Source organism: Engystomops pustulosus, chromosome 2 (assembly GCF_040894005.1).
Source record: "Engystomops pustulosus chromosome 2, aEngPut4.maternal, whole genome shotgun sequence".
NCBI lineage: Eukaryota > Metazoa > Chordata > Amphibia > Anura > Leptodactylidae > Engystomops > Engystomops pustulosus.
In genome coordinates, this window is record NC_092412.1 from 195,477,224 (window position 1) to 195,765,581 (window position 288,358).

At 40.2% G+C, this 288,358-nt stretch overlaps 2 protein-coding genes and 2 long non-coding RNA genes across 6 annotated transcripts; 2 read left to right on the forward strand and 2 right to left on the reverse strand.

The window, feature by feature from the left end:
* Nucleotides 1–12,430: 12,430 nt before the first annotated feature.
* On the reverse strand, nucleotides 12,431–35,626 carry LOC140119083 (uncharacterized). Its single transcript, XR_011853325.1, has 4 exons — nucleotides 35,612–35,626; nucleotides 21,991–22,163; nucleotides 14,613–14,720; nucleotides 12,431–12,710 (listed from the first exon to the last, which is right to left on the reverse strand). It is a non-coding gene; the product is annotated as an uncharacterized lncRNA (long non-coding RNA).
* Nucleotides 35,627–37,640: 2,014 nt separating this feature from the next.
* ADORA1 (adenosine A1 receptor) lies at nucleotides 37,641–104,283 on the reverse strand. The gene is made up of 3 exons (XM_072137726.1): nucleotides 104,024–104,283; nucleotides 97,521–97,892; nucleotides 37,641–38,643 (listed from the first exon to the last, which is right to left on the reverse strand). Exons 2-3 carry the CDS (start codon nucleotides 97,853–97,855, stop codon nucleotides 37,992–37,994), a joined length of 987 nt encoding a protein of 328 aa, XP_071993827.1. The 5' UTR covers nucleotides 97,856–97,892; nucleotides 104,024–104,283; the 3' UTR covers nucleotides 37,641–37,991.
* Nucleotides 57,477–199,302, forward strand: LOC140119084 (uncharacterized). Of its 3 annotated transcripts, XR_011853327.1 has the most exons (5): nucleotides 57,477–57,545; nucleotides 59,149–59,297; nucleotides 61,615–61,707; nucleotides 124,455–124,538; nucleotides 199,181–199,302. It is a non-coding gene; the product is annotated as an uncharacterized lncRNA (long non-coding RNA). The 3 variants fall into 3 exon arrangements; XR_011853326.1 differs by lacking the exons at nucleotides 124,455–124,538; nucleotides 199,181–199,302 and having other exon boundaries at nucleotides 61,615–62,152; XR_011853328.1 differs by lacking the exons at nucleotides 124,455–124,538; nucleotides 199,181–199,302 and having other exon boundaries at nucleotides 59,149–59,270; nucleotides 61,615–62,152.
* A 50,258-nt stretch (nucleotides 199,303–249,560) lies between these two features.
* MYOG (myogenin) lies at nucleotides 249,561–261,614 on the forward strand. The gene is made up of 3 exons (XM_072133137.1): nucleotides 249,561–250,138; nucleotides 255,928–256,006; nucleotides 260,319–261,614. Exons 1-3 carry the CDS (start codon nucleotides 249,632–249,634, stop codon nucleotides 260,438–260,440), a joined length of 708 nt encoding a protein of 235 aa, XP_071989238.1. The 5' UTR covers nucleotides 249,561–249,631; the 3' UTR covers nucleotides 260,441–261,614.
* Nucleotides 261,615–288,358: the final 26,744 nt, after the last annotated feature.

The window sequence follows — 288,358 nt, forward strand, 5'->3', positions numbered from 1 at the left end:
TTTCCTCTTTCTCTGTTTTTCCATGGACAGACCACCATGTCCTTCACATGTTTTTAAGCAAATGTTAACCCCTTCACGACCTGGCCCTTTTTTGTTTTTTCATTTCCATTTTTCATTACCCACCTTAAAAAATCTATAACTTTTTTATTTTTACACGTAAAATGGCTTGTTTTCTGAGAAATTAATTGCACTTCATCACAAAACTTTTGGAATGAATAATTAGCATTTTCTGCTGTTTTAATATATATAAAATAACAGGCTTTTGCCCACAAACTGGAGAACAATCCCCAAGCCTGTTACACCGTCTTCATCAGAGGTACTAGCTCCAAGACTTCTTAATGTATTTATGCAAGTCCAGCTCTGGGTTAAACAATGGCAGTTGCACATGGGCAGCTCAGCACAGGTAGGTTTTTACCTATACATATATGTACATCATAGAGTCAAAGGATGTATGAGGAAGGCTCACAGGCTGAACCCTCTTCTTACATGGTGGCTGTTGGCTATATTATGCAGCCAACACCCACCACTGACACCCACTATTGGTCCAGCTCCGGTTTAAACTGTGGCAGGTTCACAAAAACCTCATAGTGAGAACATGCGTTCCAATGCATCAGAATTGGCAGATAACTATGATTACAATGTAGTGTGGCTAGGTATTTAAAATACCAGCTTGAGAACTGCAGTAAATGAAAATTTCTGTTTTCATGATCGTCCTCAACAGCATACATCAAAGAGTTATTCAATAAGGACAACTCCTTTTAACACTTGACTGCAGGAGGTTGAATCCTTTTGAAGTGATGAAGACCCAGGACATGACTGTTTCCTAAACCTTGCATTATACAGAGGACGCACTGGGAATGTGTGGAAGATCACCGGCAGTAGCTAGAGCAGCCAGTTGACAGAAGTGAATAGATTGTGATTCCTCTAAAACAGAGAAAATGATAGAGAATGTCTAAGTCAACCATTTTGCAGATGAACAAGGACAGAACTTCTGTGTGAAAAGTTTGCAAAATATTTTCATTGGTTCCCTGGAAGAGCTTCCAAAAGAAAGGAAGTAGAGATCCTACTGGAACTCTGTCACGAACCCGACTCACCGGAGTTCACACACGGGGATACCTACTCTATGGAGTCCCAGAATTTAGCCCTTAAGCTCCACCCACTTCCACAAAATGGCGTCCTTATGCTAAATTTACTCCACAGAATTTCAGCCCCAGCCGATCCACACTGCCACCACCCACGAGTTACTTGCGCAAAGAAGGCCGTAGGCACCTCAACCACACAGACAATGCACCCTGATGATAACTCAGCACATGCACTCACTACTTACACGATATTACAATTATAAATTCACACAGAACATGCAATCGCTTACTACATGGACTATGCTAACAATGACCTCTGGTAACGTGATTCCCTTCAGAGACTCAGATTCTTTAAGGCTTCAAGCAGAGGCTTATTAAAAGTTTTTAATTTACATAAAAATGCAGTACACTCAAAGAATTAAATTGTCAGATAAAATGAAAAAGGATTAAAACAATACACATACAATACTTACAAACAGTTATGGAAGAAGAAACAAAAAAAATTCTTGCTAGTGGAATAGGAAGAAATTCTTTGGCCCGAGGACATGGCATAGACATCGATCCAGCCTTCTATAGTGATAGAATCCTCAGACTGAACCACATCATGTGGTTGCTTCATTAATTTAAACCCAGGTGATTTTTTGACCCCTGCCCCTGGCTGTGATGTCACTGTGAGGGGGAGTTTTTCTATCCCCCTCCCATCAGTGAGCTACTTTTTGGGTCTGGGTTTTTATCAAAACCCCATAACTTTTGATTGGAAGATGGCACAATTGTGCCATGGCTTCCAACCAAACGGGTACGTTATTCCCATCAACCACATACCAAACTCGGGGTGTCTTAGCCTAATATCAGGGGTGTTTTGCTGTTGCCTGCCTTTCCCTGGTGCTAACATTCTGATTTTCGCTCCAGGGTTGGGTCTAGACCCCATAACTGTCCTGTGTATCTGGGGACCCATAATTATGAATTATGCCCCAGTTATGGACAGCTATGATATTCCCTTTGTCTAAATTTGGAGGGAAGAACATGCAGTCTGTGGCTTCTTTTCATCCCCCACTAGCTAGACTACTCTGGCCGAAAGGTGTTAATTCTACCACCTAGGAAGACCATGCTTCTCTGATCAAACATAGACTCCCTAGGGTGTTATAAACACACTGCCAGGCTCCTCTTTCTGGCTGGTCTTAAACAAATGGAGCCTAATGATTTATAACAGGCAGAATGAAACACCACAAATAAAGAAAAATAAAAAAAATATAAAACAAACAAACTGTGGAGGAGTAATATTATTATCACAAACAAGGACAGAACTTCTGTGTGAAAAGTTTGCAAAATATTTTCATTGGTTCCCTGGAAGAGCTTCCAAAAGAAAGTAGAGATCCTACTGGAAATATTTGTTAAAGGAAACCTACCATTTAGAATGGCAGGGGTAAGCTGTAAGTACCGAGCACCAGCTCAGGGTGAGCTGGTGCCGGTACTTACTTTCGTTAGTGTTATAAACACTTTTTAAACTCTAGACCAGAACAGGCTTCGGCGCTGCGTGCGCAGGATCGTGCGCGCGCGCCTACATAGGAATTAGCGGAGATGTTGAGCGCGCACAGCGCCAAAGCCTCTCCTGCTCTAAAGTTTAAAAAGTGTTAAAACCGCGATGCCGCGGTTTATAACACTAACAAAAGTAAGTACCAGCACCAGCTCACCCTGAGCTGGTGCTCGGTACTTGCAGCTTACACCGACCATTCTAAGTGGTAGGTTTCCTTTAAGGAGCAACCAGTCTAGGAATTAAACCTCCAAATAAATTCCTTCCTGTATGAAGAAAAGTAAAGGATGACGGGTGCTGAAACTCCTTTAAATCAGTAGTCATGTACAGAACACCAAATTCATACTGGGACATGGTGGGTTACATCTGGGGGTAGATGCAGCTTAAGAACCATGGCTTACACATTACCCAATTACATGCTCCTCACCTGAGAGTAAAGGAACCAGTAGCATGCACCATATACTGGAACCACCAGATTCTCAACCTATTTCCACCACAGGGATAGCAATGTTATTTACAGAAAAAGTGTAAAAGAAGGTGAATTCACAGTTTTTATTCCCTCATCTAAATTAAATTCATTCAATATCTGTAATCACTTTCTACATATGTTTTACAAGATGGTCACTGCTAGTACTATTTTCTTTGGGACAGTCTAACAGCAGCAGTCTTACTACAGCCAACTTGAACATTTTGCCTAAGAATATAAGGAAGTCAGAGAATTATAAGTATGGAACTTGAGAGTATCAAGACTTTGTTGGAACATAGGAACCTGTTGAAAAATTTGGTCAATTCATGGGCACTTCCTTTTATTCTGCTATAATAGACCAAAAAAGTACTTTTAGCAACTGTTTTATCTAACCTAGGCCACTATGAGCAGTATAGGAATAATTAAAGAAAAATAACCACTTATTATATAAAAAAGCTAACTAGTGATATTCACGCCCTTCATTCCCATCCTGGCACTGGTCTTCTTTATATATAATATTACTGTCTACATAGGGCAAAACTGTGCTAGACCTTGCATCTACTTCCATGTGCCTGGATGATTTGCCCTTTATGTTTTTTATGATTTTACCTTTATGTTTGTACAGTTTTTATTAATTGTTACCATGAGCTGCAATGTTCTGCAATTTGTTGTTAACAGTAAAATTATTTTAACAATAACCTGTTAAATAACCTACCCCAACCATCTCCCAACCTCACACAGCTCTATACACTTAATTATACAAAAAGTTATATGGTGAAATAGTTTCCTTTTTATAAAGATTAACATTTTGTAAAAGGTACTAAAATAAAAAACTGTATAAATTTGGTATTTCCTGGATGTTACTGACCCAGAATATGTGTCAACTGGACTGCTTAAATAATGAGTAGTAATACGACTCTGTAAACGGAAAAGTAAAAAATGTTGTGACTGGGATTGCAGTGAGTAAAAAAGAGAAACACATAAACAGACAAAGACCCAGTCTTAAAGGGGTTAAGGTTTCAAATGGAGACCAGATTCTATTTGTTCTTCTCATTTACAAAGATGCATGAAGAGTCTTAATATTTTTATGAAGTACAGGCTTAAGAAAACCAGACTTACAGACGACACCTAGTTACAAACGGACCTCTGGTCCAGAAGGACAAACAGGAATATCCACCGACACGTTGTCGAAAGCAACGGCTTTCTTCCTCAGGGTAAGATTCCTGGGTCTGGTGATGATGATGGTGTTTATATAGAATCCGTACTCTATGGTACTAATCCGTTCTTGAGAGATGTTTCAGTGTGAGTTGTTATAATCGTTCCAACATTTAGTCATCTCTGTCTTTGCTTGTGAAACGCGTCGACAACGCGTCGGTGGATATTCCTGTTTGTCCTTCTGGACCATCCGTACCTTGTGGGTGACGTCACCGGTACATCTGTTTTTACTAGTCTGACTTAGCGAAGCTAGCGGCCGGGGCTTCGCTATTGCTCAACTATTGCTTGGACTACAACGGGGACTATAGTGTGAACCTGGACCAAAGAAATCACACTGTTGGATTCATTTTGCTGGACCCGCGGAAACCCGCTAGAAGTGGTGCTACAGGTTAGTGTTCCACCAAAACATGACAACTGGTCTTTTTTTAGAGATAATCGCAGTGTTAAGAAGTCCAATCCTTTCCCCCACAATTCCTTCTTTTTTTTTTTTTATAACACACATACACTCCCTCTTTCCAGCCAGCGCAGGTATACCTTATCATTGCTCCTTCTTTTAGTTAATAGCGGTGGAGAGGCACACCGCTGATACCAGCGACGGCAACGGTTCCAATCATACCCATAGCGTGCGCCCTCGTGATCCCTAACATTTTATTGTTGATTATTTTTATTGGAATTGTGACTACGCGTTTCAACACCGTAATGGCGTCTTCATCAGGTCAAACACTGCAGGGAATACTGCTGTATCTTGTGGCAGATGCTGTGCTGCCTAGATGTCCGATCCGCTGTGTTCAGTCCATCCCGCGCCAGTGACAGCACGCAGCACTGAACAACACTGAACGCAGCGGATCGGACATCTAGGCAGCACAGCATCTGCCACAAGATACAGCAGGATTCCCTGCAGTGTTTGACCTGATGAAGACGCCATTGCGGTGTTGAAACGCGTAGTCACAATTCCAATAAAAATAATCAGCAATACACTTTGGATGTAGCGCGTCTCACCACTTGACCTCGTTTTTTCTCTATTTCTATATACATTTTTTCAGTTACATGTTATTAAAAAAAATGCAACTATGTGAAGATAGATTTGTATATGAAATGTTTGGGAGTTACTGCAGGTCCCAAAGCTGTCCTGTGAAAATGAACGCTGAATCCAAGGCTTGTTGTTTCTAAAGGACAACATGACTATATTTATGAGAAATTATCTTCACACAGGAACATTTTTTAATAACATCCAATTAAAGAAATGTTTACATATGGCAAATAAATGAAATTAAATTCCCAGATGGGAATACTCCTTTAAGCTTTATTTTTACTCCTGGTTCTTATGAAAACCCATTATTTTTAAAATTCAATTGTCACAGAGACCAAAAAAACTACCTGTACATATACAAATATTGTTTAATTTGTATTGACACATGCCAGATCTTATGACAATTGTCATGAGTCAGTTAATTTATCCCAAGTTACTAAAAAACATGAATTAGATGAGACAGGTGGAGGTGCAGCCATGAGCTTTTAAGATTTTACACTGTTCATTTCTTTGCAGCCTACTACCCAATTGTAGGCCAACCATCAGTCCATAGAGTTATACTTTCAGGTCCATCTCAGACAGACATCTAGGTCCTAGTTTTCAGATAAGTATGTGTATTTATTCTGTCAAGACAGATAAGTTTGCAGACATATGAGTATCGTGGAAGAGGCACAGAATCAGGGTACAAGTTCAGGAACAGGCTGCAGGCTCTAAAACAGGGTTCAGAGTACAAACTCAGTGTTCTGGATCAGTTTGGGGTTCAGGGTTACCAGATAAGGACAAAGTACAGGGTTTCCATATCAGGTCAGAATGAGGGGTTCCAGATAAAGGATCCTAAATACAGGTTCAGGATACACAGGGTTAGATACCCTGGGGTTCCGAGTACCTGCTTAGGCTGGATACAGGTTCAGAAACAAGTTTAAGTTCAGACTGTGATTCAGGGTACAGAAACAGACATTAGTTCTAGAGGTAACAGGAGAAATATTAGCCATCCATGAGTGAACTGAACCCTGGGAATTTATCAAGTCCATGGATTCTGCTGCCAGCAGCTGACTGGCTAGCACCTTCATCATTCAACCCACAGCTGAGTCTAACAAAGAGTTACAAAAGGAAACCACTCAACTTTCAGGTCACATACTGCAAAGCAGCTGTCAATCAACTCCCACCAAGATAGCCCTGGGTGTAGCTTACAAGTTCAGAAATCAGCAGCCAGAGTCCACTCAGAGAATTCTGACACCTAGATTATTTAAATTATTTAAACTGCAGAACACCATAACTGCTGCAGAGATCCTTATTAGTGATGAGCAGGTTTGTTGAAATTTTGATTTTTGCTAAATTCAGGTTTGTCGATTTGCATCAATGAAGAACTGTGTATTGCAAATAGTACTAAGACTGGTACTATGATGTGACACTGTATGTAAGTGCCCTATAAAGGGCAATTATTTTTGCCCTGGGGTGACAGCCTGGGTGCCCACAAAAAGAGCTCCAAGTGCCACCTCTGGCACCCTTGCCATAGGTTCGCCATCACTGCCCTATATTATTTATCATTCCGAGAATGGTTTTGTGAAAGGTAGAAATGGAGCTAAAAATGTTAAAACAGTTCTGACGGTGCTAGATTGGGCCAGGACAAGGCCACTGGAAAAGGAGCATGCCGCCATAATATCAGTGGATGCTGACAAAGCTTTTGATAGTGTGGGCTTGGCCTGGCTCAAGAAGGTTAGGAGGAGAATGGGATTGAATGGTTTGTTCTTTAGGGCAATAGACATGATGTATAGAGATTCACTGGCACAAGTGCTGGGACAGGGAGATATGTCACATTGGTTTAAATTGGGAAGAGGAACATGCCAATGATGTCCACTGTCACTGCTATTGTTTAATCTTATTGTTGAACCTTTGGCTAGCAAATTTCGCCAGTATAATGAGTTTCAGAGAGTAAGCAGGGGTAGAGAGGGTAGCAGTTGAAGATGGCTTTATTTGCAGATGATTTGTTGTTAGTTTTGAATAGTGTGGGGAAGGAAATACACAGTATCTTAGAACTGTACAAAGGTGTATGAAGCAATATCAGGATACAAAATAAACACTCAGGGTGAAATAAACATTGGGATAGAATATAGTGAAAGAAAGTTATAGAAAGGATTCTGAAGAGTATCCGAAACGTAGCACTTGGGTGAATAAAGTACCCACTCTTTTTCTTATTGTGGTGTGCTGCCTATTTTTTACTTTTATGCATGAAGAAGTGGAGAGTCAAACCACTGAGAAGGGCTAGCACCCAAACTAAGCTTCTGAAAGTGGTGCAGCTGTGAACTTGATTAATGAAAGAAAGTTGTAGATATTTGGAACGGGTAGAGAAAGCACGATCTTTAACCCCCTTACCGCCAGAGCCACTTTTCACCGTCCTGACATGGCCCATTTTTTCAAATCTGACAGGGGTGACTATAAGTGGTTATAACTTTGAAACGCTTTAACTTCTCTAAGTGATTTTGAAATTATTTTCTTGCAACACTTTTTTGCAGTTCTTTATGTAAAAAACATATTTGGTGTAAATTTGTAAAAAAAATTTGCAAAAAAATTCTAAATGTTTTACATTTACCGAATGTCTGCTTTATGTGGACATGGCTTTTTAATGCATCTTCTCTTTTTTGTAGACTGTTATGGGGCTTTGAACTTTAGGTGCGATTTTTCACATTTTCATAAAAAACGCAAAGTCATGGTTTTGAGGGACCTTCTCAGAGTTCAAGCCACTTTGAGAGGCCTAAATAATAGTAAAACCCCATAAATGACTCCATTAACACCCCTCAATGTATGTAAAACTACTTTTATGAAGTTCGTTATACCTTTAACCGGTTCGCGACCGCCCGCCGTGTATTCACGGCGGCGGTCGCGGTCCGATGCATGGAGAGGGCTCGCGGGCCGAGCCCTCTCCATAGCCGGTAAGTCTCTGCTGCATATTGCGTCAAAGGCTTACCGGTAACACCCACCTTTCCCTAGAACTGATATAAATATAAATAAACAGTAAAAATCATACACACATTAGGTATCGCCGCATCCGAAAATGCCCGATCTATCAAAATATAATAACGGTTTTTCACTGCGTTTAACCCCGTAATGGAAAATCGTGTCCAAAGTCAAAACTGGCACTTTTTTGCCATTTAAAAAAATTTTTAAAATTCTATAAAAAGTGATCAAAAGGTCGTACAGTCCTAAAAATAATATCATTGAAAACATCATCAAAAGTCGCAAAAGATGACACCACCCTCAACTCCATACAACGAAGTATGGAAAAGTTATAAGCACAAGAAGACGGAAAAATAAAAAAAAAATTTTGTTCATGAGGTTTTAATTTTTGTAAATGTATGAAAACATTATAAAACCTATACAAATTTGGTATCCCTGTAATCGTACTGACCCAAAGAATAAATTAGATGCGTCATTTGTGGCGTGAACTGAAAGCCGTAATATCCAAGCCCACAAGAATACGACACAAATGCGTTTTTTTCACCATTTTCACTGCATTTGGAATTTTTTTCCCGCTTCCCAGTACATGGCATGGAATATTCAATGCGATCACTATGAAGTGCAATTTGTTACGCAAAAAAACGAGCCGTCACATAGCTTTTTACGTGTAAAAATAAAAAAAGTTATAGATTTTTGAAGGTGGGGAGTGAAAAATGGAAATGAAAAATTGTTTTACAGGGGTTAAAACTAAATGGGATGCAATTTTAATATTTTTTTGGCTAAATGAAGGTATTTTTCAGAAAATGTAGTTTCTCAGTGGATAAAATACCAAAATGCTCTACAAAGTTTGATACCCAATCTCTCCCGAGCATAAAATATGTGTTGGTAGCCTGCTGTATGGGCACTCGCCAGGGCATTGAAGGGAAGCTGCACCATTCAGAGCAGATTATTCATTGTCACTTTTTATTGGCTATACAATCTTTATTTTTTGGCAATTTGGATATATAAGGGTTATTTTCTGCGAGATTAGATGCACTTTACAAATACTTCATTTTAGTGGGTCTTTAATTTATTGATGAGATTTTATTAACTCTTGAATGTATGAAGGTTTAGAAAATGGTCAATTTTGTTTTTCTTTTTTTTAATTTTTTTGGGGGCCGTACACTGTACCCTAAAAATAATATATTTACTTCATTCTATAGATCATTATGATTACCTCATCTATATAGGTTTCTATACATTTTTACAATTTTACTGAAGAAAAACTAGTATAGAGAAAATCTAATTTATTTTCATATTGCCATTTTTTCGGAGACATAACTTTAATATTTCTTGTTTGACAGAGCTGGTTTAGGGCTTTTTTTTGCGAGTTGAGTTGTCCTTTTCAGTGGTACCATTTCGGCTCATATAACTTTTAATAACTTTTAACTTTTTGGAACATTTTAGCAAAGGGATTTTATGAAAGATTTGCATTTTAGTCAAGTTTTTCGGGTTTTGTTTTTAAGGTGTTCATCAAGAATGTTCAATAATGTTACTAATTTATTGTACAGATTGTTACGGATGCGGCTATACCAAATGTCAACTTCTGATGCCCCCTTTAATAAAATGTCCACAGCAGGCTCTCCCTTTACTTAAATGTCCATAGCAGATGCCCACCTTCAATAAAATACCCACAGCAGAGCCCTCACCTTTCACCTTCTTATCCCCGCCACTCTTATTCTCTTCTTATCCCCCGCAGTGCGCACACACACTGCAATGTTACGAGACAGCGTCACCGCTACATCATATCATATGCACCCGGGCAGAAAGGGGAGCCACAGGAAGAAGAAGCCAAAGCTAATTGTAGATTTTTAAGACTGATGGCGGATCTTCATATAGGGCCCGCCCATACCACCTATATGAAGATCTGCCATTGATAAACACCCTCTAATTTACAGTATATGCAGTTCCAGTGTAACACAGAACCCTACCGTAATTAATTTGTAGTGGCGATGCACTGTCCTATGTGTGTGAAATGAGTCATACTTCAAGCACAACTGAGTTAAGACTTAAAAGCAGCCCTGTCCCATAAAGCCAATGAGCCCACATACAAAATTGCCCAACTGCAATGCACATGTTGAATTTGCATGGGGTTTTCCCATGAAAGATAATTCACAAATTTCAATCCCCTAGTGATGTTTACACAATAAAGATCATTTTAAACCCCTTACTTTACAATTCTACTCAGTTTTATTGGTGTTTTAGCCTCTATCACTCAGTGATGGTCAGTGTAAGATTCTGATGATCAGTGTAAGATTCTGTGGGTGGGGACTCTATAAGTCGACACCTTATGATCCCTCTGTGCTATGAGATGCTGTGTGCTCAGGGCCGGATTAGGGTAAGTACTGCCCCCGGTAATCACTATATACAGTGCCCTAACAATAACTATATAAAGCCCCCAATAATAACTATATGCAGCCCCCAGTAATCACTATATACAGCCCCCAGCAATACATATATACAGCGCCCCCAGTAATCACTGTATACAGCCCCCAGTATTCACTATATACAGTCCACACTAGGACTGATAGAGACAGGTTGGAATTATATCTGTGAAATGCTGTATTTTTGTTAATAACAGTGAATTCCAGAATGTGTTATTTTGTTATCCTGAGTATATTTAAGAAACCTGTCTTTGTGGGAATACCCCTTTAAGAGTGTACCTCTTCACATCCTCTTTCTGGATTTCGAAAATGTCATATATTATATATATATGACATATATATTATATATACATATATAGTATCCGGCTTTAAACATAAAGATATAAAATTGTAATTTTTTTAATGAAGAATGAACAAGTGGGACACAATTGTGAAATGGAATGAAGTTTATTGGATATTTTAAAGTTTTGTAAAAAATAATAAACTACAAAGTTGGCGTGCAATATTATTTAGGCACCTTAAGTTAATACTTTGTAGCGCCACCTTTACCTGCGATTACAGATGCAAGTTGCTTGGGGTATCAGGTATCAGTTCTGCACATTGAGAGACTGGAATTCTTGCCCATTCTTCCTTGGAAAACAGCTGGAGCTCAGTGAGGTTGAATTGAGTTGAGTTTTCAGCTTTTCACAGATTCTCGATTGAATTCACGTCTGGACTGTGACTTGGCCATTCTAACACCTGGATATATTTATTTGTGAACCATTCCATTGTAGACTTTGCTTTATGTTTGGGTTGTTGGAGCACTGCTGGGGACATAACATTGGGGGAGCACTGCTGGGGACATTTCATTGAGGGGATCTGCTGTGGACATTTCAGTGAAAAACCCAAGACAAGGGAACATATAGGCATAGGTATTATGATGTCCGCTTTTCTGTAGCCATCTTATTTTGACATTAAATAGGGCTACAGAACAAGGGTCTCTATAGAGGGGGGGCTGCAGGAAAGGGGGCATTATATAGGTTGGGGCTAGATATGGAGAATTTGCGGGGCACACAGTTTTTTTTTCAATGACCATGGTAAGAGGTTTACCCGGCCAAGGTCCCTGGACAAATTTTTTAGGTGCAACCAGTCCCCAGATACAAAAAGTTTGGGGAACACTGGTCTAAGGTAATGGGGACCCATAAATCAAATAGAATGTTTTTCTAATCCTGTTTCAAGGGGGGTGGGTTATTGTTTTGTTTAATTTACCTCAATATGCTGCCCATAAGATGGTTTTCTGTAGAAGTGAATTTCTTTCATTGCCTTGAAACTGACATCAAACCTAGACCAAGTGCATGTCTAGATGCAGCCTGGTAATAAAGGGTAACTCTTGATGGCAACTACTAAAATTCATGTAATAGCACCCTAAACAGAGGAATTGCAGCTACAAATCAGCCACATAACCTCTATCCATATGTAAGCTGTTAACTTTTTCTTGCATTGTACTTATATTTGGTTACCTCCCCTGTGTGAGCAATTTTATTCAATAAAATCAGATCTCTTTATTTAAATTCTCTCACAAGCAAATGAAAATGAAATGACAAAAATCATGACAACTTAAGCAAGATGCTGTGCTGAAAACTGCTTCCTGTATAGCCAAGCAACCATCTAATAAATTGATTGATCAGAACATCAAACTTACATGTTAGAAAGGTAGACGATAACTGCATATTAGAGAAAATGCACCAATGAAAATCTAGCAATTTTTATTCAGTATTTTTTTTTACTGTATACACAAATTTCTGATTTTTATTGTAGGTTCCCATTGTTTTCCATCACACTCAGCCTCTGCTGCCGCTCAGTGCTTATTCCATGAACTTCTCTATGTAAGCTCCTCAGTTGTGGTACTTCTCTTTGGCCTGGGTTGTGAACCATTTCTAGCATCTCTTTTAGCCATTGCTGGCGAGCCATATCTTGAATGAATTTTCCTTTATCGTGCATGAACTGGGTCTCAGAAACTGATCTCTCTCTAGAAGACAAGATATGATAACTAGCATAATAATGAAAATATTTTCATTATAGATTCATATACATATATTCACTATAAATTACACATATGTTCACATACGTTTACATACCCTTGCAGAATTCTGGCTTTCATGGGCAAATTTTATTTTTCATGGTCATTTGGATGTTTTTGCTTGTCATTATGATTTTAAAAAAATACAGTGGTTTGATAATAATTGGCTTTATCCAACCACTAATGAGTGGCTACCCCTGTGAGAGAGGGCTACCTGGGCTACCCCTGTGAGAGATAACTACCTGGGCTACCCTTGTGAGAAATGGCTACCCAGGCTACCCCTGTGAGAGATGGCTACACGGCTGCCCCTGTGAGAGATGGCTACCTGGGCTACCCCTGTGAGAGACGGCTATCCGGGCTACCCCTGTTTGAGATGGTTACCTGGGCTACCCCTGTGAGAGATGGCTACACGGCTGCCCCTGTGAGAGATGGCTACCTGGGCTACCCCTGGGAGAGACGGCTACCCCTGTGAGTGATGGCTACTCTAACTACCCCTGTGAGAGATGGTCAGAAAACAAAATAGGCAAGTCTAAAACCTTAATTTTAATATAGCAGAATTGCTGTGCTAGAATTTTGATGGATTCTCATATTTTTTAACAATATGTTCAGCTTTCTGGTTGCTCTCAAAGGGCTCATTGTGATGTTATTGCTGTAGTAATTTAATTTCTAAACAGCTCGCCGTACTGTTAGAAGTATCTACATTTCTATAGTACCAAAATGACATTTGGCCCTTTTAAGTCAACCATAAGGCTAATGTGGCCCCAGGTGAAAATGAGTTTGACACCCCTACCTTAGGTCATTTTCATGCAATGGTCAGTTATTTTCTCTGTAATGTTAGCTTCCAAAATAAAGAAAAATATTGTGATCCTGTCACATGCTTAACAGAATGGTGGTACAGGGTTAAATATTTGGTGCGTGGGTTTCCTGGAGAAATCAGAGGGTGAAGATACAGGGGCATATTTATCAGGACCTCTGCGCACCGCCAGTGGCGCAGAGGCCCTGAAATAATCGCAAATGCTAGCTTATTGCTAGCTTTTGCGATTATTTTCCCCAATCCGCCACCTTCACGCCAGTGGGGCTTGAAGGGGGGGCGCGACCGGCCGGGCGGGGGGGGGGCGCGGCCGCCGAGCGCGGGGCGTGGCCGGACAGGAGTGGGCCGGCGCGGGGCGTTACTGTCCCCGCGTCTGCGCACTCGCTGCTGCCGAAGACTTTTCATACGTGAAAAGTCGTCGGCTGCATTTTTTTCTACGCCAGGCCCTGCAGAAGCCTCTTGATGTATCGGGTTGCGAATTTGCAGCGGCGGGGCGATCATACGCTGGCGAACAAGCGCCAGCATATGATAAATATCCCCCATAGTGTTTATTCTGCAAGAATGGCTGAAAAAAAACTTTAGGCCCCGACATTGCTTCCTTCTCAAACTTTATTGAAAGGGCTCATGGAGTCCCCAGTCGCAATCCAATTGCAGGTGGATTATCCAGACCCATACTGGATACAGTATTATATACAATCTACTGGATACAATACATTATTGGGCACATTGCAGGAGTACTTTCTCATGCTGGGGGTCTCAGCATCTGATCAGTGTGTTATTCCCTATTCTGTGTGGATATGAGATAACTATTAATCTTGAGACAACCACTTTAATGCTGTTAACAGAAAATAAAACACATTACAAGAAAAATAGTATGTTTTTTTTATCGGCTTTCAATAAGTAAAGAAACCATTTCTTAATGGTTTAATAGTTGAAGATTATGGATTTCAAATGACAAATATTAATGTAAAAATATATGCATTGTCCAAATTTTAACAAAAGCATGAAACATTCTAGGTAAAGTACAAGAAGGACATTACTTTTCTGTGATCTCAAAGGCAAGTAGGTAAGTAAAGGATAAGATTCCCAAGAATGTCACCAGCTGCAGGGATTTCTGTGATAAGAACATCTCTGGAATCTGTAAAAATCTAAAAACAAAAACTATAATATTACATTTGTTGGACACATCTTTCTCATTTTGCATCAATGACCCGTTCTACTTTGAAAAGTTGAGGAACTTTGAGGAAAGTTGACGGTTTTCCCTTTGATAAGCAAAGTTTTCTTAAAGCACAGAAAAAACACAGCAAACTATTTTTTATAAATGTTTTGTAAAGAAAAAATTATGCTGCTGTAATTGATTCTTACTTACCATATAAGAATATATGGTATAAGCCAAGTTTTTCAGCACAAAAAATGTGCTGAAAAACGTCCCCTCGGCTTATACACGAGTAAAAAATACTTAAAGGAAACCTACCATTTAGAATGGTAGGGGTAAGCTGTAAGTACCGAGCATGGTAGGGTGAGCTGCTCCCCGATGTCCGTGCGCGTCATCTTCTGGCTTCCGCGCCCGTCTTCTGTAACATCGTGCTGGGCGCCGCCATATTTTTCCCCCGGGCGGCGCCTAGTATGACGTCAGCAGCGGCGCGTCATACTATGTGCCGACCGGGAGAGAGCAATGGCGGTGCCCAGCACGATCTTACAGAAGAGGAGCCGCGCGGACATCGGGGGAGCAGCACTGCACATTGGGGCCACCAGCGGGTGAGTATATAAGTTTATTTATTTTTTTTAATGATGGGCAGGCTGTATACTACTGGGGGCAGTCTGTATACTACTGGGGGCAGGCTGAGGTGGCTGTATACTACTGGGGGCAGGCTGAGGTGGCTGTATACTACTGGGGACAGGCTGAGGTGGCTGTATACTACTGGGGGCAGGCTGAGGTGGCTGTATACTACAGGGAGCAGGCTGGGGTGGCTGTATACTACTGGGGGCAGGCTGTATGCTAGGGGCAAGCTGGGCTGGCTGTATACTACAGGGGACAGGCTGGGCTGGTTGTATACTACAGGGGGCAGGCTGGGGTGGCTGTATACTACTGGGGGCAGGCTGTATACTACTGGGGGCAAGCTGGGCTGGCTGTATACTACTGGGGGCAGGCTGTTTACTATAGGAGGCTGGCTGGCTATATACTGGGGGGGGTCTGTGATCAATGCATTTCCCACCCTCGGCTGATACTCGAGTCAATAGGTTTTCCCAGTTTTTGGTGGTAAACTTAGGGGTCTTGGCTTATACTCAGGTCGACTTATACTCGAGTATATACAGTATTTCTGTGTTTTTATGTATCTATGAGAGCTGTTCATATGGTATTAACCCATCAAGGACACAGCCCTTCATTTTTACGTTTCTATTTTTCACTCCCCACTTTCAAAAAGCCATACCTGTAAGATATTGTACATCCTAGAATTGGTATTTAATATTTTAATATTTTATGTTGTGTACTGGGAAGCTGGAAAAAAAATCCAAATGAGATGAAGTGGGAAAAAAAAACGATTTGAACCATTTTTACGACTTTTATTTACACCTCTACTTTAATCTTTGGCTTGAGATGACAAATTTATGTAGGTTTTTATTATATTTTAGTAGATTAAAAAATTTGCATAAGGTGCAATTGTTTGTGGGAATGATGATATTTTCATTGCCACTATTTTGAAGACTGTAAAACCTTTTGATCACTTCTTATTAAAATTTATATTTGTTGCAAAATGGCAAAAGAAGTGGTGATTTGAAAACTTGAGCGCTGTTTTCAGCTACTGATCTCACTGGCGGGAATAACCATTTTTATATATTTGGCATTTTGGGATGCACAGATACCTAACTTGTTTATGATTACATTTGTTTTGTTTTATATTAGTTCTAAGGAAGGTTAGTGATTACTGATAATAGTGTGCCACCAATAATGTGGCACACTGTTCTAGATTGTGCTGAATGACAGGTATGGGAGTCTCACATAGAATCCCTGCTGTCACAGCAATAGAATGTTGCTCCCTGATGATGTCACAGCGGGTCTCCCCCCTGACCAATAGTAGCCATGGCTAGTAGGTGGGGGCATCAATTTGCCGGATTGGCTGCACAACTGGCAATTAAGATTGATCTGACCAGCCAAAATATTCCCCGCGTCATTGTACGTTAATAATAACAACAATATTACCGTTAAAAAAATAAGCAAATTCAGCATTGTTGCCAAAAAACTTTTCAAGTCACCGTTTCATTTAATACACATGGTGACCCCCTTAAAAACAAACCACTAAAACCTAACCCTAAAAAACAGAATCACTGCTGCTTATTTGCATTAAGCTTATTGTAATTATTTCCTTACATATGTACTTCAAAATGATATCACTAAAAATTGTAATTCTAAAATTAAAAAACAATTGCATTTTTGAAAAACAATTCTAAAAGCCAAAATAAGCGGGGAATCTTTTTGGAGCATGTGATCATGTTGAATGTCTTTAACCATGAAATTGTAGGTAGCCAGCAGTTTGTCATACAGTACTGTTATGTACTGTATGTATTTAGTACAAGCAGGACTGTGAAAGTAAACCTGGTCCAGCAGCTCCTGCAGGAGCTTTAGATAGTCTTTCAGAATGAATAGCTTTCTTCTTTGTCCACAGCTCGTGCCCTCTGATCTGAGCTGTAGAATCCAGCAGTAGGCACAGCAGTCACAAGTAGCAGGGGTTAAGGGCTGTGGATGCAGTAAAAAGCTGTTCAGGCTAAAGAGCTGCAACCATATATTAAAAGTTTACATTTCACAGTCCTGCTGCTCCTAACTACACACAAGGTACATTAGCTCTCCAGGGACAGAAGCCACTCTATGGCAACCATCTCCACTAAAGTAGAGTATAAGGACAGTCACACCCTGAACGTTGACAGCAGTAAATCACTGCCTGCCACTTCTCCTCTCGCTTTCAGGAGGGAGGAGCTGATCCGGGGATAAGAATACAATGGGATACACTGCTGCACTCTGTTGAGAGGATACGTTGGGAAGTATCCTGATGTACTCTTGCAATGGAGGGCAGAAACCAGATGTGAACTTATTTTTTGCATAGTTGCTTCAAACGAAAGTGATTATGAGTTGCATTTCTATTATACGGTTTAGAAACACTACAGTCTTCCTGGCACAGGAGTCAGGTCTACATAAAGCACTCTGAGAGGATGCCTTTCTATGTTCATTGTCCATTATCACTTTCATATGGACTTATTAGTTACATTTTTAACTTTTTTTTATTGATGGAAATTGAACAGAATGTTTTCAAACCAGCAGTTGGTCATCAACAAGAGATCAGATTCGAGTTTTTTTTCTCCTTTGTGTATTAATGATTGACATGGAATACAATTTTTTTGTCTTAAAGGGAATCTGTCAGCATTTTTGACCAAACAAAGCTGCAAACTGTTAGGCAGCAGCCCTGGATAATTGTGTAATCATACCTCTGCATGTGTGATGTTAGTACCAAAAGGACTGTGAAAAGATTACATGTCACGGTTATAGCTTCTTCAATGCACTTTGGGTGCTTCATCATTTTACTTTTCTTTCCCCTCTGTCAAGGGGAGAGTCTGCTAAAGTTTTTAGACAGAGCAGAGGGGGGTGTAGCATCTCAATGTAAATGTGAATTCACCCCAGGGCAAACAACAATTCTGATTTATATACTTATCAATCAATCAGGTTATAGCAGAACCTGATGAAAGCAGGTGTGAACTAACTGGGACTGTCAAAAGTTTCCATGGTCAAAGTTGCTGAAAGACTCTCTTTTAGAATACCACATTGATGAGTAAAGCTGGCTACATACATTCAATAAAAGTCACGAGTCTGATTGGTATTGGGGATTAGTAACTAGGGGGTATAGCTGCCTGTAATTTCTCGGATCCTCTAAATTAGATACCACTGGTGATCTTGATAACAATGTTTCATCTGTCTGTATTATAACTGTTGAATGGTTGAGGCTTGGCCTATTGTACATCTCTATTAGCTTGCATGGATTTATGATTGGTCATATGGAAAAGGATAAAATGTAATAAAACTGTAAATTATATGTCATGTGATTCCAGCTTTTAATCACGTGTGGATCCTGCCAAGAAATATATTCAGCTCAATCTGTAAACAGTTTACATTTAATTACACCTAATTACATGCTATTCTACAAGCCGTCAATTACCAGTACTTCTAATTAGTCGCATTCCATGTAGATGTATAGAAACACAGAGCTGCCAGCCCCACATTCTCTATGTGGTCCTGTATTTAATTTACAGCCTGTTAATAAATAGATCATTAATTGATGTGCTATGCCAATAAACAACTGTAGAAAAGCATCTCATATGGAATATAAAGCTGTATAGTCTATTAGGATGCCACGTACATGACTGTGACGATTTATACACAACATAATGACAATATCATTATTATCCTATAAGATAATTGGGCTAATGATAACAAGTGGTGTAACTGTATTACCTGCCATTTGTACAGAATTTGTTCAGTCTTTTAACATTAGTGAGGCTCAAGGATTTTTATGGTCAATATGTTCACTTGTGTGTTTATGGACTGTGTTATATCTATCCGATCAAGGTTAGACCTTGGTTAAAGAACATTTGGGGGTCAAAATACTGCAATGTTTGGACCTGAACTACACATGGATGCTGTACTTTGTGCATAAAATAAGGACAGTGACAGGATTACAATGATGTACATCTATTTCAGAAGATTTTGCATTGTGCAAATAAAGATCTTGGAACACTGTATACAAATTACCAGTAAGGAGTCACAGGTGTATGGTGCCACCGTAAGGATGGATAAGAGTCACAGTAGGATGCCCTCACTTAGCCTAATCGATGTCCCATAGTACAGGTGAATCATCACACTTCAGAGTGTCAGCTGTTGAAATTAGCTTTTGACAATGTACTTGTCCTATGGGGCATTATCAAGCAAGGATCAGAGCAGTATGACTCTTTTCCACCCATGTGACTCATAAGGTCATTTGTATACATCTTTAAAAGTTCATTGTCTCCAAGAGATAGAGATCATGGTGATCCTGTCTTGAATAAGGTTGGTTGATGGCTTGTCCTGAATAAGAGGTTGGTGATGTCTTGTCCTGCATAAGGTTCCCCTGAAGCCACTTGATAGGACATAAGTTTGAAAGTGTAAGTAGATGGACATTGGGATATTAGGCTACTTTCAAGGTTATTGGAAACTGAAGGTGCCTCCTGCAAAATTTGGTGGATAGGAGACAATGGTATTGATTAGTGGTAAGACATCCTCGTCAACATGGATTTTACCATCCCCACTAATGTCATTGATGAGGCCAGTCACAGATCATCACCAGTCCGAGTAGGCAAAGGGGAGGGTGTATATATTTATTACCACTGTTCACAGCATGAAACTGATGTCAGGTTCCTATAGCTCAAACCTCGCTTATTGCCAACTAAGAACTCGAGTCAAGGGGAGGGGGCGGTCCAGAGAGCATCTGAGTCATGAATTCTTCCTCTGATCTCTCTCGTCTTCCCCTCCCTTCTAGTCATGCCGCTGGTTTCACTTTTCAAATGTGCACTTACCAGCGGAGTCTACACCTCAGCTTCACTGTCTTTATGCACATTCACCAAGGCTTAGACTCCACTGCTCTGTGCGCATGTCCGGAAAAAAGGCCTAACTATTTATGTGAAAATAGACCTAACAGCACTCGGATGCCATCACATGGTATGCTAGGAGGCACTGAAAAAACATGTAGCAGCCCAGAGCTGTACAAATTAAACTCTTAAAACATGAATAAAATGTGATGCTTGTTAGTATATGGATCATGAATTGACAAGTTTCATATTGTTTTTTTGTTTTTTTTATGCAATGTCTACCTGTCAAATCCTAACAATCTTGCCATCCATTTACAGCTTATGTTGGAAAGTGATTGTATGGCTCAGATGAATTACACATTTCACACTTGTCTCTTGTGTATAAAATGCATAGAAGTAACCTCTGAGATGCTATGACCATTTCACTGAACATTTCACCCCACTTCTTTCCCCCAGAAACAGAATAATAAATGGTCAAATAAAAACTGCAAGTCAGGAGAGAAACAAAACTCCTTAAGGTGAATTAGTCATTAAAGTCCACCGTTAAAGGTATATAGAGGCTCAAAGGTCATGCATGCTCTGCTGGGGATTCTGGGAAGTAACTATGCAAATATGTTTTCCAGTATGGGAAAATGAACACTTTGCCTCCAAGCTACCTTGTCAGACTTTTAGGTCTAATGACATGGTGTGGGATAATATCCAGATCAGTAAATCTATTCCATAAGAAACAGACCACAGCTCAGCTGGCAAAAAATAGTCCAATACAGCTAAGGTCACATAAATATATAATGGTTATTAGAAACTTACAGTAGTAAAACAAAAAAAAAAACGATATATATATATTTGGTATTGCCTAATTATAAAGTTGATGTGATTTTTGAGGCAAGTTTTTAAAAATTGAAAGTAAAGTGTCAGTGCCTACATCATGGAGTCAAATGTGAATAGGAGATAAATGTGAAATCTCTTTAAATTGCCGTCACATATAATCTATTTTAGATTGTAAACTCATATCATAAACTGTCAAGTATTGCAGAATGTACATACATTCATCTGCCAATGTGAATATTGTGTTCAGTTTGCTTTCTATAGCTCATCAAGATGTACATTTTCAATACACCACATTTTATTTGGAGAAAAACATAGAAACCAAATCTGTAATGAATCATATACTCCAGTTATTCCATATGATTATTTCATGTCATGCAACATAATGAAAGTATACTGCACAAGGAACTGTTTGTATCTATCAACTATCTAACATACACATCATCTATCTATCTATCTATCTATCTATCTATCTCCTATCTATCTATCTATCTATCTATCTATCTATTTATCATCGCTCTGGCAATTATCTGTCAAAGTTTAAAAAATGGTGTCAAGGTTGACAAAGGCTTCTGTGAGAGAAGCAGAAAGTAGTCTTTACCCTTTTTTAATAAATAAAATCTGTCTTCTATCTATTATATTTATATGTTTAACTCTCTATTCATATCTATTTAGCTTTTTATATGTGTCTATTATCTATCTATCTAGTTATATAAGTCTCTCTACAACTTACCATGTTATCATATTTCTCTATTATCTATGTACCAATGATTTAGTGTACTTCAATAGTGATACACATAAAAGATATATAAATAAATATTATGGCATTGGAAATAGTAACTAACCTTTCATAGTAATATGATATGCATTTTATGTATACACATTATTCTAATTTTGCGCCTTACAAATTATCACTGAAGTTATCAATTAATGTTAACCTGTGCAGTTCCAAAGTTCAATGTATTGGTAGATTGTAGTACTTACAGTTAGTTGAAATACCAAGGGCTTGTCACTTTTAGGGTTTGTGAAACCTCCTTTAGGAATCCACAGATAATCCTCTTGGGAGTTAGTGAACAGGGAATTCCTACCTGGCTCTTTTATACGCTCACCATTCATTCAAACAATGTGACAACCCTTGTGACTAAGACACTTCATTGCTGAAAGAAGCAGAAACCTGTTAATTTACAGCTTCATTGCTGGATGTATTGTAGTCTCATACAACATAATACATATTAATATGTGCAGCATGTGTGTATTTTCCAGTATTAACATTTTACTATTAGTGCTGAGTAAGGAGCTACTAGTTTTTATAGAATTCTTGACATTAAAAAAGAAATAACAGTTGCCAGTGAGAATCCTTAAATCTTTATTTTCTGCTTCAAGGGTGGATCATATCACTACTAACAATTTCTTTTTTTAACAAGTTGCTTTGCAGCTTAATTTTTGTTTCTACTGATATTTTTAGGTAAAATAATGGTTTGTGATTACAGGCGGTCCCCTACTTAAGAACACTCGACTTACATACGACCCCTAGTTATAAACGGACCTCTGGATATTGGTAATTTATTGTACTTTAGTCCTAGGCTACAATAAACAGCTGTAACAGTTATCACAGCTGTCTGTAATGAAACATTAGTGTTAATATTGATTCTTATGACAACCCAACATTTTTAAAATCCAATTGTCACAGAAACCAAAAAAGTTCTGGCTGGGATTACAACGATAAAATACAAATACAATACAACTTAAGAACAAACCTACAGACCCTATCTTGTATGTAACCCTGTATCTGAAAGAAATGGTTCATACAGACATAAAATTTACTGAAACAGACCAATGTTATTAACTTCAGAGGACTACAGTCCAATTTATATAGCCGACTTCCAGCAGAATACTAACTTAATTTACTAGCATAAAGGCTCCTTTCATGAACACTTACGTGATCTTACACCTATGGAGTTCAGAATACAGGTCAATATCAATCTTCATGCAGTAAAATTATATAGGTGCAACTTTACAATGAAATTTTGAATAATCTTCACTAAACTTCACCAATCTGCAGGTTAAAACATTTTTCTTGATGGTATAACAGCCCTTTAAAAGTAGATAGTAAAAAATATAAAGTACAACCACCTTTTCTTAAAGAATAACTGTAAAGGTTTTTTGTTCTCCACTAGTCAGTAGCTCTTGGGATGTTAAACAACTTTGCCTCTTATCTTTATTACCTATATAAACCTTTCAGGACAAGTTTTTTGGGGGGTTTCTCATTTCTGTTTTTTAGTTCCGTTCTGTCCTGGAAAAGTGGTAGATTTGGAAAATAAAAAAAATCAGTTGTACAGTTTTCTTATGAGCTCTTTTTTACTGCTTTCTCTGTGCTGTTTGTGGACACATCCCCTTTATACATTAGACAAGAAAAAAATGATTTGATGTGTGGCAAAATTACAAAATAATTGTCAATTTGGACATTTGAATAGTTATTTTTCTTTAACAGTGTTCACTGTATGCAATGATTATTTTTATACTTTGATAGATTGGACATTTTAGCACATGGAAATAACTGAAATGTGAGAACGCTAAGGACAGGAAGTGATTGGAAATTAACTTTTTATTTTACTATTATTCCAGGTCCAATAATAGACTGATGTTTATTGTAGTTTACAGTTTTGCAATGGAGTTTGATCCCAAATACAGGTGGTCCCCTACTTAAGGACACCCGACTTACAGACAACCCATAGTTACAGACAGACCCCTCTGACCTCTGGTGAAGCTTTCTGGATGCTTTACTATAGTCCCATGCTGCAATAATCAGCTGTAATGTGTCTGTAATGAAGCTTTATTGATAATCCTTGGTCCCATTACAGCAAAAAATGTTTAAACCCCAATTATCACTGGGGCCAAAATTCTTTTTGTCTGGTTCTACAATTATAAAATATACAGTTTCGACTTACATACAAATTCAACTTAAGAACAAACCTCCAGACCCTATCTTGTACGTAACCAGGGGACTGCCTGTAGTGTGTAACCTTTGATAGGTAACTCTAAAGTTTCAGAAATGTAATTTACTGTATTATGTATAGATGAATTATAAAAGGAATTGTAGATGATTAACATAACTAATATAACTAAAGTCCTGAGATAAACTTTATAGTGTTAGCTGTGTAATTTGTTTTTATACCATTAATTATGTAACCTTTTTATTTGGTCTCAGACTTGGATAATTGATGCTCCAGACAAAAAGGTCAGTAACTTATTAAAATACGATCGCTTCCTGGAAATATTTGCTACCAAAATCCTCATTTACAGCAATTTCTGCTCATTAGAACAGTGCATTTGGTTAACTTTGCTAATTGCCTGTGGTCTTACGTGTGACTAAACTGCATACTGAAGTGAGGTTAAAAAAAAGCATAGGTCTTGCAGATACCGGTGATGGTTACTAGGATATTTAAAACTTAAATTAAACCATTCTCATCTGCTTAGTTACAAGACTTGTATCCTGTAATTATGAGCTAAAGTTGTGTCTAAAACATCTTCTTTATATTATCGTTGAACTTTCATCTCCAGCCTCTAAAGTGTATTGACATAAAACAATCACCAGCGTTTTCTTCATTCTTTGGAGCAATTGAATTTGTGAATATGGAATCTAAAAATGGAAGCCTGGAGGTGCATACTTCATCCTGCATTGCGAGCAGACTCTTAGGCATCTCCTAGGCTACGCTGCTAATTTATACTTCCTATTTTCATCCATAGTCTAACAAAGTCTGCCACACTGCATCCTATTCTGTACACAATATGATGTATGACGTTTATAAAGCACATTATGGATTATGCAGCAAGTACATGTTTCAGAATATTAGAAGTTTTTTCTTTCTTTTTCTTGTTACCTCTATCCCTTCTCCTAGTTCAAGCTCAACTTGATACGTTTCAGTAAGTAGGTTCTGGAGTTTGATCAGTGGCCACCTTCAAGGGGGAACTGTATAAAGTGGTTGGCAAGAGCGCAATGTTTACATTAATAATAAGATTAGATTAAAATTTTTATAATCCCCAATGGAGAAATTATTTTGTTACAGGTCATTTAAATTAAAAAGAGACATAACATACAATACATTGTTACAATATCACAGACATCCACTATAAATATAAACTAAAATACATTGCATAAACTATACTAATTTACCCCTTAAGGATGTAGGGTTTTTTCTCTCATTTCTCGCTCTCCACCTTCAAAAATCCATAACTTTTTCATTTTTCCGTGTACAGAGCTGTGTGAGAGCTTATTTTGTGCGTAACAAATTTTACTTCTCCCTCACATTATTTATAATGCCATGCCTTGTACTGGGAAGGTGGAAAAATATTCCAAATGTGAAACAATTGGAAAAAAAGCATGTTTGTGTCACGTTCTTGTGGGCTCAATTTTTAGTACTTTCACCATGCACTCCAAATAACACCCCTGCTTTATTCTTTAGTTCGGCACTTTGGTTTACTTTTTTTAAAAAAAAATAGCAACTTTTATAAAACATACTGTATTGCATACTACTGTATTGCAGTATACGGCATTTTTGCCACTGGCTCATTGTAATGAATCTTCAGAAACCAGACAGCCTCAGGTTTTCTCAGGTCTGACGAAGACCCGAGGCTGTCATGGCAACTGAATGCTGCCCCGCCTCCCGATGAAGTTTGGGGGATCGTCAATCTGGTCTAAGATTTGCTGGCGGCATCGGACGGGTTTATAGCCGCAATCAGTGCAAGCACTGACCGCAGTTAGCGGTGGAGGTTTGCTGCAATAAACCCATGAGCCCTCTTCATACACCCCCCGCATGCTGTACATGTACGACAAGGAGCGTTAAGGGGTTAAGATACGGCTCACTAAAATACTGCTAACTTGTCACAGCAACTCATCTACTCAAGATATCTTAGATTTATAAAGTAATAGCTGGCAGTAAAAATGATATCTTAAATTGCTATTTTTTAGAAGCAGGTACCTACCACTAAATGAAATCTGTATCCTTTCTACTTCCTTATGAAGTGGGTGTATAGGATTTCCTATAATTGCCACCAACTTTGCCAGTAACCATTTGAACAATCGCACTGCCAGGACCTTGATCTTATATTCATGAATACTATCATAAGGTCCTGGGAGGGTGTTTGTTAATAGAAAGATAGAGATCACATGACCCTCCATCTGTGGCCATTTTATGGACAGGAATGTCTGGCTGATGAGGTAAAATACAGGAGGCTTCACTTCACCTATCAAGAAAGCAGAGCAGAACTTTTAACATATCTATATTGGTAATTACCTAATATTCTGCCACCCTCACTTTCATATTACAAAAATCATGAAGTGAAGTGGCCAATCCCTTTAACTTTCTGGCTGATGTAAGTGCACCAGTTCCACCTGCAACCCCACAACATGTTTCTGCCACCTCTGCGTCTCACAGTTCGGATGGTGTTCTCAGGCTTGCAAGAAGGTCTCAGTGTGCAGTCCTAAACAATACAACACTGTGAGTGACTGTAGTATCTTAAGGGGCGCAGTGTGGAGATGTGCTGCACAAAGCTAAAGACATCTGAAGGCGAATTCTGCAGCAATAAGTAATGGCTGAAAGTCACCATGAAGTTCTTTTCTTTACATGAAAATACAGCTCACCGGCACTGCAGGTTGTCCAATACTGATATTTCTCAGTGCAGCCAGAACCAGTTTCATTTTCGTCCATTCGTCTCATATTTGCTTACGTTCTTTCCATTACACTGTCGCTGTAATACATCTCCTAACCAACTATTGTATGGCACAGGCTAAGGGACAGAGGGAAATTCTTAATGTAACATCCAAAATGATTTTTGTGACTCTGCCGCCATCTATAGGCAATTTAGCAGTATTTCATTATTCCATGTTAATGTAGGAAGAATTGACATCATCTGATCATTTCACATTATTAAATGCTGTTTTGCCATTTTGGATGGATATTTCTCTTCACTCTTAAGTGTTTTTTATGTGATTTCCATTTCATGTGCCAAATTTCATTCACAGATTTAGGCTTCCTGCATATGAATGTTTGATGCTTTTGGACCACATACAACTTATCCATCTTTGTTTCATCAGTATGTTTTTGGAATGGAAAATACGACAATGAAGGGCACATGACTGTGTTAATTAGCAACTGATCCCGAAGTATAGTTGGCACTTTCCCATAGACTTCTATGGGAATGACACTGGTGCACATTTGCTAAGGGCTTTGCGCCGCTTTGTGACGCACTTTTTTCGGACCGTGCCCGTTCTTCAATGTTAAAACGGTTAGCACAGGTATTTAAGTAGTGGGTGCGCTGCGATTGTGTTGCAAGAAACCCTTTTGTGGCGCAGCTGCGCTGGCTTCCATGAGGCACAATTTAGGGGGGCGTGCCGTTGGACAGTACGACTGATTCAGACTGAGCGTGGGATTTAACTTTCAAATTGTGTCACAAGCCCTAGCACTTAGATGCACCACTAAAAAGATGGTGAACTCTGTTAGACCTGAGCGGGAAAGCGACACATTCATGATATTGGGTGGCACGGGTAAGTAAATGTGTCCCATTGTGCCAGGTGTATTTGTCCAGTCCTACCCACTCTCCATATAAAACTCATTCATATAAAACACAACCCCCATGAGGATTCCTATACAGTGAAAAATTACTGTGCCCCTCAATATACATTATACAGAACACCCCTCAATACTACATGTAATATACAGCCCTCCAATCAGTAATCCATGTTATATACATTGGAAAGGGTGCCCCCCTTCAGTAATCCATTAGACAAGGTGTGTCTCCCCTCGGGAATACATTAGACAGGGCCCCCTTTTCCTGTAATTCATGTATAGTAATACCCTCCCTAATTAATTTTTAGCACTAGGAATTAGGCATAAAAAAATAATGACCTAAGTGCACACATCATCAGCACTTCTCTGCATGGCTGTAAGTGGATGATGCAGGAGCTCAAATCCATCACTATACTGCTTCTCCTTAAATAGGCCGCATGGCAGAGATATTTATACCCCACTGCCTGCACCGGCTGCAAGATTACTTACATATGCGTCTTATAGACACGCATGGCAGTGATTTTTTACCAAAACCCAGGACTGGATCATTAATGGAGCTACTGGAGCTCCTGGCCATGACCCCCCCTCCCCAGATTTGAGTAGTGCTGTCCCAACCATAGCCTCGCACTTGCTGTAATATTAGTTTCTGTATACAGACTCAACAGTGACAAATGGAGCCAAGAGTGAATGAGAGTGGGGAGTGATAACAAGCTCTTTATTGCTTTTAAAACCCTTAGCTATAAACAGGCAGTCCCTGGGTTACATACAAGATAGGTTCTGTAGGTTTGTTCTTAAGTTGAGTTTGTATGTAAGTCGGAGCCGTATACTTTATAATTGTAACCCCAGTCAAAATTATTTTGGTCTCTGTGACAATTGGATTTTAAAAATGTTGGATTGTCATAAGAACCAGGATTATCGATAAAGCTTAATGCAGACATCTCTGGTAACTGTTACAGCTGTTTATTGTATCCTAGGACTAAAGTACAGTAAATTACCAAAATCCAGAGGTCCCTTTGTAACTAGGGGTTGTATGTAAGTCAGGTGTTCTTAAGTAGAGGACCACCTGTATATAAAATGTTATATACCTGGACAACCTGCCCAGTGCCCAAAACAGCATTTTATGTCCACATACTGTATATGACATTTTTAGTGGGTTTAAAGTTCTTTATTTGTCTTATATGAAGTACAAGTTACTACATATTATGGGTAGGGCAGCATTTTTCCGCCGGTTGTACAGACTTGCCAAATGCAGCAAACAGACACCGCTGCAGGCGCCGGGAGAAGAGGATGAGGAGCCGTGGGGGAGTGCTGGATTTTGGAGTTAAGTTCCAGTTTTATTATTTTTAGGGAGGCTGTGTATAATACTATGAGAAGGAGGCTGTGCATAGTAAAATGGGGGGGGGGGGCTGTGCATAATACTATGGGGCGAGGCTGTGCTGAATACTGTGGGAGGGGAGGCTGTGAATAATACTACAGTGGGGGAGGAGACTGCACAATACCATGGGGGGAGGCTATGCTTAATACTATGGGGGGACTGTGCATAATACTTTGCAGGGGGAGGCTCCGTATACTTTGTGTGCCGTGGCTGTTTAAACTGTCTATGGAAGATCTGTATATAGCGGCTGGATTTTAATTAAAATGAGCGGCCTTATAAGGAGTACTGTAGGGGATGTTATAAATAAATTAGGGGAACTGTATATAAATAAATAAGATGTGTATATAAATTAGCTGTGTGCTGTAGTTCAGGAGGCCTAGTATATACAATAAATTATGGGTGCTGTATAATTTATGTTTTATGTGGGGAATAGTGTGTTTAGTCGTGTTGTGAGGATAATATATAGTTAGGAGCACAATCCATTATACTGTAAGTGACTGTGGTATTTTTAGGGGTACCGTGTGGAGTTGTGCTGTTTAGAGCTGAAGACATTTGACTGTGAATTCAGCAGAGATAAACCATGACCGGGAGAAATCGTAAAGAAGTCCTCTTGCTGATGGAGCTGATCATCACCTGTAAGATACTAGATACTTTTAATGTCTGTGTTACTGACTGACTACTAGTGTGTGAGGTAGCATTATCATCGGGGGCAACATTTTCAATTTTCCCCTCAGACAGCAGAAAGCCTAGAATCAGCCCTGATTATGGGAATACATGAACTTCTTTATTTGAAATGTCAGTGATATTTGTGGCTGTAGAAAATAATTATGGGAATGATTTATTAAAGACATAGTTCTGTTGCTGTCAGAGAGTCTAACTAACTAAAAGACTAACTAATGACAGGCTTGCTCTTTGGAGTCCAAACCTCAGCATCCTAACCACATGCTGCTAGTATAGGAGCTTGAAACCAAATGATATGTTTTCTTTAAAATCACTTGTGCAGAATATTTTAACCTCTTAAGGACCTCAAATGGTACATCTATGTCCTTAAAAGATTACAGGTGTATGAAGAGGGTTCACCGGCTGAATGCTCTTCAAACACACAGGGAGTTTGCTGCATTATGCAGCATACAACCGACACCAACACACTCGATTTTTGCTTGCAGTGGTGTTAACGTGTTAAATGCTGCCAGGAAAGCCCCGGTGGCATTTAAATTCTGGTGGCACATGGGAATCCCCATCTTTGCAGTGATTGCTAGTGCCCTGTGACATCATTGGGGAGTGATGATCTGTCTCCATGACAGCCAGTGAGACTCCGGGGGTTTGTGAGACTCCAGGGCTTGTAATTTCAGGATATTTGTTACAGTGTACTGTAAAAAAAAGTGTTCCCCAACGACTGGTCTGTGGCCCAAAACCGGGCTGCTGAACACCAGGTTCTGGTCCTTGGCCGACCTTTGTAAAAAAAAAAAAAATATTTACCTTCCCTGTTTCCATGCAGCAGTCTTCTCTTCCTTTACTTAACTTTCATGCTAATGCACTGCTCTATTAACAGCGAGCATCATAGTCATCACATAGGGGCTCATTTACTAAGGGTCTGCGGTCAGCACTATCGTCGGAATACCCGGCGATTTCCGATGTGCGGCGAATTTAGAAAGGCTTTTTGGCGCACGCAATCGGATTTTGGCGCATCGGTCCTGGCTATCACGATACACAAATCAGGGGGTGGGCCATCGGACAATCTGACAGATTCGGACTACGCGCGGGATTTAACAAACCAATTTGTGTCACAAGACATGCACTTACATGCAGCGGGAGGAAGATGGTGAACTCCGGCGGACCTCAGCGGGGAAGCGACACATGCAGGAACTCGAGCGTGCGATCCTCATGAATCGCAGCAGATGTGGATTCCGGCAGACAACACACCTCGGGGATCGCGCAGGGACCAGGTAAGTAAATGTGCCCCATTGTGTCTACGGACAATAGAAGCCATAACAATATAAGTTAGGCACATAGGGAGTTATGGTGGGGCATGAAAACATGTTTACAGCCGGTACCTGGGCAAAAAACGGTTGGGGACCACTGCTGTAAAAGATCATCAAAAAATTGCCTTATACTGCAATACAACTGTAGGAATGCTCAGACCCCCTCCTAAGATTAAAGTACCCTAGGGCAGTGATGGCGAACCTTTTAGCGGCCGAGTGCCCAAACTGCAAGCCAAAACCCCCTTATTTATCACGAGGTGCCAACCGAAAATGAAAGCAGTAACTTATTGCTTCCTGTTCCTCAACAACGTTCGATCATCATATTGGCCTCCTGAAGACAAGCTGGAAAGTTTGCATCATTTTAGCTTCTTTCCAGTGTCCCTCTGTACACAGAATCGTGGGGCCAGCAGGAGGTCCTCCAAAGATAATATGCCCCTTCTCCATCTTCCTACATTCCCAAGTAGCAAAGCAAGTATCACTTTAATATATGACTGAAAGCAGCATCTTCTAAGTTGCTTGGAACTGCAGGAAGATTCTTTGAGTTCTGTCTGGTGTGCTGGGGTGATTGCCAAGGTGCCCACAAAAAGGGCTCTGAGTGCCGCCTCTGGCACCCGTGCCATAGGTTCGCCACCAGTGCCCTAGGGGGTTTGTAAATACAGTAAAAAGAAGCTTTAAAAAGTTTAACATTCAATAAATTAAAAAAACCTAAACATCACCCCTTTTCCAATATAAAAATGAACAAATCATACACACGTTAAGTATCACTGCGTCCCAAAAGTCCTAATCTATCAAAAAATAAACAATGATTTCTGGTAGTGAACCCTGTAACAGAAAAACGCGCTCAAATGTCCTAAATGAGACTTTTTTTTTACATTTTGCAACACATACATTTTTTTTATAAAAAGTGATCAAAAGTTTGTCTCCAAAAATGGTGTCAATCAAGGCTAATCTTGCAAAAATTCTCACCTTACATCGGGTCAGACAATGGGTCAGAGTGCAATGCAAGTTTTGCACTTCAAAAGCATGTGCAAAACATGCACATGAAAACCGCAAGTGTGAAAGAGGCCTAAGAAGTCAATTTCACAGCATTTGGGATTTTCTTCCTGCTTCCTAGTACATGGAATTGAATGTAATATAGTGACACTACAAAGTAGAATTTTTTATGCAGAAAACAAGTCCTCAAGTAAAAATAAAAATAAGTTGTGGAGTAAAAATTGAAAGGCAAAAAATAAAAATGGATTGGTACTTGAATGGTCAAAAAATGCCCCCATTAATTTACATTGTCTATTTTATGTTTCTTAATTACAGAAATAGGAAGATAAAGAATCATTTAAATCCGCTTAAGGTAATTTGGGTTTGGTTACTTTAATTGTGTAATGGAAATTGGATTCTATTACGTTGTACTGAATGTAAGCCTTGCTCAGCGTTCTGCAGATATGCCATTGTGCATTTTAAGAAGCTAAAATGAAATAATACCCATAGGCAATATAGTAACCAAATTAATATGAAAGGCAGTACATCCCGTATGTGATTTGCAAACAATATTAGTGACGTTTTAGTTAAAATCTTATAAAAAGCAAATTGCCATTCTTGGATTATTTTTTATACTATAACGACACAAAGATAATGAGAGCATTATGTTATCAATAGTATCAAGAAGATTCTGCTATAAACTGTGTGGCAGGAAGCACGTATCTGACTAGTATAATGTTTCATACTGTAATTAGATGAAAGATTGATGTAATGGCTTGGGAAATATAATACTAGGACACAGAGTACTTATAAGACTAGATTTATAATGATTGTTCATTGCTTGAGTACCGTTGTTCTATGCTGTTGAATTAAATGAAATCTACCATTTGTTTTATGCATTGTGAACCCAACATATCTTGATAATGCTGTAGTGACACTGATGCAGAAACATACCTTGTTTAATCCCTGAACGGAGTGGTTTTGCTCAAAAAAACTATTATAAAATTCAGGACCTTGGGAAATCTGGTTGCAGAATTGCTGCTGTAGCTAAAAGAGCTGCCTGGTCTGTTCAGACAAGACTAATCAATCTGAGCTGGATGATTCATACACAGCAGCTGGAGGATGGTGCAACGATTACTTCTGCTTGTCAGGGACAACACAGTGATAACATCATTCTCTGAAGCAGCGCATGATTAGGGTAAGAGGCGAAGCACCAAAGCAGACACCAGATCAACAGAGCCTCATTATCAGAATATTATAATAGTTTTTTTCCGCAAAACCACTCCGTTTAGGTATTAAACAAGATATGTTTCTACATCAGCGTAGCTGCAGCATTCTCTAGGTATGTTTGATTCATAATGCATAAAAGCAAATGGTAGATTTTAAAAATGTAGTTAAGAAGTTTTCTCAATTCCACCATAATCACAAAAATCAGCTCTCAATTATTAGTATGGGGTGACCCCAATATTATACTGACATTTGAATTTGAGAGGAAAAAAAAGAGGCCAGGCCGATTTAGTTGATGAATTCTCCATAGTTTGTTTTCACGGATGGTCAACCAAAAGGAGTAGCATCCATATGAATGAGCATTTGGTCTTCATTGACTAAGAATGCTACTCTACTTCTAAATGCCACGTATTTCGTAAAAGGTTTCATACAGAAGTCAACATTTAAAGGTTAATGGGGTGTTATTCTCTAAGGCAACAATATCTTAATAGTGTATGTATTGAGATAGAAGTTCAAAAGCTCCTAATGCCCTGCACCATGCACCATGGAGGAGGCACATTTCTGATCTGCAAAGACACTAGTGATGATGTCATGTCTTGGATTTATCACAGCAAATTTAATAAGTACTCATAATTTTCTAGAACGTGCCTGGTAAGTCATAGGAGATTATTAACTTACCAAGATATCTCATTTATCAAGCTCCCAAGATGAAAGTAAGGAAATGAAAAGATGCAGAATTCTAAACAAATCAGATCTCAAGAGGAACACAGATAAGTCTGTTCAGCAATGTCTCTAATCTGATGCTGAAGGAAGTCAAAAGACTGATTTTGTTTTTGTGAATCTTTCTATCAGTTGTTTTATCGCTTATGTTAGTTTTGCTAACCTGAAAGTAAAAAATGGGACACACAAATCACTTATTCTTCTGAAAGGTAACTTCTATAAAAGATTCTCAGGTTTACAGGTTTGTTGATATTAGTCCAGATATTATTGTAGATATTATTTCTATCCTTTCTAAGAATATATATGTTCTCAATGTTAAAGTGCAACTCCTATTTCATAATGTTATTTTACCAAATTGACATGTATCATTCCCACTTTAAAAACAGAATGATGCCAATATTGTGATGCTCCCCCTTTTCTTTCTAGACTTTTTCTTTTCTCAAAGTAATTGTGAGAATTCTGCCTCAGCAGGATTGAAGTGGGCAGAGACTTACCTCTTCCTGTCTTTACCATGAGCTGAATAAAATTTAGGCTGCCCACAGTTCTCAATGTCTTGTGTTCTCTCATTAAGTAATTTAGCAGTAAATCCTGTTGGATTCCTACAGGTAAATGCACTGAGCTCTGCATATTGTTTACATATAGGATATATATAATGAATAGCCATTTTGACTTTCACAGCATGGAATACTGAGCATGTTATAAGTAGAGGAAAACAGCAGTGAAACAATTACATTAAATGGCTTCTCCAGCTACTAAGTGTAAAAAAAATGTTTTCCACCATTTGGATGAGAATGTGTACATAAATACATTCAGTTGATTTTAAAAACATTACCTGTCCTTTTCTTTATCTCTTATTTGTACCTTTCATGCTCAGTGGTGAATCTATGCTTAGAAAAGATGGCCATGCCATGCCTCCTCAGGACTTTAAGTCCTATCATCCTTTGTAACTTTACATGAGTTAATGCTCATCCATGCTATGCTGCTCATCAATTAACAATATACCATGGCACACAGTGATTTTTTGTGCATACACAAAAAGATCAAATGAAAACTACAGGTTAAAACCAAGAGCATTCATCTATCAACAAGTGAAGCTAATGTAATATACAGGCAGTCCCCGGGTTACGTACAAGATAGGGTCTGTAGGTTTGTTCTTAAGTTGAATTTGTATGTGTTGTCATAAGAATCAGGATTAACACTATAGCTTCATTCCAGACACCTTTGATAACTGTTATGTTTATTGTAGCCTGTTATAATTGTAACCCCAACCAAATGGGGTTTGGTCTCTTTGACAATTGGATATAAAAACTTTTGGGTTGTCATAAGAACCAGGATTAACAAATATTAATTGCAGACTCCTTTGAGAACTCTTACAGCTGATAATTGTAGACCAAGTCTAAAGTACAGTAAATTACCAACATCCAGAGGGCTATTTGTAACTAGGGGTCGTCTGTAAGTGGAGTGTTCTTAAGTCGTGGACCGCCTTTATATGCATTTTACAGCTCAAGAATGGCTAACATTTGCTTATTACTTCCAATCAACCATTTTCCTTATTGAGTTAATTATAGTTTATTAAGGCCTATCTTAATGGCTGGAGAAAACCCTTTATATGTATAGTATGTGCTGCGTGAGAACAAAGGATTAACAGCTTCCCTGCCGTGTATACAATGTCAGGAGAGCAGAGACTAGGCAAGGGTTGCTGCAAACAAGGAATTTATTACACATCAGGAAGTGTAGAGAGAGACAGAGACCCTTTTACTCACTTTTCTGTATATGATACTTCTGCATCCACAGATCTGCACTCAACTACTATCTATACACAGAGACCATCACATGACCTTCCCCTACTCCCTCCACAGTGAGCAAGGAGCATCAGCCCCTCCCCACTGAGAAACCATATCTGTATCCTTTATCTAAATGAGCTATGATCTCACAAGGATAAAAAGCACAGCCAGGGGAGACAGATTCTGAATGGAGAGGCTAAAGGAGAGGAGAGGAGGAGGAGAGCAAAGAAACTCTGGCACATTGGTAATCAAGATAATAGGCAAAGTTATTCTACATGACAAGATATTGATATGTGGAAAAAACTATCGGAGTTGCACGGCAAAGTATTCATTGCATGAACTTGTAGATTTATATCTACTTAAAGTGGAAATCCAATTTTGAATATCAGACTGAACAGTTTATTTGATTTCCCTTATCAAATAAGATAAATTGTACCAGTAATATATCCTACCACAATGCTAACAAAAATTAAAAGTTAAAATTGCATCATTATTAGTGTTTTGTTAACACACGGTTAATGTGGTGCTAATGCAATGTGTTAACATTTGTGTTTATAAAACACAACATTAACAGCAATGTAATTAGGCAAATCTCCTCACCTCAGCTGTTGTTTTGAATCTGATGGCAGATTCCTTCTACCTGCCTTTGCCCTAATATGTAAATTTAATAATCCTGGAACCTAACCTGTTAACTTTATTTTAGTATTTATTTAGTGTAAAATAACTGCAAAGGCTATTTGGGCCTGGGGAAGCCCCAGTAGCCTCTACAGTTAGTTTACATATTACTAAAATAAAGTTTTTAACAAGTTAGGTTCCAGGATTATTAAATTACAGATTAGGGCAAAGTCAGGCAGAAGGAATCTACCATCAGATCTACTTCTGGCGATAGATTCCTCATGGTAGGTTTCCCTTAAAGTAAAGCACAAAATTTAAACCTTTTTTTTCCCGTAAAATAATTAGTGGAGTGTAGATATAATTATTTTAATGAAAGACTTTCTACTATTTTTTTCCCCTGCAATGATTACTGTGTCTAATAAAATATCCCCCTATAAATTCTGTGTATGGAAGTAGGAGAAAGAGTTGTTGAGGTTTCAAGTGACTTAACTCCTTATAGCCATGGATAATATTTTCCTGGTCTGTAAGAATTCATTAGAACTTTTCCGTAATACTGATCACTTGTAAAGTTTACCATCAACAAAAGCACTATTGATCCATTTAAAAAAGTGGAGTCAAACTGTAAATTCCATTGTCCGTCTAGCCTGAGATCATATATCCCAGTGGTCCCCAACCTTTTTTTGCCCAGGGACCGGCTGTAAACATATATTTTCTCCAGGGACCAGTAGGTAAGGGGGATACAGTCTGGTTTCTGTTTCATAGCCAAAAATGTAAGTTTGCATGCCCCACATAACTCCCTTTGTGCCTAGCTTATATTGTCCAATTTCCTGAAGAAGCCCCCCCCCCCACTCTCTACTTTCCCAGCTGAACTAAAAACAAAAAAAATACTCACCTTCCTTGTTCCCCTGCAGCAGTCTTCTCTTCGCTCACCATTAATAGAACAGTGCATTTACATGGAAATTAAGTAATGGGAGAGAAGACTGCTGCAGGGGAACGGGGAAGGGGAGTATATTTTCTTTTGTTTGTTTTTACAGAGGTCCAGCGCGGCCTGGAACCAGGTGTTCCATTGCCCGGTCTTGGCCAAGGACCGGTGGTTGGGGATCACTGATATATTGGATCTCTGTTTAGATCCCCTGTTTTCATAACCTTTGGCCAGAAACACCTATTTGAAAACCTGTATTACACATATTGATGTTGTAGCTAGCATGGATTCTAACATATCTGCAGCAATACTTTCTTACATGATGAATATATTATTTTACCTCCAAAGGTCTATTACGGCTTGTGAGCAAAAGGCTCACTTATTCTTAACCTTTATTTTATAATTTCAGGATGTTTGCAGCTTTATTTCCCTATGTATTTATTTTATATTCTTATAATAAAAGGGAAAAAAAAATCAAAAATATAAATTTATTCATTATGAACACATGGTGGCGCTGTCACTTTTTCCATAAGTTTGATACAGATAATGAATTTCTTTTTTTTTTTGTGCGAATACATTTATATTTTCCCTGTTAATAAATAAACCATTGTAGTATGTATAAATACAGTCATAAAATTAGAACGTGTCTATATTCACATATTTTGCATTGTAATTACATATGTACAAAGATTTGTTATTGCCGTTTAAATCAGCATCAATTTACAGATGAATCTACGGTCATTTATTGTTAGACTGAACATTGGGGCAAATGATGATTATTTCTTTATTCACGATAATATGGATACAAAACAGAACCTTATTTTAGATCACATTTTTTGAACATGACCTCTCAATGTTTGCAGTATTTGCTCTGTTAAGTTCTCTTCCACTTTTGCAGCAGAAATATTTCTTCCATATATACAAAAATGTAGATCGGAATTTTTCAATGCGGAAAGCATAGACAATAGGGTTCATGGCTGAATTTCCATGTGTCAGGAAGATGGCGATATAAGTGATGATCATCGGTGTTTTGCAAGTCTGACAGAACAACGTGATGCAATTCAGGGTATGAAGAGGTAGCCAGCTTAAAGCAAATAATAGCAAGATTAAAGCTAAAGATTTAGCAATTTTCAGCTCTTTTCCGTAGTATTTTTGAGGATCTTTAGAGCTGGAGGATACCTTCTTATTAAGCTGTTTTTGAATTAAATTGAACACTTCCAAATAAATTATTAACATGAGGAAGAGAGGAGGGAGGACCCACACAAAGAAATTAAAGTAGACCATATATTCCATACTGATGACGGTTTCAAATTCACACGTTATGATGATTTCACCATAGCTGGAGTTATGTTGTTTTCTCAGGTTTTGTATGTTGTTCCAACCAAACATAGGAACAAGGCCAACAATGAAGGAGAGGACCCAGCATCCAGTGATCGCGATCACGGCTCTTCTGGCTGTCACAACACTTCTGTAACTGAAAGACAAAAAAAGAAGATAAAATAGATAAGCAGCACAAGAGAAAACATAATACTGTTAAGATAAATTGAAGGAGTCCAAAATGAGTTCATATATATACACTAAATTAAAATCACATCAAAAGACAAGGGGCACTGAAAAAAGGTTTAATCTCTCCAGAGGAAAAAAGGCTTCTTTACTGAAAACTGTGAATCTGCAGAATAGCCGAGCTCAGGAGCTAGTCACAGCAGGGACAGCAGAGAGCTTCAAAAAGGTTTTAGATAGATTCTTATAGCAAAATATCATTGATGGTTACATTATAATATATAACTTACTAATATGTTAACTTACATCCCTTTCCTTCTTTCCTTGGTTGAACTTGATGGATATATGTCTTTTATTAATCGTACCTTGCAACTATATATAACCATCATAGTAGATATGGTTGTGTTAAGAAAAAAAAATACACAGGTCCATAAAGTCCAACAAATGTTTTCTTCCCATAACAATGTTTTTGTTCTCAAGAATGGCATCCAGTACGTGGCAAAACAATGCCTTGGTATGAAAAAATAGCAAATTTTGTAATCTGTTCTTGTATTCTAGACCCCCCCATAATGATTTTGGTTACTTTCTTCTGCACCCATCTACTATGTCCTTTTTATACACTGGTGCCCAAAACTGTACACAATATTCCATGAGTGGTCTGATCAGTGATTTGTATAATGGAAAAAAATGAATGAGAAATGAAGTATTACAGAGCCCAAACGAAAATATGAGCTGTCAATACACAACATGTAATACACATGTTGGATCCTCCTAACCCTACTGGGAAAAAATATGGTGTTGTTCTTTAATCTTGCTAAATACATCAATGACAACCCCTTTAAAGGAAATCTACCATCAGGGATCTACTTTCTAAAGTACCATATATACTCGAGTATAAGCCGACCTGGATATAAGCTGAGGCTCCAAATTTACCACAAAAAAACTGGGAGGACCTATTGACTTGATAATAAGCACATCGGTCACAGCCTCCCCCCAGCATATAGCTATTCAGCCCCCTGCTTCCAATATATAGCCAGCCAGCCCTCCAGCCCCAGTATATAGCTAGCTAGCCTTTGCCCCAATATATGGCCAACCATCCCTTGCTCAGTATATAGCCAGCCAGCCTCTGCCCCAAGTATGTAGAAAGCCCTCAGTGTATAGTCATTCAGTTTCCAGTGTATAGCCAGACCCAATATATAGCCAGCCAGCACCCTATATATAGCCAGCCAGACCCTAGTATATAGCCAGCCAGCCTGCCCCCAGTGTAAATCCAGCCCCAGTAAATAGCCAGCCTGCCCCCAGTAAATAGCCAGCCAGTCCCCTGTATATATCCAGCCAGCCTGCCCCCAGTACATAGCCAGCCAGTCCCCAGTGCATGGACAGCCAGTCCCCAGTGCATGGACAGCCAGCCCCCAGTGCATGGACAGCCAGCCCCCAGTGCATAGCCAGCCTGCCCCCAGTGCATAGCCAGCCTGCCCCCAGTGCATAGCCAGCCTGCCCCCAGTGCATAGCCAGCCTGCCCCCAGTGCATAGCCAGCCAGCCCCCAGTGCATAGCCAGCCAGCCCCCAGTGCATAGCCAGCCAGCCCCCAGTGCATAGCCAGCCAGCCCCCAGTGCATAGCCAGCCTGCCCCCAGTGCATAGCCAGCCTGCCCCCAGTGCATAGCCAGCCTGCCGCCAGTCCCAGTATGCCAAACACATAAAAAAAGAAAGTCAATGCTAATCTTTCCAACTCCCTCCATAGGTCTTTTCTTCTGCCCGGCAGCCACTGCTGCCATCATATTGTGTGTGTTGTCAGCCATCTTTGGGTTAGCTTATACTGGTAGATTCCACCTCATTGCACCATCCCCATACAATTTATCTCCTCCTTGTATGAATCACCTTGGTTAATTAACTATTTTAATAATTTGCAAATCATCCTCAGAATGAAATAGTAGACTGTGATAAAAATAAATAAATTAAAATAATGGGATAACAACAACCACCACTTAAAATAAAATAAACTGAAAAGTTAGCAATCATTGAACTAATCCAAGATTTTTGAGAAAATATTGTTCCATATCTAAATATAAATTAATCTTTGTCAGTCTCTATATTGTTATGATCGTGAGGTATAAGGAAAAACCATATCATAAGAAATGTAAACTGCGGTCCTTGTTCTGGTCATTCAGCTAACAGACTCTGTAGTCATTGTACATAAGATTAATATGCGCTTCAGACTTCCTCTAAGTACATTCTAGATCATACTTTATCCAATGCTTTTCTGTAATAAAAGAAGGAAAGTCTCAGAGAAGATCAAAGTGCCGGCAGGTTCTCTACAATGCCGAACATGGTGTTGGACTGGAGTTACGCCGCGGCGGGGAGCCCTGGTGATCTATGCATTGAGGGCTCAGTGAGCGCATCCTTTCATGTGTGCCTGCTTCATTACAAAGAGGATAGATTGAAGGATATAATGGGAAAGGTTTCTTTCTCTACATAGCACAACCTTTTCAAGCATATAATTCCCTTTCAATAGCTCCTCATAACTGGATTTACTTGACGGCCCTGTGTGACAGTGTGTGTGGCACAGGACTTTGCTGACATGATTTTAGCTGCAGATGGGGACAGTTTGGCCTAATTAAATGGATGCAGTACAGGATGGGTAGTTCTGCTCATCGCTATAAAGTGCCATATTAGCAGACTGTGTAAGTAATGAGCCAGTGTGGAAAAACCTCCAGAGGAACATGCCATCAAATCTGGATCCTGAAGGACAAAAATAAAAAAGGAGTGGAAATCTAATATTCTTTGCCAGCAATATATTAGACTAAAGTTATTAGAGACTTTAACTCTTTGCATACATGGAGGCTTATCTGTCAAAGCATAGTCCTCCAAGGCTTGGCTTTTTTGGGGCCACAGCTTGGTAGTGTTCTGCATGACTGGGCATCTTACAGCACAGTGCCATGAAATGCAGCCCATCTGCGGCTAGTCCAGGTGAAGCACAGTTATGTATTTTATGTGGTTACATACCATATTTCTATATCCACAGCAAATCACATTCTTCACCTCATGGGACACTAGCCCTGTCGCAACAGGAAAACCCTATTATGAAATCTTTGATTTTGAATATGACCTGACTGCCAAGGCATCAGCATGCTCCTGGTTATCTGGAAGGTCTCCCACTCCCAGACTACCATACAGTAGTCCGGCTACAAACATAGGCAGGTCAATAGGTTTAGAAGTGACAGTCACACAGACCCTTAAAGGGGTACTCCAGGGAAAAAAAATCTAAATTAATATTCAAAATGGTCATTAAAGTATAAGCAATCATGTTATTAGTTATTTAAAATTAAGCTCCCCTTAGTAGAAACATGTTGTGGACATATAGTATAAAATGGTTAATTACAATGCTACTGGTCCTTTAATAAGTTTTCTTTTTTGTCCTAATGGAGCAGACACAGGACTGGAGATGGCCGCTGGTCACATGTCCACATCACATGTCATGCACCTGCCAGGGCAGGTCATGTGATTATCACTATTTTTGGCTGCAGTCGAGACAGAGTCATCATCAAGGAGCAGAGAAGCCACAGATATCTTTGCTGAGGGGTCAATTTATCAAGGAGAAAAGTGAAGGTGAGTGAGGCGGGGCAAGACTGGATATTCAGGGGGAATGGACAATAGTGTTTTCTTTTATTGGTGCTAAAGGGACAAGAGGGGCGTATTTACATGGGGCTGCATGGTTGTAGGTACATGTTGCTGCAGTTAGAAAGCTGGATGGACAGGAGAGATGCATTTGCATGGGACTGCGTGTTAGGAGGCTGGGGGGACAGGAGGGATGTATTTACATGGAACTATTGGAAGAATTCAGGGAGTGCCTTTGCTTGTTACTGGATTTAAAAGGGAATAGTCTCGGATTTGAAAAACAAGTCTGCTTCCGCCTATAATCAGGCGATGCGTGGTATTGCAGCTCAGCTACATTAAGTTTCCTACAGCACAAACTATCCTGAACCTTTAAATGGAGCAGAGTATGTGTTTTACATGGGACTAAGTTGGAGGGGAGAGACGGTTTTTACATGGAGGGGACTGGATAATAATGTACTGTACATGGCAGCTCATACTGATATAGCATAGTGATTTATCATATGATGGTGTATGTAGAGTACAGTCAAGTATTAGACATATAAAGTATGACCAGTGTCATCTCAGTGGTGCTGAGGTAATGTGCAGTGATGGCAGTTACACACACATCATTACTTTTGTTGCAGGGCAGGACAGTCTGATATATCATCACTGGGAGCAGAGCATGAGAGGGAGGAGATGTTAGAGAACTGAGGGCTTATGGGAAGTGTAGTATCCTGTGGTGGCCATCTTGGAGATAACTTTACCGACTTTAGAAAGCCCATAAAATTTTGTTAGTCATAAATGAAAAATGACATTGAGTTTTGATGTATTCATTTATAGAATTATAGGTTTTTGTCAGACGTTCATATTCCCGGAATACCCCTTTAAGCAGCTTTGCTTGCAGCCAGTCGGAGGGGGGGGGGGGTACTGGTTTTCTAAGTAGTTGTTACTGCTTAGAGAGGATTAGATTGTGAGCCCCATTGGGGACAGGGACCGATTTGGCAAACTCTGTGCAACACTGCATAATCTGTGTGCGCTATATCAATAAAGGAATTATTTCCAATTGTTAGAGGTAAAGGTGATAGTTGGTTGTTCAAGGAATGGTATGGGTAAAGTCCAGTCCAGGCAAATTGTAAATGAAAGGAACCCCATAAAATATGTTAGCCACAGTGAATCATCAACATACCCATCTTTCCTTATAACAGTGTTTCATACACAGGTCCATACAGGTATTATTGTATAATTATACCACCATTCATATAACCCATATAAGGGGTGGAAGGTGAATAAAATTGGAACAAACATACTACACAAAGTTCTGTATTAGTTGGTCAGCACCAGGCTTTTTGCACCCTTGTGCCTGTAGACAGATAACAGTATGAAAACAGAAGATTCAAGCACCTTTAGGTTGCAGTATGACTTCTTGGAATCTCTATGCTGAGTTACAAACCTAAAGAAACACAGAGAACCGGTTTCTGTTCTCCGGAACCTTTGTCAGCTGGCAGAGGCTCAGGAAAGCTGAAACAGATTCTCTTTGTTTATTTACAGTATATTTGAGAGATTAAAATTAGCCTTACTGCAACCTAAAGGTGCCGATATCTTCTGTGTTCATACTAGACAAAGTCATGAGTGGTGTGAGCAAGTAAAGGTACGAGGCAGAGCATTATCTAATAAGTCATTTGCCCAGCTCATGCAGCATAGCCAGATGGCTGACCGCTCCATACAGGTTCAAAAGTTATGGAACAGTAAGGTATGTTTAAGAAAACCAAAAATCTGGCCAAAGCACACTGCCAGGTGAAGAATTGAGGGGGTGAGCACTCCTCACCCCTCCCCTTTCCATAGCAAGCTGAGCATTAACACCACAGATAAGGGCCAAAATAGTGACGGCTATATATTTTGCAGGGCGGCTACCCAGCTGGGATACCCTATTACACCCAGTTTGCACAGAGATCTTTGTCTTGGTGGTGGGAAACAGACCTGTGTGCTCGTCAAATCCCACTGATTGAGCACAATTACTGGACGGGAGCCCTTGCTTCATACAGAAATGTGAAGGGAGTCTATCTACTGGCCAAATTGTAGTACTGACACTGTAGGAACTCAACAGAGTTTTGTTTTATTTTGTATTTCTATATGTATAACTGAGTGTAATATATATTGTATTTACACACACACTATTAATACATTTGTGTATGTTGTTTGTAGAAGCCAGGCTGACTGATGGATTTATATTCCAGGATTGTATCACCTCAAACACATGTTTTATTTGATTTCTGCTTTCAAACTGCCCCCTCTGTGACATCTCACACCAGGGGTTATCTCAGAGAGGGGATATTTTTTTACGCAAGGTTGTTCACTAAAAATCTTTTAAAAAGTCACACTTTTATTTCGCCGGACTGCCGTTTGGTGGCTGTAACAAAGATGTGAATGAGTACTAAGTTATGTCCTAGATTTAAAAACTAATATTGTTTCATTCTCCATCAGCCTCTGTATGCAAGATATCACTTTATACATAGCTATAGCATTGTGCATGAACACTGCTTGGTGTTTGGTTCTTAGCAGGCATCTGTTGCTCAGGGAAGACAATAGATAGTATTTGTAGGCACATAACAATAGTGACTGTTGTAGCACAATGGCTTATATATTGTATCTTACCCTTCATGATCACATGTACTTGGCTGTGCTGTCTTCACAAATTGGCGAACTGAATTCTGGGTTATCACACTAAATAACACACACCAATATAAAGCTACTGCACCTGGAAATTATTTCCTAGCACTGTATAAGTTCATTAAATAAGGCGCCTATTTTAACGGTTAAAACAAAGCGGCTGTAAGCCTCCTGTGATAGTCAAACTCTTAGTTTATATGTGGTCAACAGGTTCTAGGGATTTAGGTTGTGTCTACATAGGTTAAAAGCCTAGGCTTCAAGGCAAAGTCACCCAACATGCAAGTCACATAAAGGTGGTTGACTTCTCTCCACTTAAGGAATATAAAAGTCATTAAAGGGGTGTGTGGCCCTTGCACAAAGAAAGAATCTCCATTACAACATACAATATGTAGTTTTTTTTTCAATAACAACTTTTAGCTCTCTTTTAGCCTTTATTCTGTGAATAGAGGGTAAGAGTCTAATCAAAGGAAATTAAAATGTTTCCATGCTGATAAAGTTACCAAGATGGTAAAACACTTTGTCATTAAATTACATCAATAATGCAGAAAGATGTTCAGTTCAAATATGACAAACAATATGATAAAAATAACACTTATCAATAAGTGAGAGTTTCCCTCCAAAGTTTACATATTTCTTTGTTCTTGTAAATTCAATTTTGTTATGCATGAAGTCATCATTGGGTTCCAAAAACTGTGGAACTTGATCCCTGCTCTATGACCCAAAGGCACGAATGGATCCCAATGAGATTAGCTTTTAATAACTAGACACATTTACTCTAAATCTGAAGGAGAAGGCTGTCTAGTTCCATGTAATAGCGCTAATTACATGTAGAGTAAACAGTGCTATTCACCTATTGTATACATAGATTTAGATTCCATTCATCTTTTGTAATACATAGGAATATTTCCTTCGGGGGTAATAAAAAAAGAATGTTTGAACCATTTCATCATTCGCACTCCAATATAAAGCATGGTGCTCACATAGAGAGGGAATCAATTATGGGAAAAAAAGATTATGTCCTTGTCAGTAATGAAAGGTCTCGGAGAGTCCCAGCTGCTGTGGCCTATTGAACAGTACAGGGTTCCTTTTTTTTAATCTTTACATTCACAAAGCAATGAATTTAAAAAAAATATATAAAAGAGCAGAACAGAGGATACAGCTCTACAGATTTACAGTAGTAATAATAAAAAGCAGAGACAGCGAAAATTGTGGGATTTGGATGGATAAATCACCGATTTAAACCTCTCACTCCTGTCTGTTATCACCAAAAAGATACCAAGCTCCAGCTTCTCTGCAGTCCCATTCACCTTGGACTCTGTACATTAGATGGTGGCTCATAATAACATCTTATTTTATATGTATATGTTCCCCATAATCTGTAAAATGCTATGGAATTTGATGGTACTATATACAGGCGCCCCCCTACTTAAGGACACCGACTTACAGAAAACCCATAGTTACAGACAGACCTCTCTGACCTCTGGTGAAGCTCTCTGGATGCTTTACTATTTTCCCAGACTGCAATGATCAGCTTTAAGGTGTCTGTAATGAAGCTTTATTGATAATCCTTGGTCCCATTACAGCAAAAAATGTTTAAACTCCAATTGTCACTGGGGCCAAATTTTTTTTTTGTCTGGATCTAGAATTATAAAGTATACAGTTTCGACTTACATACAAATTCAACTTAAGAACAAAACTCCGGACCCTATCTTGTACGTAACCCGGGGACTGCCTGTAAATAAAGAATATTGCTAGTATTATTATTATAAATCTACAAACACCCATAAAACAGATGCTTATGCCTGTGGTTTAAAAAGGTTCTAAATATTAAGTAAACACCCAATACTTAAAGAATCTCTATGAAGAATACAAAAGATGATTGATCTTTATGATAGGTTATCAATAGCAAGTTGTAGGGTCCATACTTCATCATCAATAACAAAGAATTGTTAGAAGATTTAAAAAGAGAATTGGCACTGTAGGCAGTGTGCAAGCGTTTTCTTGAGACCAGTGGGTATGAACCAAATTTGCCCATATGTAAGTCAAGAGACCTGCAGCTCTCCATTCTGATCTGGAGGCCTTAGTTGCTTTATTCACTTTCCTTGTAAAAATCTTTCTTGAAATAGTTGCTGAATTCTTTTGGAAAGCTACATGGGGGTGCATGTCACCCCACAAGTTGTTTGCCTGTAGATTTCGGTGGGCCTTGTAGGATAGACTGGATGGCGTAGGTAAATAAAGGAATGCAGGCAGAAGGGAGGGAACAAGATATGCTGACTATTCATGCTTACTTTATGGGGAATCCCATGTTAGGAACTATAATCATTTTATGGCGCAGTTCTGGCACTCAATCGCCCAATATCAGTTTACTGGTGGGTGTTTGAACCCACTAATACAATGTAGTTCACCTTAATAGAAAGGTAGATCATAAATAATATACCAATGCTATATCATCAACCTTTGTAAAGCATATTTATATACCATACAGGCTACTTATATACTGCTGCGTAGGTGAAGAAAGTATATAATAATACTATATAATGCCTTTATTTTCTTTCTTTCTCTCCCTCTTTGTATATCTGCCTCTCACTTCTTGTTAAAACCAAATAGAAAATAGGTTTAAAGAAAATATATTTTGCTTCAAAAACCCTATTAGAAACACCATTACCATAAACTATTTAAGTCAACTCTTTCTCCAAAACTAGAATATTAAACATAAAGAGTTCTCAAATACATGTGTATGAAGAACCCTAAAATGGAGACAGATTTTGATCATTGTTCGCATGCCATGCTATATCATGTCCCACATGCAGAAGCCAGTATCTGAAATGTAAAGCAATCTGATAATCCCATATCTAGTAATCTATACAACTAGATAGACATTCATTATACCTTTAGGCTTTTCCAAGGCACATGAACCATAGTTTAGAAATGAATTAAATAAGTTCAGAAATTTCTATCCTCTTTGTTCGCAAAATCCCCAAGGCCAACATACAGTTTTTTTAAAATACAAGAACAATGCTAGATATACTTGTACAGCAATAACTATAGTTTCCACGATTTGACTCTTATAGCAGAAAAGGGCAAAATATGTCAACAACGTGCCCCTAGCCTCAACAAGAAATATTACAGAGCCGGAAATGAAGAGAGTTCATTCAGTAGCACCAGCACAGGTTTAGCCAGTACATAACAAGCTGAAATTTCAGTTCTAGCAAATGTTTGCATGTCCCATATGTCTAAGACCTCCATTGCCACCAAACAGGCTGCTTCTTAGTATACCTGTACTCTTACACACTCTATACTCTTATTCTGGTCATACTAAAAGGGGTGTGGAACAAGCATTCCTGGAGTGCCTAATGCACACCTAATGTTCCCAAGGTATTTTTGGAATTTTACGCACACAATCTATACAAGCCATGTATGCATGTTAAAAAATTTGAATAAAGACTTAGTAAAAAAAAAAAAAAAAAAAAAAAAAAAGGAAATGCTGCTAACTGTATAGTATACTTGGTCCTAAAAGACTTCCACATTTGAGCAGTAAGCTTAATGTTATTCCTATATCTATGCAATAGGATAATTTCTATCATAAAATTCTAGAATAACTAGCATGGTACATGGTACACACTGTACTCTGAGTTTGCCTATGGCTGCCTCCGTAGCCAAAATGGTGTTTCTCTAGACATACAGTATACTGAAGGACACTCTTTGTTTTCTTATTCTACAAGTTTGCAAACATTAAAGCAGCAATGAATAGTAAGTACCATATTTTACTCCTGGGACTTGATCCCTGGAGGATTATTGCATCAGCTAGTGTTTGAGAGTGGATGGTAGCTGCATAGACAGTCTGTGTGTTATACAGTATAAACCCACAGCAAGAGATTTTTTGACAGGATTTTATGTGAGGATAGTTTTAAGGACGTCTATAACAACAAATATGCACCTGAATATTTAATTAATGTATAATTACAGCGGTTTATGCTTATTACAGACTGTTTTCTGTTTTCCAATAAGTATTCTATATATAAGAGGCTGAATATGCATCAAGATTTCACACGATTTCTGTTGTGATGGCACCTTGATCACAAAAATCGCAAAAGGTATTTATAACTACAATTCCGTTAAGGTGGAAGGTTTTGCTATTACATAGTTTATAGGGTTGGAAAAAAAAGCACGTCCATCAAGTTGAACTAAGGATTGGATGAGGAAGGGATTTAGGGGAAACAATTCTTTATAACATAACCAATGTTTTTTAGATGTAAAAAGGCACATAGAACCTTCTTGAAGCTCTCTGCTGTCCCTGCTGTGATAGCCTGACAGTTCTCATAGTAAAAAAAAAACCCTGTCATCTTTGGTGATTAAACCTTGTTTTCTCCAGGCGGAGATAGTGCCCCTTGTCTTTAGATTTGATTTAGCCTGTAACAACTCTCCACCATATTTTTAATGGACCATTCATATATTTATATAAATTAACCATTTCCCCTTTTTGACGTATGTTTTCTAGACTAAATAGTGGTTTTAATCTTTCCTTATAACCGAGATCCTCTATACCCCTTATCATTTTTGTGTCCTTTTGTTGTGCCCTCTCCAACTTCAGGGCATCCTTTTTATGGACTGGTGCCCAAAACTGGATAGCTTATTCAAGGTGAGGCTGGACCAATGCCTTGTACAGTGGTAATAACTTTTGATACATGACAAGATCTTGCTGGCTTTAGAGGCATTTGACATTGCATGCTGTTATTTAATCTATGATCTACTAGAATACGCAGGTCCTTCTCAATGAGAGACTCTTACAGGCCTGTAATTGCCTGGCAAAGTTCTAGAGCCATTTTAAAATACTGGCACCACATTCGCCTTGCGCCAGTCCCTTGGCACCGAACCAGTCACTTGGGAATCTCTGAAGATTTTAGACAGCGGCACAGCAATAACGGAACGGAGTTCTTTAGGAACTCTGGGGTGTAACCCATCTGGTCCAGGAGCCTTATACGCATTTTATTGGATATCTACATGTCTACATTCAGCCAGTCTAGTACATTACAGGATGCATGACCCGCACTGGCACCACACACTCTAGATGTTCTTTCTTCTATAGTATAAAAGGAGCTAAAAAAAACATTTTTATCTCTGCCGGCTCTTGGTCACCAATCACCAAAGCCCCATTTTCAGAATAAAGGGGTCCAACCTGCTCTGACCCATTTTTTTCACATTGATATACTTAAAGACGAGTGGGCAAAGACAGCAAAACAAATCCTATCAATTTAGCTGATTTTATTTCCTTCTTACAGAACATAGCAAGCATCTTGTAGTTATTGAATGCTTCAGTTGACCCATCAGATTTATATTTTCTGAAGGCCCGCTTTTTATAATTTATTGCCCTTTTTAATTGCCGCTGTAAGCCACGCGGGGTGTAATCTAGCCCATCTATACTTGTTACCTATTGGAATTTAAAAGTATAATGGCCCAGTATAGATTTGAATGTCTCCCATTTATGACCTGCCTTTAATTCCACCACCATGGCATTTACATGATATTTGGCCCAATTAACCATTCCAGTTACCAACAAAAAAGGAAAGAATGAACCAACAAGATTAAGGCTCATTCTGTCCAAGAGCCCCATGGCACATTATTTGTTAATACCATTGTGTGCATGTGTATAAAAATTATGCTTTGCAACCTTTCAGTATAGCCGCACCCAGAAGACAGCGCTTTTGTCTCTATACCCATAATGCCAGAGTAATAAGTACCATTAGTTTCAGCACTCAATATGCTAATAAGGATCTGTCGTGGAGAAAGGTACCTTTGGGTTGTAAATAGTTGATATGGAAAAAGAAAAGAAAATGGGTAACTTCCAGATAGATTTAACCCCAAAACATTACACATAATTTCTAATGTTGTGTTTTGTGCTCTAGAACTACCATTATCCACCAAAAAAGCTACTATTTTAAGGAAAAATTTCCATTAACTTATGGAAACTTTTCCATAAGAAATAAAAAGTATGGGAAGAAAAGAAGCCTAGTTCCTTAGGACATCAGCCAAGCCTGTTGGAGATCATAGGTATCCAACTGCTAACCCTACCGTAATTGCGGTTTCGCCATGTCAGTCACAGCCAAGGGCTGGGTAAGGCGAGAAGAAATTGAATTCTCTAATCCATGGACATGAAAGATGTAATGAGCAATAAAAGTTATTTTTCAGAGGCTGGCAACTTGGGTATTATGTGACATAAATAGACAATTAGAGAGATGAAGTTACTGATATTGGTTGGGGGTGGGATTAAATGGAGTTGACAACTTTAATAAAATTAAAGAAAAATGTATCATCTCCCAAATTTTTATAAGTAAAAACAGACTTAGGAATGTTTCCACTATACAAAGTAAGGACTTCCTTTTTTACATCAAGGGTTAACTTGCATTAATCTATCGCAGTGATGGCTAACCTATGGCACTGGTGCCAGAGGTGGCACTCAGAGCCTTTTCTGTGGGCACCCAGGCCATCACCAGAGATGACTCCAGGTATCTTCCTGCAGCCCCAGACAGCCCAGGACTTGCTGTGCACATAGCTATTTTAAAGTGACAGCTCTACCTGGGACTATTTTCTGCTTTATTGGTGTCTTCAGGTGCTGGTATCAATGAAAACTGTGACAAAGAAGGGAGTATAAATCACAAATTAAATTTCTGTGTTGGCACTTTGCGATAAATAAGCGGGTCTTTATTGTAGTTTGGGCACTCGGTCACTAAAAGGTTTGCCATCACTGATCTATCGTGTTGTTATATACATTCTGTTTATTAGAACTGTATAGTAAGTTTCCACAGCTATTAAAGAAATTGTTTTGCAGGAGAAAAACAGACTTGTTTACCAGAAAAGCAGACTACCTTCTAGGGTTCTTTATAAATCCTATCAGACTTTCTACACTGCCCACAGCACCTAATACTGCCACTTCATTCAATAAGCAATGTAATTAATTATATAAAGACATAGAAGGAAAGTTTTCTTTACAGATCAATGTAAAAACAGGAAAGGCATGTCTGGAAAGCTTGTAACATGTGCCTCACAATTTGCCTTTGCTTGTATAACGTTTTTTTAATTGTCACCAGCTACAAAAACACGACTACATACAAATTCAACTCTACCTCAAGTTAACCTTTTTCATGACGAAAAAAAATATTGTGAGCGCAAATCTAAATCTGGAGTTAAAGTTGCCTCATTCAAGTGATTGGACGTGTTCCCGTTTCACCATTGAAATTGGAAAAAAAAAAAATAGGATTCCTTAATGAAATGGACAAGATTCAATTGCTGCTCTACTATTGCACACCATAAAGCATTGTAATAGCATATATATGGATTCATGTATATGTAAAGATATTTCTCCTCTACTGTTGAACCTGCAGCCCCAGGAGCAGCAGAATATGAATGTTTCAGAAATGGAAGATATCTAGCCTGGTGCGCATTAACCCCAAGGTGATGGTACATGCAGCTACCTTAAATCACCTTGTTATATGGATATTACGTTTTCTTTGTTGTTTATCCTTTTTTTTTAGTAATGTCACACAATGGGGCCGCTGTGGCTGAGCAACATCCTAGCAACAATTCATTATCCAAGAACGTTAAATCCTCATACTTCAGGGTAAAGTCCAAAACAATTGCTCCAAAAACTCAGGGAAACAATAGACATGTCCTGGCTTTCTATATAAAAACTAGGTTAGAAAGGCACCAGCTGTGGGGCCACAAAGATTAGCTGGAGTGAATATTCCGGTTTCATGTAGATATTCTGAGGCTTAGGCTATTTTTATATTGTATCTATAACACCTACAAGCAAAATGCCTTCTGTACAGGAGCAGTAGTGCAGACACATTTCCTCTGAGATGTAATCCAATACAGGTGGTCCCCTACTTAAGAACACCCGACTTACACATGACCCCTAATTACAACCGGCCTATGGAAGTTGCTAATTTTCTATACTTTAACCTTCGGCTACAATAAACCGCTCTAGCATTTATCAAAGGTGTCTGCAATTAACCTTATTGTTAATCCTGGTTCTTAGGAGAACCCAACTTTTTTAAAATCCAAATGTCACAGAGACCAAAAAATAAAAAAATTGGCTGGGGTTACAATTGTAAAATATACAGTTCTGACGTGCATGCAAATTAATTTAAGAACAAACCTACAGAACCTATCTTGTACCTAACCCAGAGACTGCCTGGATTGGCCAATTAGAGCAAACAGAGTTGACTAATCTAATATTCCTCAGTAAAAGGCTTCTTTTTATGGTGTGATGTCAGATACAAGCATGGGGGACAGTTTGCTATTATTAAGAGGCTAAAATACCTGAAATGATGTCACTCTGGTGAGCAGGACACGCTGATGTCCCGGGAATATAAGAAAAAAGGCGATTTATGTGGATGTAAGTGAATCAATTTTTAGCTAAAAGAAGGGTGTCAGTCAGTTACTAGGGCTCTATAGGAACCAGTGGCTGCATATGTGCAAATGTGGTGACAGGTTCCCTTAAAAGTCAATTCCTGCAATACAATTTTAATGTCCGTGCCTAAACATCGCTCTATCCACAGTTGGCAGAATAGATGGCGTTTATTTGCGTGTGAACTGTGGCTTACTGTTTGTGTTTGGATTAACTGAGCCACACCCTGCTCCTTACATTTCAGCCCTGCCCAGCAAATGTTACTAGCCTTATTGACAGTTCCCCCAGTGTGCTGCTGGAGGCATGTCCCGGAACTGCCTTATATACCTGCCAATTCCCATCGAGCCTTGCTGGTTATTTCAAGTCTTACCTGTGTATCTCATGCTTTTGCCATCTTGTTTGGTATTCTGTGTTTTGTATCAGATTCTGTACCTTTGCAACCATCTTGGTTTTGACCCGGTTTGTTTGTCTCCGCTTGTGTGCCCGAATCTGTTGTTTGTCCCTCAGTATCGTTTACCTCCTAGTGTTATCCTGCTTTCCCTGTCTCAGACCTGTGTTAGTATTCTGTGCACCAGTTTGAACACTGGTCTATACCTATATTCCGGTTACCTGTCCGTTCCACCATCCAGCAGCTGCCAGACGAAGTTAGTTTTCCCTGTCATCTTGTAGGGTCGCTCAGGGACCATCAGTTAGGTTCCTGATAGTGGGTTCACCCTTATCAGGGCGGTTTATCTGCTTTAGGCAGGGCCTTAGCCCGCAGGGACGTCGGCAGGGTGAGTTTGCCACCACTTACCTAGTCTGACCGCTAGCGCCAAGCCTTGTTGTGGTTTCATGGTTGCTGGACAGGTACTGACAACAATACAAATATGGTCAGCTCACCTGATGTCTGATGTACTGAAAACCACCTATGAAGTCCTTCAAACCGGTGCATGGAGGAAAGGAGAGGGAGGAAACCGCATCGGCCAATGGTGTGAATATTTGCTCCTCCAGAACACAGAAAATATGGTAAAAAATGTTGGCTCCTTTATTTAATCCATACTGGTATAAAGATAAAATCCAATGATGGCATTAAAAGTAGGCAAACCTATGCGTTTGAGGCCTTTACATGTGGTCCTTACTCATGGTTACTCATACAGGAGCAGAGTGTCAGGCCTCCATGAGGCTTTATTACTGGTTCTCTCAAGTGACAAACCTAGAACCATAAATGAGAGAAATATTGTGTAGCAACAAGTCTACACGATATTTTTTATTTCCTCTTTTTCCTCTATTGTGACCCCTACATTCTGTTAATGGCTAGAACCCTGGAGATCTGCCCTCTACCCATTAAACATTGTCTGGCTATCATGCATCCAGTCCCATCCAACCTCTTTAAATAAAGGTAACATTAAATTAGAACCCAATACATTTCTAAATAGCATATACTGTGATGGAGATAACATACAATATTATAAGAAGGTGAATTTTACATAAAATATAGCAGAATATACAGATAAAATACATTGGCAGCAGGAGAATTCAGCGGTCATTATGTAAAATTGTAATTTAAATGTAGATCGTAAAATAATGCATGCGCCTGTCTGACATAAGTGAGCTTGGGAATTGGATAGAATAGGTTACTACACAGAAAAACCAATCTGCAGAAAAAGGATAAGCCTCAAGGCACAGCAGCAGATATCCTTGAAAAAAAATACTACACAGTATTGTTTAACATGTTTCAATTGAAAAGGAATCACATTTCACAAACTCCTGTATATATCATATCTCACTCTTACTGGAATAATAAGGGTGAGGTAGGGAGACGCCAATCTAATTCACACTGAAAGCCATGTTACAGTGTCCGAGACAATCCACCAAGATTTTTGGCTGCCACTTAGGAGACAATAGCAGAGCCTATAGTCTTGTTTTGCCAAGTAAAGTGAAACAATAAAATAACAAGGGAAGTTATTGCATATTAACCTGTCACTTTCTATAGCGAAGCCCAAAACCCATAATGAGAGTATAAGGGAAAGGCTTACTAGATGGGGTGTGGCCTACAGTAGCCCGACAAAATATACTATAACATATCCCAGAAAGTGGCATAAATTATAGTTCAAATCTACACATACTCTGTAATGAAAGGTCTGGATTAGGGGGGACAAACGTACAGTGAAACTGAAACCCCAAACTGTCACCTGCCTGTTTACTAGGTCCACCATAACCAGTGGCCAGTAACCAGCATAAGAAGGGAACATTGACCTAAGGGAGATCACGGAGTAAGACTTACAAACATATAACACAAAACAGAAGTCAGATGTCCGGGTCAGAGTATAGATAGCAAATACGGCACAAAAATTTAAATACAAAAAGAATAGCCAAAATATACGAGGCAAGATTGGAAAACCAGAAATACAAAAGATAATATGGAGTTAGCCAGGAAATATTTCTAGCAGAAAACTATGTGTGAACAAGTGGCCAGAGAGCCACAACCCCAGCTGACTGAAGTAGATACCTGTTCATCACAGCAGGATAGCATTTGCTGAACCAGAGCGGAGATGCAGTGGAACTGGGTTTGGTGCAATTAGTCCCAATACAGATAGCAGCATAAAGCACAGTTCACACTATGAAAAGCAAAACAAAAAAACCATGAAATTTAAGGCATTCTACAGTCACGGCCAAAAGTTTTGAGAATGATACAAATATTCATTTTTACAAAGTCTACTGCATCAGGTTTTTTAATTGCAATTTGCATATACTGCAGAATGTTATAAAGAGTGACCAGCTTAACAGCAATTAATTGCAAAGTCAATATTTGCCTAGAAAATGAACTTTTCTCCCAAAATATATTTCAACTTCATTGCAGGCTTGCCTTAAAAGGAGCAGCTAACATTGTTTCAGTGATTGCTCCATTAACACAAGTGTGGGTGTTGATGAGGACATGGCTGGAGAACAATCTGTCATGATTAAGTAAGAATCACACCACTGGACACTTTAAAAGGAGGCTGGTGCTTGGCATCAGTGTTTCTCTTCTGTTAACCATGGTTATCTCTAAAGACACACGTGCAGTCATCATTGCACTGCACAAAACTGGCCTAACAGGGAAGGGTATCACAGCTAGAAAGATTGCACCTCAGTCAACAATCTATCGCATCATCAAGGAATTTAAGGAGAGCGCTTCCATTGTTGCCAAAAAGGCTCCAGGGCGCCCAAGAAGGACCAGCAAGCGCCTGGACCGCCTCTTAAAATTGTTTGAGCTTCGTGATCGGTCTACCAGCAGTGCAGAGGTTGCTCGGGAATGGCAGCAGGCAGGTGTGAGTGCGTCTGCACGCACTGTGAGGCGGGGAGCAAGGCCTGGTGTCAAGGAGGGCAGCAAAGAAGCCACTTCTCTCCAGAAAAAAACATCAGGGACAGACTGCAAAAGGTACAGTGAGTGGACTGCTGAGGACTGGGGTAAAGTCATTTTCTCTGATGAATCCCCTTTCCGATTGTATGGAACATCTGGAAAACAGGAGTTAGTCACTTATAATTTTGTGGATTATTCAAAAATTTTTATAAATATATTATGGTGTTTATACACACATAGGGGTATACCCTAATCAATAATGCATGTATTATTGCATTATTTTCTTTGTTAAAAGATATAATTCATGAAAAATTAAGCCCTTATCGAATGGACCCAACCCACATATACTTCTCATGATTTATGAAACTTTTTATTTATGTTCCTGAACATGAGCATGAGAATACCCCAATGGTTGGGTAATAAAAGGAACTACTAACCCTCTATACCTATACATAGTCGGCAAGTATCCCGAGTAGCCGAGGAGGATAGACCATTCCCTCGGATTACCAGGGAGCATTGTGAAATGTTGGACCAGTACTCATTTGAACACGGGGTCACACTCAGATGCACCCGACTTGCAGCAAATGGTTTTGTACCTTTGGTACTATACCGGTGCTAACAGGGGTTAATGTATAAATCTAGGGGCTATATGACCTTTTCCAATATGGCGTTCACAATGCAAAATATCTAATACACATGCGCCCAGCCAGTTTACAGAATTATGGGCTATATGCCCTTTTCCAAGATGGCGCCCAAGAATGCAATAGATCTAGCCTCCTAGTCAGCTGATCAGAGACACAGTCAGCTGATATGAGCAACTACAGGAAGTTGTACTCCGACCCCGGAAGCAATACATGCACTACTAGGTGTTAACAGGTGCCCCACTCAAGGTATTGATGGTGTACATATGTTTTTTAAAGAATGTTTGTCGCACAATATGCATAAAAAACACTTAACCCTTTATAGTGCACTCTTAAATGATGATATATGGATTGATGCAATTCACTATGGAATATTCATGTGTTTTTGTACATTGTAATTATGTTCACACCTCAACCATTAACCAATGAAATGAAAGGTTGGTCTTTATATGTTTGATTGTTGATCATGTAACACTATGCTTGGAAAAGGTGCTGTTAGGTTGTGGTTAACTCCATCCTATCCAAAAAGCCTGACAAATGCCTTGTGCGCTTCTCATGCCAGATATAGTCCTTAACCCCTTAAGGACGGAGGGTTTTTCGGCTAATTTCTCGCTCTCCAACTTCAAAAATCCATAACTTTTTCATTTTTCCGTGTACAGACCTGTGTGAGGGCTTATTTTGTGCGTAACAAATTTTACTTTCCCGTAATGTTATTTATTTTAACATGCCGTGTACTGCGAAGCTGAAAAAAAATTCCAAATGTGGAAAAATTGAAAAAAAACCGCACGTGCGTCACGTTCTTGTGGGCTCAGTTTTTACGACTTTCACTCTTCGCTCCAAATAACACGCCTACTTTATTCTTTGGTTCGGTGCGATCGCGGTGATACCAAATTTATATAGGTTTTATTGTGTTTTAATACATTTTCAAAAATTAAACGAATGTGTACAAAAAAGAAAAAAAAATTTTTGCCATCTTCTGACGCTAATAACTTTTTCATACTTTGGCGCACGGAAATGTGTGAGGGGTCATTTTTTGCTAAATGAGGCGACGTTTTCATTGCTACCATTTTGAGGTCTGTGCGACATTTTGATCATTTTTTATTTCATTTTTTATGTTATGTAAAAAGGTGTAAAAGTCGCATTTCGGACATTTGGGCGCCATTTCCCGCCTCGGAGGTCACCGCCGGCCGTAACCGTTTTTATATTTTGATAGATCGGGCATTTTGGGACGCGGCGATACCTAATTTGTCTGTGATTTTTACTGTTTGTTATGTTTTATATCCGTTCTAGGGAAAGGGGGGTGATTTGAACTTTTAATATTTTATTAATTTTTTTTATTTTTTAAACTTTTTTTTTTCTTTTTTTTTTCACTATTTTTTAGACCATCTAGGGTACATTAACCCTAGATGGTCAGATCGCTCCTACCATATACTGCAATACTACAGTATTGCAATATATGGCGTTTTTGCAGGTCTTACATTACAATGAGCCACTGGAAGCACCGACCGCGGTTATTAGCGGTGGGGGTTTTGTGCAAAATGCAAAAACCCCCACCTCTGTATGAAGAGGACTCAGCCCGTGAGCCCTCTTCATACACCCCTTATACCTCTGCGCCGTAGAGCTACGGCGCAGAGCGTTAAGGGGTTAAAGTTATGATTAAATCATTCATTGACTTATATCACCCATATTGTGTGTAGTGATGTTTAAAACTGCCATTTTTAGAGGTGCTCTTGTTCTCTAAGGCTGTATATATGCAATTTTCAAATACATCCCTGTAAAATTCAATTAAAAATGCTGTAATGCTTTCATAAATAACACTGCAAAATTCATTTGGTGGCTTTATCTCTTTCAGCATTTGGGTGTTGCCTAGAAGGCCAGATGAGCGCAGTTCCTTCTTCATGAGGCTACACCCAAGAAGCCGGATGTTGTTATGGAAGATGGCCATAGGGGGGCCCATGTATGAAATAAAGAAGGGTGAGCCAATTACTGGAAAATAAAATGGTGAGGTGGGAGTGAGGGGAAACTTGTTGTAAAAAGCTGGTGAATGTACGGTATGATTATGATTATGTGTTACCTACTATATTGCATAACAACTTCAAAAATCAATTGGAAATGCTTACCATACATGCCAATGTAAAATGACTGTAAGCAAATGTAGCATGAAAACAGAGGTTACTGTGTATGATGATCCTGAAGTTCATTCCACAACTGTGCGATTCAGGCCAGGTGCACATACACTTCGTATTAACAGCCAGATAAACTACATGTAGCTTTGCATCAAAGGGATTCATGGAGAGAAATGCAAGAAATAGTATGAGCACTTCAAACCATCACATTGCATGAATACCATATTAAACAGGAAGCGTTCCTCTTCTGTGCCATGCCAGACTGATGGAGCTTGGTTCACACAGTGACAGCTGCCCTCTAATCATTGCCCTATGCATACAGTGAGTGTGTGCTCTGCTAACATAGAGCAACCCAATCCATGTACCAAATCTTCCAAATTTTCTCCTTAGACCCGGTCTATAAAATAGGCACTAACAATTAATTCCAGAGCTCCTCAGAGCTGTAGCTTTACTATTACTATAAGCAGAGCAGGTCTACCCCACCCTGCGCTTCGTGCTGCTGCTTGATAACTTACAGAGACGTTGGAGGGAGAGAGCAGGGTGAGACATGTTCTACTCATTGTAACATTCTATGAATCTGCAGCATTGAGAGGCTCTGGTAATGAGAGCACTTCAGGCTCATTAGCATAATGTATTTGTTAATTTCAGAAGGAAGGAGGCCATGGATAACAAGTATAATTATATTACAAAAGTCATGCTGGATATATGAGTAAGTGTTCTTGGTTTATCATGCTCCATTTTAATGGTGGATTTCTAACAGCAAATACAATAGCAGTGTATGTATGGGCTTAATAGCAATCCCATACACACAATGTGAAAATGTGCAGCAGAAATGCCTTTCACTTATTGGTACAGATCTTGGTGTGGAAATCAACCTTTGCAGCTCTGCCCAATGGCTGCAGCAGTATCTGCATCAAAAACACACCCATGGCGGCTTATTTCTGGTGCTTGCAGAATAGCTGAGATTACCGCTGCTGTAAATCCCTTACGTGTGCAGTTACCCTAATGAGTGGCTGATAAATAGAAATATTCTAATGTTTCTTTTAGATCAGGACTTCTTTAATAGAAACATCAGAGCTTCAGAGTTTCCAAATCCTAATGTCACAAATTTAGGTGAAAATCAACTCCGGTCCCTCACTGGTATAGGAAAAACTGGTTACAACTTTTTAGTTAAAAAGTCACAAACCCTTTGTAGACATTAAATGGAACCTCTAGCCCCCAAACCAAAGGACCTGCCTCATTTACATTCAAGGAGTGTGCTTACAAGAGGACTGAGGAGGAGGAGGAAGGGGGCGTTCCATCCCGACTCAGATCATTAACACCCAGCCGACTCAATTCACAGGATTACACTTCAGAAAGGGGGTCATTGTATAATTCACAGGAGCCGCTGACTAATTTCAATATCATTTTGCAGAGCACCTCACTACAGTAAATGAGGTAGGACCTTTGGTTTTGGAGGGGCTATATTCGCCCGACAGGTTCCCTTTAATGCCTACGATGGATATGTGATCACTAAGGGACTGGAGTGGATTTTCACCTAAATTTGTGACTTAAGTCCTCTATAAAATCGCTAGCAAAAATAACAAACACTCGGAATAAACCAGAAGTGGGAATCGTTCAAGGTTTAGTAAACGTAAGGTAGAGAATCACCGGTTTAAGCATAGAGAAATACGTTGTTGATGTCTGAGACCGTAAATGACAACTTATATTTCTTTATTTTTGTTTTGTTGGGTAATGGGGGATAATAGAAGTGTTGTGGGCATAATTCACATATTAAAGGTCAGTTCACACATTGTGCTGAGGGTAATGGAAGCCACAAATCGAGTGATGACTATACATAATCCTCTTCTGTGTCACAAGATTTCCAACCAATTGTTCAGAATACTGAATTAGCATTTGCAAATCCACTATTTTTCTGGTAATAATTGCTTCCATAACCAAGTAGAAGGGTAAACCTTGTCCCCTTAATACTGGCAGATTGCACAGCTATATTGGCTTGGCGCATAGAGTGCGGAAGGCTGTTGCCATGGTAACGTCTGCTGTTTATTTTCATTTTCTATGCTTAACCAGACAGCATAGAAACATCAAAGCTGAACCCAGACTGCCGCGTCTGGTGATCTGCAGCTATTTTAATTCCAAATGTGAGATCAGTTTTTGTGAATAATTTATACAATTTACATCTCATTATTTAGAAGGAGAGGCAGAAGTGTGAGATCAGAAAGTATATTGTGCGAGTCCATGCCGAATGAGAAGAACATGGGCAGAGATCCAGAACACCAGCATTTGTAAGTGTACCATGACCTTTTACATCCAAAAGAACTACAACTGTCTCTAAAGAAAACCGGTCACAAGAATATTACACCTCACACCAGTAATACCTGCTGGTAAATAGTTAAAAGTCCTCCCCAAATCACCTAAAATTATATTCCACTAAGGCACTGTACCGTAATAACCTGATATGCAAATTAGTTGGACATGAGTCAGTTGCTGAAGAAAAAGAGTCAGGCTGTCAATGCACCATACCTCCTTCTTTTGATGGACAGCTCAGTGTGTGTCTTAAAATCTCAACCTTAACAGAGAAGAAGACCTCTCCCTGTCCACTTCCTGCCCTGTTGCGGTAAATTTATTGCTGTGACCAATGCTAGATGATATAACTGGTACAGTATACAATTAGTTTGTCTGTTTTCCTGCACCAGATTTTGGCAAACCAACCTATATTTTTTGCACTGAATCCACATTTATTTGTTGTTCTACTTAGAAAAGTGGAAGGGAATAAAATACATTTGAAAGATTTATAAATGGGGCGCAAGAATTTTAGACAGGTTTTTTTTTTGCCACAAATGACGCTAGAATTCTGGTGCAAGGAGATTGGAGAAAATGGGGAAAAGTTACTAGTTAAAAAAACTGACATGAATAGAGCATCCTGTGTAACAGAATGGACACTTTATAATAAATTGCCAATAAATGCCTGCTAAAACTTCTAGGTTCATATATAAGGTGCACCGGAATAAAAGGCGCACCTGATTATAAGGATGAATGACCAGCAGGTGGCAGACCTGTGCACAGTTCAAGGCAGCTGTTGTCTGTAAGTATGGTTCATATATAAGGCCCACTGGACTATAAGGTGCACCTTTGATTTCTAAAAAAAAATCAAAGGATTTTTTGTGCACCTTATAGTCTGAAAAATACGGTAATTACTACATTGCATTTATTGTAGTAAAATACTGTGAAACCCAGTCATTTCAAAGAGATCTACAACATCCCTCACCAGGGCCTAGCCTTTTCTTGGGGTCTGGAGGCAGCCGGGGCCCAGAATACTAGCTAGTGTGGCCTTGGTCATACTGTGGTCACGGTGCGTGGTATGGGGACTGGAGGGTCTCCAGCAGGTGGTGTGTGCAAGAAATATGGAGGGAGACGCTGATGCAGTGGTTTCTCCCTGGGGCAACCCCTGAGTGTCTGTAGAATAAGTCCCTGGGTGATGGAAGGGGAGACCAGTGGTGGTAAGCAGCCATATCCAGGGATCAGATGGAGGCAACATTGTGCAAATCAACTTACAGTTCTTTATTGAACAGCAGGCAATGGCCAGAAACGGTCAACAGTAGATTCTTTGATGCTGGAAAGGTCATGGAGAGTTTCACTGCAGGAAAAGTGCACACAGCCTGATGCAGGCTGAGCTGGTTCAGATGGAACTGAGTCCAAGTGGTGGTGCAATGTGTGCCAGGCAGTAGGCCTGAGGCACTAGAGGTTTCTGGGATGAATGGCTGTGGCAGCACTGAAGGTGTGCTGCTCACTCTGTCTCCTGATGGACACTGAAAGACTAGACTGAACCTGTAGACTAGACCACGGGTTTTTATACTCCCACTCCCCCTCCCCCCCCCCTGGTTAGGTGGTAGCACCTCTCCAACCACACTCCAGCTTTCTTAACAGACAGATCATTGGATAATTACATATACCAGTTAACTGTTGCATTACCATGCAGCATCTACAGCTGCAATTACACACTATATCAGTTCTAGAAACTTCCTAGACTTCCCCTAACAGCACCTGACCTGGAGAGAGCTATTCGCAACTACCAACCTGCCTATGCATTGGCAGGGGTGTTGCATACCCGCTTGGTAATTGAAAGAGCCGCCCTCGGCTATGGACCGGAGGGGATATAGACTTAAGCTGGCCAGCAGCATATAGCTTCCAGATGGTACATGCACACTTCAGACACTCAGGTGTTGCCCCATGGAGAAACCAATACATCAGCCTCTCCCTCCAAATTTCTTGCACACCCACTACTGGAGACCTGCCAGGCTGTAGGTCAGCCCTCCAGTCCCCATACCAAACACCCGACCACAGCATGCCCAAGGCCACAATAGCCAGCTACTTCCGTAGTCTGGGCCCCGGCTGTCCCCAAGAAAAGGCTAGGCCCCAGTGGGGGATGTTGCAGAACCAACTGTAGTAAATATGTAAACTGTAAAGATTTGATTTTTAATACAACTAAAATCTGTAAAAATGAATTGTACTTTCATTATTTATTCTTTGTATCTTTTCATTAGATGCCACTCAACAGTTGAAAATAGTTTCTTTAGCCCCATCTGCACACAGCTAGGGTTGTTAATATGGCAACTCTTTAGGTGGGCAGTGCCAGGCTGTAACAGTACAACGCCTTATTAACATATTATGTGATGGAACTGATAGCAATAAATGCCTATGAATGGTTAAAGATTATAATTATAATCTAAGACTATGCGGGTCCTCCTCCTGGCACCCTTGTTTTCAGCACTTTAAAGGGTCCATGAAACATTCTTGTCACAATTTAAAATTGGTCAAGGAGTCAGACACTATATGGATTGACAATCCCATGGACATAAATTTTAAAAGGCTAAATAACCTCTTTAAAACATAAGATCTGGAGGAAAACAAATCCCTTCCATTTAAAAACTCAGCAGTTGTCCAAAGTAAATCTGTGAGTAAAAGCACATGGACGTACATTATGCAATTGTTCAACATCATAATAAGGGGTTCAAGTGAATTGATGTTGCAATACAGATGTGCAGGTCGAAGCTTTAAAGTTGCCATCTGTTAGACAGTAGCCCTCGGCAGGGTTTATGCAGTAGAGTCTACAATATGTGATCTGAATACATTTTCCAAAATGATACAGTATAAGGATCATGAATTCATATATATTGAATGATTCAGTATATTAGAATCTAATTCTAATATCTGCTAAAATTAAAGTTAATAAATGAAACATTTCTGGATACCAAACCAAGGTAAAAGTTGGCTGAGATACAGAAATTTTAAGGCATAAGCAGGAAGAGAAAGAATTGGTTGACCCATTTAAATATTTATAATATTGAAAATATATAAACTTGCTTGTTAATACCTTAATAAAGGTATTGAAACAGAAAATATATAAACAATTTGTAACAAGCAACTGGTTGTGAACCCACTGCGCTATCCTACCAATTTTGTCTTTGGTCACACATCGAGGGTGTTGATCCTGAACCTCTCTATGATTCACACCTATACAAGGATCTGTACTTCACTGTGGAGACATCACAATGCAATCTACCTCTTGTGGTGGTCCCAATTTGGATAGCAGTTGGCTTGATGGGCATATAGACCACAGTGTATGGCAATGAAAGGTCTGAGGTAAAGGAAACGGTACAAGCCGTGTCAGAGGACAGGAGGGAGTGGTGGCACGCTGCCAAGGTCATACACATAGGGAAACAGATCAGAAGCAGAGTCACAGAACAAGCCAAGGGTCAAACACAGGTAATCAGAACAGAAGCAGAATTACCATACAGCAGGACTAGTCTAGCTAGGAACCTTCTTCTACAGGAACTCTGCAATTCTCCTTGGCATGCTCTCAATCAACTTCTGGACCAAATACTTACTGATAGCAGTCCATTCTTGCACAATCAATGCTTGCATTTTGTCACAATTTGTTGGTTTTTGTTTGTCTACCAGTCTCTGGGGAGTTTCCAGGCCATGGACCCAAAATCTCTATGTTTTGTTCCCTGAGCCATTTAGTTATCACCTTTGCTTTACTGCAAGGTGCTCCATCATGCTGGAAAAGGCATTGTTGATCACCAAACTGATCTTGGATGGTTGGGAGAAGTTGCTCTTGGGGGACATTCCGGTACCATTCTTTATTCATGGCAAGACTTAGGCAAGACTGTGAGAGAGCTGATTCCCTTGGCTGAGAAGCAACCCCACACATGAATGATTTCAGGATGCTATCCTGCAATCAGACTGGTGGTATCACTTACCTTGTCTTCTCCGAACACGCTGTTTTCAAGATGTTCCAAAGAAATGGGATTCATCAGAGAAAATGACTACCCCAGTCCTCAGCAGTGCACTATCTGTACCTTTTGCAGAATATCAGTCTGTCCGTGATGTTTTTTACTAGTGGCTTCTTTGCTGCCCTCCTTGACACCAGGCCTTGCTCCAAGAGTCTCCGCCTCACAGTGCGTGCAGATGCACTCACACCTGCTGCCTTTCCTGTGCAAGCTCAGCACTGATGGAAGCCCAATCCCGAAGCTGAAACACTTTTAAGAGACGTCCCGGCACTTATACTCGAGTATAAGCTGAGTTTTTCAGTACAAAAAAAAATGTGCTGAAAAAAACTCACCTTGGCTCATACACGTGTCATTTAAAAAATTAAAGTTCCATACTCGCCTTCCGGCGCCCCTGATGCTCGGCGTGGCTCCCCGATGTTGGCGCGGCTCCTCTTCTGTCTTCTCCGCGATGCTCCAGTCCCCGCCACTCCTCTTCTGTCTGCTGTAATAATCGGAAGAGACGCGGCCATGCGCTCTGGCGGCCAGCGCATACTATGACGTCATCAGCGGCCGCATCATAGTGTGTGCCGGCTGGCAGAGCACATGACCACGTCTATGCCGGCTGTAATAGGAGACCAAAGTGGAGGCGCAGGAACCGTATCATCATGAAGAAGACCGAAGAGGAGCCGTGATAAACATCAGAACCACCCGAGTATGCACGTTTTTTTTTTTTTTTTTTGGGCAAACTGGGGGGCTGGCTGGATACTACAGGGGGTTGGCTGGCTGGCTGGATACTACAGGGGGTTGGCTGGCTGGCTGGATACTACAGGAGGCTGGCTGGCTGGCTACTACAGGGGGCTGGCTGGCTGGCTACTACAGGGGGGTGGCTGGCTGGCAACTACAGGGGGGTGGCTGGCTGGCTACTACAGGGGGGTGGCTGGCTGGCTACTACAGGGGGGTGGCTGGCTGGCTACTACAGGGGGGTGGCTGGCTGGCTACTACAGGGGGGTGGCTGGCTGGCTACTACAGGGGGGTGGCTGGCTGGCTACTACAGGGGGGTGGCTGGCTGGCTACTACAGGGGGGTGGCTGGCTGGCTACTACAGGGGGGTGGCTGGCTGGCTACTACAGGGGGGTGGCTGGCTGGCTACTACAGGGGGGTGGCTGGCTGGCTGGCTGGATACTACAGGGGGGTGGCTGGCTGGCTGGATACTACAGGGGGGTGGCTGGCTGGCTGGATACTACAGGGGGGTGGCTGGCTGGCTGGATACTACAGGGGGGTGGCTGGCTGGCTGGATACTACAGGGGGGTGGCTGGCTGGATACTACAGGGGGGTGGCTGGCTGGCTGGATACTACAGGGGGGTGGCTGGCTGGCTGGCTACTACAGGGGGGTGGCTGGCTGGCTACTACAGGGGGGTGGCTGGCTGGATACTACAGGGGGGTGGCTGGCTGGATACTACAGGGGGGTGGCTGGCTGGATACTACAGGGGGGGGTGGCTGGCTGGCTGGCTGGATACTACAGGGGGGTGGCTGGCTGGATACTACAGGGGGTTGGCTGGCTGGCTGGATACTACAGGGGGGTGGCTGGCTGGATACTACAGGGGGGTGGCTGGCTGGCTGGCTGGCTACTACAGGGGGGTGGCTGGCTGGCTGGCTGGCTACTACAGGGGGGTGGCTGGCTGGCTGGCTGGCTACTACAGGGGGGTGGCTGGCTGGCTGGCTGGCTACTACAGGGGGGTGGCTGGCTGGCTGGCTGGCTACTACAGGGGGGTGGCTGGCTGGCTGGCTGGCTACTACAGGGGGGTGGCTGGCTGGCTGGCTACTACAGGGGGGTGGCTGGCTGGCTACTACAGGGGGGTGGCTGGCTGGCTGGCTACTACAGGGGGGTGGCTGGCTGGCTGGCTACTACAGGGGGGTGGCTGGCTGGCTACTACAGGGGGGTGGCTGGCTGGCTACTACAGGGGGGGGGGTGGCTGGCTGGCTACTACAGGGGGGTGGCTGGCTGGCTGGATACTACAGGGGGGTGGCTGGCTGGCTGGATACTACAGGGGGGTGGCTGGCTGGCTGGATACTACAGGGGGGTGGCTGGCTGGCTGGCTGGATACTACAGGGGGGTGGCTGGCTGGCTGGCTGGATACTACAGGGGGGTGGCTGGCTGGCTGGCTGGATACTACAGGGGGGTGGCTGGCTGGCTGGCTGGATACTACAGGGGGGTGGCTGGCTGGCTGGCTGGATACTACAGGGGGGTGGCTGGCTGGCTGGCTGGCTACTACAGGGGGGTGGCTGGCTGGCTGGCTGGATACTACAGGGGGGTGGCTGGCTGGCTGGCTGGATACTACAGGGGGGTGGCTGGCTGGCTGGCTGGATACTACAGGGGGGTGGCTGGCTGGATACTACAGGGGGGTGGCTGGCTGGCTGGATACTACAGGGGGTGGCTGGCTGGCTGGATACTACAGGGGGGTGGCTGGCTGGCTGGCTGGATACTACAGGGGGGTGGCTGGCTGGCTGGATACTACAGGGGGGTGGCTGGCTGGCTGGCTGGCTGGATACTACAGGGGGGTGGCTGGCTGGCTGGCTGGATACTACAGGGGGGTGGCTGGCAATACACTGGGGGGGGCTGTGACCAATGCATTTCCCACCCTCTGCTTATACTCGAGTAAATAGGTTTTCCCAGTTTTTGGTGGAAAAAAGTGCTGGGCAAACTGGGGGCTGGCTGGGTACTACAGGGGGCTGGCTGGCTGGCTGGGTACTACAGGGGGCTGGCTGGCTGGCTGGGTACTACAGGGGGCTGGCTGGCTGGCTGGGTACTACAGGGGGCTGGCTGGCTGGCTGGGTACTACAGGGGGCTGGCTGGCTGGCTGGGTACTACAGGGGGCTGGCTGGCTGGGTACTACAGGGGGCTGGCTGGCTGGCTGGGTACTACAGGGGGCTGGCTGGCTGGCTGGATACTACAGGGGGTTGGCTGGCTGGCTGGATACTACAGGGGGCTGGCTGGCTGGCTGGATACTACAGGGGGCTGGCTGGCTGGCTGGCTGGCTGCATACTATAGGGGGCTGGCTGGCTGGCTGCATACTACAGGGGGCTGGCTGGCTGGATACTACAGGAGGCTGGCTGGCTGGATACTACAGGGGGCTGGCTGGCTGGATACTGCTGGGGGCTCCCTGGCAATACACTGGGGGGGCTGTGACCAATGCATTTCCCACCCTCTGCTTATACTCGAGTAAATAGGTTTTCCCAGTTTTTGGTGGAAAATTTAGGGGCCTTGGCTTATACTCAAGTATATACGGCACACTGTATATATTTTTTACTACACAGCAGCACTCTGTATTTGATATGTTAATGGAGCTGGTGCTGTGTATACTGTATGTGTTGTGGTGGGGGCGCTGTATACTGGGAAACTGTATATAATCATTATGGGGGATGGGGGTGCATATATTACAAGCAACATTTACAAAACATTGTGAGATGGGTCCCCAACAGTTTGCAACCAGGGCCCCCCACCACTCTTAATATGGTTCTGACCCCTATTGGTGTAAATAAAGCACTTTGAGTGAAAAAGAAACTTATTAAGATCCAGCAGCTGCAGTCTTCTTCTGCTTGTCTCTTCTCTTTCATTTAGTCTACATTTACTATGGGTGGGGAGGGGGCAGTAGTAATATCTATGTGCATGATGCAGTTGTCATCTCTCCTCAGCTGAGCACAGAGTGTTTGTCTCAGCCTACACTGCTTGATGCTTCATGAACACGAAACTGGAAAATTGATGTGCAGCATTGGGTGAGTATACTCTGTGCTGGATGCTGTATATACTGTATACAGTACAGACCAAAATGTTTGGAAACACCTTCTCAAAGAGTGTTCTGTATTTTCATGACTATAAAAATTGCAGATTCATAATGAAGGCATCAAAACTGTGAATTAATTATAAAGTGTGAAACAACTGAAAATATGTTTTATATTCTAGGTTCTTCAAAGTTGCCACTTTTGCTTTGATTACTGCTTTGCACACTCTTGGCAATCTCTTGATGAGCTTCAAGAGGTAGTCACCTGAAATGGTCTTCCTACAGTCTTGAAGGAGTTCCCAGAGATTCTTAGAACTTGTTGGTTCTTTGGCCTTCACTCTGCGGTCCAGCTCACCCCAAACCATCTCGATTGACTTCAGGTCTAGTGACTGTTGAGACCATGTCCTCTGGCGCAGCACCCCATCACTCTACTTATGGGTCCAATAGCACTTATACAACCTGGAGGTGTGTTTGCGGGTTATTGTCCTGTTGAAAAATAAATGATGGTCCAACAAAACACATGCCTGTGCAAGATGCTATGGTAACCATGCTGGTTCAGTATAACTTCAATTTTGAATAAATCCCTAACAGTGTCACCAGCTTCACAGTGGGAAACAGGCATGTAGAGTCCATACATTTGGTTGGAATCAAAGATCATCAGACCAAAGCACAGATTTCCACTGGTCTAATGTCAATTCCTTGTGTTCTTTAGCCTAAACAAGTCTCTTCAGCTTGTTGCCTGTCCTTAGCATTGGTTTCCTAGCAGCTATTTTACATGAAGACCTGCTGTACATAGTCTCCTCCTAATAGTTGTTGTAGAAATGTGTCTACTGCTAGAACTCTGTGGCATTGATCTGGTGTCTAATCTGAGCTGCTGTTAACCTGTGATTTCTGAGGTCGGTGACTAGGATGAACTTATCCTCTGTAGCCAGTGACTCTTTTTCTTCCTTTCCTGGGGCAGTCCTCATGTGAGTTAGTTTCTTTATAGTGATTGATGGTTTTTGCAACCGCACTTGGGGGCACTCAAAGTTTTCCCAATTTTTCTGACTGTCCTTCATTTCTTAAATTAATGATGGCCACTCTCTTTTCCTTACTAATTTGTATTGTGGCTAGAAAAAAGCAGCTAACAGTCTATATATAAGGACTATCTGTGTATCCACCTGACTTCTGCACAACACAACAGATGGTCACAACCCCATTTGTAAGGCAAGATTTCCCACTTAGTTAACCTGACCAGGCACACCTTCGATGTGAAAACATTTTCCTGAAGCTCATCAAGAGAAGAGTGTGCAAAGCAGTAATCAAAGCAATAGCTGGCTACTTTGAAGAACCTAGAATATAAGACATCTTTTCAGTTATTTCACACTTTTTTGTTAAATATATAATTCCATGTCTGTTATTTCATAGTTTTGATGCCTTCAGTGTAAATCTACTATTTTTATATCCATGAAAATACAGAAAACTCTTTGAATGAGAAGGTGTGTCCAAACCTTTGCGCTGTACTCTATGTATGCTGCTGCCTGAGAAAGGAGCAAATTCTTTTTCCTAAATGGGAAAGGAAAACATTGCCTCATTCTTCCTTGTAAGGCAGCCCCCTTATTATCAAGCATGACCTTCAGGAAGCCTAACGACATGATGTGGGATTTAAGCCAAACCAGTATATCTATTCCAGAAGGAACAAATTTCCAACTGTAGACAGCAAAGTTTTGACATGTTGCATCTCTTCAGTACAGCGCAGGGAACTGGTTTAGCTGAACAAAAGGCTTTTGACTAGGGTCAAGGACTAAATTCTCCTAATAAGAGTTTGCCAATTAAGGCCTCCTTGTAGGAGTGTGGAGACTTACAGCCATTGATGCTCCACTAAGGGATTCTGGGAAATATGCAAATAAGTTTTCCTAGATGGGACAAGGAAAATTTCTGAAAGAGATATACTGGATTGGCTTTAATCGCACATCATGTCATTAGGCTTCCTGAAAGTTCTGCTTGATAGTAAGGAAGCTGCCTTACAAGGTAGTAAAAGAGGTGTAATTTTCCTTGTTCAATCTAGGCAAACGTATTTGCATATTTCCCAGAATCATGAGTCGAGAATCTGTGGTTGTAAGTCTCTTAAGAACTCTTACTTCGCTGCCTGAGAAATTAATACAGAGAAACAATGGTTTAATAAGAAAATTGCTGTGTGTTGTAGTTCTTCTAAATACCTGGGTAGGTTGCTTGGAAGGCAGTCAGAATACAGTGACTTAGGTGCATCTGTTTCCAGATAGTAGCGGCTCCTCCGTATCTTAGTTTTGTTGAGTTTACAATGCCAATGGTGCAAAATATACATCTATCACATGATAAAGCCAGGACAAATTCTTTATCAATTCATCTATTGGTATGCCTTTGGAGTATGTCCCACTAGGCACCATTAAATATCAATATCCTTTCATCCATAAACCGATATACCATAAACCGATAAGAATATTCAGTGAAGTTTAGGAGAAAGCTGATGAGAAGCAGATGGATAAATGGAGATAGAAGTATATGCGCTAAAAGATTATCATGCAGAATATCTTAGCAAAGTTTGCTAAAATAATAAGAGTCCATTTCAAGGGGTGTTTATGTGAATAAATGTTTTTGTTTGTATAATAAGTTATACAATTTTCCAATATTCTTTTTGTATCAATTCCACACAGTTTTCTAGATCTCTGCTTGCTGTCATTCTATAGAACGTTTCTATCTTTACTTCCAGTGCATAGAAATCTGTCCCTGGTCATGTGATGTCACATAGGTGCACAGCTCATTATAAAATTTTACTAAAAGGAATTGGACCAATTGTCAGGCAGGGTTTGTTACTGGAAAGAGATACAAAAACCGCCCTAGGGCGGCACAAAGGAGCCCATATCCTGACAATAAGGAGTGGCGATTAAAACTTAACTTTTATTTATGAGCTAAAGTATATAATATAGGGTATGAATAGATACTTGGTGCTCAAAACAGAATTCGTGATTTAAAAGCACAAGTGTCCTAAATGAGGTGGCCTTAGGGTATAGGATCGTAGATCTGTGTATATAGTAACATCGGAGTGGGCTGGACTCGGGTAGTGATAGCTAGTATGGCAGATATACAAACCTGAACGCTATGGGTTATTATCATTTAAACCCAAGCGTTGATTCCTGTGGTATGGGATCAGTGAGATCCCAGACTTATACAGGAATCTATTGCGGTATCCACAGCCCACAAGACCCTAAGTCTATCCAGCCTACAAAACCAAGGTACCACCCCTAGATAGGACCACTGCAATTTAAAATAAGAAAAGAAATTAGCCCCCCGACATGTTTCGCCAGTGACCTGGCTTCATCAGGGGTCGGGCTAATACTAATCGGCGGCGCTGTCTCGCCGGGTATATAAAGATCTTAGCCCCTCCCCTCTGAGGGTATTTGACCTATGGGTGAGGCGGTTGCTCGCCGCCACCTACTTTTCTAAAGTGATTGAAGTGTAACAGAGGTGGGTGGAGCCGAAATCCGTGCCAATGGAGCGGGGCCAGGGGTGGTGCTACCTCAGACAGCTGGCGATGACACTCACCAATCCCTGCGAGCGAGTGTGCGCATGACAGGTTCGGCAGTGTTGATTCAGCGGTGAAGACGACTGCGCATGCCCAGGTACTTTGCCTCCGGAGTACGGCCGGCGGAGAGATGCTGTCAGCAATAGAGCTGACTGCGCACGCTCAGGCACTCTGTCCACAAACGCCACGGTGGAGATCAGGCAAAATGCACCCATCCGCTAGGTTAGGTAGGTATACTTCTGAGCATTTCCCATATAATATCCTAGGTCAGTAAAATGGTGCATAGAGGGGGAGGGGTATATGGGTATAGAATTCTTGGTTGGCACACCAGGTAATGAATATCCATCCTTTAAGAAGTGATGAGGTATACAATACCACTTCTAATAAAGACAAAAAAAAAAAAAAAAAAAAAACTTTAAAAAAAAAAAAAAAATATTTTCCTTTTTTTTTTTTTTTCTCTTTTTCTCCTTTTCCTCTTCTTTTCTTTTTCTTTTGAAAAAAATGAAGAAGATAAAGATGCACGTAAGTGGCCCCTTAGAGAAATGCTGCGAAGGTAAAGCCTTCATTCAGGCCCGATGGGCTCAGGGATTTAAGTCGGTGGATCCATCTGGCTTCCAACTGTAGAAGCTTATGGTCGATGTTTCCCTGTCGGGGTCCCGATCGGACCTGATCTATGGCCCAGAAACGCAGGACATTGGTATCTCCTTCATGATGCAGTCTCACATGTCTGGAGATCGGGGTATCCTTCCCTGTCGTGATGGAGCTGATGTGACTAGATATTCTCCTGCGGAGCTGTTGGATCGTCTTGCCCACATACCATCGTGGGCAGGTACATTGTGCCACGTATATCACAGCTGTGCTTTTACAATTTAGATGGTATTTAATCGTGTAGGTAGAACCATCTACTGGGTTAGTGTATGTTTTCGTTTTTAGCATCAACGGGCAAAACGAGCAGGACCCGCAGGGATATGAACCTTGTAAAGTGCTCCTTGGTCTCTGGGCCGATTCAGATGATTCACTAAAGTGACTGTGTACTAAAAGATTGCGTAGATTTAGGCCTCTCCGATAGGTGATAGTGGGTTTTGCTGTTAGTTTTTCTGCTAGGTCGGGGTCAGCCGTGAGTATTGGCCAATAGCGAGACATGATGTTCCTAATGGTCTCAGCGTATGCATCATATGTACCGATGCATCTGACAATTTGTTCAGTTGGTTGTTGGTCTTTTTTGGCAAACAGTGTGTTTCTGTCAGTGTTCTTGGCTCTCGCATAAGCTTTATACAAGCATTTCTTCGGGTAACCCCGACTCCTAAACCTACGGTAGAGGTTGTCGCATTCCTTTTTAAACAGGGCATCGTCAGAACAGTTTCTTCGTGCCCTCAGGTATTGTCCTATCGGTATACCTGACTTGAGTGGTTGCGGGTGCCAACTCTGCCACTGTAAAAAGCTGTTGGTGGAAGTCGGTTTCCGATAGATATCCGTTTTGAGGCATCTTAGTGAATCCATACTGATTGTTAGATCTAGGAAGCAGATCTCGTTCTCATTGATCTCTGATGTAAATTTCATCCCGATCTGATTACAGTTCAGTTGGTTGACGAATTCCTTAAATAGATCCTTACCTCCCTCCCACAGGATAAGGATATCGTCAATAAATCTGCCCCAGTATGATATATACTGGGTGTACTTGGTGTATTCCTCGGAGAACACTATGGTGTCCTCCCACCATCCAAGAAAGAGGTTGGCGTATGAGGGCGCACAAGTCGCCCCCATCGCGGTCCCCCTGACTTGGTGGTAGAAGGACCCATTAAAGAGGAAGTAATTGTGAGTAAGAATGAAGTACAACAGTTGGAGTATGAACTGATTGTGTTCTCTGAACTGTATCGCCTTAGTGGTCAGAAAATGTTCGACTGCCTTCAGGCCCAGCTTGTGCTCGATATTGCTATACAAAGACTCCACATCTAGACTAGCAATCATGGTGGTATGGGTCAATGGTAATTCCTGAATTTTCTCAATGATATCCTTCGTATCACGTAGATACGAGGGAAGGGCTACAACAAATGGCTGCAGCATCTTATCAATGTAGACGCTGCAGGATTGTGTGAGACAATCGCAACCAGAGACAATCGGTCTCCCTGGAACAGGGGATCGACATTTATGCACTTTTGGTAGCGCATAAAATGTGGCTATGGTAGGATGTTTGTTGTAAAGAATTTTATATTCATCGTCACTAATCAGGTTCGCATCTTTGGCTTCAGAGAGAAGTAGATTCAATTCACTGATATATTTTGATGTGGGGTCATTATGGAGGACTTTATAGGTGTGTCTATCCGATAACAATCGCATGACCATGTTTATATAGTCCTTGGTGTCCATGACGACTGTGTTGCCCCCCTTGTCAGACGGCTTCACTGTCAAATCATGGTCATTTCGAAGTTCCTCCAGTGCCCTCACCTCATCAGTGTTCAAATTCTTGAAAATGTGTTTCCTGTCCATTTTCAATCCTTCAATGTCTCTAGAAACCAGTTGTACAAAGGTTTCTATATTTTTATACTTAGAGAAAGGGGGGGTATGTTTAGACTTTGGTCGCATATCTGTAAGTGGTGCTCTTATGTTGAGTGAGCCTACAGTGTTTTCCTCTTCCAGGGTGAGAAGTGCTTCCAGGGCTTGTGTTTCCCTCTGTCTAAGTCTTTTTTTGTCCGTGTCTGCCTCTTTGTGCCACTTGTGTAATGCCAACTTTCGTGCAAATAAATTAATGTCCTTGATCCACAGGAACTTATCGCTGGGGGGTGTGGGTGTGAAAGTGAGACCCTTCTGTAATAGTGCCAAGGTGTGTGGAGAAAGTGTTTTGGATGACAGGTTGATAACTAGATTTTGTGTGGAATCATGTATTGGTGGGGGGATTATTTCATGTTGTGCCCCCACTTCTCGCGATCTCTCTGTGGTGCACACAGGGCTTGTGTGCCTAAAAAAGGTGACGGTAGGGATGTGGTTGTAAGGTGTGGGATAATCGAGGTTTGAGTGTTGAAGGTAGGTAATTGCATCGTGGTCATGGTGGAACGTGGTGTTTCTTGTGTAGATCTTAGTTCTGTGCTCTGCAGTGGTGTCATTATCGGGTTGAGGGGACACAGTGAGTTGTTTACAGATGAGAATGAAGATGAGGTAGATGGTTGTGGTCCTGTGGAGGAAGAATTGTGGGCTACTGTACATACTGGTCCTGAGGAGCGGCTGTCTAAGTAACTAGTGTTATTCGTTGTTCTCTTATGATGCGGTGACTTACGGCTCTTGAGATTTTTACGTTTTGTACCCCCCTGTGGATTGGGATGGTTAGACCTAGAGTCTTCTGTACTGGAGAGATCAGATTCCGAGATGTCTGTATACACTGGTTTTGTAGAGTATCTTTTGTTACGTTTTTGATTACTTTTCTGAGGGTAGACCTGCCCTGATTCGAAGTCCTTTCTGTCACGCAGGTATTTTTGATGTTTTTTATCCTTTATGTCCCTTGTGAGTGTATCTATGTATTTTTGGAGTTTATTTTCAAGCGATGAAAATTCAGGGTGTTGGCTGAATTTCTGTATATCCTGAATGTCCCTTTGTAATTTCTCTTGTATTCTACAGAGGTTCTGTTTCTCATATATGCTCAGGTATTCAATCATGCGTAGGGAATTGGATGTCAGGATGGTTTGCCAGCCCTTAAGAAATTCCGGGTCTTCCTGATGTGAGTTAGGGGTGATCTGTATCCTGAGTCCCCTGTACACTAATTTCTGACTTAGGTAAGTTTCGAAGCTGACCACTTCCCAACTTGCTCTGATATATTGTTTGTATGTTTTATTGAGGTCATTGAAGGCTAGGTGAATATCACTCTGATTCAATGGCAGGTCCTGGGTGGAAAAGACCTGTGCAGCCTGCTGTGTAATAGTCTCTAGACTGATAGCCTGTGATAGAAAACCTGCCATAGCCAAAGTGTGTGATGGTAACACGAGACACACTATTTATCCTGCGTGTGGTGCAGCTGTGTAGGGGCTTAGTAACGTGCACTCAAGAGTCCCGTCTTGGCAAAGACTGGGAAGGTGGGAGTAAATTCCCCCGTGGTCCTGTAGTGGAGAGTTAAAGCTCCAAAATAATCAAATTTTACTAAAAGGAATTGGACCAATTGTCAGGCAGGGTTTGTTACTGGAAAGAGATACAAAAACCGCCCTAGGGCGGCACAAAGGAGCCCATATCCTGACAATAAGGAGTGGCGATTAAAACTTAACTTTTATTTATGAGCTAAAGTATATAATATAGGGTATGAATAGATACTTGGTGCTCAAAACAGAATTCGTGATTTAAAAGCACAAGTGTCCTAAATGAGGTGGCCTTAGGGTATAGGATCGTAGATCTGTGTATATAGTAACATCGGAGTGGGCTGGACTCGGGTAGTGATAGCTAGTATGGCAGATATACAAACCTGAACGCTATGGGTTATTATCATTTAAACCCAAGCGTTGATTCCTGTGGTATGGGATCAGTGAGATCCCAGACTTATACAGGAATCTATTGCGGTATCCACAGCCCACAAGACCCTAAGTCTATCCAGCCTACAAAACCAAGGTACCACCCCTAGATAGGACCACTGCAATTTAAAATAAGAAAAGAAATTAGCCCCCCGACATGTTTCGCCAGTGACCTGGCTTCATCAGGGGTCGGGCTAATACTAATCGGCGGCGCTGTCTCGCCGGGTATATAAAGATCTTAGCCCCTCCCCTCTGAGGGTATTTGACCTATGGGTGAGGCGGTTGCTCGCCGCCACCTACTTTTCTAAAGTGATTGAAGTGTAACAGAGGTGGGTGGAGCCGAAATCCGTGCCAATGGAGCGGGGCCAGGGGTGGTGCTACCTCAGACAGCTGGCGATGACACTCACCAATCCCTGCGAGCGAGTGTGCGCATGACAGGTTCGGCAGTGTTGATTCAGCGGTGAAGACGACTGCGCATGCCCAGGTACTTTGCCTCCGGAGTACGGCCGGCGGAGAGATGCTGTCAGCAATAGAGCTGACTGCGCACGCTCAGGCACTCTGTCCACAAACGCCACGGTGGAGATCAGGCAAAATGCACCCATCCGCTAGGTTAGGTAGGTATACTTCTGAGCATTTCCCATATAATATCCTAGGTCAGTAAAATGGTGCATAGAGGGGGAGGGGTATATGGGTATAGAATTCTTGGTTGGCACACCAGGTAATGAATATCCATCCTTTAAGAAGTGATGAGGTATACAATACCACTTCTAATAAAGACAAAAAAAAAAAAAAAAAAAAAAAACTTTAAAAAAAAAAAAAAAAACTTTAAAAAAAAAAAAAAAAAAATATTTTCTTTTTTTTTTTTTTTTTCTCTTTTTCTCTTTTTCTCCTTTTCCTCTTCTTTTCTTTTTCTTTTGAAAAAAATGAAGAAGATAAAGATGCACGTAAGTGGCCCCTTAGAGAAATGCTGCGAAGGTAAAGCCTTCATTCAGGCCCGATGGGCTCAGGGATTTAAGTCGGTGGATCCATCTGGCTTCCAACTGTAGAAGCTTATGGTCGATGTTTCCCTGTGGGACCCCGACAGGGAAACATCGACCATAAGCTTCTACAGTTGGAAGCCAGATGGATCCACCGACTTAAATCCCTGAGCCCATCGGGCCTGAATGAAGGCTTTACCTTCGCAGCATTTCTCTAAGGGGCCACTTACGTGCATCTTTATCTTCTTCATTTTTTTCAAAAGAAAAAGAAAAGAAGAGGAAAAGGAGAAAAAGAGAAAAAAAAAAAAAAAAAAAAAAAAGAAAATATTTTTTTTTTTTTTTTTTTAAAGTTTTTTTTTTTTTTTTGTCTTTATTAGAAGTGGTATTGTATACCTCATCACTTCTTAAAGGATGGATATTCATTACCTGGTGTGCCAACCAAGAATTCTATACCCATATACCCCTCCCCCTCTATGCACCATTTTACTGACCTAGGATATTATATGGGAAATGCTCAGAAGTATACCTACCTAACCTAGCGGATGGGTGCATTTTGCCTGATCTCCACCGTGGCGTTTGTGGACAGAGTGCCTGAGCGTGCGCAGTCAGCTCTATTGCTGACAGCATCTCTCCGCCGGCCGTACTCCGGAGGCAAAGTACCTGGGCATGCGCAGTCGTCTTCACCGCTGAATCAACACTGCCGAACCTGTCATGCGCACACTCGCTCGCAGGGATTGGTGAGTGTCATCGCCAGCTGTCTGAGGTAGCACCACCCCTGGCCCCGCTCCATTGGCACGGATTTCGGCTCCACCCACCTCTGTTACACTTCAATCACTTTAGAAAAGTAGGTGGCGGCGAGCAACCGCCTCACCCATAGGTCAAATACCCTCAGAGGGGAGGGGCTAAGATCTTTATATACCCGGCGAGACAGCGCCGCCGATTAGTATTAGCCCGACCCCTGATGAAGCCAGGTCACTGGCGAAACATGTCGGGGGGCTAATTTCTTTTCTTATCTTAAATTGCAGTGGTCCTATCTAGGGGTGGTACCTTGGTTTTGTAGGCTGGATAGACTTAGGGTCTTGTGGGCTGTGGATACCGCAATAGATTCCTGTATAAGTCTGGGATCTCACTGATCCCATACCACAGGAATCAACGCTTGGGTTTAAATGATAATAACCCATAGCGTTCAGGTTTGTATATCTGCCATACTAGCTATCACTACCCGAGTCCAGCCCACTCCGATGTTACTATATACACAGATCTACGATCCTATACCCTAAGGCCACCTCATTTAGGACACTTGTGCTTTTAAATCACGAATTCTGTTTTGAGCACCAAGTATCTATTCATACCCTATATTATATACTTTAGCTCATAAATAAAAGTTAAGTTTTAATCGCCACTCCTTATTGTCAGGATATGGGCTCCTTTGTGCCGCCCTAGGGCGGTTTTTGTATCTCTTTCCAGCTCATTATAACACACAGCTCTAATTACGCTCTGTGGTACCAACCAGCCGTGCACCTGTGTGACCATGGAGAGATTTTTATTCACTGGATGTAAACATAGAAGGGCAGCAAGCAGAGATCTAGAAAACTGGGAGGAATTGATACAGAACGTATATTGGAAAATTGTATAACTTTTTCCCGACTACTGACGGTCTAAAAACCTTCAGCTTACTTGGGTCCTGAGACCTGACACCAAAAGCCTCAGATACAGCCACAGACACTGCAGCAAAGGTAGAAGTGGTTTATTACACTTCAAGTTCTCCATTATATTATAATTCTTATAGTTCACACCCATATGTTAAATCTGGAACTTAAAAGGCAACTTCTCCTATTACTTGGAGTTTTGCTCCTGAAAAAATATTTTTCATATCTAGGTCCAACATAACATAACTTTCCAGTTGACTTTCAGGACATGTAAATCTAAATGAACACTGTGGTCAAACATTGAGTGCTCCCTCTGCCACCTACTAACGATCCTGGGTTGCCGATGATGCAGTACAGTAAATCACAAATTTTGTACCTCCACACCCATACCAAACGAGGATACAAAACTATACTAGTGATTATCCCGTATGACAAAATTAAAAAAAAAATTAAAAAAACACACACAGCAGCAAGGAAAAATATTATGCAAAAATGTACATATTTTAATTACACAAAAAAAAATTATATTCATTGCAATTAAAAAAACTTTATGAACCGCAAAAGTGTACAAAATAAAATCTACAGGTCTTTAAACAAATATAATCCATCACGCAGCCACATTGACAAAAAAAAAGTCCAAAAGTTACGAACTTATGAAGTCCTCCCCCCCCCCCCCCAAAAAAAGTATTTCATTATGCAAAGGAAGTTCATGGTTGATAAAACCAGTAGGGTATCTGAAACCAAAAATTGTGCTATTTAAAAACTACATTTCGCCACCACTAACAAAATATTACAGTTATAGCTTGTTGAAGGCATTGACAAAAAAACCCCTCTTAAATATGACCTGGCTATCAAGTTATTGGGACACAGTTACTAACAACAGTGCAAACAAATGTAGTTCACCCGTAGTTTGCACAGAGCCCCAGATTCAGGATTTCTGGCGCATGTTCTTCGTGAATCTGGCGTCCCCTACACAGTCCTGACAGAGTGCACCAACTTTAACATGTGGCGTGCAGCACAATTCTCTCCGAGTTTGCATGTTACATCTGCCACACAGTCCGTCTGAGCACCGGAAACCCCTAATTTGTGTCATATAATGCCCAGTGCAGCCACGCCACAAAAGGGTTGCATGAGACACAATGTGGCGCAAACACTTCTTTACTACCTGTGCAAACAATTTGCACCTAAAAGAACGTGCAACATTCGTCAGGAAAACTGGCGCATGTCCCCTAGTATATGTGCCCCATTGTTGATCAGCCAATCAGAAAGAGGTGTGCATTACATTTATAAGTAGCAATAAAAAACACTCCCAAAACTATGACAGACTAAATGACAGCATGGTGGGTATTAGCAGTTCTGGCCACAAATGGGATGATCATTGCTCTCTGGAGGATACAGATATTTGAAGCAGTCGCCGTAACATGTTCATTACATGTAATAACACTTATCCAGATACATTGGGTAGAACATTAGATTATAGTCCATTAGCATTTTGTTTTTTGCTTGTCAAGTGCAACCTGCAGCACTGGGGTCACCAGTTAATGTATCTGCCAGGAACATACCTCTACTCTGCTCATAGATCTTCTGGGAAAGCTCAGTTTATGACCAGAGTACAATATGGGAATCTCAATAGGTTAAAAAAAATTATGCTAATATAGAGTCTAGCACTATACATATACAGGATTATAATGAAAACAAGTAACCAAGAATACTACATCTAGCGCACTGGCACGAGAAAATCATGATTTCTACCATGTAAATCTTTGTAACGGAGGCTGTATGGCTTCTGCAGATTTGTTGCAATGTGCCACTGGCATATTATAATGAATCCTATGTAAAAACACCATATACTACAATACAGTACTATTGCAGTATATGGTAGGAACGATCAGACCATCTAGGGTTTATTGTGGCCCCTCTCTTACTCCCCTTCTAATTGTAGCCCCCTGCCCTCCATTCCTTTCATATTGTGGCCTCTGTCCTCCATCCTTTTCATAATGTGGCTGCCCTTCTCCCTAATACTGTGGCTTCCTGTCCTCCATCCTCCTCATATTGTGGTCTCCTGTCCTTCACCCCCCTTATATTGTGGCCTCCTGTTCTTCATCCTCCTCATATTGTGGCCTCCCTTCTCCCGCATATTGTGACCACCTGTCCTCCGCGCCCCTCATAATGTGGCCTCCTGTTTTTCATCCTCATATTGTGGCCACTTGTCCTCCATCCCCCTCATTTTGTGGCCACTTGTCCTCCATCCCCTTCATTTTGTGGCCTCCTGTCCTCCACCCCCTCATTTTGTGGCCGCCTGGCCTCTACCCCCCTAATTTTGTGGCCGCCTGGCCTCCACTGGCTTCATATTGTGTCCTCCCTCCCCTGAATATTGTAGCCCCTGTCCTGGTTTAAAAAAAAAAAAAACAACACACAACAGCCTTACCTACCTTTCCATCATTTCCCCACAGTCCTGCTTCCTCTTCTCCCCGTGACCCTGAGATGACGGGAAGGGGGCGATTCCAGACTGATGGCTCCTCCCCTTGGTTGTCCCCCACTTTAATTTTTCTCCCCTTTATATTAATATATAACACTTTCTGTACTTCTTCCCTTCTCCCCTTCCGATTGTGGCCTCTTGCCCTCCATTCCTTTCATATTGTGGCCTCTTGTCCTACTTTCTACTTCATATTGTGGCCTTCTTCCTCCATCCACCACATATTGTTGCCTCTCTGTCCTTCAGCCTCTGCAGGTCCCTGTCCTGGTTAACATACCTTACTTACCTTTCAATCGTTTCCCCGCATTCCTGCTTCCTCCTCTCCCCAGGGCCCCGAGATGATGAGGAGGGAGGGGGCCATATGGTGATAACGGCAGGGCCAGCAGAAGCTAGGTGCTATCCATGAACCCCGAAGAGAGGAGGAAGCAGGACTGCATGAGAACAATGGAAAAAATAAAATATGTTTCTTTAACCTCTTAGTGCCCTGCGTCCGATATATTAGATGATATATTAGACGCTGTAACTTAGCGCTCAGTGCCTGATATATACCAGAACGCAGAGCTTATGTCTTGATGTCAGCTCAGCTCGAGATTGGAGCTGGGCTGGCATCAGAATACACTGGGGCTCAGCTATAACTAACAGATGACACCCCAGTGTAACACCTGTGGTCAGAGTAAGCTCCGACCTCAGGTGCTTAACCCATTAAATGCCACAGTTTAACTTGCCTGACAGGTGTCTCTCCCCTACGATTCCCCCCGCACCATCTTCTTGACGCTGATCACTGTCATGTCATCCCTGGAGGTCCAATCAGGGTATGCCTGTAACATCCCATCTGCGACTAAAATGGCTAAATGAAGGCATTGCTGACAAAATTTGACCATTCAAAAATTTGATTTCATTGCTATGAAGACCTAAACGGGGTTATCAATCTTCCTAAAAGCGGTTGCTCATAATTTGAGGGGTGCAGATTTGAAAATGGGATGATATAAAAGGGGAGGGGGGGGGTAAAAATCTCTTAACAGTAATTAACCCCAAAATAGTAAATTCTGAAAATACTGAAAACCGATATTCAATTTGTAAGCGGTGCTCATAAACCATGAGCTCTTGTATCATGGTAAACACTTGTACAAATACAGCACAGTAAATCGTCTAATCCTTTGTTAATCTATTACTTAAACTGTTAAGCCTTTTACTTAGTAATAATCTTGGATGTGTTAAGCATTTTCCTGTTAATTTTAACATTTAAGAAAACAAACAGACCTTTGGGACCTTGCAATTCCCTTTGTTTTAAATGTTTTATTTCAATCGGTTTAATTCTTTCATCATTGTTCAGGACCTAGAATAAAATCCGTTTCTTATTTGCTAGAGATAAAATACTGGGGTGAGAGCAGAATGTGTCATTTAACAGTTTCTTTTATGTAAGGTGCTGGTGATGAATTAGGAGGTTTGCCTGCAGGACTGATAAAACCAGATTGTGACAAAATGACAAAGTGGGCTCCTCCTTGAGCAGCTAGGACAAACACAGATCTGCTGAATCAGTAGTTCAGCCGCACTTAAAGCTGTTAAAGCTTTTACGACAAAATATAAATAAAAACGGACCCACTAAGAACCTAACTGACTGCTCACTAATAAGTCTGGCTGATACATTATGTCCTATAAGCCACCCCTCACCACAGATGCTAGAGACAACATATGTAGTACTAAGCAGCTGCTCACTTTTTATGCTTACATGCCACTTCTGATTTCATCACAAAATGTTAACTGCATTGTAGAAATTCCCATTTCAGGTTAATGATATTCCATATTAACAGTCCTACTGTTTCAATATTCATATCCAGTTTTCCTTCCTGGTTATACACACACACAATACAAGCAACATTAGGGCATTTTCACAGCTCATGTAGTGTATATCGAAATGTATTACGCATCCTGAGTATTAAAGTGGTTGGCCACTTACAGCAAATTTTAACAGGGCAAGTATAAAATGGAAAAACCCTTTTGCCCTGTTAAAGTTTGGCATAAGGAGTTGTGGGTCACAAGAACCCCAGCAGCAGAACTCTGCACTTCCCTTTAAAAGGGTGAGCAGAAAAGGAGTGACCCTATTACGATCTTATAATTAATGGGGCTAAAATGTGTGCAACACCCCTGCCAATGTTGCAGACAAAGAAGTGTTGTGAATAAGCCCCCAGTCTGTCTCCCCCAGCTGGTGAGCCTGCACAACTCAGCCCAGGAATTATACAGTCCTATAGAGGTAATTCGCAGTGGTAGACCCTGCCTGTACAGCAAGAGTTAACAGGGATGTGTGTTTGAATTGTTAGCCAATTATGTTCCTCTATGTTAACTGGAGTGTGATTGGAGAGTGAGCCACCACCTGACCAGGGTTTACAAAACCCCTGTACAGGGAAGAGCTATGTCTCTTAGTCCTGAGCCTTGCTTCTGAGCACATGCTCTCAACCACATGAGCAGCTCTTCTAGAACACACACTGAGTGAAAAAGAGAGTGTCTGTGCACCTCTAGCACAGACACACAGCAAAACCCAGGACAAGGGCTGCAGCCTCCACATCTGAACACAGCCTCCATCCTGCTCATTTCTCCAGCGGGAGCACCCGCTTTTCCTCCTTTCCACCTGCGCTCCAGCGGTCACAGCACCGCATCTCATCTCCATTTCTACTTATACCTTGCAATCCGTGCCTGACGAAGGTCTGATTTTACAAGACCGAATCGTTGCAAAATAATATTTTTGTTGGATTGCTATACTGTTTATTCTGGACCAAATACATTCTCAATTTTTGACCAATAAGGAGTGCCAAGTTATCTTTTCTCTACAGCCTCCATCCCAGCCTGTAACTACTACCAGGCTGGTGAATCTACTCCTGAGGTTCACTCTCCATGACCACTCCAGTAATCCGGAATCTCCAACAATCCGGCATCTGTTCTGTTCTGTGACATCAGCGTCCCTAGGCTGCAACCGCCAGCCACTCTGGTATTCTGGGCCCAGGCTGCCTCCAGGCCCCAAGAAAAGGCTAGGCCCGGGGGGGGGGGGAGGGGATGTTGCATGTGCATATTTTTGCCCATGTACTGCAAACACAAATTATTATGGGGCATTTATCAAGTCTTGTACTGCCTGCAAATCTAGAAAAAGTTGCAATTCCTGGCAGAAGGCCAGGAATTATAACCCCCTCCCCCTTTACGCAACCTCCACGCCAAGGAAGCAGGAAGAGGCAAAGTGGGCCATGTCAGTATGCCATATAGGTTATATCACATTTCAAAGACAAGCAGATTTTGTTTTGCAATTAGGACATTTATCCACTATTCATATTACAGGGTATACATTTCTCCATCCCCTGGAAAGTGGTTAAATCCACAGTATGATAATGTTCCTGGAGTACAAGTCAAGGGTATACATATGACACAAAGTGGCCAATGTGAACAGAGTACAATGCTCAAGTCACTTTAAAATTATTTGTTTATGTTGCAAAATGCATGCAGGTTTTACCCTTATATTCATCAGAAACCAGAAGATTTAAAATACCTCAGCTTGCTGTGGCTGGAGCTCAATTTTTACAATGACATATCACTTTTTTGCAACGGATCAAAACTTTGCAGATTTTTTGTTTCATGATGTGTGTATGGGATGGTCATCAATCCCACACAAAGCAATACGATACCCTACATAGTTACCTATGCAATGTAACTGTATTACCCATAGCATGTTGTACCCTAAAGGGGTAGTGCGCCGTCAGCAAATAAAAGTTATTGTTTGCATAATGAAAAGTTTTATACAATATGGTCTTTGCATCAGATTTTGAAAAGTGATATAGAAATCCTATTGGAAAATTGTATTTATCATGACTTTTACTAAAACACCCCTTTAAAAAACACCTGTTCTTAGTGTTTATGGTCATCAGTAGAAAAACCCTCAAGAATCAAGGATGGCCAATTTTCAATGAATTTCAGTAATGAAAGAAAAAAAAAAAAGGAAGGATTTTGGTTGGTATTCATTTCAGTGACAGAAAATCACAAACCCGTTGACCTAAATTGCATGAAAATAAAATGTCCAGGTCGACCTGTCAATCAGGCATACTGATTAAGAAACCGTTTTCCCTAGAGCGTCTATGGTAAGGAGCCATTATGTGCTGACCTTTTGTGATGGACACATATCTCTACCATCCAAAGGAGACCAATCATTAAGCTCCTGTCAATCCAGGGCAGCTAGTGGCTCGGATAAACACATTAAACATCAGCTGAATGCAGACAGGGATCAGTAGGACTAGGTTCACATTGTTAAGCCTGCCAATATATAGGCAAGTAATCCTACTATTACCCTTCACTACTGCTACAATAGAGAGGATAGTCGTATTTGCACCAAGTATAACTCTTCCTGCTTAGAATATTCCTCTACTGCCCTTATGTTTTGTTTTATAGTGAATTTATACGAATGCACCCCAATCCTAAATGTCTCCTAAAACTAGTAGTCTTCCTGTAAATCTGGTAAACCTTATCATTTCAGGCCTATGTGGCATTTTAAATCTACCCACATTACCATATACTGTGGACAAATGGCAGATCCTCATATAGGGGGTATACCCAGGCCCTATATGAAGATCCCCTATGTGTCTGAAAAAAAAAAAAAAAAAAAAAAAAAAAAGCAATACTCATTTCTCGGCTTCTTCCGGCCTGGGCGTGTAGACTATGAAGCAGCGGTGTCACAGCCATGTGACGTCAAAGCGTGTGCCGAGTAAGGAGGAAGAGGAGAAGACTGAGCCACGGGCCGGGAAGAAGCCGAATGTGAGTATAGGAGATTTTTTTCTTTTCAAGAGGGCTCTGCTGTGTACGTTTCATTAATATGGAGGGAATGTCTCTGCTGTGTACGTTTCATTAATGAGGTGTGGCTGCTCAAAATCATATTAAAATAGTGTCTACATTCCCCTACCCCAAGGCTTATACTCAAGTCAATAATTTTTTCCAGATTTTTTTGCTTTTAAAATTAGGAGCATTGGCTTTTACACAAGTATTTACAGTATGAGGGGAAGGGGGGTTTAGACAAAGCGCACAGAGGTTGGGCCAGTCAGGTGCAGCATCCACATCCTCTACACTGTATGGAAGATCTGGTCTGTATGATATTCAGGTTGGATAGTTTCATGCAGTTAGGGAATGTGTTTGGCGTGCCTAAATAGATGGGTCATAAGTAGAGATGGCCAAATTTGTTGAAATTCGGTTCAGTAGTTGGCAGTAGTAAGTGTGCGATCACTGCCAGGAATCCCCCGATCAGACCTGACAGAGGATGGACAATGGCGCACAAAGGCAGCGGCCAACTGTCTTTTCAGTATTTCTCTATGGTACGCCAGTTGTTCCTCCCTCTCAGCAGCTGGAAAATAAGTCACCCATTTTTGAACGGTAGCGAGGGTCCAAGTAGGGTGGAGAGCCAAAACTCATGCCTATGCCGGATATTGACTATTCGGCTGTCACTATTTAGGCAAAGCAGCATGTTGCGGGCCATCTGCGCAAGTGACTCTGAGGGACTCCCGGCCTCAATCTCCACGGTGCTGCTGGGTAATCTGTCTCGTCTTCTACCTCCTCTGAATGCTCCTGTTCCTCCTCTTCTGTCACCTGGGTGGAAAAAAACCACTGATTTCACCAAACTCTGCTTGTGCTCCAATGTCGTTGTCCTCCTCCTCCAGTTCAGCCCCCACCGGACTCATGTGGCCATGAGATGTAGTCTCCACTTCTCCAGTGCCCTGACCAGACAGGTTTTGCAGCATGAGTTCCAGGACATGAAGCAGTGGAATGACATTATTCATACCGCAGTCCTGGTGACTGACAAATAACGTGGCCTCTTCAAAGGGCCTGAGCAAACGGCAGGTGTCACGCATGAGCTGCCAGTTGCTGACATCAAAGTTACACAGAGGAGTACTCAGGTCCGCTTGCATCATCAAAAAATCATTAATGGCTTTTCTCTGTTCATACAGGCGGTCTAACATATGGAGGCTGGAATTCCAACGGGTGGAAACATTGCATATCAGACTATGTTGGGGAAGGCCATTCTGCCGCCGCAACTCGAGGAGGGTGTGCTTGGCTTTGTAAGAACGTCTGAAGTGCATGCACAGTTTCCCGGCCATTTTTAGAATGTCTCGAAGATGGGTGGAAGACTTGAGGAACCTGTTGACAACCAGATTGAACATGTGCCCAATGCAGGGCGCATGGGCCATCACTCGGTGCAGTACGGACACCATGTTCCTCCTATTGTCTGTCACCAGGGTTACGATTTTCAGCTGTTGCGGAGAAAGCCACAGATTGATTTCTTCATGCATTTCGCGGAGCAGTTCCTGCCCTGTGTGACTTCATTCGCCCAACCAAACTAGGTGTAGAACTTTGTGACACCACTGTGCCCTGCACATGTGGTATGATGGAGCAGCACTTAGACTTGTGGAGGCTGAGGTGGTGGTGGAGGAGGTGGACACTGGCACATGAACAGCAATTTGACAACTTGGAGGAGAAAGCAGCGTCTCTTGTTCAAGTTGTTGGTATGGCTGGGTGGAAAGCACATTCACACATTGGGCCGTAAAGGACATGTACTGGCCCTGTCCATAGTTACAGCTCCACACGTCTGCACTGCCATTCACCTTGGAAGAAACCGATAAGCTCAAGGACTGGCCCACCTTCTATCCTACATATTAGTCAACGACTGGAACTGCCTTTTTGTAAAAGAAATTTCATCTTTGAACTCTCCACCTCGGTTTGGCACAAGCCATTAGTTCTCTAAAGGGTGCAGAGTCCACGACTCGGAAAGGGAGGGACTGCAGTACCAACAACTTGGACAGGAGCATGGTCAGCTTCTGCACCTTAGGATAGCTGGACACATACAGTTGTCTCTTTGTAATTGCCCTGTGCAATGACTGCTGCCGCCATGCATAACGAGGAGCAGGAGCATCTGGACCGGGAGATTATGTCAAAGACAAACGGCTCCCTTCGGCAGAGGTGATGGAGCCTTGACTGGCTGAAATGATATGTGTGCCCCTAGGTGCTGTTGCTGCGGCGACAAGATGGACCACCATATTTCTCCCAGTCCATTGGATGATGACATGCTGTTGGATGCTGCATGTGTTGACACAGGGCTGTGGTGTCAACAGTAAATAATTATTAAACCCGCACGATGAACGCCGTTAAAAAAAAAACAAAAAAAACTGTTATGAGTTATGTTTTCATATGTACTCCAGAATGATACTGGTACAAAGATTTGAAAATGGGTAGATTATATAGGGGGTTCTGATGCTAAATATGTAAAATTTCATTCAAAACTGTATTTATCCCCAAAATGGTCAATTCTGAAAATCCGGAAAAGCGATATTCGATTTGTAAGCCGAGTTACGTCAAAATAAATTATCCAGACATTTTAAAAAATATAAAATGTAAAGAAGACATATGGGAAATGTTATACAGCAATTTATTTAGGTGGCAAATCTATCTGCTTGAAAAAGCAATGATTTCGAAAATGGCTAATTTTTCAAAAATTCATCATTTTTTTTTTTTTGTAAATAAACGCAAAACTTAGCAGCCAAAATTTACCACTAAAATGAAGTACAACATGTGGGGGAAAAAAACTCTCAGAATCACTTTGATAAGTAACAGTATTCAAAAGTTATAACCATATAAAGCGACGCAAGTCAGAATCCAAAAAAATGGGGCTGAGGCTTAAACTATAAAATGGCTGCGTCCTTAAGGGGTTAATAATCCCCTGGTGAGGTTAAGGCTGTCCAATTGGTTGGATCCCTGGAATATACTTACACGAATAGCTTTGTGATATAGTTCTTTTGTGGAGAGGATGTGGAAGATTTCACCGATGTAGCAGAGCTAATACAGCTCCAAGAAAGTTTACCCAGTAACCAGTTCCTGACCCTGCACTTAAAGGGGTTTGCCCATGAAATGAAGTTTTTACATTTTAATACCCTAGCGATGCTTACACAATAAAGACTTTGAACCCCCTTACTTTACAATGTTACTCGGTTTTATTGCGGGTTTTAACTCCTATAACGCAGTGATGTCAATGTAAAATTCAAGAGTATGGGTGGGGACTCTCTAAGCAGGCACATTATGATGTACTATGAGATGCTGTTTGCTGACAATGTGCTTAAATTATAAGGGTTCAGGTTTATCTACACCTTCAATTAGCATCGGAACATTGTACTAGTATCTAACACATAGAAACAAAAAGAAATGAGACAGATCAGAAACAATCAGCTATGCTAACTCGCCTAGAACACACAGGCAGTTCTGCCTCCCTCCCGGATAAAGACCTTAGCTGTCTGTAGCCAGCAGAGGAAGACTCTGCACGCTGCTTCCCGGCAGAAAGAGCCTGTGTCTGAGCTGGTCTTGTAATGCGGGAAGGGTAGGGGGGGGTGGGAGACAGGAGGGAAGAGAGCACTGCAGTGTGTAGAAAAGAGAAGTTATTCATAAGAAGAATCGGACCATAGTCGGAAGAATTACTGTCGGATCCAGGGGCAACTAGAATATTAAATTCTGATAGGAGACAGGCAGGAAATATATCTGTGAAATGTTTTTTGTTTTTTTTTTACAGTGAATTAGAGAGAATGTGTTATTGTGTTACCCTGAGTATATTTAAGTTTTTTTTTTTTTTATTTCTGGGTATACCCCTTTAAAACCCAATTGGCCACTGAATGCCAACAGTGTGAAAAGTTGCAGTCAGTTTAATTAATCCCACATTTGGAGAGAGTTTGGGGGAAAAAAAAAAAAACTAACTCGTGGGCAGAGGCCTTTGTCTTCTGCCGGACCTTTGTGGCCCATTTTTAAGTTTAAAAGCCTGGGCTAACTGGAGCATCAAAAGGCAGGAAGTTTGAACATTGCTCCAATACTTAATTTGTATAAATCTAAGTTTACTTCCGCAGGTTGAGTCCCTCCAACATCATAATAGATGAGAAATGAAAGTCCAAGCCAGATGCTCAAACATCTTTATTCTGAAATATAGTATGCGCAGTAGCTAGAATCTACAAAGAAATTTGTGTTGACCACTTTCTTTTTTGGCTGTTTATTACTAGCCTTACAATATTGTAGCTTGGAATATACAAAAATATGTATGTACAGTTTCTATTCAGTCTTCTGAATGTCCAGGTCACAAAATGTATTTAGGTTTGCAGCAGGAGGCCGCAATGATCAATCACTCCCATTCAAAAGGGATGTTGTAAACAGGTATTCACAGCAAGCTACAGCCATTAGACTGAAAAACACAATGAATGGGTTGTGGTACATTGATTTACTACATTATCAATTCAACATAAAAAAAATTTCCATTTATTTTAACAGCTCAGTGCTAAAAACTATATTATCATCTTACTTGTCCCTTATAAACGCATTTCCTTTCCCATCATTATGCCCACTAATTGGCCACACATTTGTCTAAAAATGCTTTGTGCTACATTTAACAAGGCTTTTACACCTTTTTCAGCACTTTTACAGACTTTTCCGACTAAGAGTTGTGACTTAAAATGGGCGTGGTTTTTCTGAAAGGGGTTGTATCCAATGGGAATTAATCTGCGCACCAAAAAGTCTGATGCACAGTTTACACAAACTAAAATTAGGTCTAAAGAGGGAACCCACGAGCTTATACTTCACCAGAATTTAGCACCACAGCGTTAAATTTGGCGCAGCAAAAGACTAGAGTTTTCTAGGTAGAAACTGGCGGAACCTGAGAAACATTATTATATTCCTCCCTCCAATGAGCTCCCCGCATGGGATCTGTTCACAATGCACGTCTGTGGTGTCTGTGAGCCATAGGTTGTCTTTGTGGCTAGCTCATGGACGCTCCTTCTGGATGTCCGAATGTGGCCTTAGGGAAAGTCCTCTATGTCAGAACGGTATGCCTCCCGCCATCAGTTACGTCTATTCTTGGCAACTCACAACTGTACAGCCGCATGCAAATAGTACCAGTCTCCAAGTTCCAAAAACTTTCCATAGTAGCCAACTTCCTAACCCTTGCCTTGGACTATCAGGGTATCTGGACAATCTAGATTATCATGGGGAAAATGCACATGTAAATCTGCGACTTTTGCTACCAAGAACCCCGCAAAGTGTTGGTGTAAATGTCCACGGTTTATGCAGCAGAAGCTCAGCTTTCAGTCATGGTCTGTTTGCAGAAGATACATCATTATTTACAGGTAGGTTTTGCTTCATAAAACATGTAAAAACAACAACAACAACAAAAAAAAAAACCTGAATGTGAAGAATTCCTAAATTATATTTATCATTACCTACCACAGCAGAATCCTAATGGGCCTTCCACAAGGTGAATCAATATTTTGCTGGTCTTTGATTAAATCAGGATCAGATTAAAAGATAAATGAAAGTGACATTTTCCACAGGAATGTGATCTTTTACAGCAACCTCCGAATTCATCAGCAACACCAACAGTATAATGGGAAACATTTTTAAAGCTGAAACCAATGTCAATTTTTTTCCCGAGACGGCCATCATTTCTTGCAAGTCTAGATCTTTCCTAAACAATTCTAATTTTCCAATAGAATAACAACCAAAGAGAACGTATGAAATAAGATTAATATTGCTTTTACAGTATATTAGGTGCAGCTCAAATTACAGTAATAGCCAACCTTATACCGTAGATTTTCGGAGGATGTGGAATATTTGTGCCCATGAACATGCAGTCTCCATTTCTCATGACCTTATGTGATCACAATATATAAATATAACAGCAAAGAATACAACTATTATACATATTAAAATAATTTACAGTCAGCTACGGTCCCAGAAGGTCTTTCACTGTGTACCCTCTTCTGATATTTACTGATCTGATATATTATTGGAAGACATTCAGGTTAGAGGTGGAGGAGGGCAGACAAAGAATAACAATCCATCGTTTGGTATTGCACTAGGAATATTTTAAAGTGGCTTTGTGAGATTAGAAAAACATTCTGTGGGGGGGGGGGGGGATTCCGACCCAATGAATAGGGCAAAGCTGAAATAGCCGGTTGTATTACCGTATTTAGTTTTATTCTTAGATCTTTGAAAAATGGGTGTATGAGACCCCAGGACACTTTGGCTCCATGTTCTTGAGAACATTGATAGAAAACCTGGCAATGAACTTTTGTCTATATTTAAGGCCCTTATTAGAACAGCATCCACCATCCTGAAAGTAGAGTGGTATAGCCCAGCAGTAAAGTTTGCAACAATCATTGAAAGGGAGGAGAAAATGGCTGAAAGTGATTAGTTTGACACAAGTTGACCCCGTTCAATTTCTGTTTCAGTATAACATCACTAGAGCCTAGAGAGGGGCTACACATGATTCACAGCTCTAGGACACAAGGGATTTTACAATTAACTCCTTTATCAACAGGGACATCGCCATTAACCTTTTTTATGTAGGCCAACCCTTGGTTAGGGCAAACAATAACTCTACCCAGGCCTATGTAGTGTGGCATGGAGGTTTTAAGGAATTAAATGAAATTCCAGTATTCTATACAGAGCATCCGAGAGTCATCTGCATTGCCATTACATTGATGGCATCTCACTTTCTCGAAAGTCTCCAGTAAAATATGGTAAAGAAAAATTATCCAGGACTACATTGAATGGAGACCGGGGTAATTGCTGTGCAACTGGTCATACAGCGAATATTTGTATGTGGCATTGCAAAGTCTGTGATAGGGCCCCACCTAATATAAAGTGTTGTTGAATTGATAACAAGCTCCTCCTGCCACTTCTTGCTACTATTAATCCCCTCTATATTATGCCCTTGGTAACATCTCTACTTATGCTTTATATTCTTGTGTGAGGAAGTGAGTTTGTAGGGTTAACATGCAAGTACATTGCTCTTGGGTTGTTCAATAGGATTATACACCATGCCTTCGGTTTAGTGCAGTTTAGAAACAAGTGATATAAAAATGCATTTGTCCTTTTTTATTTTTAGTCCAACTAGAACAGATTGGGCGAGAAGAACATTAAACATTCACAAATCTATAAACAAATGCTGAGAGACAAGCAACATGTGAAGCAGTGGAAAAAGGGCATTCGGAGCCTCAGGGCTGTTCTTTTATCTAACGGAACAACGTCTACAGTGCTCACCGATCTACTCAGAAATGGCCTTACCTTTTTATTAATCTCTGACTAGCAATGACAGCCTTAAGGATCTTTGGCTCTTCACTGAAATACTGCATTGACAGTAACTCTAGGGCATGGGCGTTCAGTTATGAACTCTTACACAAAACTAATTTAACACAATCTCACACTTAATTACATTAAATGATAGTTGAGCATTTTCTTCCTATATTCACCGGCCGCACGCTGGACGACCATCCTAGATCTGATGGAAATGCAGCCAGATTTCATCATCCCCATTTCCTGATTAAAGCTCTGAAAGCTAATTGAAGGGAATTGAATTATTAACTTAACGGTTGGAATAATATAAGGACTATACATTTTCTGACAAATCCTGCTGATTAAACAATAACTCTGCGATTGTATGGAACTCTCAACTCCAGAAAATGAGGTATTGTTTGCAAATAATAATCTGGTGATTATTGCCTTTATTGCAGTGTATGGTATAAACAGAATTTACCAGAGGCAAGATACTGAATGCTGCCATTTGAAATCATACAAGTAATTTTGCCAGCATGTTTAAGATGGTAAATAATTTACCAGTCATATTAAATTCAGGGAGTTTTTCTAGGCTCAAACTCATATTCAAAAATGGTCCCCATGTGTTCATTAGGATAACTTTGGGTGTCCCAAAAATATAAAGCAACCAGCCATTATTTACGCTTGTGGTCTGTGACAATACATTTACCAGCACTCCTTTCTCTTACAGTAGAAACAACTGCCATGCCCAAAGCCTTTTTAGTAATCACAACACAACACCTATGCACAATACCAACTCACTTCCCTATTCAGAACCATGTGCTCATGCCGTGTTTTTCTCTCTGTATCCCTAAAATCCCAAAAGCTTTCAATTCCTCCACAACTGTTTACTCCATTGCCCTGTTCCCATGCACCATGTATGTGCTCCATGCACACCTATTGGCTCATCCTAGCTGCTCACCTCCTTTCCTTTCTCTGTAGATCGAGAGGACATAGTAGGCAGGAACTGAGCAAGTCAAACACTGCTAGATGTCATTGCCATTCCCAATAAGTGATGTCTGCCACTATGTGACCGATTCCCCCCCCCCCCCCACAAGCACACACATACATAACTGAGGTGTGCCCTTAAGTTCATAGCCAGGACTATGCTTGTGACATAACAGTAAGGAGCAAAAGTATGGCTCAGTAGAGGTCACATGACCATCCAGACAAGCAGTAATCTGCACAAATCAGAAAAGTGTCATATTATTGAGATTCCAACATTTTTGGGTCATACAGTGAGCAGGGAATTCTGTTTGTCATTCTCGGAGCCATCCATACAAATCCAATGGGGCAAGACAATAGGGTTCCATGAAACTATTCCAGAACTCAGACCTAAGACAATCTTTCTTCTTGTTGACTCAGGATACTGAAAAGGTATCTTTTTGTGACACGTTTGTTTTAGTCAATGCTTGTATTCCTCTTAAAATCAGAGGAGCATTGAACTTTGGACATTTGAATATTTCTCTATATATGTATCTATATAGATCTGTAGAAAGGGTTAATGAACAGACATTTCTGCTGCATCTTTTAAAGAGAATTAGTAATTTTTCACAGTTATAGTAGCGGTAGTTGTTTACCGCTTTGGAAACTTTCTTCTATAGAATATTATGAGGACTAAATGCAAGTGGGAGAATGCCATGTCATTGTTTGGGCTAAAATAAAAGGCATATAAAAGAGAAGAGTCCCAGTCCCTGTCTTAAAGTTAGAAAGCAGGAGGAGAAGCCTGCCAGTCTACCGGAACAACCAGAAGAAGCTGAGATAGGGATAATTTGCCTTGGGTTCCTAACCTTTGGCCAGGGTACTAGCCTTCTGAGAAAAAGGGCAGCTAACCCAGGCCTTCCCTCAGCATTGAGCACTTCTTCTGTCAGGGAGGGGATTGAAGAACTCAGCCCTATGTCTTGCTTTGTTGTTAAATTGCTTCCGTAAAGGTAACCGCTACTTACAGTCCCCGACACTCTGGACTTCTTTCCCATTGGGGTGCACCATGCCTTACCACTGCTTCCAGAGAGCAGCAACATGTGGTGAAACCTCTACAATACCTGATGCACTCAACATAGCATTGGGGCCAGCCCTAACCTGGGCACTGCAGTGACAATTCTGGAGAAACTGTTTAGACTACATGCACACGACAGTATTGGGGGCCATGATCTGGCCACACAGATCACAGCCCCCCATAGACGTCTGTTACACCCAGTCATGATGCAATGAGCTCAATGTATTGCCACATCATGACCAAAACAGGCCAAATATTGTACTGCTCAGTTTCTTATGGAGAGGGATGAGCAGCGTTTCCAACATTGTCCCTACAGAGAAGTAGTCTAAAAGGCATGACAGTTTTAGTCGTCATGACAACCACTAGAATAAAAGTGTGAATATACATGTTAGTGCCTTAAGAATATCTGAATGTTTAAAACAGAAGTTGTAAAATTAACTAGACACCCTGAATACCTTTTTAAACTCAAGTATATTAGCTATAGCATAAGAGGGGAAAAAAAATTGCCAAAAAAAAAAAAAACAAAAACACACACATGCTTTTAAAAGCAAGCTTCAAGCAGAATACCCAAGACAAGATCTAGTGGTGGTGACACCATTGTATAATAAAGACATGCACCACTTCCCCATCATTCCTTCAATCAGGCATAAAAATGAATCATAAATTCTATAAAGGATCTACTGTATAATACTTGGAAAGGAAAATCCAGTCAAGGAAGGTCCTTTATTGTTGAAAAACCATTCTGTTTAAAACACTGTAGAAACAAAAAGCTAAAGCTACTAACCTTGTTGGGATCTTGACTCGAAGATACCGGTCCACGGCAATAGCTAGTAGTGCAAGTATGGAGCTCTGAGTAAGGATCAGCATAATACAGGCCACCATCAGGCAGCTATAGAATTCAGTCTCCAGTCCAATACTGATTATTATGGCTAAAGGGATGACCAGTGCTCCTACTGCAATATCAGCCACAGCAAGGGACACAATGAAGAAAAAAGTGGTGTCTCGAAGTGCTTGGTTCACAATCACCGCCCAGATCACCAGTATATTCCCGAGCACAGAAACCAGGGCAATAAGTACTTCGATGACAATGTAGACAGCTAGTGAGACCGAGGTGCCCATGCTGTTTCAGTGCAGAAAACGATTGTTATTCCTGAACCTGAAAAAAGAGGACATCACATTGAAGAACGGCAGTTTGAAAATTACTAGACAATTTAATTTACGATAACTAATAGGGGTTGAACACTTTAGTTCAGCTTTATTGTAGTCTGGGTTAGGGCTCTTTCCCATTGGCATTTTTCACGCCCATGGTTCAGTGATTTCCACGGATGCTTCCCAAAGCTATTCATTACTATGGGCGTTTTCACATTGGCTTATTTTCACAGATTCTGTTGTCCATGGGGAAAAAAATAATAATTAGATGTGGATCATGGTAGGCAATAAATCATCCTTTTTTTTTACCAATGAGGCTGAAAGACCAGGTGTAAGGTTTTCAAAGCAACATTAAACCTTCAGTTCTTTGTTTGGAGAAAAACTGAGACACAACGGAGACAAAACGCAACAAATGCGCCACTAAAGCTGAGCACCAAACGCCAATGTGAAAGAGGTAATTTACCTGAAATAAAAAGTTCAGCATCATTTACATGATATGTAAAGTAAAGCCCCAGATTCAGAAATTTTAAATGCGTCATTAGCTGCCATTTCTGTCCATAAACTGTGCAGATGGACAGTTAGAGATCACATGACCCTCCATCTGCAGCCATTTTATTGACAGGAATGTGTGGTGGATTAGGTACAGACATTTCTTTACCAGAGTGCTCACTTTTCCCATCAAGTGGTGCAGACTCCACCCATCACTGAGTGCATGAAATTGTGAAAATTTTTGCAGTTTTTTTTGTTTTTATTTCTCCAATTCCTATTGTTGTGTGCAGTTATATGCATTATTTTACACAATGTTACATTTTGTGGGGGGCATTTATCATTAGGCAGGATTTGTACTCCAGTTTTTAGACTGCTGGATAAATCTAGAATTTGAAGAGTTACGGTCTGCAATGTATTTGCAACTTTATTTTGCTGAAAAGTCAAAAAAGATTTTTGTAAAACCAGTTACTTAGCATTTCCTACAATAGTTCATTAAAAAAAAAAAAGGATCAATCTATCAGACATGTCCAATTGAAGGCTAAAAGTTTGCTGGTTGTCAGAATATTATGGATTATTCTTTAGACTCCTAATTTTTGTTTTGGCATGATTTTATTGGTTCAAGCCATGGTTCAATATTTAGAAAATGGAATGCTCTAGCTGTTTTGGATGGATCACGAAAACCTTGTTGGGAGAGGTCTGCATTACTAGGTGACTACATCAGAGCTGATGGGCAAAAACAGCTTGTGTGTGCATGTGGGCTTACTCAAATATCTACTGAAGCTCACAATGGAGTCACATTACAAGGAATCACTATGCATAAGGGATAAAGGGGGTGGGGGGCGGAGTGATTCACAGCAGCTAGATTTATTTTCATCAGCACAGAGAGGAAATTAAACAAGAAATAGACTGCATAGATTAAATGACTATTGGTGGGATTGTAGAAATGCCCTGCAATAATTGTCCGAACAATCTCCACATCCCATTCCGTGGGGTGGATGTATTAGGGCTTGTACACCAGTTTTCTTCCATACAGCCATGAAATAATAGTAATTCCTAGCAAACTGCCAGGAATTGTCTGATTTGTTCTGAAATTAAATTTTACTACAATGTGAAACCCATAATCCACATTTTAAAGAATTTTAAAAAACAACACTCGATTTAAGGGCAATTACCATCATTTTTAGTAACGGTAGCCAAGTCCTACTAACCTGTTCCTGAGGAAAAATGTTCCTCAGGACGTACTATAATCCTGCAATTTAGGATATATAATAAATTACTCTAATCAGTGTGGGGCACTCTGAAGTGCCTTGTCTCATATATTATTCACTCCCCCTACTGATAAAAGTCCCACCTGGTCCCCGCCTATCCACAGTGCATAGAGCAGGTAACATCAGTGACTGGACCGGACTGGAAGTGTAACTAAATTATAAGACCAGGCACTCTGAAGTACTATACTGCAGTAACTGCGCCATATAGAGTTAGAGAAGTCCTGAGAAGAACTGTTCCTCAGGAACTGGTTTGTACTACACATCTACCTTCAGTAAAACTGAGGCAAAATGTCCTTTAAGTCCATTCTAGTAACAAAATCATCTAATCCACATAACAATCTAATTGAGGAAATCTCAACTAAGAACCCCTAAGGGTATTTAAACTGTCTCAACTTGTGACATAGCTGACATTTTTTACAACCTTTACATTTGACTATTTGATTAATAGAGTAGCCCTTTTTTCTCTTCCATGTCTTGTCTGAAGTGGCCTTCAGAAATAGTTACAATTGAAGCAGCATATGGACATATTCAGAACAACGGTGATCTGTGCTATAAAAATAATGTTGCAGATTTACCATGCAACTAATCCGCATGCAATATGTTACTTGTGTAGATAACATTAGGCTTATACACATTCTGGATTTTCATGAGGGAAAACCAAATGTAAACCCTCATTGTGCCAAGTGTATTGCATTTTGCATAAGGGTTTGCATACTGAATTCTACTTGCCCAGAGACTTGTTATCTTATATAATTTCTGGAAGTAAAAAAAAAAAAAAAAAAAGTGTTTGCAAATTTCATGCTGATGAAAATGTTATTAATATTCCTTACAAAGACAATAAATATTTTCTGTTTATGTGCTTAAAGTAGACAACTCCTTTAAAAAAAATTTAAAAAAAGGGTTCAACTGAGCATGACCCTTTACGTTTAAAGGAAATCTATCAAAAATTAAGCATGGATACACCTGGGACAATTACTCATAATGTGGTAATCTTTTTTGTTATCCATGGCTTCCTTCCTTCTAATATCAACTTTCAAAATTATGCTAATAGACCTAAAGGGCTCTGGGGGGGTGTTTTCTGACCTCCCATGTTCTAGCTTACAGAGGACCTGTCACCCAATTTATCGGCACTAGGAGCTCGATCAAACGCCCCAGTGTTAGAGTGATAGCGTTAGGATGTAATTGTCGGACAGCTCGCAAAGCTGTCCGACGTATCCATGAGGGGGCGGGGTTGGGGCGTGGCTAGGGGCAGGGACTGCCGCCCTATGGAGCTAACGGGGCAGTCCGGGGAAGAGGCAGCACCTCGGACCGCCCCCTCATGAAGCTTTGCTGTCCGATGATTACACTGTACCCCGCCGCAGTGTTTGATAGCGTTACTGGAGGTTTTGGTAACGCTATCACTATAACACTGCAGCGTTTGATCAAGCACTAGGAGCTGCTTACTTTAGTAAGCAGCTCCTAGTGCCGAAAATTTAGGTGACAGGTCCTCTTTAAGATAGACTGTTACATTGTGCAGGAGCCCTCCCCCCAGCCCCTATCCCCACTTTTTGCTGAAACTTTCTCTGCTGCTATGAGCTTACAGAGGCATGAGAGTGCTGTAGGAAGAGGATGAGACAAAGTGTAAGGCCTTCTGTATATCGGACCAGCCCCGCAGACTGGACATTGTGCAGCTTTAGAAGCCAGGCGACGTCAAGAAAATCCACCTCAGGCGAACAGTACGAACAAGGCTTTATTTTAACTTTAAAATTGTGGATTTGCTGGTAAGCGTGCTTTAGGCATGTCCATACATCCTTTCTAAATTAGATCTTTCTTTGATTTTGAGCCAAACTACTTACCAAATCAAATGAGTGTATTCAGTACTCAGCATATGCTATTCTAAGGATAAAATGTACAGCATAAATTGTCATTATGTAAATTTGGAATCTGAACCAAATGGCTATCTTATCTGACCCATGTGGACACACCTAAAAAAAAAAGTTTCTATTAAATAAAAATAAACTAAGTTAGGCGCCAACAGCATATTTTAGAGCACATTAGCACATTCCTGGCTGCAACAAACCTACTTTTTTCTTTACTTAATGTTAGAAGCAAAAAAAGTTACATTGTGAAATATTGACTTTTAAAAATAACCATTTTTTAACCAAATAACTCAACTAGTTTGTAAGGAATCAAAAGACTATACAGGCGGTCTCACACTTAAGAACATCCAACTTACAGACGACCCCTAGTTACTTTACTGTACGTTAGCCATAGACTACACTGATCAGCTATAACAGTTATCACAGTTATCCATTTAAGATTTATTGTTGCTATTTCTGGTTCTTATGACAACCCAATATGGTTAAACTCCAATTGCCACAGAGAACAAAACATTTTTGGCTGGAGTTACAATTTTATAAAATATATATGTCTGACTTGCATAAAAATTCAACATAAGAACAAACCTACAGAACCTATCCTGTACGTAACCCGGGGACCGCCTGTACATTACAACAAACAATCAAAGTAATTGAAGTTCTCCTTTTAAAAGGATTGCAGAAATCACTTCTCTTTCTGACACGATCATTTATGTAAACGTCCTCTCTGAGTGAGCAGAAGGCAGCTAGGGTCAGAGGAGATGAGCCGGAATAGATGAATGGAAGCAGCACACAGGTCTGAATTCAAGACCTGAGAGGATAGGTAAAACATGAGCCACATCATGTACTGTAAATAAACTAAATGACTACATTATTCTTTCAAGCTGTAATAATATGTAGCCGATCAAGCAGTGGGAAAGGGTCGGGGACAATGACTTGCCCATGCTACTTGCATATTCCGAATGGTCCTCATCTGTACAGAGATGTGCAATATTCCTGCCAAATCATACATACAGTTAATTAAACTTAAATCTATACTCATCCTTTACAGCATTACTATGCTGTAAAGGTTCCGAGTCTGTAGTGATCATTGTGAGCTTTGTTTTCAGGTTTGTGATCACTTGTCTACTACTAGATGCCACTAGATTACTGATCATGAAGACACATTAGTCAATAGGCAGCTCCAGTTTTACTTCTAGCAGTGTGATCATAATTGAATGGCTTATACGGCGACAGGGTGTCATTTTAATCAGAGAAATTCTGTATTCGGTTTCTGCATTAATCACATAGATCTTCTGTGGGAATTGAATTTGTCAGGAAAGGTATAGTGTAATATAATAATACAAAATAATACAAAATAATAATACTAAAGAATAGTTAAATATAAAAATACATTTATTGTCATAACACCAGACTCCAACATACTACAATGCCATTACAATCCAGCATTAACCAATTTTTAACTAGTTATGTGACAGTATACTACTTCATCAAGCAATGTATGTCCAATTAAGAGTTGTTGTTTTTATTGACAGCCTGGGGTTCTAGATAATGATACAGGCCATTCATACTTGTGACAGCTTAATAGCGCCCATTGTATGCTATCCCAGCGTTCTGTGACATAAAGAATATTGTGCAGAGAAGGACATAGTGACAGATTTTACATCTGAGTCTCTGTGTATTGCTTGGCATTTTATCTTATAAATACACACAATTAGATAATGCACATTCCCCTTTGGAAAAAAAAAGCTTAATGAAACTTGACATTATCCAATAATATGTAATGACTACTATAAACTCAGTAGAGAGAAGAAGGTTATATACAGAGGGGCATAGAGAACAACCATGGTAGAAAGGGCTATTGTTAATAAATAGGAAAAATCATTTTATGTCTTCTTGTATTGCGGTTCCATCTCTGCACATGTAGTAGTGTTACATGTATAGTATGCATACTGTACATGCTGCAATGACGTCATTGTCCCTAGCTGGGCTGCTAATCTCTAGAAACAGCAGTAAGGACACGAGTTATCTTGCGCTGTCACCTCTCTGATATCACATACTATATATACACACACACAGGACTATATTATCACAAGGTTCACACATGTGTCCTATGCAGGCAGCAGGGGTCATCACGGTCTCCATTCAGCCATACACCTGCCTGCTCCTCTCCTTACCTCCACATGTGCAGCTTATTGTCCCCTATGTGTTCTAAGTGATTGTTACAAAATGACAAGTGTTTACAAAACATTGCAAAAAGTAATAACACCACTCAGCTCCATCTACAGCACAATGATACAGTCATACAGTACGTGTCTAATATACAATCCTGCCCACAGTAGGAGAGAACATTATTCCTATAGACAGGACACAGCTGCCATGGAGAAAGAAAGACAAAAGGAAGCCTGTCATCTGAGGTGTGCAATTCACCAGTGACAGTCTAGTTATCTGTCCTGTACACTGACACATACAGCAATGCCATTCATAGACTCAATGCATGAAGACAACATTCAATAGATACTTACCATGTCTGTATGATAAGCCAGCAGGGCATCGTCAATACCTTTCATACTCTGCATTATTCCCAGTGCAGAGCATCCCTCCTGCTGCCCTTGAAGAGGTGCTGCAGTGTCTCCCCAGTCCAATGCACTCTGCAGTGTAGGGTGTCATCCAAAATGCACACATTCCTCCCCTGCCTTTACCTCTGCTTACTCTGCTATTGCTGCTTTTTACCAGCTTCCAACAGTGTTGCAATCAATCAGTAATCACATGATCCTCAGTACTAGTCTCCAGAGATTTGCTTAAAGGGATAGTATCCTGCAAAACAGGGGGTTTTAACCTGCATAAACCAGGGAGGAGTGGATACATATATCATTGGCATGGTTACTAAACATTTTCAGTTAACCCATTACCTTTCTGTGCATTGGAAATCCCCAGCACAGGTTCAGTGTATGCTCTTACATGAATATTTCCTATACTTATGGTATGGAGTTGGCACATGTACAGAAATCTAACACCAAATTACTATACTGCCAGTGGACATAAATCTGCTTTGCTGCATTATGCTTATGAAAATTGCATACTGCAGCAATACAATAATCTAAATGTAGTGCTAGGGTATTAATTTTTTATCAGCGTCTTGTGGGGAAGGCAGGATAAAGTGCCCAGCCATTGACATGCAGAATTAGTGTTTATATCATGACTATGGAAAATTTACTATAAATTACTCCTCTTTATATGATTTTATGCATTGTCATGATATCTATACAGCATATTAAATGAATTTTCTATATTATATAAAAAGTCTTTTAAACATGTAATGTTTAATAAATTGGGTTATCTCACCAAAATATGCATTGTTATACTGGTCCCGTCCAGTACCGTTTTGGCTCTGCAAAAATATTTCTGTGAAGACAACTAATATAATTCACTGCAGTGCCTATAGGAGTCACACAATTTGGGCTCATTAGGTAGTCCTGTTAATTCATTACAGGCAGGGGCACTGTGACAAATTTTACAGCTTATGGAAGTATTCATACAGTGTTTGGTTCTTTTAAGAGTACAAGGGGAAGTCTAAGTTATAGATGTGGAAAGGGTCCTGGGAAACTGAACCCTAATATTTCTTTCTGTATTTAAGAGCCCATTTGGTGATGTCACTTATTATTACCACCTACTGGACTAAGTACTGAATGAGCATGGATGTCATGAAATTGTGAAATCAACTTGCCTCTTTCTATGATGGAACATGATGCTGGTAGACCAGATAGCATTTTAACATGACAGCTTCACTTCAAAGAGGTTGCTCACTTTTCAATAAATCTTTTCTATTAGACATGCCTTGCCTCCTTTGATAGCTTCAGCCTTTCCCTGTACTCACCACGCTGCCTCTACATATATAAACAGCTTATGCCCTCTCACTGCTCTGGGCCATCCTCATGGTGTCTCCCACTGTGTCTCTCTTTTCACTGTCCATTCTTTCTGACAGAGACAGAAAGAGAGGAGGAGAAGGGAGCAGGATGAGTCATAACTCTCCTGGTACAACTCCTACTATTCATCAGAGATGTAAAGAAAGAAGCAAAGAGGGTCTGCACACAGTACAAAAGTAAGCAGCAGGACTGCTGAATCACTTGATGAACATTCGGAAATCATCCATATGGAAGTAATGGTACATGGATAACTTATGTAAAAGAGTTGCCAACCCCTCTAAAGCTTCTACTTCTTCAAGTTAGCAGGACTGCAATGGGAAGACACAGATGGGGACATAAATTTGGTGCAACCTGTGGAGTTCCATATGGGTCAATTAGGATAGGAGTGGGGCAAATAATCATCCTAAATCTGCTTGCTGCTTTCTATAAAATCATATGCAAATGTAACAGGTTGTATATATGTGATTTTGAGAGACATACAGCTCATACTCTATGAAAACATATGGGATAAGAAGGGACCCATATGCTCTTCTTGCATTGTTCTTCTATTTTTTTGCCATTGGGAACTCAGAAGTGGATTAACTGACTTTTGCATTCTTTTCCAGCCTACATCACGGGTTATGGGGATAAAACATTTATTTAATTCTTAAAGGTTGGACTTGATGGACTTGCGTCTCCTTCCAGCCTTATATACTATGATACTATGATACATAGTGCTCAAGGAGTGCTATCACATGAATGAGGCAATGGCAATATTAATGCATCTACTGAATTAAGTGACTACATGATAGCCAAGTGCATTAAGGTGAGCCCAGCTAGTGGCTTCTCAAGCTCAACATATATCAACGCATCATCATACGAAACACATGTGAAGGTTCCCTAAAGAACTTTCATGATCACAAAAATAATGTATTCTATTAAATATAAATAAAACAACACATAAAGGCAAAAATAATACAATTATGGATTAACTGCAGTACAAACAAAGAGAGAGAAGAAAACCCATACCAAGACAAAAACTTTTCAATAGTATGTTCCAAGACTCTACATAATTCAAGACTGTGGATAATCAAAGGCTAATAATAATCCAAAACGATTTATAATCCAAGACTATACAAGACTGCACATAATGCAAGACTACAGATAATCCAAGACTGCACATAATCTATGATTACTAGAGATAAGAGAGCACTAAAATGCTCGAGTGCTCGTTACTCAGGTTGAACTTTTCCCGATGCTCGAGTGCTCGTATCGAATAACGAACCCCATTGAAGTCAATGGGAGACTCGAACATTTTTCACTGAAATAACACATTGAAAGAACACTAAAGAAGAACACAGATGTTTGCAGATGTTTTCACTGAAAGAACACATCTGCAATGTGTTCTTCACACATATTGTTCTTCACATACTATTGTGAAGAACACCGTTCGGCACGCGTGTCTTCGGATAAGTTAGCAGATGTACGGAACATCTGCAATGTGTTCTTCACTGTGTTCTTCACTTAAATGATCCTGTGTTCACTGTATTCACTGTTTTCATTGTATTCTTCACTGTTCTTCACTGTGTTTCGTTAAGTAAATGCTCAATCTTGAGCCAGCGAGATACTCGATCGAGCAACAAGCCGTTTCAAGTACGCTAATACTCGAACGAGCATCAAGCTCAGATGAGTATACTCGCTCATCTCTAATGATTACAGATAATTCAAGAATAGAAACAATCCAATACTACTCATAATCCACAACAGCTCATAATCCAAGTCTACACATAATTAAAGACTACAGAAATCGACTTATGTGAAATTAAGAAAATATTGTAATTCTTTATGCAATTCTCAGAACCAAGCTTGGTTCACCACTTTACTGGTTACTGAGTAAGTCTAGCATTGGTTCAGTGCACATGTACCAGGCACTTCGGGAGTTCCCACCAGAAGAGATATGTTGGGACGAATGAAGAGGGGATTAAAGAGGCGATGGATTTGGTGTTGCTGGGTTAGAACGGGAAGGTGAAAGCATGCCATGGAGGTGCACTAACAGCCTCATATGCATATTTATAAAAAGAAATGTCAGAGTGTCTGGCCAAACATGGATCATTATAAATGTACACTCACCGGCCACTTTATTAGGTACACCATGCTAGTAACAGGTTGGACCCCCTTTTGCCTTCAGAACTGCCTAAATTCTTCGTGGCATAGATTTAACAAGGTGCTGGAAGCATTCCTCAGAGATTTTGGTCCATATTGACATGATGGCATCACACAGTTGCCGCAGATTTGTCGGCTGCACATCCATGATGCGAATCTCCCGTTCCACCACATCCCAAAGATGCTCTATTTGAGTACAGTGAACTCATTGTCATGTTCAAGAAACCAGTCTGAGATGATTCCAGCTTTATGACATGGCGCATTATCCTGCTGAAAGTAGCCATCAGATGTTGGGTACATTGTGGTCATAAAGGGATGGACATGGTCAGCAACAATACTCAGGTAGGCTGTGGCGTTGCAACGATGCTCAATTGGTACCAAGGGGCCCAAAGAGTGCCAAGAAAATATTCCCCACACCATGACACCACCACCACCAGCCTGAACCGTTGATACAAGGCAGGATGGATCCATGCTTTCATGTTGTTGACGCCAAATTCTAACCCTACCATCCGAATGTCGCAGCAGAAATCGAGACTCATAAGACCAGGCAACGTTTTTCCAATCTTCTACTGTCCAATTTCGATGAGCTTGTGCAAATTGTAGCCTCAGTTTCCTGTTCTTAGCTAAAAGGAGTGGCACCCGTTGTGGTCTTCTGCTGCTGTAGCCCATCTGCCTCAAAGTTCGACGTACTGTGCGTTCAGAGATGCTCTTCTGCCTACCTTGGTTGTAATGGGTGGCGATTTGAGTCACTGTTGCCTTTCTATCAGCTCGAACCAGTCTGCCCATTCTCCTCTAACCTCTGGCATCAACAAGGCATTTCCACCCACAGAACTGCCGCTCACTGGATGTTTTTTCTTTTTCGGGCCATTCTCTGTAAACCCTAGAGATGGTTGTGCGTGAAAATCCCAGTAGATCAGCAGTTTCTGAAATACTCAGACCAGCCCTTCTGGCACCAACAACCATGCCACGTTCAAAGGCACTCAAATCACCTTTTCTCCCCATACTGATGCTCGGTTTGAACTGCAGGAGATTGTCTTGACCATGTCTACATGCCTAAATGCACTGAGTTGCCGCCATGTGATTGGCTGATTAGAAATTAAGTGTTAACGAGCAGTTGGACAGGTGTACCTAATAAAGTGGCCGGTGAGTGTATATTTGAATTCACTATGGGGGTTGTGTATGGCGGTGCCAGCAGCTCATAAGTGGTGGGCTGCTGATGGCCTCCCTGCTGAGAATCAGCTATACTCCTATGAAAGAAGAGAGCCATGCATGTCTACCTATCCTCAACCACTATGGGAATAACCCTATGAGCAAACGTTTATGAATTTAGGATAGCCGGTTGGGATCTTCAAGAGAATCTATGATCTCTCAGTAAACTACCCCTTGAGATCTAGTTGGGGTGTAATATACACTCTGCTGGTGCTGACACAACCCAAACTGGCAACACACAGTACATAAAATAACCATAAGACAGTTGGGCTCATTTACTAAGGGTCCCACTCTGCACTTGTGTCAGACTTTGCACAGCTTGGACATGTAATTTAACATGTAGTTTTTTTTGTCATAGCTGCGCTGGCTTCCATGCGACACAAAATGGGGGGGGGGCGTGCCGTGGGACGACCCGACTGATTCTGACTGAGTGAGGGGTTTAACTTTCATATTGTGCCGCTATGAAATGCACTTCCATGCACTTAAAACATGGTGAGCTCTGTCGGGCCTGAGCGGGGAGGCGAAACATGCAGGAAATACAAAATCTTAGTGAATCACGGCACAGTGCACTAACATGGGATAATGCACTTTCGGTGAACTCTGTCAGACAGGTAAGTAAATGTGCCCCAATTTGTACTAAAACAGACATAAAAAATGATAGGTCCTCTTTAAAGGGAACCTGTCATCAGGAATCTTTTTTTCTGGCTTCCCCATGTCCCCATAGAGAATAGTGTACACAATGCCAAAGAGTTTTTTTTATAATAAAACTGTCTTTTTCCACAAAAAAGTTAAGTTAGATCAAAGTTTACCTTTCTGTATACAGAGCTGTGTCCCTAGTCCCATGGGAGTGGCCAATGAGGAGCGGTCTCCTACCCACCCTGAGGAAACCACTCAGCAAATGCATCGATTTCAAATTAAAAAACCTCCTGTGTCCCCCATATTTCCGCCACCGCTTGCTTCCCTGTCAGGACTTCATACATGTCTGCCCCACTCCTCACTGGCGGAATAAGCCAGTTTTACTATAAAAACTCTTCGGCAATGTTTACACTATGGGTACATGGGCGACCCAGTAAAAGGGCTCCTAATGACAGGTTCCCTTTAAATTTAGTCTACTGCAGCTGTTATAGTAATTATCAGTAGCTATTCCATAAATTCCATATAAATGTAATATTATAACTCTTTATACATTGACAATTGAAGGACTGTATTTACTTGTGAGTTTGTTTCTTCTCTTTAGGTGAAAGGCCCATGAAATAAAAAATACAGATCTAGAGCTTGATGTCGAGTAATTCATTCATCTGTTACTGTTTCTTGTAGATAGAATGGGACGGTCCTGTTAACGTTTAACATCTACTGTAAACTGAGAAGATTAAATACACTCCATTGAGAAGTTTTCTGGGTTGTCACACCTGCCATCTCTTTAAAGGGTCATCCATCACTGTCAAGTCACCTTGTTTTTACCTCTCACTATGTTGTTCATGGTTTATTCTTAGGACGCTTTGTTCCTAGTAGGAGCTTTGATCACTTAAGCAATGAAAAAATAGTCTTAACCAATTCATCTAGTTTTGTATTTGCTTCTTTAGATAGATGTGAACGCTGTGCTGGGTTCTAACAATTATAAGCTGTGATAAGTGTTCAGTGCATGGACCCCTGCACAGTATACTCTGATATGCTTCATTACTCATCCAACTCCTTATTACACATCCATTGCATTTCTACACAAAGTGCTAATGCTTCATTCTGCCAAGCAATATCTTACTCAGTGGGTAACTCAGTAATGCATGAAATATAGCAGCCATTTATGTAAAAATAAATATACGGTATTCATGATTTAAAATCAAATATCTCCCTTCATATAATTTTCAGTTTATATTATATATATATATAGAGAGAGAGAGAGAACTGGAAGAAATGTAACTTGGAAAATTTTACAGTGATGCAAATAATATTTTTAGGGAGTGAAGTTGTGCCTGAACTACAGCGTGCCATGCTAAAGCACAGACACAGGTCGGGAATACTCATGCTGACCCATACACCTGGCCAGCACCTCCCATGGTTTTTTAAGGTAAATACACAACTCCTGGTACAAGCCTTGATAAATGTCCCCAAACCAACTCCAACCTATTTTTCCCCTCAAAGAATAAGTTGCTGAATATGTGGACCACCAAATAAATAAACGTCACAAATCTACATCTAGGAGTTTATAAAAGGAGGAATGGAGCATAAAAAACATTCTGGGATGTGGGGAAATAAGATGGGCAACATCATTGTAAAATGCTTTAGACAAAAATATTTTCCAACCTAAAGTAACTAATGAATAAATAAATACATACACATACTGGCACATAATTGAACTTTGGAGAAAATGCCTCCTAATTTACTCACAAACAGATGGGGCCTCTTGCAGTCATCTACAGGGCTCCTCTATACTGTGATGGATCCATTGCTTGGTGTTTCTACAATGTGAACACCTCTACCCATGGAAAAGAGCAGCACCAAAAGTTTAATGAAGGTCAGTATGAATGGTCCAATAGGATGGTTATACAATATTTAACTTGTTAGGATGAAAATACAAGTTAGTGGCTTGTGGAGGTACAAGCCAGTGGCTAATGGAGGTACAATAGGGGATATTTACAATGGGGATGAGGCTCTGACGAGCTGTGAATTGAGCCTTAGTCCAAAGGTATAGAGGACACTTAAACTCTTTCTATACCTCTCTGCCTTAACCTAATTCCTTTTTGTCACTACATATAGCCCCATTGTGGAAGTTCTTATAGTGTGAGCCAAAAGAGGTATACACTGGGGAATATTTACAAGGTTTACCCTTACTATACGACAAGTTGAGAACAGAGCCTTAGTCAAATGGCATTGACGCCACTATAACTCTTCCAATACTAAAGCAATTTTATAAAATGATGTCATTCCTTTTAGTCACATAGCTACATTAGGAAGGTCTAAAAAGTGTTAGTCATCTGAACATTGGTTCAGTTATTCTCCAGCCATCCAAATACTGGCAGCTGTGTGTTCTGTACCTTAATGAGCAAGGGTTTATATTAATGAAAAGCATACACTGTATGTCATTTCCTGAGAAAATTGTCTAAAGTAGTTGAAGAATATGAGAAACATTACGAGTAATCTAAAACAGAAAATGGGAATTTAAAGGGTTTATACCCGCATTTGGTGTTATCTGTATAATATTATGTTGTCAGAATCATGGAGAAATTCCCATTCTCCAATCTTCCCTTTCAATCTCCTCCATCTCCGAATAAGAAGTTGGTTCTCCATTGTGAAAAACTCCTTTGATGTTGAAAATTAGCTAAGACACCTACTAAACAGTCAGGGCGGTATTTACCAATTGACACCGTGAACACAGTGTCTAGCGCAGCCCTTTGAAGGGGGGTGGGCAAAGAGGCAAGCAAGTTTTTATTTTTAAAAAAAGTTGCCTGCAGGACCTGACTGCCTTCCATACCCCCACCCCTTGGGGGGACGGGTGCTGGTGGATCAGGTGCTAAACACTTCTGCGTCTTTCTGCTCCGTGGACAATTGTTAGTGATGATGCCAGCTGGGGGCTTCTGGGGAGGAGAACTCAGAGGAAGAGAGGAGAGGGAGAACTCTGTATTCACATCCAAGGAGCAAGGTATGAGCTCTTTCTCTCCCATGCAGGAGATTCCCAGGGCTGCTGGCACAGACACAGGGCCCCAAGGCTCCTGGCAACGACACAAGGAGGGTTCCAGATACACTGGTAGGAAACATGGTTCCAGCACAACTCACAGGATTCAGAGTTCAGGGTTCCAGCAAACAAGTGTAAAGATGACATCAGCACAATCTGGTCAAGCAACAGGTTTACAGGTGTAATGATCTGTTCTGAGACACCTGAGGGGCAGCCTCATATGAATCCCCAGGATACCATCTACAGCAGTTGACTGGCCATGACCTATGTCAATCAACCCCAATAGTGCAGCCCTGAGCAAAAACAAGAGTCACCCCGCTTTCCAGAAATACTGGGTGGCACCAGTGTGCCAGCAGTGGGTCATGACAATATCCCTCCTTTAAGGAGGGGCAACTGGACCCTCATATCCTGCACACCAGAATAATATGGCAGATCATTCTGTAAGGTTTAGTAGAAAAAAAACATTTATTACAAAACAAGGAAGGATAAGCAAGAAATGATCAAACCAAAATCAGGACCAGATAAAACAAAGTTACAAAACTGCTGCCACAGACACAGAGTCCAAGGGCTACTGGCACAGACACAGAGTCCCAGGGCTGCTGGCACTGCATATAAGTCTCTACTTAATAAGTCTTAAAGAACTTAAATTCATGTATAGATAATGCTACTGGCATTTCTAAAGCTATTGTACAGTCTGTTAAAAAAAATGAAGGGGTGTCAGTAAGAGCAGCACTGTAAGTCAGTTGTTCACAATAATCCAATTATACATATTTTTTCTCGGTCCAGGGAGTCTTGTATTCCTATTTCCAACCCTTTTCTAAACCTCTTAAATCATTTTTGTTGCTATTAATCTATCATATTTCAGGAACTTTAGAAGTAAAATAATGGCTTTGAAAAAATTTCTTTTCATAAAAGAAAATTTGTCAAGTCTACTGTGTGAAGAGACTGAAAGAACTAAAAACTTAAAATGGTGAAGTAAAATATTGTATGCAATGTGGTTGGGTCCTGAACATGGAATCCACAACATCCAGTTCATCATTAAATATGCTTTCATATGAAAAAGGGTTAGACAAGATTTTGTAGTGGACTTACAGAGTCTTATATCAATGCTACTGCAAAAATAGTTATGCCACTGGTGCTTGAGGCTAATGCTCCTTGAATTGACGAACTGACTGACAGTCTTAGAAATAGATGGATAAAGTAGCCACACAGAAGGGAATGGGACACAATGTTCAGCATTGACATGATGTTAGAGATCTGATGACTTCATACAAGTACCTGATGTGTCTGTATTTAGAAGAACGCTTAAAATGTCACCAAAGAAACAAATCTCCAGTTTACTTTATTGGAATATTGGCTCTACTGACCCTCCATACCCTAAAGTACCATTTATTGACTACATCAATGTTAAATGGCCGTGACTAATAGTGACCCATGGTTTTTCCAGGAGAAATAGTAGTTAACCAATGTTGACATTCTTCATCCTGTATGCTTTGATTGTAAAGGTTGCTATCTTTTTTCTCCTAACAATTACCTTATACAGGCAGTCCCCGGGTTACATACAAGATAGGGTCTGTAGGTTTGTTCTTCAGTTGAATTTGTATGTAAGTCGGAACTGTACATTTTATCATTGTTACCCCAGACGGAACTTTTTTGGTCTCTGTGACAATTGGATTTTAAAAATGTTGGGTTGTCATAAGAATCAGGATTAACAATAAATCTTCATTACAGACACCTGTGATAACTGTTACAGCTGTTTATTGTAGCCTATGACTAAAGTACAATAAATTACCAATATCCAGGGGTCCGTTTGTAACTAGGGGACCGCCTGTATAACTAATTATTAGAGAAGACTTTTGCCATGGGAAATCGTTCACCATGCATTATATTGTACAACTATTTATAAGTTTTTTTTTTTTAAGTAGTTTTTGAAATTACTTTGCCACACAAATCCCATTTTAAACGTAACCAGCTGGTGCCCCAGTGTTCAGACCCGCGTTAACTAAAGTAGTGCTTAAGTTTACTGAATTCCCAGTCCATAAACCTTTGTATACATACCTTGGTCATACACATATACCACTGCTCATAACAGTTGACTATCATGAGTTAACGAAGAATTGAACCGGACAAATAGTGGATCCTACTACTTCAATTATTGTTTACTAGTGCTGTCTTCGGGGGTCACAGTGCATCCTTCTTTTTTTAAATCAAATAATTTTTAGTAAAGTTTTTTCAGTTTACAAACATTTAAACATCCCAGCAATCAGAAAACAACCACCCTCCTCTATCCGCTCTATAGGCACAGTACATTACATGAATAAGTCTTAACATCAGAGACAGGAAAACAGGACTGACGGAAGCAGAGACAGGAAAAGAAAGCTTTTAGGTTCACAATAAGGCATTCAGCGGGTTATGTCCCTGCACCTTTTCAAATTTCTTTGAATCCTTACCCTTAAAATATACGCCTTTCTCTAATGTGATAATAGTATTCATTCTAGAGATGTATTTCTCCATGTTGAGCAATTAGCTTTCAGGCTTGATATCACAGTGCAACCTTCTTTTCATATTCATATGGGGCCTCAGCATACCACCCTTAATTCTCCACTTTCCATGATTGTATATAGACTAACCTTGTAGAGGCTTTTAATGGCGGAGCACTTTAAGCTTCACAAATTGACTCACCAAACATAAACATTATTTCATATCACAATGACTTACTGTACATAAACTTAGTATAAATAACCTGTATACTATATTTATGAAAAAAAGATTACATTATGTGACCTCGAAATTGCCATGGTGACCACAACATTCAAAGGTCGCATCAGTCACGAGGAGGATGAATTGCTATTACTTCAGGAATCTATTGCCTTTATTCACAGCAGTGAAGATAACAAATGGTATTGGTTTTCATTGATGAGAAATACAGCTTCTTTCAGCAATCTGTTACAGTGTATGGCACAAAAACACAAAGATAGCATAAAGTAAGTAAATAAGAGTAAGAAATATATTTCCAAGTATTCGAAGAAACTGACAAAGGTTGAAAGTGCTTTGTTAAAATAATTGGTGGGGTTTCAATACCAAAACCCTTATTGATGAAATGTCAGAAGACATATGCAAGTCCAAGAGTGTCCATGCGGCATTATAGCTAATAGAATCTTTTCAAGTGGAATCAGGTTAGACTCTCCTAACCTATGAACTCTCACAGGACAAAGGATGAATATGCTTGTTACAGCTTGTCTGGTTACAGCCAGATCACAGCCCCTATAGAGGACTATGACATCTAGTCACAGTGCGGAGCATGCAGTGTCTCACCGTACTTTGACCAAGCCGGGAGGCCATGTCGCATAAGAATGAGCATGTACTACCTTTGAAGACTGTGGATAAACACTGGATAAATGAAATTTGACAAAATAAAAGTCTGAAAGATCACTGATGTTGGCTGGACCATCGAATTTATTACTTTATGTATCGTGCCTGTGCAAACAAGCCGGGTTCCATGCCGACTCCAACGTGATATCGGAGGTGAGCTGGGATACTTTTTCTTCTCCTACTACCTTTGAAGAGCCTTTACCACCCCTTGTAAAGCTTCACCCGCAATCCGGCCCTGGAGAGCACACAACCATATGTATTAGGCCTAACTGATATTTTGCACATCAGCATGAGCAGCTTGTTTACCACTGTGATCAGCAGCTATTATAGACCAGCTATTATACACAGATTGGTCCTTGCTGCATCTGCTGTGAATGGAGAAAGCTTTATGGAGGTTAATTGTCAATGCAGTACAGTAAATTATAGCTAAGGAGACAGAATGGGTTCCCTCTGTCATCCCCAAGGACCCCCTCAACATAAATGCAAGTGCCATGGGTCTGCCATGGTAGCCAGAGGCCTGATCAGGGTCTCCGGGTCTGCCAAATATGGGAGCCTTTTTGGCTTAGTCAGAGACTTTGTTTAATAGACTAAATGTCAGGTAACTACTACAGTAGGTGGTACATGGTACAATCATGGTATCACTTATGAAAGTCCCCCTAGCGGACATGAGAAAATAAGTTAAACTTTATAGTTTTGAAGAAGAATGAAAAATATCATAAATAATAAAAAAAAATCCCAATAAATCGGCCATTTCCCCCATAAGTAATTATATGTTGTTTAAAAATATTAGTTTAATAAATAAAAATTACAAGATGGGTATTGACCTGAAATGACCTTGGCTTAGAGGTTATTATGCTAGTATATCTGTACAGTGAAGGTGCACAGTATGTGCCTCCTAAAAAATTTCAATAAAAGCGATCAAATAATAATATATACTCCAGCATAGTATTACATAGTAATGCTCTTTTGATTGAGGAATAAAAGATAGAATATTGGGACAGAAAAACAAATTAGTTTCCCTTCAAAAGGTGTTTTTTTTTATAATAGTAAAACATAAGAAAACCTGTATATATTTGGTGTCTCATTAACCTAGAATTATTTTATCAGTTTTTATACTGTAAGGTAAACCACGCAAACTTTTAATTAAAAGTCAAGGCGCAGGAAAGGGTTAATACAGTTTTATTGTTATGCTTCACCCGAAATCTACATCCTAAAATAAAGTAATTGGAAAACAATACTCTTACTGCATAAAACAAACCCTCATGCTAGATGTCAAATTAAAATGTCTTCAGGAAGTTGCTCTCCATATGCCCATTTTAGTGACATTCCACACAATTTTTAATTTCATTTTATACATTATGTCTTTGGTATTTTTTCCTCAAATAGTATTAACTAGAAATATGTATTTGTATGAATATTTTGGCTTATAAGGGAGTTTTTTCAAAAGAGATACACTATGCATAGACAGAGCTTTTATTTACAAAATAAATCTGTTGCCCTGAATTCATTAGAATGTTCCCTTTTTAATTTTACAATTCGTTTTCTTATAGTTATATGTAATATATATTTAAAAATATATTTTCTATGTACTTTGTAAATGACCAAAAATATATAAAAATTAAGCCAGTTGTTAAAGAAAAATATAAGGTATCTCAAATTTAAATGGATCAAAACCCCTGTTTTTATGGCGGATTGTGAATGGAAAAAGTTTTATTTTGCCAAACATAAATGAGGTTTCAAGTATTGACTGTTTTCCTGTTTGGCCAAAACTGAGTATTTCACAACATAGATATTTAGCACATTGTATTATAAGTAAGGACGAGCTGGAGATTAAATTAGTGCAGTCACGGAATGTACTTGTCACTTATTATAACCTTAGTATTCCAGGTAGTGATGGAATTTAAAGTAAATCATTAGATATTGACCGATTTGAACTAAGTGAGAGATAACCGAGTGTTAATATAGTGAGCACCTGTGAGGCATACCAAAGCTATGATTTACTCTGCAGATAAGGTATGGAGGCTAGCTTGTACAACTGAAAACATTAATGTGATCATAGCAATCTACTCCAGAAAGAACATTACTAATGCCAAATAGAAATCAACATGGAACCACAATGAGAACATCTTCTTCTTTTACATTTTCCAATAGGAGAAATAATAAAGATGTGAGTATGAATGTGCACCAACTAAAATGAAAAGCAATACATTTTTACAATCAATTTGCTATCATGAGATATCAAGTGCAAGATTGCCCATCTTACTGTTCTCGGAATCATACTGTCAGACTATGTATAACGATATACTCAGAGGACCGCCCTGTGCTTCTAAGCATGGAATTGACAGTACTATAAATGAATAAAGCACAAATATAATGAATACTTACTAATAGAAGCGTCCTAGCAACATTATAACCACCATATGTAAGCATGGCATGGACAGAAATATAAATGGATAAGCACAGATATACTGATATAATTTCCTTTGAACAATATATCAATCTGTTACAGGAGCCCTTTAATTCTCGATGCAAAAGGAAATAAACAGATTTCAGGAGAAGGAACCCCCCACGGCAGTGGTGGTAGTGATGGAGGGGTTAATGTGGGTGCTGCTGGAGCATGCAATGTCCCCTGCATTATACAGACTTTTAAATTCTTGGTCCCCGAGGTGGCTGTCTGGCTATGATATCATGGAAGTTAGGTTGTGAAACCCACTGGGCTCCTTAGCATGCTGGATGCTGTGGGGCTCATTACAGTGAAAAGGGCAAAGCTTTGTGCAGGTTATTTTTAAATAATCCTTCTGGGTTAGTCCCGTTGTTTAAATTTATTTGCCATAGTGACCTGGTTTTTGACATTTTCTGCAGTTGACTGGTTATTTTTTTAACCCTAAGTAGTTGGCTATAAGGTAACGATCTTATCGTCGCACGTGGGTGGCTGCTGTCGTATCTCACCAGTTTGTTCCTATCCATCGGTTTGTAAAAAATATCTGTCTCCAATATGTCCCCCACCTTAGTTACTAGAACATCCAGGAACTACAATTGCACCTCAGAACAAGCCAAAGTAATGTGATGGTGCCATCAATAGTATTCAGAAAATTCAAGTTCCTTTCTCGTGCCCGCCCACAGGAGGATCACGTCATCTATATACCTCCACCACCTCAGACATTGTCTGAATACGGGGAGGTATAGATAACGTCTTCCTCCAACACCCTCATCACGATGTTCACAAATGTCGGTGCCATATTCGCACCCATCGTGACCCCCATAAAGGAAATAATTATTCTTCAAGACAAATTTTAATAAGGTCAGGATAAAATCCTGAGTCTTGGCTGAAAAGATTTTCATGTGGTGATTCTTTTCCTTACTGCCTCTAAACCCCTTTCATGGTCAATAGAAGTATATCATGAGACCACATCAAAGGATACTATCAAAATGTTTTGTGTAGGAAGGATTTGAGTGTCATTAAGTTTATTAATGAAATCTGCTGTGTCACGAATATATGAGCTGCCTGTATTAGATAAGTCTCGTAGTGCCCTGTCCAGAAAAGTTTCTATGTTTGAAAAAATGTATTCTGTACCAGAGACTATAGGTCTACCGGGGGGAAGTGTCAAGCTCTTATGAATTTTTGGAACAATGTATGTCACAAGGGTGATTGGATGTTCAGCCTGCAAGGATTTATACATTTCCTCATCTATAATGTCATTGAACAATGCTTCATCTAAAATACATTTGATTTTCCTAGATAAGGAGAATTTTGGATCTGTCGAGATTCTCTGATACTCTTGCGAGTCAGATAACTGTCTTTTGATCTCAGCAATGTACGAGGTGGTATCCATGATGACGACAGCACTGCCCTTGTCGGCTGACTTGACGGTGATGTCTCCGTCACGGGCCAGCTCACACAACGCAGAGATCTCGCCACTAGTTAAATTAGGATGAGACAAAGGAGCATAAGTTGTTGCATCACGTGAACCAGCTATATCCCTCTTCACTGCAGCTGAGAAGGCCTCAATATGTGTCTGGAGTGAATGTGCTCCTGTTTCACAACTGAAATTGGTTAAGACACTCCTAAGACACATTCCTAAGATTAACTCCAGTACGAGCATGAAAAAATGTTTGAGCTTAATTGCACAAATTTCTGTATATCCATTTTGACCTGGAACCAGTCGGGATGGGAGGCAATACAAAAAGAAATACCTTTAGATAATACAGAGATCTGATCATTAGTAAGTATCTTGGAGGAAATATTTACCACCAAATGTGCCAAGTCCTCTTTTTCAACACCATCTTGTGTGCTGACTGGTTCATTTTGAGATGTATAGAATTTCCTGTATCTGTGGTGCATGCGGCTCCATAATCTATCTATCTATCTATCTTGTATCTATCTCATATCTATCTATCTATCTTGTATCTATCTATCTATCTATCTATCTATCTATCTTGTATCTATCTCATATCTATCTATCTATTTATCTATCTCATATCTATCTATCTTGTATCTATCTCATATCTATCTATCTATCTATCTTGTATCTATCTATCTTGTATCTATCTCATATCTATCTATCTTGTATCTATCTCATATCTATCTATCTATTTATCTATCTCATATCTATCTATCTTGTATCTATCTCATATCTATCTATCTTGTATCTATCTCATATCTATCTATCTTGTATCTATCTCATATCTATCTATCTTGTATCTATCTCATATCTATCTATCTATCTATCTATCTATCTTGTATTTATCTCATATCTGTCTATCATCACCAAAGTATAGCCTGTACTCCACATACTCCAACAAAAGCCCTGGTTTCTGGGGTGTACACCTTATGTGTGAATTGCCTTTTTTTTATCTATTTCTACCTATATCTGTGTATTTCTTTCTTTTGCATCTCTCCATTGGTCTAGAAGAAAGAAAATCGTCAGCATTATGTAATCAAAATATCACCATATATTACATTTTTAGAAACATATTAGCTATTTTCATCAGGAATTTCACAAGTAGTCATAGGTAGCTATAACAAAACATATAATGTTTAATCTCGGGATAATCAGTTTCAGTAGTAAGAAGGAAAATTATACAAAGGAAAAGCTTAAACATGGTTTGTCTACCGAAATTGGCAATAATGCACACAGTGATGTTACAGCAAAATAATGGAGATCTTTAGTAAAACCTAGAATGGGGCAACATCAATGTTCATAATCATTATCCATAGTTAGTTCTAACTCCAGTTGCATGTTTGAGTGATTATGGGCCCATTTTTTAGTGTGGCCCCATAGCAGACTCCATGTCTTCTAGACTAGCAGTTCTGGCAGTATGGAAGAATAATGGCTTTGCAGTAATCCTCAGGATTATAACAGTGATGAGCCTTACAAATGTATGAAGTAAATTGCAGAAATTAACTTAAACATAGCAATTAAGTGATATTCTTGTAAAATTACACTATGAATGTGCAGTCATGCAGAACAGGACACTTTACTTAAGAGAAGAAATCAGTTTAACTAAAAAACGGAATGAAATCTCAAATAATAACATCATTTGCATGATTTATAGATTTTTGAATGATTGCTACTGTACTTTGAGAGTAGAGCAAACCAGAAAAATTCAAAATTTTCCAATAATTCTATTCAAAGATTTTAACAATTTGTAAACACTGGTACAACTTCATAGCTTGAGACAAGTCAAGGAAATCGACCATACATGTTCATGTTGTTCACTATTAATGCTGCTTTGTAGAGCTTCCCCCCTCCAACTCTTGGCTGAAATATTGCAGCTTCACAGAGCTGATACTTACTGCTCCTGTGATATTTTTACAAACAAGGGAAGGGGCCAGAGCTGAAAAAGCAGGGAGGGAGGGGGAGTGCTTCAGGGGACGTGTAATGACCAGAGAACCCAGAGCCCAAAGGGGATCCGGTAATACCCCCAAAGCACTTGTAACCCACCTCCCTGCTTTTTCAGTGCTCCCCTTCTTGTGGAAATATCATGACACCAGCGAATATCAGCTCTGGGATGCTGCAATATTTCAGCAGAGAGCAGGAGCTTTGTAGTAATAAATATAAAACTTTATTTTAAACCAAAAGTACATGGCAAAGCTCTATATTAGTATATAGCAGAATTAATGGTAAATCCTGTTTCTTCTAAGGAAACTTTGTTTATGGTAGATTAAGCTGTAGATGCCCGCAGCATGTTAAGGGCTTTATGTTTTTTAACATATTATGTTTATTTTTATGTAAATGTAAAGCAAGTGCACCCAGGGGAGGGGGCATCATCAGAGCTCCTGCAGTCTGATTGCGCTCTGGCTATTACACGCCCTCTGTCTCCCTTCTATTTTTCCACTCCCACATCCCTTTGTCCTCCATAAATCTAGCGGCTGCCTGTGCTGCCGAAATTTCTGTATGATAGAGGGAGAGGGTAGCAGAGAAAGAGCTGGGAGGTGGGGGAGAAGTCCTCTAGGGAGGGTGTAATAGCCAGAGTCCTAATCACATCACCGGGATCTACTCGGGCAAACATTTATTTATATTCTTAATTCAGATTAAACACCTTCCATATACTTATGATGCTGTGAATGTTAGCTGATTTTGAGTGCCGACATATATTCTGGGAATGCCTCTACCTGCACAACTTCAATGGTCTACTACATCAAGAGATTATACATATTGCAGGCAAGACCTTTGAAAGCTTTGAAACTGGAATTGGTTCTGTTGAAAACTGGTTCGGAGGATTTCCCATTTGAATATTAGACTGTAATCTGGTATAAGTTGTCTTCTATACTAATTACTGTAGTTAACAAATATAGTGAAACTTTCTATCGAGTAATATACATACCATGGGGGACATATATCTTTATTTAGATCTGTTGTTTCTCCTCTTTTTGAGTGTTTGCCAGGGTCTTAAAGGGCATTTACCACCAGGATAAAGAACTGTATACAAATGAGCCTGAGGGGTTCCAAGCTACATAGGTGTTAATGGAGCCTGGAGCCCCTCAGGCTCATTTGCATACAGTCTTTCATCCTGGTCGTAGATGTCCTCTTAGAAGTTAGCCGGTAGGTGTGTCTGTTGCAGTGTTCCTAAATGTATCTTTGCAGCTATCTCAAAAGGACATTAAAAACGTAAATTTTATTAGGATAACGTTAAAAAAATATATATATTCGTAGGGCTGCCTATAATAATTTTCTTTATAGAACCAAATTGGCAAGACAAACATGCATATATTGTAGTATGGCTTCCAACATGTATGTTTATGTATGTTGGAAGCCATACTACAATTTATGCATGTTCGTCTTGCCAATTTGGTTCTATAAAGAAAATTATTATAGGCAGCCCTACGAATATATATTTTTTAACGTTCTCCTAATAAAATTTACGTTTTTTAATGTCCTTTTGAGATAGCTGCAATTTAATAAGTTTGGACATAAACCATTACTATCGTTACACAAGTTTTGAATTTTTCTAAATGTATCTTTCCAAGACAGATGTTTTCTTTGCTTTGCAAATTTTTGTAGAGCAAATAGATAGACTTTTTAGGTGCAGAATGAAGTACAACTCAACCCATGATTAGCTCATACATGCACCTAAAAAGTCACAAAAAAAACCCCTGCAAATCAATGACAAAGGAGAAAAAACAGACATGTATCACAACAATTTTATGGTTCAATATCTTTATTGAGAAACAATAAACAATTTTCATTTTGGAGTATGAAAAAGAAGTAATCATATTCATGCATGTATCTCGGTCTAAAAGAATGTAAACATTAAACAGAGTATTCAAACTACAAGAGGGGGGGTGAGGGAAAATAGGGCAAGGGGGCAGAAGTGTGTGTGTGTGTGTGTGGGGGGGGGGTATGTGCACCTCACGATGGGGGGTATATGTAATCAAAGACATAACTTTATAGACTTAGTAGGTGTTTTGGGGCCAACCGGATCCAGTTATTGAAGGCTGGAGATTCCCTAAATGTGATCCATTTGGACCAGGTCTTGTGGTGTCACAACGGCAAATTTAGAAAGATACATAGCACTGCAAAACAATCTTGACTTCACCCAACTTTAAAAACAAATGATGCATGTAGGTGATTAAAGTTAGAGGGAATGTGTAGTGGATTAGAACATATATCTATCAGGCATGTTAACATCATAGCTAATGCTCTTCTAAACAGGAGTTCATGTGGGCCTAAGGTTATAAAGAGTTAGCTTCACTGTGTCTATTTATAAAGATTTGTATTCACACTGCATCTTACGTTAAATAAAAGTTTCTGAACTTCATTGATTTTCCTTCTGCCTTTGTGTCGAGTATCTTTAGTACCAAAAGGAAAGAGCTATAAAACCAACCCTCTAATAAAAGAGGAAATCTGGTCTGTTATTCCCTAAATCCTAACACTACTAAATCGTATTCACTATTGTCAGCCATATTTATTCTTTTTTTGAATTGCAGGATCCCCACCTGCCGTATACAAAATGTTTGATGGTCCTATATCGGGACCATATTTTGTATGTCATCTAAATTTACTACTTGTATAAATACAAATATTATTTTTATGTATTGAAAAACAAGAAATTTTGGCATGGCAGTTCAGTAACAATGTCATAATTGAAAAGACCTGAGACATGCAAATGATATTTTTTTTCTATTTTTCACAGAAAATCTGTCTTTGCTGCCAATAACAGCGAAATGAAGAAATATGACAAATGAAAGAACCTTCAATGTGATTTTCTTTTAAACAGGTAAAATTTCCCCCATTATCCTGACCTTCAGAAGTTGCATTCCCCGATCGATCCAACATTTGAAGCCATTGCCAAGTGTAAGTTTTCTTAAAATCTACTCTCTTCTGTAGCTGTCACTAGAAATGAGCAAGTTACATACCGGTAATTAGATGGTTGAAAAAAAACCCATCTCTCTGCTGTAACTTGTACTTCAGGAGCTGTTTAGTTTCTGTGACAATGAAGGATAAAAACTCTAAAACACACATCTGTATTTCATCCTTTGTTGTCACATAAAATTGAAATACCGCTCCATAATAGGAAATTTCCCTGTCAGTGAAATGTTGACAAAAATAATTTTCCACATCTCCTGTAGTGAATCTCTATAGTTCCTTTGCACAGGTAGCGTCTGCAGGGCTCAGATGACTGCTTATATCTCATATTTATATGGACAAAGATCTTCTGTTTCTGTCAAGCCACATTTCAAAGACCCTGATACATTGGTTTCCTTCTGTAACAGCTGAGAGATCTGGAGACACTCTGTGCCAATTCATGGTGGAGGAACTGGCTCCATATGCTGCTTTGTACATTTATTTTATGAGCATTAAGATAAGGTTAACACACTGTATCACCGGTCTGTAGACAGGAAAGTGGTTACACTGTTTATCTAGAGCTCCAGACATCATAAGAAATATAAAAAGCTGCAACTTTGCCTTCACAGTCATATAAATAAGGGGTTAAACAAGACAAGAATGTCTGTAAATACAGTGTTAAGCAAAAAAGGTATCCTCACTCACCTCTTGTTTCCCTCATGATCTTGAATGGCACTCCTGCTTTCTTCCCAATCATTGGGGCTCATTTACTAAGGGGCGAATCGCTGGGTTTCCCGAATATTACCGATTTGCTCCGTTTTTCCATGAATTGCCCAGGTTTTTGGAACACGCGATCGGATTGGGTCGCATCCGCGGCAGCTTGCAAGCGACGGAAATCAGGGGGCGTGCCCGTTGGAAAACCCGACGGATTCGGAAAAAAAGTGGTATTTAAAAATTAATTAGTGTCGCTTGACACACACTTACATGCACCGAAGAGAAGAAGGTGAACTCCGGGAGACCTCAGCGCCTCAGCGATGGTGGACATCGGGCGCACGGACCTTAGTGAATCCCGGCAGAACCCGAATCGTCGTCGGAGAACGCACCGCTGGATCGCGACTGGACCGGGTAAGTAAATGAGCCCCATTGTCTGCAGTCAATGGCGGAGGATGTCATGTACTGTACTGGCACTACTGCTCTCATCATTGCAGCGGAGATGCGTGTAATGCGGTATGTGAGTGTTGCCTGTTAATATTTGAAGCAGCTTACATTTTTTAAAGCTACATTAACCATTTAAAATATAAAACTGATTGTCACCACTAAAGGGAGCTTGCACCCCTATCCCTCAGTGCCATGCAGTATGCATTTTATGGCATTCACTCTGTGCCTTCAGCTAGTATGTCTTTTTGCAGAAGCCTAGCCAGGTGTAGATTTAAGGAGAGCAGTTTATGATAACTGGGCAGCTACAGTATCATTCTGAAGTGGAAGGCAATCTGATTTGTACTATTTAACACCTCAGATGCCATAATCAATGATGACAACCACTTCTAAGGGGTTATTGAAGAAGGAGAGCCCCTTTTCAGCCTCCACAATTACATCTTGTGGTTCAGATAGTTTCCATGGCAGTTGCAGGCTCTACAATGGCCTCAGATATGCCGTGTATGAAAGCCTATTAGGCCTCACCTCCATAGCAGACTAATAGGTTTCCTTTCAGTGTATAATACACTACAATATTGAAGTATTGCAGTGCATTATACATGCAATCAAATTATTGCCAACGGATAGCGGGAAATCTATCATCAAAATAAAACATGATAAACCACATGATAAACTCATAGATCCATGCACTGGTAATCTTCCTTATATATTTGTTATACATGGCTTTCTTCCTTTTAGAATCAAATTTTAAAATTTAGCTAATGACTGTGGTAATCTTCTTATATGAGGTATCCCTGACCACCTTCTTTCTAAAATCAACTTTTAAAGTATGCTAATGAGCCAGATGGGCTGTGGTAGCATTACCAGAGCTCCTCTGTGCTGTAATCTCAATAACAGGTATAAGAAGCCTGGATCTTTTAATATGTGTCCATGGTTTATAATGCTTGATTTTAATGGCAGATTTCCTAATGTTGATTTAAAAATATTGTAAAAATTATACATAATATACATAATATTTGTTAAAGCAAAAATGACAGAACAGTATAAACAAAACTGGTCTGGTCTGCTGGTTGTTTGTTCAGCTTGCCGTTTCTCTTGGGCTCCTGTGCTCATTATAGCAGCATTGCTACATTGGCAGCATTATTTACTATGGGAGTCAAGGTGAAACCAAGCTGTTCTGCAGAGATTGGTTAGGGCAAGTAAGCAGAACAGATCACGGGAGGTTCATCTACAGTATCACTGTAATTTAGCAAAATCCAATAATTGAGGACAGTAAAAATGGGAAGATCTATGTTATATGTTGGTTATATGCAAGAGACTCCTCTGCTTTATGTTATATATTACTCATTATCAATAAATGTAAGTTATTTCTTATCATAAAGTGATTTCATATTTAGCATTTCCTGAGGATGACTGCAATAGGTCAGATGGATTGAATAGTTTAACATAAGAATGAATCTGTAAGTAGGGTCTTTATTAAAGATTATTAAATTTATGAAATTTCAACATAATAAAAAGCAACTTTAAAGCACTACTAGGGTAAGCTAAATAAAAAACCTTGCAATATCTTCCCCTCTCCCGTTTACTGGAATCCAGAACACACTGCCAGGCCCCATTCTTCTGCCGGGCGGCTTGGGCAGCGGACCTGGGCGTAATTCCGGTGGAAGAAATGGGGGCGCCAGAATCCACCCCCTGCTTGCAGTAAAAAAAAACCTAAGTACTCACAGCTCGTCTTCTCCCCCAGAGCAACCCTGTGAGGGCGGAGGGAGAAGACGAGCCATGCGGTGCCTGTGGGGGGGAGGGGAGGCAGCTGCAGTGTGCTGCTACCTATATACTGGGGGAAAGGGGGCTGCACTGTGCTATCTACCTGTATACTGGGAAAAGGGGGCTTTAGTGAACTGATTACCTGGATAGGGAGAGGGGTTGCAATGTGCTAACTACCTATATACTGGGGAGGAGGAGGCTTTACTATACTGTTCACCTATATACTGGGTGGGGAGGGGGAGCTGCAGTGTGCTGGCTACCTGTTTACTGGCTTGGGAGGGGGGCTACAGTGCTGAATACCCATATACTGGGCGGGATGGGGGGGGGGGTGCAGAGTGCTGGATGCCTATATATTGGGGAGATTGCAGTGTGCTGGATACCCATATACTGGAAGGGAAGGAGGGAAGCAGTGAACATATATGAAATAATTTTTGATACTGTATATATGTATAAAGGGATCAGGAATTGGTGCTGTTTCTATACGATGCTTGGTTCTCTTATTGTACTTATGTATTGGACTCCATACTGGTGCTTTATTTTTGTGCTAAGCTTTGTTCTGGTGAAGTATATATGTAAATCACTATTATAATAATTCATGACAGACACAATGTTATAATTTGAAAGATACTGTACATTTTATATAATGGGGGGACACTGCCAATACTGACAATGTTAGAATTCATTACCGTAGAGCAATGTCTCGGGCAGTGGTAGCGAACCTATGGCACTCGTGCCAGAGATGGCACTCGGAGGCATCTCTGTGGGCACCCGGGTTGTCGGATTGAGGCTCTGGTAGCAATAAGTTTGTTACTGCCTAAATTGCTGTGTTGGCACTTTGGGAAAAGATAGTGGTTTTTGGGTCTCATTTTGGGCACTTGATCTCTAAAAGATTCACCATCACTGGTCAAGGGCAGTGGTGGCGAACCTATGGCACTGGTGCCAGAGATGGCACTCGGAGGCATCTCTGTGGGCACCCGGGTTGTCGGATTGAGGCTCTGGTAGCAATAAGTTTGTTACTGCCTAAATTGCTGTGTTGGCACTTTGGGAAAAGCTAGTGGTTTTTGGGTCTCATTTTGGGCACTTGATCTCTAAAAGATTCACCATCACTGGTCTAGGGCAGAGATGGCACTCAGCTGCATCTCTGTGGGCACACGGGCTGTCTCCCAGTCACAGAGTTTGCCAGACATGGCATCTTCCTGCAGTCTCAGGCAGTCCAAGTAGTGCCCTGCTATTTTAAAGTGACACATCCTGTGCTGCTTGGTGCTGTTCGAAGAGTGAAAAGATGTTGTATTGGAGCTCAAAGATTCTGGTAGCAATAAGTTTGTTACTGCCTAAATTGCTGTGTTGGCACTTTAGGAAAAGCTAGTGGTTTTTGGGTCTCAGTTTGGGCACTCGATCTCTAAAAGGTTCACCATCACTGGTCTAGGGTAACTTAGTGGGATAATGCGACATAGACTATAATCCACACATAAATGCATGTTTGCAATAATTTTAGTTTGTGGGGGGGGGGGGGCTGTTTATGCTAAATATCAGGACACATTTTATATATTATTATAAAAAGATTTCATAAATAGATTTTTTGAGATTCGCCCTGTACAATAAATTACATAGAAACTGCCCCGCATACTGCCTAGTAACAACAGAAGAAGGTTTTGTGTTGTTTTTAAAGCAGGCTTTGATTTTGTGTTTTTTTTTTTAAATTTCCTTATTTTTTCTTTAACTCCATGCAGTCCCTTTATAAATTGAGGAAGTTAAGCAAGTAAAAAAGGTTTTCCTTAATACACTTCTCATCATGTAAATTGCAACAACAAAATCCAAGGATTCATAGATATGTTAATTATAAATGAATAATAAAAAATGGAATCAAATTATTCAAAACTCCTACTGATTTATTGAATATTCAGTATCGGTAAAATGCACATACACACCTTGCTCTGCTCTTTGCGCAGGTCATCCAGCTCTTTTCTCATTTGCTGACTAATGGTGCGCTTGTAGTAGCATGCACACTATGCAATTGGCATTCAAAAGTTGAAAAGAGTCACCTGTTAAACTTTGCACAAATGGCCTAAGCTACTAGCTCCACAATGTACCTCCAAGCTGTAAGGATACCTGAAATAAAGTCTAGAGTCCTACTAAGAAATCTGTGAGTAGGAGTGCTGTGAATCTCCCCTGTATAGGCCTCTTTGTGGCATTGGCCAGGTCAATCTCCCATCATCATTGCATCCAAGAATAATAAAATGAACAGTGCTCACACCTTGGCCTACACATGCAGTAGTCTGCCAAGTGAGTGATGCACCAAGGTCCGTCCATACTTGGCAAATGAATACACATGGGACACATGGCTTTGTTGCTGCTAGCATAAAGAAACTTTCCTCTCCGTTTGAAATTATTTCTTCAAATTTCCTAGATTCTCCGAAGTTTCCTACAATAATGATAATAACATTGTGTTAGATTGATTCCAAAACTCAAAAGTAATTTATTAAAAACAATTCTATTAGAAAACATGTTGCTGTTAGATAAAGAGTTGGATTTCATAACTAATCACAAGATGAAACAACACTCCTGAGATGCCGGAAATTACCCTGAGCATGCAGGATATTTCATCTGTTGGAGTAAAATAATAACATTATTGTTTAGAACCAGCGGGTAATGAAATCCTGGGATTCCTGGTGAGATGCCAGTGTAGCATGGCTAAAAGTAAGGCGATACATTATTGACATGCTTACATTTGTAAGCCTTTGTTCCCTTGTTATTGATATTTAAAGCTAATTAGGATGCAGCGGCACAACCCCCTAATTTGTAGAAATCCTTAAACCATCATTTCTCTGTGGCAAATGGTTTCAAATCAATAGGTTTAAGAGAGTTGATACTGAGTAAATAGATGACTTAAAAATAGTTTCCCTTATCTGAGCAATTGTATTTCTTACATTATTTCATAATATAACAAATTTAAAGGAGTTTTCCAACTTGCATTTTCCCCTGCAGCTGCCCCAACTATTCTCTGTTTTGATTCTGCCACCAAAGGAGGAGGAGCTGGGAGATTCCAAGATTTGTAACTCTGAAATATCTTCTTTGATAGGTTCACATAAAAATACATAATTTTAGCTAGTTCTGTTATTAAAGGGGTTGTCCACTTTCAGCAAATAATTGATATTGTTTGTGTAAGGAAAAGTTATACAATTTTTCTATATACTTTCTGTATCATTTCCTCTCAGTTTTCTAGATATCTGGTTGTTGTAATTCTATAGAAAGCTTCTATCTCTACTTTGAGTGCATAGAAATCTGTCCATGATCATGTGATGGACATGTAGTTGCATGAGCGGTTAGTTACACACAGCTCTGATTACTCTCTGTGATAATAACCGCTCCTGCACCTGCATGTCCATTACAAGACCATGGACAGATTTCTATCCAGTCGTACAGAAGGACAGTAAGCAGAGATCTAGAAAACTGCGCAATTGATACAGAAAGTATATTGGAAAAATGTATAATGTTTTCTGGCACAAACAATATGAATTATTTGCTGAAAGTGGAAAACTTCTTAAAAGTACATTAGGATGAAGGATTGTAAACCAAGATCTGCTCTCAAAAGCATATTATGCCCTTGTTTTTAAGAAAAAAAAAGGCTTTAAAATTATACAAATGGAGCACCTTAGGTTCATTTGCATATTTTTAAAAGCCTTTTTTTGTAAAAAAAAAAAAAAGAAAAAGGACATAATAAACTAAAAGAAGAGAAGATCCTGCCAGAGGGAGCATACACCAGTATGCCAGTGTACTTGTTCCTCGAAGCTGTAAGGATACCTGAAATAAAGTCTAGAGTCCTACTAAGAAATCTGTGAGTAGGAGTGCTGTGAATCTCCCCTGTAAAGGCCTCTTTGTGGCATTGGCCAGGTCAATCTCCCAGAGTCTATAGTTTTGATGCTGTTTGTGTTTGCACAAGGACCTACCTGCTTCCTTTACAGCGTGGTATTACGTATTTATCAGGAATCTGAGTACTCTATGCTGTTTGTGTTTGCATCAAGACTTGGATGGTTACTATACCCTTTAGAGATACCAACTATTTCACTATGGTCAGCCTTTTTTGTTTAGAATTCTATGTGATGGTTCATTTTGGTGTTTTTTTCTTTTAACCGCAATATTAAAAGTTATGTTTTATATGCCCTCACCTATTTCTATGTGTATAAGATTGGGATGGTGAACCCAGTGGCCTTCTTTATTGCTTTTTGCAGTATTTGAAAATAGGCTTGAAATTTGATTTGTCTCTCCTTATTTTAAAAATCAATGTTTCAGACAGTATAAAGCCTCCCACCAACATCTATACATATGTACATGCTCTCTCTAATATTTAAAGTGCTGCAGAAGCAAATACTATGATTATAGGTAAAGTGTTAAATTGGTTGTCCAGGATCCCTATTGTGATGTGACCGCAGCATTCAGAACAATGATGTCTCTTAATTTCCGGCAAAACATGCCACCCTACATAGTACAGTGGCCAGATGATTGGAGATATGTGATCTCTATGCAGCAGAAGGAAATCCAATGGACCAGCCGAAATCAGAGCACTGTAGCTCAATTGAGTATTAAAGGGAACCTGTCACCAGGAGACCCATTTTTAGCACTCCCCCAGTCCCCACAGAGTATAGTACATACACTGCCAAAGTGTTTTTGTATAAAAAATAGGTTTTACAGAAAAAAAAGATATGTTATATTGTACCTTTCATTAGTATCTGTTGTGTGACTAGGCACTCGTCCCCTAGGAGTGGCTGGAAAGGAGCAGTTTCCCCCCACCCTTGGGAAACAGCTCCTCCATGTGACCTTTTCAAATATATGAAAACACCCATCACTTGGCTTAGCGATGCCCCCTGCTCCTCTACAGCCAATCCCGAGTGAGGGGAGTTATTCATATATTTGAAAAGGACACATGGAGGAGCAGTTTCCCAAGGGTGGGGGGAAACTGCTCCTTTCCAGCCACTCCCAGGGAACGAGTGACTAGTCACACAGCAGATGCTAATGAAGGTACAATATAACATATCTTTTTTTTCTGTAAAACCTATTTTTTATACAAAAACACTTTGGCAGTATATGTTCTATATGGCCTGAGGTAGAAATAGAAATTATTTACTCATTCAAAAGATTAGGTATCAATTCCTAAAAAATGCTTTAATAATACAATTGGAGCAGAAAGTATTGCTCACATCTATGCATACACAGATACCATAGTAATTACAAATGTAATCATATTTGCTCCATACAGCACATTCATCATATAATAATAATAAACTTTATGTAATTAGCACCATCATATTCTATAGCGCTTTACAAATATACCGGCCTTGTTTAGGGCTAGTGAAAGGAAAATATATAGATGGAATATATAAACAAAGAAACTGATAGTTAATAGTGCAAAGCAATGACTAATAATCTAAATTATTTGTCTTATCTGCCTGCTCTTGGTTCTCTGCCTGCTATAGTATTAGTACTTTGTAATCTTGCTGTGTATCCAGTTATTCTGTACTGTTTTCTGTAATCTTTACCCTCTGCTTGTTTTTAAACTATCCTTTTGTCTTGTGATTTTGTACGTTGCTTGTCCTCTTTGTTCTGGTAATTATTATTCTCAGTTTGTACTGTATTGTCTTCATTTATGTGTTTTGCATTTTGCCACAGAAAGGAAACGTCAATTAGTTGTCCCATACCGCTTAGGGTAGGCGAGGCAATCAGGCTGGCAATGGGTTAAGTCTCAGGGCCCACCATCTCGTCTGTGTCTTCTGTTCATTCTCAGAGCCTGCTTTACAAAAACATAGCTAACCAGAAAAAGTTGCATGTTTAACCTTTGATATACTACTGTATATATTTATGTTTAGAAATTTATAGTCTTGAGCTCTCATTTATCTGGCCTTAGACATAGCTGTGCTTAATTTTATTTTATTTCACCTCACAAGAGGTGTTTTTTATTTTAGATCAAGGATATGCCATTAATGTCTGACAAATACAGGATCAAACTAGTACCATATATATCCGCCATCTTGTCTGGTGCAGGGACAACTAGAATGGAAAAGTAATTGAACAGGCATTTACTTACTTTTTTACTTCTACAGGAGTTCTGGATATAGTTTCCAACATGCTTTCTCGGTGGAACACATATATTTGGTGGGACTATATTTGGTACTTCTTTCATTAAAACATTGGGGATTGCTCGTAGAGTCATGAGAAAAAAACGTCCTTTAATTTATTGGTTTTATCAGTATATTATAAAATAACATCTAGTCATTAAAAGCTCTTAAAATTTTCTAACAACAACCCCGTTACAGATCCCACAACAGATTCCAGATGTCATTATTTATTCAACAAAATCTAAGCTAAAACGGAAACGTCATGTCTGAAAAACTAAGTGACCCCATGAATTAAAAGCCTGTGGATTAACCTTTACCGGCAATAGCTTGGAGAATTCTGTATGGTTTTGTAAGTCTCTTACATCATTGTAGAGGGTGACCTGTTTTCCTTTACATCTTTTCCTCGATTCATTGAGATTTGTGGACATCTGTTTATGTACAACTCTTTTATAGTCCCACCAGAGCATTTCAATTGGGTGAAAGCCTCTTGAAAGCCCACTACAAAACCTTTTTTTCTTTTACAACCATTTTGTCATAAATCCGCTATTGTCTTGTTCCATGACACGATTTTGGCCAAGCTTTAGCTGTTGGGTAGTTGTCCTCACATTTGACTGTAGAATCCAGAGATCTGTAACATTTTGTTACAAAATGTTTGTGCCGAAATGCTGTTTTAACCCCTTAATCATGAGGCCTGAAAAAGGCTTTCATGACTGGGCATATTAAACAAATATCATGGTCAACATCACGGTCAAATGGCTTCCGCAGGAAACAACCCTCCCTATGGTGGCAGATTCCTTGACCTAGCAGCTCTGATTAATTCCATCACAAATGATTATCACTTGACCATCTGTTCTATGTGGACAGCGGCAGCGTCTATTCACTATGTAGGGCTCCTTCAGCACTATGTAGTGATGAAAGGAGAAGGAAGAAGTGATAATACACCTCTGTCGTCCTTATAGACTTCTGCTGTCTCTGATAGCCAGAGACCCAACCTGCTCCTGTGATCATTGCAGGAGGAACTTCACTGACACCAAAATATGTGTCTGTTCATATGACAATGTTCAAGACATTTTCTGCTTTGTTCAGATGCAACTTTACAAACTGAAGACATGCTGCCATGTTCTTTTTGGAAGAATAAGATTTTTCTGGGGAACCTTGCCGTAGATGTCATACTTGCGCTATCTTTATCTACTTCTGCTGACATGAGCATAAACATTTTACATGCTTCGGCCTGTAGAGTCTGATACGTAGCTCTTGGGATTTTGATCACTTATCTAAGCATTGCACCCTGGGGTGAATTCCACTCCTTGGAAGATTGTTAACTATCATGAATGGATTCTATTTGTGAATGATCATTCTCACTGTAGTAGGATAGACTTCAAATTGTTAATACCCTTAAGGACGCAGGTTTTTTTAGCTTATTTCTCGCTCTCCACCTTCAAAAATCCATAACAGTTTAATTTTTCAGTGTACAGAGCTGTGTGAGGGCTTATTTTGTGCGTAACAAATTTTACTTTCCCGTGATGTTATTTATTGTTCCATGCCGTGTACTGGGAAGCAAGTAAAAAAATCCAAATGTGGAAAAATTGAAAAAAATGCATGTGCGTCACGTTCTTGTGGGCTCAGTTTTTACGACTTTCACTCTGCGCTTCAAATAACACCTCTAATTAATTTTTGGTTCAGTACAATTGCGGTAATACCAAATTTATATAGGTTTTATTGCGTTTTAATACATTTTCAAAAATTAAACGAATGTGTACAAAAAAGTAAAAAAAATTTTTTTGATGCGCCGATACCTAATGTGTTTATGATTTTTACTGTTTATTATGTTTTATATCAGTTCTATTGAAAGGGGGGTGATTTGAAATTTTAATATTTTATTAATTTTTTACATTTTGTTAACTTTTTTTTTCTTCAATATTTCTTAGATCGGTGATGGCGAACCTTTTAGCGGCCGAGTTCCCAAACTGCAACCCAACCCCTCCCCCCTTATTTATCGTGAGGTTCCATCCAAAAATTAAAGCAGTAACTTATTGCTCCCTGTTCCTCAACAACGTTCGATCATATTGGCCTCCTGAGGACAAGATGGAAAATTTGCATCATTTTAGCTTCTTTCCAGTGTTCCTCTGCACATAGAGAATCATGTGGCCAGCGAAAGGTCTTCCAAAGATAATTTGGCCCTGTCTACTCCCTCTTCCTACAGCCCCAAGTAGCGAACTATTATTTTAATATATGACTGAAAGCAGCATCTTTTAAGTTGCTTGGAACTGCAGGAAGATTCTTTGAGTCCTGTCAGAAAGGGCTCTGAGTGCCGCCTCTGGCACCCGTGCCATAGGTTCGCCACCACTGTCTTAGACCCTCTACCATGTACTGCAATACTACTGTACTACTGTATTGCAGTATATGGCGTTTTTGCATGTGATTTTGCATGTGATGAGCCACTGGCTCATTGTAACGAATCTCCTGAAACCATGCAGCCTCAGGTCTGACATATGATGACGTTCGGGGGAGCGACGATCTGAAGAAACATGGCGGCACCCATGGGCTGTCACGTTTTAAGTGCCGCCGGGGCACCGACAGCGGGTGATAGCAATGGGTCTTTGCTGCAATGTGCAGCAAAGGCAATCTCTGTATGCAGGCCTGTCAGCCTGTGAGCCCTCCTTCATACACCCTTTATAGCTCTGCGGTGGATATATCCATCGCAGAGTGTGAAGGGGGTTAATTAACGTTCCCAGATTGATGGGAGCAACAATTGCAAAGATCATTGCTGCTGTATTTCCACCTTTGCTTTGCTCATGGCAGATCAGACCAGTGAAATGGCAATAATGCTAGAGGTGGTCATACTTACTGATAATTGATTCTATTATGTATTTAGTTTTGATATTTCACGCTATTTTGGCTACTACTATTTTGGCATATTTCCTGCCAGATAAATAATGACATTTCATGGCCTCATTTATGAAAACTGAAAACCCTTTTTGTTGACTTTTAAGCAACCAAGCATAACTTTTTGTATGTCCTGATAAATAAAACCTTTAAATTATAGGGGTGTGTTCTTTCTTTTTCTTGTCATTGGACTGTCTAGTGCAGACCAGAAATTAATGCTGGGGTACTGGTTGTTCTTTTATGTTCTGTTTGGCAGTGCTACCATCACGCCAGTCATGGAAGCCTTCATGTGTCTTGAATATCAATTCCTTGAAAGATATTACTATTGTAAGACTTTTGAAATGTAAATTAAATGAAAATTCCAGCAGTTTATTTTCAGGACTGTTGTTTTAAGACTGTGTTTCATGTCCGTACAGTACATAACTTATTTCTATTCAGAAAGTACTTCTAGTTCACAAACTGATAAGATCAATAGCTATGTTGTCTTTTATATTCTTCCCATGAACACTAAATATATCGTAATAGCCCTTTTATCTGATTTGCTAGCATTATTCAATATGTGTACTGTGTTTCCTAAATTGTTGATGAAACGGAGTCATCTCCTAATAAATAGCATTTCCACATATTTCATTTATGTTTTTATTTGATGTTAGAATTAACTATTACATTGTTTAACTTTTAACAGTTGCATTTATTTTCCTCTGACGATTTCCGTTCCCATTTTGACATGCTGCTTTTAATGGGCAGAATCATTCATTATCCTGGAATGGTATGAATATAGAAGTATTAAAAGAAAATCTAAAGTACACCTGTGCTGGCAATATATCCACTGTGGCTAATTTACAACATTTATTGTATTGTAGTCACTCTGCCAATACCAAACCACTGTGGTATAATGCAGAGTAGGGGCAACAATAAAAGCCCAACGTATAAGTACAAATATTGGGGCACATGTATCTCATTTTTGGCATGGCTTTTAATGTGCAACTTTTTATGGTGCATGTGCTCTTTCGTGCCTATTTTCATGCCTAAGACAATCTCCCTATAAAGACAATTTTCTGTGCCTAGCGATAGTCATTGGATTGAATCGCTGGCTTTTTCGGGCAGCTACCTGGGCAAGAAGGGTATTGCTAAACATGAGAGATTAGGGCCAATGATTTTAATAGAAATGGAGTCCCATGAAATTCTGAGTTTAGAAAGTTGTAAGAATGGCAGAGAAGTTTTTGAAATGATGAAAAAGATAGGGATAGTTAAATGTACCATAGATTGTTGTACATGTAAATAGAGTTAATGTAAGCAGATGTATATGCTGATGTATGTGATGCCATCATAATAATTAATAATAATTAATATATGTTGACTTTTTGTTCAACAATGAATATATATTCTCGGTCATGGATAAATAAGATATCCCCTAAAAAAAAGACCTAGTTCCTCTTAAAGAGCAAAAATTAATAAAAGACATGAGGCTTATTTACTAAGGTCCACAGAACGCACTTTCATCGGATTTTGGAAATTTTCGGAATTTGCGCCGCTGTGAGAACTATTTAGAAGGGGATTGTGTTGCATACAATCGGATTATGGCGCGGCTGCACCAGATTTCATGCACCAGAATTTGGGGGGGAGGGGTCAGGCCGTCGGACAATCCATCGGATTAGGACTGTGTGCGGGATTTAACTTTAAAATTGTGTCCCAAGACAATGTACTTACATACAAGTTAATCGCGGCCCAATGCATTCCAGTCGGACATTCCGGATCGGGAAATGCGCCAGGGACTGTTAAGTAATTGTGCCCCACTTTTTTATTTTTGGGGAAACACAGTATAAATGTAGAGGTTCAGATGGGGGCAATGTTGTATTGGGTTTCATTTTAGCCATATATGGCATTATTTTCTTTCTTCTACCCTACAAACTATTCTATGAGCACCTATACAATTTACCCTTCTAAAATTCTAAATATATACGGTATTTGGTTGGGTCAGGGATACCTGATCCCTACACCAGCAAAAGAATACTAAAGATTTTAAATACACTAACTTTTACTTCTATTCGTGGTTACATAAATGGCGCCATGTAATTTGTGTATTATAGAAATATTAAAATCAAACCTAAATTATTTTCACCTTCATCACCTTTCTCCTACAATCTTAGGCGTTTCATGCTCTTCAGTAAATAACCTCTGTTCAAGAGATCATATCCCGCATTAAAAAGATCTGTAATCTCCTTTAAATAAGAGCACAGATCCTGGTTTAATGTAATCCACCCCCTGAAGCTTCTAGACATTATAATTCAGATAGAAGATTTGGCACAGGCAGAACATAGCAGGTTATGCTGCTTTGGACCCTTGGGGCCACCTCTTCAGCCAAGTTCATTAGGTTGTTCACTTCATCAATCATTCTGATGTTAACATCAATTTCTCATTTTATGCCAATTATAGTTGGAGAAATCTTGTGTCTATTAAAAACAAATCAGTGGCCGTGCCAATTAAAAACTCTATTTACATAGACATCTCAGTGACTTTAATAAACGCTATACATTAATGTCAGTTTTCTCTTAGGTTAGACAAGGGTTTCACACTCAAAGAACATTATGCAATAGTCACGGTAAAAATCTTTATTGTTGAATACATTGCATAAAATCCAACATATTGAACAGAACATTTGCTTGGTTACAATATAACTGACTAAACTGAGTGGTCTAATATCGAACTGGGACACATCTGGAACATTGCAAACCTCAAGCAGTGTTAGGTCTTGTCCCTCTCCCAATCGTGTAACTCTACTCCAAATGGAAAAGCACGGTATTGCTGCTATCTCTTCAAAAGCATGAAACTGTAGAGTTTAAATCAGACTTTGCTCTATTTTCTGAAACTAGTGTAGCAGTTTGAGGGAAACGTCATGCCCACATTGTAGGTAAATCCACCCATGTCCAGATATCGGGTCTAGCACTGCTGGCCTTGCATTTGTGTCCTCATATAAGCTACAGCTGTCCTGTGATTATGTTTATTTACTTCATTTGGACTCTTAGATTTGTTTTTTCACTTTTTTAACAATTTTGAAATTCTTCTTAGTATTTTTTAGGCCCCCTAGGGTAATTTAACCATATGCCAATTGATCACTCATACAATCTAAAGTAATACTACTGGTAACATAATACTTAACCCCTTAAGGACGCAGCCTGTTTGCAGGTTAAGGCTCGCAACTTTTTTTGGAAATTTGACCAGTGTCTCTTCCTGTGGTAATAACTTTTCAACGCTTTAAGATATCTCTGTGATTTTGAGATTGTTTTCTCGTGAGACATTGTAGTTTATGTTAGTAGTGTCATTTCAGTGATCCGTTCCTTTTTTGGGGGGTAAAAATTCAAAAATTTAGGAAAAATTTGAAAAAAATGACTATTTTCAAAGTTTCAAATGTTATAATTTTTAGACAAAAAGTGATACCACAAATTTTTTTTGATAGAAACCTTTTGCCATTGGTCTTCTTTTTATATCCATAATTTGTTTTACGTTTCCATTATTTTTATGGATGTGAGAAGGTTTGAAGTTTTAGTAGCAACTTCTCAGATTTTCTTGAAATTTGAAAAATGCGAACTTTTTGGTGATCAATTCAGTTTGGAAGTGCTCTATAAAGGCTTATGTACTATATACCCCCACAAGTAACACCAATTTATGAACCTAACATCTCAACCTATTCAAATCAGCATTTAAGAAGTCTGTTAACCCTTTAATTATTTTTCCGGAAGCATATGAAAATGGAGTGGAAATTTTGAAATTTCAATTTTTGATTTCAATCTTTCCAATTTAGCCCTAAAACGGATACATTCAGAAGGAATTTGAGGTAAATATATATTCCTAATTTCTTGCCCTGCTTCTTCCGAGTACGGCAATACCAGACATGTGGATGTCAGCTGCTGTTTCCCCGCACATCGATGTCCAGAACAGAGTTAGCGATACCGGGAATTTGGAAGGCCAATTTGGCTGCAAATATTTTGTGGTGCCACAGTGTAATTGAAGAGCCCCTGAAGTAAAAGTACAATAGAAAACCCCCCAAAATGTCACCATTTCGGAAACTAGACCCCTCAAAGAATTTATCGGTGGTTGTGGTGAGCATTTTAACCCCCGACACGCTGGTCAAAATTGAATGCAAAGTAAATGGTGCAGAGTAAAAATTGTGTTTTTATCTCAAAAATGTCATTTTAGTGCCTCATATACTGTGCCCAACCCATGCCACTTTAGACAAACACCCCAAAAATCATTCTGCGGGTTGTCCCGAGTACAGCAATACCACACATGTGCCAATAATTTACAGACTGGGCGCACAGAAGGGATGAGAACGGAAGGAGTGAAATTTTGATTTTCCAGCTCCGTTTTCACATGTTTGGATTTGGAGTGCCATGTCATGTTGGCAGGGCCCGTGAGGTGCCAGTGCAATAGAAACCCCCAATAAATGATACCATTACGGAAACTAGACCCCTCAAAGAATATATCGGTGGTTGTGGTGAGCATTTTAACCCCCGACACGCTGGTCAAAATTAAATGCAAAGTAAATGGTGCAGAGTAAAAATTGCGTTTTTATCTCAAAAATGTCATTTTAGTGCCTCATATACTGTGCCCAACCCATGCCACTTTAGACAAACACCCCAAAAATCATTCTGCAGGTTGTCCCGAGTACAGCAATACCACACATGTGCCAATAATTCACAGACTGGGCACACAGAAGGGATGAAAACGGAAGGAGTGAAATTTTGATTTTCCAGCTCCGTTTTCACATGTTTGGATTTGGAGTGCCATGTCATGTTGGCAGGGCCCGTGAGGTGCCAGTGCAATAGAAACCCCAATAAATGATACCATTACGGAAACTAGACCCCTCAAAGAATTTATCGGTGGTTGTGCTGAGCATTTTAACCCCCGACACGCTGGTCAAAATTAAATGCAAAGTAAATGGTGCAGAGTAAAAATTGCGTTTTTATCTCAAAAATGTCATTTTAGTGCCTCATATACTGTGCCCAACCCGTGCCACTTTAGACAAACACCCCAAAAATCATTCTGCAGGTTGTCCCGAGTACAGCAATACCACACATGTGCCAATAATTTACAGACTGGGCACACAGAAGGGATGAAAACAGAAGGAGTGAAATTTAGATTTTCCAGCTCCGTTTTCACATGTTTGGATTTGGAGTGCCATGTCATGTTGGCAGGGCCCGTGAGGTGCCAGTGCAATAGAAACCCCAATAAATGATACCATTACGGAAACTAGACCCCTCAAAGAATTTATCGGTGGTTGTGGTGAGCATTTTAACCCCCGACACGCTGGTCAAAATTAAATGCAAAGTAAATGGTGCAGAGTAAAAATTGCGTTTTTATCTCAAAAATGTCATTTTAGTGCCTCATATACTGTGCCCAACCCATGCCACTTTAGACAAACACCCCAAAAATCATTCTGCGGGTTGTCCTGAGTACAGCAATACCACACATGTGCCAATAATTTACAGACTGGGCACACAGAAGGGATGAAAACGGAAGGAGTGAAATTTTGATTTTCCAGCTCCGTTTTCACATGTTTGGATTTGGAGTGCCATGTCATGTTGGCAGGGCCCGTGAGGTGCCAGTGCAATAGAAACCCCAATAAATGATACCATTACGGAAACTAGACCCCTCAAAGAATTTATCGGTGGTTGTGGTGAGCATTTTAACCCCCGACACGCTGGTCAAAATTAAATGCAAAGTAAATGGTGCAGAGTAAAAATTGCGTTTTTATCTCAAAAATGTCATTTTAGTGCCTCATATACTGTGCCCAACCCATGCCACTTTAGACAAACACCCCAAAAATCATTCTGCGGGTTGTCCTGAGTACAGCAATACCACACATGTGCCAATAATTTACAGACTGGGCACACAGAAGGGATGAAAACGGAAGGAGTGAAATTTTGATTTTCCAGCTCCGTTTTCACATGTTTGGATTTGGAGTGCCATGTCATGTTGGCAGGGCCCGTGAGGTGCCAGTGCAATAGAAACCCCAATAAATGATACCATTACGGAAACTAGACCCCTCAAAGAATTTATCGGTGGTTGTGGTGAGCATTTTAACCCCCGACACGCTGGTCAAAATTAAATGCAAAGTAAATGGTGCAGAGTAAAAATTGCGTTTTTATCTCAAAAATGTCATTTTAGTGCCTCATATACTGTGCCCAACCCGTGCCACTTTAGACAAACACCGCAAAAATCATTCTGCGGGTTGTCCTGAGTACAGCAATACCACACATGTGCCAATAATTCACAGACTGGGCACACAAAAGGGATGAGAACGGAAGGAATGAAATTTTGATTTTCCAGCTCCGTTTTCACATGTTTGGATTTGGAGTGCCATGTCATGTTGGCAGGGCCCGTGAGGTGCCAGTGCAATAGAAACCCCCAATAAATGATACCATTACGGAAACTAGACCCCTCAAAGAATTTATCGGTGGTTGTGGTGAGCATTTTAACCCCCGACACGCTGGTCAAAATTAAATGCAAAGTAAATGGTGCAGAGTAAAAATTGCGTTTTTATCTCAAAAATGTCATTTTAGTGCCTCATATACTGTGCCCAACCCATGCCACTTTAGACAAACACCCCAAAAATCATTCTGCGGGTTGTCCTGAGTACAGCAATACCACACATGTGCCAATAATTTACAGACTGGGCACACAGAAGGGATGAAAACGGAAGGAGTGAAATTTAGATTTTCCAGCTCCGTTTTCACATGTTTGGATTTGGAGTGCCATGTCATGTTGGCAGGGCCCGTGAGGTGCCAGTGCAATAGTAACCCCCAATAAATGATACCATTACGGAAACTAGACCCCTCAAAGAATTTATCGGTGGTTGTGGTGAGCATTTTAACCCCCGACATGCTGGTCAAAATTAAATGCAAAGTAAATGGTGCAGAGTAAAAATTGCGTTTTTATCTCAAAAATGTCATTTTAGTGCCTCATGTACTGTGCCCAACCCATGCCACTTTAGACAAACACCCCAAAAATCATTCTGCGGGTTGTCCCGAGTACAGCAATACCACACATGTGCCAATAATTTACAGGCTGGGCACACGGCAGGGGTCAGGAATAAAGAAGCACAATTTAGGTTTTCAAGCTTCGTTTTCACTAGATTGGTAATGGGGGGTACCCCCGAGGTACCAGTACAATAGAAACCCCCAAGTAGTGAACCTATTTTGGAAAGGGCACCCCTCAAAGAATGTATGTAGGCTTGTATGAGCATTTTAACCCCCAACACGCTGGCCAAAATTGAGTGCAAAGTAAATGGTGCAGAGTAAAAATTGTGTTTTTATCTCAAAAATGTCATTTTAGTGCCTCATGTACTGTGCCCAACCCATGCCACTTTAGACAAACACCCCAAAAATCATTCTGCGGGTTGTCCCGAGTACAGCAATACCACACATGTGCCAATAATTTACAGGCTGGGCACACGGCAGGGGTCAGGAATAAAGAAGCACAATTTAGGTTTTCAAGCTTCGTTTTCACTAGATTGGTAATGGGGGGTACCCCCGAGGTACCAGTACAATAGAAACCCCCAAGTAGTGAACCTATTTTGGAAAGGGCACCCCTCAAAGAATGTATGTAGGCTTGTATGAGCATTTTAACCCCCAACACGCTGGCCAAAATTGAGTGCAAAGTAAATGGTGCAGAGTAAAAATTGTGTTTTTATCTCAAAAATGTCATTTTAGTGCCTCATGTACTGTGCCCAACCCATGCCACTTTAGACAAACACCCCAAAAATCATTCTGCGGGTTGTCCCGAGTACAGCAATACCACACATGTGCCAATAATTTACAGGCTGGGCACACGGCAGGGGTCAGGAATAAAGAAGCACAATTTAGGTTTTCAAGCTTCGTTTTCACTAGATTGGTAATGGGGGGTACCCCCGAGGTACCAGTACAATAGAAACCCCCAAGTAGTGAACCCATTTTGGAAAGGGCACCCCTCAAAGAATGTATGTAGGTTTGTATGAGCATTTTAACCACTAAGGTGCTGGCTCAAATGTAATACAAAGTGAGTAGTGCAGAGAAACAATTGTATTGCAATTTATCAAATATGCCATTGAAGTGACAAAAGTATTTTGCCCAACTCATGCCACTTTAGACAAACACCCCAAAAATCATTCTGCGGGTTACCCCGGTTAGGGCAATACCCCATAGGAGGCAATAATCTGTAGGATGGAGACACGACAGGGCTCAAAAGGGAATAACTTGTTGGAGCACAGACATTGTACTTTTTTTTTTCTTTTTGGCATCATGAAAGATTTGTAGATGGCAATAGGGGCCAGTACAGTAGAAACCCCTAAGAACTGACCCTATTTTGGAAACTACACCCCTCCATGAATTAATCTAGGGGTATAGTTAGCATTTTAACCCCACAGGTGGACCCCTGAAAAAGTGCATAATGGATAGTGCATAGTAAAAAATATCCATTATGTCATTTTGTGCCCAGCTGCTGCCACGGGAGACAAACACCCTAAAAATCATGATGCATGTTTTCCCGGGTAAAGCATACGGGACAGTAATCTACAGGCTGGGCACATGGCAGGGCTTAGAAGGGAAGATGCGGCATGCGGCATGATGTATAAGCTGTGCGTCAGGGTAACAACAGGGTACTCTAAAAATCCAGGGATGTATGATAAATTCGGAAGCAATCTTTCATACATAACCCTGGTTTTTCTGGGCATGTCTCACAGTGATGAATGGTGTCCTTCCTAATGCCATTTTTGGAGCACACCCTGCACCTCTTTTGTGACCTTCCCTTGCTGGCTGATTGGGGAACTACTCCTGGAAAGTGCTGCCCTGGTACAATACGTGATGTGGCCTCACTTCCAGATGTGCTAGCACTCTCCCCTTCCTGGTCTCCAAAAAGAAAGTACTTTATTACCACCTCTTGAAATTCCAGGAAAGTTCCCCTCTGGCCGGCATATCGATGCAGCACATAAGCATTATACAATGCCATCTGCATGATGTGCACGGCCAGCTTCTTGTACCACACCCTCGACTTCCGCATGGCATTGTACGGCTGAAGCACCTGGTCAGACAAGTCCACCCCTCCCATGTATTTATTATAATCTAAAATACAGTCTGGCTTGGGGGCTTCTGCACTGGCACCTCGTACTGGGACAGGGGTGGTGGTGTGCTCATGTATTGTGGTTAATACAAGGACCTCTCTCTTGTCCTTGTACTTAACACACAGTACAGAGTCGCTGCATAGTGCCCTGCTTTCGTGCCTTTTAAGTTTTTGCCCAAGCAGCGACTTAGGGAGACCTCTCTGATTTCTGCGTACAGTGCCGCATGCCGCAGTATTTCTGGAAGTGAGGCACTTGAACAGGGTGGTGCTGGTGTAGAAATTGTCCAGGTAGATGTGGTATCCCTGGTCCAGCAGTGGGTGCACTAAATCCCACACTATCTTCCCTGTAACACCCAGGAAGGGGGGGCATTCTGGGGGCACTATAGTGGAGTCCTTCCCTTCATATACCCTGAACTTGTATGTGTACCCTGATGAACTTTCGCACAGCTTATACATCTTCACACCATACCTTGCCCTCTTATTGGGCAGGTACTGGCGGAATTGAAGTCTCCCTTTGAATTGTACCAGGGACTCGTCTATGCTCACATGTTTGGCGGGAGTATATGCCTGGGCAAACTTGGCACTAAAATGATCTAATATGGGCCTGACCTTAAATAACCGATCATAACTGGGGTCACCTCTGGGTGGGCACTGTGTGTTGTCAGTGTAGTGCAAAAACTTATGGATGGCTTCAAAGCGCATCCTGCTCATTGCCATGCGGAACATGGGGGTGTGGTACAGTATGTCTGTGCTCCAGTAGTCCCTGATTGAAGGCTTCTTTACTATCCCCATAAGGAGTATTATGCCCCAATACTTGTGCATCTCTGCTGCAGTGACAGGGGTCCACCTGTAGGGTTGTGCATAAAAGGACGTGGGGTTTTGGGCAATATGTTGTGCAGCGTAGAGATTTGTCTGAAATATAATAATATTCAGCAGCGCCTCATCAAAAAAAAACTTAAAAAAGTCCACAGCTCTGAGCCCTGTCGTGTCAAAGTTAATTCCAGGATGGCCCGTAAAGTCAGGGACCTGAGGGGTATAATTATCTGGGGCTACCCATGTGGGGTCAGTGGAAGCCCCAGACGCTTCTCCTGCAGAAGTCCCAGAAACTTCTCCTGCAGAAGTCCCAGGCACCTCTCCTGCAGAAGTCCCAGGCACTTCTCCTGCAGAAGTCCCAGGCACTTCTCCTGCAGAAGTCCCAGGCACTTCTCCTGCAGAAGTCCCTGGAACCCTACGGCGCCTTCTTGGGGGTCCTTCCAGGTCACTAGAAGATGAGCAGGAGGATGATGATAAGTAAAAGGGACCATCATCCCCACTAGCTGACTCGGTGTCAGAGGCAAGCATGTTATATGCCTCCAACACGGTGTACGTCTTCTGAGACATTGCACACAAAAAAAATAGAGAACTAGAAAAATTAGATAATGTGCACCAAACTACACGGATAAACCGTCTAGCAGGCACACAAAAAAAAAAAAATATAATGCACACCAAACTACACGGACAAGCCGCACAGATGGCACACACAAAAAATAATGTGCACTAAACTACACGGACAAGCCGCACAGATAGCACACAAAAAAAAAAAGAGAATGCACACCAAACCACACGGACAAGCCGCACAGATGGCACACAAAAAATAATGCGCACTAAACTACACGGACAAGCCGCACAGATAGCACACAAAAAAAATAATGTGCACTAAACTACACGGACAAGCCGCACAGATAGCACACAAAAAAAAAAAGAGAATGCACACCAAACCACACGGACAAGCCGCACAGATGGCACACAAAAAATAATGCGCACTAAACTACACGGACAAGCCGCACAGATAGCACACAAAAAAAATAATGTGCACTAAACTACACGGACAAGCCGCACAGATAGCACACAAAAAAAAAAAGAGAATGCACACCAAACCACACGGACAAGCCGCACAGATGGCACACAAAAAATAATGTGCACTAAACTACACGGACAAGCCGCACAGATAGCACACAAAAAAAAAAAGAGAATGCACACCAAACCACACGGACAAGCCGCACAGATGGCACACAAAAAATAATGCGCACTAAACTACACGGACAAGCCGCACAGATAGCACACAAAAAAAATAATGTGCACTAAACTACACGGACAAGCCGCACAGATAGCACACAAAAAAAAAAAGAGAATGCACACCAAACCACACGGACCAGCCGCACAGATGGCACACAAAAAATAATGCGCACTAAACTACACGGACAAGCCGCACAGATGGCACACAAAAAATAATGCGCACTAAACTACACGGACAAGCCGCACAGATAGCACACAAAAAAAATAATGCGCACTAAACTACACGGACAAGCCGCACAGATAGCACACACAAAAAAAGAGAATGCACACCAAACCACACGGACAAGCCGCACAGATGGCACACACAAAAAGTAGCTACGTACGGGTACACCTACGGCGCTCTGAAAAAAAATATTACCAGGCACCGAAAAAAAACCTATGTGCACCGCGCAAAAAGGCGCTACAAATGCACCTAGCTTGCCCTAAGACAAACTAACTACCGCTAAGACTGCTAAAGATTCTGTGCAGCGCTATTCACACGGCGCACTGAAAAGTGCGTCCAGTGCAGAACAACGCTAACACAGCGCACTGAAAAGTGCGTTTGGGTTCAGAAGGACAAGACAGGGAAAAACGGAAGACACGTGGGATCACACAAGGCGATCACACAGGGAACACACAGGACACAGGAAAAAACAGATAGGATGGGAATTTGTAGGGAACAATAGGGATCAGATAAGGATCAGAACACTATTTATAGTGTAAAAGTGTATTTTGGTGCACACAGTAACGCTCTTTCCTCTCTCCAGCGATACCAAACCAAAATGGTGCCGCTGGAGGAAGAGGAAGGGGCTAAAACCACGTTTTTCAGCCCAAAATCGCTGTAATTGGCCAGTCAGGTTTGACTGGCCAATCACGGCGATCGGCGGGCGGGACCGATTTGATTGGTCGGGTGACGGAGACAGGAACTCCTCCTGCCTCTGTCACCCAATTCTCGTCCCGATGTCACCACGTCGCGAGACGTGGTGACAATTCTAAAATCCTATGCGCTCGCGCCGTAGCTGTACTGCGCTGAGCGCTAATCGTCGGAAGCTGCGCAGTACAGCTACGGCGCGGAGCGCTAAGGTGTTAAAGGGGTATTCCGGGAATATAAACGTCTGACACAAAAACCCTTGATGATATAAATAAATGAACACAACAATACTCAATGTCATTAGTCACAAAACAGAGCTAAAATAATATGATTTTATGATTTACAAAATTTATGGCCTTTCTAAAGTAGGTGGAGTTATCACTAAGATGGCCGCCACTGGAAACTACAAGTTCCATGATCCTTTAGTTCTCAGTAACTCCTCCTACCACTTATGCTCTGCTAACAGTGATGATGTAACAGGTTTTCTTGCTCTGTTACCATAGTAATGATGTGTAACTGCCATCACCACAACACTGACCATACTGGATGCACTGCAACCAACTGACTACAGCCAAACATAGTGGTGATCACATGACCCTGCCCAGGCAGGTAAAGGACATGTGATGTGGACATGTGACCAGCGGCCATCTTCTTTTCTGCGACGGACCGCGCAGAGGAAATTAACGGACTGATTAAAGGGCCAGTAGCATTTTAATTCTTCATTACAGTCTATGTCACCAGCATTTTCTGCTAAGGGGAGCACAATTTTAAATAACAACAAATTACACATTAGCTTATATTTTGAGTGCCCACTTGTTTATGAATTATGCTGATTCCTGGAATACCCCTTTAAATACGTAAATACTTTAATACTATAATAATGAAATATGGGCAGATCCTAGGTGTTAGAGGCAGCTATGTATAGGCAGTGATAATACTGTCGATTAGGTATTAAAAATTCTAGACCGTTTGGAAGAGCCATAATCTATTGGGGAGACCTATCATCTCTCTACAGCCCAGGGTCCATGATAGTCACACACCTACACTCACCGGCCACTTTATTAGGTACACCTGTCCAACTGCTCGTTAACACATAATTTCTAATCAGCCAATCACATTGCGGCAACTCAGTGCATTTAGGCATGTAGACATGGTCAAGACAATCTCCTGCAGTTCAAACCGAGGATCAGTATGGGGAAGAAAGGTGATTTGAGTGCCTTTGAACGTGGCATGGTTGTTGGTGCCAGAGGTCAGAGGAGAATGGGCAGACTGGTTCGAGCTGATAGAAAGGCAACAGTGACTCAAATCACCACCCGTTACAACCAAGGTAGGCAGAAGAGCTTCTCTGAACGCACAGTACGTCGAACTTTGAAGCAGATGGGCTACAGTAGCAGAAGACCACACCAGGTGCCACTCCTTTCAGCTAAGAACAGGAAACTGAGGCTACAATTTGCACAAGCTCATCGAAATTGGACAGTAGAAGATTGGAAAAACATTGCCTGGTCTTATGAGTCTCGATTTCTGCTGCGACATTAGGATGGTAGGGTCAGAATTTGGCGTCAACAACATGAAAGCATGGATCCATCCTGCCTTGTATCAACGGTTCAGGCTGGTGGTGGTGGTGTCATGGTGTGGAGAATATTTTCTTGGCAATCTTTGGGCCCCTTGGTACCAATTGAGCATCGTTGCAACGCCACAGCCTACCTGAGTATTGTTGCTGACCATGTCCATCCCTTTATGACCACAATGTACCCAACATCTGATGGCTACTTTCAGCAGGATAATGCGCCATGTCATAAAGCTGGAATCATCTCAGACTGGTTTCTTGAACATGACAATGAGGTCACTGGACTCAAATGGCCTCCACAGTCACCAGATCTCAATCCAATAGAGCATCTTTGGGATGTGGTGGAACGGGAGATTCGCATCATGGATGTGCAGCCGACAAATCTGCGGCAACTGTGTGATGCCATCATGTCAATATGGACCAAAATCTCTGAGGAATGCTTCCAGCACCTTGTTCATTCTATGCCATGAAGAATTGAGGCAGTTCTGAAGGCAAAAGGGGGTCCAACCCGTTACTAGCATGGTGTACCTAATAAAGTGGCCGGTGAGTGTATGTATGCAATGTTGTATAGAAGTAGTATAAGGTGGGAAGGTAATCTGTGGTAGAGAAGAGGGACACAAACTCAACTCAAAGGTCAAGGGCCTGAAAATCTTAGTGGCAGCCCTACTCACATTGAGAAAAACATTCATGGATTTACTATGGGCATGTGAAAAACCAATTTTTTTTGTTTTAATTTTCAGTGGGGCCAGTTGGAAGTCAGTGTTATTACATGGAGCTTAAGAAATCCCTTTTTTTGTTTTGGGTTTAGAGTCTGGGCCCAAAAGGGGGCCCTTTTACTTTTTTGGGTGTCCTAAGCATCAATGTAGTCAGAAAAAACAACTTCAAATTATACAACCTACAGAAACATTGAAAGTCAGCAGCTCTATCTCTAAGAGCATAAAAGAATTACAAAGGCAATAATGATACAGCAGCAGAGGAGAACTTACTACATCAACTGCGCTGTAGAAACCAAGAAAATAAACATTTATGACATTAACAGAACAATAGAAACGGTATGTCTCTGTCTTTTCTTTGTGGAACAGTATTGTATCGAGCCGTGTATTTCCTGTAAGCATTCCTAGCATAGCTAAGTTTCATTCTTTCTTTAATGTGCCCTTTGTATGCAGCCCCCATTGATCCTCTAAAACATTTCATCTTAATTACATTTGGATAACTATGAATTCAATATTTTTATGATTTTGTATAATTCCTGAATAGTTTCCCATGGAGTTCAATGAAAAGCTAACTTTCAATCGATTAAAATATAAGCGTAGGGGGTTAGGTATATTTTTATACATTGTTTACCTTATTGATGTAAAAGTCGAAGTCTGCTCTGCTGCATACATTCATGGTAATAATATCTGTACAGAAAGTCATTGCTGAGTCTCAGGAGGATCTCGGCAGCTTGAACATTAAAATTATTCGAGAAAGTGCTTTCCATGCATTACTGCAGATCTACTTCTAGTTCTTACAAAACTGTACGAACAAAACAAGTTAACATGTAAAATCTCCCAAAATGAAAGGCAGAGTTGGTATAAAATATTTTTAACCTATTTTTAAGTTATAGTTTTGGATGATTTATATATTTTTTTTTTTTAAATCGTCTGTGCCACCAACTATATTTAATAAAAATTATTAAACCCTGCAGTTTTTTTTACTTAAGACACCAAACTGATATTGGCTGTTCCTGCTGGACAACTCGTGTCATACACATTGGATTGCTATAAGATCTCGTTGACATCAATGGGATCAGTTGACAATTCTTGTTAAAGTAATGTTTTTTACCAGAATTAGCTGATCACGTTTTCTAGTGTACCTTCATCAACATTGATGTGGGCCTTTGTGTTCTGCTAAGCAGAGTGAGGATAATGTCAAGACAGATCAAAAAGTAAATAAATTAATAAATTAAGTTGAATGAACCAGTCATCAGTGCTTAATTCAACTCTCCTGATTTACCAACATACCACCTTTATTTTTATTCAGCAACCCCAAATTATTATATAATCCTCCTAAAAAATGACTTCATATATAACACCTTGTATTAATTTATATACACTTCCACTACAGCAGCACCCAAATTTATATGTATTGCGCTATGAGCCCCCTTAACTCGTTTATATATGGCACCAGGAGCTCCCTTAACTCAATTATATATGGAAGCAGCAGCCCCCTTATTTGTAAATTTGACACCACCACGCCCCTTAGTTTATGTATATATGGCACCAGCTTATCCCCTCACTTTATATATACCGTATATTCCGGCGTATAAGACGACCTGGTGTATAAGACGACCCCCCTACTTTCCTGTTTAAAATATAGAGTTTAAGATATATTCGCCGTATAAGACTACCCCTTTTCCAACGCATACAAAACACCGGTAAAAATTAAAATTATGCCCCCCTCCCAGAAGCCATAATTAATGTCCTGCCCCACCTCAGTAGCTATAATTAATGTCCTGCCCCCCCAGTAGCCATAATTAATGTCCTGCCCCCCCCCCAGTAGCCATAATTAATGTCCTGCCCCCCCCCAGTAGCCATAATTAATGTCCTGCCCCCCCAGTAGCTATAATTAATGTCCTGCCCCCCAGTAGCTACAATTAATGTCCTTCCCCCCAGTAGCTATAATTACTGTCCTGCACCCCCAGTAGCCATAAATAATGTCCCTCACCACCAAACAGGGCCCTATATATTTAAGCTAAATAAAAAACATAATTCTTACCTTATCCCGCTCCTCTTCGTGCTGCCTCTCATCAGGGGATCCGGCGCAGGCGACGGCTGATGACGCGTCTGCAGGTCAGGTGCCGGGTCATAGACCTCAGCAGACCCAGCGCAGGCAGACGCGTCACATCTCCTGCGTCAGCGATGGGGTCGATGGCGGGTAAGTAGTGTGAGGTGGGTGGGACGGGGGCGGATCGGGGGCCCGTTCTAATTTAGAATTTTGACAGCTCCGGGCACTCCCTGATCCAGCGCACGGTCCAGATGCAGAACAGTCCATGCCCTGTGACAGGCAGGCCCGCGGCTGTCACAATTCAAAACATCTGCCCGCTGTGCTGCGCCGAGTTATCAGAGCAGCGCAGGGGTCAGGTGCGGGCCTCTGACTGACCGGCAGCGGAGCTTCGGTGGATCGCGGGAAAGGTGAGAAACATTACCGGCGTATAAGACGACCCCAAAAGTCGTCTTATACGCCGGTATATACGGTAATATCAGCAACTCTTGTTTAAATAGATGCAGCAAGAGCCCCACCCATTTTATTTAATAACGGACAATGATCCTGTAATAGGACCGAGGTGGTGTGATCACATAAGATTGGTGGTGAGAAATGGTGTGATCACATCTCATATGTGTTTGCCTATCCTTTGATTATGCAACGTGAATTAATTGATGCCTTCTCCTACCATTTTGTATGTTTTGACTTTTTGCATTAAAATTTTTAAAATTCTATAAAAATTATAGAAATGAAAGACAAAGATGCAATTGATCTATTCAGAAAATGTATCAATGGTCAAAGCACATGGGACCCTATCCCACCATTCTTACAGGTATAAAGTTTTAGGAAGGCTGTTCTAAACATCTTTGTGAAGCAATCACAAATCATTTGCTTCTGTGGATGTAGACTTCCTCAAACAGTAAACTAGACAGAGATCAAGGCTCTTGCTTTTCTTTAGAGTATAGATAGTTTCAAATGACATTGGCTGTTTCTTTGCGGTTCGTTGTCATGTTGCATAATACATTTTATCAATACTATTTTTTTTACTTTGTAGTATTTTGGTTTTGGGAGTCTGCACAGTCTTGGTAAGCTTGCTTGCATGCATGCAATAGTTATTATAGTTTATAGTGAATAGTGTACTGGGATTTCCTGACATGAAGAGAAATCTAACACACATAAGGGATTTGAATCTTCTGTGCTTCCTTGTCATGCCAATTGTAGTGTTTCAATGCATACAATACAAACACAAGGCAATGTGGTACCTGAATAAGATATACAGAGGGTATGGAAAGTGTTCAGGCCCCTTTAAATTATTCACGCTTTATTTCATTGCAGCCTATTGGTAAGATCAAAAAAAATATTTGTTTTCTCATCAATGTACACTCTGCTGAAATAAACTGATATTTAGATATTTTTGCTAATTTATTAAACAAAAAAGAAAATATCCCATGGTCATAAGTATTCAGACCCTTTTCTGTGACACTCATATTTAACTCACATGCTGTCCATTTCCTTCTGATTCTCCTTAAATGGTTAAAATTCTTTATTGGCCTCTAGCTGTGTTTAATTAAACTGATTGGACTTGTATAGGAAAGGCACACCCCTGTCTATATAAGACCTTACAGCTCATAGTGCATGTGAAAGCACATGAGAATTATGAGGTCCAAGGAACTGCCCAAGGAGCCCAGATACAGAATTGTGATAAGGCACAAATCTGGTCTAGGTTACAAAACAATTTCTGCAGCGCTCACGGTTCCTAAGAGCACAGTAGCCTCCATAATTAAATGGAAGAAGTTTGGGAAGACTACAACTCTTCCCCAAATCCAGGTGTGAAAAACTTATATCATTCCCAGCTCAAAAGGTGCTTCTACTCAATACTGAGCAAAGGGGCTTAATACTTATGACCATGTGATATTTCAGTTTTTCGTGTTTAGTAAATTAGCAAAAATATCTACACATTTCTGTTACATTTCTATTTTTTTCTGTCAAGATGGGGTGCAGAGTGTACATTAATGAGCAAAAAAGAACTTTTTTGATCTTACCAATTGACTGCAATGAAACAAAGAGAACTTTCCATACCCACTATAAATTTTAAAGAGATACTTCCCGTGTTATATCCTCATTCTATTAAAATTGTGAAGAACAGTATGGTTTTATAATAAGCTAGTCTTAGGTAGATTTCCAAGAGATAACTATAATGACACATGGAATATGCTGTATGTATAATAAATAACCTACGGCCAGATTTATCATTAGGCAGGATCTTGAAGTGTTTTTAAAGTGTCTTAGGAGCTCTCCAGATTTTTTTTGCACTTCTGACTTATCATAATAGCTTAGACGTCTCGATAAATGTGGCACATGATGTGTCAATATCTGCAGTGGAAATACAGCTTTTATTGTTAAATGTAGCAACTAGCTCCTATGTTTTTTTCTAGGGGACTAGAGTGGTTTTAGGCCTAAATTAGGGATTTATAATCTGTCTAGCATATGTTGAGTCACTTGATAAATCTGGAATAAATAATATGAAGTGAAAATTGGAGTGGGTTGGAAAAAGAGATTCTCATTGACTGACAGAAAGGGTCACCCCTTCTCACCTCTTCACCCCAAACCATTCAGAGATCATTGAGGTTCATAGCATTTAGATTACCCTCAATCTAATATTTATCACCTATCCAATGAATAGTTAATCAATACATCTTGTTGGGATGCCCTTCTGAACAGATGTAGTAGAAGGGTGACGATAGCTGGTACATGACATAACACATACATCCTAGTACTGAGAGCTATCGCTTCATAGATTTTGCTGCCTCATTGTTCAACCCTTTAACACCTTATCTATGCATCAGAAAATCTTTCACTTTCAGGAATGAAGCCATGTCTGCTCAGTGAAATGGAAAAGCATAAGATGTCCATCTCACTGGAAACATGGAACATGAGGTGTTTTTTCCTCTGATAAATACGTCAAATAAAGTGTCACTTATAATTACAATTTATTTTAGCAGTTGTAACCAATTCAATTCTTTTGGGAAATATTATTATCCTAAATACATAAAACATACCCAAGTTTAGTTTGAATAAAATACTCTTCTGCCCACACTCAGATATCCGTCTCAATTAGATCAGAGGAGAATCTGTGATTAAGCAGATCTGTAGAGTTTATAAAGTTTTTTTCCTATAGCTCCAATAGCTGAAAACATTTTCATTACTAATTACAGATGCTTATCTGCTATCATCCTGGCTAAGCCCTCTCCCGTCAGCCTGGCATACTGGTTGCTGAGAGGTTTGTAAGAACGATATATAGACTGAAAGAGGAGGGAACAAGAGATGCAGAGGACAGACGGGTCACAGAAGGACAAGGGGGTGGGGTTATGCACTGAGCTAGTTCTGGTCTCTGCTCATTTTACTCTGTAGTCATTTTACTACAGTGTGCTATGTCTCCTCTGTTCTCTGTACTCTCTTCCCCACTATCCTGAGAAGAGAGTGGCAGATCCATCATAGCAGGTAGTGTGTATTGTCTGTGTGTATGTGTGTGTTAGAACTGATAGTGGTAGAGAGGGAGCTAAGCATTATGGGAAGTGAGGAAAAGCTGCTCTGGCCTCAGTGTCCTTAGATGATGTCACAACAAGGATGTGCTCACCTACTTCAGAATAAGTTGAGTATGATTTTATAAGTAAGGCTGAAATATGAGGCTGGATCTCAGGATAGGAAGAAGTCAGTCGCTTGATATAGGTATCATTAGAATTGTTTTCATAGCCTCCGGCTGTGGTAAAACTATTTTTGGCCAGGTAACTTTGGGGTTATGCTTTAAATTGGTCAAGTGCACCACACTCTTTTTGGCAACGCTTTTCTGTTTTTTGTTTTTCCTCACGTCCGATCTAACTTTATAGGTAGATATGTGGTGGTAGGTTCCCTTTAACAACACATAGGACGAGCAAGCAAACCCACTATAATAATTAGATGTGCTGAAGAGCTGCTAAGACAGACTTAAAGGGATTATGCACTTTCAGCAAATAATTCATACGGTTTGTGTAAGGAAAAGTTATAAAATTTTCCAATATACTTTCAGAATCAATTCCTCTCAGTTTTCTAGATCTCTGCTTGCTGTAAGCTTCTATATTTACTTCCAATGGATAGAAATTAGTCCATGGTCTTGTGATGGACCGTCAGGTGCACAAGTCCTTAGTATCACAGAGAATAATCAGAGCCGTGTGATCATCACACAATTCTTTTTTGTGTTTAGTGGCTGAACTGTGATGTGAATGGGATCTGAGCTGCAGTTACCTGACCCTGCCACAGCGTTGCTGTTTATCCTTATGTTGATTCCAGGGTCTGTGGCTAATTGGACCATATCATTGGTGGGGATTGCCAATTGTTCTGATAAAAAAGACCTAAATATGGTACTCATTATAAATAAGTTGTAAAGCCCCTGTAATAATATCTAAATAGTAGATATTATTTCTTGTTATGTTTTGTGTTGTTTATATATTGACCAACAATCACATCCTTGTGAATCTGTTCAGTGCTGCAGATAAACCCATATTTTCCAACCTCCTACCTTTATTAAACAATGTTTTTACATTTGGATCCAGGTTCCTGTTTATAGTTGCAGGGTATTTCTGTGTTATCTTTGGTGTCTTAGATGAGATTTCTACAAGGTTTAAGAGATCATCTGAGGTATTGATTAGAATTTGATTTCCTGTACAGATTTTCTGCAGCTTAACTTTGCGGCCTGTTTCTGATGCCCCCCATAGCCTCTAAGCAGGTGCATAGCTGTAGCTTTATTTTCTGCACAAATCTGCTACTGGTGAAAATACCAAACTATCTGTAATTGTGATATATGGGGCCACATTTATTAACCGGTTAAGGCCCTTTCCCGTTTTTTCATTTCCATTTTTCACTCCCCACCTTCAAAAATCTATAACTTTTTTATTTTTACACGTAAAAAGCTATGTGATGGCTCGTTTTTTGCGTAATAAATTGCACTTCATAGTGATGGTATTAAATATTCCATGCCATGTACTGGGAAGCGGGAAAAAAATTCCAAATGCAGTGAAAATGGTGAAAAAACGCATTTGTGTCGTATTCTTGTGGGCTTGGATATTATGGCTTTCACTTCACGCCACAAATAACGCATCTAATTTATTCTTTGTGTCAGTACAATTACAGGGATACCAAATTTGTATAGGTTTTATAATGTTTTCATACATTTACAAAGATTAAAACCTCATGAACAAAAATTTTTTTTTTATTTTGCCGTCTTCTTGTGCTTATAACTTTTTCATACTTTGGTGTATGGAGTTGAGGGTGGTGTCATCTTTTGCGACTTTTGATGATGTTTTCAATGATATTATTTTTAGGACTGTACGACCTTTTGATCACTTTTTATAGAATTTTTAATTTTTTTTTAAATGGCAAAAAAGTGCCAGTTTTGACTTTGGACGCGAATTTCCGTTACGGGGTTAAATGCAGTGAAAAACCGTTATTATATTTTGATAGATCAGGCATTTTCGGACGCGGCGATACCTAATGTGTTTATGATTTTTACTGTTTATTTATATTTATATCAGTTCTAGGAAAAGGGGGTGATTTGAATTTTTAGGTTTTTTTATTATAATTTTTTTTTTTAACTTTTTTTTAATTTTTATTTTTACTATTTTTCAGACTCCCTAGGGTACTTTAACCCTAGGTTGTCTGATCGATCCTACCATATACTGCCATACTACAGTATGGCAGTATATGGGGATTTTACTCCTCATACATTACAATGTGCTGATAGCACATTGTAATGAATGGGTTAACCCGAAGTAGCTTCGGGTCTTCGTGAGACCCGAAGCTACCATGGCAACGCATCGCCGCTCCCCGATGACATCACGGGGAGTGGCGATCCTCGGAAAGATGGCGGCGCCCATGCGGCGCCATGTTTGAAGCCGCCGGCAGCGTAGGCGGCGGCGTTCTGCAAGAAAACACCCACGATCGGTGCCGGAACCAATCGCGGGTGTTACCGGTAAGCCTTTGCTGCAATATGCAGCAGAGACTTACCGGCTATGGAGAGGGCTCGCGGACCGAGCATCGGAACGCGACCGCCGCCGTGAATACACGGCGGGCGGTCGCGAACCGGTTAAAACATTTGCACCAATTTTCTGTCCGACTTTGAACTGAAAAGAACGTGCAGAGTGTTTGCACATGTATTTATAAAGTGTCTGCGCTAGTATTGTTTAGCTGCTGCACTGTGTCCGAAGCACCACAAAATTCTGTACACAAAGGGGCATATATTATTGATAATATATTTGGATCTGGCGTACTGCACACTCCACAGGCAAACTGCACCTAGTGTACACTTCTTTTGATGAATGTGGCCCATTGATTTCTGGAGAAAGGGAGGCCTCGTTCTTAGTGTAATTATATCAAAGGCTAATAATGATATCAACATCATGTCACCATTGTCCATGCAACAACATATCAGAATAGATACCAAAAGTGAGAAAATGAGCCAGAATTCTGACTTTCCGAAAACTAACATGGCTGGTACTACTTGTGTACATTTTCGGACTTGGGCTTATTGGCAATGGGTGAAAGTGGGTGTGCCATAGGTTGCGCACCATGTGACAAAAATTGGCCACAATTTCACTGGTGTAAGCTGAGCCAAGTAACTGGAGTGACAGTCTCAAATTTAGCTTGCTCTATCATTCAGCATCAGTCACTATTCGTAAGTCTGCCTTACCATCATTAGGCTCATGTACTTGGTGACCTCCTTAACCCTTTGCCAGCGCAACCATTTTGCTTATGTGGTAATATATTACATTGTTGAATTTTCCCAAATGATTCAAAAAATAATATCTTTCTTGGCACAAATCTATGAGAACATTTTTATGGACCAATTCAACTTGTGATGGACTTTTAAAGCCCTGTAACATAGAAACCCCACATTTACCTCTCAAGCCATTCAAAGCAGAATTTAGAAAGTTTGTTGCTAATGTTTCCCAAGGATTTAAACAAAATTACACCTTGTAATATTTCAAACACAACATTTTAATGGATTTAGCTGACTATACATATATAGCTGTCTACCTGCACTGGGTCAATAATACTCTATCCAATCTGACACACTAAAGAGTGAAGGATGTGTACCATTTCATACATAAAATGCTGCACATTGTACAGCATAATACAGCACATGTATGTAACATATATGTGATATATTTGCTGTATATGTCATGTGTATATGCTGTATGTGTATATGCTGTATGTATATACTGTCTGTGTGTATATATGTGGCACTGTTTGTGTGTGTATATGCTCTATATTTGCGTGCATGATTGTATAAATGAGGGATCTATACAACCTATTCGAAAAACTGATTAAACACATAGGCCCACTTTATTAAGCTTCCCCACATGCACCACATTTATGTTGGAAGTCTAACATAATTGTGGCGCAGGGTGCACCAGATTCATGAATTAATTAATTATTATTTATATTAGTAAATGTAATATGACCTTGTTCTTGCTCTGTAATGTCTTATTCTATTTGTATATTAGTATTCCAAAGACCTGGGATACATATACAAATGCGGAATATGATTGTGCTATATAAAGAGTCAATATTTCAGCATATTTTGAGCCTACACTCGATTTTGCAAGAACGTACACAAACCACTTACCATTCCCAGCGATGTTTATTGATACTCAAGGGGAAAGCGATAGCGGATCTACAGCTTGTTCTGTAATAAACTCATTTTGACAGTAGGATGGATATCTGAAACACATCCTACACCTCTGACCTTAATACTAAGTCTCATCCATCACTAGTATCCATTGTATAAATAAATTGTGCTTCCCTCTAAACCGAGTATAAAAAGTAAGAGCAGGGAGCCAAATGCATAAATCTCTACCAAAGAGCTACTCAGAATAATGTTTGTGAATGGGAATCAGTATCAAATGCCAGATCTTAATAGGTTAAAGGGACCCTGTCAGCAGAAAGTAACACAGTGACACAGCACCTGTACCTTCTAAATAATCTCCTTTTTATTGATCACCTTAGTTTCTATGTTCAAAAAAGCAGCCAACTAATACCCACCGCGTATGGTAGGAAATGAACTGGTCCCATGTCCTTAACCCTTAGGAAGTTAAAAAAAATGCTGCATTCAGTCAGCTTTTGATATTAGACAAGCTGTTTAATATTTTGTACCTGTTTTAAATGGGTGTCACTGAAGCGCTTACATACCTATCAAGCTGCCTAAGAGTTACTCATGGCAACCAATTACAGCTCAGCTTTCATTTTACCAGTGCTCATGAATGTTTTAGATGTAGAAGCAGAGCTGTGGAAAATAGATTTATATTGTAACTTGACTTTGAGCACTGCAGTAGTTTCTTCAAACTGCTGTGTTCTTAAAAGGAACCTCTCAGCAGATTCCCTTTTTCTGCCTCCCTTGTGTACCCATAGAGAATAGTGTGCACATTGCCTCGGTCATGCGTCTATTTCAAATATTAAAAATCCCATATTCCTCCTATTTGAAATAGACGCATGATGGAGTGGTTTCCCGTGGATGGGGGCAAAACGACTCCCATGGGACATTGCTCTGCAGAGAGAAAGGTAAAGTTTCATCTAACTTTTCTTTTTATCGAAAAACACACAATGTGCACACGATTCTCTATGGGAATATTTTGAAGCCAGAAAATGTCTCCTGATGACAGGTTCCTTTAAATCTCTGCATTCTATCTGCTGCCAGACCTTCCCTCTGCTCTAATGTCTTATCAGAAGCCTTCTTAGTTGGATCAGAGGGGAGGATCTGTGTTGTGTTTAGTGAAGATTTTTTCCCCTACAATAGTATCATTTGCATACAATGCTGTTCGCAGTAAATTAATCTATTTAATTTAATTTCAGCTCTGCTCATTTATTTATATACATTGGGGCACATGTACTTACCCGGTCCAGCGCGATTCACCAAGATTGTGCGCCTCATGTGTTGCTTACCCACTGAGGCCCACTGAGTTAACCTTCTTCTTCCCGGTGTATGTGTGTGCATTGTATTGCGACACAATTTGAATTTTAAATTCTGTGCTTAGTCCGAATCAGTCAGGTTGTCCGATGGCCACGCCCCCCGATTTGTGTCACATGAAAGTCGGCATGATTGCACCAAAATCCGATCGTGTGTGCCAAATACCCCTGTTAAATGTGGTGCAAATTGGAAATAGTCAGAAAAACCAATGGAAATTAAGTCCATGGACCCTTAGTAAATGTGCCCTATTGTGTAACATGTCAGCTCCTATTTGGAAAAATAAGGAAATCCAGTCCTGAATAAACAACAAGCATAAAAAATAAGAAAAACAGGAATATAAATGAAATTAACATGGAAACATTATTGCAATATGTGAAATTTTGCACTGGGCTCAAGGTTCCAAACAGCCCCAGGACATTTAGGTGACATATTTTAAAGTTCAACATCATTTAATGTAATACATCCATTATTAATACAATGCAATACATCATTTGCCGATACAAAGACAGAGATATTACATGAATACAGAAATAGCTGCACATCTTGCTATTTATTGATTAGATGTCAATCTAGCTTTAACCTCTATACCCGGCTCACTGATATAATTTACACAATCTTTCCTGTTATAAGAGCTGAAACATGGTTATCCTTGATATGGACCTTCGTTGGTGCTTGTTCCGTTTTTATTTCAAGGTGTTTTATTATTTGGAACTAACCAAGAGAAATCTAGAGCCCATTTTATTTTTTGCCCATATTAGAAAATTTAGTGAGGTGACAATACATTGTGCTATACTTATTGACCTGTTCTATAAGCCTGAGAGTTCAGGGAAAGTGTAGGGGATATATTTCAGGGAGGAAGAGAAAAACCCATTTATTGTGCATCAACTATACCAGGGGCTCCTATATTAATCTTTACTAATAGCCTATGCAAACATTTGCTGGAGTGTGTCCATAATGAGGCTAAAGTGCACACCCTAACGCAGACCATGGGTAGATGTGGAGCAATTTCAGGAAAAATATATCCTGAATCAGCCCATTAAGTGGTTCTCTTATTGTGAACCTCTTAGACCACTTGAGTGAATGGTTTGTTTTATTTGATTTTGATTTCAAGCTCAAAGAGGATTTCAAACAAAAGAAAATGGCAAATAGAGGTCCCACAAAGACATGATTCTTAAATATACTCAAGATAACAAAATAACACATTCTCTAATTCACTGTTATTAAGAAGAATACAGGGGTCCAACCATAAATCAGAAGTCTAGGGTTGGGCAGGACAGATTGTTCTCCTGTCTGGTGCTACAGTGAGCTCATCTCTGCATCAGCCCTTCCAACTGCATTCCAAGACGAGCTCACACAGAAAGAATTTTTGTTGGCAAACAACAACGTGAGGAGAGTAATACAGGCTACAGACAGATAAGGTCTTTTTCCAGGGGATGGAGATACAGCAGAGCTGGCAGTGTATGTTATGCATGAGATAGAAGAGCTGAGAATATCATTTTGTGTTATATACATCTCATCATCTCACCTCTGATCTGTCTCATCTCTCTTTCTATGTGTCAGATACTACAGTGGTGAATATTCAGAAGCTAATTGAAAGTGTTTAAAAACCTGGACCCTGATAATCTAAGCACATATTGTCAGCACACTGCATCTCACAACACTAGATGAATCATAATGGGGCACATTTACTTACCCAGCCACTGGAGTTCACTTAAAGTGCATTGTCCGACGATAATGCACTGTGCCGCAATTCACTAAAATCGTGCACCCGATATCCTGTCGCTTCCTCGCTCAGGTCCGCCGGAGTTCACCTTCTTCTTCCTGGTGCATGTAAGTTCATTGTCTTGCGACACAATTTGAGTGGCATGCCCCTGATTTCTGTCGCATGAAAGCCAGCACAGCTGCGCGTACAATCCGATCGTGTGTGACACAATCCTTTGTTAAATACCTGTCCCAGCGGCGCAAATCCCAAAAAACATGAACAGTCCGACGAAAGTGCGGCTGCGGACCCTTAGTAAATAAGCCCCAATAGGTCTGCTTAGAAAGTCCCCACCCACACTCTGGAATTTTGCAATGACCAGCCTATGGAGTAATAGGAGCTAAAACAGCAATAAAACTGAGTAAAATTGTAAAGTAAGGGGTTAAAATACATTTTTTTTAAAAAAAGTGCCAGCACTCAGAAGCTAGTAGTCAATGTGCGCTGGATCATCTCTGGCCATAGAACTCAAGCCATAGAACTCAGCAGTCTTTGACCCCACATAGGCGGACAAGTCATCACTCATTGCCTGTGCGCATCTACCATTACATGGGCCACATGAGGGCAGCCTGTGCGATGGAAGGAGAGCAGCAAAGCAGCTGAAAGCTCCTGAGCATTGCTGTAGCGCGAAAGGGTGGGAGGCGGCTCACTGTCCTGCTACTAAATGGCTGGACGAGCTGGCCGTGATTTTAAAGGGGTTGTCCGAGTTTTGAAAAAAAAAAATATATGTGGCCAGGAGTGGGCTGCCTAAAACAATAAAGCTGTACTTACCTTCCGATACCCTCAGGTATCCAGCGCTGCTGTCGCTCCGGTCCGGGCGCCATGTAAACAAACATGGCCGCCAGAGCAGCGCTGCTTTCAGCTTCCGGCCGGACCCGACAACCTTCCGGGCCCCCATACACAATGCTGTGTATAGTGACGAATAGGCGTACCCGGCCACGGCCGGCCGGAAGCTGAATGCTGGATACCGGAGGGCACCGGAAGGTAAGTACAGCTTTATTGTTTTAGGCAGCCCGCTCCCGGCCACATATATATATATTTTTTTTTAAACTCGGACAACCCCTTTAACAAACGGCTCACGCAAGCTTCTAAGCGCCGGTCATATTTCACCACTAGTTGTAGTTGTCCAGTTGTGAAGGGGATGGCATTTTCGATGTAGACAGTTATTCTGCTGGAATAAAGTTTTTATTTTTTTTTAATGTTCCTTGGGAATCAGTATGAAAAATTGATGGCACATTTCTGGTACAGGAAAGTCAATCGCTATTGTCCAGCGATTATGTTTTCTTTGTTTTCCTAAAAGGTGGTTGATGAGAAAGTTGCCATTTTGAAATGTAGGTTTCAGGGGAGAGCTAGAAAGTTAGTAACTTTTATTAGGTTTCACTGTCCAGGTCCCAGGGCACCCTACATGTCAGTTTGGAGGCAAGGGTATTGTGTATAAATAAATCATTATACGGGCATTCCATATAAATTAATACATTGGAGAAATTGATAGAAATATTTCTGTAATGTGTCTAATCAGGGGCTTTACATTGTGCAGTATACAAAAGGGTGGCACTATTAAGGGGACTGTATATAAATGCATTATAGGGATACTGTATATAAATTCATGACTGGGAGAAAAGGTAATACAATTCTGTTCCTGATAGAGAAGATTATTACCTGTAAGTTATACAGCCAGTCAGTCCCCAGTTGTATATAGCCAGCCAGCCCCCAGTAATATATAGCTGGCCAGCCCCCACTAGTGTATAGCTATAACCCTGTAATATAAAACCAGCCATTCCCCAGTACTACATAGCCATCCCCTCCCCCGAGAAGTATAGAGCTAGCCCCCAGTAGTATATAGTCAACCAGCCCCCAGTAGTATATAGTCAACCAGCCCCCAGTAGTAAATAGCTAGTCAGCCCCCAGTTGCTGTGGCAACATGTATCCCACAACTCTGGACTTGCCCATCCTGGCTCCTGGCTGCGTTCTGGGTCCTGGCATGCAGGCCGCATGCCTCCTGCCATCCAGGCCGCGCGCTCTCGCTACTAGGGCGCGCTGACTTCTCAGAACTTAAAAGGCCGGCGTCCTTCCAATTGGTGCTGGTCAGTTCCGGGTTTCCTAAATAACCTGGCGCCTCCCATCACTCCCTGCCGGATCTTCAAGTCTTACAACTGAAGTGCAAGCCTCCTGTGTGTATCCCGAGGTAACGTTCCTCTGTGTATCCCGAGGTCCCGTTCCTGTGTATATCCCGAGGTCCCATATTCTGTTGTCCATGTCTAGTGGTCCGTGTTCGGTGGTCCATATCTTGTGGTCCGTGTCCTGTGGTCCGTATCCTGTGGTCCATGTCTGGTGGTCCGTATCCTGTGGTCCGTGTCTGGTGGTCCGTGTCCGCTGGTCCGTATCCTGTGGTCCGTGTCCGGTGGGCCGTATCCTGTGGTCCGTGTCCGGTGGGCCGTATCCTGTGGTCTGTATCCTGTGGCCCGAGTCCTGTGGTCTGAATGCTGAGGTCAGTGTCCTGTGGTCCAAGTCCTGTGGTCCATTCCCGTGCTTCTGTCCTCCAGCCATCCTGTGCACCTGCTGTGTGCCTTGAGGGTTCCTGCCCAATGATGTCTTCAGTCCGTACCAGCCAGCCGTACATAGCCAGCCCCCCAGTAGTATATAGCTAGCCAGCTCCCTTCCGCAAGTATATATGGTATTCTGATTGTCCCACTTGGAGTCGGGAAGGAATTTTTCCTCTTACATAGGATTATTGGTGTATGTCCTATTGGGACTTTTGCCTTCCTTTGGATCAACACTAAAGAAATATATTGTTTAACTTATTGATATCTTGATTAACTTTTTAAAAACTTTACTTATGTACCATTTTCACCCTTTGGTTCCCCTGTTATCAGCCTAATGACACGTGATGTAAAGTTTCATCATGGTGCCATTAAGTATATTTGCAGATGACTCACAGGATGAGCCCTCTTCAAAGGTATTAGGTGTTTTCTGCATTATGTAGCAAACACCCAGTGGTAACACCTGGTGCTGGCCCCAATCAAGGGTTTTAACCCTTTAAATGCCACAATCTTGGCTAAAATGGTAAATTCCCATGAATTCATAGGTGTGTGAAGATCCATTGCCATGACAGATAAAATACTCTAGGGGTCTAAAAAACAGTAAAAAAAACTTTTTAAAATATAAAAAAATCACAAAAACTAAAAGTTTGAATCATCACCCTTCCCCTAGAACTGATAAAAATAAAAAAACAAATAATATCCTAAATATATTAGTCATCACTGCGTCCCAAATTGCCTAGTCATCGCCCAACCCTGGGTTTCGCTCATCAGCTCATCTTCCGGGGCATGCTGACGAGGGAATCCCAGGGTCGGGCGATGACTTGGCGTCCTTGTGGATTTGTTATGCGCATTTTATCTGATTTTATGTGAGTATAATTGAGAATAAATTACTGAATTGGTGGAACTGTCGATGCTATGTCTGTATATTTTATCTCTATATAGCGGGATATGCTACTAGGAGAATGTTAAGGACTAACATGTAAGCGGTTCCATGTCTGGATGGTGCCTTATTTTTCGTCTGAGGCGTTAATGGTTCAACAGGTCAAGGGACATTGGAAGATGTATTTGTAATACATATAAATTTGGAATAAAACTGAGGGACTAGAAGATTATTATACATTACTTAATATTCTTCATCAAAATCTGCGGATGTTCTGGATCCATCCGGGATCGTCGTTTGAGCTCTTCCCACAGATAAGGTGCTGCATTCTTTTGAATTTGCACATAGCACAGACTGCACTGTTTTTAGTAAATGTTGGCCAATGTGTTTTTCACCACAGTTGGAATTTTTTTCCAGTCTCCCACTAAACAGCATGAAATATTTTTTAAAAATATACCATTTGATTTCATGCATTATGAAGCAAACATACCGTGAGAATGCTGTAGCTACACTGATGCAGGCCCAAATCTTGTTTAATTCCTGAGCTAAGTGGTTTTGGTGAAAAAACAATTATAACATTCAGGATAATGAGGCTCTCTCGCTCCTTTGCCTGGCTTTGCGCGTTTCCTCTTACATTAGTTATGCACTGCACCAAAGAATTATGTAATCACTGTGTTGTGCCTGACAGGAAGAAGTAATCAATCATTGCACCATTCCCCAGCTGCTGTGTATAAGTGATCCAGCTCAGGTTCATTAGTCCTGTCTGGACAGGAAGCTCCACGTGAAATGTTCTTATGTATGGCAGCCAGCAGCACCCAGCTTTCCCAGGGTCCTGAATGTTATAATTGTTTTTTCATCAAAACCATTGAGCTGAACAATTAAACAGGATATGGTTCTGCAACAGTGTAGCTACAGCATTCTCAAGGTAAATACTGTCTCTATGAAGTAAAATTTGTAAAGCAGAAAGAAAGCCCTCATACATCTCTGTACACTAAAAAAATAAAAAAGTAATTGATTTTTGAAGTTGGGGAGTAAAAAATGAAAATGCAAAGGCATATGTGGCAAGAGGATAACAGTGAAAATTGTACTGTGGTCCACGTCATTTTTGCTGTTATAAATATTGGAATTATGGTATGAGCGTACCTTCTGTTCTTGTATTCCTATGAGGAACATTTATAATTTCTATAAAACCATAGCTGAATATTAAGTGATGGTGTTAAGTTGGCCTGAGAAAGCGCCACACAGGCGCGAAACGGCCCGTCGCTTGCCGCGGTCTGCACCATGTCCACGTCTATACTCTGTGTATCTGAATAAACCTTCTGCACGAATCCGGTGAGTGCCGCTCCTTGCTTTTTCTACCACAGTGGTATCGTTTTTGTATCCTATTTACCAGCTGAGCACCACCTTAGTGCAGCCTAGATCCCTGACTGGAGAAGGACGCACAGGAAAAAGTGTCCTCAAGGGGTAGTGCAGGGTATCCACTTTCAGTAGTAAGAGAAACTCAGTAGAAAATAACATTGAATACTGAATATCATTTAAAATGTGAAAATTGATGTATCCTAGTTTATTACTGGCTATTTCCTATACTTAGAAATGTGGGAATTTTTTTTCATATAGTATTAATGGAGAATTATTGTTTAGATTCGTCTATTACTGTAAAATCACAGAAACTTTCCAGATTTTCTGTATAACTATTTATGTTGAACTGGAAAATGTTTCTAAAAATATGTATTGAAAATTAAAATTAAAGCAGGTGTATACGTTAAAAGAAAAACATAATAGGGGCACATTTATTTACAAGGTCGCTCAAGTTCACTAAAAGTGCATTGTCCGTCTATTCACTAAAATCGGCACCAGAAATCATGAATCTGACGCTTCCCTGCTCTGGTTCGACAGAGTTTACCAACTTTTTTGTGGTGCACCTTTAAAATAGAGTGTGCGACACAATTAAGTTAAATATGTCGTTCAGTCCGAATCAGTCGGGCCGTCGCACGGCATGCCCCGTAATTTGTGTTGCATGGAAGCCATTTCGGCTGCGCCACAAAAGGGTCGCATGCAACACAATCCCAGTGCACACACTTCTTATATACCTGTGCAAGCTGTTTTAGCCATGAAGAACATGCCCCATTGAATCAATGCACCAATTATAACGGTTAAATAACTATTTCTTCTATCTATTGTTTCTTGAATACGCAAAATACAGCTACAGTATATTCCTGGAATATTTCAAATGCCTCAACAAGTATGCAATTCCACAGAATCTAATAATAACACATAAACCATTTCAGAAATGTTTTACTTTATTTGATATCTAATCTTGAAAAGAATTCATCCTGATGTAACAAGTTCAGCTCCCAGTTCTGGATTTTGGACAATGTGTCTAGTTATTTGACCTTTTCACTTACTGCATAAAATAAATAGATAAAAGGAAATAAAAGCATCTTAAGTATCAGCAAATTCTGCAGCAAACCATAGTCCAGTGTGTTCACATGAGGGGTTATAGTATAAGACTTACATGTCTCTCCTTTTAGTTGGCTTACCGTATTTTCCGGACTATAAGGCGCACTTAAAAGCCTTGGATTTCCTTGGAAATCCAAAGTGCGCCTTATAGTCCGGTGCGCCCTATATGAGGGCAGCTGACCCTACTTACATAGGTCCCCGCTACCGGAGACAGCAGATCTCCAGCGGGAACTGCAGACCACGCGGCACGAACAACTTCTGCCGCATGGTCTGCAGTTCCCGCTGGAGATCTGCTGTCTCCGGTAGCAGGGACCTATGTAAGTATTCCATTCTCCACCTCCCTCTCACCTTCCCCGCTCACCTTCCCCGCGTTCCGCGTCTCTTCTCGGCGTCGCGTCCCGTCGGGTCTCCGCTCCGCCCCCGGACCTCCGCCACGCCCCCGACCCTGCGCCTTATAGTCCGATGTGCCTTATATATGGAATTATTACATATATAAGGTGCATCTGACTGTTGCGCCTTATATTCCGGTGCGCCTAATGGCCCGGAAAATACGGTAGTTTACTAAAGAAAAATGCACAGAAATTCTGTTGTATTTGCATAAGTTTTGGCATATGGCACTTTTCCTGCAAAGCGACTCCACTTTTCCGAGAGGACATCTCCTTTGATGTACTAATTATAAAAGTTCCTTAGCATTTCATATTTGTGTGCAGGGGGCTTAAAGGGGTTCTCCAGTCATAGCAAGTAAGGCCCTATCCACAGGATAGGGTCAAACTTGGTGATCGGTGGGGTTCTCAGTGATAGGCCCACCATACATCTCATGAACGGGGTTCTGTTGTACCACCATTGTAGCGCAAGAGGAATAGAGCAGCTGAGCACATTCCTTCATCAGGGAGAATCCTGATGAAGCCGTACTGACTGGGGAAACTTTAGTTGGGCTAAGAGATTTTTATGCATTGGAGACTTGCAAGTAGAAGATTGTTTTTATTATTAAAGGCCTTTTTTAAATCAATCATTCTGAGTATAATGAATAAATACTTACTGTGAACTTTAAAGGTCTGAGCAGGTTGCCGTGTGATAAGGAACAATAGTTGAATATACTTTGTTTCTGGAGGACCATCTGCCTGGTGACACACTCAGTATGTGGTGGACATTGACGGGGATTAGAAGAAGTGGAATGCATGAGTAACCTGATGTTTCCTCTTTTCATCAAAACTATTGGAATGAGGTACTATTTTCTTTGTATAGAGGCGAGGAGGAGCAAGTCTTTGCAGGGGAGAACCATTGTATTTTGTTCTGAAAACTTTTCAAAAATTAGCTTTTTATTGACATCAAGCCTATAAGAAGCAGAATACAAGAAAAAATCAAGGCAGCTCACTGTCTAAGAATTGATTACAGTTTAACCTGTGCAACGAAAATATCCAAACTGAATATGTATTAATCCAGTGAAAAGTTTTATCCATTTAAACTACAATTTTCACCTATAAGAACCAGCCTCTAGATGGGCCTAACAAGCTTCCATAAGTGGAAATCATGGAGGTCAGACAACCATGGCAACCCAAAGATTGCATTGTGATTGGCTGTGGGAGCAACAGAAGGAACCCCTTTCCATTTGTCTGACTCCTTAGCTGCTATGTTCACTGTTGATCATGATAAGTAAGGTTTTAACCTCTTAATCGGCTTTTTACGGCATTCATTAAAGAGGACCTGTTACCCATAAATCGGGGACTAGGAGCTGCCTTCTTTGTGACAGGTCTTCTTTAAGGGTACTTCTGACGTGACGCCTTTCTATGGCGGCGCGTCAGAAGAAAATTTAGGGACATCAGGTCAGTCTGTCTGCCAGTTTCGGGCTGTGATATTACAGCCGAGACCCGGCACTAACACCCGGGATTGGAAAAACTCAGATCCCGGATGTTTAACCCATTACACACCGTGGTCAAGCCTGACCACAGCGTTTAAGTGTCCCCACCGTGGATTGGACCCCACCGGTGTGCTTACCGGGGGATCTGATCCCTCCTGCCGCAGCCCCGGGGTCCGGTGAGTGCCACGAGGCTGCCGGCTTCTCTCACCGCCTCCTGGCAGGACTCAGCTATATGTAACTGAGCTCACTAACTTGTTCAAGCCAAAAGGTGGAAAATCTAAAAAAGTGAAAGAAAAAAGTCATTTTATAATAATAATTAAATAAATAAATAAAAGTCCCATAATCTCCCCAGTTACACATAAAATGCAAATAAAGTATATAAAACACAAAAAAACATATTTGGTATCACCGCGTCTGTATTAATCTGTACAATAAAACTAAATCAATATTGAACCCCCTCGGTGAACAACGTAAAAAAAAACAGGAAAAATTTCCGTAGTATACAATTTTTCATCAAACATCATCACAAAAAATGTTCTAAAAAGTGATCAAAAAAAGTTCCCTATCATGATACGACAGAAAAGAACAAAAAATAAGCCCTCAACGAGATCTGACAACATAAAAATACAGAAGTTAGGGCCCTGCAAATTTGTTGAAAAAATGTTTTCAATATATCCAATATTTCCTCCAATATTGGTTTTGTTCAGTAAAATTGAGCAAAGATAAGAAAAACTATATAAATGAGGTATCACCACAATTGTAGTGAACCAGAGAATAAAGATATAATTTTATTTTTATGTTGCGGTCAGCAGGGGAAAAAAAGTGCTAAAAATCCAAAATAAAAATTGATGATTTTGTTTGTGTCTCCCTTGAAATAGTTAATTAAATCTCATGAATAATTTATAGACCCCCAAAATGAATTATCTATACATTGTATCTCATCCCATAAATAATAAGCTCTCATATGTTGGCATTACCAAACAATATGTGACAATACAAATCTGCTGTAAATAGCGCTGCTTTCATTCTTTGCCCGGCTGTGCGCCCATACAGCAGTTTACCACCACATATGGGGTATCAGTACACTCGTAAGAAATTGGCCATCAAATGTTGCAGAGCGTTTCATCATTTAATTTATTATGAAGCTGTCAGTTTCGGCGTAAATGAATTATTTTCCCCCAAAAAATTCAAAAATTTCTAAATCCCAGGTCCATATTGTTTTAACCCATGTGAAAAACTTAAAGGGTTAAAAGAAGTTGTTTTACATGCGTTGAGGGGTGAAGTTTCTATAGTTGGGTAATTTATGGGGTTTTACTATTATATTGGCCTTTCAAAGTCACTTGGAAGCTGAGTTATCCCTCAAAATGTGAGTTTTGGGGATTTTCATGAAAATGAGAAAAATTTCACCTAAAGTTCTGCGCTTCATAACATCCTAGAAAAACGAGAGGATGCATAAAATATCATCCCAACATAAAGCAGACATTCCATTAATGTTAATTATCAAGCTTTTTGGGTAGTTTTACTTCCTGTCTGGAAAGCTGAACATTTCAAACTTGGAAAATTAAGAATTTTTACAAACTTTTGCCAAATTTTCACTTTTTTTCAGACCAAAAAAGCAAAACTTATCACTTAAATTTTACAGCTAACATTAAGTACAACGTGTCACAGGGAAACATTCTCAAAATCACCCGGATATGTTAAACTGTTCCGAAGTTATAACCAATTATCGTGAGACATGTCAGATTTGAAAAATCGAGTCTGGTCATTAAGCTGAAAACTAGTGTCGGTGATAAGGGGTTAAACTGCCCTAAATAGGAATTTATCCATTTATTGCGGATGCAGCAGGAGCCAGGCTATGTGTTATATTCATAGCGCATGTGTGATCCACAGGACAAAATGCTCGTTCGGATTCGTTAAACTCCACTAATTAAGAACTGAATACTCATCTACTGGATCTGTTATCACTCATCAATGATCTAATACTGTTGTTAGATCTAAACTGTTATGCATAGCCAAGAAAAAAGGACAGTGACACCTGATTATTATATTATTATTATTGATTATTATTGTTACTTTTTTATATCTAAAAAATCATTTTAGAACATTTTAAATTGATCACTATTCTTTTTGGATCGGTTTTCTCAAAAGACACAGTGAGGGTTATTTATCATTGGACCAGCTACTTGGGACAGTTCTATATCTAATTTTGAAGCTCTGCTGCCCATCAAATTCATTAAAGTAGCTTTGTCCCTTTAATAAATGTTCTATTTTCTGTCTGGGTTTTTTTTTTCCAAAAAGTCCCAAATAAAAGTCTCAAAATGCATAAAAAGTCTCAGCACATAGACCAGCAGGGGACTGGAGTGACTATGAGACTTTTTGTAAGACTTTTTGCAAAAGTCCCAAGTCATGAATCTGGCTTTTGCACGGTGTTGCACTAGCAGTAGTTTTATGTTAAGGCCAGATTAATGAAGTGGTGCATATAGTCCTATGAGACATTTAAGCAGTGAAAAGTCTAAAAAAAAACCCTCAATGCGACTACTCTGAGAGTTTTTCACGCCAAAAAAGCCCAGGAAAACCAATGATAAATAACCCCCAATGTCAGGATGCAGAATCTGGTTAACATTACTTTCCACATTTGTAGGGAAATTAATAAATGTTTTTGTTGTCATCCTGTGAACATGATTTTGCATTTGTAACTGAAATCATGCAAATCTTTGATATGTCCTGTGAAAGTGTCAAGACTGACAATTTGAAAGCAAGAAAATCCATCCAGAGGACAAATGGAATAAGTATGATAAGTATGTTAATACCTATGTTTGTTATGATACTAAGTAAAATGTGCCTGGTACTGCTGAGCTTTGTTTCCTAGATGGATATTGCAATGGTAAGGTCTGTTTAACATTAGGTAGGAGAATGGGCAGGTTGTTGCACAACTGTGATGTACTCTTATTTATATGGATAGCTTGGGAATGTATCATACATTTCACTGTTGTACAGAGAGAGAAGTATATATGCCTCCCACTACCTGCACTGGCGTCTGTGAACCTCAGCACCATAAATATTTAAAATGATATTCCTTAACTGTAAAAATGGGAGGTAGGGTACTGCAAACGTAAAAAAACCCCAAACAAAATAGGTTACAGTCACTTCCAGTGATCCTATGCTACTACCATTACAATGGTACTTTTTACTGTGTCCGGATGGGTGTAGGGAGTACACAGCTTTACTTTTTTAATACTGGTACCACTGCCCCAGCCCCCAATTCTATATGTTGCAATTCTCTGGCCACTAGGCTAAGTAATTTACTGAAACCTTTTAATTTTGTAAGCATTTTCTATACATAAGGATATGCTATCCATAGAAACACTATTATTGCTTCCTCTACTGACAATAGATGCTAATAGCATAGGCTGCTGTAAAGCATATCACTAAATGTTATTACTAGAGCTCAGGCAACATGGCAGAAAATAGAAGCAAAAAAAAATCGAAAATTTATCACACAAAAGTGGTTGCTAGGTCTGGTCTGAAAATCAACTGGGATAAATCCATGCTGCTTCCCATTAGAACCGGACTCACTTAACCCCTTAACGCTCTGCGCCGTAGCTCTACGGCGCAGAGGTATAAGGGATGTATGAAGAGGGCTCACGGGCTGAGTCCTCTTCATACAGAGGTGGGGGTTTTTGCATTTTGCACAAAACCCCCACCGCTAATTAACCCTCTAAACGCCGCCCGCAAAGTCTTTTTTTCGATCGCCACGCCCCCGAACGTCATCGGGGGGCGGCGATCGGTTACCATGGTAGCCTCGGGTCTTCTCTTGACACGAGGCTACATGGTTTATGCAGGTTCGTTACAATGAGCCAGTGGCTCATTGTAATGTAAGACCTGCAAAAACGCCATATATTGCAATACTGTAGTATTGCAGTATATGGTAGGAGCGATCTGATCATCTAGGGTTAATGTACCCTAGATGGTCTAAAAAATAGTGAAAAAAAAAAGAAAAAAAAAAGTTTAAAAAATAAAAAAAATTAATAAAATATTAAAAGTTCAAATCACCCCCCTTTCCCTAGAACGGATATAAAACATAACAAACAGTAAAAATCACAGACATATTAGGTATCGCCGCGTCCCAAAATGCCCGATCTATCAAAATATAAAAACGGTAACGGCCGGCGGTGACCTCCGAGGCAGGAAATGGCGCCCAAATGTCCGAAATGCGACTTTTACACCTTTTTACATAACATAAAAAATTAAATAAAAAATGATCAAAATGTCGCACAGACCTCAAAATGGTAGCAATGAAAACGTCGCCTCATTTCGCAAAAAATGACCCCTCACACATTTCCGTGCGCCAAAGTATGAAAAAGTTATTAGCGTCAGAAGATGGCAAAAAATTTTTTTTCTTTTTTGTACACATTCGTTTAATTTTTAAAAATGTATTAAAACACAATAAAACCTATATAAATTTGGTATCACCGCGATCGCACCAAACCAAAGAATAAAGTAGGCGTGTTATTTGGAGCGAAGAGTGAAAGTCGTAAAAACTGAGCCCACAAGAACGTGACGCACGTGCGGTTTTTTTTCAATTTTTCCACATTTGGAATTTTTTTTCAGCTTCTTAGTACACGGCATGTTAAAATAAATAACATTACGGGAAAGTAAAATTTGTTACGCACAAAATAAGCCCTCACACAGGTCTGTACACGTAAAAATGAAAAAGTTATGGATTTTTGAAGTTGGAGAGCGAGAAATTAGCCGAAAAACCCTCCGTCCTTAAGGGGTTAACGGAAACCTACCATTTAGAATGGCAGGGGTAAGCTGTAAGTACGGAGCACCAGCTCAGGGTGAGCTGGTGCCGGTACTTACTTTCGTTAGTGTTATAAACCGCGGTATCACGGTTTTAACACTTTTTAAACTTTAGAGCAGAAGAGGCTTCGGCGCTGCGTGCGCACGATCATGCGTGCGCACGATCATGCGCGCGCCTGCATAGGAAATAGCAGAGATGTTGCGTGCGCACGGTCGCGCGCAGCGCCGAAGCCTCTCCTGCTCTAAAGTTTAAAAAGTGTAAAAACCGCGATACCGGGCTTTATAACACAGAAAGTAAGTACCGGCACCTGGCTAAAAGTAGTTTCCCTCAGATCCCCATAAAATCAGAGTTATAATCTTGCTTGGTATCTATGCAGCTTTGGAGCGAGTCAGGGGGCGTGGCCTAATGTCATGTGACCAGGGTGACATCATCAAAGGTCCTTAGGCTACTTAATATGAAAACTATACCCCATGTACATATCTGACCACATAAAACAATCACAGCAGCCTCCATGGACTTCTACTCCTCTCCATGCAGGCTGCTGTGATTTCATGTGATAAAATATGCTGTGATTTCCTAACATATATGCTTAGTGTACAGTTCCTAATGCTACAAAAGCTATAGGACCTGTGATGATGTCACCCTGATCACAAGCTTCTAAGTTTACTTCCAGTGGATAGAAATCTCTCCATGGTCATGTGATGTCACACAGGTGCACGGCTTGTTATATCACACCTCTGATAACTCTCTGTGATACTAACGAGCCATACACCTGTGTGACAATGGAAGTTTTCTATAACAGGAAAGCAAGCAGAGATCTGGAAAACAGTGAGGAATTGATAAAGAAAGTATATTGGAAAATTGTATAACTTTTCCTCACACAAACCATATCAATAATATGCTGAAGGTGGCCAACCCCTTTGGATTGTCATGGGCTCGGATAGACCACAAGATTATGAGATTACTAACCTACTCCCTTTAATAGGCTAGTTTTAGGCGATAACCTGGTGTAAACAATTTAATAAAATAGTCTTCATAACACAGCTTCTATATATTGTTCACAATGCTCAGGCATGGATTCCATGGAAACATTAAAATGTCCCCTATACCACAATATTAAAAAGTTTACAAATTCTCTGGGATAAAGGATTTGTGGTACTAAGGCCACATTCATATGTGGCATTTTGGTTGTATTTTAAAACGATATCCAAAGGCTCCACTCATGATCACATGTTTTGGTATCATTGTGTTTCCAACACACTAAACACAAAGGAAATCGTATATCAATCTTATCTCAACATGCGATCCCAGGTGGAGCGATTGGATTATGTTTCAAAATGCAACCAAAATGGCATTTGTGAACTCGGCCCCAGGGGCTCTGCAAACATGTCAAAGCACTTGAAAACTATACTGCCCAACAAAAGCCCAATAGCGCTCCTCCCCTTCCGCGCCCACCATGTACCATGACAGCGGGTTACATACACATATGGAGTGGCCTCTTACTCTGAACAGTATATTCTTAGATGCATTTTCTACTTTTATTCAGTTTATGTGAGTAAATTTTAGGGCTAAATGAACTGTCACGGGTGGTCCCGCGACCCATATCGCGGGTCGCGGGCTCACCCGTGCTGCCTGCCCCCGCCAGCGCGCTGCCAGCGCATCTCACCTGGCCCGGCTCCTGGCTCGCTCCCCTCCGGGGTCATCAACAGGAGGTCCAGGCAGGTGGGAATGGAACACAGGCACACGGGACACAGCAACACGGAGGAACTTGGGTAACACACAGGAACGCAGGAATAATCACCAGGAAGCTTTCTCTCAGGCTGTGAGGCACAAAGATCCGGCAGGGCTTGCAGGAAGAGGCAGGTTTATGAAGAATTAGGCAATAAGGCCAGCGCCAATTAATGGCGTGCTGGCCCTTTAAATCTGGAGAAGCAGGGACACGCGCGCATAGCGGAGGGGAGCGAGCCAGGAGCCGGGACCAGTGAGGTGCGCTGGCGGTGTGCTGGCGGGGTCAGAGGAGCACGGGTGAGCCCGCGACCCGCAATATGGGCCGCGGAACCACCCGTGACAGGGGTTTATCGACATCAATAACCGTTTTGGATAAATCAAGCATTTTGAGACCCGGCAAACCTAACTAGTTTGTGATCTTTACTGTTTATTACGATTATTATAAGTTCTAGAGAAAGGGAGGCGATTTGAATTTTTAGTTCTTTTTATTTTTTATAATTTTTTTAAACTTTTTTTTTTTACTATTTTTTAGACCCTCTAGGTTACTTTAACCCTTGATGGTCTGACCGTTCCTACCATATGCTTCAATATGGCGATTTTACACAGTAGTATTCATTACAATAAGCCACTGCAGATGCCATGAAGCTTTGGGTCTGATGAAGACCCAAGGCTGTCATGGCAACCGATCGCCACTCCCTGGGAGTCCCAGGGAGCAACGATCGGAATAAAGATGGTGGCGCCCATGCAGCATCGGAGGGGTCAATACCCACGATCGGTGCAAGCACCAATTGCGGGTAGTAGCAGTGGGTGTTTGGGGCAATATGCAGCAAACCCCACCTCTGTATGAAGAGGGCTCACCCCATGAGCCCTCTTCATACAGCCTCAGCACCTCTAGTATAAGACTGTGACTGTCTAGTCAAGCTTTGTACCTCCTTTTAATTGAATTACTTTGTGTCAGAAAACGAAGACAAAATTCTGTCAGGTAAGCCTTAATTTTGGCGCACATCCCCTTTTCATAGGCCACATGAAAAATATAAAAATCTTATACATTACAATATATATATATATATATATATATATATATATATATATATATATATATATATAATATACAATATGTAAAAAATATAAAGATTCTAATCACTTTCCTTTATGTAGAACACAAAAATTGAAAAAAAGTGGAGAAGTGTTCTACGGAACAGGCGTAGAATTAACTCAGGCTTGATATATCAAGAGGAGCTTCTTTGAATATATTGACACATTGGAGCACATTTACTTACCTGTCCCTTGCGCGATCCCCGCTGTGCGTTGTCCGACGATCCCCGCTGTGTGTTGTCCGACAATCATGGACTCCAGCGCGATTCACAAAGATCGTGCGCCCGAGTTCCTGCTTGTGTCACTTTTCTGCTCAGGTCCGTCTGAGTTCACCATCTTCTTCCCGGGGAATGGCTTGCAACACAAATGTTAAATCCTGCGCTCAGTCCGAATCCGTCTGACTGTCCAACGGCCCGCCCCCTGATTTGTGTCGCATGAAAGCCGTACCTTTTTTTTTCCGGAAATTATGTGCTAATTTATTACCATCAATATCATGCCTTCTGTTTTAGGTTAAAAAGACCCTTTATATTGATGATGTGCATATTATGCATTCCTTTTTAAAGGAAAAGGACATTGTCATATTCACTACTGAAAGAACCCGTATTATGCAATGCTATGTAACGTTTCTAAGTAATGGGCTGATTAATCTAATGTGATGATTTGCACTATAGAAACAATTACTATGGGGGTCATTTATTAAGGGCCCGATTCGCGTTTTCCCGACGTGTTACCCGAATATTTCCGTTTTGCGCCGCTTGTACTTAAATTGCCCCGGGATTTTGGCGCACGCGATCGGATTGTGGCGCATCGGCGCTGGCATGCGCGCGACGGAAATCGGGGGGCGTGGCCGAACGAAAACCCGACGTATTCGGAAAAACCGCCGCATTTAAAAACCGAAAATGTGTCGCATAAGGACCGCTTACCTTCACCTGGTCCAGCTCGGTGCATTCCGGCGCGATGAGTTTACTTTCAGCGCAGCAGCGCCACCTGGTGGACGGCGGAAGAACTACCTTATTAAATCCCGGCCGGACCCGAATCCAGAGCGGAGAAGCCGCCGCTGGAACGCGAATGGACCGGGTAAGTAAATTTGCCCCTATATGTTAGTTTTGCACATGTGATGTGTCTGGACAAATTTCAGGCCTTGGTGCCAGGAGTGCACTTTAATTTTGCACCCCTACAGGTTGTAGAGTGTGTGGACCTGCTGGACACCTTTAGCCTACGGTCTGTCTGCCACAGCCACTGTCCTAATTCTAGGAACTTCAGGTGCCTCAGGCCGACTGCCTAGCCCCCAGGGCAAGTCTGGTGCTTGGTATGGAGACCGGGGAGAGGCGGGGGGGCTGACCTCCCGCCTGGCAGGTCTCCAGCAGGTGGTGGGTGCAAGAAATATGGAGGCAGTGGTTTCTCCCAGGGGCAACCCATGAGGTGTCTGTGGAATTTGTAAGTGTTAGTTTTGGTCCTATAAAAGCATTTTTTTCCTTAATTTCTCGGAGCAAATTTGTACAGCATCACATCACATGCTTGCACACGGCCTAGTGGTGTACATGTAGATTTGATACACATGTTTCCTTGTGTGCATCAATTTTTAATACAAATTATTTCCCACTTTATGTACCAATACTGCATCATATCATGGGGAATGGCAATTTTCTAGGTCTACATATCAGAGATAATAAAGAATAATCAGCTCTGATTAAGAGATTTACATTGATGTCTATGGGTATAAGGCTCTGACCCCTTAATACTTTTGATGCTAAATTTGTAATGGATCCCTTTCGTCTGTTCAGAAAATCTAATCCCCTTTGCCATTGTCTGCCACTCAAAAGGAACTTGGCTCCATACTGCTGAGTCCGTTCACCTTAAAATTAATTTTCTTCCCCATAATAAGATTAATGTCTTTAAAAGTTTTTTCTGGGTTTTGGAACTGTATCAGAGGAGTGATTACTTAAGTGGAAAGAGGATAAATCCCATTATAATTTTCTGCTCAAGGTCAATAATGTAGACTCTTCATTAAGTTAATTAGCAAAGCAAATTTCCTTGGCTTTATAGGGTCAGTCTTTTTTATTGCTTAGATTTGCTGGTGCTGCTTACAATGAATGAGAAAAGCTGCAGAGGCTAAATCCTGCTTATTTCAAATGAATTGTCCAATAGATACTTTGTAGTGGTTTTGCAGAAGCCAGCTCTGGAGTAATGCCATCTGATGACTAATGACAAACGGCTATTCACTCAATTAATAGGATTGTTTTATTGGGACAAGTCATTATCAAGTATGGTTTGAAAGGTCAACAAAATAGAAAAATGTTCATTTATAAAGCATAAGGGCTCTATCACATTGGTGTTGTTTTTCACATCCATGGTTCCATGATTTCCATGGATGCCTCACAACGCCATTGTTTTCAATGGGTATTTTCACAGATCCAGGAGGTTTTCATTTTTGTAAATGTAAGAAAACTTTATTAAACCTATACAAATTTGTATCCCTGTAATCGCACCGACCCAAAGAATTATTTAGACATGTCTTTGGGGTGCACAGTGAAAGCCGTAAAATTCAAGCCCAAAAGAAAACGGCCCAAATGCGTTTTTTTTTACCATTTTCAATGTATTTGGAATTTTTTTCCCGCTTCCCACTAAACAACATGGAAAATTAAATACCATTACTATGAAGTGGAATTTGTTACGCAGAAAATCTCTGAGCCATCTCTGAGCTCTTTACATAGAAAAATAAAAATGGGTTTGCAAAAAAAAAAAAACTGCCGGAACGTCTTTTTTTTTAACTCATGAGGCTGAAAAACCAGGTCAGACGTTTTCAAAGCAATGATAAACATTCAGATTTTTTTTTTTTTGCAAAACAGAGACAGGACAGAGACAAAATGCAACGAATTTGCAGCGGAAACTATGCACCAACGCCAATGTGAAACAGCCCTAACTCTAAGATCTTCTGTCCACAATACTGCTAATTATTAACACATCCCTGCAAATGTAATCAAACTGTGAAAAGCTTTACCCAAGTGGTGTCAAAAAGGTTGGAACATTGGAAAGGTAAATACATAGCCAGGACAATTTTTTGTATAAACTTTTATAGCCAGGACTATTTTTGTATAAACTCATATTTTTTTTAAAGGAAAGTACAAAGAAAGGTATGGAAAACAGAAAAAGCAAGATACACATAAATGGATAAGAATTTTCAATGCTTGAACAAGAACGATGTTTCTGAAAATTTTGTGACTGTAATCTTTAATAACCTAGCTATTTACATCTCTGTATCTGTAATGTACGGTTGTCTCAAAGCTACATTTTACTGAAGTCGCAGTAATGTTCATCATTATCTCAACAAAATACAGTACGTTATTGGTTTATTAATATGTCCGAAAAGTGTTTGCAGTTAAAAAAGGGAAAAGCACATGAAACATTAACATTTGTATCTTACCAGATCATGGTGTGCAAAGTCAATAGGCATGGAGCTTCTTCAATTGTCACTACTCCCACCAGATCAAGTAGGACCTAAGGATAGTAGTATAAATTAGTCACAAAAAATTGGAAATAGATGAAAAGAAGAAAAAGATGAAGAATAAGTTACAGAGGTATAAAAGCCCTCTGCATATCAGTGTGAGCTCCGTCCGGGATTGCAGGGGGCGGGGCTAGAGTGCAGGGAGTAGAGAGAGAGAAACTTGGCTCCATGGCCGTCACACAGAAATCCAAGATGGCTTCCCCGACCCTATGTCAGAAGTTACAGGGTTGTGTCTAGGGGCAACTGAAATTGTGTACACCAGGACTGATTGAGACAGGTTGGACTTATATCTGTGAAATGCTGTATTTTTGTTAATAACAATGAATTAGAGAATGTGTTATCTTCTTGCAAATAACCCTTTAAGGGTACTTCTTCTGATGTGAAGCCTTAGTAAGGTGCCACATCAGAAGAAGATTTCAGGACATCAGGTCCTGCTGATGATGGTGCTGTGCAATAACAGTCCAGCTCTGGTCCTAACACCCAGAACCAGAAAAGATCTTATTCCGGGCATTTAAGCTGGGCGGGCTGGCTTCAGGGCTTTTCATCAATGGGGAGCTGGCATCAGTGCATTTATTACTAGGTGCTCTGTTGCAGGGCATTTCATTACTAGGGGCTCTGGTGCAGGGTATTTTATTACTAGGGGCTCTGCTGCAAAGCATTGTATTACTAGAGGTTTTGCTGCAGGGCATTTCATTAATAGGGGCTCTGCTGCAGAGCATTTAATTACTAGGCGCTCTCCTGCAGTGCATTTTAATACTAGGGGCTCTGCTGCAAAGCATTGTATTAATAGAGGTTTTGCTGCAGGGCATTTCATTAATAGGGGCTCTGCTGCAGAGCATTTCATTACTAGGTGCTCTCCTGCAGTGCATTTTAATACTAGGGGCTCTGCTGCAAGGCATTCCATTACTGGGGAAGGCTGCTTGGCATTTCATTATTTGGGGAGTCGGTGACCAATGTATTTCCCACCCTAGGCTTATACTCAAGTAAATACATTTTTCCAGTTATTTGTGCAATTAGGGGCCTCAGCTTATACTCTGGTCAACTTATACCGTGTATATACGGTTTATAGACCCCCCAAAATCACAGGCAGCTGCAGCGGGAATGAGTAGCCTGTCTTGACTCCCAAAACGATTGATCGTACCCAGTATTCCCATCCCCAAGACAATGCCCCTGTTCTTCCCCTAACACTTGTTGCTTCCTATCCCTGCAGTGTCCCTACAGCCTGCTCTGTCCCTTCTCACGGCTTCTATCCCTATGCTCAGTTAGCAAACATATGTGACAGCCTGTGACATTACAGGGAGTTGGTAGAAGCTGATTGACAATCTGTATGTTCTGACATGTGAAGTCGTTTGCCTGAGCTTTTCATTTCTACGTTCAATCAAATGTTGGGCACCATTTTAGAAAAAAGTTAATTTCCTTGATAGTCGCCATGAAATTAGTATTTATTAAAAATCAAAGTTTTCCTGAAGTTAGGATCAATTTCCACTTCATCTGAATCCATTCGCTCATCTCTAATGATGTCACATGAAAATTTGTCTTTTCTCTTTTTCACAATGAAAGGGTTCTGTTGTAAAAATTTTACTTTAATGTTTTTAGTTGTTTATAGTCATATCAGAATAGCTTTTTTTCTATTACAATAACAATTTTAGTACTGGTCAGTCACTATAGTGTTTTTCTTGCATTACAATTCTGTAATGTTATCACAATAGTATTTGTCCTTTTGTATTAAAAGGCATGTGTTTTTGTAACAAAAGATGTCCGCTATCCAGAAGAGTTTATCATCTATCTATACTGTCCAAGATATCAGCACATACAAATATTTGTTTGCTTTCAGTCTTATTTGTATTAAAAGTTTTAGTTTTAAAAATATAACAGTTGATAAAAAGAAACCCTTTGTGGGTGCCAATAGTAAGGAATTCGGATGTAATGAGTACAGTGTCCAACCGGAGTTTTTTGGGCCAACCAGATAAAATTATTCTGGGGGCCAACCCTTCATCATCCCCAGGAAAAGGACCCAACCAGTCTCCAAATTAAGTTATTGATTGCTGTTTCTCTGTGATCCAGAATTAGGTTATAGCCTGGGCCAACTGGAGGATCCTTTGGTTCTCTGGTGCACCACTGTATAAGTTGGGTGGTCGGCGTTGGCCGTCCTGTTCCATTGTATGGCATGCACAGCCACAAATATCCCACTATCCCCTTTATCCTCCTGCCCATATATCCCAACAGTTTGTGGCTCCTGACTCCTAAAGCACACCTGAAGACAGAGTAAAGAGGGGCTAGGGTAGCACTTCTGGCTCATAAGCATTATTTAAAGTTGATTTTAGAAGCAAGGAGTTCATATATAACAAATATATGAAGATTAACACACTCGCGGTGCCTGAATCTATGACTAAGTGACCCTGGTTTATCGTGATGGATTTTGATGGATAGATTTTTTTTTAAGCAAGCTGCCACCAGTACCAGGTCTACTCCAAGAGGTAACAGTATTGTGATCCGGTTTGACTTTATTCATCATGATTTGATGATATACATTTGTTAGTGTCTTCTTCTTTTTCACTGGTATTATCCTACATTGGACCTTGTAAGCTTTACTTTTCTCTAGTTAGATACAGCAGCTTAACCACAGGTTTATTTTTACTAAAGCCTGAAGTTTTCTTTTGTATAAAATAGGATAGAAGTTGTCAAAGATTTCATTCTAGGTACATAACTAATACAAGGGCAAGCAATATCATGACCGGTTAAGAAATCATCTTGATTAAAAAGCTCTGGATAAAAAATTTCCCTAGGCCAATTTTTTTTATTTATACTGAGGATTCAGACGAAGCAGATCCATAAATATTGCAAGTTATCATAAATAATTCAAGTCAGAGATTTGGCATATTTTTAGGCCTAATTATCAATTGGGCTAAATCTGCATTACTCACACTTGTTGATACCCAAGGTTAAATTGGAAACTGTATCAGTATGTTTTGCAGAAAAAAACGGAGCTCCGCACCAGCAATGGGGTAAAAATGTTTCTTGTCCGTCCGGACTTAATTCCATTAACATCTTATTCCATTAGCTTCATAGATGTTCATAGATCCCCACCCATGTCTCTTCAACAATATGAGCATGAGTGTCACGGGTGCCCCTGCGACCCATGTTTCGAGTCGCAGGCGCACCCATGTGCCTCACGGCAGAAGCTTCACTTACCTAGTCGCACTCTGCGTATCAGTGTGAGCTCCGTCCTGGATTGCAGGGGGGCGGGGCTAGAGTGCAGGGAGTACAGAGAGAGAAACTCAGATCCATGGTCGTCACACAGAAATCCAAGATGGCTTCCCCGACCCTAAGTCAGAAGTTACAGGGTCATGTCAAGGGGCAACTGAAATTGTGTACAACAGGACTGATTGAGACAGGTTGGACTTATATCTGTGAAATGCTGTAGTTGCACTCCAGTGGCTGTCTGAAATTTAAAGGGCCAATGCAGCGCTTATTGGCACTGGCCACCTGACAATCTATAAATGGTCAGCCTCTTCCTGTGACCCCTGCTCCTCATTTTGCCTCAGTGGTACCACGCCGCAGCAAGTCCAATGCGCTTTGTGGCGGGCTCTGGTGAAAACCGGGTGCCACTTAGACTCCGCTCCCAGGTGTCGGCTTACATCATCTTCCGCAGTGGTACAACGGGTCCACTACCCCTGGATCCTGACAATGAGCAATTGAATGACATGCAAGTAACTAGGTAAGTCCCATCAGAGAGATATTAGGTTTGTTTGTAATATTTTTTTTAATAATTAAAAAAAATTAGGGTGGGTGAATTTTTTCATGTGCAAATTTTGAGATCACATGAAGTAAGGGGATATTTTTTACAGTTGACAATTTTATTGAGACATTTTGAAAAATATATCACCATTTGATTTTAGATTTTTAGCTCAAATATTTTTGGGGTAACTGACATATTTACGATTTTTTATTGTTATATGTGTTCTAAATAAAGGGGGTGGTTTAAGTTTAGGTTTATGTTTTATTTTCTTGTTTTAGTATTTAAACAGTTTTTAAAAATGTATTTAGTTTTACTATTTCTATAAGCCCCCTACAGTATTTATTGCAATACTTCTGATAAGTGATTTTAATCTAGCTTGATAGGTCTAGAAGCCTCTGAGAGATGTTGCCCAACGATGGGTATAGGGCCAGGGGTGTAACAGTAAGCCACAGCACATTACAGGTTAATAGCTGCTATCACTTCTTTGCTTTTAGTGGAAGATGTCTTCTGTATTATACTCAGCAGACATCTGCCCTTTCTATCCTCCAATAAAACTTCAAGAGAATTGTGAAAAAGCACAGAACAGAGGACGGCACTTCGGGTGATATCGTCTGGCAGAAAATCATAGTTGTAGGTAATTCGCACAAGCAGCTCCTACGCTTCAAAATGGAAACCAGTCACCTGTATATGGGCTGGTATACAGAGTAGTATAGAGAAGAAAAGGTCAGAAAAAAAAGGGGGGGGGGAGTGTTATACCAAATAACCACTAGTAGGAGTGTCAGTATTAATCATGAAGACTAATTCTCATAAATAAGAAAAAGTGTTTTTTTTATTTAGCAAAAAAATAAATGGACAAATAAAAAAATGGAAAACCCTGTACACAGCAATAAGGATAGAAAATAGTGGCATGTAAATACAATTAAATAATTACATAGGTAAGAGCGATATGGAAATATAGTTAGATAAATACATAGGTAAATAGATACAAGTAAGTATAAAACATTGGGCCAGATGTATCACTTTTCTACAGTGATAGTTCTATAGTATAGTTGCCTGGTCTGATGAGTCTCGATTTCTGCTGCGACATTCGGATGGTAGGGTCAGAATTTGGCGTCAACAACATGAAAGCATGGATCCATCCTGCCTTGTATCAACGGTTCAGGCTGGTGGTGGTGGTGTCATGGTGTGGGGAATATTTTCTTGGCACTCTTTGGGCCCCTTGGTACCAATTGAGCATAGTTGCAACGCCACAGCCTACCTGAGTATTGTTGCTGACCATGTCCATCCCTTTATGACCACAATGTACCCAACATCTGATGGCTACTTTCAGCAGGATAATGCGCCATGTCATAAAGCTGGAATCATCTCAGACTGGTTTCTTGAACATGACAATGAGTTCACTGTACTCAAATGGCCTCCACAGTCACCAGATCTCAATCCAATAGAGCATCTTTGGGATGTGGTGGAACGGGAGATTCGCATCATGGATGTGCAGCCGACAAATCTGCTGCAACTGTGTGATGCCATCATGTCAATATGGACCAAAATCTCTGAGGAATGCTTCCAGCACCTTGTTGAATCTATGCCACTAAGAATTGAGGCTGTTCTGAAGGCAAAAAGGGATCCAACCCGTTACTAGCATGGTGTACCTAATAAAGTGGCCGGTGAGTGTATAATAAATTGATACAATTTTAGCGCCTACAGAGGATTATAAGAGCATTGGATTATTATAAACATATGCAATGAACATAACTCTTTTGTTTAATAATTAGTAAAATTATAAAATAGGAAAGCAAAGTTATCTGTAGATAGCGTAAGAAAAAATTCTCACTTACAAGTATAATGCATGATAAATACTAGTACATAGGGTAACACCATTAGAGGATATTCCAATTCATAATGGGATATACATTAGCCACTAAACCTAATGAACATATGCCAAAGTAATGGACAGCATAAAAAGTTACATAAGATGTGAAAAAATAGAAGTAGAACTTACATTCCTGATGACCACTAAAGGAATAATGAAATGGATGGCTGGCTGGGCGCCTTTTTTTATAAATTTAAAAAAAAATTAAATAAAGATAATTAAAAAAGGTTTTTAAATAAAGATCATTAAATAAATAAATATATATATTTCTACATAAGTAGTGTGTAAATAATTAGATAGATAAATCAATAAATGGATAAAAACATAAAAGAATGGGATATGGCAACGGAATAAAATGGATGTATAAATAAATATGGTCACATAAAAATATTGATAAAATCGTAAACTTAAAAATAGATATATAATATATTTGTATACATATACACGAGATAAATAACTAACATAACCTGGGTACATATGCATGGTGATAAACACTAACACTAGGAATTTAAAAAAACACTTTCAAGGCGTTCATTAAGACCTGATGGAACTAAACAATGTAATTTAAAAATCCAGTACATTTCATGCTGATGTAAGGTTTTATATCGCCGTGGCATGGACATACAAAAACATATTTATTTAAATAATCTTTATTTAAATAATCTTTATTGAAATTTTTTTTAAATTTAAATAAAAGGCGCCCAAACATGCACCCAGCCATTCATTCCATTATTCCTTAAGTGGTCATCAGGAATGAAAAAGTTCAGCTGAAAATTTGTAGAAAGATAATAACATATTGAACATTTAGGCTACATTCAGATGATGTATGCCCGCCGTTCCGTAGTACGGGGGGCATACATCAGTGCTGCTGAGAGGAGCAGGGGATGAGCGCAGCTCACCCCGCCCCTCTCCATAAGCATATACAGCGCACAGCGACGTATCACGTAGAAAGATAGGACATGTCCGGCACCGTAGCGCTCCCGTAAAGGGTCATGAACCCATAGAAGTGTTTTGGATACGGATATCAGCCTAAGAGTTGCAATACCATCTCTCAATGTCCCATGCCTACTACTGAAAGTTGTGCCGTGCAGTTATGGATGAAGGTGTGGAGCATTGAGAGATGGGCTGGTGGCCCTGGACAGCAAGTGGAGTGGGAGGCATGGAGGCATGGCAGAGCTATGCTCCCGGGTCAGTTGTCTGCGGATAAAAACTACACTAAACTAGGTTTCTGTTTAGAGAGGTCAGTGGTGCCGTCCTAACCACTGCGTTGCGTGAAACATGCAGATAACCAACAGTGATAGCCAGTGCAGCAGCTGCATAGGAGTGCTGGAGGAGATGAGTATAAGTGGTTTTTATTGTTTTTATAGCCCCCATCCATATATAAAATTTTTAAAATCATGGACATCCCCTTTATGGCTAGAAACACACGATCACAGTGAAATCACAGTGAGACACTCTAATCATGAGTACACTTTGGTGCTGCTGTTTTGTGGGGGAGAATGCCCGATTCGTGAGTCATAGACTGACCATAGGCTTGTGCTTCTACCCTTACATTTAGCTATGAAGTTCTTTTCTTGTTGCATCTACTTCACCGTCCTGGTAGTTATATACAACTTGGGAATGGGGGGTAGACTTCCATTAAGAAAAATGAACATAACAAGAGATATTTTAACAGCAAATCTATTGCTCCTCTATAATCATCACTTCTCCATCAATGACACTTTTTTTTTAAGTAAATTACTACATGACTGCACCTTAACCAATAAGTAATTCAACTAATAACAGTCATTATGAAAAAGACAGAAATTTCCCTTTCAGATGATATTACTTTATGGATATTATGGAATTTTCTAGGAATTGGGAAGAGACATAAAGATTTTGTAACCAGCCTAAAAAAAAACGCAATCATAACATTGATATAAAAAAACGTTTCCACTACAATAGAATGAAAAAAAGAGTATCACAGATGCAGTTTAAGGTCACACTGGTAAAAGATAAGTGTATGGCTCCATTATATCCTAGTGCATTAATGGATGTAGTTATTTTTAACCCCTTAAGGACACAGCCATTTTGTAGCTTAAGGCTCAGCCCGATTTTTTGGATTCTGACTTGCGTCTCTTTATACGGTTATAACTTTTGAACACTGTTACTTATCAAAGCGATTCTGAGATTGTTTTTTCCCCACATGTTGTACTTCATTTTAGTGGTAAATTTTGGCAGATAAGTTTTGCATTTATTTACAAAAAAAAAGAAAATATGATAAATTTTTGGAAAAATTTGCCATTTTCGAAATTCAAAATCATTGCGTTTTCAGGCAGATCGATTTACCACCTAAATAACTTGCAGAATAACATTTCCCATTTGTCTACTTTACATTTTCATAATTTCTGAAATGTCTGGATAATTTATTTTGATGTCACGCGGCTTACAAAAAGAATAGCGCTTTTCCGGATTTTCAGAATTGACTATTTTGGGGATAAATACAGTTTGGAATGAAATTTTACATATTTAGCATCAAAACCCCCTATATAACCAACCCATTTTCAAATCTGCACCCCTCAAGCTATCAGAAACCGCTTTTACGAAGATTGTTAACCCCTTGAGATCTTCATAGTAATTGAATCAAAATGGAGGTGAAATTTAGAATGGTCATATTGTTCCCTTATACGTTCATTTAGCCCTAAAATTTACACATTTCCAAAAGATAAAAAGAGAAAACCCACCATACAATTTGTTCTGCAATTTCTCCAGTACAAAGACCCCCCACATGTGGCTGTGACTTGTTTTATGGGGGCACAGCGAGGTGCAGAAGGGAAGGAGGGCGCTGCAGCTGCCAGGATTTTAGTTTCCTCATTGGCCCCTTTTGAAGGCTATAAAATTTTCGCTTTTTCGTTATTGGGGCCATGTGATGCCATTTTTTTTGCGGGATGAGATGCTTTTTCCAATGTTACCATTTTGGGGTTTGTATCACCTATTGTTGAAAATTTAGGAACGTTTTTTGAGGACAGGAGTAGAAAAGCATCAATTCTGTACTGGATTTTTTACTTCTTTTTTTTTTGGTGTTCACCGTATAGACTAATAATCATGTTATCTTTATTCTATGGGTTGATACGATTACGGGGATACCAGACATGAATATATTTTCTTACGTTTTACTAAATTTGTCAAACAAAACCCTAATGTGGGGAAAAATCTATCATTTATGTATTGCCGTCTTTCAAGTGGCATAACGTTGTTACTTTTTTGGCTACGGAGCTGGTTGATGGCTTGTTTTTTGCGGGACATGTTGTACATTGCACCAGTATCATGTCGCAGTACATATGGTTTTTTGATCACATTTTATAGCATTTTTTGTGGGATTGAAAAGGTAAAAATCATAATTTTTGGAGGGTTTATAACAGTTTTTTTTTACGGCGTTTATCGTGCGGGTTCAATAATGATTTACATTTATTCTACGGGTTGTTACGGACGCGGTGATACTATATATGTGGGGTTTGTGTTATGATTTAGACTTTTTTTTGAGTTATATGTCTCTTTATATGTTTTGGGGGTTTGGGGCATTTTTAGTGATTTATGACTTTATTTTTTTATTGAATAACTTTTTTTTTTTACTTTTTCACTTTTATACCATGGGACATGAAGAAGCAATCATCTGATTGCTTCTTCATGATAATATTCTGCAATACTCATGTATTGCAGAGTATTATCAGTGTCAGCCTATACACTTGCATAGGCTGGCACTGTGCCAGTAAGATGACGTCACAGACGCCATCTTACTGGCAATTCTTGCAGGTAACTCTGGGGTCCAGATCGGACCCCAGAGTTACTATAGCAACGATCGGCGCACCCCGAAAACGGTTCGGGGGGGCCGATCGTGGGGGAAAGATCCCCCAGATACATGTTAGATGCCGCGGTCGCGCTGACCGCGGCATTTAACGGGTTAAGCACCCGCGATCGGAGACAACTCCGATCGCGGGTGTTACACTGGGGTGCCGGCTATCAGTCACAGCCGGCACCCCGTCTTTCCCGATGCCGGTTCGGCTCAGATCTTGAGCTGAACCGGCATCAGCTCAGCGTCCGATATATCGCTGAGCGTTAAGAGGTTAAAGAGCCATTATATTATTTATAGGAAAAAGCAAGAGAGACCCTGTCATTATAGAGAGTAAAAGACGTTTAATCGTACTGCTGAGTGAAGTTTCCACAATTATTAGTGACCTTGAAGCATGAACTTTGCATGAATCTGTACTACAAAGGAGACACCTTCTAAGCTCCTGGCTCACTCCACCTGTTACTGCACATCCTGTCATTAAGACCAATGAGAAAAGCCCACTAGTTCTATTTAAGTGGACTCTATAACAGTCATAGCCTCTCAGCTTTATAGGCAGCAGTGATAATTTGTGTGGTTCAGCAGCATCTGTCAGCTCATTTAATAAGAACGTCCTTCACTAAACATAAATGTAATCCTTAGAAATAGCCACATAGTGTCACTTTTCTTAGCAGCTGTTCCAGATTGTTCTTTCCGAAAAGACGTTTTATCTCAACAAAAACTATGTGTAAGTAGTCTCAGTATCATGGCAGCTTTTTAATTCTTGCCATGTGTTGTGCTTTGTTCTTCAAAGTATCTTATATACTCTGCTTTCTGTATACAGTTTCCTGCAGATTCTATTGTTTACTATAGATGCACATGCTGCCATGTTACCAGGCTGCTTAGATATATATATATATGCACACATATATAAGTTATATATTATAAATATCCATTAATTGGGTCATACTTACCACTCACACTGTCCTAAGCACTGAACATTAACACCCCTCTACATTAAAGGCCCATTATACTTGACTATTATCATATTAACTTTAAATAATTATAATAGTGAACATCTTCACATTTTATCCTGTAGTTAGTATCTCACTTATAAAAACTATTACCAAATGTACCCCCACTCCTATAGACTATGAGAACCCCTTGTGCCACACTCCCATATACTATTGATCCCTGTGCCCCCACTATAAGTCTACAAGACTTACCAGTTTTATACAATTACCATACTGTACATCCATAAGCCCCCACTCCTATACATTATGACACCCCTTCACCCCCACTCCTAAAGATCATTAACACTAACTAAACCTTTGAAGCATTTTTTTTATTTTAAAAATGAAAAGAGCAGGGGATAATAGAAAACTTTGTAATCTTCATTAATTAAAGCAGCATCTCTGTGCCATTTGTTCTGCTTCTTCCTTCAGCAAAAAACATTGCATCTGAAAGTATTCGGCTAAAGATTAACTCTTTCAAAACCTCAACAGTATTTCCCTGGAAGACTCGTCCTTGAAATGAGATTAGACTATCCAAAGACTGACCCACTGGCACAGGTTTAGGGAACGAGTTTCATGATAGACTGACACTATAATTTTACTTTTTCCTGAACATAATCCCCTGAAGAGCCAATTTGTTTGGCAAAAAATGCCATGTTGGACAGTTCACTTTTTCTTCCTTACAGGGAACTCGAGCTAAGGTAGGACCAAGGAAAGAGTATACCAGTCAGGGCAAGGCTCCAGCAGAGGTGGCAGATTGGGGACAATGTTTCATTAGATAATTGGCACCAGACTATATGTTGGAAAGTAGTCTGGGAAGGTCATTCCAGAGAATTGGTGCAGCTCGGGCAAAGTCCTGGAGACTTGCTTAAGAGGTTCGAGTTAAGGTAGAGATTAATCTAATATCACCATGTTTCATTTTAGGATTAACATAGATTAAAAGTTAACTTTTAATAATTTTTCATTGTTTGGAGTTTTAATTTCATATTATGGATAAAATGAGAAAGGAAAGGTTATCATCTCTTAAATTCTTTAGTTGATTTATCCAGAGACTGGATAAGGTAAGGTAAGGTTCCTTTATTTCTCAGCTGTCAGTGGATACAGGACAGAAAGGTGATTTACACAAATTTCTTAAATGAGGAATAATGGCAGGATAAAAAGAAGGACACATGAGCATATTGCTTTAATAAAGTATATTACAAAGTTTACTATTATCTTCTGGAGTATTTATTCATGCAATGTTGTCAAATGTTTAGATATACTTTAGGGTCTTTTTTTCCTACCCCTATATACTATACATCTCTTTTATTCCTTCCTATATACATTGGGGGGAGTTTATTAAAAGATGGCACATTGTCACATTGTACCCCAGCTCTTCATGTTTCCAACTGCATTGGATATACTAAGAGTTTCCAGGAATATTTAGCACCTGGATTAATTTTATGCCAGGTCTTGCATTATAACCAATGCAGGACCTGTGTCAGTCTCTAGTTAATGTGTCAGGCCTCCTGCTTGCCCCTTCTCACCCACTTGATCTGGAGGTGGAATAGGGGGAGAGAAAAATCTTAATTTCTCGATGTATGCCAGGGATTGTGTCTCTTTCACAGCTTATATGTCAGAAAACATAGAAGTGGTAATTAATGCCCTCCTTCCTTGGACTCACTGGGCCACCTCTCTTATAGTTTAAGACACACTGGCAGTATGGGGCAGCAGTCTAACCAAGAACAAGATTAAATGTTTTTTTTCTACAATAAAAATAAAAAACTATCCTGCTGCTTAGCTTTTCCATATGTATCTGAATGCTTTAGGTACAGTCCCACAAGAGCCTTATGGACGTCCTGGCGTAAAAGGCATCATAACTGTTAAAGAAAAGTTTTCATAAAAAAACTGTTTCCAATGAACTCCATTAAAAGGCACCTCTCTTTAGGGCAGGTTATTGTTTATGGACAGGGATTATGATTCATACACAGTAAGAAATGGCAGTATAAGAGTTAGCATTCTTGCATGGTAGTTAAAGAGCAGAATCTTACTTTAAATGGGAATTGAAGAAGACATTTCATGTAAAAATAAATTCTGCATGTATGTATACCAACCACTTCTAAAAGTTACTTTGATACAAAGTCACTCTGTCCTCATTTCTGTCAACACAAACACTTTTAGAATTTGTATTAGATAAGAGTAATATATCAGTAGGCTTAAAATAGCTATAGAGGAATAACTTCCAGATCACTGTGTACGTATACATATGTTACCATTGTAGCCGCCTTCCCAGGGGAATCCCTGCTCTTATTTAAGCAGTTGATAGCGGATTTGGATCCTTGTCAACAGTAACTGCATTCATTTATGTATTTTTCCAACCTAACAACAACAGTTTTACAGCCATATCAGTTTTTCCACACTTCATTTATAGGTTGTCTGTGGCACTTTGGTTGCTTTGAAGAATAATTGTTGTTTATATATTGTTGTATTATTTGATGCTATACTGTATATTGTGGAGTCTTAAGTGCAATATTCATTTTGTAGTCGTTATAAGTTATATGGAGGTGGGGGGTTCGACTTTATGGGGGCAAACACTATTGCAACCCCTTTGTATGTATATGGTACATTTTTATATTTCAATTGTTTTTATTTTGTTCTGTGTTTTGTGATTTGACATAATAAATAATTTCATTTTTGTGCTAAATTGACACATAACATATATTGTGATTTTCCCCTTATTATTTTCCAAACACCTTTTAAAGGGTTGTTAAATCCCTACAATAGTGTACTATGGTTTATAATATATATATTACACCAGCCTTCACTAGGAACAAAAAACTGTCATAAAAACCATGTGATGGTGGCCATTGTCCATATAGAGCACAATGAGGTAAATAGACAATTCTCATTAATAACAATATATCTGTACAATATATCAAATCCACATAGGAAATGGATTTGGTTGTTATTTGGTTATTCATCAACACTTGGCCTACTGACAATTCCTTGACTAATTATACCTCTAGTCTTTTCCAATACCATTAGAACAAATATGCAAACAAAGGGGCACATGTGGTCCCCATCACCATCCCTCTTAGTTGTAAATATAATTTGTCTTTGTATGAAAAATAATTGTGCTCAAGCTAAATCAAAATCAAAAGAAGCTGAATGCCTCTTAGGTTTAAGAGCTGTCATGTTTTATCTTAAATTAAGTCAAGGTTTATAGGGGTATATAGTCCCTCCACATCACATGAGACCATCCATATCAAGTTCTAGGGTAACCACGTCAAGTCTATGTAAACCACTTAAAAGGAACCTATCAGAGGAGGCTTGTTGACAGAGGACTATTTTGAAAAGACTTGTGAATGAGAAGGTATGTTCTTTGGGAAAATGTTCAAACTTGGCTTGATTGACAAGTCTTTCTCCATTGGTTTCAAATTAGAGAACCTGTCATTAAAATTAGATGGTAATAAGCCAAAGGTGATCAGACACCTCTCCCTATCACCAACAGAAATGGAATAAAAAATTGTTAGAGTAGTTTATCATGCCTTCTATGCCAGAAAATTGATTGTTGAGTCATGCAAAAAAAAAAAAAAATTCTGGTAAAAAAGTTGTAGGTTACGGTTGAAATCTATAGATGTGGCAGACTTTTCATAATTCTGCAGTAGGCCAGATGAATAGGACTTGTGCATGTAGTGCCAATCTTAAATTATTGGCCCTTATGTTTTCTCGTAAATTATGTATTTTGTAAACTGTAGATGCTTAGATATTGTAGATTTAATGATGTGTCATCTTCAGGCAGCATAAAACTGCTAACAAGTTTAATTTAATTACCAATACAAAACAACCCTGTGTTGGACAGAGATTTTGAAACAATAAAAAGCCCTAAAGGTGCAGAAGACAATCCAATTTTGAGCTTGCTTCAGCATCAATAAACTGCATCTGTTTTTACAGGTTAATTCACAAATTATCTATTGGTGGCATAGTAGGCCTCCAGAATAATTTCCTATAGTGTACCTTAAAGGAAACCTACCATTTAGAATGGTAGGGGTAAGCTGTAAGTACCGAGCACCAGCTCAGGGTGAGCTGGTGCCGGTACTTACTTTTGTTAGTGTTATAAACCGCTGTATCGCGGTTTTAACACTTTTTAAACTTTAGAGCAGGAGAGCGTCCGTGAGCGCGCAACATCTCCGCTATTTCCTATGTAGGCACGCGCATGATCGTGCGCACGCAGCACCGAAGCCTGTTCTGGTCTAGATTTTTTTTTTTTTTTTATAAGAAATTTATTTTTATAATAGTACATTAACATTAACAGCAAGGGTTACAAAACATTATAAAACATTATGTCAAAAGTTTATCAAAAACATGAAAAGGGGCAAAATGATTTGTAGCCCAAGTAAACACCACAATAACCCCCGCCAACCACCCTCCTCCCCCTCCGACCCATCCCTTCTGAGTCCAACAACCCACCCTCCCACCCTTCTGCCGTGGGGAAAAAGAGAAGAAAAAAAAAAGAAATATACAATCTATCATTTGATGCACCGAATACAGCTCCTTTTACTGATGCTCAGGATATTACTAACTTTCTGCCCTTCATGTTCCTCCTCATCCTGGTCTAGAGTTTAAAAAGTGTTAACACAGCTATACCGTGGTTTATAACACTAACGAAAGTAAGTACCGGCACCAGCTCACCCTGAGCTGGTGCTCGGTACTTACAGCTTACCCCTGCCATTCTAAATGGTAGGTTTCCTTTAAGTGTACTGTCACTAATAGACTAATGACTTTAATGGAATGTGTTTCTAAATTTATAACAGAATATATCACTTTTTCTGATTTAGTGTTTATTTTCTTATGGCAGATAACAGTCTTTGGTGATCATCCTCATGCCCAGCAATGGTCTGGAACTGACATACTGAGGACTATAGAGAGTTCACCAGGCATGTTTATTGCAGATGTGAAGAGTTGGATCTTCTAATATCAGTAATGAAGGCAGGGCAACCAATAGGAATTTTGGGGTCCCGGACTGGCCAATTATCTCGACCCCAAAATGCACATAAGTTTCCCATTTTTAATATAGACGATCAAATACATATTGTCACGAACCCCGCATACCGGAGTCCAAACACGGGGTGCACTTACTCTATGGAGTCCCAGAATTTAGACCTTAAGCTCCACCGACTTCCACAAAATGGCGTACTGACACTTAATTTATTCCACACAATCTCGCATCCAGTCTAAACTGCCACCACTCACAAGTTACTTACAGAAAGAAGGGCGTAGACACCTCAACCACATGGGCAATGAAAACTGATGATTCACAGAGAACATGCTTGCACTACATATACTATGTTAAATGACCTGGTAATGTAATACCTTTGGAAACTCAGATCCTTTAAGGCTACAAGCAGAGGCTTGTTAATGTTAATATACATTAAAAAATACAGTACACTCGAAAACAAAATTAAAAGTTAAAAACAATACACATATGATACTTACAAACAGGGGAAATAGAAACAAAAAAATCTTGCTATGCAAGGCATGGAGGGCGATCCAGTCTTCTAATGTATTGAGTCCTCAAAATGAACAAGGCCTTGTGCCTGCTTCACTAATTTGAAGCCAGAAGGTTTTTGACCCCGTCCTCTGACCGTGATGGGGGAGTTTTTTCTATACCCCTCCCATCAGAGAGGTACTCTTTGCTTCTGGGGTTTTATTAAAACCCCATAACTTTTGATTGGAAGATGGCACAACCATCAACAGTACCTCTGAGGTATATTTTCAAACAGAAGTAAGGATCTACAATGTTCTCTTCAGCATCGGAGCGTTGGTCAATTGAAACCACTTATTAAGGTGCAGGATCTGTGCAGGACTGTGTAGAAAGTGCATCCGAGATCTCATTAGAGGAAGCTGCTAATCTAATGGTCAAAGCTCTTCCAAACAGTGTTTCTTTTACATCATACATAATTACATTATAAAAAGATTATACCTTAACCAAACATATCACTTTTTAAAATATTTCCAAAACAAGATTGCAAGACGAACTCACACACTCACAGACTCTTACCCTTCCTGCTGGCAAACAGCAGAGGGAGGAGAGTAAATCTACAAGATACAGGCGAAATAAGATCTTTATATCAAAGGAAGGAGGCGAGTTGACTGTGTGTGTGAGTTAGCAGTATTGGAGAGTGTAATGTGTGTTATATTCATCTCATGGATCTCATCATATTTCATCTATGATCTGTCTCATCTCTTTTTCTAGGTGTCAGATACTAATGAATGTGCAGAAGCTAAATGAAAGTGTATATAAACCTGGAACCTGATAATCATTGTCAGCACACAGCATCTCACAGCACTAGAGCAATCATAATGTGTCTGCTTATAGAGGCCAAGTCCGTGGAAGCAAAAAGTGAAAAACTGTCCGCTCACCCAGTCACGCTTCTCCTCCTCCAAATTAGTAGTGGCGTGTAGATGGTGCATGCTCCTCAGATCCTCGACCTCCTGATCAAAATATGTTCACAACACGATTTGGCAGCATTTGTAATTCATCCACACGCTAAATCCATTAAAATCCTTCTTTATTATAAACGCACATGACAAGAATGGACAAAAAAGTGATCTACGCGTTTCGACGCGGCAGCGTCTTAGTCATGATCCTACACACACAATGAACATATATACAACAACTTACCCAATGATGAAGCTGCCCGAGTGGGAGGGAGGTGTCCTAGGAATCACCGGAAACCTAACAGGAATACCTATTATACAGTGCGGGTAAACCACAAGGAGAGAAAGACTTACGTACATTACAATACAAATTGATAAATATAAAATCTGTTTTAATATAAAATTCAATTGCATAATTATGAAACCATACACATAGAATTGTTTGACTAAGAATATGTGGTTTACATGATTATGGTAGTACTTGATCTACAATATGTATCGGTTACCACATATTCTTAGTCAAACAATTCTATGTGTTTGGTTTCATAATTATGCAATTAGATTTTATATTATGCAACAGATTTTATATTTATCAATTTGTGTTGTAATGTACGTGCATTTTTTGTATTACTGCATACCAGGGAGGGGGTGTGCCTGTTTTTCCAATCCTATGACATGGATCATGTGACCCGCCGGAACCCGGAAGTCTGTCTCTCCTCTTGGTTTACCCGCGATGTATGATAGGTATTCCCGTTAGATTTCCGGTGAATCTTAGGACACTTCCCTCCCACTCTGGCAGCTTCATCATTGGGTAAGTTGTTTTATATATGTTAATTGTGTGTGTATATCATGATAGGATCATGACTAAGATGCTGCCGCATCGAAATGCGTAGATCACTTTTTTGTCCATTCTTGTCATGTGCGTTTGTAATAAAGAAGGATTTTAATGGATTTAGCATGTGGATAAATTACTAGTGCTGCCAAATCGTGTTGTGAAAATTTGAGAACTTTTATTCATGGGCAAATCCATTTAAACCCCATTGTAGCTGAACAGATTTTAATCACAACAATGTCATCCTGCTTTGGGTTGCACCCAAAGAAGGTTGGAAGCAAAGAAAAAGTGTAAAGCACTAAATGTATTAAACACCAAAAATGATTATATTGCTAATTATGTCCCCCATTGAAATATGCAGGGTGTGATGTCAAAACAAAACAATAATTTTTTACAAACATAAGAAGTTTATCTTTATTCATAATCAAAAAAAGTTAAAATGGTATCAAAATGGTGCATGAAGCCACAGGTAATGGTACACATAAGCATAGCAGTAATAAATTATCATATACCTATACAGGTTCAGAAGTAGAATACATATATAGTGGATGACAGAGAAAGGAATGACTTTTCTAGATAATATGTTCAAATAGATGTACTTTCAAATGTTTCCATTGCTTAAAATAATAATAATGTGTTTCGGTTTGAATCGCCTTCATCTGGGGGTTATGAAGATGCAAAATAAAAACCCAGTAAAGGTAACTTCTGCTTCTTTTTTGCAGTGGAATAGTGACAAACATAAAAGCTAGCATGGTTGAAAGGAAAGTTTGCCATGGTAGAAGTCATCTTGGGACCAGGGGCGTACTTCTGAAAGGGACAACAATTCCCCCTTAAAACATATACATATTCCCACATGTGAGTTACAATCACACACAGTGGGTAACATTCCGCTGGAGTTCGCGATTCACTAAGATCGTGCACCCGATATCCTGCATGTGTCGCTTTCCCGCTCAGGTCCGATAGAGTTTACCTTCTTCTTCCTGGTGTATATGTGCATTGTCTTGCGAGACAAATTGAAATTTAAATCCCGTGCTCATTCCGAATCTGTTGGATTGTCAGATGGCGCCCCCCCCCCCCGATTTCGGTTGCATGGAAGCCAGCGCAGCTGCGCCACAATTCAATTGCGTGCGACACAATCCAAGCGCAAACCCCTGTTAAATATCTGTCAAAGCTGTGCAAATCCCGAAAACCATGAACAGTGCAATGAAAGTGCGATCCGCGACCCTTAGTAAATAAGCCCCAGTATATATACACCTTATATACATACTTACGAACATACATGCAGTACCATATACATACATACAGCACATACAAAACAATATCCTGGATGCGGGCCTCAGCTGCTGCTATGGCTGTAACGCACCTACTGAGGACAGGGATGCTTATTGAAACACTAGAGGTCAAGCAGCTGCAGGTTACAATCATATCTTTCCTAAATAAAATATCCTTTATTGGAGCATATCTTACAAGGCTTTTAGAGAACTTAGACAAGAGATTTTGATACTTTTATTCCTTTTTGTACATAGATTTTACAAATTTGGCAACATACACTTTATAACTTTACTATTTTCTATGTCCCTTAAATATGCAGTATATATTTTATGAACAAAGAAAAAACTGTACTTGAAAAAAAATAATTGATGGTATTAGAGGAATGTCACGATATCCTAAGAGCTCAGTCACAGTGACATTGTAACATGACCATGATGACTGGGTAACACCAGAGACTCACTGTGACACCATCTGTACTAACAATGGAGACAGCTGAGTATTTGCATCCTCTCGATTTCTGTTTGAATGTAATTCTTTTATGATCAAAAAGCTCATAACTCAGATTCCAAGTTCCATGATACAATTCTAAATCTCTGTATGTTTTTGTTTAGAATTATTTATGTATAATGATATTACTCTCTATACCTACACATTAGATACAGTTACTATATGTATTATGTAACTGGTAGCAGGTGACAAAGAACAGATGTGTCCCTGTTTTTGTAGTGTCGTTTTATTCATGAGCTGTTACTTTCTCTATTCTAGTCATTTCAAATGGACATAAGCAACAGGAGATGATTATAATACATATTTTTAAGGTTGTCTGACATTAATCTTTGTATCAAATTACATGGGACATAGGGTCAGCTATGATATTGCTTTCACTAAGATGTCACCTGATAATCGAATATTTTTAACCCCTATTATTTTGGAAAGTATGGGGTTACGTGGTTGTTTGCAACCAACATGTAGGAATTCGTAAAGAACATATCCCATGGCACTCACATATTTAAAAATAGTTTGACAATCTAAGAATGTATGATATTTCTAAAGTAGTTCTATATGTTTGTGTCAAAAGAAAAGAGAAGAAAAGAGTAGAAAAGGGGAGGAGAAGAAGAATGCCAGATGGAAAGTAACAGCAATGGATAATTAAAAATTAGTGTTATAAGCAACAAAAAAGCTGAGGAAAGGATAAATGGCCATGAGTTCCCAGAATGGCTAAATCTGATAGTAAACAGGGACAGAGTTTGGAAAAACCAAATAACGCATGGGATATGAAACATGAGAAAATAACAGAGATTATGCGGGTCCCGTATGAGAGATAAAAACTTGATTGTTTCTTAAAGGGATTTGATGGGAAAAATTCATTGATGCTACACCCAAGAGTCCATAACATCAGGTTTTGGATAGTTCTTGCTGGTATCTTGGCTAGACTTATTTGTCTCTTGATTGGCCCATGGACCCTTTCCTATTAAGCCAAAACCCCTTCTCCAAGGCCGTGCAAGTCGTAGAAGTGATTATAAATTATCGTAAAGGCCTTGTGGAGAAAGGCATTTAAAGGACATCTACATACTGGCTTGTTGACTTGTGGCCTCTCTGCCAGGATTTGCTCTTCTTTTAGTGTTTTATGTCCTTGTTTTTACAGAAAATGTTATGAAAATGATGCAAAAGTATATTGCCAGAGGGGGCACACACCAGCATGTAAGTGTGTGTCACGGGTGCCCCTGCGATCCATTTTGCAGAAAACGGGTGCACCCATGCTCCACTGTGTGCCTGCCGCTGCCCCGCTCTGGATTGTTATTTACCCTTCCCGGCTGATGATGTCTTTGTCATGGTCCTGTCCAGGCTGCAGGCTTGCTTCTTGCCGAGGCCACGTGCTCCCGCTCACTAGGGCGCACGCGTCTGAGTCTCCAAGAATTTAAAGGGCCAGAGCCCTCCTTATTGCCGCTGGCATTCCCAACTCTGCTATAAAGCCTGGTGACTCCCAGCATCTCCTGCCGGATCTTCAGGTCATTCTGCTGAAGAGAAAGCCTCCTGAGCGTTTCCAGATGCCTCCGTAATTCCTGAGCATTTCCAGACATCTCCGAGTTTCCTTAGCGTTTCCAGACGCCTCCGTGTTCCCGTGTTACTGTGGTGTTCCTCTGGTGTTCCCGTGTTTCTGTGGTGTTCCCGTGTTCCTGTGTGACAGTCCTGAAATCCTGTGGCGGTCCTGTAATCCTGTGGCGGTCCTGTAATCCTGTGGTGGCCCTATAATCCTGTGGCGGTCCTGTATCCCAGTGGTCTTCCAAGGTCCTGCTAGCCGTCCTTCCGAGGTCCTGCCAGACATCCTTCATAGGTCCTGCCAGCCGTCCTCCCGAGGTACTGCCACCCAAGGTCCTGCCATCCCGTTGTCCTGCCATCCCGTGGTCCTGCCTACCCGTGTCCCTAGATTGGCTGCCACTACGGGCATAGTTGCAGCCGTGGATCGTCCTGGTGGTGCAGGTCTGTGTGTGTGTAACTGTATGGATGATGGAGAGCTGTGTGTAACTGTATGGATGATGCAGAGCTGTGTGTGTAACTGTTTGGACAAAGCAGAGCTGTGTGTGTAAATGTATGGATGAAGCAGGGCTGTGTGTGTAAATTGAAGCAGGGCTGTGTGTGTAAATGTATGTATGCAGCAGAGCTGTGTGTGCTGTGCTTTAGTGCGACCAACAGATTTCTTAATTGGAGTAAAATATATTTTTCCTTTGGAAGCCTAAATCTGGGGTATGTCCTATAGTAAGAAGCGTCTTATAGTCCGAAAAATACGGGTACATATTTTGTGAGTATATGTTACATTAAAATTTCATTTGCTAAGAAGTACTACACTATGCCGTGTGCATATTTCTTCTAGTGAACTACTATGGTGAGTAGTGCCAATTAAGGAGGATAAAAACGCAAGGAGGCTAGTCTGCATAGCGACCTAATCCTAATGGAGGATCTATAGGATTGTGCTAGCTTGTGGAGAATAATACATTGAAAGGAAGCTCGTGTAACACAACATCCAAAGGAAAAAGAAGGAAAAGGGTGGATGATCAGGAGCTCCGGTCAGTATAACTTTTTTGATGTTTTAATTTTGGACTGTTTTTGGATCGGTCTTTGACTGCAGCTCTGAGGGGTGGATGTGTGCGGCACAGTGTTACAAGATAATTCTGTCATAAACAGATAGATAAACCTGACCAATGAGCGGCATATCCTATTTGTTGGCTCTACTACTCTACTACACAGCTAAAATACATAGCTTTATCACGTTACAGATGCGAGAATGCTATTTTTTTTTAACACTTCTACAACATACAGTAGATCTAGCTGCTAGGCTATATCGCGAGTGATTCTCTACCCAAGGGATTCTGCACAGACACTTATTTAAGAAAGAAATCAGGAAAAATAGTTTCCGTGCTTCTGACGTTTTATCCATCAGCTTGAAGGAATTCACCCAAAATAAATAAATGTGCTCCTCAAAGATAACACAGATTGTTATAGTTTGTCAGTGCATTTAAAAGACTTAGGAAGGCAGATATCTATATTTAAATTGTTAGTTCTTGACATATCAAGTACATGAAGAGACAGGTGCCTTAATGCCCTCTAAACCACACACTACGAATATACTTTGGCGAGCTAGGGGGCTTTACCATATCCATTTCTCCTGGCAAGCCCATGGCCCGGTAGTGAGTAGCTGCCTGTTACCTTTATTGTCAGTGTGACAGGGAGCTAAAATGATCTAAACACAGCAGTCAGCCCGATTTCTTTGTTTCTCTGTGTGAAAATAACTGCTTCCCCCATTAGTATTGTTTCTATGGTAACCAGTGACATCACTTTATACTTCATAGGTTTCCTATGGGGAAGGGTCAGGTACTGAGAAAACCTGCTCCGTCTCTTTCCAGTATTCTCCTTTATACAGAGACCGCTGGTAAAAGACACGTACCATAAATTGCTGTAAGCAGTTATCAGTATGTATGGCAATGCAAAGAACATGCCGTGTTATCTCTCCAATCATTACACTTAGTAGATTGAATGCATTTTCTAGGATGATCTATCCGTAAAAAATTCCATCAGAATGGTGGGAGGTCCAAAATCCAGGACCCCCACTGATCAGCTGCTCTCAGTGTAGAGTTTGGTGAGCAAAGACTGAATAAGATTAAAAAAAGTATTGGGATAGAGAAACTTAAACCCCTTTAGGACACAGCCCTTTTTTGTTTTTGTGTTTTAGTGTTTTCACTCCCCACTTTCAAAATTTCATAACTTTTGGAATTTTTCTGTATACAGGGCTGTTTAACAGCTTGTTTTCTGCATAACAAATTTTACTTCCTAGTGATTTAATATTGCATGCCATGTTCTGGGAAGGAGGAAAAAACAAATACGGGGAAAACCTTAACTAAAGATGTTTTGTAACCACTAAGCTGGTTGCCTTACATTGGATTCTGTAACCATTGGGTCACATGGTAAATATGGTTTTAGTACTGCATCTATGAAGTTATCATGGTTCTTGGTTCTGGTACCGTGCAGTAATGCAGTAATGGGATTTCTGATAAGTTATCTAGTTAGTTAGACTGGTTATAGTACCATATCTATGTAGTAAACTTATTTCAGGCTTCATACCTTAACATACTGGAACCCTGACTATGTAGTTAGCTCAAAGTTGGTTTGATAACAATGTAGTAAACTTGGTCCTGGTATTCTGTCAACTAAGGAAGCTTTGTCCTGATACTGTATTTATGTAAAAAGATTGAAGATGGTACCGTATATGTCTATTTATCTATTGGTACTATATCTATGCAGCACCTTGCTTTGGGCACTGTGTATAAATAGTTTTATAATAGTTCTGTTACTGTAATTATGTAGTATACCTGCTTCTGGTACCATATCCGTGCAATGAGTATGATTCTACTAATGTATCCAGATAGTAAGCATTAAAACATTTTATAAACGATAGACTGGTGGGGGCCCAGAAGTAGTTTCCCACTAGGTGGAGACCTTCCCTTTATTGCGAGATGTTCAAACTAGTAGTAATGTTATTTAAAATTGGCAAATAAGATTTAGTGCCGCAAAATGGAAGAGGTTTTACCTATTTCATTTATTAGATGTCTCAAAAAGGTTGTTATAAAATAGGTAAGTGTCTCTCAGGAGGCCATGTCTACTTCTTACACTCCACCGTTTCAATTTGGTACCTCTTGACCTCGGCGACTGCAGACAGAGGGCAATGATATGTATGTATTTATACATATGCAACTGTATATTTTCCTTCCAGATACATATCATTTCCTTAATGGTAACCATCCAAGCACATTTTTCTTATGGTGAAGAGCACTGACAGTAGGTACAAGACACAATAGACCTATCAATTTCTGCAACAAATTTGAAATAAAAATGTTTTTTATTCTGTTTGTGAAAGCATTGTTCCTGAATGAATAATTCTTCCTGTCTATCAAATCAGATATCTGCCATGGGTATGCCTAGCTAAGCAGATTTGTCTCCCCAGGAATATAGTGATTAATGATCAAGTGGATAAAATTTAGTAGAGGAATATACAGTATCTCTCTGCATTACCATATATCCTGTTTTCTTCACGTATAATGTATTTTACAGTAAATAGCAGGACATCATTCATTCCCATTGTATCTAAACCTAGAGGATTATATGATGGAATACAGTAATTTTATTTACAAGGTGTACTGCTATTTATGTTATGTCTTGTTAACCATAAGCGTGTAGATAAAGCAAGGATATTAAGGGGATAGCAAATGGAGCCATGAAAAAGTGGTATAAATTGGTGTATAATGGAGTTATTTGGGGAATGAATTGCAGTATTATGTGGAAATCATATGGCAGCACCATGTGTGATGTTTAAAAAAAATCTATCAGCTTTCCAATCACCTTTCTAGTAAAAACATTGTCAAGGCTCGGGTCAGCGAACCCCATGAACCACCACAGACGATGACACAAGCCGACACCTGGGACCGGTATCTAAGTGGCACCTGGTCTTCACCAGAGCCTGCCACAAAGCAGGTTGGTCTTGCTGCGGCCTGGTACCACCAGGTCGTTCCTCAGGTCCTACTTGTCCACGGTGGCAGCCAAGGTCGAGGTACACAATCGCCATACAATCTCATGGTCGGGGACAGGCAGTAGGTCGATGCAGACAGCAGAGGTTCAAGGTCAGATATGAAGCAAGAGGTCAGGGCTGGAAGCAGATGAGCGTAATCAGGAACAGGTCACAACGGGAGGTCAACACGGAAATAACTTGCAGGGAACAGCTTTCTCATATGCATTCAGCACAAAGATCCGGCAAGGTGTGCAGGGAGAGGCAGATTTAAATAGACTTCTGGGAAATGGCCACCACCCAATCAACATCAACAGTGCAGCCATCAGAAATTTGTGGACTATTTCAGTGCTATCAGGATTTTAAATACAGGCCATTTAAACTGAGTTGGGGGCTCAAATTCATCACGCAGGTCTTTTGTTTGGCATGTGATACCTGGCTTAAAGGGAACCTGTTACTACATTTTTACAAATACAGCTAGTGACAGGTTCCCATAGAGCCCTATTAACTAACTAACACCCCTCTTTTAGCTAAAAGTGTTTATCTCAAATCCCCATAAATCATCTTTATAACCTTGTCTTGCATACAGACAAATATAAAGTGTGTGGAGGAGGCGTGGCCTCCTCAGGCTGAATCCTGCAACTTTTTCTAAGCGTTCTACAATGATTTCATGTGACCAGGATGAAACCCCTTCAGGTCCTTTAGCCTCTTAACATTAACAAACTGTACCCCATGAATGTATCTGATCAAAATGAACTCCGCATGTCTATAAGGACATCTAATCCAATTTAATGTGAACAGATATATACATGGGGTACATTCTGCTAATGGAAGCTCCGGTGGCCATTAGACACAATGGGAGCGCATGGGACTAGTGAACTGTGCATGAACTTTGGTTCTATCAGCATTTTGTGAAAAGTTAAAGGACATCTATTACCAGATCAAGGATTGTAAACCAAGCATACAGACATACTAGTATGTGCCCCCTCTGGCAGAATCTGCCATACTTTTAGCTTTTTATCCCCTTGTTTTCAAGAAATAAGGTCTTTATATATTACGCAAATAAGCCTGAGGGGCTCCAGGCTCTATTAACTCCTATGGAGCCTGGAGCCCCTCTGGCACATTTGCATAATTTTAAAAGCCTTTTTTGTAAAAATCGGGACATAAGAAGCTAAAAGAACAGCAGATCCTGCCAGGGGGGGGGGGAGGCGCACACCTGTATGCCGATGTGCCTGATTTACAATCCTTGATCTGGTGATAGATGTCCTTTAAGGAGTCTTGATTGGTTATTTTTCCTGAGGTGTTTTGCCCGGATACTAACCTCTTTTCTAGGTTTAGGTGGCATATGCCCATTGATCTAGTTGCAACAGGAGAAGCTTTGGATTGAAAGTGAACAACCTGATGGGAAGATGAGCTAGTATTTATTCTCGTGTCCACTGATACCCAGCTGACAATTTTGACCCAGCAGGGTGAAGGGATGTGGTCACCCAGCCAATGGTGAGCTGATTTTTATATATTTATTCAATTGACAGAGCTTCAGTACGGAGTTACCATGCTGAGCTCACAATATTAAAGTTTCAAGGTGTTTGTTTATATTTGAGTTTTGAAAATAATTATTAAATGTGTTATAAATTAATTTATTTGTTTTCCTTAATAAAGCACCAATATTTGACAAATAAACTTGTTGTTGTGTTTATTTTATTAATTTTAACCCATTAATTTTAATTTTGACCCCTTGATGTCAGCTGCGGATGAATGGAAAGAGCTCATGGGCTGAGTCGCAGCAAACACTTACCGGTAACATCCACAATCGGTGCTAGCATGGGTGAAGATCGTCACTCCACATGATATCATTGAGGGGCGTGATCGGTTGCCATGACAGCCTCGGGTCTTCTGAAGGCTGTCTGGTTTTAACCTATTCATTACAATGTGCGATTTGCGATTGTAATGAATGAGGAGGAAAATCCTCATATACTACCATACTGTAGTATGGTAGTAAATGATAGGATCAATCAGACAACCCAGGGTTAAAGTACTCTAGGGGGTCTGAAAAATAGTAATAAAAAGAATAAAAAAAGTTTAAAAAATTATTTAAAAAACCCCCTAAAAATTCAAATCTGCTCTCTGCTCTGATCAGACACCATGCTACCTCTTACATTGCTCTTTCTCCAGTCTCTGCTATGATTCTCAGCACACCATCATATGTGCAGCTAGACAGTAACATCTCTGACAGTTGGGGCGAGAAGTGTGACTATTCTTAAAAGAAAACTAAAATATACAATATGTGGGAGGGTGCACTGATATGGCCCTGATTATAACAGGATCCTGTCTGTCATAGGTGTGCCATGTACTTTCATTATACAGGAGGCCTGTGATAGTGACCTTTTTATAAGACTTTTCAAAGGGAAAACCCTAAGATCACACAAGACAGCTAAAAAGGAAAGATTCCTTGAATTTTCTGAACGGTAAAAATAAAAGAGATAGCGATTGATTAATACATATCGGTTGAATATGAACAATATAAAAGACACAAAAACTGCTGGCAAATCATATTTTACCACATTACACCTTTTAAAGTATATTCAGCTAAAGGAGCACATTGAAGAAAATCCTGTGAAATATCCCTTGAAAATACTTGGTACAATCTAAGGATTAATGGCATGAAGGCCCTTGATTCTTGTAATCCCAGTTAATCTACGGAATGGCACTCACCGCGTTGTATCCTTTCCAATGAAGATTTATTTGTGCATACTCACAACATGACACGAAGTGTGATACAAATAGCGGGGAGGGAAGGACGTAGGGACTCAGGGCTTGGCAAATAGGACAGCTGTTTCGCGCTCTCGGCGCTTCATCTGGCTTGTTTGTGAGCAAACAAGCCAGATGAAGCGCCGAGAGCGCGAAACAGCTGTCCTATTTGCCAAGCCCTGAGTCCCTACGTCCTTCCCTCCCCGCTATTTGTATCACACTTCGTGTCATGTTGTGAGTATGCACAAATAAATCTTCATTGGAAAGGATACAACGCGGTGAGTGCCATTCCATTCTTTATACTTCTCGCATCTGATATACTTATACTAAGGAATTTAGAGCACCGCTGCGCCTGAACTAACATTCCGATTTCCTTGACCCACGCTGCCTAGTACTGGGACTCTCTGCCAGAGACTTATTGAGATATCAAGACCCACACTCCAGCAAAATCTACGTACATCCAGTAGTGCCACTCATTATTCACGTTCTATTTGTCCAATTTTTTCCCAGTTAATCTACGCCACTCTCAACTGTGCATTTCTGTATAAACATCTCTTGCGGACAGACGTGTGTAACTCCCAAACTGGTCCATTGTCCAGTGTTGATTTTCATGATAAAATAACATTTGTTTAAGCCCTTAAGGCTTCAGCCACCCCTCTCCTGCCCGATTGCATTAAATGTTAGAACTGATTTCTTATTAGCTGACTGATCCTCTTGGACTGGTGTTTACCTCCATCCTCTTCCCCATTTGGTTTATTCTTCAAAGTGTTCTTTCCTCAGATGTTCAGGCATCTTCACTACTTTACATTCCCCTGTGTGCTGCCATTTAAGCTATATATGCAGGGCTTCACTTTATAAAATGGAGCTGTGATATGGTCGTGAGCCTTTAAGAACAACTGTAAAGTGTAAACACTTTTGCCTAAATCTGCACTGAGCTGATATAAGTAATTGTCTAATTTACTCTCATTAGATATCTGCCTCCATTTGCCTGTTAGCAGGGGTTTTACCTTGTCCTTCTGTCTGTCCCCCCTGTCTTTGTTTTGATTGGCTGCCATTTGTAGCTGGAGAGGAGTAGGTGGTGGGTGGATCTTGTTGGGATGGGCACTTGGAGAGGTGCACGCTCATGATCAGTCTTTGCTAGGTACAAGATAATTTTGGTCCTAATTATTGCTGGCAGTAAGCAGAAATCTCCAGAACCTTGAGTGATGTCACAAGCATGTGCCTGATCACATGCCTCAGGTCATCCAATGACATGCAGGAAGTCTCTTCACAATGGCCCTAGTTTGATTGCAGAATAACTGTGTATTTGAATACACCAATAGAGCCAGAGCTCAGGCTGCCCATCACTTTTAATGAATGGCATACAAAATATAAACAGTTCAACCTCTTTGAGCAGATCTCTTTGTTCATCCTTTTTTCCCTAAGTAGGTGTTTTATAGTGTAGTAGGACATAGCTTAATATATCTTTTTCTTTGTGGGATAGTAGATTACTGTATGATCATTTCTCACCATGATGCAGAGATCCAGTGCTCTGTGCTGTCAGCTCTGTGTCTTCCCTGCCGTCCTTTAGATCTCTGTACAAGCAGTAACACTGATTCTGTGTCCTGATTGGCTGTGCTGCCTGTGCATGTTTACCAAAAGGCCCTCACTGCTATGGCCTCAGTGCCCTTAGCTAATGTAACAACCATAAGGTCCCGCCCACTTCAGGAAAAGCTGAGAGGATTTTACAGGTAGCCTCATATATCTGTTAGCCCTACATCTCAGGATTGGAAGAAATCAGAAGTATAATACAGGTATTGTTGTAAAAACACTCTCCAGCTGTGCTAAAACTATTTTTTGTCAAGTAACTTTACAGTTACTCTTATATCTTTTAGGGGTCTTGAATGCCTACTGATAGCAGCTTACACAATCGTGCATTAGAAATAAAGCTCTAGTATTGTATATACAAAAATAGGTTTACACCCAGGAGTGAGGATATAAAGAAAACACCCAGGCTTTATGTGCACTATGTGTATTCATTCATACAAGCAAGTGGGAATGAGACCTAATATTATTACTCCATTTGAGTTCCATTAATAAAAAAAAATGTGCACAATGATTTGTCAAATTGCTGTGGAAAATATGAAGGCATTTTTTGGGAAAAAAGGACATAGCAATTCCAAGGCAACATCAACAATAGATAGCTGAGATGAGTGAATCTATTTTTTACATTGCAAATTGGGTACAAATCTGGTGATTTTCAGGGACCAAATCAGATCACATTGGACAAATCTTGTATATACGATAAAAACAAAAGTCTAATGGATAAGACTATTAATTTCAATAACCTTTTAATGGCCTCTGTTACTGTCCATTTCTGTTTTATCTTACTCCTGTGATAATAAGCATAGAAGCCTAATCACAAAACCTCATAGTTCTTAGTAGATGTAGATAGACCATTATACAAATGGGATAGAGCTCTGAATCTTAATACATGTTAGTAATAATTACCTCTACAATCACATAAAGGCATTCCCTGGGTTACGTACAAGATAGGGTCCGGAGGTTTGTTCTTAAGTTGAATTTGTATGTAAGTCGAAACTGTAATAAACTATAATTGTCGATCCAGACAAAAAAAATTTTGGCCCCAGTGATAATTGGAGTTTAAACATGTTTTGCTGTGATGGGACAAAGGATAATCAATAAAGCTTCATTACAGACATGTTACAGCTCATTATTGCAATCTGGGACTATAGTAAAGCATTCAGAAAGCTTCACCAAAGGTCAGAGGGGTCTGTCTGTAACTATGGGTTGTCTGTAAGTCAGGTGTCCTTAAGTAGGGGACCGCCTGTATTAAGACTTTGATACTGCTGGAGGTATACAATAAGTCTAGTGGTTATATAGACGACACTCTGCTGGCGGATTGATATTGGTACCTAATCTTGGTATAAATGTGGGCACATGTTCTACATCATTTCCTGCACTGCCTGAGGACTCTGTAGGACTGGAAACACATGACAGATCTGCTGCAGGTTTCTGTACAAGACATTTTGCAGCAGACCAGATACCTGACAAAAACAACCAAAACACCTTGTTTCTGCTGTGGCTTTTCTGTGTTTGGCCAAGCTTTACATTGCACATTTTTAATATTTGTTCCATTTCAATACCTCAACACTGATAATTTTTTATTCTAAGATACATTTAGTTTCTTAGTCTCCTGCTCTCAGTACAGACTCTGTCCAGGCCATATGTACCACAAGGAACAGCAGAGGCAGTGCCTAGGGTGTCAATTATGGGTAGAGTGGTGGCTTCAAGAGCAAACTGATGAAGATTATTTTGTTATTTCTAATAAAAAAAAATATTATATATTGAGCCAAAGGTAGAACTTGTAATTTGGATTTTATTTGGGAGTATAATTTTGGTATCAAAAATAGAGACAGGGCTCAGTATCAAAGTTGAAATTCTGGTATTATGACAACTGTAACCTGTTGTATATTTCAGTGCAGATCCAAATCCATCATGATAAACCAGGGGAACTTACTCATAGATCAGGCACGGTGACTGTGGTAATCTTCTTAGAATTGTTATCCAGGCCTCCTTCCTTCTAAAATAGTAGTGCTCCTGGAGGCATTACCAGAGACCCTCCGTGTTGTGGATTCCCAGGCTTTTACACTGTGAAGGAGCATGTCTTATGTAATATCACACAGTGGGAGGGGGAAGTGCTCCTTCATGGTGTAACAACCTGTGAGGGCTGTATTAACCCCTTCACGCTCACAGAAGGATATATGAAGGCCGAGCCCTCTTCATACAGAGTTGGGGTTCGCTGCAAATTGCAGCTCAGTACACCTTAGTATGAAAAAGTTATAAGGGTCAGAAGGCAAAACAATTTTTTTTTTTGTACACATTGTTTTAATTTGTGAAAATGTATTAAAACACAATGAAATCTATAAAAATCTATATAAATTTGGTATCACCGTGATCGTATGGAATCAAAGAATAAAGTAGACATATCACCTGGAGCGCACAGTGTAGTCGTAAAAACTGAGGCCACAAAAAAGTGACGCAAATGCGTTTTTCTCTAGCTTCCCTGGACAAGTTGTGGAATAATAAATAATGTCACTGAGAAGTAAAATTTGTTACGCAGAAAATATGCCCTCACACAGCTATGTACACGAAGAAATGAAAGTTATAGATATTTGAAGATGGGTAGCGAAAAATTAGCAAAAAAAGACTGCGTCCTTAAAGGATAAAGCCCCCAACATAATTTTTAACAGTTGATTGAAGTTGATTTTAGATGGAAGGAGGCCACATATAACAAATATAAGAAGATTACCACAGTCACAGTGCCCGGTCTATGAGTAAGTGCCCCTGGTTTATCCATGCTTAATTTTGATTTTCCTATAAATATAAGTGAACAGGGTTTGGCTGTTTGTGATCAGTGACTGTGCTTCCACCTCAGTCTAGAGGATTGTATCCTCTGGTTCTGTTGACAATGATTTCATATTCATGACGATTGCAGCTGTGGTTTAGCTTTCTGAACAATGATTTCTTGCCAGCTAAACACTCAGGAGATTAATCTGCAGACTGCACCTGTTCATCTACTTTGGAAGTAGAATTCTGCCCGGGGTGGTAAAGCAAATCATATATTGGTGAACTTAGAAAATATTGTCTGACAGCATCGACTGAAGACTAAATTATAGGTGTTTATCCATCTTTCTACTCATTTATTATTTTATTGAAATAATTAATGTATATTATTAATATATTCCAAAGTCTTCAAATTAATAAATCAGATCTCAAATTTCAGTTGAGATAAATAAGTATGGTGAAAGGTTACCATAAAGGTACATCACAAGAGGGAAAATGTGTGGTACAGATGTATAAAAACATTATTTATTCACCTAAGAAACTTACTTAGGGTACACTCACACGGCATACCGTCGTGTGCTGGAGAGGAGGTGACCCCTTCCCCCTCCATAGGAAACAGTGGCGCACGGCGGCTACTTGCAAAAAGATAGAGCAGGCTCTATCTTTTCATGGTGTGCGGTGCGGAACGGTGCTACAAATTCATATCAGAGAAGCCACATTTTCTGCCATGATATCATATTTGTCTTGAAACTATTCTGACAGTCGAGACCTTTTTAGATTCCCAGGCTTTAATTATCAACAATCTAGCAATAAATAGCCCTTTAAAAATATAGTTGTTCCACCGATTTCTCCGTAAAAAGCTTGGATGCAAGGAACTCTTCTTCACCAGTTGGAGCAGACAGCTTGGGTTGGATGACATGGGGGAGAGAATTCTCAAGGGCCGGCAGGCTGTCAGGAGTAATGTGCTCAATGAGAGGTGGAGGGACACTCAGTTCCGCTTCATGCACAGGGCAATTTTTGCTTTCAACCTACCCCTATCCCCAGCATTTCCAGAGAGGAAAGTAGAGTGTCCCAAGTGTCGGCAGCCGGCCACCGATTTGTATCATGGACTATGGGAATGCCCTCAGTCCAGAGCTTTTTGGACAGAGGTGCAAGGTTTAGGTACCTCATTGTGGGGCAGAGAGCTCCACAAGGACCCCCATCACCTACTTGTTCCGCTACGACATAAGGCAGGAAGATGAGTCTCAACCCACGTCGGGTGTACTGCCAGAGTTGTTCCATGTAGTCTGTCTGGAGGCAAAGTTTGCCTGTTAACCATGAGACCTGCAAGTCAGATATCTAGTTTAAGTGACGATTGCGGACATATCCGACCAATAAAAATCTTGTTTGCAAATTTTTTCATACTGCGGTGTACGGTGCTGTGGGGGGTGTCATTTTTTGAGACTTTTGATGACGTTTTCTAATTTGTGCTTCTAATTTTAGGACTGCCTTTTTATAACTTTTTACTGAATTTTTTATATTTTTCAAAATTATTTTACAATTTATTTATATGATTCTAGGGAAAAGAGAGTGATTTGAATTTTTAAATTTTTTAATGAAATTTAAAAAATTTTTTTTTTTTTTTTACTATTTTTCAGACCCCCTAGGGTACTTTAACCCTAGGTTGTCTGATTGATCCTACAGTATGGTAGTATATGGGGATTTTCCTCCTTATTCGTTACAATTTACAAATCGCTCATACGCGCCATCTTTTTGAAGCCATCGTCAGCTTTGCCGGAGGCGATGGATGGGTTAACACCGGCGATCAGTGCAGGTGTTACCAGTAAATGTTTGCTGCAATATGCAGCTGGAGAGGGCATACTGCTGTTTGAATGAACCCTTAATTTGTATAAAATCAGGATATACAGTTCCCTCCTTAGTAACAGCTGTAATCTTCCTGTAGAGAGACCCAGTGGAAGCTGACTACATACTTAGATCCTTTGTTTGTTTATACAGTTCTGAGTACTGAGCATTAACCCTTCCTGCTCTCCGCCTGGGTATAGTATTTTATAAGCAGTATTTTCTAACAGAAATGTTTATGTCTCCCTTCTCAGAAAGAGAGGGATACAATTAGAAAATAGTGCTTATAAAATACTCTATGCAAACAGACAACAGTTAAAAGCCAATGTTCAGCACTGCATAAACACACATAGAGGGAACAGCAATAATCCTGGAATCCTGGCATAACAGACGATTCTTTATCAACAGAGGGTAAAGCTGTTACTAATGGGCACTTTATAGCCTTTTTCTTTAAAAACTAAGCAGAATTTTGTAATAAGTATATTACAGAAACGACATTTATTCTTTAAGGTGAGCCCGCCATTCTGGAGGTTTAAATTAACCATATCATTTACACCAGGGTACATGCTATTGTTGTGGGAGTCACATGGCAAATATATAGATGGTATTACAATATAATGTCAGACTAGAGGTACACCAAAATTGCTAGAACCTGACATATTTTTTAGGGAACTTTACGGAACACTTTATTGCCTTTATTCCCTTTACTGCGCACTTGAAGTGAAGGATAATGTTTACCAACTTCCTCCATACAGAAATAGTGTTTGGATATATCTTACAGTGGTTTTGACCTCTTAAAACTCTTTAGGACTACAAATGGTACATGTACGTCCTTAAGAGGTTTCACAATGGGTGTTTGCTGCATAATGCAGCAAACACTTGCTGCTAACACTAATGGTATCAACTTGGCAGATGCTACCGGCAAAGCTAGTGGCAGCATATACTATATATACTAGAGTATAAGTCGACCCTGGTATAAGCCGAGTTGCCTAATTTTTCCACAAGTAACTGGGAAAACTTATTGACTCAAGTATAAGGTGAAATTACAGCCTCCCTTCACTAATGAATTGCCCAGCAGCCTCACACTCATTACATGCCCCTATTATTAAAATACCAATACAGCCCCTTCAATAAAGAAACGCTCAATGCAGCCCCCCCAGTAATTAAATACAAATACGGCCCCCCCAGCAATAAAATGCCTGATGCAACCCCCTTAGTAATGATATGCTCAATACAGCTCACCCTAGGAATTAAATGCCCTGCAGCCTGCTAATGATGGAATGCCCTGCAGCCAGCCCAACCTAATGATGAAATGCCTTGTATCTCCTCTTCTCCACACTCATCCAGTCCCCTGACCCCTCCCACTTCCTGTCATGTGCACTGAGCAGGCAGGGGAGGGCTATGGTGTGGAGGAGAGGAAGAATGCATGAGGAGACCCAAGCACATTTAGGCTGCAGCTGCCCCTCCCCCAGGACTCACCACACGCTAATGGTAGGCAACCGGATAATGTAAAATATACTATAAATAACTACTGTCTTAATCCTTGTATTTTAAAAAATCTGTTTTTTTTTGCCAAACACTTTTTATATCCAATAGACCCACACTGTTTAAATCTAAAATGCTTCATGCAGATTTTAGTATTATAAAAGTTCCTGAGATGTCTCAATACACATACTTTCAGCTACTCTTCCTATCACCTATGGACTCTTTGACATTGGCATTGATGTTTAGTTCTGCATCGTTTGCGTTTTGTCTCTGTGATGCATCAGTTTTGTCTCCGTGTCTGTAAAAAAAACTTAGTTTAACATTGCAATGAAAACAATATGCCTGGTTTTTCAACTTCATCAGTGAGAAAAAAATAGATGTTCCATTGTTTTGTTTTTTTTTTGCAGACCCATAGACTTCTATTGACTTTCGTTAAAAAAAAATAGTACATGTTTGATATATTTTTTATATGAAAATACAAGCCAATGTGAAAACACCTATATAAATCAATGGCTTTGTGAGGTGTCCGTGGAAATCACTGAACCACGGACGTGAAAAACAACGTCAATGTGAAAGAGCCCTAAGACACTTGTGTTATTCTTTTACTCCACCTACAAGTCTCAAATCGTCATCAAAAATCTGGTGACGATGTCACTTAAATAAATAAAATCTTCTAGCATTTTCATTGGCACAAGTAATTTTCCTATCGCAGCTGTTCCACAGTTCGGCAGCTGTTGTCTGTCAAAAGTTTAAAGGAAATATTTGTGTTGGCCACTTGCTGCTTCTTTGTAAATGTATGAATTGATTTTATATTAAATAGTTTTATTTCTCTCAATTAAGCAGAAGGTATTGATATTAACTTAATTAATCATGTTAGTTAATAGATTGTGGGTAGTCATGAAGGGGATGAGAAGCAGGTAATATAAGAAGTTAAGAAACAGTTTGTAAAGTGGAAAGTTGTATACTAGTTGCTTTACTAGTATATTATGTATAAACCTTAGGACGGCTTTAAACTCAGTCCTGTGGGCTTACCACACAGCTGGGATGGATTCATTTCATCATATCAATATATGATGCAAAGAATCCCCGCTTCCTCCACTACACAGCAGCGCCGTCACTGTGATCAATTACAGTAGCTGCTGTTTAGAGGGGATTCCTTGCAACATATATCAATATGTGTTGGGCTGAGGTTATGTAAGGTATAAGATCCAGAGTGCTGATCCTGAACTTTATAAGTCCTATCGAGCATGGTCAGACTGGGGTACCTGGGGCCCACTATTGAAATTGAATTTCGGGGCCCACCAACTAATATAGAAATATTCCTGGATAAAAGGTTTTCTAAGCACTGGCTGAGGCAGTGTAACAAAGAATAAACTAATCACTTTCGCCTTCCCTTTCCATTAGTGCACGGCTCTAGGTTTGTGTACAGGGGCTGCAGTGGGGATGTTATCTCAGGGCATGGATGTTAGGAATGGTATAAGAGTTACCTGGTGGCAGGACTCTGGTTAGGGATGTAAGTGTTAGCATTTCACACCAACCTACCAATACGTAAAATGCTGAAAACGTTCACAAAAACTGATCACAATATCCGTACACTCTTGCGTACCCGGACCGCATAGACAAGTCACACTTGGCTCTCTGACTCTATGGATATAACAGTACAGAAGCTGAGAGCTGTCTCACGCTAGAAGGTTACTCAGTGACTACAATACTGATCTGACACAGGAAGAAGTAAGATCTAGTACCTCATAGGTGACATGTTATCACAGTTACTTACAGTATAATGTCACCTGGATAACACAATGTGGCACACTGTGCTTCTAAAGAATCTATATAACAAAACCACTCTGTGCCCCCAACATATATCAAAAATAACATTGTGATGCTCCTCAACACACAGATTTGATTTTCAACAGGACTTGAATATAAGAAAAGGGAATCACATGCGGCACTTGTTCCTTGGAAACTAACTAACTAACTAACAAACTAACTAGGTTAGTAATGCCCTTCCAGTTTTACTATTAAGTGTTCATAAAATCTTCTTTTTTTTCACCTATCAAAATGAAAAACATACATTTTTCTTAGAGGAAACAAAAGAATTGGCTCAGTTGTCTGTGCTTTTGAAAGATTTAATTTATTTATTAAAGGGGTTGTTAGGGCTTTGCAAAAAATATATAAGCTTCCTTGGGGAATGTAAAAACAAAAAAGTTATGCTTACCTCCTCCTTGGCTCCCATTGCCTCACGCCTCCACCTGTCAGATTGTTTACATAGGCAGGTGCTGCTGTCCAACTTCTTCCGGTCGCCTTGTACAGCATTAGATTCACTGTACTGCTCCCTGCCCTGTGTCTTGATGTTAAGTATAGCAGCTCTATAGTCGCGCCAAAGTATTGGGAATGATGCAGAGGGAAGAAGAAGCTAAAGAGGTTGCTGCCCTGATGCTTTTTCTGTGTCCTGCCAGCCTTTGTTAACCCTGCCTAATGTCAAGCTTTTTCACCTTGTGTCTACCTTGTGTATTTAAGTGTTTGACTTTTGTATTTATGCATGTATATGTATATGTGTAACCTGTAATGTGTGTATCCTTAGGTATAACATATAACATGTAAAGTGTGTATAGATATCTGTAACATAAAAATATGTGGATATGTAGGTGTAATGTTAAAAGAATGTGTATACATAGGTGTAACATCTCTCTCTGTACTATACATACAAGTATATAATAATAAAAAAAAATAATACAAATTATTATTAATAAAAAGTGAGTGAATTCAAACCCTTAATAATGAGGCCTGAAAAGGCTTTAAGGCATTTTAGGTAATTTGTGGGCCATTAAGACTAAAACTTTATTTTTGTTGCTATATAGGGCTAGTTAAAAAACTAACAATTGTTAAAGGATTTTCTTTTTCATTTTTATTTGGGGTTAAAGTTATAAAAAGTGAAAAAAGGCTTCATTGTGTGATGGCCGTTTTCATAGATATGTATAGTCTCAGGTCAATGAGTGTATTGTTGCAATGTTTTCATACTGTAGTGGGTTCTTTTTTCACTAATTTATTAGAGAAATATGATATATAATAATCTTAGTTCTGGTCTTGTATCTATGTAGTAATCTTAGTTCTATTACTGTATGTATGAAGTAAGATTTTGGTACTGTTGTCATGTAATACGTTTAGTTATGTTATTGTTACTAACAACACGTTTTGTTATATAATACAGTTTTTATGTACCAAACATCATATCATCTAAAAACTTTAGACCAATAGGGAGACAATCTGTTTATAACATGTGATAGTCTTCAACTTATGTAATCAATGTGTTGTAGCAGTATAAGGTGGGAAGTTAATAAGCATAAGGGAAGTGGGTGATTACACACTTTGCCAATCAGGTCACCAAAATTCCTAGTACCAACCGGCCTTGTCAATAGTACCTGATTGGTTCTAACATTGGGGCACATTAACTTACACGTTCCTTGCAGTTCACCAAAAGTGGACTGTCCGACGATAATGCACTGTGCCGCGATTCACTAAGATCGTGCACCCGATATCCTGCATGTCCCGCTCAGTTCCGACAGATTTCACCTTCTTCTTCCTGGTGCATGTAAGTGCTTGGTTTTGCGACACAACTTGAAAGTTAAATCCCGTGCTCAATCCAAATCTGTTGGATCGTCTGACGGCCCACCCCCCGATTTGTGTCGCATGGAAGCCACGGCAGCTGTGACAGAAACAGATCTTTTGCGTCACAATGTCAGCGCAGACCCCTGTTCAATACCTGTCAAAGCCGCGCAAAACCCGAAAACGGCGCAAAGTCCGACGAAAGTGAGTAGTGCAACCCTTAGTAAATAAGCCCCATTAGCTTGAAGCTACGTGAGCACTCTAAGTGCACTCAGCACTAAATCAGCACTAAATACTGCCCTGGCTGTATAAGCTATTTTGTGCTACAAAGAAAAACACATGTTAATGCCTATAGAATTAAAAGAAAACACCATAAAACAACCCATAGGCCTCAAACAATAATTTGAAGATCATATAATTAAATGGGGAGGGCATCACTAATTAAACTGGAGTTCCAGATAAACCAGATTAACCTAATAAAATATTATTTGATTGTTAAACACTGATGATGTCTATTTCTATTATTATATTAAACTGTATTTTATCATCCAAAACAAAGTACATGCTGCAGCACAGAGAGCAAAACTCTTTTCACCATTTGGCCACCTGTGGCTGTCTGTGGGGATCAAAATGTTGCTGCCTGTTGTCACTTTTATTGTGATTGATGGGCACTTGTGCAGGACATACAAAGGGAATATTGTAGTCCTTTAGCAACATGTTGTGACCATTCATAGCTCAAACTCGTCCACTGTCTGTAGGCTATGTACAGGAGCAAATCTGTCTCCTGTCTACAATTTCTTAAAGGGCTATTTTTGTATAAACCTTACTACAATCATTCTAGATTTATAGTACGTTAACATATTACAAATTTGCATTGCACTAATGGACCTGAAAAAAAGTGATTATGCAGGCTTTTAAAAAATGTATATAAAGCTTGGGGTGGCTTAAAAAATATTAAAAATTTCATACATCCATTTTTTATTTTTCATTTATGGAGCTGTATGAGAAATTCTTTTCTGCAGGGCAAATTGTTCTTCAGAGCCCTCACAGTAGCCAGGAAAAAATAAATAGTACACACCTATGTGACAAGGGAGATGTTCACATGTCATAGAACTCACATAAGATTGCTTTACTTTCACAGGCGAAGGCCAACAGCCTCTGGATGGGAGGTGTCAAAGCAGGGTGACACAGGCTCCCTTGTTCTTGCGCCCACTTGGGTAGGGAGCCATATTGCAGCCCGGATTCTCCTTGGCTTGTAAGCTATCTGTAAATGTAACAACCAGCTTGGGTGACATGGAGAGAGACGGGAAGATTCCACCCCTGATCACAGGTATATGAGGCCCCAATTCTAAGTTTGCACAGGGAATCTTTGAAGTCTTTTTATGCCACTGCCCACGTCACTTTTACCATTTGTGTTTTCTATTTGTAAGGTTTACAACATGTATTTGATGAAATATTTGATTCTCCGCCAAAAAAAGCAGAAAGCCATCAGGGTTCTTTTATTTTTATGTTTAAAATGTTGTCCATATGGAACTTCTACAGGCAGTCCCCGGGTTACATACAAGATAGGGTCTGGAGGTTTGTTCTTAAGTTGAATTTGTATGTAAGTCGAAACTGTATATTTTATAATTGAAGTTCTAGACAATTTTTTTTCTTTTGCCTCAGTGACAATTGGAGTTTCAAAATTTTTGCTGTAAATGGACCAATAATTATCAATAAAGCTTCATTACAGACCCTTTACAGCTGATCATTGTAGTCTGGGACTATGGTAAAGCTTCCAGAGAGCTTCACCAGAGGTCACAGTGGGCAGAGGGGTCCGTCTGTAACTATGGGTTGTCTGTAAGTCGGGTGTCCTTAAGTAGGGGACCGCCTGTATTTATATCCATCAACCTTGCATTTATATTGAGCAGTAGTACTGTGCTGTGCCCATTTGTGCAATATAATGTGACCATATACATAGGATAGGAATAATAGTATCGGTTTGTGTCCATATATATAGGATAGGAGTAGTAGGTGTTCCCATATTTGAGTATAAGTACTGTTTAGTGTAAGAGTGGTTATAATGTGCTTTTTCCATATGTACAGGATGTGAGTAATTGTTCAGTGCTATCTCAGGATATGGGAATTTGTCATGTGAAGGATAGAAGTGATGGAGCTGTGCTCTGTGCATACTTGATGTGGAAAGAAGCAGTAGTACTATACTGTGCCCATTTCTGTAGAATAGAAGTTGTAGTAGCGTGCTGTGCCTATATTTAAGGGATAAGCATAGCAGTACTGTACTGTGTCCACTGGGCCACATCTGCCATGAGACAGGATGAGAATTTTGCCTCAGGCGGCAGATGTCCAAGCTCTGATGGGGGTGGCAGCCTGGATAAATGAAATGTGAGTAGTTTGGGCACCCATTGCCGCCACAAATCAACCAGCACGAAATTAATTGCGTCTGTTTCTTTAACCCCTTTCCGCCGATGCCCTTTTTCATTTTTCACTCCCCACCTTCAAATATCTATAACTTTTCTATTTTCAATGTACAGAGCTGTATTATGACTAATTTTCTGCGTAACAAATAACACTTCAAAATGGTGGTATTAAATATTCCATGCCGGGTACTGGGAAGCAGGAAAAAAAATCCAAATGCAGTGAAATTGGTGAAAAAACGCATTTGCGCCATATTCTTTTTTTTTTTCCATTCTTGTGGGCTTGGATTTTACTGATTTCACTGTACGCCCTAAATGACATGTCTTCTATATTCTTTGGATCGGTACGATTACAGGGATACCAAATTTGTATAGGTTTTATAATGTTTTCATACATTTACAAAAATTAAAACCAAAATTTTTTTTCCATCTTCTGGTGCTAATAACATTTTTATACTTTGGTATACAGAGCTTTGGGAGGTGGGACTTTGGGCGCTATTTTCCGTTACGGGGTTAAACGCAGTGAAAAACCGTTATTATATTTTTATATACATTTTTTCGGACGAATCGATACCTAATGGGGGTCATTTACTAAGGGCCGAATCGCTATTTTTCGTCAGGTTGCCTGAAAATTACCGGTTTGCGCTGTATTGCCCGGGTTTTTGGCGCACGCGATTGGATTGTGGCACATCAGCGCCGGCATGCATGCAACGGAAATGGGGGGGGCATGGCCGTCGGAAAACCCAACGGATTCGGAAAAACTACGCAATTTTTTTTCAAAAAAATGTGTCGCTTGACACGCGCTTACCTGCACCCATGGACTACAGCGCAGCAGCGCAGCAGCGACACCTGGGCGCATTACCTTAGTGAATCGCCCAAGACCCGAATCCTTGACGGAGAACGTGCCACTGGATCTCGACAGGACCGGGTAAGTAAATCTGCCCCAATGTGTTTATGATTTTTACTGTTTATTTATATTTATATCAGTTCTAGGGAAAGGGAGTCATTTTTATTTTTATTCTTACTATTTTTCAGACTCCCTAGGGTAGTTTGACCCTAAGTTGTCTGAACGATCCTACCATATACTACCATACTACAGTGTGGCGGTATATGGGAATTTTCCTCCTCATTCATTACAATGTTGTGGAGTGCTGCATGGAGTGCTGCATGGAGCTGAAGACATGTGACTGTGAATTCAGCAGAGATAAACCAGGAGAGAATCGTAAAGAAGTCCTCTTCCTGATGGAGCAGATAATCACCTGTAAGGTGCTAAATACTAGATGTCATTAATGTATGTGTCATTGACTGACTACTACTGTGTAAGGTAGCATCATCGGGTGAGCGAGAGGGGGGGGGCAGTATTTTCAAGTTCTGCCTCAGGCAGCAAAAAGGTTAGAATCAGCCCTGTGTGTCCATGTATACAAGAGCCCTCTCCATGCAGCGGGACCGGCGAATACACGGCGGGCGGTTGCGAACCAGTTAAGTTGCCTGCTCATCTCACTGATTTGCTCGACACATAAAGGTAGGATTACAGTGATCTCCATGGCTGCTAGCTAATACTGTCTGCATCTTTCTATTGTCTAAACCAATGATTGATTCATTTTAAACTTTAAGGAAATCTAACACCAGGATCAAGGATTGTAAGCCAAGCATACTTACATGCTGATGTGTGCCCCTCTAGCAGGATCTACTCTTGTTTTGGCTTTATATTCCCTAATTTTTACAAAAAAAGGTTTTACAAATTATGCAAATAAACCTGAGGGGCTCCACGTTCCAATAACAGCTATGAAGGCCAGAGCCCATCAGGCTAATTTGCATAATTTTGAAAATCTTTTTTTTTTTTTGTAAAAACAATGACAGAAGAAGCTAAAAGACAAGCATATTCTGCCCACACTTACATCAGCATGTAAGTGTGCCAAAGTTACAATTCTTTATCCTGGCAGTAGATTTCCCTGGGATTTTGCACTGACCAGCCTAGGGAGTTATAGGAATTAAAACAGCAATAAAACTGAGTAAAATTGTATAGTAGGGGTTAAAATGGTATTTATTGTGTAAACATCACTAGGGGATTGAGAATTTTTCTTTTGTAGGAAAACCCCTTTAATGAAAAAGAATAAAGGGAGTATACAGAGTAAACTAAACTAAAATAAGCTAAACCTGGTCCAGTTCCATTTTTGTTTACTTCCCAGCTAAAGCCAATCTCTAACCTCAGTGTCTTAGTGTAGTCTTGTATCCTCATAGTAGGTCACTGAAGCTTTATCAGACCATCCCAATCATCCAATAACAAACATAATTTCCTAGATGTCACCTGTTTTAATGTTTGCAATGTATTTTATGAAGGTCTTTGAATGTTTATTTAACAGAGGAAATATTTTTTATGCCGATTGTAGATTTTTTGAGCAACGTTGCTGACTCATGTTCTTTTAAAGGGAAGCTGTCACGAGCTGCATGGATGTTAAACCCCCAAACAAACCTTAAAGGGTCTATTAATTGTTGTCCAGACATGTCCTTATAATGATTCTGAGCCTGCCTCACACTGACATATCAATTTATAATCATGGCCAGGTAGCAGTAAGGGAGGTGGAATTGGGCGTAGAGCAGTCAAACGCTCACCCATCCTCCAGGCCGATGCGTCATGAAAACCCCACGTACTGCTCTCTGTTGAGCGGATACCTGCCCTGCCTCCTTAATTGCAGTCTTGAAGCTTGCTCTCTGGCTGCCTTTAACCCAATTCTGTCCTCTCCTGTTCACACTACCTATTGCTGTATCAAGTGCTATGAAGTTAACAGCGCTGGGCCTTCATGTGAGGGGTCTTTTCAGACCTGAAAGTGACTCCTTCACACATAGGGCCTTGCTTTTGTCTGTATCCATGAGTCTTATATAGATACACTAGTTTCAGTGGGAATTAAGATTAGTATAAATACAGTAACTGAGCTTACAGTATGTATATAAATATACCACAAAGGACAAAATATGTGGCCACTATGAGGCAATAGTAAAGAGTGAGCTCTTTTCTAGTTGGTTCACACTTTAATAGGTCAAGAACATTTAGGTGAATGTGAAATGTGGCTGTGTGCTAGCTGTTGTTTTCAGTGGCTAGCACACATCCCTTCTTTGTTCTACAGGCTTATACTTGAATTCTCTGGCCATAAATTCCACAGCTCCAAGCCTGAACCGACGGCAGGGGCATTCCATTCCACAGTAATGCCGCCTTTAAATACAAATGCCCCCAGTCCATAATGCCCACTTCTAAAGTAATGCCCCCAGTCTACAGTAATGCCCCCATATAAAGTAATTCCCCATGTACACATAATTTCCCTTGTTCACAGCAATGCCCCTTTATAAAGTAATGCCCTTACTGTTTACTAATAAACAAAAATAATCACTAATACTCACCTGTCTTCTCTCCTTCTCCTCTGTCTTCTGTGGAGAACGATCGATGGTGAAGTCATCACATCGCGTCTGATGTACTTACATTATCACGTCTCCGGCTCTGAGTAGTGCTGCGCGGAGCTGACGACTCTACCATTAGAGTCTGATGACACAGATAGCGACGAGAGTGGAAAAAGCTGGGCAGCAGGATCAGTGAACTGCTGATCTGGGGAGTTCCGGGGCTCCGGGCAGAAGATCCGGGGCATGAGCCTAGATCTTCTGACCTAGCAACGCCCCTGGCTGACGGCCCAAATAGCAAAAAATAGAACAGGACTGATTCAGCCCGGCAGTCTTTTTCAATTGTCATCGGTGTTAGGACATGGCCCTCGTTTGTGGACCTTCAGATCTGTTACTAGGTTGGAAAATAAGTAGGACCCTGCCTGAGAGGGTGCATAATTTATTTCAGAAGATAGATGGTGGGTAAACAGGGTAAACTAATTTATTATCTATAATACTCGTCTCTTTGTATGGGTTGTCCAATTTACCAAGACCCAATTATAATCTCAACCTCTGAATCCCTTGTCACACCCCTACTGACATCTGGACCTGGTTTTACTGGGTGGAAAGTCTGTTCTACAATAAATATTAGTGGAGCCTGGTGACAATAAATAATTTTAGTTAAAATTATATATTTTGTATTGATTTTGATGCTAACAAATTCTACAATGTTTGGTTCTTACCTCGCAGCACATTATTTTTGGATCAAATCCGATCCAAAATAGATTTAACAGGAACACAAAGTCCAAAGGATATAAGCCAACATCATTGTTAATTGGTAAAAGCACTTAGAAGCTGATTTGATGCTTTGTAATTTCCCTAAGAAGAACATTAAGCAAACCCCTAAATGCAGTTTTTGCATAATAAATAACAAGAAACTAATCTAGATACATACATGCGAAACAGTACAAACTAGTGAATCCCATATTATATGAATTTGCTACAAGAAAGCGTGTCTGTTTACCAGAACAGAATCACATTTTACACTACATTGGTTTTCTTTTTATTATACTATCAATTATTCATTAACTGAAGTGCATTTATTTGGAGAAAACATTTCGGTACTGCCATGGCAGCGAATGTAATGCTAGAACTTACAGCCTTCTCTTGGCGAAAGTTCAACACATTTTAAAGGACTTAAAATTTGTGACCGGAATGTATTGTGTAGAGAAAGCAGAATTAGTCTGCCCGGCCTGTGTAATAAGATTCTTTCCACTAACCAATCCCTCTCTCGGTATTTAGCTAAATGTCCTTCAACAGTTTTACAAATGCCTGCTATTAAAAATATTCGGAAGGACTATATAAAAATGGCCAAACCCTCATAGCTGGCCTTTTTAATTTTTGACCACGTCACATTATTAGGTCGGCCTGAATCTATGTAAACTATTTCTTCTATAAATGATCATGGAATTTCATCTTTTGCCCATCACAGTAATTCTTTGACTCACAAAATATGTAGACTTTGCTATTTGGGGTTGTGTCACACTGGCATTTCTGAGGCATTTCTCCTCTGACTGCCATTTCAAGAAATACAATCTCTCACAAAAGTGAGTACATCCTGCATATTTTGGGAAAAATGTTATTATATCTTTTCTTGGGTTAACACTAAAGACATGACACATTGATACAATCAGTGCATGTCTTCTAATAGTGTAAATGTGGTGTTCCCTCATCATAACTCAACACACAGCCAGTAATGTCTATACCACAGGCAAAAAAAAAATGGGTGCACCCATGGAAATGGCCAAATTGTGCCTAACTATCTTGGCATGGAGTTCACAGCTTGACCGACATCATCACAGTGGTTGATATTAGAGACCGTGTGCTCCTCTACCTTCCTTTTGAGGATGCCCCACAGATTCTCACTAGGGATTAGGTCTGGAGACATGCTGAACCTGTCAAAGCCACAATTTTGGCAAAAGGTGGTGACAGGTTCCCTCTGATTAGATATTGTATAGCAGAGATCTTTTCCTATAACCCATTTTCCATATGCAGCTACAAGCAGAAGTCTGTAGATAAAGAGTGGCTGACAAATATACTATGATCATCAATAAAGCCATGCTGTTCAACCTTGCATGTCTGACTTCAAGACTGGATAGACTGCAATACACATATCTAGGCTCTAAACCACCATACAGTATATTCAGCCTTGATGCTTTTATTCTAATACCATGTTATAGTAAATAAATAATTGCCAAGTTTACTTGATAATTTTCTGACATCTCCTAAAAGAGACATGGAATCTCGGATTTGCAGGTGGTCTTTAAAGGGTTAACACATGCAATTGGTGCCAGCACCAATCGTAGGTGTTAACGGTGGGCTCTTCAAACACCCGCTGTGAGTCCTCATCAAACATCCTTAACTTAAGGTGACAAGTTGGTTGATGCGCTACTCTGCCCACATTCTGTAGGTTTGTTCTTAAGTCAAATTGACATAAAACACTTTTTGTAAGTGTAACAACAAATTTTATTTTGTCCCTGTAATTATTGGATTTTCAACATTTAGGACCACCTATATGTAGTTTAGAGCAACATTAACAGATCTAGTAGTAGAGAAAGAGTCCAGGTAACACTATCTAAGCATAGGGATTGTCAACTTTCACTTTATCGGTGCGTATATACAGAAGGATGTCAGTTACTGTGTATGTGGAGTAATCCGGACTCTTACTGTCTCAATAAGGAAATCTGTCAGAATTTACTTTGTTTATACACATATTGGGGCTCATTTACTAAGGGTCCGAATCACGCAATTTTGTTGGGTTTTCCCTAATATTTCTGATTTGCGCCAAATTGCTCCGGGATTTTGGTGCACGAGATCGGATTGTGGTGCATTGGCGCCGGCTTTCACGTGACAGAAATCGCGGTATGTGGCCGTCGGAAAACCCGACGAATTCGGAATTTAAAAAAATAATTTGTGTCGCAAAAATAGCACTCACATACACCAGGACGAAGAAGGTGAACTCCGGCGGACCTCAGCGCAGCAACGACACCTGGTGGATATCGGGTGCACGGACCTTAGTGAATCCCGGCAGACCCGAATGCCCGTCGGAGAACGCACTGCTGGATCGTGACTGGACCAGGTAAGTAAATGTGCCCCATTATGCTCCTAGGCCCCTGCACAGGAACATGTTCTGTGATACTGAACCACTGTTTTTCATGTGTCAGAGCTGCTGTTCAGCCAGCAGACAGGGTCTCCTTGCATCATAAGTCTGCTGCAAGGACTCCCGTCCACTGCACTCTGTTCAGTTGTCGGGTCTGAACAGCACACAATATCAAAGACTGAGAACGTGCAGGTAACCTAAATCATATAAGCCTGTAAATGACAGATCTCATAAATCTGAGATCTTTGGTATTATCCCGCTCTGGCTGAAAGTTTACTTTTTTTTTTTTAGAAATGTATTAATCTTTGAGTCCAGTATGAAATACAGCTGCTATAGTTAATACATTTCTTCTAGTCTGAAATATATTGTATTTTTGGTGATTCTATTTTTTGTATGATACTTTGGATTCATATCTCATATGCTGCTTCATCTCAAAACTAGACATAAGAGGCCACGTCCAGCTGGACCCAGTTTACTCACACAATGACTTCTGCAGATTAACTGCTTCTTAGTCACCTCAGAAATGCCGCTGATTGATCCCAGTGAAAGTCGCTCCTTCCTGTCTGCAATGGATAGTGTTTGTATTATTTGTCTGAGGCTGATGTATACCTGCTGTCATTGTAAGCAGGCAAATGTCTACACTGTTCACTGATCTCTGTGACGGACACATTTTTCAGACAGCATGAACGTACCCCCCCCCCCCATAGGACATAACATACGTAAAGTGGAAATAATCTGTCTGTATGGATGAATCTGTATGCCTGATTACCAATCTGAACTCACCTAGTGTTCATGTCCCACAGTATGTGTCTACAATTTTTAATTCTGCATTATAATGAAAATAAATGACTATTTCTTTAAGGTGAAACATTACAAAACTGGATAATATTTTCATGCATTAGCCTCATTGTCTATTAAAAAAAATATATAAAGGCGATTTTCCACAAATTTTATTCTGTATTATGCAAATCCAAGATAAATGAATGGTGGTAACAGGGTTCTCTGATATGCTTCAAAAAACATTGGGGGAAATTTACTAAGGGTTTTGCGCCAGTTTTCTGGCAGACTCTGCACGTTCTTTTAGATGCAAGAAGTGTCTGCACCACAATTGTGTCGCACACAACCCTTTTGTGGCATCATGCGACAAATTATGGGGCGTTCCGGTGCTCAGTCGGACCATGCGCCAGATTTATCATGCAAAGTCTGACATAAATTATGGCACATGCCCTATATTAATGGTGTACCAATAAAAAAAAGTTGTTAAACTCTGTCGGGCAGTGCAGGGAAGCTCCAGATTCATGATAAACATTCACCAGAATTCCTAAATCTGGTGCACCCTGCACTATACAAGGACAAGGTTTGCAATACTCTTAGTAAATGTGCCCCATTATTCCTTAATCTGGACCGCAAAACTCGCATCAGTGAACTCAGAGACCCACATTTATTATTATAAAGTGTTAGCGTAAGTTTTTTTGTCTTACTTTGCACTCAAAAAAACATGCAAACTGCTTGCACATGTATTTATAAAGTGTCTGTGCTAGTATTGTGTTGCTGCTGCATTGTGTTTTAGAAAACAGAAAAAATGTGCACTTAAAGGAGCAATTTACATGCATCAAACTCGCTCATAGGCTAAGTACTGAGCTATAATGCAGCACAAGTCCCACTTGTATGGATGATTTTACACCTTCAAAATCTTGTCGTGTCTAGGAGTCTAATGACCTAATCTCGATGCACCATTAATCCTACAATGTTGCTTAGTACAGAGATTTTATCTATGGTTAGGACAGGATTTGCATTTGGAAAATGGAATTAGCATTTTAGACATACTATGACAACTTTAAAGGTAGAGGATGCAAAAAATTGAAAATGTGGAAAGTTTTTCTTGAATTACATTTTTGAAACCTACCTTATTGTATGAGTGTAGTTATTAGTAGAGCCTTTTCTATTACGTTTAAGGTTTATTACTTTCACTCTCCATTGACTGCAGTATTTATTGAAGAGGTCTATATTCTTTGGACATAATCATGAGCTCCTATAATTACTGTGAAAGTAATAAGAAGGCACTTCAATTCAGAATGGTTTAAGCTGGCTATACACATTAGATATGTATCAGCAAGTTTAAATGTATATGGTCCCTGACCCCCTGGCAACAGAAATATGGGGGAAGATAAGGATCAGAGGTGGATTAAACCTGCCTGACCCTTTTGTTTTAAAGCAACACTCACAGAAAACACTTTTTCTTTCAAGCGGGACTAACCTGATTACCAGGTACATATAAGAGTTTAAAAGAAACAGGATAAACCATGAACACTTACTCATAGATCCAGACACAGTGACTGTGGTAATCTTCTTTTATTTGTTAGCCATGGTCTCCTTCCTTTTGAAATCAACTTTTAATATGTGATATGGCTTCACAGACTATTACACTGTCTCACCCTGTCCCCTGCTTTCTCAGCACATATGCAGTAAGCAACAAAATGCCACCACATGCGGTCCTTTTATTTGCCTTTTTAGACTTCTATTGTCAATGGGGTAGTGTACTGGCCGTGAAAAAAAACAGAAAGTGTTCAGTATGTATGCACTACTTGGCTGAATGTACAGGTAAGTTGAATAGAAAAAGGCTTGTCAGCCAAACAACACTTTTCCTCCTATATCATGGAGATGGTCAAGTATTTTTAGACCAAAACATAATATCTGAAATAATTGTCAGATTGCCTTAAAACAATAAAATATAATCTTATTTTATTTGATGCTTAGTCGATGTAAAACTTTGATCATACTGCTTAGGCTGGAAGATGCAGTGTTCTATTAATACATGGAGTTATTTTAGTTTTAATTATTTCCCCATACTCTGAATGCCAGTTGATTCAGAGGCTTGGTCTGCCACAGATGCCACCCACACAGTGGGGTAGGTCATGAAAAGTTTTTCAGAACTAACTCATTGCTTATCTGTCAATGAGAATAACTTCCTCCGCTTACAGAAGTAAAATATAGATAGCACCCACACAAAGAATGTCCTTGTCTAGAGATGTACCATGCGCTGTAGACAGGAAATGTCTTATATATGGCTTCTAACCAAGAATATACATCTACTTATGCAAATGAACAATTATACAGAACATAATTTACATCAGAGTAATTTTTTGTAGGGAAAAAAAAACTGTTGTTATATCTGTTGCTTAGTGACTACAATCACAAAGGCTCTTTACTTAGTAACACAGTCCTTCAAATTCTCCTAATTTTCACTGTCCAGTGTAAATTAGTCTTCAGTCTGATCAGTCGAATTGTTGCCTTACAAAACCAGGGATTAAACCTGACCATGGACAACTGTCAGGCTTAGAGGTAGTGGATCCTCTGAACCACTGCGGACATTGACACAAGCCATTACCTGGGACCGGAGTCTAAATGGCACACGGTTTTCACTAGAGCCCGCCGCAGAGCGGGTTGGACTTGCTGCGGCGTGGTACCACCAGGTGTGACTTGTCCGCAGTGGCAGCCAAGGTCGAGGTACAGGAACGGCAGGCAATCTCATAGTTGGGGACAGGCAGGAGGTCAGGACAGGCAGCACAGGATCAGAGTCGGCGGCGTAGCAACAGGTCAAGGCAGGCAGCAAAGGAGCGAAGTCAGAAACGGAACCTGGGTCACAACGGGAATTCACAGAAACAGCGCAAGGCATAAACACAGCACATTAAAGGAAACCTACCACTTGAAGTGGCAGGTTTCCGATGGCAATACCGAGCACCAGCTCAGGGTGAGCTGGTGCCGGAGCTTATTTTAGTTAGTGTTTTAAACCGCGGTATCGCGGTTTAAAACACTTTTTAAACTTAATAGCCGGCGCAGGCAGGTACGCGCTCGGCGCTTACCATGCACGCGGCTCTCATTCACTTCCTATGTAGCCGCGCGCACGGTAAGCGCCGAGCGCGTACCTGCCTGCGCCGGCTATAAAGTTTAAAAAGTGTTTTAAACCGCGATACCGCGGTTTAAAACACTAACTAAAATAAGCTCCGGCACCAGCTCACCCTGAGCTGGTGCTCGGTATTGCCATCGGAAACCTGCCACTACAAGTGGTAGGTTTCCTTTAATGGTGAGCTGGCCCTTTAAATTTCCTGAGGCCACGGGGGCGTGCGTGCACGGGGCGTGACCGGGACTCGGGGACAGGTGTGTGGCGCCAGCACTGCCCTGTGGGGAGAGAGGGGTATGGATGAGCCCGCGATATGACCACCCGTGACACCAGTGACAACAACATTTGCAAGGGGTTAGAATATTTTCTATTTTTATGTGGGTTTCTGTTTTTTACACTTCGAAAACACAATGAGGCAGATTTATCAAGCTGCCTAAGAGTAAAAATGTGCTTAGTTGCCTATGGCAACCAATTACAGTTCCTTTAAAATATTCATGAGCACTGGTAAAATGAAAGCTGAGCTCTTATTGGTAGCCATGGGCAACTATGTAGTACCCAGGCTTCAATACGCTGGTGCACTGTACACTAAGGACCTGTGTATGGTTACAGACAGGCCACACCACAGTTTTAGAGTAAAGTGTAACAATGAGTTACTGTAGCAATATTACTGATCTAATATAAAGTAAAAGTGAAATACAATCCCTGGTCTGGAAGATCCATATTTTCCAGAGCTTTGCTATTTTATTCTATCATCATGAAAGAAAAAACAATCTTAGGTTGTAAAAACAACAAGTAAGAAATGATTGATTACAATTGATACCTCTTACTTACTGTAACCGTTTACTGTAACTGCTTCTATTTTAGCATGGTTCACTCAATTTGCCGTCTCAAGTCTAAATTTAACACAACAATACAAGATGTGAGCGGCACAAGAGACACAAGTCTTTCTGGGGAGAAAAAACAGCAACGCTGTTATCTGCTTTTAGCCTGATAGCTTTTGTAGTTTTCTGTTTGCGGAATAAACAAGATTTCTTTAGTCTCCGGGTTATATCGTTACAGTGATACCAAATTTTTTTTATTCTTAAAGCTTTGAGTACTGAAATCCACTTCCAAGACCCATGGCAATTTTACGTGAGGCTTGTATTTTTTCACAGAATGCTAAAAATGACAGTTTTTATTGATTGCATTTTTTTTCTGCAGATGACTTTTTGACTTATTTTTAGTTAACTTTTTGGAAGTAGAGGGTTTATACTGTGGGACTTTCACATGTGATCATTTGATCACTGTGCTACTTCTATATTGCAGTGTAATCACAGATTATTGGACTCTTCTACAGCATGGGGGTCCTAAAAGGCCCTTTCCATATAGCATCCCCAATGGCCTTGCTAATGCCATAGAAACTAACGGAACCGCATGATAACATTGCAGGGGTCCAATAGGATAACAGAGGGAGCTTCCACACTCACAAAGCATTTAGATCCTGCAGTCAGCATTGACCATGGGTTGTATCAGGTTAAACAGTCCTGATTGGATCTCCTTCTAATCTGGAGTGTTAGAGCAGGTTCCAAGCTATCTGATCTCCCAGACATAGGATGCAGTCTAGCCTATGGTCCCTTTAAAGACCGCAGAAACCTGCATTGGCGGTTACTAACAGGTTAATTGTATTAAATGGAACAACTGGCTAGACGTTTGGTATCTTGGCTGCTATGGGCATGTTCACTCCTAATAGCTAACTGAATTTGTGAATTTGTGAAATTGACCCTAATTAATGTGCTGTGGAATAAGAATATGAGCCCCACTCAGGGCAGGAATTGAAGTGAGTGATGGAAATCTCTGTACATTTCTGTAGAATATGTTGGTTCTATAAAAGTAAATGAATGAATCAATAATAATGTAAATGTCGACAACAAAATCATGATTTGGACTGCTAGTATCAGTTGATGTAACCTTACACTTCCCCTATTACAGTAAACAAGGCTATAGCAATGTGTTTTACAGAAGCTTTTGTGTCCTCTAAGCAGTGATACAGGATATCTGATAGATAAAAGAAAAGGAAGTAAGGGCCATTAGAGATGTGATGTGCACAGGGTTATCACATTGGTGTTTACACTGTTCTCATTAATTGCAGTATTGGGAATAGATTTAACATTTACCTTTTTATCCTGACACATTATTGGAATACCTTGTGTGAGGAAAACAGGTTGACTGTAATAAAATAACGTTGGCTGTTGGGGATCAGAAAGTTTCTTGAAATTATTTGATGTGTTAGGCCTATTTATGTTTATGAATGTGAAATAATATATCACTTAAAGGGGTTGGCCACTTTTCAATAAATCTGTTCCATCAGACATGTCTCTGCATGTATATGTACCTGTGTCTAAGCCTCCTGTGAGAGTTTCAGCCTTTCCCTGTTCTTCCCATGCTGCACTCTGCACATATACACAACTTCCTGTTTCTCACTCCTTCAGTTCGTCCTAACGACAGCCTCCAGTGTGTTTTTCCTTCTCTCAGTCAGTCTCACTGACAGACAAAGGGAGAGGGTAATGGGAGCAGGATGAGTTATAATCTCCTACTGCAGGCCCTTCCTATTTAATAGTGCAGAGACATATAAACAAAGATCCATAGAGAGCTTACAGACAGCACTAAAGGAAACATCAGGGATGATGAATCAAATGTTGAACATTCAGGGATTATTATTATTAATGCAGTAAAGGCACATAGGCAATTTATATAAAAGAATGGCCAATCCCTTTAAGGCAGGCCTGTCACCATTTATGTTTGTTTTAGTATTACTTTAGTGAAAAAAGCCATAGACATGTGGGTTCCACCATATTGGCTTTGATCCTCCCCATGACGTCATCGGGGAGATACAGGGGCTCATTTACTAAGGGCTCCGCGGCCGCACTTTCGCCCGGTTTCCCGAATTTTTCCATGTTGCGCCGAATTCCGTTGAGATTTTGGCGCACACGATCGGATTTCGGCGCCGGCTTTCACGCGACAGAAATCGCCGCGCGGACCTCAGCGTAGCAGCAACACCTACTGGATATTGGGTACAACACCTTAGTGAATCCCTGCAGAACCCGAATCCTCGTCGGACAACACGACGCGGGATCGCGACTGGACCGGTTAAGTAAATGTGCCCCGATGTCTTTGTAAGACCTGTCAGTGCTGCAGATCTGTACACACTTTTACATAGCTAAATAAAATTCTCCATATAGTGCATAAATAAAATAATAAAAAGTGGTCAAAGGGTCATTCAGTCCCCAAAATGGTAGCTCCATGAAATGTTGCAAAAAATGACACCTTATTTTTTTGTAAATGTATTAAAATACAATAAAACATGTATAAATTTGGTGTCCCTGTGTTCATACCAACCTATAGAACAAAGGAGATGTGTCATTTGGAGCCCAAAGTGAAAGCCGTACCAACTAAGCCCACAAGAATATGGTGCAAATTCCTTTTTTCATACATCTTACTGCATTTGGAATTTTTTTCTCCCACTTCCAAGTACACAGAATGGAATATTAAATACCTTCACTACTAAGTACAATTTGTGATGCATAAAACAAGTTCTGACACAGCTCTGTACATGGGAAAAATAAACAGGATATAGATTTTTGAATGTGGGGAGTAAAAAGTAGAAACAAATAAAAAATGGGCAAAATAGTTAAGGTTAAAGTATTTACTAGAAAGGATAAGTCTGGGCTGGTGACCATTTTTAATAGTAACTACTGTGCCTAGTTGAAGCTTGGTCCCATTCATTAAATATTTAATGGTCAGCTGCGAGGGGTAGTATTAAAAAGTGGAAGCATGCCAGCCAAAAAGTAACAATCTGTGTCACATTATAGAGTGGAGTCAACAAGTTCCAAACCTCTTCTGGCTTTAACATCAGCACAAAAACTACATTGAGAACTACATGGCACGAATGTCATAGCGAGCAGCTGCATGCAAGCCTTACATCACCAACCACAATGCCAAGTGTTGGATAGAGTGGTATAAAGCTCAATGCCAACGCTAGAGCCTAGAGTAGTGGGATGTGTTCTGTGGAGTGACATATCAAACTTCTGTATCTGTCTCTCTGGTGCAAAATTCTTGGTTTGGTAAATGTTTCAAGCTGCCTGATTGCAGTGTGGTTGGATGGAGAAGCAATAGTTCTATGGGGTGTTTTTTTTGCCCTTAGTTTCATTGAACCAATTTCTAATAGAAATGAAAAAAAAATAAAAGTCATAAAATCATAAACAAGAAATATTTTAAAGATCAAGTCTCCAGACCCCCTCCTGCCTCCATTTTCTGTACATCGGGAAGACAAAGTATTTCCCATTGATTACAACTTATTAAAATAACTCTCTAAGTTTTTCTGCACACAATTATCTTTCAATGTAATGTTTGCTGTGCTGTAAGTAGATTCCCAGGAAGTACAGTGCATCAAGTACCAAGAGCAGCTGTACCATAGTGGACTGAGAGCAGGGAGCTGAAAGTACCATTGTTACTGCCCCATAAAGAGCCTTTTAAAATATCATATTGTTTACTGGAAAATCCCCTTAATGCATATGGATGTTGTATTGGATGTCATAAAAGCTAAGAAGGTAGTAATTTATCCAAGAACCAAAGCACAGAGGTGATGTCAGTATCAGACCAGCCCACCAGATTTCCAGAGGATCTTCCAGTGGGCCCCGGCTCAACCCAATACTGAACCCCAGAGGTCCATCAGAAAACACAATTTGGAGGCTGCTAGAGTATAAGAGTATAGGGGATAATTAAGAGTGGGCCCCCAAATTGATTTTCTCTACATTGCTACGGAAATGCTTGCAGTCATTAAATGGTACTGTTGGTATCCTTGACTGCAAAGTTTAAAAGAAACCTACCATTTTATTTGGTTTGATGCATTATGAAGCAAATATACCTTGAGAATGGTGTTCCTACACTGATGCAGGATCATATCTTGGTTAATCACTGAGCTGAGTGTTTTGGTGAAAAAAACAATTATACCATTCAGGACCTTGGGAAAGCTGGGACAGACTAGCTGGGACAGACATAGGAGCTTGGAATTACAAATGGCTGCTATGTAAAGCATGAGTAGTCAAGCACTAATCAACCTGAGCTGAATGACTCATAAACAGCAGCTGGGGGATGGTGCAGCAATTGATTATTCTGTCTGGCAGGAAGGGAACTGCAGGAGATGATGATGCAATCAGTGAGAAACTCTCCTGCTATGAGAAGCAAAGCAAGCGCCAGAGCAGATATAGAAGCCACATATCTTCATTATCATAATGTTATATCTGTTTTATCAACAAAACCACTCAACACAGGGATTTACCAAGATATGATCCTGCATCAGTGTAGCTACAGCTTTCTCAAGGTACATGGTAGATGCATCAAATCAAATGGTAGGTTTCCTTTAAAATGTACATTTTCTTCTTGCCAATCTTATAATTAAAAAAACTAAATTCATAACTTTGCATCCTTTGCTCATTTATTTAGTGTTACACACAGGAATGCATTTGATATTTGGAAACCCCAAGCTGGGGCTGGGGTCCCCTACTCAAAAGATCCCCTTATCCAAGAGATAAGTAATCCCAGGACCTTATCAAGACCGTTGTGCAGCAGTGTTTGGAGTCAAGACTACATGTTAGGCTAAAAGGACAGGTCTCCTGCGGTTCCTGACAAACAGTACAAGGGGTTGTGAGACTGTTGTAAAACATGGCTGCTTTCTTCCGGAAAACAGTGCCATACTTAACTAGGATTTGTGCTGATATCCAATTCAGCTGTATAGAAATGAATGGGGCTTACTTGCAATGCGATGAATTAACCATGGTCAGGTGTTTGAAGCTGTTTTAGTAAGAAAGTAGCCACATTTTCAACTCCCAGATAACCCCTTTAATATTTATTTCATTTCTATGGAAGCATGTCTGACAAAATTTGCACATATCTTGGCCGTGAAGAAGGCACAGAGTCAAAACCAGGCGGCTGAACATATCCCATTAGACTACATATTAGGGGAAAAAGTATTAGGTTCCAGTGAATTCTTGGCAGAAAATACATTTTTCTCATTCATCTCTATAGGAGCTTGTCTGATTATGTTGTTTTTATAATTTTACCATTGAAGGTGTTGGATTGTAAAATGGGGTAAGTATATCCCAGATGACTACATCTGAGACAAAGTGCAGAGATTTCCAATAGGTTCCTACAAGCTGTGCTGTTGGGCCTTACTAGTCTACAGGGACCCACACAATCACTGTGTTACTGTCCAGAGTAATACAACAACATATGTGCAACAGGGAGTGAAGAATAATTGGTGCAAATTGTTTTATGTATGAATCAAATCCGAGGTGAGACAATATCACTTATTACATATTACATAAAAATATCAACTGCTAGAAGAAGAAATTGATATAATGGAAATAAAAAATGTTATAGCAAAAATTCTGTATGTGAGTCAAATACAGATAATGGGGGTTATTTACTAAGGGCCCGATTCGCGTTTTCCTGACGTGTTACCCAAATCTGCCCCAATATGTATCTGCATATATTAAGGTAAACCTAGCTGACAGATCAAATCCTGTCATTTCTACTTGTCTTATTTTCCTAAAAAGTACTGTAATAGAAAATGAACTTAAGATGCCGGTGCCGGCATCCAGGACTGCACCTAAAACGTTGAGGTTGAGGAACTCCAGGAATTCCCTATGGTGACGTGAGCGTGAAAAATCAGAAAACTCTTTAATCAAGAGACTACACGACCCGGTAAGCCTGATATGTTATGCTTTGTACACTCCTCCTCTTTTACTTTTTTCCTATTTTTCTACATAGACTGGTAAACCAAATAAACTTGCGCAGTGCTGAATTACCCAGCGCAGGTGGCATGAGCGAGACTTGAATCAGCAGTTGTCTGAGTCATTCCTTCCAATGTGCACAAATGCTTTAACTAATTTGAAACACGACCAACGCACACTAAAGGAGAATATCATAAATCCCCCAGTAACATTTGTAGGCACTGCTGAGATCCCCGTGAAGCAAGAGGATCACCGCTCCCCGACCGGGACTGATCAACACACGATCACGGTAAGTTTCAGATTCCATATGTTAACCTGTTGCTTGCCTGTGACCCGAGGGGTGGTGATACTGTGGTTGTAGGCAGCCGGGATTGGAGGGTAAAATATATATATAGCCACCTTGTGTCCTGCACAAGGGTCTGAATTGTTATACACCTGTGTGTGTGATTGGAAGAAATGCCTTGGTTCCTGTGTGAACGTGCTTGCTGAGCCAGAACAGAAAGGGAGGGGGAGGACATTCGAAGGTCAGACAAGATAATGAAAGGAGTACAGTGAAGCCGCGGTGAAGAGCAGACATAGGGGCTGCCAGAACAGAGGAGAAATAGGACGGGTGTCTGCACATTAGATACAGGTCGCCAGAACAGAGGAGAAATAGGACAGGTGTCTGCACATCAGACATAGGAGCCGTCAGAAAAGAGGAGGAATAGGATGGGTGTCTGTACAGCAGACATAGGGGCCACCAGAACAGAGGAGAAATAGGACGGGTGTCTGGACATCAGACACAGGCCGCCAAACTGTTGCTTGGTGAGTTTGAAGAACAGCCCTTAGGCTGGAGAGCAGGGTTTCGGACAAATTATGCTGTGGTTTCAGAAGAGAAAGAACGCCTTCCCGGAGAGAGCTACTGGCACGCTAATGATAGTTCAGTGCAGGGAAGGGAAAGATGCACTGACAGAAGGTTGGCTACATGTAAGTGGACAGTTGATTGTTGAGTTAAGTAGAACAGAAGGGAAAGTGCAAAGTTGATATAATGGAACATAAGGGCTGGTAGCATTGTGGTGAAAAGAAAACTAGTAGTGAAGGTTTGAAGGTTTTGGTGTCAGAGGATCTGATGAATGTACAAGTGAGAAAACTTGATCAGATTTGCAAACAAACATTTAGAGCCTCTGGCCCATCGAAGAAAGAGACAGACGATAAGGGACATTTTAAAGTTTTTCCTCCCTGGAAAAAAGATGGCGTATAGAATCCAGACCAGCACCATGTTAGACTACACCCCTGTACCTGGTGGTTAGAGAAGATGACACGCCCTACCATCCTTCAGTGGTGGCCATCTGTTAATTGCCTATGACTCTACTCTGTTGGCAGCCATAAAGGCTGGTTGAGGATAATAGTTGTAGAAAACAACAGTTTTTTGTTGTAATTGAGCAGCTGAGCACCCTTGGAGTGTCTTGACAGATGTTTAGAATAAAAGCCGGCTGAGGTAGTATTTCACTTATTTCAGATTTCTGCTAAGATAATTCTAGGAAGTTGTTTTGGTTTATTATGGTCCAGTTAAAACTTATTTGATCCTGACGACTGTATAAAAATAACTATAATAAGTGTTGCAATGTCTCTGGTACCTGATTTCTGAAGTCTAAAGGGTAAAACAAGGGTGGACTAGGGGGCTGTGAAGCTGCGTAATCTGCGTTTTATTATCTCGTGGTTCACAGGCTAGTGACCTTGAAGTGTAGAGAAAGCAGAATTTTTCCAGATTCTGCCACGTGATGTCCCCCTGTGTACTTCACAGACAGACTAAGCAAGGACAAACCCCAACTATGATAGAGCATATGACTTTTGTTTCCTCTTTGACTAAATACCAAACTTCCTTTAAGTGTACCTGGCTTTTGTTGAGACACTGCAGTCTGGCCAATACTTTATAGATAGCACAGAACGCTGGGCTGTAGATAGTTAAGGGAGAATCCCATATGTCTAGATGAGATAAAGCGGAGACGTAAATGCTTAAGGGGAGAGTTCCACGGGGACTGTTTACAGCGTTTGGACACATAGGGTATGACCTGACAGTGTAGTGTGCATCTAGTGTACTTTGCCAGCTGTTTTGTAACTGATTGTTTCCAAAGGTGTTGACAGACTAGAGACATCTCTGCCAGACTTGCATACAGAGGGACTGATAAGACTGTGACAGAAAGCCAGGAGGAACAGAGACCAGTTTCACAGACCAATGCCAAAGTGAGACTGACAACAGTATCAGCCGACAGACCCAAGTGGGCGTGCTTCAACTGCAGAGAGGAGACATTGCTAAAGTAACTGAAGTGAGTGGCCACATTCTAGGAAATGGAGACGCCACCCAACAGGGTGGGGCTAGGGGGGTGGTAACAAACGAGGACGGCAGCAAGCACAACCTCCCCAAGACAGAGTTAGCTCTCATTGTAGAACTGATGTGGGACTCCTCCCCAGGCTGCTAGCCCAGTGAAGATTTAACCTGTTCCCAGTCAAGAAAAAGACCCAGAAAGAACAGCCGGATACAGTCATGGCCATAAGTTTTGAGAATGATACAAATATTATATTTTCACATGATCTGTTGCCCTCTGGTTTTTATGTGTGTTTGTCAGATGTGTTTATCACATATAGAAATACAAGTGCAATCATATTATGAGTAACAAAAGCTCATATTGACAGTTAGAAGGAGTTAATGCAGCAAGTCAATATTTGCATTGTTGACCCTTCTTTTTCAGGACCTCTGCGATTCTCCCTGGCAGCTCTCAATCAACTTCTGGACCAAATCCTAATTGATAGCAGTCCATTCTTGCACAATCAGTGCTGCATTTTGTCACAATTTGTTGGTTTTTGTCCACCCGTTTCTTGATGATTGACCATAAGTTCTTAATGGGATTAAGGCCTGGGGAGTTTCCAGGCTATGGACCCAAAATCTCTATGTTTTGTTCCCTGAGCCATTTAGTTATTACCTTTGCTTTATGGCAACGTGCTCCATCATGCTTGAAAAGGCATTGTTGATCACCAAACTGCTCTTGGACGGTTGGGAGAAGTTGCTCTGGGAGGACATTCTGGTACCATTCTTTATTCACGGATGTGTTTTTAAGCAAGACTGTGAGAGAGACGATTCCCTTGGCTGAGAAGCAACCCCACACACGAATGGTTGCAGGATTCTTTACAGTTGGCATGAGACAAGACTGGTGATATCGCTCACCTTGTCTTCTCCGAACAAGCTGTTTTCCACATGTTCCAAACAATTGGAAAGGGGATTCATCAGAGAAAATGACTTTACCCTAGTCCTCAGCAGTCCACTCCCTGTACCTTTTGCAGAATATTAGTCTGTCCCTTTTTCTGGAGAGAAGTCATAACATGTGCCATGAGAGTGGCTTATACCTACATATTCTGACTTTACAGTGGGATTAGTGGCACAAACTCTGTGAATTGTACTGTGACTGTACTAGGAGTTATAGCTCATGCCTGTGGGTCTGTTTTCCTCATGGCGTAGGGACTGGACCCGTTATTCCCCGGATTATATATTGCACCATGGAATGTTTTTTCCTATAAAGCGCCTCATATATAGGGAGCGTACGATTAGAATGCCCTCTGCTGTGCCATTGACCATCAACTCAGTGTCTATTTTCTTATACTATATATGATTCTGCATTACCGCAACTTACCAGTCTGTACTAAGTCCTACCGTGTAGTCCGTTCTACACCAACGTAACCTGCTTCTTCAGTGACTCAGAGCGTCCTCTTGATTCCCTTGACGACTAGCTGAACAGCGCGGACATGCGCACTGCATCCTCTGCCGGCTTGCGTTCCACCTTAGCGTGTCACGCGATGTGAACACAAGTGCGCACTCAGTTTTTGTTGTGTACAGGATACAGCACATGGAACGGATGGTGAGACCCCGAAACATACACCATTTGTAGAGATTATGAATTGGATGTTTTTAAATGTTTATTGCACTTGGCACTTTATTAAACACAGGATATACAGGAGACATTGGGGCAGATTTATCAAGCTGTCTGAAAGTCAGAATATTTCTAGTTGCCCATGGCGACCAATCACAGCTCAGCTTTCATTTTACCAGTGCTCATGGATATTTTAAAGGGGAGCTGTGATTGGGTGCCATGGGCAACTAGAAATATTCTGACTTCCAGACAGTTTGATCTGCCCCAATGTATTGTAATAATGTATAAAAATATACTATCACTGTATGCACTTTATGACCCAATGAATTGTTTATATCACCGCTATATTGTTATGTACTTTTGATAGAAAATTATGCACTTTATTAGATTGCAATGATGCAATATGATAATGAGGGGGAGGGGATTTGTTTGGTCATGTGACCACTATGTTTAGCATAAATGTATGGCTCTCACTGATATCACTTAGCTTGAAAAAGGCTCCTTGGAGCCGAAACGTTGCTGCACTATGATGTACTTTTGAGCATGGAATAAAAAGAAAACTTTTTTCACCATACGACCTGGAGTACTGTCTGCTTTCGTCTACCTATTCTGGAGAGAAGTGGCTACTTTGCTGCCCTCATTGACACTAGACCTTGCTCCAGGAGTCTCCGCCTCACAGTGCTTGCAGTTGCACTCACACCTGCCTGCTGCCATTCCTGGGCAAGCTCTGCACTGCTGGTAGCCCGATCCCAAAGCTGAAACACTTTTAAGAGACGGCGCTTGCTGGTCCTTCTTAACCGCCCTGGAGCCTTTTTGGCAACAATGGAACCTCTCTTCTTGAATTCCTTGATGATGTGATAGATTGTTTCCTGAGGTGCAATCTTTCTAGTTGCAATACTCTTCCCTGTTAGGTCAGTTTTGTGCAGTGCAATGATGCCAAGCACTAGCCTCTTTTTAAAGTGTTCAGTGGTTTGATTCTTACTTAATCATGACAGATTGATCTCCAGCCCTGTCCTCATCACCACACCTGTGTTAATGGAGCAATCACTGAAACGATGTTTGCTGCTTCTTTTAAGGGAGGCCTGCAATGAAGTTGGAATGTGTTTTGGGGAAAAAAGTTTCTAGGCAAATATTGACTTTGCAATCAATTTCAGTTAAGCTGATCACTCTTTATAACATTCTGGGGTATATGCAAATTGCCATTATAAAACCTGTTGCAGTAGACTTTGTAAAAATTAACATTTGTATAATTCTCAAAACTTATGGCCATGACTGTACATGTAGTATGGTCCATGACCTCTGAGCTGCCAATGAGTGCATTGAAGCCCAGTGATTCCTAACCCACACATCTCACTGGCAGCCATACCCGAGAGTTCCACATTCTTCACTATTATTGATTTGGCAAATATCTTACTCTCTGTTCCCCTGCATGGAGATTGCCAGTACCTATTTGCCTTTACCAATTAAGTATTCCAGTATACAGTAGATTCCTTTTATAGCAAATATCTGTGAACAAACCTGGTGTAAATAAATACATGCATTCAACAGGAAGATAACAATTCCTGATCCTTCATAATTCATATTATCAATTCTGTTTATTATGACATTTCCCAAAGCCTTAGGATCTACTTTGAAAAAAAGAGCAGAAGCCGGATCTAATGATCAGTACTAGTGTTGAACAGACCCGAAAGATAGAGTTTGTATCAAACTTTGCGGATTCAGGTTTGGATCAACGCCCCCTCATCCATCATGCCCGCGATCACCATAATCCCACTGACACCATCATGCCATCGGGATAGCCCACTGTGCCCAGCCTCTGAGCAAACAAAGACTGGCCCACGGGTGTCTGCAGCATGGCATTTTTCACCTAGAATGTAGAAGACAGAACAAGTCATTTACACAATTTTCCACTAGTGTATAAAGTGCAGTCAAAGTCTCGTAAACACAAGATGCAGTGGCTGAGACCAAAAAAGACTGGAAACCCTTTCCTGTATTACCTGTGCTGTGTAGGTTGGTTAAGCCTGTAGCAGCCTTACCGAGTGACAAGGCTACCTGTCTCTCTGCAAAAAGAGGACGTGAAACCACCACCCACATTAAGTCTTGCAACACCATCTGTTCAGCTTTCTATCCTGATAGAGAAAAATAGGAACTTTGGGCCATATCACACACAAGCTCGAGTCCTAAATAAGAGTATTTCCAAATTTCTGGCCTTTGAAATGCTACCAACTGCCCACTGGGTTAATGTAGTGGCAGCTGGGTCTAGAACAGGAAGCTCTTTGGCTCTCATTCTGCCACCACCCAGGATCGGCAGTCAGAACTCCTTGCCTCCAGTTACCTCCTGCTCCTAATCCTTGCCCAACCCTCCTGCTTTCTTATCCAGTCAGTGCAGCACCTGCACTACCAGTTTGGGCAAAACCATGGGGAAATAGAAGCAGTTTATTATGAAACTCATTGGTCTGGAAGAAATACATCATACTGCCCACAATCTGTAACCTAGGATCCAGAGCAGACAAATGAGTGGTTCCTGCTACTGAATCTCAAGCCTGGCAAAAAAAATGTGTTACAATGAACTTTGTAGCAGTCTTGGGCCTAACCAGGTCGACACATATTTATTGCGTTACGCAAATCCTCAGCTTGGTGGTGCAAAGGTTCCTGACCAGTTACACGGAAATGCCAGAGCTGCTGCAGAAAGTGTGTGGTGTGTGTGCAGACTGGCATTCACACCCTGCTGCTGCTCACCTACCTGCACTGCAGATGACCTTTGGCCTTCCCATCCACCGTCTCATTCGTAAAGTGTACCAACTCTGCTTTGGTTTCTCGAGCAACAGTGGGTGATATCTCAATTCCAACTCCAGAACGCCCTGGTGTGTCAAAATAGTGACCAACAGCACTTCAACACCAACAACTGGGCCTCCATGAGAGACCTTTGTGCCATGCTGCAATGATTTTAATATGCCATCAATATGGTCAGTGCTGATAACACCATCATCAGCGCTACCAACAATGTTTTGTTTGCTCGAAAAAGCTCTTCAGGCCATGACAGAGGATGTTATGGTAGCACATAATGGCGGATAGTGTAGTATTCTTCATTCCAGCACTAGAGCACTTGAAAATAATAAGGGAGTACAAGTACACTTTGGTGAAGATACTACTAGTGGAGTTCCCATCAGACATTTATAGCTCTGTGCCAAGAGGAGAAAGTCGCCAACTTAGCAGGAGTACCAACACCACTTTGCTAGGGTGAGTTAGCATGTGCACAACGTAGACCACTGTGTTCAAATCTCTTCAACCTCTACCACCGACTGATTTGTCACATAGTACCAGAAGGCCATTTTTTAGCAGAGGACAGATTCCCACAAATACAGTGGGTTTTAATGGTTTTAAAATCCTTGTAAGTGGACCCAGTAAGATAAGAAAATATATACAAATTTATATGGCTCCCTGCTAGCACTGATGAGAGAGTCCCTGAGGCGTATAGTCAAACTGGCCAAGTGCCCATCTTCTGGACTAAATTCTCATCCTCCTCATTATGCACCCCTCCAGCTCCCTCCAACTCTGCCTAATCATTAAGTTCGGTGGTACCACATCTAGAGTACTTCAAACTCCACAAATTAATAGGTAGGACATGACTTAATAAATGGGGAATTTCTAAATTTCTAAAAAATATAGAAATATACCAATACATTTTCCAGGATGGGGAAAAAAGGTCATACTCAATGTTAAAGGGGGCTATCTTATAAGGTAGGCAATGTTTTTCCTTATCCTGTCCTGGAAAATATATTTGCATATTTGGAGTGTCAATGACTGTAAGTCTCTACACGCTAAGGTGGCCTTAATTGGCAAAGTCTCCATAAGGGGAGAAACAGGGAAATAGATAGATAGATAACTCCCTCTATAATGTCCATATTTATAGTTTGTCAATAATGTTATCCTTAATTAGGGAAGCCTCACTGCCTCACTGGCATTTCTTAATTATTGTATGCGAAAATTAACAAATTTCACTATATATTTATTAATGAAATATTATTAAATTAAATATAATTCAATTATATTCTTTTGTTGTATTTTAAAAGACGACTGAAAAATTCCTTTATTTTGCTATAAATTAAACAGAATATATCTATTTTTTTTCTTTTAAATGTTCTACTTTTAGTCTCTTTTATCTATTCTACAAAGACTATTCAAATGTACAAAGTTTGATGTTTTAAAAAGTGTATAAAAAATAAATGATATATTGATGTTATGAGTACCTTGTGCTCATTTTATATGTATATCTAAAAAAGTATCCTAAAATCCAGAAACAAACAGAATGTTTTCAGAGTTTTTTTTTTTTTTTTAAGTTGGAATCCACTAGGGAGAATCCTGTCTTTCCAGACGTGAAAAAAAAGTTTTGATGTCAGGCAACAGCTAAAAAGTGGATCAAGTTTCGTGAACATTTTCTATATTTATCTCTGTGATTTAATGCCGGGCAGAGGGTTTAAATGGCATCAAACAGTTGGTGTGAAGGGGAGAAGTGCAGTTGCTGTGTAGTTGTTGAGGAGACACACATCTTAACAGTTCTGAAGTATGGAACTCTTTGAAACCAGTCCTTATTTTTTTCCAGACCAAAGATTTTATGACAATGAAAATTATTTTTCTGCGCGGCTCCCAACATATGATCAAGCTGGATTTCAAGATCGAGGATCAGTAGGAATATGTACTGAAGGTGTTTTACTGCAAGATTCAGGCATTGAAGAGAAGGTCTCACCCCATTCCACTATAAGCCAGCAAGACCATTGTCCTGGCCAATGCCTTCCATGGGCCTGCAAGATGTGTAAGCGGAAGACAGTATCACTGGATAGAAGAAGAGCAGCCACCCTAAGGGAGAAGCGCAGGCTTAAGAAAGTAAATGAAGCCTTTGAAGCCTTAAAAAGAAGCACTTTGTTAAACCCTAATCAGAGACTCCCCAAAGTTGAGATCTTGAGGAGCGCCATTCAGTATATAGAACGACTGCAAGCTCTGCTGGCCTCCCTTAACCAGCAAGAGAGAGACCAAAGAGATTTGCTCTACATCGGTAATGGATCTCAAAGAGTAGTAAGTAACTTTTCATTGATGCAAAAGAAATCAATATCTAGTGATCTCATATCCAGTTATTTATTTTTTATTGCAACTATCTCATTATCAGTTTCATATCCGTATATTTACATGTAATCATGTCTATTATCCATCTATCTATCTATCTATCTATCTATCTACCTACCTACCTATCTATCTATCTATCTATCTATCTATCTATCTATCTAAATAACGTAGAAACCGGGCAGCACTCTGTCGTTCAAATTTGAAAATAAAAGGTGAACTTTATTGAACAAGTGGTGACGTTTCGGTGTAACACCTTTATCAAGCAACTAACAAGTGACCCACATTGGATATATATAGCAAAACATAGTAAGGAGTCTATAAGATTGTGCTGACTTTACTTCATATCTATCTGTCTATCTATCTATCTATCTATCGGATGACTTATTGTTTTGCATTGTACTACCTGAGCTTGGAGAATTAAATAGCAGGTCTCATTAGTACATAACCTGATATTGAGGCATCAATCTGCTTCTTCACAATGACCTTGACCAAAACATTCAGAGTCTAAAGCAAAGCAATGGCATCAATTCTGTCATGAGGGAACTCAGTCAGATTTGACAACCACTGACATTATTCCAAAATTATGCAATAATATAGAAAGTAGATAAGGCTTTGATAAATAGAAATAAGCGACTTTCAATTGTTTTCATTACTAAAACAAACTCATTTAGTATCTGTTTAATTATTGTTAAGTGCAATAATATATTTGTGCATAAATTAATAAATAACAGATGTATAAATAGAAAATATACAGATATATATTGATGAATCATGTATATAGGAGATCTATGACATTTAGTACAAAAATATTCTCTATGAGACAGATTGCTAGGATACAGATATGCAATTGCACAGATATGGTAGATGTATAGAGAATGCAAAGATACATTATTGATAAATGGACAATGCATAGATAGCCAGATAGACAGACAATGGATGGGTGGATGGATAGATAGATAGATAGATAGATAGATAGATAGATATGAGATAGATAGATAAATAGATAGATAGATAAGGAATGGATATATGGATAGATAGACAAGGAATGTATGCATAGATAGATAATATAGACAAGGAATTGATTTATGGATGGATAGATAGATAGATAGATAGATAGATAGATAGATATATGCACCCAAAAGAAACCTGTGCTGCTCTGAATTCCTTCCTTTGCTTAGATAGTTTGATAGACAAGGAATGGATGGGTGTATGGATAGACAGATATAGACAAGGAATAGATAGATAGATAGATAGATAGATAGATAGATAGATAGATAGATAGATGGACAAGGAATGGATGGGTGTATGGATAGACAGATATAGACAAGGAATAGATAGATAGACAAGGAATGGATGGATAAATAGATAGATAGATAGATAGATAGATAGATAGATAGATAGATAGATAGATAGATAAATAGATAGATAGACAAGGAATGGATGGATAAATAGATAGATAGATAAAGAGAGACAAGGAATGGATGGATAAATAGAAATATATATAGACAAGGAATGGATGGATAAATAGATAGATAGATAGATAGACAAGGAATGAATGGATGGATAGATAGATAGATAGATAGATAGATAGATAGATAGATAGAGAGATAACATATGGACAAAATATAAATGCATTGATAGATATATAGATCACAGATATATATATCATATACATTGAAGATATACCGTAAAATTTACATTTACATCTATGATAGTGGTAGATAGGAGATTAATAGACAGATGCATAGAGAGATGATCAATTAATCGATAGATAAATAGTTCATTTGTTACTACTTAGAAACTCCAGCACTGTAGCTGTAATGTGTCACACGTGACAAGCGTTACATACAGACAACTGTCACAAGTTTCTTTTCTTCCTTTCTTCATTTGGGCAACACTTGAACTCCTTAATGTGTCAATGCCAATATGGTTTTTAGGATGACCTCTTAACCTCCTGGACTGCTAAGGTTTACGTGGCCACTTGGTAAAGGAGCTGCTGATCAGGCAGTATGGGGCAGGGTCAGGAACACCAGGCCTCATGAGACCCTCGCCCACTGTCATGCCTCATTACGATTCCCCACACAGTCATGTCAGTCATCCCATTTACTAACACCTGCCATGCTATGTAAGTAATGCGGTGAAAAACAAACTGCAAAACAAACTGACTGTGTTTAAATGGAAACTAGGGTGAAAACCATCTGGTGCTAAAAAAGGGTAGGATTTGTGAGGCTTCCAATTGCCTGTACTTTAGATACATGTAACTATAAATGCATGTTACCATTGATAAGTAACCTCACACATAGGGCAGGATCAGAATGGAATTAGATTTTGGCTTAGGTGACAGAATATGTCTTGGTCCACAGAACATCTTTTCTTTCTGAACTATTAATGTTACACCATTCAGTTATTATGGGATTCTACATCACTTTTACAGTATACTTTACAGTATAGTCTGTAGAACCACTGATGGAAAGGTCAGCTTGTTTACAAAGGTTCCAAAAAAGTCACCTCTACTCCTCCAGGAACACACGTCATGACATGACAACTGAAAACTTAGGTGTTAGAACAATATCTTTGGCAATTCCTGCAATGTTTGGGGATACCATGACATTTCTCCCATGGCAGATTTAGCAATAAACATGACTTGCACATGCTGGATATCTGCTTGTCTAGAAAGATAAACTACAGATGTCTCTACTGCTCTCTGCTCTCTACTAAGAACCCATGCATGTTGTATATAAGTATGACCTGTCGGGAGGAATAGATGTCAGTTACATGAACTTAGCCAACAGCCATTGAAGGTGTATGGTCACCTTTAGGACATATTCAAAATGTTTTATAAAATTTCATAGAACATTGCGTGAATGTATACAAAAATAAATGTATTCATGTATAGAAACCCCTAATAATTGCATATAGAGCATAAACGTATCTCTGATTTAAACATTTACCATATCATTACATGACACAGAATAACTTTTTAATTTAAGACTTATACATCTTACCACTTATCAGGATCTCCAGCCGACCCCCTCCCCAATCCTACTAAACGTAAATTCACTCTGGTAAATTGTCTAGTAAATGTATTTTGATTTGGAGACTGGAAGAGACACCAGAGTTAGAAAAAAGGCTGCTGGAGCTAATAGTAAGTATTCTATATCAATTATTATATAAATCTTTATTCAAATCACTTATCATCAGTACTTCACCAGAATATTCTATATTGTACTACTGGCTCTAAGTGAAAGAGTCACCCATAACTCACTTGCTGTCTATAAATCAAAGCAATTACTCTCCATGTACCAACTCAGGGAAACCTGAAATCTAATGATTTATGTTTAGAGGCACAAAAGTTATGTAATGGTCAGAAATAGTACTATTCCTCAAAAGCAGGAATGAAAACCAAAAATCCAAAAATGTAGGACAGAGTATATAGTTCCACTCTCCTGTACTTGTAAACCTCTTCTTTCTAAAATTTCTATATCCGATATAACTTACTAAATCATAAGTAATGCTTCTGACGGCTGCTGACTTCATTAAACGCTACATTACATTCATATCACCAAGTTACAAATTGATACAAGATCTTCATGCATAGTAAAAGAAGTTGGGGGCAGGGGTGTTACAAGAGACTCCCTTATGTTTGTACCACAACCAGGAAGGACAATAAATCTCTTCCTCTATAGCTTACTTTCTAATGAGTGACAGTAACAGGCTGTGCGTGTGTGTGGCACAGTGATTCATCCACCTTGTGTATTCAGTGACTGTAGCTGTGGTCTCCATCTTTTATAGTATCGGTTTACCTATTCATGTGTATCCATTCACTCAGCTGGCTCACTTACATATTCATTACACTCACGAGGGCTGGAACATGTGCTTTAATAACATGGAAATTTGTAATAGCTAATCCTTCCATCTATTCCTATTCATCAGGTTAAAGCGGATGTCATATGTGTAGCAAGTTCCTTCCCAATGAAATAAGACAAATTCCTTTCATAGGGATAATACATTGTGCAATTTCAATGTTTGTATTATTTATGACAGCTCTTTTTAAATATTATAAATGTACATTTAACTTGTGCATTTACATTGGATTATTTTGTGTCATATATAAGCTTGTCAGGCAGTAAATTTCCTGATAGTCCATACAAGACTGAAAAGGCTTTTTTTTCTGTATGGCAAATTTTTTTTTAAAAATTTAGAAAAGTAAGTGTAGCTATCCTGTACTGAAGCTATCATTTTAAAGAAGAATAAATCATATATTCTATATATATTGCTATATACAGTACTGCACTAAGGACTTCCATAAACTTGTTGGCCAAATTTTCTTTCAACCAAATGTTCTGTTGGTTGCAAATTCATGTGTATGGAATATAGAATGATTCTGCCAGACTCCAGCAGCGAGAACAATAGATTTCAGAATTTAAATTCTACCTTGCTCATTTCTTATATCTCCCAATATTTGCCCATGGGGAGAGGAGGTTGGACAATAAAATAAACATCAGATCTCTTTTACTGTTTTGCATTATAGGGGTGTAACAGAATTCCCACTTGTAAAAATGGCCAAAAAATGTGATTGGCTTCTATTTCGGATCTTCAGTTTCCAGGATGAAAAAAGTCCTCCTTGCAGCATTTTTTTGCCAATGATTTTGGACAGAATCTGTGCAGACGCTCATAGTCATAGTGACATTTAGATTTTTACTTAAAGGGGTTTGTCCATTAAACAAAGTTCTCAAACTGTATTTACAGATATGAATTTATGAATTTAAGATATTAATTTAATAATATGTTATTTTGGTATCCGGAGTAGATTTAAGAATCGTGTCTACATGGGAAAACCCCTTTAATTTCAATTTGTTAATATTTTGCTCTGCTCTTTGTTTTAAAGAAAATCTACCAACAATTTCAAGCATGATTAAACTCAGGCAATCCTCTTATATTTGTTATCCATGCCCTTTTTACTTCTGAAATTCTGAAACTTTTAAAATTATGCTTATGAGCATGAAGTGCTATGGGGCCATTAACAGAGTCCCTCAATAGTGTAGCTGCACATGCTGTTACACTGTGCAGGAGCATATCTTAGTCGCCCTCTGCTCCTTCTGAACTTCTCCCTACTCCATGCCAGCTGTAATCTCACAGCAGCAGTGATTTTTAGCACACAGTGGGTACGGGAACTGCTCCTTTAAAGTGTAACAGCCTGTGAAGCTACAGCATGATAACGCCACCATAGCCCTTTTGACTCATTAGTATAATTTTAAAGGTTCTATTTAGAAGGAGAGAGGCCTTGGATAAGAAATATAAGACTATTACTATGGTCACAGTGCCTGGATGTGCTAATAAGTGTCCCTGTTTTTTGTTATGTTTGAGTTTGATAGAGGATTTCCTTTATTGGTTGTAATTTTAGGGTTTTGCCAATTTTTATACAAAGCTGCTTTATACTGGCTCCCATGTAAGCAGGAAGGTCACAAACAAGAAAGGAGACATGTATGTAATAAATTTGAAGCTTACAAGAGGAGGCCCCTGATTCCTATTGTTTCATACAACTATTTCATTACCCTGTAATGTCTTATTTTGTTGGTAAATGCACCCCATGATTTGTATACCACACACATCTTAAATCTATTATGTTATGTTAATCTTAACTTATTCCCTCTCATTTTATTTCTCTACATTGTGATTTTACACCTTGGCCGGCATACTCATTTCTCATTTCTATGTTCCATTTTCTTTTATCATTTTAGGTGTCGAGTGAATGTGGATCAAGTTCCGCTTCTTGCAGCCCTGAATGGAACGAGTCTGATTTTAGCAGCAGTCAAAGCGGTGAGTTTATTTATTAAAAAAATATCTCAGTTCTTAGACAATGTCAGAATTAAGATATATATAATTAACATTTTTATTATTAGTAGTAATAATAATCAGCAGCAGCACAAATGATCTGTATATACAACCATTTATTCTACAGTACAAAGCATTTCAAATAAAAGGGGATGAGTACAGACACAATTAGACATTAGAGACTAGTGAAGCATTAAGCGTGAGGGCCATGCTAGCAAGAGCTTACAATCTATCAGGAAGAGTAATTGTCTTGTATACGTTCCTCCATCATATTATACATACAGTATGCTGCCTATCTATAATGCTGAAAAACAGATCAATGATTTGGGATGATCTATAAATCTCATTAATTGGGTCATTTAAAGCAACATAAATATGTCATATTTACTTAGTTTGAAGATGTTAAAACTAATGGATAACTGGTCTAGTAGTAAATACAATAAAATCCAAGAACTATATAAAATAAATATGTATTGAAGATATAGGCTTGTTTCCATTATCTTTATTGTGTCATCCTTCATATGGAGACAGCTCACGATACCTTACATTGTAACATCCAATGTAAATGCTATTATACACAGGCAATGTCGATAATTAATTAGTAGTAAACAAGTCAAAAAGTCAATGAAACTGCTCAACTGAATCTCTCTATAGTTCCTCTCCTGACATTATCGCCATTTAACCCTGCTCATGTTTATACCTATCGTGAAATGGTAAAGATTAATAGCCTCTACATGACTAGTTTACCCATGTTTGGCTGGTAAACAGTTTATGACTGACATGCAAAGCTATGTACTGACTATTATATTGTGTTTGGCCATAAGCCTTAGACCATTTTACCACACCTGAAATATGGTATTGATCTACTTGGGTATGAAGAAACATTTCTCAGCTACATTAGAGCCTACCCATCCACCTACCCACATGCAAAGAAACCAAGACTATATACTTTCTGCTCCCTTTTTTTTAATGTCTGTCAATCTGTGTATAATACTCCAATATATATCATAGAGCCAAGCTATTCACCTGCCAACTGGCCAGATCAACAGGATGGATCTAAATCAGCTGTAAAATTGCAGGAACTCACCCTACCTCTATGTACAATCTAAAACCCTATAAGCACCAAGATACTATAAGATATAATGAAATATTATCATATTCTCTAAATAGATCATTTGTAAAATGTATGATTAACCAAACACATCCTAAACTAAGTCAAAACTGCTGCCAAATATATACATATCGAGTAAGTAACACTAAAAAGTGTAGTATAGTACTCATCCGTGCCTGGTGTCAGTGGTCGGGTCTCTGTGGCACCCAGTTCATGTGGCTTTACTTTGGCTGGCCCTAGGGTGACAAGTCTGGTCCCATATTTTTGACTGTATAACTCCCATAGTCACACAATTTTTTTTTTGCTCCCTTCATGCACACTTTTTCTCAGGGTCTCTATTAAAAAAAAGACTATGGGGGGTATTTACCTCTGTCCTACCAGACACATCAACAATCGTAATCGGCAAAAGGGGAAAACTATGCCAGAAAACTGACGGAGAAGCGGTGATAAAGTCCCCTCATCTTCTTTAAAATAAAAGCTATTACCTGTGTGAGGACACCTGAACCAATAATTTTGTATGGAGACATGATACAACCCCTGTAGACTTGTGGTTTCCAATATCAGAAATGTATGGGGGTGCCATGTTAATGAATGGGTTCTCTATTATGGCCTATAGTACAAGCCTTTAATAGTACAATAGTACCTTCTGTCAGTACAGGCGGTCCCCTACTTAAGGACACCCGACTTACAGACAACCCATAGTTACAGACGAACCCCTCTGCCCACTGTGACCTCTGGTGAAGCTCTCCGGATGCTTTACTATAGTCCCAGACTGCAATGATCAGCTGTAAGGTGTCTGTAATGAAGCTTTATTGATAATTCTTGGTTCAATTACAGCAAAAATTTTGAAAAAAAAGAAAAAAATTTGTCTAGAACTTCAATTATAAAATATACAGTTTCGACTTACATACAAATTCAACTTAAGAACAAACCTCCGGACCCTATCTTGTATGTAACCCGGGGACTGCCTGTATTGTACAAAAAGGTTTGTAGAAATACCTGTATATATGTGCTACAATAAATCAAATAACTGGCAATATCAGAAGTTTATAGTAAAAGAATTTCTCTATAATAATTAACATAAATAATTCATTTAGAACCAAATCCCTGCCATATATATGTATGCATGGCACATCTGAATGGATTTGCATGAGAACAAAGTGTAAATGAATTGTTTTTCTAGCAAAGGTCGAAAATGTGTACTTCATGTTAATGGATTAAATAAGAACAGAAATCCCTCCAGGCTCTGAGCTTCTGCATTACAAATGATATGCTTAGAAAATCACATGCCCCCAATAAATGGTTTGTGAAGGTCATACTGGTAGTAACAAGCACTAATACAAAGTGCCAGGCACAGCACAAAGGAGTTAGCCTCTTCTGAGAACTCTGACCTAACTCTTAGGACATGTAATGATACGAATGCCAAAGCTGCACTGCCAGAAGAAAAAGACAATTTCTTTTTGTTTGTGCCTAGTGCTTGGGATATATATACACACACAATATATATATACACAATATATATTGAATTGGTATGTCAGAACAGGTATATTTTGTAATTGTTACTCCAGACACATCCTTTTTTGTTGCTGTGACAATTTGATTTTCTAGATTTTGGATTGTTATGGGAACAAGAATTAACGATAAAGCAAAAAATGATTATCAAAAGATTTATGTGGGAAAACCTAGTATAAGCCTAGGGTGGGAAATGCATTGGTGACAGCCTCCCCAGTATATAGCCAGCAAGCACATGGCCCCAGTATATAGCCAGCCCCTGCCCCCTAGTATACAGTCAGTATCCCCTGACCCCCAGTATATAGCTCGCAGTCCCCTTGTTTATAGCCAGCAGCCCCCTTGTATATAGCCAGTGTTTGTCCCAATCTATATAGCCAGCAGCCCCCTGCCCCAGTATATAGCCAGCAGCCCCCTTGTTTAGAGCCAGTGCCAGAACCCCTTTTATATAGCCAGTTCCTGCCCTTCCGTATATAGTCAGTGTCTACCCCCTTGTTTATTGCCAGTGCCTGCCTCCCAGTATATAGCCGGTGCCTGCTCCCCTTAGAATAAAGCCAGCAGCCCCTGCCCAGCCTAAAACCCCCCAAAAGAACTCTGTACTCACCTTTCTGATGCCCCCGCAGGTCCTCTACTGTCTTCAGTTCCTGCTCTGGCTCTATCTTCGGGTCCCGGCACAGTCCTGTCACATACACCATGACGCCAGCCACTTGTGCTGATGGCAGCGCACACTCTATAATGTCGGCATGCGGCTGACGTCATGGTGTGTGTGATGGAACCGCGCAGAGAGCTGACGAGTTAGGGGTTTTCAGCACATTTTTTAAAAAACTCGGCTTATACTCGATTATGGTATTTATTAAGCAAACAGTGGTGTAGAGCTCTTCTGTAATGATAGGAGTTTAATATCAAAGGGGGTTATTTATCATTATCCAGGCTTCTTGGGACATTTATGGATCTATTTATGGGTTCTAGGTCTATTTATGGATCTCTGGTGCCATCAGATTAATTTAAGTGGTTTGGCCCTTTAATAAATGTTCTTATGGTCTATTTTCTGTCTGGGATTTTTTATTTTCAAAAAGTCCCCCCAAAAATAAGGTTTTTCATGTTGTTGCACTAGCCTTAGTTCTATGTTTACAGCACATTAATGAAGAGGTGGAAATATCCCTGTGAGACTTTTTAGCAGTAAAAAAAAGTCTCAAAAACCTCAATGTGACTCCTTTGAGACTTTTTTACATCAAAAAAGAACCAGGAAAACCAATGATAAGTATCCCTCAAAGTTTCTAATGCTGTATGATACATCTGGTGTAGTTTTAAGACTGCATATCTCCACATTCTTTGTGTTGGCTAAGGTTATGACAGAATAATATGCCTACATTTTTATTAGACTATGACTCTTTTATTCAACTATCTAATGCTGGCTGCATACGATCATGCTCAGCTTGTAAAAATGGACCCATATGATGGTCTAATCCCACAGAATCCATCCATAGTTCAGTGAACAGGAGTCCTTGCATCATGCAGAAATATGATGCAAGGAATCCCTGCCTGCTGGCCAAACTATACCACAGACACAGTTGTTAACATTTGGCAATAAAGACCAACTATACACTCACAATGCATTTACACCTGGAAACCAATGTAATTAATGGTTAGAATAATGTTTCATGTTTTGTCTTGCAGATCATCTTTTAAGTGATGACTCTTCGGAGCAACGGGACATAACTTCATTGTCTTCCATTGTTGATAGCATCACATCTGGAGACGTGTCTATAAACTACCCAGACCAGCATATTGGGAACTAGACATTAATCTCCTTGAACTTACTACAGGATTGTATTTCTTAATCTACTATAATATTAAAATGCCTTAGGAACAAAAATACAAATTTATAACATTGAGTGGATACAGTGGCTGGCGGGGACTTATAGAAAACTGAATTCATCAAATAAGTTTATATCTATATTACTTGTCCAAACCAGTCTTTTACTGTATGTAACATCACTCATAAATTCTAATTATTAAGGTAATATACATGTTCTTTAGGTAAGAAATCCCTATTTCGTCTTATTACTGCTACACATACATTTTGATGTAGATTGCACTTGCTCCTTAAGAGTATGTTGGAGTTTTATTCTCTAGAGATATAACCTCTACAAATTAAGAGATGACCTAAAATAGGCATTTAATGATCTGACTCAGAAACAGCGCCACACTTGCGCCAAGGTGGTGTCTCATAATGCAACCTTATTAAAGTTAAGGGTAGAGCTGTAATACTACAAGCAGCATTGCTCCTGAGCAAAATAAACTTTCCTATGAACCCTTTGGAAACAGAGGGTTTTAAAGCGCTTGCAAGTATCGAACCAGGACTTTAGGTACAGGACCTCCATAGAGAAAACATAAAATTGTAATACATCTTTTCTATGCTGTCTGAATTAGACAACGTTGTGTTATATGTAAACGCAATAATTATTATATAAAGGACTATCCCTTTTTGGGTCATATTTAAAGGACTGTCCTGTATCATTGCCAAGACATGGCAAAATTATTTAATTAAATTATTAAATTAAAATATAATTACACCTAATTAATTTAAAATAAAAAAAGAAATCATTTAATTTAATATAAAAATCATCCAGGCTATATTTATTAATAATATAAATAAAACACCACAAGGACATTTTGTGATTTGGACAACTGAGGACAATACTTCTGATGAATTCCATCTTTTAGTATGAGAATGTTTTGTAATATATATTTTCGTAGTTGTTTTTATTAAAGGGTGTGCTGTTCTGCAGAAATATAAGTTTTTTATGTTCGGTGGGGCCAATTTTTTTAAATTGATTTTTATGTGGTTTGACCAATATAAATGTAACATGATTTGACATTTTTTTTAATTAAATGTGTGGGCTTGCCATCTTTTTATTTTTGCTAACTTATTTGTATGTTTTTTTTAAATAAAGATTTTGTTTGAATATATTATATGATCTAGACATTGATTCAGGTCCTTGTTCACACTCTTTAAATTTAATACTTCTTCTATTCCTTATTGTGTTACATGTTTATACATAATACAACAGAAAATTCTTTCTTTTATTAGTGTTGTCATCATTGATTCTTCTGCTTTCATTATATCTTGCATCTCTGTATATTATCTCATTGTAATTTCATCCCTTTCTTGTTACATATTTTAGAATTTTGTTTGTACACATAAGAAACCTGGAACATCACTTTAAACTGTATATTCAATTACACTTTAATGGTCACTATCGTGACCTTATGCCAATAAACTAGCCAATGTAATGTCCTACAAATCAATTCACTTTCATAATATTAACTTTTCTGGAATCATTACACATTTTTAACAATTATGTGTAAAAAGAAGAGACATGTGTATACAGGACAAAAAAAATAGTTTATTAGACAAAATTCATACATAAAGATACATTTAAAAACACTTAAAATGCACCCTAACAGGCTGGAAACAGGTGCAAAGTCCACTCCCAAGCTATATTCCCTTTGAATGTGTTGCAGCCAATGTAACCAGTAAGGTCCAAAATTAAAGTGCATATGTTCCTAAGCGCTGACAGCAAGATAATCCCTTTTGGAGCAATAAATAAGTAAACAGTCAATCATATAGTGCATAAACATGGTAGTATAGTAGCAACAAGTGAAAGGTTACACTACCAGTTTGGTATATATAGCAGCAACCCTGGGAGGGAGTGGAGAGACCCAACAAATTTTAAACAATTATGTGTCAACTTGTTGTGCACTGCTAGTTGTCACGTGAAATCAGTCTCTTATTCATACTTTCCTCCTATGTGTATAATTTAAAGTTGCATGTCCTCCATTTGAATGTCCCTATCTGAAATAAAAGGCTGAATTTCTTCCAAGACGAGGCTCCAGACCATGTTGAAAAGTGCTTCAGTAGGTTGGCTTGCATGACTTCCCTGTCTCTAAAAATGGAGCCCCAAACTTGTCCCATTTCTCTTGTCTAGTCCATATTAAGGGACCCAGAGCATGGACCTCGCATGAGAAATGGGCTGATTCAGGGGCTCTGTGTTGAGACAAGGATGTCAAGGAAGTCTCATGTAGCCCTTTCTGTGACCTGGTGCCTCATCCCAGTCATTTCTGCCAAAATAGTGAATCTCTCAAAAAGTAGATCCCCTTCCTTTGCCATGAAATGGCCTGGGCTCCCTGTTCCCCTTTCAGAAATGGTGCTACCTGGCAGACAATAATCCAGATTTACTATGGAGTCTGCACCAGAATTCTGGCTCATGTATTTATGAAGTCTGATGGAAATTGTCACTGGGATTTCAGTTAGAACCACCCTCCACACATATAGTTAAGTTTGGTAATAGGGTCACAAATAGAGAGGCCGGAAGATGCCCAACAAGCGTGAAACGGCGTCACCTCGTATCAGGCTTCAACACGTCCTCCCTTCCCTAAAGTTATGTTTATCTCCTGTATGTAAGTATGCATTTATAAAGAAAGACTGGTGGGTGCTGTCCATTTCTATATATCTTGTGGAAGTCATCACGGTCGTGGGAAACACCATAAATCCACAGTAAAGATAGATATGCTTTTTGGGAAAGAAAGGTAGTGCCACTTTCACTCTAAATATCTACTTCTAAAAAGGTGACATCCGTGAACTCGCTTACCCTTAAAGAGGACCTGTCACCCAAAATTTTGGCACTAGGAGCTGCTTACTAAAGTAAGCAGCTCCTAGTGCTTGAACAAACGCCGCAGTGTTAGAAGGATAGTGTTACCGGAAACCTCCAGTAACGCTATCAAACACTGCGGCGGGGTACAGTGTAATTGTCGGACCGCTCGCAAAGTGGTCCGATGTATTCATGAGGGGGCGGTCCGAGGCGCTGCCTCTTCCCTGGATCACCCCGCTTGCTCCATAGGCCAGCGGTGACTGCCTCGCGTCATGCGGCATTCACCGCCCCAAACCACGCCTCAACCCCGCTCCCTCATGAATACGTCGGACAGCTTTGTGAGCGGTCGGGCGATTACACTGTAATTACACTGAGGTTTCTGGTAACGCTATCCTCCAACACTTACTTTAGTAAGCAGCTCCTAGTGCCAAAATTTTGCGTGATAGGTCCTCTTTAACTCAGTTAGGTCTAAAGGAAATAGAAGGTATGATTGCCTTTCCCATTCCCAGCTTTGCCTAATCTGAATGTGGCCATTACATCAGACACACTGATGGGATGGGGAGCTTTCTCACAACACAGAGAAGTTTGAGGGAGCGGAAGAACCAAGATCTCAGCCTGCACATAAATCTCTTGGAGATTACATTGAGTTTCCAGTTCTCCCCTACCTTGCAACCAGATAGTCCTTTGACAGATGAACAACAGGACAGTGGTATAGTTTTAATAATAAAATTTGCTACATCTATGACATGGAAGCTCTGGAGATATGGACTTGTGCTCACCTCCAAAACCTAGATTCCCTATCTTTCCAATGAGCTAGTGGACTCCTAACCCAGGGACAAAATGTCCTCATCCACAGTGTCTATACCATTCCCAACTCTTCAAAAAGATGTACAAATCTTTTGGAAGATGAAAATAGTCCTTTTTGATAGTCCTCTTTGAAAGTGGACACTCTGTTCTTTCCATGTAACCACCTAATGTACTTCCACACCAACCTTGATACATCAAGGGTTACACAAAGGCAAAGTTATCAGGGTAAGATGTTTCCATAAAACGTTAACTGTTGAAAGTCTGCATCTAACTGAGGTGTATTTCAGAGATAAGTATGGTCCAAAAAGGGGACATGTATCTTTCAGATTCTATGTAGCGTATCTTACACTTATGCGATAAATTTCTTAAGTTAGAAAATGTGTGTTTTTTTCAATGTGGCTTATTTGCACGTCTCTATAATACAGATAAACAACTAATTCAATTATTCCCAAAAGCAGAAACCTGAACCTAATAGGAAATGATAACCTTTCTATGATCAATAAATAAATGTCTTCAAAGTGGACTTCATTATGAGCAGTGAAACATAGTATCACAAGTTAAGTCAATTAAGTTTCTTCCGATTTCACTAAGTTAAAGTCCTTCTGCAATCAAAACTAAAGCCTTCAGATGATGTTATTGTGTTATTCTGAAATGAAAGTCATTTAGATTTTCCAGAAATATTACTAATATTTCTAATTGGCATCAATGAATATTTAATTTCTTCCTGTTTTCTGCACAAATAAATTGAACAATGTTTTGCTTCTTAGGTTCATTACCAATGGATTTGCCCTCATAGCTGTTAATTTTATGTGGTGCCACCAAAGATTTGCTTTATTATGTCTAGCAGAAAGAAATGACTAAATATTTGTATTGCTAACAGTAATTTGCAATCTATAATTCAGACGTGGGAATTTTATAACATTTTATAATGGCTGAGACTACACTATTCCACCTGGGGCTATGTGTTATGGGTTGATATTATTGTTTTATTGCATGTAATTACTTAATAATGTATTATGCACTCCACACAATTTTAATGGTTTGTGGGTTTGTGGCTTTTTTGCTTTTATTGAAAATAAGGGTATTTTTTGGCTGATTTTTGCCTTGTTTTTCTTTTTAAAATAAAACTCTGATGTCATCAAAGTAAATTTGCCATTACATTTTTTTGCCACGGATACTAAAAATGCCATTAGATACAATGGAATTTCTGATGATATGACTGATAATTAGTACTTGCAGTAATGATGGCTGTGTCCATGGTGACAAAATAGTTTCTGACTCACAGAGACCTTCTATAATTGTTGCAAACATTATCAGAGATACTTCAAAGTTGGCTCCAACTACTACAGGTATCATAGAGATTCCTAATCAGTAGCTAACAAACACAGGGGTGTAACAAATTCACAAGGGCTACTACTATGGTCAGATTTGTAGATGGGGCTCACACCACTGCCACACATATTTATTAAAGACAAAGGGCTTATTTTCTAAGGGTCGCGGATAGCACTTAAACTGGTTTGTACGCTGTTTTCAGGATTTGTGCAGCTTTGACAGGTATTTAACAGGAATTTGCGCTGGGATTGTGGTGCACACGATCGGATTATGGCAAAGCTGTGCTGGTTTTCATGCAACAGAAATCGGGGGGTGTGGCCGTCGGATGATCCGCCTGATTCGCACTGAGCGCGGGATTTAAGTTTCAAATTGTGTCGCAAGGTAATGCATTTACATGCACCAGGAAGAAGGTGAACTCCAGCGGACCTGAGCGGGGAAGCGACACATGCAGGATATTGGGCGCAAGATCTTAGTGAATCTTAGGGGCAGAGTGCATGATCGTCGGACAATGCATTTTCTGTAAACTCGGACCGGGTAAGTAAATGTGCCCCAACATCTGCTCTCCTGTCTTGTGTAGGATGTTCGTATCTGCACTAAGGTTTCCGTTATGAACTAATAAGTATGGAGAGCAGGCCATACCCAAAGTGAATGGTTTCTAAGCATATGGTGTGTGAGATCAGTTCTCTCTGTGGAACGTGACCCTTATTACTGTGACCCACACAAGGAGGGCACATAAGGGGGTTGGCATGAACATGTGTATAAATATATGTTTATATTATGTTAGTAGTGAATTTTGTATTGGGCAACTTTCTAACTTTTATGATATTCATGTACATTGTGCTGTTCATTATATCTGCTGTTGCTTGTATTTTATTTACTTGCATGTATTTTTGTAATTTAGAACACTGTTCTAGTGGCATGTGCCCCTTACATTATTTCAGAAAAAAATCAAGTGATACTTTGATTCTCTAATTTTGATCTACAGTGTACATTACATTAGCAATTCTTATTAGTTTTCATCCATGATAAGTATACTGAATTCACTTATTGGATTTTTTAAAGCAAGAAGGGTTAATCTACTGCAGAATGCTCAGGACGCTCAGCTACCCCATCTTCTCCCTTTGCGCTTAACAAGCTGACATATACTTTTATTTAAGGATGATTGAGCAAGTTCCAGGAATAAATCAACATCAGTCTGAGGCAATTGTTGTCTTTATTTCAAAAGCAAAGCCACCAGCAGAAAATGCTCCTTTATATTTGTTCAATTATGAAGATAGCACAAATCACCTCAGAACATGACAACTCATTTTAAATCCTAGGAATAACATCGGATATAATGTTGTTTTTTTTTTAGCTCTGAGCTACAAGACAAAACAATGAGTAACAGGAATACAATGGTCGCATGTACTGCTTACTGTGTAGAAAACAATACACATATCCATATCCATGACATTGCTGCACTCTGTCGTGGCAGTGCAGGGAGCACCAGATTCATAAAGAACGGGCGCCAGAAATCATGAATCTGTTGCACCATGCACTATAGGGCATATTTATCAGGACCTCTGTGCCACGTCAGCTAGCACTTGTGGTTATTTCCCCCGATCCGCCAACTTCACGCCAATGGGGCGTGAAGGGGGTGGGGTGCGGCCGGCATAACTAGATTGCTCACACAGCTCACTTACTCTTTCCACTGCCAGTTCTCCTCAACAATAAGCATTCCCCAACACAGAGAGCGCTTCTCCCCACCCCATACCAAGTACTAGATCTCCTTTATAGCTCAGCTTAATATCCCTCACGCCCTACACCCCCTTTCTCTCGTGTGGGTGCAATACCTTTTGAATTTCCATAAAAAGCCGTCAGTCTGCTGCGGTGTATTGCGGAGCAGAAGTGCACAGGAAGGTGGGTCCCGGTGCTTTTTGCAGTAGAGGTAGCTTTGGACACTGTGGCCCACATTTATCAAAAATAGTGGAGGGTGCTGTGTGCGACAGATTCATGAAATGTGTCACATCGTCTTCATGAATCTGGTGCCCCTTACACTTCCTGCAGAACGCCGCATTTTTTTACTGCTGCCCTTGCATACAACACAGTTATGGCGCACGTCAGACAGAATTTTTGCTCATGGTCCGACTAAGTACTAACACATCCTTTGGTGCACACTGTGAGGCAGATTTGTTGTTGTTCTATTTTGCGTTTTTTTTTTTTTTGCCCTAAAATGTCTCTGTTTTGCGCCATGTTTGTCTAATGTCAAAATTTGACAATTTAAAAAAAAAATTAAAAAACAAAAAGAACAGCTGTCTGCCTCTCATGCTTCTGACAAAATGTTTATATGAAAAATAAATGTTTAAGTTGCAAAATTAAACATTTTAGTTTATTTCTAAATAGAGGTTTTGGAAATTTTGACAATAGATCAATTCATTAAACAGATTATGGTGCGGAAAATCCACTGCGTAATACAATAACATTAAAGTGAAGGTGATTTGGAAAAAAAATTCATGTATACGAAATGAGTCTAATGTGCCTCATAGGACTCACACAGAGAGAACTCTAACAGTGTGATTTGGGACACAAAGGTGGTCATTTATCTTAGTCAGATGCACCTTTTTTAGTGAGTTTTTGAGCACATTGTGGTATTTGCGCAAATTTTTTGCTCCTTTTTCCAGCAGTTTTCCATATGGCCACAAATAATTGCACAATAACAGGGCAGTCCTGACCATGCTTAGGAAAGGCAATGGTGTGATTTACTTTATTTGATAAATAGAAAGACAAATCAGGTGCAAAAATATATACTAAAGGTGCAAAAAGAGCTCAGAAAAGGGTGAAGTAAGATAAGTGGCAAAAATTAAACAAAGTAACAGAGATAAAGATACATGTCCCCCAATGAGTGATCTCCTGAAAATGGTTCTGACTTGAATCTGTTGTACCCTCTTATGGACTGGCCACACAAACTGTTAAAAAGACGACTATCGGCACTGATCCATTCCAAGTTATTACATCTAGTGCAGCCATGTATCAACTGTTCTAGAATTGGACGCACACAGAACATTTTCACTCCAGTGTGCAGTTGCCCAATGATAGATTTTTCAGCAGTACTATTCTGCCCCTACCAATATATGAGCCCCGTTTGCTAGCAATTTCATGCAGAGTTATATTGTTTTTATGACAGGTTCTATACAAAGCTGTATGTTCCATTGAATATCTAGTGACAAAAGCCCGTGGTATGACAGCACAGAAGTATACTGTTTATAGGGTTTTATAATAATACTTCAGGACCGAACACAATTTTTTCTACTTGTTTCAGTCTGCTGAATCACGGCAAGGTTTCGTGAGTGTTCTATCCTCGTAATTAGAGGTGCAATTTCTTTGGGAATCGTAATATAATTCAGTGTGTCGATGTTTATGGAAAATTCAACCCATATTCATGCAATAACAAAACAATAAATCTATGTACAGTGACAGGAACGCATTTTCAGCCTGAAAGATAAGACATTTATGGCATAACACAGCTGCTGCTTCTCCTACTGAGAATATGTAGATATTTGGATATACAGGCCGAGGAGGCACTAATATCAGCGGCATCTGCATTAATGACTGGTTTGTTCAAGCTGCTTTTAGAATTTCTTTCTCCAATACTTTAGTAAAAAAGTTGGGCATAGTATTGCATGTGGATGAAGAGGGTGGATGTATATATATATATATATATATATATATATATATATATATATAATTGGTCTCGTCCAAATGTTAATTGGTGAAGCAAGAGAATGTACTTGGTAAAGTGTATGGTCAAGTCAGTATTCACTTTTGATATCAATCACTATTTCTCAGGTTCTGTTATCACCTTGATTCCTCAGAACCTGCTTGGTTCTAGTAAGAACTAGTGTGAACAGCACCTTACCACTGCAGTTATCCATTATGTATACAGAATTCAAAATAAACAGCACTGCCTCATTTTCTTAAGAATGTCACCTTGACTACAAGAACCATCCTGCCAGTCACCTTCAGCTCTGCAGCTTAAATGTCCCTCTGTGCTTCATTATTTTTCCTCTATTTGACCTTCTAAATTCCATTAATTAAGTTGGTTTAGGGTTTCATTTTTTTACCTTAAAAAACACATAACATCAATTTTTATATGTATTTTTTTAATAATATTTCCCTCTGACAAAACTGAAGAAAATGGATGCATTTCATCTCATACCACCCTGTACAGGAAGAGTGGGAAAGTCCATAGGACTCTGAAAATATCTTTGTGTAGCACATCTGCCATAGTCAATCACAGTGGAAGAATGTTAATGCATGTTCCCTGCATGTGCCTGTGATTACAAAGCCAGAGAACAAGCAGCTGCTACTGGATGTAAAGGCTGGCTCTGTATATTCCTCATTGTCACTCTGCCATCCAGAATATTTCATCTGCACCACACTGCGACTTCAGAGGTACAATTGTCCAACTATGTTGAAATGTATTTATTTACATGCCAGGATTTCTTGGAAACCCGTGCTAAACTGCTTCTGAGCCGTGTGACTGCAATAGTAGTATATGGCACAATAATAATAATAATATTAATGTTGCCTACAATAAATAGAATCCAGGGTTCTGCTCAGGGATGCCACTAGGAATTTTGGGGCCCCTGACTGGAAGATTTTTGGGCCCCCTCCCACCGGTGTCCATTCCCATTTTGATACATAACATTGTACACATTTTTCTTTTTACCAAAACATTTTTGAGCCAGACTCTGCACGTGCCCACTCAGTATATAGATTGTCCCAGCAAATGTCCCCTCAGTATATAGATAGAACCCCGGTGCACAGTAAGCCCCCCCCTCAGTTCACAGCAGATGCCCCCTTTAATGAAATGTCAACCCTAGATGCCCCCGTTTAATTAAATGCCCACCTCAGATGCCCCCTTTAATGAAATGTCCTGCCAGATGCCTACTTTAATGAGATGTCCACCCCAGATGCCCCCTTTAATGAAATGTCCACCTCAGATGCCCCCGTTAATGAAATGTCCTGCCAGACGCTTCCCTTTAATGAAATGTCATGCCGGACACCTCCCTTTAATGAAATGTCCTGCCAGATGCCCCCTTTAATGAAATGTCCTGCCAGACGCCCCCCTTTAATGAAATGTCCTGCCAGACGCCCCCTTTAATGAAATGTCATGCCAGACGTCTCCCTTTAATGAAATGTCCTGCCAGAGGCCCCCCTTTAATGAAATGTCCTGCCAGACGCCCCCTTTAATGAAATGTCATGCCAGACGCTTCCCTTTAATGAAATGTACTGCCAGACGCCCCCCTTTAATGATGAAATGTCCTGCCAGATGCCCCCTTTAATGAAATGTCCTGCCAGAGGCCCCCCTTTAATGAAATGTCCTGCCAGACGCCCCCTTTAATGAAATGTCATGCCAGACGCCTCCCTTTAATGAAATGTACTGCCAGACGCCCCCCTTTAATGATAAAATGTCCTGCCAGATGCCCCCCTTTAATGATGAAATGTCCTGCCAGATGCCCCTCTTTAATGAAATGTCCTGCCAGATGCCCCCTTTAATGAAATGTCATGCCAGTTGCCCCCTTTAATTAAATGTCTTGCCTGATGCCCCCTTTAATGAAATGTCATGCCAGATGCCTCCCTTTAATTAAATGTCATGCCAGACGCCTCCCTTTAATTAAATGTCTTGCCTGATGCCCCCTTTAATGGAATGTCATGCCAGATGCCCCCCTTTAATGAAATGTCCTGCCAGATGCCCCCTTTAATGAAATGTCCTGCCAGACGCCTCCCTTTAATTAAAAGTCCTGCCAGACGCCCCCCTTTAATGAAATGTCCTGCCAGACGCCCTCTTAATGAAATTTCCTGACAGATGTCCCCTCCTCTTGAAAAAAGAAATAAAACCTATACTCACCTTCAGCTTCTTCTCCCCGGCCCTGCGGCTCTGTCTTCTGCTCTTCAGGCTCAGACGCATCACTATGATGCGGCGATGTCACAGCCGCTTGACGTCATAGTGTAAGGGCCTGCACGGCGCATACAATATGATGTCATGCGCCCACAACACTGCCATGTCATAGTGATGCACCCGGGCCGGAAGAGCAGGAGATGAAGCTCCAGGAACGGGGAGAAGAAGCCGAAAGTTGAGTATAGATTTTTTTTTCTCATATAGGGCCCAAGAATGGGGGTCTTAGTGGGTACTGTGAGCCCCTTGGGCCCCCTTTTTGATCAGAAAATGGGGGGGCCTTGAACACAGTCCCACTAGACACCCCATGATCGCGGCCCTAGTTCTGCTTCATACACTGGCCCACATTTATCAAAACTAGTGCAGTCTGTGCTAAGTGCGGTGAGTCTTCATGAATCTTGTGCCCCCTGCACCATATTTTTGATGCACTTTGTTCATGCTGCAGAATTGTGGTGCACATAATAAATGTGGCACATGGTCCGACTGAGCACTAACACCCCCTTTAGGTGCACATTTTTTTGTCTTGTCGGACAGCCGCAATGCAAGATTGGCACAGACACTTTATAAATACATGCACAAACAGTTTGCACATTCTTTTCTGTGTAAAGTCAGACAGAAAATTGGTGTCAACACTTTAATAAATTTGGCCTACTGTTCTTTTGCAGAACTGCATTGTATTATTTCAATTTTGACCCCTATTAAACCTGTTTAATACCGTGTCCCTGGTGCCTAGACCTAAATACGGCCCTGGTCGTACTAGTAACCAGCACCTTAGAAACACAAGCCCCTGAATGAAGTCCCACTATTCTCCCCCTGATCGTGACCCTGCCCCCAGAGCTGACTACTTTACAGGAAACCTCCAGAACCGACAAAACAAAACTCACCTCCCTTGGCTTCTGTTCTCCTTCTTTACCCCTCTGTTTCACTGCTCAGGGTCCTGACACTGGATCTATGTGCTGGTGTCAGGACCCGGGGCAGTGCGGCACCTGGAGCAGACTCCTCTTAACCCATTCCCCCATGATTGATTTGTGTTTGCCAGGGCTAAGAATGAATATATGGTTAAAACAGTGGTATGGAAATTAATGTTCTGGGATGCTATGACAATATTTCCACCCTTTCAATATACAGTATGGATACCATATACAGCTCTGCACCGCAATGCATACTGATCCAAGCGGTGTGTAACATATACAAGTGCAGTCACCTCAGGAGTGTATTTATCTCTATACATTTTTATATATGCCATAAAATTCTTAGGCAGCACAGCCTGAAGTCTGCCGCCTCCTACAAATGAATCTGGTAACTTGGCTCAGTTAGATCTACCATGTTGGACTTTTAACCTCTTAGTGAACGTGAATACAGGTTTTCACAGTAGGCACTAATGGGCCTCAGATAAACTGACATGTAACATGGGGTTCCCATACCAAAAAGATAGCTGATCTTTTGTTTTGTTATCAAACCTCCGGTTTTAGGAAATAAATGTCCTATTACCGTATTTTTCGGACTATAAGGCGCACAAAAAATCCTTTTCTCAGAAATCAAAGGTGTGCCTTATAGTCCAGTGCGCCTTATATATCAACCGTACTTACAGACAACAGCTGCCTTGAACTGTGCACAGGTCTGCCACCTGCTGGTCATTCATCCTTATAATCAGGTGCGCCTTATAATCCGGTGCACCTTGTATATGAACCAAGACGTTTTATCAGGCATTTATTGATGGTCTGCCTAATAACCCGGTTCGCCTTATAGTCCGAAAAATACTGTATATGGTTTTGTTTGAGTTAAAATCCTCGAATACTTCTTAACATTTATCTGGTTCAAAGCCAGAACCCTACTTGTCCTATTATATCTAGACATTTGATGCAGGTTCGTCTCCCATTAAATGATAGACAGACTACATAATAGCATAATAGTATATTTATAGACTAGAGTCATGTACTCTTGGGTGTTCTTGGCTTTTTCATGTAAACATAGTTTAGTATCATACAAAACACCTTGTCAATGGCAGTGCTGCGAGAAGGTGTGACCACCATGTATTCCAAAAGATATGCCTGAATATGAGTGCCAGGAAAAAACTTGGCATTCCTATAAAGAAAAAAATAAAGCGTGAACATTTGTCACCGCACATAAATACAATGGAAAACTATTTATGGAAATAAAATGAGTTAAAAAACATGAACTTTTTGTTTCCATAAAATGTATAAAGCTAAAGATGCTTTGACATAAGGATGTGACTTAATCAGGACTGAATCATTGATAAAAGGTGAATAAGAAACAGTTGGCTCTGTGCACATGTAGCAGTCAGATGCCATTGTTGCGCCCCTTTCCCAGCCGAGGTGCTCCACTAAAGGAGTACCAGGGCCGCCACATACAGTGCTCAGGGGAAAGGATTTGTAGGGAAAAATTTGTGACACCAGTCAGAACCACGATGCGTTTAATCACTGACTTGGGCCCCTTGGAGATAGGTGTTGTGGGTCAGCATTATATTTAACCCTTCCCGACTACGGCTGATCCTGATGGCGGTGCTCAAAGAATTGACTCTCACACTTGCAATTGAACTTCAACTTCATGGCCACCAGCTTGGCAAGCTGACCCTCTTCAATGTCAGATTGTTTGCTATCTTTCTCCTCAATTTTTTCTCGCAGTTATTACACTTTGCTGGCGCTGTATATTGTTACTCACTCCGCCTCTGCTAAGGAGGTGAGTATTCTCCCTAATCTTCATTTTCTACTACCCCAGTATAGTTCTGCTTTGGGTAATCAGGATTTTACTCACCTCCTTGGCCCCTCTCACACTTCTCAGAACTGACCTCCTTGCTTGTCTCCCTCAGAACTCACTCACTGACTCCTAACTTCTCCTTTCTTTTTCCTAGAATCCCCAGTCCTGCACTGGTTAGCTTGGTAGATGGCTCTCTTTTATTAATCACAATACAATTAAAAGTATATACACAATACATTGCCATTGCTGTAGGACCCAACAATTTACACAAAATTGCAATGTGAACCTCGCCTTTAGTTTTGGTACTAGGACACATAGCAAAATGCTTCAGACTACATGCTTTCTGCTTATGCAGTGAGAACTGGTCACTGCAGGGGGGACATATTAAAAAATAAAGCAAAAAGAAATGAGAAAAAAAATAAGAAAAAGAATGAACATTAAGACTCATTTAGAAAATTAAAGAGAGAGGTATAATGAGTTCCCCATGCTTCCTAGATGGGGAATGAACAGGTTTTATTTGTAGGTAATACTTTAATTAACATATATTATACCATACTTCCCAACCGTCCCGGATTTGGAGAGACAGTCCCGGTTTTTGGGCTCTGTCCCATCGTCACGAGCTGCTGGGTGAATGTCCCTGGTTTCCCCTGTCTCCCCTGGTTCAGCCCCTGCTCCTCAAGTAATATCTGCACGAGTTTCAGTTGGAACCTGGAATAAGAGAGAGTGACTGTGGGGGAACATGGTAAGGTAATAGTAAAGGGAGTATTATTATACGGTTTAATGGGAGCGGGGGGTTGGCCAAAAGTAAGGGGCATTGTACTATGTGGGAACCATCAAGGCCGATATTATATTATGCTTGTTGGCTGAACAATGGGCGTGGTTTCAAAAAAGGGGAGGGACCTTTGGTCCCTGTTACTCTGGCCCCAAAATTAGAAGGTAAAGATTTCCCTGAGCTTCCTAGATGGGTATGAACAGATTTTATATGTAGTTTATAGTGGAATGAAAATATATTTTACATATACACAGCTGTGTACAGAATCTATTAAACATCCTAGATTTGGAATGAACCGGTTATTTGTGTAGTTTATAGTGGAATGAACATATATTACACATATTTAGATGTGTACAGAATTTCCTGAGCCTCCTAGATGGAGAATGAACATGTTGTTTATGTAGATTATAGTGGAATGAACATACTTTACACATATTTATCTGTCTACAAAATACCCTGAGCTTCCGAGATGGGGAAAGAAAAGGTTTCATATGTAGTTTATAGGGGAATGAACATATATTACACATATTTATCTGTCTACAGAATTCCCTGAGCAACCGAGATGGGGAACTGAATCTACAGCCAGTTGTCACTATCCGTGCTTTGTATACTTACATTTACATTGAATTTAATTCATCAGCCATTTATATACGTTTCTTAAATACAGGCAGTCCCCGGGTTACATACAAGATAGGGTCTGAAGGTTTGTTCTTAAGTTGAATTTGTATGAATTTGTATGTAAGTTGAAACTGTATATTTTATAATTGAAGTTCTAGACAAAATTTTTTCTTTTGCCCTAGTGACAATTGGAGTTTCCAAATTTTTGCTGTAATTGGACCAAGAATTATCAATAAAGCTTCATCACAGACACATTACAGCTTATCATTGCAGCCTGGGACTATAGTAAAGTTTCTAGAGAGCTTGGCCAGAGGTCACAGTGGGCAGAGGGGTCCGTCTGTAACTATGGGTTGTCTGTAAGTCGGGTGTCCTTAAGTAGGGGACCGCCTGTAGTATGTTATTAAAAAAAGTACCTGTGTGAACATAATATCCCATAAACGTAGCCATGTTTTCCCTTAGAAAACAGATGGTAGTCCTTGGATACGACCACCTCCGCACCCTGATGGCCATGGCCAGAAATGCAATATTGAGTCTTACCTGACCTCCTGGATTCAGCAATCATTACCACAGGACGGCTGTGGGACATACAGTAACTCCCAGGCAGTTTGTATGCAAAAATTATTTATTTCTTTGTTCAATTACTCCAGCAGTTGTATCCAAGGACAACAATCTTGTTTCTAAGGGACTACATGGGTACATTTATGGGAAATTATCTTCACACAAGAAATTGTTTATTAATAGCATCCAACTGAAGAAATGTATGTATATGGTAGAGAAATTAAATTAATTGTCAGTGCCCAGATGAGAATAGCCCTTTAACCCACTCTAAATCATTAGTGGTAAATGTATGTTATTGACAAGGCAATGGAATCTAAATGTATGTTTAGCGGATTTATTCATACAGTTCTCGATAACTCATTGCACTGTACAGAAGCAATCTATGCCAATGTAATCAATAGGAACACTAAAAGCTATGTGACTTATCACCGGTATAAAATAACAGCAAAAAATACATCAATCACTTGACAAACTACATTCCATGTTTACTGACAATAGAATAATTCCAGGAATATAACGAACCTCTGTAATGTCAACAAATATATCTAGCAGCTAATAAATCCTACACACACAAATATTCATTTAGCCACATTGTTTCATTTAATAACACATATTAATACTGTAATGTTCTATAACCACAAGCTCTGCAGAGTCTCTACCACCGTAGTTTTAGTGCCAAAACCATCTTTGTAATGACTATAGGAAACTGAATGAGGTGTCAAAGTTTGATGCTTACCCCATGCCCAGGGTGGATGAGTTATGCAGTGGCATACTTAGATGATATAGTCATTTTCAGCAGGTATTGGGGAAGACATCTGGGTAAAGTTCAGGCAGTGCTTTTCGCCTTAAGAAAAGCAGGCTTCACGGAAGAAGAAAGGTACCTAAGTTACATAGTAGGTAAGGGAGAGATAAAGCCCCAGGTAAACAAGGTGGAAGCCATACAGGACTGGCCACGCTCACTTACCAAGAAGCAGGTTAGAGCCTTCCTGGGGATAGTGGGATATTATAGGATATTTGTTCCCAATTTTGCTATGATAGCAACCCCTTTGATGGACCTGACCAAAGGTACAAAATCGGTCATGGCCAAGTGGTCTCCTGAGGCCAAACGGGCCTTTCAAGAGCTGAAACAGGCTATGTGTAAGCAGCCAGTGCTGGTGGCCCCAAATTTTGCCAGAGAGTTCATTGTCCAAACCGATGCGTCAGAGGTGGGTTTGGGTGCTGTGTTGTCACAGGAATTCAATGGTGAGGAACATCCTGTCATATTCCTCAGTCGGAAACTGTCCCAATCTGAGAGGAATTATTCTATTGTGGAAAAAGGGTGTCTTGCCATTAAGTGGGCACTGGACTCTCTAAGGTATTACCTCCTCGGTAGGAAATTCAGGCTCATATCTGACCATGCCCCATTAAAATGGATGAGGGAGAGGAAAAGGAATAATGGCAGGGTAACACATTGGTTTCTAGCGCTTCAAGACTTTAATTTTCATGTAGAGCACAGGCCTGGTAAACTTCATGGGAATGCAGATGCGCTGTCTAGAATTCATTGTTTAGTGGCAGAAGGTGCCCAGCGCCTCGGCTTGGGGCAGAGAGGTGGGGTATGTAAGAGGACAAGAGGTGAAATTGTTGATGACAGGTACAGGTACTTGGCCTTGGTGATGTAAAAACCTAATAGCTGTTGCCAGTAATGTTATGTTACTGAGAAGTTTTTCCTGCTGTAGTTCGGGTCTGGGTTTTTATGGAGCGACCAAAGAGTGTGGGTGGGAAGGTCGCTCCCTACTCCAGCACAGGTTTTGCCACTTATCAAAAATGCAGCAGTGGCTGCTCAGGTGAGAAAAGCTGTGTATGTGTGAGAAGAAGCTGGTGTCCTCCATGTGCTGTGGGAGGAAAGCTGCCTCACAGTTCCTGGGATGCTATACTGCTGCCCTGGTGAGATTGTTCCATTTGTATTTGTAATACCTGAAGAAAGGAATGTTTAGGTTTATGTTTATAAGCTGAAGAAAGCGTATTTATTTAGCTTGAAGCTTAAAGGGGTATTCTCATCTGGGCACTCACATTCATTAATCTGCCACATTTCTTCAACTGGATGTTATTAAAGAAAATGTTCCTGTGTGAAGATAATTTCTCATAAACGTAGTCATATGGTCCCTTAGAAACCAGATAGCTTCCTCGGATACGGCCACCTCTGCTGGAGTGATTGCACAAAGACTCAAAAAGTTTTTGTATATGAAGTGTCCGGGAGTTACTGTAGGTCCCACATCCGTCCTGTGGTAATGAACACCGAGTCCAAGTGGTCAGACAGGGGTCGATAGCGCATGTCTGGCCACCGCTGCCAGAGTGTGAGGTGGTTGTATCCGAGGAAGATATCTTGTTTCTAAGGGACAACATGATTACATTTATGAGAAATTATCTTCATACAGGAACATTTTTTTTATTAACATCCAATTGAAGAAATGTTTATATATGGCAAATTAATTTAATTAAATGTAAATGCCTTGATGGGAAAACCCCTTTAACCCCTTAATGCTGAAGCCACTTTTCACCTTCCTGACACGCCCCATTTTTTAAAATCTGACATGTGTCTATTTAAGTGGTTATAACTTTGGAACGCTTTAACATATCCAGTTGATTTTGAGATTTTTTCGTGACACTTTGTACTTCATGTTGGTTGAGAAATTTAATCAATATGTTTAGTATTTATTTATGAAATAAATGGAAATTTGGCAAAAATTTTGAAAAAAACAATGTTTTCCAAATTCAAAATTTTCTACTTTTTGGAAAGTTGGTCATATCACTAAAATAACTTGATAACTAACATTTTCCATATGTCTGCTTTAACTTGGCATCATTTTTCAAAAATCTTTTCCTTTTTTTAGGATGTTAGGAGGCTTATAGGAGGCTTATAGGAGGCTTAGGTGCAATTTTTCTGATTTTCACGAAAATCATCAAAACCTACTTTTGGAGGGTCAATTTAGTTAGAAGTGACTTTATAAGGCCCATATGACAGAAACCCCCCACAAATGACACCATTTTAGAAACTATACCCCTCAAAATATTCAAAACAACCTTTGGGAATTTTGTTAACCCTTTGAGCGTTTCATGAGGGTGAAAGATAAATGAAAGTGAAACTACAGAAATGTAATTTTATCTTACTATAGATTCATTGAACACTAAAATTTGCACCTTCACAATGGGTTAAAAAGGAAAATGCATTTTACAATGTTTAGGGCATTCCTCCTGAGTATGCCAATACCCATTTTGTCACTGTACACTGTACGGGCATAGGGGGGCACTTGGAATAGAAAGAGCGTTGTTTCGTTTTTGGAGGGCAAATATAGCTGAAAAAGTTTTCATGTGACAGGATGCATTTGGAGAGCCATAATGGTACCAAAACAGAGGGAAGCCCCAACAAGAGACACCATTTTGGAAAGTACACCCCTTGGAGAGTTTAGCAAGGTGTAATTTGTGTATTTGCCCCAACAGGTGTTTGATTCAATTAGGCCCCAAAAGGGAAAAAAGGTGAAAATTTTCTCAAAAAAGTCACTTTTACCCCAAATTTTTGTAAGCCACAAGGGATAAAAGATGAAACAACTCCCATAAATTTGTAAAACTATTTCTCCTAAGCACAGAACTGCACCACTTTTGCATATAAAGTGTTGTATGGGTGCACAGTAGGGCTCAGAAGGGAAAGAGGGGCGTTGGCCTTTTAGAAGCCAGATTTGACAGACATCCTTTACATGTGTCAGGATGCATTTAGAGAGCCGTAGTGGTACCAAAACAGAGGGGAACCCCAACAAGTGTCACCATTTTGGAAAGCACACCCCTTAGAGAATTTAGCAATGTGTACTATATGTATTTGCCCCTACAGGTGAATGATCCAATTAGGCCCTAAACATTAAAAAGGTGAAAATTTTCCTAGAAATGTCACTTTACCCCTAATTTTTGTAAACCACAAGGGATAATATATTAAATAACCCTGAAAAAGGTGTAAAACTATTTCTCCCGAGTATAGAAGTAGAGGAAAAGAGGGATGTTTGTCTTTTAGAGGCCAAATTTCACAGAAATCCTTCACATGTGTCAGGATACATTTGGAGAGCCGTAGTGGTACCAAAACAGAGGAAAACCCGAAAAGCGACCCTAATTGTTGAATGTACACCCCTTGGGGAATTTAGCAAGGTGTAATATGTGGTGTAGTGTAATACACGTGGTGAAATGAGCATTTTCAACATATAGGTGGTTTCCAAATATGATGTGCAATGGAGTCCAAGATGGAAATTGCAATTATTTCTGGAAAGTTCAGTGCCCGTTATGTGGCGCCCTTATGAAATAATGGAGGGGTATAGGGAGCAACGGGACCTAACAGTTGTTACAATTATTCATTTTACTGAAATGAATTCACAACAGGTTGGGCGTGAATTGTGAATGTGTATTGCGTATAAGGAGGTGGAATATACCAAGGGACCAACTAAACTTTTGTCACTCTGGAGTTGTCGCAGTATGTAGTGTCCATCCTAACTCCTCTTTTGGAACAGATTCTTTATTGAGTCCTAGAAGCAGCAGAATTCACCGGGAAAATTCTGTCCTGGCAAAACACGGGAACATCTAAACCAGAGGTACTGGGGCCCCGTCCTTCTTGTCCCAATATTAGTTTCCTAATATCTTCCTCTTGAAAGCGGAGAAATGATACGGCAGGACCTGCACACTGGAACAGCTAGTAAGAGTTGTACAGCATCATCTGTACAATGTATATGGCCAGCACTTTTGTACCATATCTTCGTTTTCCGTAGGGAAATTATCGCCAAGTGTTGCTCTTATTCACCCTAGCGATGCTCATTGTGACGAATATTGCTGCTTTTGGCTGGACCAAATCGACCAGCCAATAGCGGCAAACATGGACAGAGGGGGGAAACAAAACCCCTCTGGACCGCAAGGCAAAACTGGTGGCTGTCAGGAACAGCCGCCACCCTGCCCGTGTCTACAGACATGGTGATCGGTATTACTGACGTCATAAGTAAATTCGCTGCTATTGGCTGGTCTGAATTGATGAGTCAATAGCAGCGATCATGTGGGGGGGACGTAACCCTTCTGGTCCATCGGGCAGGATGGATGGCTGTCAGGAACAGCCACCATCTTGCCCCGATCACTGTGTCTGAACCGTGTTGGAAAGTCACTATCTGCCGCACCGTTCTATAACAACGTGCATTGGGAACAGGCTATACAATCTTTAATTATTTTTTAAGCAATTTAGACAAATAGGGGCTTATTTTTTGTGAGATGAGATGCACTGTAAAAAACTTCATTTTAGTGGGTTTTTAGCTTATTGAAGCAATTTTATTAACTTTTTACGTGTGGAGGAAAATAAAATCATCAATTCTTGTTTTGGATTTTTAGCATTTTTTTGGGGGGGTGTTCACTGTAGCATAAAAATAATATATTATCTTTATTCTACGGATCACTACGATTATGGTGATACCTCATATATATAGTTTATTTAATATTTGTCCAATTTTATTGAAGGAAAACTAGAATAGAAAAAAATGCATTTGTTTTAGTATTGCCATTTTTATAGTGGCATAACTATAGTATTTTTTGGTTGATGGAGCTGGTTGTAAGCTTACTTTTTGCGTGACAAGTTGTTCTTTTCATTGGTATCATTTTGGTGCTTGTAACTTTTTCGGATCACTTTTTAGAACATTTTTTGTAAAGCAATTTGATAAAAAGTTTGAATTTTTGGCATGTTTTTGTTGTTTTTTTTTTACCACATTCACCGAGCGGGTCCAATTATGATTAGGATTTATTGTACAGATTGTTACGGATGCAGCGATACCAAATAAGTGGGTGATTTTGTGTTTTTTATACTTTATTACTTGTGTACAGGGAAATGTGGTGTTTGGGAGGACTTTCACTTTCTTTTATTATTTATTTTTATTTAAAAAAAAACCTTTATTTATTTTTTTACTTTTTTTACAGTTACTGACATCTAAGCTTGAACAAGTGATCTTTTGATCACTTGTTCAAGCTCTTTTACAGGTTACACAGTGCAATACACTGCGCATGCCCAGTGTCTTACAGCCGGGTCCTGTAAGGCAGGGACCCGGCTTCCGGATGAAGATCGCCAGCCCCGGGCACTGGCAGTTCCGGGGCTGCGATCAGAGCAGCGGACCCCCCCGGTAAACGCCGCGGGGGGGGGGGGGTCTGATTGACTTTTACTTAACTTTAAATGCCTCTAACACGCCGTGGACACACTGTGAGATCATGACTTCCAGACACACTGTGAGATCATGCCATGGAAGCCATGGAAGTGATCGGCACCCTTGCACCTGGCGTGGAGGGTAGTGATCGTCCGGGTGAGTATTCAGTAATACCCTACAAACAGCGCAGTCACCATGACCATGGTTTCTAAAGTTTTCGACATCAGGAATCATGAGTATCGCAATCCCAGCAATTAGTGCGGGAGCCGGGCTATTACACAGCTGCTTATGAGTTTTTGCAATTGATAAGATGTGCATATACATCAGGGTTCAGCAACAAACTACATTTCCCGACAGACATGTACGTCAGAATGCGTAATCTCATCTATCTCTATCTATGTCTACCTCTCTATCTCTGTCTATCTCTATGTATGTATCCATCTCTATCTACCTATCTCTATCTATATCTATATGAGGAAAATTTCAATTAGCACTGTACACAAACCCATACAAAGGAGGAATAAGAGCTTGTATAATTGTCCAACCATTATTTGTAAGGAAACAGAATAAAATATTTTAATGAATAAAAATACTGCTGCTTGAACCAGTCATCAACCATGTTCTTATTTACAAAGTCCAAGTTCAATGGACTGCACAGAAGCCTAAAATTTTGTATCTGGCGTTTGCCGGATAACAGACAGTAGGTGGATTAGGAAAGAGAGTAGAAATTGAATCCAGTTAGGGAGTGTGATAGGCTTTAAGAGCATGTTTGAAATTTTGGTGGTTAGACATAAGTCTGATAATTCAGGATAGGACATTCCACAGAATTGGTGCAGCTCTGCAGACATGCATGAGAGGTTCGAATTAAGGTAGAGATAAGTCTAAGATCACTGACAGATCGAAGAGCATGGGTTGGGCAAGAGAGGAGAGGTAGGGAGGTGCAGCATTGAGCAGAGCTTTGGGTATTAGGGTATTTTAAACCGTATTCTGAAGGAGACTGGCAACCAGTGCAGTTTTCAATTGTAGGAAATGAGCGAATTCTGGAGATGTTTTTAAATGCATGCGGCAAGGGCGAGCAAGAGGTTAAATATACGGTGCAAAGTAGAGGTTGGAGTCAGCACAACCCCAAGACAACTAAAGGACCAGTTCATTTTGTTTTTTGCATTTTCATTTTTCACTCCCAGTCTTTAAAAGTCAATCACTTTTTTAGTTTACAGAGCTATATGAGGGTTTGTTTCTGTGTAACAAATTATCCTTCCTAGTGACAGTATTTAATATGGCACGGAGCATTGTATTGGGAAGCTAAAAAAATTTCAAATGCAATGAAATTATAGAAAAGCACATTTGCGCCGTTTTCTTGCGTACAGTTTTTACGGTGTTCGCTGTGTTCTCCAAATGACACCTCTCATGAACTTTTGGGGTTTGTATGATCATAGGTGTACCACATTTCTATAGGTTATTTTATGTTTTAATAGCTTTGAAAGAAATTAATCGTTTTGTAAAAAAAAAAAGTTTCTTCATTTTGCTCTATTCTGAGGCTAATAACTTTTTCATACTTCAGTGTACAGTGCTGTGTAAGGTATCATTTTTTGCGAGATGAGATGATATTTTTACCCCTACAATTTTGGAAACCGTACAACCGCACCACTACCTCCGCGCTGCCCAATAACCCATGTCACTGCCCGTAGGTTCATAATATCAGCACATATGCAGTGCATGAAAGGAGAAAAGGTAACCGCCCTGCCCTCTACCCCAGGTCACTGCCCGCATGTTCATAATATCAGCACATGTGCAGTGCATGGAAGGAGGAAGTCTGCTGGCATCTGCTTCCTCCTTTCACGTACTGCACATGCGCTGACATTACAAACCTGCAGGCAGTGACGTGGGCTATCGTGCAGGGCGGAGGGGCTTTTTTAGTCACGTACACATCAGAGAGGAGGCAGGGTGAGCTTGACTGAAGCAGAGAGCTAGCCCTTGTCCTTGATTTCATACAATCATGAAAGCAATAAAAAGGTTGTTTTTAGAGAACATTGGAAACATAAAGAAACATTGGAGTTCCTCTACACATATGGTATTGTGCAAGGTTTAGTATCGATGTTTAAGATGACAGATTCCTTTTAAGCGGTCAAATCAGGAATAATTAACTAGAATCCAAGAACAGTAAAAACACTTCTATTGTTTCACTAAGTTAGCAACAAAAGTTGCAGATGGACAGAAACTCATTAAGGTGGCAGTTTATCTAGAACTATGCAGAAAGTAAGGGGAAGCAGTGAATCACAGGAGGAAAATCTTCTCCAAGAGGATTTGAGACAATAGCAAAACTCATTGAGAGAGAAGAGAACTGGAATGGGTTTCGTGTGAAGTCACACAATGCCACAAAAACATTTCAGTCATGCACACACACTGGACTTTTAGTTTCTGCAAATTCTTTTATAGGTGAGGCACACTTTAAATAATGTATTTTAACAGTTTTTTTATTTCATTTAACTCCAGATTATTTGTTGACATCCCTAAACTTATAATGATTCATCCAATAAAGACATCCACTATGATGAGCGACACACTCTTTTGCTCTGCTGTAGATGTGGTATGACATTTGATCACCCATTGAAGTTATGAAGTAAACAAAAAGTCTTCAATTCCTGAAAACTCATTTATTTTATTAAAATTTATTACAAAGTAGAATACATGGATTATGATTTACAGTCTATTTAATGAATATTCCTTCTGCAACTGAAAATTAATTAGCTACAATTCATGTTTCTCATTATTTTAAGACATACAGATTTCCAGACAATCATGTACTGTACATATACAATAGCAGCTACTCATTAGCTACATTATGGTAATAAATCTCACTGATGTTTTTCCAATGTTGTAATAATACCTCATTGTTCATTTGACAGCTTATATAAATTAAGATAAAAATGACATTATAAAAATAAAATAGCTTGTTTTCCTTAGTATATTACTTTAGTTGATAGTACATCAAAATAAATTATTTCACATACAGAATCCTATGATATTGTTTTAGGGGTGTAGTGTGAATAACAAAAGCAGTTGGACTGTACAACCTTTACAATCCTATATAAGAGATGTCTGACCATGTAGTCTGAAGGTTTGGCCCAAACTCTATAACAGTAACACAGGTGGGCAGCTAACACTATGACAGTAGTCTGTATCATAATGTAGCAGTTTAGATGGGTCACCTCCATAGAGTTTAGATAACTTCATCCCCTATAACAGCAGCCTGGCTATGCAGAACCCTTGCCCCTCACACCCAACTCCTATTATAGAATTATATGTATTGTGGACATATGTTGTATAGATGTTTAGCTATACCGGAAGTCACGCTGTGTAGTCTTCACCTCCACATCAGTCTGCACACCAGTCATAACGCCAGCGGCATTTAAATTGCTGTGACTATGCGTACGCCAGCAATAACATGGGGAGGGTCGTCGCTCCCTGTGGTGTTATCAGGGAGCTATGATCCTTCCTAAAATGGCAGTGGTGTGTGTCACTGGCAAACTTGTGGTGGTGCACACAGTCCCAGCGATTAAAGTGCCTATAGCAACATTAACAGTGGCTGGTACTTTGTGATTCAGGTCCACTGAACACTAGTTTTGAGTACCAGAACATTAAGTTTCAGCACCTACTTGGCTAATAAAGCAGGCAACCCGGCACTGCCCACCTGACAGTATATAGTGAAATTAGCATACCTTAACTAAAAGCACTGAATGCTAAGGAATGAATTGAATGAAGAAAAATTCATTCAACTGCACTGGAATAGGTGGAGGGACACCTTTTACAGGCCACACAGAGTTTGAGTTACACATTATACATGCAAATTACACAACTCACCTACAAAAGTTTGTTTTTTTAGCCAATTTTATTAAGTCCCAATAAGCATCAATACAGCAGACAGGAAAACTAATGGGCTGCACCCTTATGACTCAATTTTTACAATATTCACATGAATATTATATATTAACCTGCATACGTTATGACTAGAGATGAGCGAGCACTAAAATGCTCGGGTACTCGTTATTCGAGACGAACTTTTCCTGATGCTCGAGTGCTCGTCTCGAATAACGAGCCCCATTGAAGTCAATGGGAGACCCGAGCATTTTTCAAAGGGACCATGGTTCGGGAATAAAATGTGTTAATTAATTGAAAAAGAATGTCTTCTGATAAGTTATCAGATGTATGCAAACATCTACAATCTATTCTTCACTGTTCCGCGCGTATATTATCTCCCGACAAGTTAGCAGATGTGAAGAACAGTGAAGAATAGAATAAAAACAGTGAACACAGTGAACACAGGATCATTTAAGTGAAAAACACAGTGAAGAATAGATGACAGATGTTCGGCACATCTGCTTACTTGTCGGGAGATACGCTGTCCCGGGATCCGCTGCTCTTCTTCCACTGAAGTCTCCCCGATGTCTCCGTGCCCCGATGTCTCCGTGCCCCTATGTCTCCGTGCCCCTATGTCTCCGTGCCGCTCCGTGCCCCGATGTCTCCGTGCCCCTATGTCTCCGTGCCCCTATGTCTCCGTGCCCCTATGCCTCCGTGCCCCTATGTCTCCGTGCCCCTATGTCTCCGTGCCCCTATGTCTCCGTGCCCCGATGCCTCCGTGCCCCAATGCTTCCTTCCCCCGATGTCTCCATGCCCCTATGCCTCCGTGCCCCAATGTCTCCGTGCCCCTATGTCTCCGTGCCCCTATGTCTCCGTGCCCCGATGTCTCCGTGCCCCGATGTCTCCGTGCCCCGATGTCTCCGTGCCCCTATGTCTCCGTGCCCCGATGTCTCCGTGCCCCGATGTCTCCGTGCCCCTATGTCTCCGTGCCCCTATGTCTCCGTGCCCCGATGTCTCCGTGCCCCGATGTCTCCGTGCCCCTATGTCTCCATGCCCCTATGTCTCCGTGCCCCGATGTCTCCGTGCCCCGATGTCTCCGTGCCCCTATGTCTCCGTGCCCCTATGTCTCCGTGCCCCGATGCCTCCGTGCCCCAATGCTTCCTTCCCCCGATGTCTCCATGCCCCTATGCCTCGGTGCCCCAATGTCTCCGTGCCCCTATGTCTCCGTGCCCCGATGTCTCCGTGCCCCGATGTCTCCGTGCCCCTATGTCTCCGTGCCCCTATGTCTCCGTGCCCCGATGCCTCCGTGCCCCAATGCTTCCTTCCCCCGATGTCTCCATGCCCCTATGCCTCCGTGCCCCAATGTCTCCGTGCCCCAATGTCTCCGTGCCCCTATGTCTCCGTGCCCCGATGTCTCCGTGCCCCGATGTCTCCATGCCCCGATGTCTCCGTGCCCCTATGTCTCCGTGCCCCGATGTCTCCGTGCCCCTATGTCTCCATGCCCCGATGTCTCCGTGCCCCTATGTCTCCGTGCCCCTATGTCTCCGTGCCCCTATGCCTCCGTGCCCCTATGTCTCCGTGCCCCTATGTCTCCGTGCCCCTATGTCTCCGTGCCCCGATGCCTCCGTGCCCCAATGCTTCCTTCCCCCGATGTCTCCATGCCCCTATGCCTCCGTGCCCCAATGTCTCCGTGCCCCTATGTCTCCGTGCCCCTATGTCTCCGTGCCCCGATGTCTCCGTGCCCCGATGTCTCCGTGCCCCGATGTCTCCGTGCCCCGATGTCTCCGTGCCCCGATGTCTCCGTGCCCCGATGTCTCCGTGCCCCTATGTCTCCGTGCCGCTCCGTGCCGCTGCCCGATGTCTCCGTGCCACTGCCCGATGTCTCCGTGCCGCTCCCCGGTGTCTCTGTGCTGCTCCCCGGTGTCTCTGTGCTGCTCCCCGGTGTCTCTGTCCTGCTCACCGTGTTCTTCAATGTGTTCTTCACACATATATATTGTTCTTCACATACTATTTTGTTCGCACCGTTCCGCGCGTATCTCCCGACAAGTTAGCAGATGTGCCGAACATCTGTAATCTATTCTGCACTGTGTTCTTTACTGTGTTTTTCACTTAAATGATCCTGTGTTCACGGTGTTCACTGTTTTTATTCTATTCTTCATTGTTCTTCACTGTGTTTTTTTAATTAAATGCTCGATCTCGAGCAGGGGAAATACTCATCCGAGCAACGAGCCGTTTCGAGTACCTTAATACTCGAACGAGCATCAAGCTCGGACGAG

Bases quoted from the DNA above. Each gene is read 5' to 3' on its own strand.
- ADORA1 (XM_072137726.1), bottom strand. From the start codon at position 97,855: ATGGGCACCTCGGTCTCACTAGCTGTCTACATTGTCATCGAAGTACTT. The intron at 38,644-97,520 runs GTTAGTAGCTTT...TTTGTCTTTCAG, and splicing joins CGAGTCAAGATCCCAACAAG to TTACAGAAGTGTTGTGACAG.
- MYOG (XM_072133137.1), top strand. From the start codon at position 249,632: ATGGAACTCTTTGAAACCAGTCCTTATTTTTTTCCAGACCAAAGATTT. The intron at 250,139-255,927 runs GTAAGTAACTTT...TTATCATTTTAG, and splicing joins GTAATGGATCTCAAAGAGTA to GTGTCGAGTGAATGTGGATC. The intron at 256,007-260,318 runs GTGAGTTTATTT...TTTGTCTTGCAG, and splicing joins TTTTAGCAGCAGTCAAAGCG to ATCATCTTTTAAGTGATGAC.